The sequence below is a fragment of the Lissotriton helveticus genome, chromosome 3_1 (genome assembly GCF_964261635.1).
Source record: "Lissotriton helveticus chromosome 3_1, aLisHel1.1, whole genome shotgun sequence".
NCBI classification, from domain to species: Eukaryota; Metazoa; Chordata; class Amphibia; order Caudata; family Salamandridae; genus Lissotriton; species Lissotriton helveticus.
Window position 1 is genome coordinate 1,765,932,801 of NC_136061.1, and position 288,358 is coordinate 1,766,221,158.

Genomic DNA, 288,358 nt, shown 5'->3' on the forward strand with positions numbered 1-288,358 from the left:
TAAAGGGCCATAAGAGCAATTGGTGTATCATCCAGCTGTCCCTCTACCACCAAGTGGTCCTGGCCCTGGATCCGAAAGGGTACTGTAGGTACCAACCAGATCAGCATGTCATGGACAAATGGTGAGTAAACAGTGCCCACCACCTGACCCCTTGAACGGTGCTGCAAGCGCAGCAACTTAACCTTAGTCATGCATCTCTTGGAGATATGCGATGTGAATTTGCCTGCGCCATTAATAGGAATACACCTAGAATGTTTAGTTCCTTAGGTGAAGAGACATTTAGGACATTCCTGCCATGGTATTTGACTGTATTTGATGCTTCTTGGGGCAAGTAGGTGGTCGTGGCCGGGCTGCTTTCTGTACCTGGTTTGCCACAGCACTGGTCCTGGGTGAATGATCTGTGTGACTGACGTTTTTCAGATTGTGAAGGGTTGTGTTCATTGGTGAATGGATCTTCAGTTCCAGTTGGAAGAGCTCAAACCACAACCATAGTAGGCTGCCTTGTAATATACAATTTTGGGCTTCATTATTCTTACTGCCTACCACTTGCTCACTGTAATTAAAAACGTTGTCGTAAGAAAAGAGCCGACACGTGTTTCGCTCAGGCCCTTGTGCCCTCGAGATTTTTCTGAGCCAATCAACTTGTTTAGGTATGAGCAAGTTCTAAGACAGGGGTCTTTAAAAAATCCTTTGTTGTTCGGTCATTTTTGACAGTGAGGTCTCCAGGAATGTCCGTTAATCATCACAGCAAGTCTTAGAGGTGGTTTCACCAGGCTTTCTATATGGAGAATCATACACAGAGATGAATTTTAAAGGACATCTGCCTTAGAATTTGCTGATTCCTAGACAAGTCGATTGGCTTTAAGAAGAGCCTGAGCGAAACGTGTGTTGGCTGTTCCCTTAATGGAAGTTTAAAAGGCTATAATCATGTATGCAAAAATGGACAGTATGGTCTAAAGATTGCAATCTTTGAATCATATTTTGCAATAAAGAATTGGAAGGGTGACATAATAGAAGAGTGCTTCGTTTCAATTTTTTCAATTCATTTATAAGCACATTTCCTTGTCATAATTAAAAGAGAAATTTTTGACATGCATTAATAAAATCTAAGACAAAATGACTAAAATGGCTTCTACAGCCTTTCTTTCTCTTTAAATCCTGGGGGTTAATGAGCTGACAGAAGGAGTAGTTTCTGTCCTGTAACTCCAGTTCTGTAGTAGGGGTATCTCTGTTATAGTCATAATCTAGTGAATAGTCCCGCCCATGTGCGTGGACCCCGGAGCAATCAAAAATAATCTCTTACAGTGTCAAAAAATGCAGAAAATGCATAGACACTTAAGAGAGAATTTAAAGACAGATAATGCAGCCAAAAAGGCTACACTGTCCAGTACTTCAACTAGAAATTCCACCATAAAATCCACAAAACAGCAAAGCCTGTACAGATTTCCCTTGCTTAACAGCAAAATCCCTCAGGAATGATAGAGAGAAGAACCTGGACAGACAAGCCCCATAGGCTGCCATTATGTGGCTTAATTAGGATACTGTGCCTTTAAGGAACCTTCCAGAACCTTCTCTCAGTATCCCAGAATGCATTGCAGGTCCAACTTAGCCTCAGTTCTTTTTGAAGGCGCAGAAAACGCCAGACCTGTAGCATTATGATCATGAACAACACTCCACCGGGGAGGCGGGAGGGCGCTTATGACTATAACAGAGATACCCCTACTACAGAACTGGAGTTACAGGACAGAAACTACTCCTTCTGTAGTAGGGGATCTCTGTGTATAGTCATAATCTAGTGAATAGAATGGCAAGCCCATCCCCACACCAAGCGGCGGTGGAGAATAAAATAACGCCACTACTGTGCGAACAGATTCCGCAGCGAAGCCTGCCCAACCTGAGCGTCTGCCCTGGCATCAGTGTCCAGGCAGTAATGCTTAGCAAAGGTATGGACCGACTTCCAAGTGGCCGCCTTGCAGATCTCTGCAATGGGAACATTACGGAGCATAGCTGTCGTAGCAGCTTTGCCCCTGGTGGAATGAGCCTTAGGCTTACCTCCTAAGGTCTTATTAGCTTTGTAGTAACACAACTGTATGCAGGACACAATCCACCTCGAGATGGACTGTTTAGAGGTAGCAAGACCTGTCCTGACTGAGCCATAATTGACGAACAATTGGTCTGACCTACGAATATCTTTAGTCTTATCAAGATAAAACTTCAGCACCCTCCGCACATCCAGGGAATGTAAAGACCTTTCCGCCGGAGATGAAGGATTCTGAAAGAACGTAGGCAAAGTGATAGTCTGATTGATATGAAAATCAGAAACAACCTTGGGAAGAAACTTAGGGTGAGTACGCATAACAACTTTAGCATTATGAAATACAGTATAAGGTTCTTGGCAACACAATGCCTGAATCTCACTCACCCTGCGGGCCGATGTAATGGCCACGAGGAACGCCGCCTTCCAGGACAGGTGCTGCAACGAAGCCTTATGAATGGGTTCAAAAGGCTCCTTCATCAATCTGGACAGCACCACATTCAAGTCCCATGAAGGCGAAGGAAGCCTGACAGGAGGGAACACTTTCTTCAAGCCTTCCAAAAAATCTTTGATCACAGGGATCTGGAAAAAGGAAGTCTGTGAAGGGCCTTTCCTGTAGGCAGTCAAAGCAGCCAGATGAACCTTAATGGAATGGACATTAAGGCCCGACTGCGCTAGATGAAGCAGATATGGAAGGATGACATCTTCCTTGCATGACGTAGGGTCATAGTTCTTAGACTTGCACCAGATGCAAAACCTCTTCCACTTGTAAGCATAGGAAGTCCTAGTGGAAGGTCGCTTAGCCTCCTTCAGTATGCCCATACAATCCTCTGGGAGATTCAGATGGCCATATTGCACTATTTCAGGAGCCATGCCGCCAAACTCAAAGACGAGAGGTTGGGGTGCACCATCCGCCCCCCGAACTTCGTGAGAAGGTCCGGCCTGCACGGCAGCTTCATGTGAGGAAGGAGAGATCGGTGAAGTAGGTCCGTGAACCACCACTGTCTGGGCCATTCCGGGGCAATCAGAATCATCCTCGCCCTGGATTGAGACAGCTTGATGAGAACCGCCGGAATCAGGGGAATTGGTGGAAAAGCGTACAGAAAGCTGTTCGACCAGTTGATCCATAACGCGTTCCCCAGCGTCCCCGGCTGGTAGTACCTGGAGGCGAAGCCTCGGCATTTGCTGTTTTCGGCGGTGGCAAACAGATCTACGTCTGGAGTTCCCCACCTTGCGAAGACTTCTCCTAGTACTTCGTCGTTTATGACCCATTCGTGGTTTTCCTGCACGATTCTGCTCAGTTCGTCTGCCTGAACATTCTGCACACCTGGCAGATGGGTGGCCGTTATCGACAGTCCTCGAGCCAGAAGCCAGTGCCAGATCGCCTGCGCCTCCTGCGACAGAGTGCGCGATCTCGAGCCCCCCTGCTTGTTGAGGTAATACATCGTTGTCGTGTTGTCCGTCTGAACAAGCAGAGAGTTGGTCTGAAAGGACGGATGAAAGGCCTTCAGTGCCAAGTGAACAGCTCTCAGTTCCAGGAAATTGATGTGGTACGTGGACTCCGTCGGGGACCACGTCCCTTGAATCTGCAGGTCTCCGGAATGCGCCCCCCAACCTTGGAGAGACGCATCCGTCACGATGGTCTGTGTGGGAATGTCCTTGTGGAAGGGAACGCCTCTGAGGAGATTCTCCTTCGAGCACCACCACTTCAGAGACTGAAGAGCATGTAGAGACAGTCGTATCCTGTCGTCCCAAGAACCTCTCCTCTGGTCCCACTGATCCTCCAAGCACTCCTGCAGAGGTCTCATCTGCAGCCGTGCGTGTGGAGTGAGAAAGATGCAAGAGGCCATCGATCCCAGTAGAGAAGACACCGTCCTCACAGTCGTAGACGGAGTTTCCATGAGAGCCTGAGCCTTCCGAACGAGTGATAAACGTCGCTCTTCCGAAGGAGACACGCTTGCTGACAGCGTATCGATGGAGGCCCCCAAGTACTGGATGCACTGTACCGGAATCGGGACCGACTTGGACATGTTGATGTGCAACCCCAGCTTGTTCAAGAGAACGCACGTCTTCTGGAAGTGTGCTTGAGCTTCCGAGAAGGAGGAGGCTTTGATCAACCAATCGTCCAGGTACGGGTAGACAAACACCTTGTTCTTCCTCAGGTGCGCCGCTACCACTGCCATACATTTTGAGAATGTCCTGGGTGCAGACTTCAGTCCGAAGGGTAGCACCGTGTATTGATAATGATTGGTGCCGACTTGAAAGCGCAGAAATTTCCTGTGTTTGCATGCAATGGGCACGTGGAAGTATGCGTCCTGTAGATCTATAGCACACATCCAATCTCCTCGTTGCAGCTGAGGGTAGATCTGATGCAACGATAGCATGCGAAACTTTTCTCTGCGAATCCACTTGTTTGCCTGTCGCAAATCCAGAATGGGCCTGAACTCGTTTTTGTCCTTCTTGCGGACAAGAAAGAACCGAGAGTAAAGACCTCTTCCTCTTTGAGACAGAGGTACTTCTTCGATCGCCCTTTTCCTTAGCAGAATGTCCGCCTCCGCCTGAAGCTCGCGCAGTTGATACTGCGAGCTGACGGGAGGAATCGATGGAGGAGGGCTGGTGAAACGTAGACTGTATCCATTGCAAACAATATTCAGCACCCACTTGTCCTGAGTAATTTTTCTCCACTCTGCCAGAAAAAATTGAACGCTTCCCCCCACCGGAGCGGGTAACGGACGAGGGGGAAGTAACAGCTCAGGGACGGGACCCGGCCGGGCCCTTGGTCGCGGTAGAGGACTGTTGACGACCTCTACCACCCTGTCGCTTCTGGAAGGGCCGCCTGTACTGCTGCTGCTGCTGCTGCTGTTGTTGTCCAGCAGACTGCCCCCTTCCACGACCCTGCGACCCAAACCGACGTTGGTACTGTCGGAAGGGTTTCTTTTCCTTGGGCTTCTCCAAGCCCACTGCCGTCAGGGTCTCCGCTTCGGCCTTCATCCTGGCCATCTCATCATCCGCGTGTTTCCCGAAGAGGGTATCTCCTGAAAACGGGAGATTCGCCACGCGTTGCTGTGCTTCCGGTTTCAAGGACGTCAACCTGAGCCAAGCGTGGCGTCTCTGGTGAATCCCGTGGCAATATCCGTGCGCGGACAGCAATGAGATGTCCGCTGCGGCGCCGATGGCCTGATTAGAGACCAGCATCCCCTCCTTGACGATCTCCACAAAGTCCTCCTTGCGGTCTCGAGGGACAAGGTCTGCGAACTGCTCCATCGAGTCCCACAGGGACCGGTCGTAACGTCCCAGCAAAGCCGAGTCACTGGCAGCCTTCATGGACGAGGCGGATGTCCCACACGCCTTGCGACCAGCAGAATCGATCCAACGGCTCTCCTTGTCCGGAGGCACCGTGGACGCAGGGGAGGTGGCATGAAGCTTCCGTGCAGCAGTCACGATGACCGAATCCGGTACCGGGTCCTTCCTCAAGAAGGCTGGGTCTGAGTCCGGAGCCCTGTACTTTTTTAGGATCCTGGAAGGTACAGACTTCACCGTTGCCGGCGTCAGGAATAGCTGTTCGGCGGGCTCAAGGAGCCCCGGCACCAGAGGTAACAGGGGGCGAGACAAGTGCCTTTTGTGTAATGTCTCAAATATCACCGAGGTAGAAGCCGTAGGTGCTTCAACCTCAATGCCCAACTTCGCCGCTCCACGCAGGAGAACCTCCTGAAATGTGCATATATCGTCTATCGGAGACACCCTAGTCTCCGGCGAATCGGACAGCGTGGGCGAGTAGGAACGGGTCCCAGATGGAGAACGTGACCTGGACCGACGTCTCTTGTGATGACGCCTGGATCGTGAGGAAGATCCACGGCCACTCCTTGATCTGTCCCGTCTCCCCGAGCGAGACCTAGACCTCTTGGGCCTCGGGCGCTCCTTCGGCCTCCCAGGGTCAGGAGTCCTAGGCTTCTTAGGAGTCTTCTTCGGAGGCGTCGGAAACTTAGGCATCGACACCGCCCTCGGTTGGACCGGGGGTGGAGGAGCAACCGGACGCGGTTTCTGCGGAGCCGGCTTCGGAGGTGGGGTAGGGGCCTTCGGAGGCGGGCCCTTCGGCACAGCCGGCCGCGGAGGAGGCGTAGAAGGCTTCATCTGAGTATCCACCCCGGAATGCGCCGTTCCCGGCGAGCCACCATCTCTTCCGGAGCGTGGGGAGCCCCCCACAGTCCTGGGCCTGTCCTTAGGACCTCCAGACGTTGAAGACCGGTGTCCAGACGACGACCGATGTCCCCTCGACGTCGAACGGTCCTTCGGCGTCGACCGAATCACACTTCTCGACGTCGAACCGTGTCTCCGTCTCGACGTCGACCCCGGCCAGATCGACGAGCCACGGAACCTCGACGACGGGCGATGGTGCCTCGACGGCGACCTCGACCTCTTCGCCGGCCTCGACGTCGACTTCTTGGATCGCTTCGACGTCGACACTTTGGACCTTCTCGACGTCGACCTCTCTGACCTTCTCGACGTCGATCTCCTAGACCGTCTCGACGTCGGTCTTTTGGAATGCTTCGACGTCGACCTCTTCGGCGCCGGAGACGCCTTCCGTCTCGACGGCGACCTCGACGACGAGGATCCCCTCGACGACGATGTCCTCGACGGCGAACGGCGGTGTCGCCTCGACGGCGAGCGCCGACGCCGGGCCCTCCGATGTCGACCACTCGACGCCGACAGCGACGACGAGGATATCGACACCGGCTTCGACGGCGGCCGGAACACGTTCCTCGACGTCGACGGGCGACGTTTTCTCGACCCAGAGCCCTGGGGAGACCTGGAACTGGCCGTTGACCGTCCCCTCGACGTCGTGGTCAGCGCAACTGACCCAGACGGAGACCTTGGGCGAGGGCTGGTCTTCCTGCCCCTGGGGAGCCCCCCAGAGGCCTCAGCATGGGTAGAAGGAGCCCCTCCTGACCCACCTCGTGCCTTCAACTTTCTCTCCTCAAGTCCCTGAAGCCTGATCTTCTTCCTCTCCTTCAGGGTCCTTCCAGAGAAGCTTCTGCAGATCACACACTCCTCAGGAATGTGGGAAGAGGGAAGGCAGAGAATACAGACCTCATGGGAGTCTGACCTGGCCTTCTTTCTTGAGCACTCAGGGCATTTGTCGAATAATGCAGGCATTATGGACAAAAAAGAGTGCAGAAACACAGAAAGAAAGTCACCAAAGTACTTTAAAAGTACCAAAAATCGAAATCAGTGTAAAACACTAACAAAAACCCTTGAAAAGGGAGAGCTCAATGCTCCAGGGTCCTGCTTGCAGGAGCCGGAAAAAAGAACTGAGGCTAAGTTGGACCTGCAATGCATTCTGGGATACTGAGAGAAGGTTCTGGAAGGTTCCTTAAAGGCACAGTATCCTAATTAAGCCACATAATGGCAGCCTATGGGGCTTGTCTGTCCAGGTTCTTCTCTCTATCATTCCTGAGGGATTTTGCTGTTAAGCAAGGGAAATCTGTACAGGCTTTGCTGTTTTGTGGATTTTATGGTGGAATTTCTAGTTGAAGTACTGGACAGTGTAGCCTTTTTGGCTGCATTATCTGTCTTTAAATTCTCTCTTAAGTGTCTATGCATTTTCTGCATTTTTTGACACTGTAAGAGATTATTTTTGATTGCTCCGGGGTCCACGCACATGGGCGGGACTATTCACTAGATTATGACTATACACAGAGATCCCCTACTACAGAACCACTTTATAGAATACTTGTGTATTACATTGTCATAGGTTACGGTAAATGTATCTTTTTTCTATAAACTAGATTAATATTATAGTGCAGTTCTACTCAAAGTACCGCCCAGGGGTCGCTTGCGGCCCGCCTGACATTTACAATTTTACATGCGGCCATCTAGTAAACAGCAGCACTGGGCTGCTCTTTACTCGAGAGAGCACTAACATTCAGAAAGATGTTAAATGAACGGGCAAGCATGTATTTATATGCTAACTAAAGTAAAAGAAAAGAAGCAAATAAAGTGTCTTGCACCACTTACATTTAGGAACACTTTCATTTTTAGAGAAAAACTTCCACAAATGTGTATAAATGTGATAAAAGTCCCTGCAATACTCCAAAAACATGTACTTCATAAACATGCAGACGCTATTCACCTTAGCACACCTGATTGTATCAGTGCAATGAGAAGCATGTTTTAAAAGTGATCGTTTAAAAAAAATGGACGTAGTGACATTCATGCCTCCTCTCACCCTGACAACAATGCCAAAAGTGAACTATGAGGCAAGTCATTGGTTATGTGGACTCTTCTTGGTCACCTGGGTTGTTATTATATATGAACAACATTATAATTTATTAAATCAAGCACATCAGAAATTTTGTACAGTGCACATCCTGAACTAATGTATTTCAATGGGATTTTTAAGTGATAATGAAGAAAGGAGGGGGGCAATGTGCAATAAAACAATTGCTTAGAATCATACAATTTAGTCAAGTGCTAAAGCCGGGATTGAGCCTACATTTTCTAGTTTCACATTTCGCAATTCAATTTCATTGCAATTCAATAATAAAGTTGCTTCTTTTTTTACACTTGGCTCACCTAAGGTACCAACAACAAGCAGAGAAGGCGTGATTGAAGGATAACAATTCAGATACAGTATAATGCAATATTGTCGAATCTATTACTCTTCTAGAGACCAGGGGATTCATTTAGAGGGCTGTATGGAATGAAAGGCTCAAATAACTTTGACACGTTATAAGGATTGGGAGACAGACATGGATTGGTGCATGCAGGCTGAGAGGGTGGTTTATGACGGTTGGGGGTGCCCGCAAAAGTGGACCAAAATATGGGGCCCTTGGAATGAAAGCAGAGGTCTGTTATGAACTCCTGTTACCCTCCCTCCGTCCCTTGTGGTAGACAATGAAGATATCTAAATGCCAAATATGGAACGACGATGTGTGCCTTTTGTGAGATTACCCAACGCCTATACATGGTGCTGCACCATATACTGTGATTATTTTAAGTCTAAATCAATGTAATGTACTGCGCTTTGTTTTGTTTTTATGATATGTTTTATCTTTGAATAAAAGATTTTCAACGATAAAATAATAACTGTGACTTACTGTCCACAACATGTACATGCTTCCTTTTATCCATGCCTATCTTAGACCCTTTTCTCCCCAACAGCCCCATTCCCACACAGTTGGCATCTAAGTGGCCTTCGGACTCACCATAGACCATACATTTTGGCCCCTAGGATAATGTTTGTGAGTACCCGTGTTATAGTCGGTATAATATTGTCGTATATGTCCAGTACTTTTCCTTTAGGTTTAAAATTTGTCATAAGGAGTCATATTTTATTAGGATTTTCTTTGGCTTTAATGTTGTAGATGTTAAAGAAATCAAAAAAGATAATAAATATGTAAAGAAAACATTAATGATTATTGTGCTGTTAGAAAAAATCGATTTGTGGACGTGTCCACATGCACAGCCCTTCTTGCTTGATTCAAGGTAAGCCAGTGTGTGTCTCTGCCAACGGTTTGTTGGTGCAAAGAACAAGATTCTAGGTGTGTTTGCCATCCTGTATGGGCCTCAAATGTATGATTATATGTATCTGTCTAGCTCACTGCTTCCATTCTTTCTTTTCTTGTCTCTTCAACTACATAGTTTCACTCCGTCTCTCTTCCACCAGAGCAGGATCTATGGCACATTTTAAAGGTAAGTGTGAGCATTGATTTTCTGTCAATAAAACAGCATTATGATTTGAGCTTACACTGACATTAAATTGTGTTTAAACTGTCCCCCATATTGCCTCCACACCACAACATATCACACGATACGGCTGCTGATTCCTGTTCTGAATAAAACGTGTCTAGTTTTACTTGAATAAGCAGAAAGTGTGCTAGAGAAATTTTCTCACACTGAATCAAGGACAGTTCCTAATGTCCCAGGATTATGTTAAACAATTTATCATCTTAACTGTACAGCTAAAACTGTGAGGATTGTTGAATCTCAATGCACTACTATACTGATAGAATCCTCAAAGGTATTCTGTAGTAAAATGTTTCTTCTAGCTTGTTTCCTATTGGTCTAAGCCCTGAGAATCATGTATTCCTTATCTTAGAAGGGGAATTGATGCCAGATTTTATTTAGAACTGTACTGAGTTCATGGGGGCATTCCTACAGGCCTCACAGCTCCTCCCCTTCCTTTCAGGCCTTAGGACTTATGCCTGGTTGATATCATCTGGAATCATGGACTCGTGTCTCCCAATGGTTTGTGTCCGTATTTTAAGTATGCAAGGTCCTGTGTATCAGTATTTTTTTCAGGGACACTTGTGTACTTCTCAGTCAGTGCAATACAACAATGTGACCCCCCCTTAAGCGCAATTCCACACTGTGACCCTCCCTTCTCCGCCAAACAATCACACACCCTTCCCTCAGATACTGACCCGCTACTCAGGATGGTTGTGGCAGCTCTCCAGCACTACTCCTCACTCCAGAAGTCAGGGGTCTCGTCCAGGCCGGCAGTGGCTCCCAGCACATCAGCTTCAATGAACAACTTCTTACTGGGTTGCTCCTCGGTTTCTCCATCTTCCTCCATTCCGGTTTCCTCCTTGTAGCCTCTCCCTCCTGCTGTTGCATCCTTTTCTTCTCCTCCTCTCCTAGAACATTGGCCCTTGTTGATGGAAGCTCCGGTCCTCTGTCCGAAAACATGGTAGTCCTTTGTTAGCGTTGTTGGATGTTGTGTTTTCCTGGCTTTAATCTTTTGCCCCTCTCCATTACAGGTGTTTTGGTGTTGTCGGGAGTCCGTGGTGCCGACTCTGGGACAAGTGTGTGGTAAGTAGGGGGGTTCATGCCTATTTCTTCACAATCTGCATTGAGAGTCCCCGAGGCTCCTGGGCCCAGAGAAGTGCATTCCCTGATGAGCCTTCTGAACCCAAAGCGCCTGCTAATATGGTGGCACCGGCTCCCTCGAACCGAAGGCCGAGAGAAGCAAGCGTGAGGCATCGCCACACCCAGCCTTATAAGTCATACAGAACTTTCAGTAACATTGCTGGTCCTTGCTGGACTCACCAATTGTCCCCACCCGGTAAGTCCTCCTTTCTGCCTCTGGACTTTCATGTGCACATGCTTTTCTGCTTCCGTGACCTCTGCCACACTGCCTTGCAGTTTGTGCTGATCGACCTTGACTCACTTGTCACCCCGATCTAGAACAAGGCTGCTGCCTCCATTGCCATGCCAGCTCTGTTGCTCACCAGTACGACCAGCACAAAAAACGATGCATGCGTTACAAAGCATATCAACTGGATAAAGCAGTGCATGTACATGAGGCAAAGTTGTCCCCTGCCTAGTGATTAAGAAGTAGTACTGTTTTTTCTACTTTGCTTCTGGAAGGAGCTGTGTCACCTTTCCTTCACAATGACGTCTACAAATCCTTGCTCTCTTAGTGCTGTTGGCTGTAATGTAGGGTTAACAAAGCAAACAAAAGGAGATGATGGAAGGAGCGCTGAAACTTTTCAGACACTCACCCCCAGTCACAGATCTGGGTTGAATTAATCTTCATTCTTTAGCTCACTTCGCCACCTCAGTTCTAACCCAGCTATATGCAAAGCAGTCTTGACCCTGTGCATCATGGGAACAGTCCAGCCTGACCTGCCATGCCAGGTCTTCCCCGAAACCAGTCCTAGGATGCTTGTTTCCAGTTCAGGGAGGACCTGGCCTGGCAGTTCAGGCTGGACTGTTCCCATGAGGCACAGGGTCAAGACTGATGTGCATATAGCTGAGTTCAAACTGGAATGGCATGGTGAGCAAAGAAAATATGGATTTAGGCCCAGATCTCTGTACTGAGGTGAATGTATGACATTGTTATGCATTCTGTCCATCAATTGGTCTTTTTGCATTTGTCACCCCGAGAGGGATGGATGTGCCCAGACATGGGTCCCGTGCTCTCCATGCCACTGGAGTCAAGGTATTTTGGCTGATGAGGGGTGAAACCCCAAAACCGGTCCTAGGATGCTTGTTCCCAGTCCAGGGGATTCCAACTGGAATGGCGAGCAAACAAATGGTAAAGAAACCTTTCTGCAGGGACAAATGAAAACTGTGGCACAATATTGCACTTTCCGAACATGCAATGGGGCACCTCCATGCTGACAGACACTTACTGCCAATGCAGCAAGTTCGCCTACACTCAGCTTGGATGGTGGAGCCTCTTCTCCCTCGTCACTGCATTACCGACCCTGGTCATTCCTGGAGAAGATCTGTCAGAGTTTTACCAACATTCGCTAAAGAAAAAGACAACTCTGTTGCATCAGGCTCCAGAGAAAAGAACTGCAGATTATTTTGGCTGGGCTTAGTACAAGGACATCCCAGAAGTATTCAGACCCTTCTTAACCGTTCAGGCAAAAGAGAACGCCCACTGGTTGCAGGTGACGAGGTGGGAAATGCTCAAAATGATGAACAGCACTGAGCTTGGCCTTAATGAGATCTAGGAAAAACTGACAGCCACCATGGTGATGTAGCATAGATATGTGTTGGACTTACTGACTGCAATGGAGGGAGGGGTGTGTGCCAAGATTGGTGTGTCCTGCTGCACTTTTATCCTAGGCAATGTTATGGACAACAGGACTCTGACTCTTGAAGCCAAGCGTTACATTATGCTTGAGGAAGGAAGTGCCACTGAGCAGGAGTAGTATATGAACTGGTTCTCCTGGCTTGCTCTGTGTCTGACCGATACGCCTTCATCATTGTTGCTGGTTTTCATACTGCTATTGTTGTTGTGTGGTTTCCTGCTGTAAAAACGCAGTCCTCAAATTGGGTAGAATACAAGTAACTAGAGAAGTAGTATCAGTCAAAACTGTAGAACAGCAAATCCTCAGCAATGTGACTGTCATTAAGTATTGGTTAGATGGTGTAGTTGAAAATTCAACTAGATGGGGGAATGTAAATATTGAAAAAGTTGATATTGATGATACATGTATGTATAAGAACAAAATGGCATCATTATTATTGAATTTGCCCGTCATAAACTCTCCATCATCCCTCGCTCTGAGACCTTGGCCTGAGGTTACTGATTAATAGGTCACAGGTGGGATGACACGCAGCTGGAAGACAAATGCGTGAACAGGAAACTCAGATCAATACCACAGATAGGCATAGCGACACAACAATACTCCAGGAAGATGGGCCCCAATAATGCACGCTTGGCCAGAGGGGTGCAAGCATTCACAAAAACATAACAAAGTCGGATGGCACAGGAAGTTAGAACCACGCAGCCAATCAGAACACAACACACAGTACACGCAGCGATCATACACCCCTCATGCCGGACATCTAGACACGTTACTCACTGGCAAACATTGTGTCCGCCCTTGGTCAAGGCCCACCTGGATTTGGAATTAGGGGCCTTATTTGTTTCTCCAAAGATAAGACCCACATTCTTTACCTAAAAGGGATCAACAGAAACTCTTTATATTACCTGAAGAAATGTATAAAAGCTTGTTCAGATCGATTGTTTTTTGAGTCAGTCCTCAGACCTGCTTCTGTAACTGTACTCCCAGCAACAGCTTTTTATTAAACCAACTGTTCCTGTTTTGCAAAACGCCTTTTGTCTTTTGTGTTTTCAAGGTAAATTCATATTTGAGCAACAAATTAACACAATTTATTCAGATAAACTAAAACTCTGTATAATCCCCAGTTAATATTTGGGACTCCTTAAAGTGCTATTGTAAGGGCCAAATCACCAGCCAGATGTCTCAGAAAAACATGCTTATTAAAACATCTCTAGATCACTTGACATTGGAAATAAAAGCTAAAGAATTGAGTAACAGACAAAACAATGATCCGGCCACCTTGACAACCTTTAAGCATCTCAAATATGTATTCATTTCCATAGTCAGCAAACGTGCACATCTTTGGATCCACGTTCAAAAAGGTAAAAAGCTAGTCCCTAGCAGCCTACCTGAAGTTTAAACGCAACTCCACCCTTATCTAAATGATCAACAATCAACAAAATAAACTACAAACCTCAACTGAAGTGATACTTAAAGTCTTCCAATGCTTTTACACTAAATTATACACACCGTCTCAAAATATTTAGAGTTCCTGCTACTCAAACAAATCTCTATCTCTGATGATGGAATATCTGTATCTAACCCAGTCCCAAGAGAGGAGATGAATTGCGCTATCAAAAGTATCCCCTCTGGTAAGGCCCCAGGACTGGATGGCTTCCCAAATTAGTTTTATAAAACATTTGCCCAATCAATTATTGATACACTAGAACAGACTCTCTCTTACTTCGCTACCTCTGGTTGGGTATCAGGGTCTGCCCCCGAAGGCACCATTGTGGTTATCACCAAGGAGGATACGGATCCCAAACATTTTAGACCTATATCCCTCATCAACATGGAAGCCAAACTGGCTCCCCCTGCAGATTCCCAAATTAGGCGAGTCCACTCAATCAGGCTTCATCAAAGATCAACTGGCAAGCGACAACATATGCCTCTTCTCCCATATCATTGAGAGAGCCTCAAATCCGCTTTCTCTCCTGGCTGAGGCTATGGCCCTGGATGTGGGGAAGGCTTTCAATAAAGTCTCATTGGCCATAACTCGAAGTCGTTCTCTCGAGACATGCCTTAGGGGAAGAGATAATCCAGATGACCATAGCCTTATATTCCAATCCCTCAGCCAAATTAATGGAGTTGTATCCCAATCCTTTACACTAATACAGGGAACCCGACAAGGGGAAACAGCGTTTATAACGCAGACAGAAGTACGCAGTGCCATTACAATGCAGGTACTACAACAAATGCATTGTTATCACGCGTTCCATTACCATGCAAGTCGTTATAATGACTTGCTTTAGGGAACGCGTTGTTGGAATTTTAAATCCAACACCTTCCCTACTCCTGCACAGACTGGAGTTGGAATAATAAAATATACTATTCCATAAGTCCAGCGCTGCCATAAGGCAAATTATTGTAACAACTTGCGTTCTAATGGAACAAGTGGTAATGACATGTTTGTTGGGCTCCCCATGTTGTAAAGGCATGCATTGTAAAAGCATGCGTGATTACATCATACATCCCCCGGCAAGGTTGTCCCCTTTCACCGCTCCTGTTTCTCCTCGCAATCGACCCTTTGCTCCTAATGTTAAATCAATCAACAATCATCCCAGGCATCTCCTTCAACACCATATAAAACAGCTGCGTACGCTGACAACATCCTGATATTTCACAGAATCTCCTGACCTTGCAATTATGGCGATCCTATTCAGTATTGATCGGTTTTCCCAATTCTTGAGATACTCCCTGACAAAGTACAAAATGGAGATCCTCCCTTTAAACGTCAACTGCCACCCCTCATTAATTAGCTCCTCCAAATTCCAATGGAAGTCTATCATCAAATACCTTGGGATATGGTTTTGTAAGGAGCTCACTGAATCTGTCTCCATCAACAAAAGCAAAACCCTAGATAGAACCAAGGACTTACTCTCAGTGTGGTTACTGAAACATATATCCTGATGGGGTAGATTGAAAACTATCAAGATGATGGTCTCACCTCTGATCAACGTTTTGTCCAGCATGTTCCTGGTTTGAATCTCCCCTGACTTCTGTCTCAAGATTGATAATTGTTTCAAACTTCCTATGGGAGAATAATAAACCAAGCATTAGCTTTTAAAAAGCTGAGAACACCCATGAAAGTAGGAGTTTTCAACTTAACTGATTAACTACCAAACTGCCTTTAAGGTTGCCCAAGGTTCACAGTGTTTTGAAGCTAACCCCTTAAAAAGACTAGCATTGGCATAGCCAATAGGTCTCGCCTTTGGGACCTTACGTGTTTAGCCAGAACATTTGGCTATGTTGTAGAGCATTGTAGCTGCTGTGCATCATCTTGAAAAGTTATAACAAAAAGTGTTAAGCATTTTTGTTACCTTCCTACAAACCAAGACAACATTACATACACAACTGAACAACCCGATTAAAAAAAGATTTTAACATAAAAAATGTCTTCTGGGTTTTATTTTGTACTTGCACTGCTGGCAACTTCTTCCTGCCTGTTGTCATACTTGTTTGTTATAAATATTTTTGTTATGGGGTAGAGGGACATAAATAATGGGGGAGTGGAGGTTGTAAAACAGTAATTTAATTAGAAAATGAGCAGCGACGGACACTAGGGGAGAATCAACAGGTGATGCTTAGGTGGTGCGCTGATGCAAAATGGTGGTGGTGAGTGATGTTTGGTGCTCAGGTGATGCCACTATATGGTGTGGATTGGAGGTACATTGTGGATTGTGGAGTAGTGGAGTTGAAATATGTTGTTTGGTTTGTAATTATGTGGTGTGTATTGGAAATTTGTGGAGTTGAATGGTGTGGCCTGGAACTGTGGTGTTGAGTGAAAATATGCTTAGTGAAATTGTGTCATGGTGTGGAGTGCATTTATGTTGATTGGTGGTATGTGGCATAGAGTGCATTTATGAGGAGTGTATTTATGTTGCATTGAGTAGAGTGCAATTCTGTGGCATGTAATTATGTGGCATTGAGTGGTATTATGTGGAGTGTATTTATGTTGCCTTGAGTAGAGTGTAATTATGTTACATGTAATTATGTGGTACTGAGTGGTATGTGGAGTGTATGTATGTTGCATTGAGTAGAGTGTAATTATGTGGCATGTAACTATGTTGTACTGAGTGGTATTTTGTGGAGTGTGTTTATCTTGCATTGAGTAGAGTCAAATGATGTGGCATGTAATTATGTGGCACAGTGGTATTACGTGGATTGTATTTATGTTGTATTGAATAGAGTGTAATTATGTGACGTGTAATTATGTGGTATTGAGTGGTATTATGTTGAGTGTGTTTATGTGGCATTGAGTAGTGTGTAAATATGTAGCATGTAATTATGTGGCACTGAGTGGTATCATATGGAGTGTATTTATGTTGCATTGAGCAGAGTGTAATTCTGTGGCGTGTACGTATGTGGCACCAGTGGTGTAACAAAAGTTTAAGGGCCCCCCCTACACAGAGGGGCCCCTACTCTAGATTTTATCCAGAGTGCTTAGACCCCCGCAACACGGGGTATGCGGGGGCCTCTGTTACGCCCCTGTGTGGCTCAGTTTTATTATGTGGAGTGTATTAACGTTGCATTGAATAGAGTGTAATTATGTGGTACTAAGTGGCATTATGTTGAGTGTATTTACGTTGCATTGAGTATAGTGTAATTATGTGGTGTGTAATTATGTGGCACTGAGTGGTATTATGTGGAGTGTATTTATGTTGCATTGAATTGAGTGTAATTGTGACGTGTGATTATGTGGTACTGAGTGGTATTATGTGGAGTGTATTTATATTGCATTGAGTACAGTGTAATTATGTGGCGTGTTATTATGCGGCTCTGAGTGGTATTTTTTATAGTGTATGTTGCATTGATTGCAGTATAATTATGTAGCATATTATGTAGCATATAATTATGTGGCACTGAGTGGTATTATGTGGGGTGTATTTATGTTGCATTGAGTAGAGTGCAGTGCTTCAGGGTGAGAACTCCTCATTACAGGCACGAAGAGGCAAAGAAATGAAAAAGAGTGAGGGGGTGAGTGGGGAGAAAAGAGACAGTAGTAAAACACAGAGGAGGAAAGAAAATTATTACCATCATCATCATGTTACTACAGCCAGGGGCGTAGCTAGAGCTTGTGGCGCCTGGGGCTATCCCTCAGTTTGCCGCCCCTTGGGGGGGGGAGCTGGGGAAAAAGGACAGTGAGCACTTGAAAGATGTCTGAGACACATAGTATTGCTGCTAATAGTTACCTCGATCATGCAAGTTACATGCACATACATGACACGGTCAAAGGCTACACAGTTGAATACACCGGTGACTGGCAGTACAAAAAGAACACACAGACTGCATGATCTATTTGGGGACTCAGAAAAACCGCATGTGACATCCATTAGAGAGCTGTGTGAACAATTACCCCTCAGCACAATGCAAACATGCACATACATGACACTGTTCAGGGATCCATCATCTACAGCTGACATTAAATGACCATCATTTAAATTGTGAAAAGTCAGCACATCTTTAATGCTAAGTCACGTTTCAAAAAAAGGCCTGGTACGTTTTATTTTCCGGCCCATATTGTAACAAAAGCAAATATATTTTTATGGCTCCTCCTTGTGCATCTCTCCACCTTCTACCTCCTAGGCAGTGCACCAGGCGCTGTGACCACAGGGGGCGCTGTGTTTGGAAATAATAGCATTAACTTATGGTTTAAAAGCACCTGCTGGAGAGTTCCTTGTGTGTTCAGTAGTTTTCAGGCTACAATAAAAATGTCAAGATAAGTCTGGTGATTAATGTTTCTGCTGAGAGAGATCAGGGTTTTGTCTAGAGGCAGTTTTGACTTATCATAAAGTAACTCAGAGGGTTAGCGTGTGTGCTGCAAAGAACGTTTATCATACAGATCACAGAACTGTATTTTATGTGAATAGATCAATGGGCTACTGCTTTGGTCACATAAATCCTTTTGTCATTTGCAGTTCATAAGTTACAATCCTAATATAGCACAGTCTCCTTTGGACTGTTATCAAAAAGCTGCCTGCAAACTGCATGGTATAGGTAAGATTTTTTTTGCCTAGTCTTTCGTTATCCTAATGTTGCTACAAAGTTATTTTGGGTAGAAATAAATTCTTATTAGCAAAGTTAACCCAATCACTGTGGTACTTTTTAAATCCTGAGTTTGTGCTTCTACAGTCCGAATACTCTTAAAATGTCTACAAGTATGAGTGACATGTGGTTCCTACACCTTGTAATCCTCAGTCATTGTCTTATTTGTACTATAATGTGGCACTGGTCGAGCATAAGGCTGGCTTGAAAACCACACATATGTAACACACCTGATAACAACAAAGGAAAGTCAAGGACGCAATGCATGCAGTCTGCCTGACGCACTGCAGGCCTTGCAGCTCTTTGTAAATAAGTACTACATTTCCAGTCCCAATCATAGTTCCATTCTGACAGCTAAATAGGTTGTCCTCAAATCTCACTGAACTCGCTGGTGTCTTTGAGTCCATTCTCAACTGAAAAATGTGAGTTGTCCGAGCAGAGGCTGGCTTTGCTTGCACTGCTTGTCTTTTTGCCCTCTGAGCAGAAACTTTTCTGTGGCCTACCAGTGTCAGGGAATCTTCAGCTCAAGGGATCCCCCTTAACACTCCGTACATATCACAGTCCATCTCAGCTACTTTTTTAGCTCACATCACAGTTGGGGGAGATACGTGCTCAGATGTTTCATGGCTCCAGCACACTGTCAAAGTAAGCAAGCAAACCAAGAGTAGCTGCCTCTTGCCAAACAAAACAAAAATCACCAAAACCAAGGCCAGAACCAGGGCGAAGTGCTAACCTGCCCCCGACTCCTCGTGGCCAGTAATACTCACCTCTGTTGGTGTGGACATTGGGGCTCCCAAAGCGAGATCACCTGACTCTGCAGCAGCGTCTTGCACCCACGCCGCTCCCGCCTGCGTGCGTGAAAAGTGTGACCAAGATGTCTATGTCGCATGAATTGCTCATGGGGGAGGCCATAATCTTCAGCCAGGTGCTCAAAGGGGTGGGAGATGACCGTCAGAAAAAATGTTGCAGAATAAACTCCTCGACACGACGAGAGCGTAGCGGTGAGCGCGTAACGCGTCACTGCTACGTCACGTCAGAATGCCGGGCCCCGTGGGAAGCACAGTCGCAGACTAGTCTTCCCCCGGGGTCATTCGCGCTGATAGGCCAGGTAGGGGAAAGGGAGGAGTTAGGGGGTGGGGGTATATAGGCGCAGGGGAGGAAGGGAACTTCCTCTTCCTGCGCCTGGCACCATCGGGAGGGTTCAAGAAAGGGAGGTTAGTGTTAGCTAGGGGCCTTGTCTTGTAGTGTAGTCGGGTGATCTTTGGGTCGGTTCTATAGGCGCCGGGGGCTGTTTCCACACGGCAGCCGGTTGGTTCCCACGCCGGAAGCGTGCACTTCAGCACGATGTCGGGCGTATCGTCGCGGGAGGTCAGGGAGGCCTTGCTGCTGCTTGCGAGGGCCGGGCGGGAGGACCTGCTTCGCCCGGGGGTTTTGGGCTAGGCGTGGGTGGGGGCCACCAGGGGCACACGCGCTGCCTCGGCCGGGGTTTCGGCCGCAGTGGTAGCTTGTCAGGAGGACGAGCCTGACGCGGCGGAGCACGGTAGCGAGCGGAGAGGGGGCGGAACGCACAGAGACACGGCGAGGGGCGGGAAACGCAAGAGCCTGCCCCCGCGTGCCTTCCCACCGATAGAGTTTGTGCCTGGGGCCACAGGGGCCGCTGTGGAGCCTGCGCCCCCCGCGCTTGCACTCATGGACCCCCTGCAGGTGCCGGCCGGCACTGCGCAGGGGGTGGGGCAGGAAGACACCTTTTCTGGGCCTGCCCTGGAGCTGGAGGGAGCACTGGGTGGGGTTGGGACATCTGAGACCGTTGGGCGGGCTGCTGTCATCACCCCTGGGGCTGGCTTGTCGGGGAACATCACCAGGGAGGGCGGAGGCCTGGAGGAGGAGGCCCCCATCGACCTGTCCACTAGCTCCAGGGCTGGCACCCCAGCCCCAGCAGGTCAGGCGGCGGTGGGGGCCCTGGGGGGCGGGGGTGGGTGGCCCATCCTGTTTCCCATGCCTGGGGGGCCCGGCTGGGCCCCGGGGTTCCCACAGGGGGGTTTCTTCCCCACGGGGGCTGAATTTTATGGCTACTGCCCGCCCCCGCCCCCTCAGATCTGGGGTGCTGCTTCCTGGGAGGAGAGAGCCAGGGGGGAGAGGATTCTGGAGCAGATACGGGATGCCCGGCGGGCTAAACAGTCCGGGGCCAGGGAGAGCGCAGTTTGGCACCGTGAGTTTGATGAGTGCCCCTCCCCGACCTCTGAGGAGGAACGGGAGGCGTAGAGGGAGGAGGAGCTCAGGAGAGTCAGGGCCAAGAAGTCTGTGGAGGACCCCCCCCCCAGAGAGTCATGGCAGGCGTAGGGACGGCCAGGACGGCTTTGAGGCCCGATGGTGCCGGGGCCCACTCAGGTTGGAGCGACCTGAGGGGTGGGAGGGGATCCAAGCCGGCGGCTGTCGGCAGAGCCCGGGGGAGCCTTGCGGAGTGCAAGACGGCTCCGAAACGCAGGACTGAAGCAGCAGGGCAGTCTGCGGCGGCTGTCCCTCCACCGCGGGCTCGGGCCCCTGCGATGCGTGTCGAGATGGGCGTGCGTGTGCAGAAGGGTGTGCAGAAAGGTGTGAAGAGAGCGGTGAAGGAGGAGGAGAATGTGCGTGTGGATCTGGAACCGGTGCTTGAGTTGGATTATGGTGCGGAGAGTGATGAACTGGAAGACGGGGAGGTGCGGGATGACTTGGAAGGCTTAGGGGGCGTGGCGGACAACGGCGACCTTGGTGTTTTGCAGGCCCCAGCGTCGACGAAGACCAAGGCCAGGACGGCGGTGGTCCAGGTGGCGGTGCCCAGGGGACGGCCCAAGGAACGGACTGAGACACTCACAGGTGAGGGTGCCTGGTGGGCTGCCTGGGATGACGGTCCCCGGAGTGGGGAGGGCGCAAGAGGGCTTGCAGGTCTGTGGGAGTTGGCGATGGGTCGGTACGGGAGTGGGAGAAGCCATCGGGCGGTCCACCTGAGGATGGTAAACAGGTGGACGGTAAGTCGGTGACTTTGGGGATACAGACGGACAAAGTGGTGGGAAAAGAGGAGAAGGGAGTTAAGGTGCCGAAGAAACTGCCATATATGGGGCTGGCTATGCCATTGGGGTCACATCTTTCGGAGAAGTTGAAGGATCGGATTTGGAGGCATGAGTTTGTGGACGTTTTTAAATTACTACATAGGGAGGTGCAGGCAAAGGAAGGGTCCAAGGAGGAGGAGTGGGAGCTGACGAGGCGCCCTAGGGTGCCGGTGACGATGGAAAATTGGACGTCAGCGTTATTAATCTTTGCCAGTGTCTACTGCCAGAAGTACTTGGATAGGGCGATTGCGCTTTTCAAATACATGGACATTATTCGTAAGGCCCAGATGCAGTTCGGGGGTTTTGCCTGGCTGAGTTACGATGAGGAGTTTCGAGCTAGGGTTAGTGCGAATCCCGAAAAAAGCTGGGGGGAGGTGGATCAAGAGCTCTGGGTTCAGTGGATGGCGTCGACGCACTCCACTGCGTCCACACATACTGCCAGCGGCCTGCCGGTTGTGTATCGGTCCTTTCCGCCGCGTTCCGCCCAAGGCGGGGCGGGTGGAAGCTCGGTGCCCAGCACCATCGTCTCTGGGCAACAGTCCAAGCCGGGAGGTTATTCCACGGGGGCTTGTTGGAGCTACAACAGAGGGTATTGTTCCCGGTACCCCTGTAAATTCAAGCATGAATGCTCCAAATGTGGTGGGAAACATGCCCTTACTCAGTGCCTTACCCTCACCACCCCCTCGGAGCAGTGGAGGAACGCCAGGGGACGGGGCCACCCTGGACAGAAGGGCGCCTACACCGGTTAGGGTGGAGGTGATGGCCCCGTGGCTCTCGTGCTACCCGGATCGGGAGGCTGCGGCGCGGCTCTTCTGGGGTTTCACGGAGGGTTTTAGAGTGGGCTATCAGGGTCCCAGGGAGCGGTGCTGGGCCGACAATTTGAGATCTGCTAAGCTACAGAAGGAGGTGAGGGAAGCAAGGGTGGCGGGCCCGTTTACTGACTGACCTTTGTGTGATTTGATCGTCTCTCCGTTGGGGGTGGTGCCGAAGAAGGAGGAAGGGGAGTTCAGGTTGATACACCATCTGTCATGGCCGGAGGGCCAGTCTGTGAACGACTTTATTGCAGAGGAGGATTCTAGGGTGCTCTATGCGTCAGTGGACAATGCAATCCGTCTGGTGAGGGTTTGTGGACCGGGGGCGGAGTTGGCGAAATGCGACGTCAAGTCGGCCTTCCGTTTATTGCCTATTCACCCGGCGGATTTCTCGCTCCTGGGCATGCAGTTTGGGGGGCCCATCTACGTGGACAAGGTTTTGCCCATGGGGTGCGCCATTTCCTGTGCTCTCTTTGAGCTGTTTAGCACTTTTCTGCAGTGGGTCATGATGCGAGTCAGTGGGTGCCGTGAGGTTACTCACTACTTGGATGATTTCCTCTTCCTGGGGAGGGCGGATTCCGGGGATTGCGGCAGGGCCCTGTCGCATTTCCAAGACGTGGCCTTTCAGTTTGGGGTGCCTTTGGCGCCTGAGAAGACGGCTGGTCCCAGCTGTTGCTTCACATTCCTGGGGATCGAACTGGACTCGGTGCAGTGGATGGCGCGCCTCCCTGCGGCCAAAGTGGCGGAGATACTGGCATGCCTGGACTGGGCGGTTGGAGAGAAGCGGATTCCTTTGCGGGCAGTTCAGAAACTTCTAGGCTTCCTCAACTTTGCGTGTAGGGTGGTGGGGGCAGGGCGGACGTTCTGCAGGCGGCTCGGCATGGCCATGTCGGGGGCAGTGCTTCCACATCACAGAGTCAGGATTTCCATGGGAGTGAGGGCAGACTTGAGGACCTGGATTGTTTTCTTGCGGGATTTTAATGGTGTGTCCCTGGACTTTGATGAGGAGAGGGCGGTCTGGCAATGCCAAATTTACTCTGATGCAGCGGGGTCGGCGGGGTTTGGTTTTTTTTTGGGACGGGAGGTGGTGTGCGGAGGACTGGTCGGCCCCTTGGTTGAAGCAGGGGAGAAGCATTGCTTTCTTGGAATTCTTCCCTTTGCTGGTTGCACTGGAGGTCTGGGGGGAGGAATTTCGGAACAGGTCTGTGCTCTTCCATGTGGATAACATGACGGTTGTGGAGTTGGTGAATCATCAGAGGGCGCGGGACCTGAGAGTGCTGCGGCCGTTGCGGAGTTTCATGTTGGCGTGTCTGCGGTTGAATGTGGTGTTTCGGGCTAAGCATGTCCCTGGAGCGAATAATGACATTGCGGATGCTTTGTCTCGTTCGCAGTGGCAGCGGTTTCGACGCCTGGCACCGGGAGCGGATACTTGCAAGACCGAGCTGCCGGCCGGCATCTGGGCCTTGGGGGAGTGAGGATGATTGGACTGGTGGAGGGTTCGTTGGCTGATACCACGAGGAGAACATATCGTTTGGCATGGTCGGAATTTAGTGCTTTCATGGGCTGGAACATGGATAGTGTGGTGTGTGCTGAGTCTGATGTGAGGCAGGGGCTGAGACGTTTTGTGTTGGTTTGTGTTGACAGGGGTTTGTCTGCGGCTACGATCTCTGGTAAATTGGCGGGGATATCCTTTTACTGTGTCCTGTTTATGGGGTTTGATCCGACCAAAGATGCGATCGTGCACAGGATGTTACGGGGATGGGGCAGGGAGCGCGGGAGTGGGGGGCGGGGCAGGCTGCGAGAAGCAATTACTTTTGAGTTGTTGGTCCGGCTGGTTGGGGTGTTGCCGGATTGTTGTTACGACCTGTTTGAGGCTGGCCTTTTCCGTTTGTGTATGTTGTGGATGTTTTTCGGGGCTTTCCGGGTGTCGGAGTTGTTGGGTACTAGGAGAATGGCTGGCAGGTTGTTTGAGGAGATTCGGGTGGATGGAGGTCGCCTGGGAATTTGGTTGCGGTGCTCGAAGACTGACCAGTTGGGCAGGGGTAAGTGGGTGTGGCTGAGTGAGACGGAGGGCGGGGTGGTATGCCCTGTGGCTGAGTGGTGGGCTTTCTTGGGGACGGTGAGTGTGGCGCGTGGGGAGATTTTTGTTCATGCATCTGGCGCGGGAGTGACAGCAGGACAGTTATTGGCAGTGTTGCGCAAGGCTTTGCGACGGCTGGGCATGGATGCGTCTGGGTTCGGGACTCACTCTTTCAGGATTGGGGCTGCGACAGCTGCGGCCAGGTTGGGGTGGTCCTGGGACAGGATAAGGAGGATTGGACGTTGGAAGTCCCGCTGTTGCGAGAAGTATGTGAGGAAGTGAGGTGTTCCCGGGGGGTTGTTGTTGAGTCATGTCGTTGTGTTCCTGTTTCTAACATCTTTTTCTTCGTAGGTTGCGTGGGTGGACCGGGCAGTAAGACGGTGACATGGATTGTTGGGCACTCCTTCGTGCATTGGGCATCCAAATATGCGGAGCGACAGGTTTACGGCCGTAACCTGGGACTGAAAGGACACTTGCACGAGGTACAATGGTGGGGCAAAGGTGGCATGCGATGGGGGCACTACTGCCCTGGCTCGCGAAGATGGTCCCGCAGAGGGGATGCCCTGATTTGTTGATAATACATTTGGGGGAGAACGACCTGGTGCAGCTGTCCGGTTTGGCACTTTTGCAACTCATGCAACGGGACCTGGATGTGTTGAAAAACAGGCTTGCAGGGACCTGCATTGCCTGGACGGAATTGGTCCCCAGGAAAGTGTGGAGAGGGGCAATGAAGCATGGGGCGATCGAAAAGGCACGAAGGAAGCTCAACAGGGCTATGAGACTTTACTGTGGTGACAAGGACATTAAAGTAATTGCACATGAGGGGATTCGACTTGCGGAGCCGTTAGTTTTTAGGGACGACGGGGTGCACTTGTCACAGCTGGGCAATGCCTATTATATGATGGAGATGAGAGATGTGGTGAGCAAGTTGTGGAATGAGGCTATCTGGTGTCCCAGGGTGTGAATGCTGGCGAGTGTGGCGGACCGGGGCCCCTTGGAGCGGGGGTGGGGCAGTGAACCGCCCTACAGGGGTTTCACTGGTTGGCGGTACTTGAAGGGACAAGGGGGTCAAGAGCGGGCACACCCATCCCTTGGGGGGGAGTTCGTAGGGGGGATAGAAGCGTGAATGGCAGGACGCAATGAGTGGGCTGGATGACAAATGATTGAGGGGCAGGAAGAAAGCATGGTATGGAGCCTCCAGGGCTTTGTGATGAGGTGGAACGAGTGAAACAAGTGAGAGGGGAGTGTGAGTGGGGGTTTGATGTTATTACCTGTTTATGTTTACTGTTATGTACAGATTACGCAGTTTCTGGTCTAATAAAATGGCCTTTTACGCTGACACTGCGTGGTCTGTTTATTGCGCGATGCCGGGCCCCGGGGGAAGCACAGTCGCAGACTAGTCTTCCCCCGGGGTCATTCGCGCTGATAGGCCAGGTAGGAAGCAGGAAAGGGAGGAGTTAGGGGGTGGGGGTATACAGGCTAAGGGGAGGAAGGGAACTTCCTCTTCCTGCGCCTGGCACCATCGGGAGGGTTCAAGAAAGGCCGCCCACCCACCCGGCAGTTGGAGGTGTGGTTTTTTGGGCTGGTTTGGGGCGTTGCCAGTTTAGGCCAGAGCTGCGTTAGGCGGTACTTGAAGGGACAAGGGGGTCAAGAGCGGGCACACCCATCCCTTGGGGGGGGAGTTCGTAGGGGGGATAGAAGCGTGAATGGCAGGACGCAATGAGTGGGCTGGATGACAAATGATTGAGGGGCAGGAAGAAAGCATGGTATGGAGCCTCTAGGGCTTTGTGATGAGGTGGAACGAGTGAAACGAGTGAGAGGGGAGTGTGAGTGGGGGTTTGATGTTATTACCTGTTTATGTTTACTGTTATGTACAGATTACGCAGTTTCTGGTCTAATAAAATGGCCTTTTACGCTGACACTGCGTGGTCCGTTTATTGCGCGAGGAGTGCAGGCTGGAGCGCGGCTTTGCACTGTTACTGTCTGGGCGGTGGCCGCTGCACTGGAGGCCCGTTGCAGCCGCCTTAATAATTTATTTGGGACACTGTGTTCGTTCCCAAATAAATTATAAAGGCCGCCGCAACGTGCCTCCAGTGCCGCGCGACCGCCTCAAAAATGGTGCCACCTGGGGCGGAACACCCCCCCCCCTCCGCACCCCACTAGCTACGCCAGTGCACATCAGCGCTGTAGCTTCACATTACAATTTTTGACAACATTTCTACCGGCTGACAATGTAAATGTAGTTGAGCTTATATAGCGCACAGCTACCTGCAGTGGGTTTCCCGGCGCTTGCTTAGGGAACCCTTCCTGGTATTCCCCTGTGAGATAGCAGGGTATCCACAAGGTGAAAGTCAGGCATCCCACCACAAGGGGCCGTTGTGGAGATTAAGCAAGCTATTGCCCAGAGTCGCAGAGTGTGAACCCGTGAGTCGAGGAAGCACCGGGGCGAGAATTATCGAGTCCGTGGAATTTTTAGCCCAAGACCCCGCCGAGGCAGGGAATTGAACCCTGGTCCAGGACCAATCTCAGCTTTCGGGTCTGCTGCCTCTAACCCCTGAGCCACACTTCTCCACAATAGACTGAACATACCGATCACAATCATAAATACCATATCGATGAACATGTCTTGACATTGATAGTCATTTATGTTATTTTTCCTCTTTTCCCTCCTTGTTTTTCACTCTGTAATGTTTTTTGTATTGCTAAAATGGCAATAAAATATTTAGAACACACAAAAAAACTGTACTGAGTTGTTTGTACTTATGACATGTTTAGCTGCTAAACTTGCTCATGACACCCTTTTTTGTAATTTGCCTATTAATTCATAATATAAAACATTAAAAGCGGAATTTTGGTCAGTCATCCCTATCAAAATGGTCCAGCATTGTTGTATGGGTTCCCTTAATTAGAAAAGTGACGAATCCAGTCAGGGAGCACCAACGTTTGTATCAGGACTACACCGCTCCCGTTCCTCGACACTGGCATACCCCATGAGCTAGTTTTTTAAATAGATTTGTGCGCCTACAGATCCAACGATTCCTATGTAAAATCATATGTTCTAAAGTTATCCTAACAGCATATTTTGAAAATCCATCCCACTGTCTCACATTATCTATTACCCCTCTTTCTCTTCTGGTTGCGTGCACTCCCCCCTCCACTTCTCTCCCCTCCTGCTGAGGCAGTGCGGTTCTTTTCCTCTTAGAGCAATTCTCTTGATAGGAATGAAAGTGCAATCATTCTGATTGGCTGCCTGGGCTCAACGGGGGTTCCCAAACCTATTAGTCAGAGCTAGGGTTGTTCGTATATCGCAGATGAGCTGAGCACCGGGGCTACGACACTCCAGCAGCAGTACAGTAATGGCTGCAGCTGCAACTTCCGCTCTGTGAATCACTAGCGGAACCGTGGTGAGGACATTCCCCCAGGCGCGCACGCGGGATTTACAGAGCTCGTGTTGGCATCCTGTCCCTTTTGCTGTTTTCATCCTAGGAAAACGATTGGCTTCTTTGGCTCCAAAGGCATTCTGGTAGCTGCCCTTAGCCACACTCGAGCCAGGTGTGTCCAATCCTGGTCAATAAAGGCTAGACAGTCAGGGTGTTCATATAGGATGCATTTGCATGCAATAGTTGTAAATGGAAATAATTTACATCCTGAGTATTCTGAATATTGTGTGAGTCTACACTCATGCACCATTGTGCCCTCACTGTTAAGAATGTATGACGTTACAACGCATACATTTACAGCGCATGCCTTTACAACGCAGTTTTTACATCACAACATCCTTTACAACGCACCCCATTACATCGCATGACACTACATCGCATTTTTAGAAACTACCTTTACAACGCATTCCATTACATCTCATTATACCTTTACAACGCATACCATTACATTGCATTTAAGGTAAGTTTTGGATAGTATAGGGGTTAAAATTACTATTCTAACTCCAGGGGCTGCAAGAGTAGGGTGAGTGTTGGATAGTGTAGATGTAAAAATTACTATTGTAATTCCAGGGGGGGCAACAATAGGGTAAGTTTTGGATAGTGTAGGGGTACGATGTGTTGTAATGGTATGCCTTGTAATGCTATGCGTTGTAATGCCTGCGTTGTAGTGACATGTGATGTAGTGTCATGCGATGTAGTGTCATGCGTTGTAGTGACATGCATTGTAAAGGATGTTGCGATGTATTGACTGCGTTGTAACTAGTGCGAAGTAATGGTTGCTTTGTAAAGGATGTTTCCCCACTATTAAATGCATGCAGATTTTTTTAAAAAAAAGCACAATTTTGATTGCATTTTAAACAGTAATACAACTGCAACATCATGCAGAATCACATCACCAATGCACTTGACTCATGTGAACCCCAGTGCACTCCCATTCCTCCCTCGCCCTTAGCAGTCTAGCGCTTGTTCCACCCCGCCCAGCTGCTTGCAACAATATGTCAAAAGCATTCAGAATTCATTCTGCTGTTTACGTTGGTCTTAGCCACCAATTACTCAACATAGAAATTCCACATTAGTCCCACCAGGGCATGCCCACCGCAATCTGAGTGACGTCAATGTATCTGTATCTGCCCTACCTATTTCAGTAGGTTCCTGGTCCAGAGGGCAATGCTCTGAGGTATCGACAGTTGCCAGGCCATGGTGATCCGCCTGTTAAACAGAACCAGCGTCAGATCCACAAATCTACTTTCCAGTCTGTGGGCATTAGTGCAAGCCATGAGTCCCAGCAGGCACAGCTCAAGTGTACAGGGGACCGGGCAGCCCACTATCTCAGAGACGACAGACATAACCTGCACCCACATCGGCTTCTGCTCAAAGCAGTACCACACCATGTGATAGAACCCCACATCTGCCCTACCACACCTTGAGCAATCCCTAAGCGTACCCCTAAAAATGTGGTGTACGCGATGTGGAGAGAAGTATGCTTGATGCACATAATCAAATGGTGTGAAGTGGAAGGGCATGCCCTGGGATACTCCCCGCACCTGGGCCCATTTACTGCTCCATTGCTTGGACCTAAACACTATGGAGAGATCTGTCTCCCACTTCACCATGTGCCTAGGGATCAGAGTATGCGACCACAGCAGCAGACGACCATACACGATTGTTGCTGCTATCCTGCCCGTGCCATGAGTTAGTATCCCCATCATCAGGGAAGAGGTGGACGACTCCAACGGAGTGGTCCCCCAGACCCCGAAGATAATATGCACTAGGGCATTATACGTAAAGGAACTGGCCACCTGGGATCCCATACAAGTCAACCAAGTCCTGGAACGCTCTGAGTCTACTGTCCCGGAACAAGTCCCCCACATATAATGCACCAGACTCCCTCCAGGCCTGGGTCTCGACCCAACTCACCAAATTCCGAGTCTCTGGCAACGCCCACAAGTCCAGCTGGGAGGCATACAGGCAAGGTCTGCCACCAGTGTGAACATAACACCGCCAGAAAGAATGAACCATTTTTAACACAACAGTGGTGTGCGCCCTCCTGTCTGCCGGCTGGAGTAGTCAAGTCATTATAGGTGTATCACCTAGCACCTGCCTCACCTCTCAAAGGTTCGTCATTGGGACCTATGCCTAACCATTTCATCAGCCACTGCATCTGTACCACCATGCAGTATAACTCGTCGTTGGGAGCCTCAAGGCCCCCCTTAGGCACCTCACTGAATGACACCCGTCTTCTGCCACTCCCCCAGATGAGATATGAGAAGAGGCCATTAAACATGCAAAAAAAGAACCTGGGAGGAACCACTACCACCCGAGGCAGGATCAGCATTTTTGGAAACGCAACCCTACCTATTGAGGAAAGAGGAAGAGAGGTACAGACCGGTGGAGAGGAGTGACTCAAGTGCAACACCTTGCCCAAGTTTCCCTCCAGTAAGGTACACCTTACTGATACACCTGCAACCTCAAACACTTAAATGAATCGTATTGCCAAACTAGCCGTGACAGGGGGACTCCAAACGCCGGGAGGGCGGCACCCACCTTAGTGGGAACAAAGCAGGACTTGGGCCAATTAACATGAAAGCCCAAAAAACTCTTTAGATGGGGCAGAGTCGTCCCCACATCCCGTAGATACACCAGGGCATCATCAGCATAAGAGATCACATGCTATCGACCTATCACTCATATTTCCCGCGTGGAAGCCCTGTATTGAAGCAGACATGCAAAGGGCTCCACGGCCAGTGCGAAGAGCAATGGGGATAATGGGCAACCGCGACGGGTGCCCTTGCAATAGGGAAATCAAAATGATTTGGTACCACCAGTCTTAACCATGGCCAATGGGCAGCTATAGAGGTTCCAGATCCACCCAAGAAACCCAGGGCTCAGCCCCTTTTTTTTACCAGAGCAGCCAGGAGGAAAGTCCACCCCAACATATCAAAAGCCTTTTTAATATCTAGCAACACTGCCAAGAAATCTGACTGGAGGCTAGAAACAAGCACCTGACACTCAAGAATGTGCTCCTATCAGGAATATACCTATTCTGGTCCGAGTGGACTAACACCTCCATCAGTGGCAGCAACTGATTAGTGAGAACCATGTCCAGAATCCTGCAGTCCAGGTTTAGGAGGGCGAGAGGCCTATATGGCGTCACATCCGTGGGATTATGGCCAGGTTTTGGAAGCTCCACAATTAGAGCTTCTCGTAAGGACACCGGGAGCGTCTTCAATGCACGTTATATACTTTCTGCAATTTGCACACATGTGTGTTCTGTATATAGAATAAAATTCAGCCAGGCACCCATCCGAACCCGTTGTCTTATTAGGAGCCAACTACGCCACGGCCCCTCCGAATCTCCTCAATGTGCAGAGGGTCATCCAGCTCGCTGTACTGAAGCAGATTAACATCGCGGAGACAGGCCAGCAGGTGGTCGACAGACTGCTCAGGAGCCAGCAAATACAGTTTAGTGTAGCAATCAGTGAAGGTCGCATTAATGTCAGCCTGGAACGTGACCACAACCCCGTTGGGCGAGTTATCGCTGCTATAGTACTACGTGGTTCTGACTCAATCAACAACCACGCCAGCACCGTTCCTGCACGTTCGCCCTTGCCATGCTGCCTGGTTAAGTATGTCCTGTAGTCCAAGAACCCTTAGTGGGACGGGGTCTCTACGTGCCTTAGGCGCAATGTGCCAAGCTTAGTAGCCATGCTTGAATGATTGACAGGGTATTCCAATCTCCAACCACCACATATCCGCTTCAATGCACACAATGTCCGACTGTAGGGTGTGTGTTACACCCTATGAAGTAACTATGCATTTTCCTCTAGTTACAACCTTGAAGGCCTCCCATTCAACTTGCCGGGCCTGGGTCAACCCCCGCAATCTGCAAAATAATCTGTAATTTGAGCACCCACTGTATCCCGGAATGGTACATCTTGGAGTACTTCTGGGCAAAGCCTCCACATGGGGATCCTATCCCTACACTGCCCCAGTGCAAAGTCAGCTAGAAAGGATTGAGGTTGGAAACAATGAGGGCCAAATATTCCATGTCAACGACCTTTGCCACCAGCACAAGTTTAAGCGTGTGTGCAGCTGTTTTATCAAGGAGTATAAAGAGTATTGACGGTCCATCTAATTCCTCGCGCACCACACATCCTGAACCTGCATATCATGCACACAGCATTGTAAGTTGCTCAAAGCAGCAACACAGGCTGCTCTGCAGGACGGGATGCCGAGCAGGCCTTATCAATGTCCAATACACAATTGAAATCACCCCATACGATTGTGAGACTTGATCGTGAAAAGAAGTTAGGCGGAGGAATTGCAATTATCTCCAAAAAGATTTATAGCTGTGAATGTAATAGACTCCCGTGTGAGGGTTGCGAAGGCGCAACTTTCAAACTCTCGCTATCATCAAACTTTACCTTTTCTGGAGCACTTATCTATCGGCCGCCGGGAACTGCATCAAAATGGTTGACAAACATGTCAGAACTCATGGGCCCTTTAGTAATGAGAACTGCTAGTTTTACAATCATTGGTGACACGAACCTGCATTTGGAAAATGAGGAATGCTCAATGGCCAAGGAATTTATAACTGATCTAGCATCCCTTAATTTGACCCTGAAGAACTCGGGACCTACACATAGCGCCGGTCATTTGTTGGATCCCATCTTTTCCAACTTAAATGACATTTTTATGTGTCCCGCCCTGCCCTTGCCCTGGTCAGACCACTTTTTGATAAAATTTTCCCTCCAGGTGGAATTGTCAAATAAAGATAAAGCACCGGTACCTATCCAACTTGTTAGGAAATGGAAAAAATTTGATATTGAGAGTCTTAACTCTTTTCTGGAAGGCCATCTTCCCTGCACAAAGTCAACGGTACAAAATTTCTCGACAGCTGTCCAAAATTGGCTCACGGAAGCTATTGATTCTTCCCTGCCTAAAACAAAATTAAAACAAATTACTCACCGTCCCCCCGCCCCTTGGTTTAATGAGACACTAAAGCAGGAAAAAAGCAGCTGTAAAAACGCTGAGCGGCAATGGAGGAAGACCTATTCTCCTGAAGCCAAGAAAGATTATAAAATAAAATTAACAAACTATCAGAAGCTATGTGGCAAAGCTAAAGCTGAATACGCTTGCACTAAAATTACAGAAGCCCTAGACCAATCTAAAACACTCTTCAAGATAGTGAAAGAGCTGGCTGGTTCATATACGATACAACCTCCGCCAGACCTTAACAAGACACAATGCGACTTACTGGCTGCCTTCTTTGTCGATAAAGTTGACAAAATACATCAGGGCATCGAACAAGCTCTAAATGAACATAATCAAACTTACCCGATCCTGCCAAATACTCCACCTGTCAAGCCGAGTTATAATGCTAACATTCCAGGCCCCATCCCCTCTGCTGAGGCATCTCCTGTTACACTAGATAACTGGCCAAAGCTTAGCCCAGATATGGTTCATAAACTACTTAATACTATTAAATCATGCTCGCCCAAAGACCCATTGCCATGCTCAGTTCTAAAACAACTTAACAGTAGTGCCCTGGCCATAATCACCGATCTTCTTAACGCATCCCTGCAGGAAGAATTTGTGCCTGATGAATGGAAGCACGCGATGATTCATCCGCTGCTAAAGAAAACGGGAGCGGACCCTAATCTGCCAGCTAACTTCCGGCCCATCTCCTTGTTGCCCACTTTTGCAAAAATACTGGTGAAACATGTTCATAGGTCTCTTACTGACTTCATAACTACTCATGATCTGTTACCCTCCCATCAATCAGGATTTCGTGCAGGCTTCTCTACAGAGACGACCTTGCTAGGCGTAACTGAGAACATCCGTTTTATGCTGGACAGAGGAGAAACTGTGGCCCTTGTGCTGCTCGACCTCAGTGCAGCATTCGACACGGTGTCGCATGCGGTCCTTGCCCGGACACTTCATTCCATAGGCATTCGTGGTGCGGCCATTAATTGGATTAAATCACTGCTGGAAAAGCGTACATTTCAAGTCTTCTCACAATCCGCTTGCTCTGACATCATGACCTTCAAACACGGAGTACCGCAGGGCTCTATTTTGAGCCCGCTACTATTTAACATTTATATGAGCCCGCTTGCCAAAATAGTAGAAGAGACTGGACTACTTATGTTTTCCTACGCTGATGATTCTCAGCTTCTTTTCTCTCTGTCCTCTGCGGAACCTGACAATCCCTCCTCCTTAAACTTTGGACTAAGTAAGATTGCGGAGTGGATGCGTAAAAACTTTCTTAAACTTAACGGTGAGAAGACCGAGTTAATTGTCCTGGGGAAGAACAAAGAGCTTTGGGGACCCCAACATTGGCCATCGGAAATGGGCACTCCCCCGGTTCCAGTCAAGCAAGCTCGCAATCTGGGTGTCATCATTGATGACTCTCTCAATTTGAACCAGCAAGTTGTGAAGACTTCGGCCACCTGCTTCGCAATATTAAAATGGCTAAAAAAAAATCTGCTGGATGATGCCCGAACATACTAAGAAAACAGTTATCAATGCCTTAATAACCTCTAGGCTTGATTATGGTAACGTGTTATACTTAGGGGCAAAAAAGGCCACAATCCGCAGACTGCAGACAGTGCAAAATGCAGCAGCGAGACTACTGTGGAAAATTCTCATCTCCACATCAACCTCCAAGTACATCCGGGAGTTGCATTGGCTGAAAATTGAGAATCGGATCAAATTTAAATCCCTATGCTTTATGCATAAGATCTCCACTAATAATGCCCCAAAGTATCTACAAAATCTTGTACGTCCCTATCGCCCATCTCGGACCCTTCGATCAGCAACGGCTAATCATTTTGTAATCCCTAAAATTAAGCTGTCGCGCATGGGTGGCAAATCCTTTTCGTTTCTTGGACCCTCACTCTGGAACACTCTACCACACACATTACGGAATGAGACGAGTTACATGAAATTCAGGAAAGCCTTAAAAACCTGGCTGTTCAACATCTAAAAGACCTGCTTCAAATCAAACTACTGGATCCTTAGCGCCGGGAAACCCTTTGTTGGGTAGCTGTTGCGCTATATAAATGAACTAAATAAAAATAAAATAAAATAAAATAAATAAATACGCACAGTGTGAGTGGATCATGCATAAGCAATGGGTCATGCAATCTTGGAAGCCAGATAAATCTGTGTTTGGTGCGTAGAGCGGTCACCCTCAAGGGACTATCATCCAGCCGCTCCTACTGGGATGACATAATGACCCTTTGGGTCCACTTTGCTAGTGATTATCTGTAGGGGGGCTTTCGGTGCCACCCATATAATCGCACCCCTGACATATGCGGAATAGCAGGTACTATATATCTGACCTACCCCAGCGCTTGCGCAGCTTCACTAGTTCAGTTGCAGTCAAGCCATTTCCTGGAGGCATGCCATCTGAAAGTGGCGGTGCTTGAGGTATGTGTACACCACATGTCAAATACAGGGAGTGGCCATGCCCCGGATGTTCAATGTGAAGAAGTTATAGTGGGGTATGTGTATGGGTGAGTTGCCAGGCATGAATGTGCTGCAAATTAACCTGGTAGCAAACCACAGAGGAGCCAACCGGGATCACACCTCCATCCAGCATATTAGGAACACAGTTACCCCCAGTTGCATGGCTTTCTGGGGCTGAGCACCCATATGCGACTCGCCAGCCCCTGGTCAATGGGGAGTACAGTGTCTGGAAGTGAAGCTCTGCATGATGCACTATAAGTGATACAAACTGTAATAAACACAACCCCAACGGAATCCCCCCTCTGCATGTCTCTGTATGCATCCCATGCCAAATAACAAACAATAACACATGAAAAGGTAAATATCATGGAAAAAGGTAGTCCTGTCTCTTATGGGGTGGGATGGATGTAACTGCCACAGTTCACTAGCAGGGCCTGGGGGAAACCAAGTAGGCTGCCGGCCCACTCAAGGCATCTACTGCAACAGCAAGCACAGCAGGTTACAGAGCCCCAAGTACACCGATATCCAGAGCGCACCATGAGGCAACCGCCAAAGGATGTCATCAGCAAGTCTGGGAGTGAGGCTCAGCACAGTTCTCAAGGAGGTGTTGTTCATATATTTTCCAGTGTCTGATTCTGACCCCCGATTCGAGTCCAGCACTGCAAAAGGGTTGTGACTGTGTTAGAGCACCTCTGCCACCACCTGTGCCTGTTCCTCTGCCACGTGTTGCATCGTGGGACGACCACCTGGTCGTCCAAAGAGTCTCTGCGCCAAGCACACCCCGCACCCTTTCTGGATGCAGTACCATCATCCTCTGGGTGGGGGACCCCCTTCTGTTGCAGCCAAGCTCATGCCTCCTCTGGGTATTGGAAGAAGTGTGTTGCATCACCGTCTACCAAACGCAAATGCCGGGAAGAGCAGTGCATACTTCATGCCCAATTTGCATAGCAGGTGCTTCACAGCAAAGTAGAAGTTTCAACGCTGTTGAACCTCCGCCGTGTAGTAAGGAAAAGCCATAATGACAGCGCCCTCACAAAGCCAAGGGATATTGGCTTGGAAGAGCTGCAAAATTAGATCTCTGTCCCTGTAATTCAAGGAGTCTGGCAATTACTGAGCGAGGGCCCGAGCCGGGTGGTGAAGGAAGCCTTGAAACGCAATGCATCCTTTCAATAGAGTAGAACTTGGGGAGGTGGCCACCCAGTACCGTAACCGACAGCTAGCTCTCCAGGAACAACTCCATGTTGGGGCCCTCAGAGCATTCAGGCATGCCCAGAAGATGGATGTTGTTGTACCAGGAGCAGCCTTCCGCATCCTCGGCTCGGGATTGCAACTGTCAAACTTCTGTTCGCCAGAGTCGGGCAGTAATTGCACCTCTTGCAGTGTTGGCCACATCAATGTCAGGGACGATTTTGTCTTATCCACTCACCCTATTAATTTTCTGTGATTCTCGCAGGGTAGGTTCACCTCTATATTAATGGCATCAATGTTGTACTCTAGAGAGGCCCACATGTCTAGAACTGCTGCTGGATCTTCTCAAATTGAGAGAAACCAGAGCGGTTTCCAGTAAACATAGCCGCCGGTAAGGCGTGGCCCGCTGCTCTCCAAGCTGCCATGCTGCAACCTGCATCAGATACGGCCCCGGCAGGGCCTCATGTGCCACTCCTGTGGCCAGATTCTGGGGTACCACTCGCCCACATCATCCAATGCTGTGGACCGCGCCTGCGGCTCACCTCAGGCCCGATCTTCTCCGCCGGAGTCGGCCGCGCGGGCTAGGTTATGCCCCAAGCCCAACCGGGTGACATTGCTGGCTGCTTCCCACTGTTGTTCCACCCTCCCTGCACACCTCATGCAACAGGAATTCAGCGTGTACGGGTGGGGCGGGCAAGGGGCAGATTTACCAGGATTCTACCCCAGGCCCGCACAGAGCTCAACAAGTTGTGACTGATCCGTCCTCTATTTTGGACACATCCAGTGCATGTGATTATAGAAGACACCTTTGAAAAGAGCAGAGAAGAGCTGATATTAGAGATAGGTTTAACCACAACCGAGCACGTCCCAATAAATAAATGGGCTTTTCATACAAGTCCTGTCTAATATTCCAATGGAAAATATTCAACATATGCCTAGAATTGACATGAAGTTATTGATTGAGTTAATTCATTGTTTTAATTTGAAAGAACAGTTGATTTAGAAGAAAGTTCGACACTGAGTGACTATGTAAAACAAAATTAAGATCTGTCATTGACATTGTAATGTTCTTGAAGTTGAAAAGTTTGTCTGGTCTGCACAGTCCCACCTGTGAGTTAAATTCCCCTTCTTTTTTGTAGTAGACATCTCCTGCAAAAACAGAGGGCCATATGATCAAGAAAGGGCGATACATTATTGCCGCTTTTATTGGCAGGAAACGGCCACTAAAGCTGCGATAATGGGCTTGATAATATGCCCTAGTGAATTCCCATAGAAGCCCAGGTTCTGGTATTAACCTGGGCTTCTATGGGAATTCACAAGGGCATATTATCAAGCCCATTACCGCTGCTTTAACAGCAATTTCCTGCCGATAAAAGCGGCGATAATGTATCGCCCTTTCTTGATAATATGGCCCTTAGCTCCCACAACACCTGCCATGTGACCTGCCCATTCTCTTTGTAACCTACATGAATCAGCTCAGCTAAATGCATCACTTTAGACAACTCTCAGGATAATTATTCCTAGAGTAGTTGCAGCACATAATTTTAAAACAATACCCTGGGCTGCCAACAATAAAACATTAGGCAAGGATTCCCAGAGGTATTTTTTAGTATTCACCTTCACTCACATCACACTGTTGCACCACACCCGCTCCGCTGTAGTCAGGCGTCGAACCACAACCAGGTGGCACTCGGCCGCCTGGTTGGGACCCCGATGATGAAGCATGACACCAACCAGGTTGGTGTGTGAGGGGTCTTTTAATAACACCTAATGGGTCCAGTATCTAGGCCACAATCAATAGTGACTAATGATAAACGCATACACATAGTGGGCTAGTCCACATTGTTTCTACATATTATTCTTGGGGACAGGACGCGCCCTTCATACCCTTGCTCTCCGATTGATTTTTCGTGATGGTTTCAAAGATCCACAGACATCCAACCTGATTAATATTCATAAGCCCGGATTCCTATTCCTCGTGCCTCACTTACAAATCCAGGGAAAGAAGAATGTAATGGAAAGTAGACCTTCATCTATGCATTTACTACTAGGTGTCATTATAACAACCCCTCGCCATATGGGTTGCAATGCCCATTCCAGGGGTAGCCACCTGCTTCCTTCCACGCCCACAGCTGTGATTCACAAAGTACAAGCTATCAAACACCAGGCAGCTTCCAATTTGCAAATGCTTACCAACTGACATGCCTTCTCAGAAACCTTCCAAGACCTTAAAAATGCCACTACAATCCCAAACCTAGACATATTGTTCCTTGCACATAGTTTGCTCAGGGCGAGTCTTAGCTACCCCTTTTTGCTCATGAATCTCAAGTTGACAGCCTGAGTCGCAAATACATTCATTTGCATCCCGAAATGTTATTTTAATGTATTGCGTTTTGTTTTTTCGCCTTAATGAAACCTAGTGTAGGATTTCCGATCTTGAAAATAAATGTCAGATTGGTCCCTGGTTTCTAAACTTCACTCACAAATTTAGCCTACAGTAGAGCCATGTGCAAAGCTGTACAGTGGGCGCCCAGAGGCATGTTTTTTTGGCAGAAATTCTATTTAGTTGTGGGCATTTTGTTTCAGTGATAAGAGCCGGCCATGGCTCACAAGTTCTCAGAGTTGGCTATGGCACGGTAGATAGGATTCAGGAGGGAAAACCCGTACGTTGGCGCTGAACATTCAGTGCCAAGTGCCTTTGAGGAGGGTTAGAACATAAAATGGTTAATTGGCGGGAGGGTTATCTTCTTACACAGTACAGCGAGGGCAGAAGGCCGAGAACTCTGAAAGGGAAAGACGATAATGAGGCCTTGTGATGAAGCACAATGGCGCGCGCGGGCCGCTGGCGGAGGGTCACTGGGAGTGGGAGGTGAGAGGGCTTCGAGAAGAGGCTATTATCAAATAATAGCTCCTTTCACACATTCAAAAACTCTCCAGAGTCTGCAAAATTGGTTTGGAAGCTCCATTTATGTCAAAGGCATGACAGCGATCCGCTGTTATCACACTGGAGTGCAGGGGAAATGTGGCGGAGTGACACCAGACAAATACTCCCACCCCCGGGGCGTCCCTGCAGAAGTGTTCGTGCCTGAGGTAGAGTCTGGGGTCAAATCAGGATACGCCGCGCTCCACCTGTGAAGTCCGTGTAGCCAAATGAAGCCCCGAAAAAGCGAGAGAGATACCTCGCCTTACCCCCAGCACAAGTGCACCCCCTAAATTCAGGGGACAATGAGTCCTAGAAAACTGCTGACCCAACCTTCCGGATGTTAAGAAGGTAATTGGTTTGGCAGGTCACAGCGAAGTGCTTCCTGTTAGGCTCTCGGTCAGTGCTTAATTTGTAAACACAATAAGTGCCAGGGCCCTTGTCAGCAGGTCATTGCAGCTTGCACCACCCATTGCCCCTACCAGTGCTGCCTACGGCAGTACCAACACAACCACTAACTATCACACGCTTACAGTTCGTGACAATTTAGACTTGTAACATACATTAAACACGTCTAATACCTGCCGCCCAAGCTATCCTTGTAGCTTTGGGGGACAGATCATCTTCAGTATACATTCAATTATTTTAAAAACGTTGTGCTAATCACATAATTAGACAAAAATCGTCACCTTGTGGCGGGCTGCCATAAGTGCCATTGTTGACAATTAAGTTCTGGTGCAGAGCACCGGAAGCCACCTGCTCAAATTAAGCACCGGCCCTGTTAAGAGTTGCTTCCCTCCAAGAGGGTGAGTGGCTGAACCAGGAAGGAGGAAGTCAGTCTTTCAACTGGGAGATGATAATAAGAGGTTCCAAAACCCCAACATGGTCCAGGCAGTGATGGTAAATATCAGCTGTGATAGGATGATTAGTGCGAAGGACTTGACCTTTGACCTTTCCATCTACGTTGGTGGGAGTCTTTTCTCTTTTTTACAGTAGCTAGTTTCTGTATATGTCTATTACAATATGAGTAGTGTAAAAACATTTTTGTTTCTTTTTTATTGCGTACCCAAGACATGTGTAGTCATAATATCATGTGGCTTAGTCTGAAAAAATGTAGTTTAAGTGAACACAAGTATTATTTCGAAATATTTTTCTGGTAACCGCTGTCTGACGCTAGAACGTCGATCAGGCACACGCTAAATTTATTTCCTTAATATAAAAGTAAAAACACTAAATTATTAGTACATTTCCAGTCGCGGCCGGTATGGCTCGTGGGTGGAGGGGGTCACGAAGAGCGCGGGGTAAATGTAATAATAATAATAAAAAAATATTAAACTTACGTTTCCTCTGGCCGGGTCCCGCGTCTTCTCTGCTCCTGCTCTCAGGAACAGGAAGCAGACAGCCAGGTTCTTTCTCTAAGCAATCAGAACACTGCAAGAAGAGCTGTGATTGGTCGGGACACTCCCCAGAAAGGGGCTTATGGGGAGGACAGTCTTTGCACACTCAGGAGTGGGCACACCACTCCTCCCATGCCCTCCTCGCAGAGCAGCCCATGGCACAACCACATATAAAGTTATTACTATTTTATGTTTCCGCTTCTCGCACTGTGAGAAAGCAGTGGGGAGACACTCCTCCGCCCTAGTGGAGGAGCCACCCCTGTACATTTCATGACCTATAGGTATATATTTCTTTATGTATAGTTCTTTCACATTCAATAGAAGCCATTCCATCATCAATTAATTACCATTCTTTCTGAATAAAATCTTTCTGTTTGCTATACCTCAATTTTATCCTGATGACTGCTCCAAAGATGTCCACCAAGGCATTGGTTCCGCTAGCGGGAAGATCCATGAGGACTAAGATTAAGTCTACCCCTACTCAGTTTGCGGAGCACGTCTTGGCAGACTGATTTGTCCTTAGCAAGCCTTACGTAAGCTTCATTAGGTTGTTTCCTGGGGTAGAACTATTTTGGCATTTCGCCCAGAAGCCTAGGCTCTTTGGGTTGATTCATTGCTCATGCCAAGATTTCCCTCCTACATTTCACAGGTTAGAGGGATATGAACTCCTTCGAGAAGTATTCATGTTATCACACCTTTTGGATAAATAGGAACAATAAAGTCTTGTTGGGACGAAAATTCCCTTGCATGGTAATAGGCAAGTAGCCCCGCCCTGAGTGCCTCAACTGTGGTGATACCTGGATCTTTGGTAACAATTTGTGGTCATAGGTGAACACAGATCATGCATGTGTGCCATGACCTAGGCCAATCTCATGGATTGCTGTCTGGTTAGACCAGAAGGGTCGCACAATGCCCTCCACTCATAATGATGAAGGGCAACTGCCCAGACTAAGATTTAAGTATCACAATGGTGGCAGCACAGCGTTTTGTGATGAGTGATAAGTAATATGCGCCTAAAACTTAGTTTCTCCTATGTCAGAACGATACAGTCACATGCATACTTCACAACCAACCCTCAGTTACCTCAAAAAATCAGAATTCAGTTCCACAACACTATAGCAAAAATATAGATTTGAATGTTATCTTACTTAAAAATATAGTACAATATGTATATACTCATTTTCTGAGCGATCATCACAGCACATATATCAATGGTTAAAGATACAACATAAAAGCAAGTTATCACAATGATAATAAAGCCCTCCAGTAATCTTCACAGTACAGAGCAACACAAATCAATGTGGTTTATACTCATCTAACTGCTCTACCTAGGGACCCAACTACTAAGACTCTGAGCAACGAAGGATCCCCCATTAACTGCTTGCTCCTAAACTGCAGATTGGCCTCTAAACATGTAAAAGAGGTAGCAGAAGCCATTCTTTCCCATGATATAGATATAGCATTCATCAAGGAGACCTGGCTCAATAATCTCTCTTATCCCATCATAGACATGCTGGTACCGCCTGGATTCACATTGAACAACAAAGACAGGATAGCTCAAAGAGGAGGGGACCTAGCAGTCATTCACAAGAATAGCATCTCCATCACGGAAACTGCCTCCTGCCTTTATAACTCATTTGAATGTCTCTCAGTCAAGATCAAGACAAGCGAGAACAGGCCATCTCTATGCCACCTCCTGTTCCACCCCCCAGGTAACTCCTCTGAATTCGGAGAACACCTTTCTGACTTGATTGCCCACTGCTCTCTTGGAAACTCAAATAATATTATTCTTGTCGACCTTAATCTAAGATGGAATGAAACAAAAAACCCGCTTATTCAAACCCTAAACAACCTCCTACTAGAAAACAACCTGACATAAACATTGCTCAGAAGATCACACATCACAGAGGAGCAACCCTTGATGCTATTATTGCTGAAAGCAATGCAAACACCATCGACCACATCCTTCCCGTAGACTGGTCCGATCACCACATCATCCTTTTTCAAATCAACCAAGCGGTCCGAACTAAACTCCCTTTGCAGCCCCCCCAAATGGATTAGGAACACAGCTCAGATGCCGCAAACTGATCTAGAAGAAAGAATAAGCTTGCTTCTCCCGAGCACCACCGATCACCTCCCAATTAGCGAACTCACCTCTCTCTACAACTCTAATATGACGCGCATCCTGGACCAACTTCCCCCTTTAAAACTAAAAAAACCCAGAAGCATCCCATCCAGATCATGGTTCACCACTGACATCAATGAAGAAAGAAGACATCTAAGAGCCTCAGAAAGAATCTGGTGGAACAATTCCACCACCCTACATCGCGAGCAACACCAAGCAGCCCGCAGGAATTACAAAAAAAACATATTAAGAACAAAAAGACCATCCCACGCCCTTGATCACCTACCCCCTCAACTGACCAAAGACTTGAAGCTCGCCTTAGCCCCACTTCGGTGCAAGATCATTAACAGCTCACTGAGATCAGGAGTCGTACCAGATTGCCTCAAAGTCGGTCAAGTCACACCTCTGCTGAAAAAGCCAGGACTAGATACGGAGGTTTTGAATAACTTTGGACCCGCCTCAAACTTACCTCTTCCGTCCAAAATCATGGAAAGATGTGTACTTCCTCAACTGACACAACCCTTGGACAATATCACCCTTTGAGATCCCCATCAATCGGGCTTCATAAAAGGCTGCAGCACCAAAACTGCAATCCTCAATGTCATAGATGATCTACACAAGTCACTTGACTCAGACCAATGCTGCCTTCTCATTCTCCTGGACCTATTGGCTGTATTCAATACTTTCAATCACAAACTTCTCCTCAAGGTTCTACACGAAAGGGCTGGTCTTCAAGAGACAGTCCTCCTCTGGTTCTCCTACTTCCTCCACAACCGATCACAAAGAATAAAAATTAAACATTTTGAATCCAACCTCCACCCCGTTACTAGGGGTGTTCCATAAGGGTCAGTGCTCTCCCCTCAGCTTTTCAACATATACATCGAACCCCTCACCTCTCTACTCAGGAAATCCAACATCCCTTTCCACCTATATGCTGATGATATGCAGTTATATCTAGAAACCACCTCCATTGAGGACCTCCAGAGACTCAACGCCACGTTTAGAGAGGTGCAACAGTGGCTCTCAAGTAACCACCTAAAACTCAATCAAGAGAAAATGGAAATACTCCTGAGCTCCAACAAAGACGAAACCCCCCAAATTGCAGAATGGCTCAAAGCTATCGACGCCCTCAATGGCAACATCACACTGGCGGACTGGGTAAAATCTCTAGGTATCACCCTAGACCCGAAACTGGGCATGAAAAATCACATTACAAGATCCGCTAAAAGCGCCTTTCTCAATTTGAGACTACTGTACAAAATAAAACCCTACCTCCCGCCCAAGGACCTTCAACAAGCCACCCAAGCACTGGTGCTCTCCAGAATCGACTACGGGATCGCAGCCCTGACTAGCACTGCAAAATCCCATCTCGCCCCCCTGAAAACACCCTTCAATGCTGCAGCCAGAATGGTCACCAAAACTAAAAAATTCGAACACATCTTCCCTGCACTCAGAGAACTTAAATGGCTCCCAATTGAGTTATGAGCCAGCTTCAGAACTGCCTGCCTCACGCACAAAGCCCCCAACACAGGCAAACCAGAATTCCTAGCCGCCAAACTCAAAAGAGCCGACCAGTCCAGGAACCTCAGGAGCTCCAATACTCTACTACTCATCCCGCTAAAAACTCACAAACAAAAAACGGCAACTAGATTGTTTTCTGGAAACGCTCCCAAAATCTGGAACTCCATCCCCCCCACACATCAGAACGATCCCCTCGTTTCCAAAATTTTAAAACGTGCTCAAAATCCTCTTCCTTGATCGTTCTCAAGCGAGCAGATAGGAGCTAAGGAAGTACATTAACCGGCACCCCCTCTAACTTTAACTAGGTGACCAATGTCACTGATTCGGATCTAGAAAACTTCCTAGAGACACGTATTGTTGGAACAAGAAACTCTTTGGACTCTCGACCCAAGGACTGTGGATTATCATGTTACATTACTAAGTCACCTCCGATGAAACTCTGCTTTTATCTTCCTGTGCAATATGACAGATCCATAATATGCTCAGTCGTTTCTGGGAGTTCTTTGTTTTTTTTGGTACGGTGACAATTGCTCCATGTCTCTGTAAAGGAACGTATATTGTGTGCATTGTCTGCATGTTCAGGTAACATTTACTACTTATATGTCCGATTTGCTATGTTCCTCTATATTCTCAGTACTGCCCATTTACACATAAGTTACTTGTTGTGAAGCGCTCTGATACCCTCGGGTCCAGATAGCGCTATACAAAACTCCTAAAATAAATAAATAAATACAATCATGACAATAACAAACAGGGAGAAAAATAAAACAGATAAAATGTATCTAAATAGCAAAAAACGGATCGGATCAATGTGGGGTATCAAAATACTTCATGTGGTGTTCATATCACCATCTGCCAAGTTCCCAGTCGTCACAGATTCAGTTCTGTGAATTACGTTGACGCATTTCAGTGGACAGGACTTGTAGGTCCCCACTTTCCTCAGGTCAAACAAAACGAAACTCCCACATATATGTGACTTAAAACAACCTCTGTACAATCTGCAGCCCAAAGGTTTCAATCTGGACCCCTCTTCAGTAGTACCGAACCACCTCAAAGCTTTCAATGTCCAAGGGGAACCTTCCTCATTGAGACCCAGCACTCTTCTCGGATAGCAAAACTTGAAAAATAACCCCCTGCTGTTCACCACGAGTTTGTACACTTCACACTTTCTTGTCGGGCATTCACATCTGTAGCGAAAAATTAATCTTTTCTGGAGTTGTCATCTTACTCCAATCCCGGTTCTCCAATTTAAAAACTCTCACAGAGCACAGGCCTCTTATCTATGTGGCAGGGTGGTTTGGGTGATTATAATTTCACCTCTGTCAAAAAATCGCCTTTAGCCTCCTTGCGCCTGTGACCGTGTCTATTTCACACAGCGCTTCCCCTTGCTTAAACCACCCTGCAACACAGATAAGAGAGTTTTTAAATCGTTCTGACATAGGGGAAACTAAGTTTTAGGCTTTGTCTTTGAGCCCAGCCGCAGGCTATTTCTCTCTTTACACTGCTAATCAGTAGCATGGCCAGGCTGATTTACCTGCATCATGGGAGTCGTGTCTCCTAGCCCACTGATTGAAGTTCCTTTGCTGTGTGTGCTTAGCTCGCCCTTGGCCTACATTAGGCTAGCTGAAGTGCAGGAAAAGAGTGTGGGTTACATCATGGTGCGCGGTTATGTATGTGTGTCCTTGGTAGCAGTACATGGAAACCTGTGTGCGTGTCTTTGCACGGTGTGCTGTTATATATGTGTGGAAAAATCAAAGAGTTACCACCATTTTATAGCCAAAAGGGACTGGGTTGAAAGACCAACAAAAAACACATTTCTCCTTTGTGCTCTCACTCCACAACCACTAAGCATCAAGTCACTCAGAAAGCACTGAACCAATTTCCTTCCTTATGTTCATTGATCATTGATTGAACCATTCATTATAGCCGCATCCTTTATAATAAATGCGTATTTATTGCAATCATTAAAATAAATATCATTGTATCCACGGTGTACAAATTAATAAATAAACAGCACAGAACAGCAAAATAAAATCTAAAATCTAATCATGTTCAGAATCTAGACAGTACAAAAAATAATTTTCTCTGTGCAGAAATTTACAATATACATTTATAATTCTCACCCAGGAGAATCAGGAACACTGGTCTGAAGCCTGGAGCTTATGCCTGACCCAAGATCAGAGAGCCCTCTGAAGAGGAGATTGCATGGAGGGAACAAGGTCCAGGAGGATCCTGCTGAGTGGAACCCGGGAGCAGAGTGTGAGATTTGGGTCCATAGTACTGCTACACTGATCAGGCTGTCCAGCCGTATGTGTGGCCTCGAACCCTGTGTACCGCAGGGGGAGGGGATGGGCTGAAGGATAAGGGTCATTAGTCTCTGGTGCTACACTGTGAAAAGAGTGAAAGGAGAAGGGCCATCTTGTTGTGCAGCACCTTGACTGGTAGAGGGTTGTCAACTATTTGTACTGCTTGTGACACCCCCATATGCCAAGTGGGGGCAACAAAGAAGACTATGTGGCGTCACCCTGGTGCATCGCTGTGACAAGAGAAGGGCCATCGCCAAATGTAGCGATGTGACCTGAAGGGGCCGTTGCCCTGTGTGCTGCTGTTCACAACCCCCATAATGCCAGCAGGGGAAGGTACCGCAGTGGAATGAAAGGGCCGTCATCTTGAAGGAGGAGTGGGTTGTGACCCACGGAAGAAGAGAAACGATTCAACCACCGGAATCCAGAAACACCCAAGACCTGCCCACTAATTCAGGAAGACTCAGCATGTAACCAGAAAAGTGTCATATATTTCTACCACCATGACTGCATCATCCAGACTTCCGCTCAGTGCTGGGTTGCAGATATGCACTGGTACATACCTCGCTGGCACTCCAGAAAGAACAGGTAAGTTGGAATACTGCCCACCTGGCCTTGGGAACAACTTGCTCTGGCTTACACACCATGGCATGGGACACTTTGACTTTCACCAAGCCTTGTAGAACCTCAAAGACTTGAACTCACTAGTGGGAACTGGCTTGGATGTCACCTAATGTATTTGGGGATTAACAACAGAGGTTAGACGAAGAAGTAGGTCTCGCGAAGCTGACCTAGGGAATCCTAGTGGGCCTGCCTTGAGAAGACTATGTGTAATATTTGTGGTGTGATGTATTATAGTTTGTGTTCTTGTATACATTCTAGCTTTTATATAAAAGCAAGCATTTGAGTGGAAAATCATTTATTGGTTTTAATGGATGTATTTTGAGCCTACATTTTCATTCTCCCCAAGAAGCTTTGGACTTCACGATCCGCATTGCAGGCTCTACAACCAAAACCCCGAACCAGTGCCTAAGTTGTACGGGCGGCATTCATTTTTGAGGACCGGGAACTTATTTTTCATCTTTAGACTTTGACCCAGAACAGAAAAGACAAAGGCAAAAAAGAATGAAGAAAAATTGAAATGATGAAAGAGGGAGAAAGCGAGGATGATTAAGAACCTGTGTCTGGTGATGGAAAAAGCGGCATTAGGTGGAATGAAGGCTGGGTATCCTTGGTATGGCATCACCCTGACACTTCGCAACATCGGCAGTTGGGTTCTAAGAAAAAAGCTGGGCCTATGTGCCTATTTATTTTTAAAGATTAAACTTTGCTCTGACCTACTTTTACCTACCAAAACGTGGCTCGATCACTTCTATAAAAAAAAGTATATATTCTACGACTTCAATGATCATAATTCAGATCAACCGCCGCACATATTGGAGGGTACAACCATCTCATACCTGCAAAATTATAGTTAGATGCACACAATTTAACTTAAAATCACAATGGAACTGTTACCAGTTGTTTCAAAGCGTCTTACTCGCAGTCCATTGGCGGGCACCTTATGGTACTCATTCCAGGCTATCACTTCCTACAATAAGGCAAGTTCAATAACCTGGTAACTAATCAACTCCTCCATTCTTTGAGGCTGTAGCCTAGACTCGAAGAACCCTTTGTGGCATGGTTTCTCTCTATCCTAAACCAAGAGGGCTTCGTTAAAGGGACAAAAGACCTTGCCGGGATGGAAAAGCTGTGTCACTGTCCCCTCCTTGTTTGCTGTCCTTAGTGTTCCCACTAGCAGAGTCGACAGTCTAAGCCCACTGTGGCTGTACTTTGATTTTGCTGACGTTTGGCAGCAGAGCCCCAGAAAATGCGCCCAATTTGTGGTGGCGACATTCCCCTGGTTAGCAATCAATGAGAACTAGCTCTGGTTTAAATTGTTTGTATGTCTGCGGGTGGAGGAAAACCATTAGGTTTTATGAAGGCCCTCACCCACCAATCTAGTTGGTGGCATGCTTCATCATCGGGCCCCACCCGAGGTACAGAGTGTACCTCAGGTGTGCTTCGACGCCAGATTACTGCGGAGCGGGTTTTTTTGGTTCGTGAGGGTGCTGTGAGTGTGCTCTGAGTGAGGTTTAAAATACTGTCCGGGGTGTCCCAAAGACTGTTTTAATGGTGGGCCCCAGGCAGTCAATAAAAACAAAGGCTTTCGGACGTGCACGGTAGGCTTATGGCCTCCGACGTCCTGTGCGGTCAACTAGTTTCAGCCAGGCCTTTTCTTCTACTGGCTTTCGTCAGGACCTTATATGTGTAGGGTGTTACAGGGGTTTGTATGAGTTTGTCAGTTCCCTGTGTGTAAAGCACAAGCTACGGTGCTTATATGTGCAAGAGGTGTTTCCTCTCGAGTTGTACACCTGATTTTAGCGAACAACTCAGCATGGAGCTTAGCCGGGGCCAGGACCATGTGCACTTGCGCGATGTCGCTGGACCCGCAATTAACCTGTTGTCCGGGCAGAGGCTCAAACAAACAATATAAACCAGAGCTAGTTTTTATTGATTGCTAACATATAAACTGGTGAAAAGGACTTGCCTCTCTAGTTCTCTTCTCCCTTTTTGATTACAACATGACATTCCCCTGGTACCCAAACGTGACTAGAATGGCACGTGGTCTGTTGAAAACAAAGCGCAGTGCTTATGGCTGAGTAATCCAGTAGCCAGTACTGTGCGTTATAAGAGGATTATTAAGACGAAGTTACAGTCAGTTCCAGGTAACTGGTAAGATGGTAAGTAAGCTGTAAAGTAAGCCCCACCAGGAGCAGCATCCTGTAGCTCAGCCTGCTCAATCCAACTGCTCTCTCATCCAAGCACAATCACTCTCAACATTCAAAATGACCTCACTCACTGGCTGCGCAGCAAGGAGCAGAGCACCTGGGAAGAATGCATTGCAGAATACACAGGATACAACATCGTTGCAGCCGGCCTGAGCTCAGGGGCGCATGTCTTATTACCTGGACTTGCTGAAGGGAGAAAGTCTTCCGACGCTGCCAATAACAATGTATGTAGTTAATTAGGGGACTGAAGGTGAGTGATGTGCAGTGTGTGGCACATTAATTGTGATGCATGGTAAGGAAACCATATTCGGGATAAATGGTGCTTCTTGGATGTATAGGGTTAGCCGCTGACCATGGTGGCAGTGGTCGTGGAGGGTGCCTTTGTATAGGCAGTAATCAGCAGGACGCGGCACTACATATAGCTCCCTAGAACTGCAGAGGGCAGGCTGCTGTGGCTGTTGTTCCATGCTTTGTGTGGAGGCATTTCATTGCCTACATTGATAGAGCTTTCCTCTATATTTTCACCAGTGCTGCATGAGGCCCTGAGCATGTAATATTTTTGTAAACTTTTTTATTCTGTAGTCTCTGTTGCAGTACGGCTTCAGGGGCATATATAGATTGTTTAGTTCTGTTGTATTGCGCTTTCATTGTAAAAATTGTATTATTTTCCAGAGTCTGACCGAGAATCTATTTCGTTAAATCAAAATGGGGAGAAGGAAGAGTCTGTGATCCATTCAGCTTCCTTAATCTCAATATCAAAAAATCAAAGGGGGAAGGGATCAGTTGTCCTGAGTAACTAGGGTTTATTTACTATTCGTTTCGGATACCGATAAAAACACCCTCATTCACGTACCAAGGCTCGAATGGCGGTGTATTTTGGTTCTCCGCCTCTTTTTTTAGCAACGTGACAGCATCATCATCGGGTTTGATCGTATGCTTCCTCCACCCGGAGGGGAACCACTGGTTAGTACAGTAGTGATTAGTGATGAAAAATGTGAGTGAAAAGTATTTAATAAAAAGCTTGGATGACCAGACAGAGTGAACTTTTATTGGGTCTGGAAAGCAGGCTTGATTAAAAATATTTGGGCGTGCGTAGAAGTGGAGTTATGGGGCTTCCGCACTGTGTAATGTCCATAAAAAGGTCGACATGTTTCAGCCACAAACTGCCCAGAGGGGGTCAAGTTGGCTTTCTTCAGGACCTAGAATCTATAGTGAAAAAAAGTTATGGTAGTAACCCTTTATTTTGGGCTTAGTCTAGGGTTATTCTCCTGAGTATGAAAAGGTCTTTAAGTACCTTATCCGTATTCGTTTAAAACCTCATTGGGCGTCCTGAGACGGCAATACCTGCTCTTGCGCAGGTTGTACACAACTTGTGCTTGCTCTGCCTCTCAGAACCCGAATTCGAGCCTTGGTACGTGAATGAGGTTTTTTTTATCGGTATCCGAAACAAATAGTGAATAAACCCTGGTTTCAACAGGTAGGCTGGCAAAATGAGATGAAGGAAATAGCAATAAGCACCAAACCGATGTGGCCATGTGACATTGCCTAACCATTTTATTTAACTCTCAGCCCTACATATTGCTGTTTTTAGGAAAATTGGATTGAAAGATCCACTGTTTCATTACCATTTATCAAAGTATTGCTGTAGACGGTGAGCCAAAACACCCTCAGGGGAGAACACACCATAAAAGTAGTGGAATATTCTATGGGTGCTCCTTCAGAATACTTCAGAATACTTGACTTTTAGCAAATATATGTGGCGAGTGTGCTATAAAGTGCATCAATTTTCCGTGTGTTTTTCAAACTTTTCTCAGAATGCAGAACCTCAAAACATCCTTGAAGGAAGTAGGACTAATTTTTTTCTTGCTTGCTGTGCACTTATCGAAATAGGTATTTCTGCCTCACCGCTGTCAAAGGTTGGCCGCAACCACACAAGCGCTATGTTCTGGTTACCTTTTTGAGACTGTTCACCATTATCTTAACCAAGATTCTATGGTCTGAATTCAGGAAGGAGAGGAGCCTCCAGGGCAGGAAATCCTCCCTCCCTCCTTCCATTTGTATTTGTACCAATGGGTAACATTGGGGCATATTTACAATGAAGTGAAGGAGTGCCGCATTAGACTTCATGGTACTGAAAGTGACACCGTGGTGGTGATAGGGTCTTGTAAATATGCCCCTTTGTGCTCTCACGGAGATTGTGGTGTGCTACGCCTCTTCAATGTCTCCTCATTCTCTCCAAGTAAGCCTGGTCAGACCTGGTCCTAGTATGTCACATGTAGTTCAACCTGTGAAGGGTTTAGCTGCCATGTGCCCCTCTTATATGTGAAGAGGTGCTTAGTCGCTCTCTCGCATCTGGATTAAGCACCTTTCAGATCTCCTTTAATAACATATCTCTTTCCCGACACCTGCGGTGAGTGGATATATTCAGGAAAAACTATGACATCTTTCATGTCTTCCCTTATTTTTTTAACCTTGGAGTTTTCCCTCTGGTTCCTGAAGCTCTGGGGTGTGTAAGAGGGATGGACTTCTTAAAGAACCTTCACTGTGATCTCTCAGTCTTCTCTCTCAGATTCTGTTAGCACAGAATCTCCCACTGAGTGTAGTGTAAGATCTGTGACTGACTATTTATCAAAGCCTTGTCTACTTCTTGCTTGCTATTCCCACCCTGCCATTGAGCACCCCTCAATACGTATACACACTCTTCGTTTTCACTTGATTAATCCTTCATGTCATTCAGTCACAAGATCAACAATGGCTTATTCCAGAGCAATCAATGGACTCATCAACAAAAACTAAGCAAAAAAGAACAAGTCTAAATTTCAAGAAAGACATCGAAGCACTAGGGCTACATATATTAAATGGGAGATTTCAAATGGACTCGCCTCCAGCATGGTCATTTCACGCACATAACATGAAATCACGAATTGATTACACAATGGTATCACTGAGCATCTTTAATAACATTACCTCGTTCTATTTCAGGAAGCTGGCTGAGAGTGATCACAGCCAGCAAATAATTACTACATTATTCAAAAACACGAAGCATCAATTATATTTGTCAATGCAGGGACAGGTCGGAACCATAAATTACAGGAAATTAACTTGGAAGCCAAATACAAAAGAACGTACAATTGAACTAGCCCAAAAGCTGGTAACCGAATGCTTTCAAGAAAAAAACACCATGTCCGCAATTGATCATTGGGTAAGCTTTACACGCAAAATAGTTGATCTACCCGACCCTTCCATAGAATTAAGGAATACAAATTCAATGCGGAAAGAAAAAACGGAAACAAAAATTAATTTGACATATACGGTTTGGAAAATGAAACAGTCACAAAATAAACTCATAAAGGAGTTAACCAAGCTCCCAAACAACAAAGAAATACTAGCCACCATAAAATCATTAAAAAAAAATCTGAGGAAACTAATCTAGAATGAAAAAACAAAAGCCAAGCAAGTGGACAAAATTGTTTTATGCGAGCAATCAAGCAAACTCAAGGGAGTTTTGGAAAATGATAAATAGTTTAGTAAGACCAGACAAAACTGTTGTGTCATCTGTATTAACTGAGACCAAATGGGTAAACTTTTTGGGGAACCATTTAAATCCGGGTTGCAAAATAATGGAAAGATATGATCATAAAAGGAAGGAGACATCAAACCCAAAAAAGGAAAATGAAATTGATATAACACAAGTTTAAGTGGCTAACTTAATAAAAAAACAAAAAGACGGTGCACCAGGTCCAAATGGTATCCCTTTTTAACCCTATAAGGAGGATCAAGGCATATGTGCCGAACACCTAACTAAAGTCTTTAATGAAGTAGTACGGAGAGGGTCGATTCCCGAATCATGGAGAGGGTCACTAATATCCCCTATCTTTAAAAAGGGAAATTGGGCCCGGCCTGAGAACTACCGTTTAATTACACTACATGACACGGATGCAAAACTGTTTGCAGGGATCTTGTTGTCAAGCCTATCGGACTGGGTAAAGGAAAATGAAATTCTCCCACCAAACCAAACAGGCTTTACTATAGGCCTAGGAACAACAACAAACATCCTAACCCTATCGATATTAATGGACAAAGCAATTGCAATAAAACAACCATTGTACCTTTGCGTTGTCGATTTTAAATCAGCTTTCGACTGTGTGTACAGAGTACGACTCTGGGAAAGCTACGACTGTAAGGGATCCCACCACAACTACTACAGTTGATTTGTCTCCTCCATACACACTCCTGGGTAAGAGTGCGGATGGGTGATGGCCGATCACTAACTAAGGAAATACCGACGTCAGGAGGCCTAAAGCAAGGCTGCGTACTTGCCCCATTACTATTTAACCTGTTCTTAGCAGACTTAGCGGAGGTACTGAACGATATAAATACTCATTCACCTAAGCTTGCCAATAAACACATATCAAACCTCCTATATGCGGACGATGTCCTTTTAAGTAATACAAAAGTGGGATTACAACGCCTAATAGCGCGATTATCTGAGTATGCAAAAGAAAATAGGATGGTAATAAATGAATCAAAATCCAAAGTCATGGTTATTACAAAAAATTCAAGAAGGAAATACAAGTCAAAATGGTTTCTGGGAAAGTCACAATTAGACCAAGTAGAAACCTACAGATATTTGGGTGTTATATTCAACGATAACAGAAACTTTCTTCCACAGAAACTTGAAATCCATAGGAAATCAAATGCCTTGACAGCAGCATTTAGGACTATCCAAAAATCTATTAGCGACCTTACCTATCGCCCATTTCTAAAAGTGATTTCTGCTAAACTGCTACCCTCGTTAACCTACGGCAGTGAGGCCTTAAATGGAAAATATGCTGTTATTATCAACAATGCTACCTCAAAAATGTTTAAAATCTTTTTCCATTTGCTCACCAACGCATCACAAGCACAAGTCAGACTGGAATTCGGTCTAAATAACCAGCTGTATGCTCGAAAGGGACATATAATTAAAGTCTAGTATAGAATAAAAAATGACCAAGACAACTTAATGTCCCAGTTAATTTGGAGAGAAATTAATGGCAATAGCAAATCACCTGCTTGGAAATACTTGCATGCGGCCTTGGAAGAATTTAAGGTTAGGCCGGTTTGGGACTCTTCTATTATTCAGGAATCATTTAAAAAAATTGTCAATAAAATAACAGATCATTTATCATTGTTAAACGATAAAGCCACTTTTGCAAAAAGGAAGCACGCATGGCTCATAATAAATGGTTTTTCAAAAAAGATGGCACAGCAATACTTGAACACGCCATGGTCGCTGAAAAACAAGCAAATCTTTATTAAAGCACGTTTTGATGTACTGCCCGGACTATGCCATCTACCACCATGGTAAAAGTACGAAAAGGATACTGTATGTAGGCTGTGCAAATCTGGGGAGGAGAACATTATCCACCTATTGTGTCTCTGTTCTGAACTGAGAAACGAAAGAGTAACTGTATTAAAGAGTCTATTTAATGAAAGACGGGTGAGAACTTGTAGACAGGCACTGATCCTATGTCTTTCCCCAGACGATTTACCTTTGAATTCTGAGTGTGGAAGAAATTAGAACTCCAGGAAACATAAAATTAATAATTACCTTATATTCTTCCTTTTTAAAATGTTATTGATTGCTTTATTCTCATCTCATTGTAAAGAATTTTATCAAAAATATTCACTTAAATAAGATGTATCACATTTTAAAAGAATTGATGCTATTTAAGTTTATAATGGATTATTGAATGAATTTGTTTTATTGTAAGATTTTAATTAATCAAACAATGAAGGATATGCTATTCTGGCTTTACTAATACTCTCAGCTATACCCATAAAATACACATCTGTTCGTAGCAGCAGGTATATTTATTTTTATTTTATTTTCAAAGTTTTATATAGCGCGAACAAGATCTTCACAGATATCAGAGCGCTTTACATAGAGGGGTACATGAGGGAACATAGTCAAACAATAAATCAATAGATCACACAGTACAAATAGGTGGCTGCAAAGCCCATCACGTGAGTAATAAGACAACTCATACAAATAAGTAAATGGGTCAAGCATGTAGTACAGATCGGTGCAGGGTGTTAACAGAGTTCGAGGTAATAGATCAAGTGTATTTAGCCATGAGGATAGCTTTTACTTCTTTTTTAAAGAGTGTAGTGGAAGAGATAAGCCTGGTTTCGGGAGGGAGTGAGTTCCAAATCCTAGGCGCCAATCCTGAGAAGGAGCGCTTGTATGTTTTTTCCTTCCGGAATCTTCGAGGTTTCAGCAGAAGATTGTTTGTGCCTCTCGTGTTTCTAATTCCCCCAGAGATTGTCAGTTTCTGAGCGAGGTAGCCGGGTGAGTTTAGGTGTACCGCCTTGTGTGTCATGCAGGCGATTTTCAGATGTATTCTGGCTTCAAAAGGCAGCCAATTCAGGGATTTCAAGTCAGGGGTAATATGGGAGTGCTTTTTTGACCCAGTGATGAGTCTCGCTGCAGCATTCAGAGAAGCTTTTAGTGGTGCGGTAGTAGTTAGGGGGAGTCCGCAGAGGGCGGTGCTGCAGTATTCAATACGTGGGATGACTAGCGATTGTACTGCTGTTTGGAAGTCTTTGGCTGGGAGGTAGGGTTTAAGTTTCCTCAGAGTATTGATCTGGAAGTTCGCTCCCTTTGTTGCCTTGCTGATATGTTGAGGTTGGTGTCAAGTGTTATGCCTAAAGATTTTGCTGAATCCACTATGGTCGGTTGGACATTGAGTGCTGTTAGGTGCTTAAGCCATGTTTGTGTGGTAGATATTTTCGTGGGAGGTGAGATCAGAAGGAACTCAGTCTTCATAGCGTTGAGTTTGAGGTGGTTATCAGCCAGCCAAGATTGGGTGCTTCTGATCGTTGAGTTCAGACGCAAGATGTCTTTGGGGGATTGTAGCTTGAGATATAGCTGAGTGTCATCGACGTACATGTGAAAGTTTACGTTGGATGCTTGTAGCAAGGAGGTGAGAGGTTCCATGACTAGGTTGAACAAAGTTGGGGATAGAGAGGATCCTTGGGGGACGCCTAGCGTTACAGGTATTGGCGAGGACATCAGGTTGTTGCTCTTGAATTTCTGCGACCTGTTGTGAAGAAAGGAAGTGAACCACTTGAGAACAGTTCCAGATAAACCCATTCTTGTGTTTAGTAGTTCTAGTAGATTCTCATGTTTAACGGTGTCGAATGCTGAAGAGAGATCTAGAAGGATGAGGAGGCAGGTGTAGTTTTGGTCTAGCATTTGAAGTGCGTCGTCAATTATGTGAGTCATAGCAGTTTCTGTGCTGTGTCCTGCTCGGAAGCCTGACTGGTGGGTGTTGAGGAGATCAAATTGCTCAATGTGTTTAGTCAATTGTAGTTGTGCGCATTTTTCCAACAGTTTGGCGAGAGTAGGAATATTGGTGATGGGACGGTAATTGTTGAGATCAGAGGGGTCGGCTGTAGGTTTCTTTAGTAGAGGTGTGACCTGACCAACTTTGAGGGAGTCAGGTATGCTTCCTTGTTGGAGTGAGCTGTTGATAATTTTAGTCCAGAGAGGGAGAAGCAAAGGGGTAAAGTCTTTTACCGCGGAGGCAGGGAGGGGGTCCGTGAGGTGATTGGATGGTTTCAGGGTGCTGAGCAGTTTGCCAATTTCTTCTTCCGAGTATGTGCCGAAGGTTGACCATGTAGCATTGTTTTTTGGTTCAGTGGGTGCTAGGCATTGGGGTTTAGAGTAGAGGCTTGCGTCAATGAGGAGATCGTGTTTTATTTTGTCAGTTTTTTGGATAAAGAAAGCAGCGAAGTCTTCACAGGAGGGTGCCTCACGCCTAGTGTTGAGCGGTTGGGGTTGTTCCTTGGATTGTGTTCTGATTAGCTCAAACAGTTTTCTCGGGCGGTTTTTTGCTTGGTCGAGTTGGAGGCTGAAGAAGTCTGATATTGAGCGTTTTATTTTCCTGAAGTAGGCGTTTCTCTTTTTCTTCAGCTCTTTTAGGTGCATTGCAGAGGGAGCTGATCTCCAGGTACGCTCTGCCATTCGCATGTCTCGTCTATCCTCATTGAGACTCCCGTCGTACCATGGTTTGGAGATTTTAGTAGAGACTCTTTTCAGCTCCATAGGTGCAGCCTCATTAATTATAGAGGTCATAGCGTTGAGACTATTTACCACTGCGTCGTTGCGATCGTTCCAGTGGAGGTTGAAGTCACCAAGGTATATTTGGGTGAGTTGCCGTCCGGAATTGGTTGAGATCAACTCCATTATTTCTTGGGAAAAGGTGAGGTTGTCCCTGGGTGGGTGGTAAATGCTGTGAAGCGAGCATATCGGTTTGCCCTCACTAATAATGTCAAGGCAGATGTATTCCCAGGATGTTGGGGATTGTAGGGAGGTGGAATTGACTTTCTGAAAAGAGAGGTTGTTCCTGTAGATGCATGCGATTCCACCACCTATTTTGCCTGTTCTGTCGAGCCTGATAATGTGGTAGTCGGGAGGAACCAAGATGTCCATTATAGGTGTCGAAGATTCAGTTAGCCAGGTTTCAGTCAAGATGATTAGGTCAAGGTCCCGCGATAAGAGGAGGTCAGCAATGGCGGCGGAATGTTTCTTGGCTGATCTGCAGTTGAGAAGAGTGCATTTGAGACGGGGTGTGTTGAGGGTGGTAGATGGTTCTAGAGAGAGAGGGACTTTTCTAAGGTTATTGGGGATGGAGAATCTGCTGTTTAGTGTGGGCGGTCTAAGGGGATTTGAGTGTATCGTGGGAATGTTGAGGTGTGCGGTGGTTGTGTTATTTTGGGGGGCTGGGTCATAGGAGCGGAGAAGGGTGAGTGTGTCGAGGTCAGAAGAAGAGTTGTGGGTGCGACGAGGGCGGTTGTTGCGATTACGACCTGGGATTGAGGTCAGATTGGGGGATAGCTGAGTGAGAGAGTTAGTCGGAAGGGTGGGGAACAAGTTGGGCGGGGAGGTGTAGTTGCGTGAGACGTTGCAGGGGTGATGCGGGGGCCGAGGGCAGTTGCTGCGCCTATGAGCAGGGATTGACGCCCGGTGTGGGGCGTGTTGAGTGAGGGAGTCAGCCGGCGGAGTAGGGGACAAGTTGGGCGGGAAGGTTGAGGTGGGTGAGGGGTGTATAGGGTGTGTAGAGAGTAGTTCTTTGATGGTGTGTATGTCTTCTTTGATCTGAGTGAGGGTGGCCATGATGTAGTCCATCGTGGGGGAGGTGGTGGGGGTGGAGGTGGCAGTCAGGGGTGATTGGCGGACAAGGGAATTTGTGTGCAGGTGGGGGAGAGGGCTGGTGTTCGAGCAGGTCTGCGTTGTGTTGGTGTGCGGGATGGAGTTAGGGAGGCGATAGCTTTTGGGTGGGAGGGGTGTGGATGAGGTAGGGAGGACGTTGGTGGTATGAGTGAGGGCATTGGTGGTAAGCGGGGGGGTCAAGGTGTAGTCTGGGAGACTGATAGCCGTGGTGGGGGTGCAGGGAGGATAGTGGGGGCTGAGAGTAGGATGCGAAGCGGCATTGGAGATGATCCTGTTGAGGGGAGGGGGAGTTAAATTAAGAGAGGAGGTATGTTCTGCGTAGTTGGTTAGAGGGTAATGGGGACTGAGAATGGGGGGGGACAAGGGGGGGGATTTGTCGGGGTGTGTGTTATTCTGGTGCTGGACTAAGTTAGGTGTGTTAAGGGTGGGAGCTGTGCTGTCAGCGGTGAGCGGGGTGTTAATGCTCGCTGTGGGTGTGATAGGAGTGTTGAAGGTATGTGTGGAGGTCCGCGAGTTGGTAGAAGGGGCGGGGGGGTGAGTGGTGTATGAGGGGGAGCGATCTGTGTCTGTGCTTGAGAGCTGAATTGGGATAGTGGGGTTGTGGGTGGGGGATGGGAGGTCAGGGGTGGTAGGTGTGCCCCTGATTGAGGAGTATGTAGCTGTGAGTTCATGGTTGGTGGGACTGGAGGAGATATGAGTGTTGGTCCGTGAATTGGAGAGGTGTTCTTTGAAAGTGGGGAACAAGTTGTCTAGCAGTTCCAGGTTCCTGTCTGTAGCTTGTGCTAGGACAATCCCGTTATTGTAAATAGTGATGGTGGCTCTGCCTGGAAAGACTAGGGATGGTGTGATTGAGAGAGTTATGCTATGAGCGGATTTTCTGGTGGAGGAGACGGTGAGTAGGATGAGGAACGCTTTTCTCCATTGAGCTCTGCGTGTGGTGTGGAAGATGAAATCAGTGTTCAGGGATCCTTTGACCGGTGAGAAGTAGGTGTCAACAAAGGGAGTTTCAGGGTGTGACCTAAGGAAGTTGTGCTTAAAGCGTTTGGCGGCTTTTTTGGTGAGTGATGGTGGGTAGTTGATTTTGTATGTGTGTTTGCCGATAGGATCCATGTAGCGGTGATGGATTAGGTGGGTATGGGGGGAATGCGCTAATGCACTATAGTGGTACACATGTGCAGAAAAACAAATGCATACAGTAGGTTACACAGTAGTAAGTTATAAATTACAAAAGTGGCACTAGTGATCAACCAGCATCACCAGGATATAAGAGTGTACAATAGAGCAAATACATACGGTAAATTACAAAGTACACAGTGTAAGTGTAGGTATAATACTGATAGTATGTAAGGGCAGGATATAAATGCAAACAGCAATTTACATGAATCAAAAATCACAAATCAATGTGTCATTAATTAGCAACCAAAGTACAAGGTGTAAGTGTAGGTATAATACTGATAGTATATAAGGGCAGGATACAAATGCAAACAGCAATTTACATGAGTCAAAAATCACAAATCAAAGTGACATTAATTAGCAACCAAGAAATATGAGGTAGCAATCTGTGCAATACCAATGTTCAAAATACAGGTAGGAGTGACACTAGAGAGCAATCAAAATATATGAGGTAGCAATCTGTGTGTTACAAATGTTCAAAATACAGGTAGACGTGACCCTAGAGAGCAGCCAGACATATATGAGGTAGCAATCGGTGCATTACAGGAGAGAAGAGAAGAGTGAGAATGGATGCAGGATGCAGAACTGTGTAGAATAGTGCGGAATACAGAAGAAGTATGCGATATATGAGATAGCAATCGGTGCATAACAGGAGAGGAAAGCGGGGATGGGTGCAGGTTGCGGAAATGTACAGAATAGGAACGACTAAAAGAGCAGAACACAGATGAAGACAGTACATGAATCAAGAATCAAAAATCAGAAATGGCATTAGTTAGAAACCAAGGTATCTGAGGTAGTAGTCTGTGCATTACCAGTGTTCAAAATACAGGTAGAAGTATAATACTGCACTAAAAGGTATATGAGGTAGCAATCTGTGCATTACCATTGTTCAAAATACAGGTAGAGGTGTAATAATCCAATAATAGGCAGACAGTCATTCATAAATGAGGTAGCAATCTGTGCACTACAGATGTTCAAAGTATATGTAGAAATAGGTTATTGCAATAATAGGCAGGCATTCTTTCCCAAGAGGGTGTAGATACATCACTGAGCAAAGTACTCTGTAGTTGGGATTAGTCTAAAATGACAAAGTTCTTAGTGTGTGTTCAGATGGTGATGAAAATGACTAGTCCAGGATGGCCGCCCACAAGGGAGACTGGTCAAAATGGCCGCCAAATAGGTGAGATAGAGACAGTAGTCCTCTGTTTGTTGCTGTTACATAGATAGCAGGGAGGAGCAGTTTCCATTCACAGTCATGCAGGCAGGGGCATAGAGATATTAGTCCTCTGTCTGCTGCTATTACTTTGAGCTTAGGGAAGGAATTTCTCTTTCCATTTGAGCAAGCCATGCTCAGTCTAGCTGGGAGGAATTACAGCACCTCCTCCTACCCCAGTGCTGAAACCCTCTGCTCGACTGTGTTACTTGTATTTTTGTAAAATGCTCCTTCTTAATGTGATATAAGGTGTAAGACTACCACTAGACAAAACTCTGATCTCTCTCTCTAGCAGGTTCATTAATCACGTGTTATCTTGACATTTTTTATTGCTGCCTGAAAGCTCCAGCACAATGAACTCTACAGTAGGTGCTTTAAATTGTAAGTTACTGCTAAACACAGTCACCCCCCCTACTCAAGGTCGGTGTCCCCTTCCACGTCAGCGCCCAGTGGGGCCGCACTGCTGCACTGCCTTAAAGCTGGCCCTGGTTTCAGCACTGGGGTAGGAGGAGGTGCTGTAGTTTCAGACAGGCAGATCTGTTTGGCGATTGGCAGAGCTGTGTGTGGTGGGTCTCATTATCCGAACAGAAGGTGCTGGCACACTTCCACATTAAAGCACTTTGGTACAGCTGTGTTCCTTTATAAGGTTATGGAACTCCGAGGTGCCTTAAATATCCTTAACATGTACGCCAAGGGGTACATTATCCCATGTTATACAACCATCACCTTTCCCACAAAACACTTAAGACCTTGGTGCATAGCTCTTTCACCTGACAGAGCGAACATGTTTGCAGACTTGAAGAATTAAAATAAAACCTCTAGTGCAAAATTAAACACATCAAAAAACTGTTCTTTGTTGCAAACAAATATTAGAAACAGTTCAAGAGAAGCCATTTAAAAAAAATGAAAAGCTGCAGTAGCTTGGAAGGTGTAAAAACAGGCAGAACGATTCTAGCTTTTCTCTCAGTATGTAAGGAGCTCAAAATAAGAATCATTTTCTTTCGGCTTGTCATTGTAAGCTGGAAAATAGAGCAGATGAAAGAAAAGCGATTTCCCATTTTCGTTGCTATTAAACATCTCCTTCATGCTGTGTGACCTGACGTCAGAAAGCGACTGTAATGACTTATAATAGTCGAGTGCTGACGTCTTTTCATTATAATCAGCGACTGGGTGCTTCACAAGTCTCTGATTATAAAGAAATGAGAGACTGCATTTATACAGGTATTACAGTATCCCATGTACTATAGGTGCATAAGGCAGTGCAGCAGCATGATGGCGAAAGTGGCGGGTGTTTAGCTCCTCGCAGTGGAGGGTGGGGGGATGTTGGTCGTGTTATGCGTCTGTCTGTTGGGGAGGGGATTGCTCTTGATAATTAGCTCTTCCCAGTGTCCCTCTCAAGCTCTCGGCCCAGGCCCTGAGCTGGAGTTGATGAAGTGCACTCCAGCTCTCGGCTTCAATGGGTTGTTCTGGGTCCTTCAGTGACTGTGGAGCTGCTCCTGTCACGACTGAACGCACGACAAGAGCGAGGGGTCACCAGAAGGGGGCATTCTGCCGTTGAGAGCCTGGATACATATGGTAATAAAGATTGCAGTGTACAGAATGAAACTGTGACGCTTATAATCAAGCAATGGGCACCACAGAGAACCTTTTCTAAGGAGCTGTATATCTACTATGCACAGGCAAGTAGTATTAGAGGCTCAGGCTTTTCTTAGGGTCGGCCCTGCAGGGACTGGTCTGTACAGGTCTGTTATGGGAGGGGTTCAGAGTTAGACTCTCCTATGGCTCTGGTACATAAATAAAGCGCTGTGAGTGTAAAGGGTGATGACGTTCCAGGCCATTTACGCACAAATAATGTCTTCAGAGGGTACGAGTGAGGCTGTTCTAACGATAAGGCACCCACGATAAGGCCGCCGGAAGTGTTGAGAGGAACGTTGTTCTGCCCAGGCCAATCACAGAGGGAGTGATAGAGCGCGCAGGTCACCCGACTATAATTTTACCATATACGTATTGGGCCCATACAATTTCAATTTACCATATTCATTTAATCGGGTAACCTTACACTCTGCTATCAGTAACCCTGTTCCTTCCTATTTATTTCCAATGTACCCGACTTACCAATCCACTGTTACGGGTACCTATGATCACAATGGATCAGGGAGCTAGCTTTAAAAGAAAGGCAGATACCAAAATACAAAATACCATTTACTAGGTTTGCACTCATATAATAACCAGAGACGTGGGAAGTTTTCAGAAAACTTTATCTAAAATTCGTCAGTTTCATTAAGCATAAGGTTTACAGCCAATAAACTGTCAATCACTAAAATTATAAAGAGCACGTATCCATATAGAAAATAAATCAGGCCAACCATTTAGGACTCTAAAGGAAGGTAAGAACAGGGAACATGCTAGTAAGAATTTTCAAGAATTTAGACTAGACGTAGAGTGAGTAAAGGACGGGGAAAGGTAAGGAACATGCTAGAATGTATACTCATCTAAAATGGGCACAGTATGAGAACTTAGTCAGTCTATGGAGACTTGAAAAGTAACATATGACTATAGGGAGGGCAGAAGTGGAACACGCTAATATTTCAGAGTAGTCACTTCATTTAGCTAAAGGAAGGTAAAGAAGGGAACACCTATATATCATGAACTGTATGCAGGAACAAACCTAAAGGATGGGAACATTGGAACATGCTAGTATAACAACTATGATGTATGACCTTTTCATTTGTCAGTGCAAAAAGAAAGCATAGAAAATCAATATGCAAGAGTACGTCTTTATTAAAGCAAGGAAAAGAATGAAAGATGCAGAAATAGATTCCCAGCACTATATTTACCTGTGTGAAGACCAACCCTGGCCACGGGTCAGTTAAGGACAGGAGAAACCCCAAGGAAGGACAGTCGCCAGTACGCCAGCAGGTGCAGAATGGACACCCCAGGACAGGACAGGAAGACCAGATTAGGATCAGGACAGGACCATCAAGGAAAGACCAGCACCCGCAGTTTGGTAGCAACGCCTGCGCTACACCCTCTCTGCAGCTATCAGTCAGAACCCCGATTGGGTTTATCGAATTCCCCAGCAAAGTGCTCCGCCAGCACTTGAGGTTTCCCAAAACCCCGCTTAGGTCTATGGAAATTACGGACAGAGTGCTCCGCAGCTCTCTGTATCAGTCACCTATTGAGTGCGTTGGGTCAGTGACAGGTCAGCTATTCGGATAAATTCTCAAGCTAATCCTAGGCTAGTTATACTGTTTTGGATCAGTGTACCACTCCCCAAATGTTGCAAGTGTAAGAATCCCCAATTTCGATTGGTCCTCAAGTAGGACAGGTCAACACACCAACCAGGATTAACTTCTACAAGTCCCAATTTGCATCTTTTGGGACCGCCTATTGAATTTGGGGTTCCCAGGACATGTGCTCTTCTCCTAACAATGGATAGTACAATTTAATATACAATTGTTACAAGTGCAGTACAGTTCAGCTTCGTCCTGCTGGGTCGCAGGTCCGTTCTCATGAGCATCTTGACTGTGGCTGCCAGCTGGCTGAGTTCCACTGGTACAAGGTTTTCTTCCCTCTGACAGGGTGACATGCGCAGTAGGGACTTCTAAGATGGAGTTTCATGTACTTCCCCGGCCCAAAAGACTCACCATATGAAAAGTAAAGGAAAAGAATTTAAAACGTAGAAATAAATGAATACACTGTATACCAGGAATCCCTATATGACTCCCTTTACTTTACTCTAACTTACAGCATTAAGATTAGTGCAAATGAACAGCAATGCAGAAAGCGGCAGGGCAAGCTTCGGCATGTGAGAACACAAAGCGGCCATCTTAAAGCTAGTGCGCAAGCGCAAAGATTCCCACCAGAACTGCAAGTACGTCACGTCACGTGAGTGTGACTGACGCATGCGCAGACGAACTCCCGCCAAGCAGCGGCCATTTTAGTGGCAAGCGTATTATGGTTAATACATACATAAGCAAGCTTCTTTGGGACACCCCAAATGTCAGAATAAATGGGAAATTAGTAAGACAAACATATTGATTTAGTTTATTATAGTTATTCGAGGTTCTTGAATACAAGCAAGCCGCTTTACGTGCGAATTCTTGCTCCATCAATCCCCTCTTTGATGATATTTTATATCATCACAAATCAAGAATAGATCCAGATGCCAACTTTTTACAATGTTCCCAATTCAATTTCTTCAAACATTCGATTCAGTTTCTCCTTAGTCTCTTTATTAGGGTGAGAATTTTTCACCCTTTTATAAATTTGATTATTCATTTTCTCTAATTCAAGTTCATCCACATTTCTTTTCACTCCTCTCTGGTTCACAGTGTACTTCTTCTGGTGTTTTCGACATTTACAACAAATGAATATGACAAATACTACTAAACCTATTCCTACCATTGGCATCAGTACTTTAATCAGAAAACTTCTACCTAAATTAGCAAACCAATGACCTACAGAGGAGAGACCATCAGTAAGTCTCTTCCAGGCACTGTCAACCTCCAGTGATTTAAGCTCTTTTCCGAAATTTGTAATATTCCTCACATACCTTTTAATTTCTACACTTTTATCTGGTATGTACGTGCAACAATGTTGCGCTGTCAGCATTCTGCAGACTCCGCCCTCTTTTGCCAATAGGGTATCAAGAGCCCACTCCCACTGTAGGTATCAGTGCACTAAAAATATCTCCTACAATTTCACTAGCACTTTCTCTCTTAGTGCGTACTAATTGGTTAGTTTCTTCAGTGCTTCCAGCGATTTTCCCCACATGGTATATCTTTGGAAAGACAATACCAAAATAGCAACTCCCATACCAATGGTCGGGCAATTTGAAGTAAGCCTTGTTCCCACAAATAAAATAAATTCCAGGAAACACAGGCTCTGTCCCATCTTTGAAACCCCAACCTCCAATTACCTTGTAATTATGTTCGCATTCACTAGAACCAATGAAAATATTGGTATAATAACTAGTCATTTCTCTTTTAAGACAGAGTTTCCCCTTCTTTTCGAAATCCAGAAGCATCGCAGCATTAGCTCCACCATTTGGGGTGCTCCCTATCCTCTCTGCCCACTTAGGAACTTTGTGGTTCTTGTCCTTGGCCTTCTTTTGGAAACCCTCTCTTCTCTACCATGTCCAGAAATTCCTTTTCTTTTTCATGTAAAGAACAGGTCAGGTTATTTTTGTGTGCATCATCTATATTAATTTTTCCTACAGTTAGAAAATAATCACTAATGTATTTAGCTACATCTCTAATTGTATGTGCAGGGTTCAGGTTTCTTCGGACAGGAAGTTCAGAAAATGTCACGTCAAAGTTTGAGTAATAATACTGTAACGGTCCTCTTTTATAAAATAAACTAGTTAGTATACTACAGTAAATTCCATAGGTTAAGGGCAAGTGGTGGTAAGTCACACCTTTAGCTACGGAAGTGGGTAGCTTCATGCAGACATAACAGTCGTCTATTTCCACAGTTTCTACATAATGTACTAACAGGTTTGCGAAAACATTTAAATGTGTCTTGTTCTTAATTTTGTTAAAGTGTAATCCTTCCTCATCTGGTGCTTCTACGTCTATTTGTCTCCGTTTCAGGCTAAGTGGTTTGTCCAATGTCTCTACTCTTCGTGGTGTAATTCTAGTGTGTGATTCTACAGTGTCGTCAGGCAAATTATTATTTGGGTATAAACTCGGGTTTTTACTCATCATAGAAGGAATAGTTATTGTTAGTCCTTTCCAAAGGATCAGTACTATTGCTACACTACATAAACATACTTGGCAGCATGTTTTACATCAACTTCGTCTCGGTCTCCCATTCTCAGAAGAATCAGCCATTTCTGCTCAAAAGAAGCTTCAACCCCTCTTCGTAACTCTGCACAATTTTCTTACTCGAGTAACCTTTTTAGGGTGGTTCTGCTTATTCTTCGGACTGTTCAGCAATCAATTCTCTGTCACTTTCAGTACTTTCGTCACTTATTTCCAGATTCTCAAATTCTTCCAGTACATAGTAAGTCCATTCAGGGCTCAAATACTTGTTATTCAGTTTCTTGATGCGAGCACTTCTTCTCTTTTGCTTTGTCACCACTGGGTCAGTTTGACTCGAGACCTCATTTATCTGTTCAGGCTCCTCGTCTATTGTCTTCAGACGCAATCTCAGCCTTTTCACAAATCTGGGTACAGAGTCACCTTTCTTTAGTCTTTTAACTGGCACTGTGTCTTGGCATTCTTCAAACACCCTTTTGTTTTCGTTCAGTTGTGGCACATTTGGATCAAGTTCGTCTTCAGTACTGTTACCTAACTGACTAGGTCCAGGTCTTTCATCTAGTTCTTCTGCCTGGTTTCTAAACTGGCCTTGTTCAGGTATCTGCTGAGTTTGACTTTGATCTGTTTCGATCTCTTCTTCCTGAACACAATTGTCTAATCCTACCTGTTCCTGTTCAAGCTCTTCGAACTCTTGATTTTCTTCAGCAGGAACTTCCGCCCTAATTTCTATCTGTCCCTTTTCTGGTGCAGGTGTTCTTGGAGGAGTGTCTATTACCTGCTCTCTCCCTACCTGGTCCTCCTCAGAATCAGATTTTACATGGATTTTGATGATCTGAGTAGCTTCTTTTTCACCTGTCTCGTCCTCACTATCCCACTGTCTATCTAGTTGAGCTTGACTCCTAGTTCGTATAGGGTCGATTGTCAGATCGATAAATGGAATCCAATCTTCTTGACTGGAGCTCGGTTGTTCTTCAGCTACTTCAGGACCGATGTCTTGGGATCCTTCATCTGCGCAACCTTCAGCCTCAGTTTCGTCAGGTTCAGTCACTTTCTTCGTGTGGCTGGCATGGATCCAGCGAGGTACTCCTGCACACTTTACAGCTGTGGTGGTTACCAGGATCACCTGTCGTGGCTTTCCCCACCTGGGTTCAAGGCAACTTTTTCGAATGTGCTTCTTTATTACGACCCAGTCACCTGGATTCAGGGCATGTGCTGGAGTCATTGGCCTGGCGACGTCTTCTCCCCCAACCTGGCGAGAGATAGAACGTACTTGCTCAGCCAGTTCTTTACAGTATTCCAGTACCAAATCATCAGATATGCTTATTATTTTGTATCCTGGCACCCATGCTTGCCGCATTGCTCTTCCCATCAGGATTTCGTGGGGTCTCAAGCCCGTGTTCCGATCTGGAATACTTCTGAGTCCCATCAACACAAGAGGGAGAGCATCTGGCCATTCCAGTTGAGTGTATTCACACATCTTTCCCAATATTGATTTGATTGTGCCATTTATCTGTTCTACCACTCCAGAAGCCTCTGGACGATATGCACAGTGCAGTTTTTGAGTGATTTTGAATGCTTCACAGATTTGACTTATTATTTCATTCTGGAAATGACTTCCTCTGTCAGATTCATTTAGGACTGGGAAACCGTAACGAGGTATGAGTTCCCTAAGTAACAATTTTGCTACTGTGATGCTGTCATTTCTTCGTGCAGGGAAAGCTTCCACCCATTTTGAAAACAGGCAGACAATGACAAGTATGTACTTCATTCCTCGACAAGGGGGCAACTGAATGAAATCAAGTTGTAATCTAATAAAAGGGCCTTCTGCCTTTCCAATTTTTCCTGGTAACACTATGGTTTTCTTTCCAGGTTAAATTGTTGGCAGGTCAAACACCTCTGGCAGAGTGCTTCTGCTACGCTTCTGAATTTCGAGTTGAACCATGTTTGGCGGAACATGCGAATCATCGCATCTCTGCCTATATGTGTGTTTCCATGGATCAGCCTAGCCATAGGAGCAAGCATACAGTCTGGCAACACAGGCATATCATCAAGGTAAATAATGACACCATCTTCATGCCTCCTACGACAACCCAAGTATCTCCATCTTTGCCTGTAGGTCCTGGAATACCCTGTACTTACCACTAGGTTTCTTGATTCCAATTATGGGCGAATTACATGGGCTGCTCATTACTTCTTGTATGATGTTTGCTTCTAACAATCTTTTTATTTCAATGGCAACTCCTGCTTTTACTTCTGCACTCATTTTGTACTGTTTAATATTTGGGTATACTGCATTTTCCTTTATGGCTATTTTAATTGGGTCAACATTTTCCATTAATCCTACATCTTTTCCAGTAAAATCCCATACTTCTGGTTTCACTGTTTCTTGGAGCTCTTCATGTAAATCCTGCATTGTCAGTCTTTTAATTTCAGAGTCTGGTCTTGCTAACATTAATTTGTAAATTCCATCTTCGTCTGGGGTCTGAATTTCGACACCATTTGGTGTGCAAAAAGATAGTGCAGTTCATTTTACACAACAAATCTCGCCCTAGCAAGTTTACAGGACTGGAATCACAGACAACAAACCTATGCATTTCTTTAAAATTCCCAATTTTAATCTCCATAGGTTTTGTAACTGGGGTACTAATTAGCTGATTAGAAACACCCACTACTTGGATTGCTTCTCGCGAGAGGGGTAGGTTAGGAACATCTGCTGTTCTTACAGTAGAACGGGTAGCACCAGTGTCCAACAGAAAGGTGACGTCATTTCCTTCAACCTTTCCTTCAATGTATGGCCCTGACTGGTCCACCGGCAAGGAGGCGCCAAGCACACACTCCTCGTCTTCCCCCTCAGGCACCGCCAGTAGGCGTCATCACAGAGAAACGTGTCATTTAACAGAAATTGTGAGGTGGTTGCATTCTTATTTTCCCTTACTTCCCACACTTCGGTGTCTTCACCCTGCTGTGCTTTTCTCCTATAATTTTGTCTAGGTGAATGAGGCAACTGATTCTGTTTTACCTGTTGCTGGGTCTTTCGTGGTTTCTCATTCTGCGTCTGTGGATTTAAATCATTAATTTGCACGTTACCATTCTGTACAGCTGGACACTCGTCTCTCCAGTGACCTACCTGTCCGCTCCCGTGACAGGGGAACTTCTTTTTGGCCTGTTCCCTGCTCATTTTTACTCTGGGATTTCCCCCACCTCCGGGGCCTTGATTCTGATTACTGGTCAATTTATTTAGCTGTTGTTCTTGTTGTTCTGCCAATTTTACCTGTGCCCACATAACCTTTTCCTTCAATGCCTTTCGTTTGTCAGCCATCTCATCCTCACAATATTTGGCGTACCTCAGGACCTCATCAATTGGTTTAGACTGCCAACAGATTTTATTGTCTTTGATCCATTGTGAAATCTCAGGTCTTAACCCTAGCACAAATCTATAGATGAAGTGGGTCATGTCCTTCATTTCTATGTTATCCAGACCACTGTACGTTTTGAACACCTGTAACAGTCGTTCATAATAGGAATGCACAGTTTCATCTCTATTCTGAGTAGTTCTGTCTATTCGGGTCCAATCAGTTTCTTTTGCAGGTACCTTTCCCTTGAGATGCAACATTACCTGGATGTACTTTTTCATTACGTCAGCAGAAGGAGCCCCAGTGTTAGGGTCCCTCGGGAATTCCTCACTAGGGCAATCAATAGCAATTTTACATTCTGTCCACAAATCTACGGGAACTACAATATCAAAGAAACTATCCAAATCTTTCCAGAGGCATTTCTGGACCTTCACAAATCTCTCTACCTGTCTGTACCAATCTACAGGTTTTTCTCGTAATTTGGGGAAATCATTGGTAAAGGACACAATATCCTGTCGGGACCATGGAACATGTACATATTTTCCACCTGGCACTTCTCGCATAGGATATAACTTCTCTGCCTTGTCTGCTTCTTTTAAGACATACTCTGAAGCCCTTTGTTTTGATCTACTGTCTTCTTTCTTCTTGGCCCACCTGGTTTTCCACTTGTCTAAGTCTCCACATTTTTGCAATAGGTTCAACAATTCTCTGATCTGTACCTTTTTCCCAGACACATTCATGTTTTCCAAATCCTTATCTGAGAACTCTGCTCTGTAAGGCTTTTCCAACACTTTGGATTTACTAACGTCTATTCCCATGCTAGCTGCGCTGTCCATTAATTTCTCATGATATATTTTAGTATTTCGGGTTAGACTTTTACAAATGAACAACAACTCTTCCTCTGTTAGGGTGTTCAGTCTGTCCAATCCCACATTCCCAGCTGATAGTTCTTCTATTTCTATTCTTAGTTTGTAAATATCTAACGGTTTCGGCTGAGGATTTTGTTTCTCAAGTTCTCAACTCCATCTCTCAATTTCTTCAGGAGTCACTACGGTGGCACTTCTAGAACCAGAAGCTGACTCAATCTGCACTTCTCCTGAACTGAAAGGAGTGTTCTTCCTCCGTGAACCCCTTTCTGGTTCCCTTATTGGTAAATCCATCAAGGAAATCACAGATTCACATTCACTTGCCTGGTCATCTACTATCATGGGCTCTTTTCTCAGCTGCACTACGGGTGGGGTAATAATCGGAGTCTTTGGACACCCCTGTTTATCCCCGTACAAAGGAACAACTGGTCCAATAGTTACTGGAATCGTCAAGGCTTCAGGACTTGTATTTAGTTGGGAAATTTTCTGAATTAATTCTGTTCTCTGTTTAGCTATAGCCCCTCGTTCTCTCTCCTGCAGTACCCTTTACAGGCTTGTTTCATGTACTATTTGCGGAGTCAGAGTTGGAGTATAATTCGGGGCAGTCGGATGTGTCATACTTGGTCCCTCACCATAGTTAGGTTTCAGGAATGGATTCCCTGTGCTTATAGGTCTCGGCTCCTCCTGATAAGGAGGTATTTGACAGCCATCTCTTGCACTTACTAGTCTAGTTCCCTCCTGGTAAAGGGGTCTTAGGCAAACATCCCCTACACTTGAGGATCTGGGTCCTTCATTATAAGGAGGTGGATTCTTCATTAACAATTCCTCCAAATAATCATCATCTGAATCCCCACCGGTCATCAAATGTTTTGTTTTCTCTGTCCTTTTCTCTCCCATTGGCTCTTCTAGGGCAATTACAAGGTACAGTCCTTCTGTTATCATGTTCTGTCTCCACTGCTTCATTTTTTTCTCTTTGGCTTCTCCATGCATTTTCGGGTACCATTTACTTATTCCCTTGTCAATTCTAGGTCTATCTCGGTCAAAAGCCTCTATCTCCCATTCTTCTAAGGCCTCATATTGCGTTAGTCTGGGTCTGGGATATAAATCATTCATTCGGGTTCTCAAATTGAACAGAATCCGGCTATTAAAAGTACCATCTAATGGAAATGCCAAAATTCCGTCATTTTTAGTATATTCCACCCAATTTTCCAACCATACTCATGTGTGATACCCTTTGTCAAATAACATGAATGATGCGGGAGTATTAGGTGGTGGAATAACTATTCCTTCTCTAGTTTTGATGGGTTTATCCTTCTTGAAATAATTTTTAACTTTGTCTACTAAAGTCATTTTTCTCTTGCTTCCATACATATTATAAGGTCTGCCTTTTAGCATCTGTTCTTTAGCGAACTCTAAGTATTTCGGATCAGGTAAAAATTCTGGATACCACATATACTTCGCAATCCTAGATCGTGCGTGAATGCGTTCTTCTGTTTACTATATTCTTCCAATGCTAACACGTCTTTCAATTTTCTTAAACCAATCAACTCTGTGGCTGCAAATAATTTCGACCAATGATTACGCTGCCTTTTCGTGAGACAAGTTCCCACTCTTCGGCACTCACCCCTCCTTTACAATTCCGCCTCAGCTACACGCCCGCTGTCTTAGCCAATACCAGCGCAGCACTGAGTGACGTCAGCGCAGATCCGCAACTGACTCCCTCCTTCACAAGGTAAGAAAACACCTCGAATTCTACCCTTGAAAGTGCAAGTGCTTAGTTAAATTTACAACGGAAACACATTCGCCACTGTACTCGAGTGTCTAGAAAGAAAAGATTTGTTTCACTGCAAGTAAACTTCTTCTATTTACTTTACAAATACTACGAGTAGATCCCTTTTGCCTACCCTTCATACAAGCATCAGTGAACCTGCTACTCCTTCGACTCATCCACTTTGGGATATATACTAAGCCAAAAGTTTCACTAGTGAACTCCTTTGCTATCAATCAAGCTTAGACAAACCTGCTACTCCTTCCGTGTGACTCTTACTAGGTTATATCACAATAGAAGTTTTGCCAGCGAACTCTTTGCTACCATTTATTCATTCATTTATACAGAAAACCCTAATTAGTGCTTCCGGTTCTGCCTAACCTGCACCAATTTTCCTCGAGCCACTGACCTCACTGCGCGATGGATTCTACTCACCACCCGCTATTATTTTCCCCGGGGATTCCAGACAAACATATAACAATCACTAACGAGTGTATTAGTACATTTATCAATATAACAGCAAAAAAAACCAATTTAAAACATTTAATAATTTTCACAGTAATAAAACATCAATTGTACATTCGATCAATTAGCAGCAACATTTTCACAATTAGCAGCAAATAACCTACCTACCTAACTAGTCCTACCTATCTTTAAGTAGTCCCTAACCATCACCTCTGCTACTAGAAAATTACTGATAGAGCGCGCAGGTCACCCGACTATAATTTTACCATATACGTGTTGGGCCCATACAATTTCAATTTACCATATTCATTTAATCGGGTAACCTTACACTCTGCTATCAGTAACCCTGTTCCTTCCTATTTATTTCCAATATACCCGACTTACCAATCCACAGTTACGGGTACCTATGATCACAATGGATCAGGGAGCTAGCTTTAAAAGAAAGGCAGATACCAAAATACAAAATACCATTTACTAGGTTTGCACTCATATAATAACCAGAGACGCGGGAAGTTTTCAGAAAACTTTATCTAAAATTCGTCAGTTTCATTAAGCATAAGGTTTACAGCCAATAAACTGTCAATCACTAAAATTATAAAGAGCACGTATCCATATAGAAAATAAATCAGGCCAACCATTTAGGACTCTAAAGGAAGGTAAGAACAGGGAACATGCTAGTAAGAATTTTCAGGAATTTAGACTAGACGTAGAGTGAGTAAAGGACGGGGAAAGATAAGGAACATGCTAGAATGTATACTCATCTAAAATGGGCACAGTATGAGAACTTAGTCAGTCTATGGAGACTTGAAAAGTAACATATGACTATAGGGAGGGCAGAAGTGGAACACGCTAATATTTCAGAGTAGTCACTTCATTTAGCTAAAGGAAGGTAAAGAAAGGAACACCTATATATCATGAACTGTATGCAGGAACAAACTTAAAGGATGGGAAAATTGGAACATGCTAGTATAACAACTATGATGTATGACCTTTTCATTTGTCAGTGCAAAAAGAAAGCATAGAAAATCAATATGCAAGAGTACGTCTTTATTAAAGCAAGGAAAAGAATGAAAGATGCAGAAATAGATTCCCAGCACTATATTTACTAGAACGGTGTGAAGACCAACCCTGGCCACGGGTCAGTTAAGGACAGGAGAAACCCCAAGGAAGGACAGTCGCCAGTACGCCAGCAGGTGCAGAATGGACACCACAGGACTGGACAGGAAGACCAGATTAGGATCAGGACAGGACCATCAAGGAAAGACCAGCACCCGCAGTTTGATAGCAATGCCTGCGCTACACCCTCTCTGCAGCTGTCAGTCAGAACCCCGATTGGGTTTATCGAATTCCCCAGCAAAGTGCTCCGCCAGCACTTGAGGTTTCCCAAAACCCCGCTTGGGTCTATGGAAATTACGGACAGAGTGCTCCGCAGCTCTCTGTATCAGTCACCTATTGAGTGCGTTGGGTCAGTGACAGGTCAGCTATTCGGACAAGTCGGACAAATTCTCTAGCTAAACCTAGGCTAGTTATACTGTTTTGGATCAGTGTACCACCCCCCAAATGTTGCAAGTGTAAGAATCCCCAATTTCGATTGGTCCTCAAGTAGGACAGGTCAACACACTAACCAGGATTAACTTCTACAAGTCCCAATTTGCATCTTTTGGGACCGCCTATTGAATTTGGGGTTCCCAGGACATGTGCTCTTCTCCTAACAATGGATAGTACAATTTAATATACAATTGTTACAAGTGCAGTACAGTTCAGCTTCGTCCTGCTGGGTCGCAGGTCAGTTCTCATGAGCATCTTGACTGTGGCTGTCAGCTGGCTGAGTTCCACTGGTACAAGGTTTTCTTCCCTCTGACAGGGTGACATGCGCAGTAGGGACTTCTAAGATGGAGTTTCATGTACTTCCCCGGCCCAAAAGACTCGCCATATGAAAAGTAAAGGAAAACAATTTAGAACGTAGAAATAAATGAATACACTGTATACCAGGAATCCCTATATGACTCCCTTTACTTTATACTAACTTACAGCATTAAGATTAGTGCAACCGAACAGCAATGCAGAAAGCGGCAGGGCAAGCTTCGGCATGTGAGAACACAAAGCGGCCATCTTAAAGCTAGTGCGCAAGTGCAAAGATTCCCACCAGAACTGCGAGTACGTCACGTCACGTGAGTGTGACTGACGCATGCGCAGATGAACTCCCGCCAAGCAGCGGCCATTTTAGTGGCAAGCGTATTATGGTTAATACATACATAATCAAGCTTCTTTGGGACACCCCAAATGTCAGAATAAATGGGAAATTAGTAAAACAAACATATTGATTTAGTTTATTATAGTTATTCGAGGTTCTTGAATACAAGCAAGCCACTTTACGTGCGAATTCTTGCTCCATCAGGAGTGCAGCCAGGGCTAATTAGCAGTGGGCCCAGCTCGAGACAGGGCCTCCCATCAGCCGACAGGATTAGATTAATGGCTCACAATAAAATGAAAATGAATAGGCCTAACCATAGCCTTGAGATTTCAGCCTCAGAAGTAGAGGGTTTTTTCAGGAGCTACTTGGGTTCTTTTTTTGGGGTGGACAGTGGGAGGATGGGTGGCCTCTCTGCTAGGGGTAATAAAGCAGGACGCACACTGTCCTAAAGGTGGCATGGTTCACAAACATATAGGCACATTGGTAAAGGGGTTATTGGAGGAAAGTGAATAAAGAGGGGCAGAGATTGGCTTCGGAAGAGGGAGGCAATATCACTGCAGCACACAGAGTTTTTTCTGTAATCCACGAAAGACAATTGACACCTGGTATCTTTCAATTTACAAAATAAGAGCATTATATGTACTTATATAAAGAGAATACATAACGGGTAACTGTAATATATGCAATGAAGGGGGTTGTGCTGACATTTCTAAACCATGACTGCAAAGGCAGAGTGGTTCATAAATGTCACCAAAACCCCAAGGCAACATCGAACCATATTACACATTGCACACATGATTTATTAATTGATTTTAGTAGTCTGTAGAAATATTTGTAGCATTTGATCAGCATCCATTTTCTATTCTTTTTTGCCTGAGACTGTAGTTATGTCTAGTAATGTTTCTAGAAATGTGTGTTCCTATTGGGGATAATGTGCTAAGACGTAAAATATGTTTTATGCAACAATGTGTATTAGTAAGAAGTCACATTTAAAATGCAAATCACATTTTTTTCGTCCTCATCTTATCAAAGACATTAGCAGATTTAACAAGCCGACTTTTCATTTAATACTGGGCGCCCTTCGGCTAATTGCGTCAGGTTTTTGAGGTCTGGTGTAATCATAGGACTCGGCAGCAGGACCTGTATTTAGCCATTTATCAGTCGCAAGCGCTGACCCCAACTTAACAATGGGAGCCAAGTATTTGATAAGTTTTCCTCTCTGCCGTCTTGTTCTAAGCGTGCCATGTTAAAGGCGGCTTTGAACCAATCTTCCCTCCCCGGAGGAGTTGTAGCCTTCCATCTTATGCCCTCCTCGCCAATAGCACCAGATATAACAGCAAGCCCATTTGGATCTGTGAGAGCACCCCACTGGTTGAGTCGTTCTTACCAAATATCACCAAGTGGAGATCTATCTCTATATTGGTTTCAAAAATAGATGTTAAGGTATCTCCCACATTTTTCCAAAAAGAGGTTAACTCCGGGCATTCAAAAAAAATGTGAAGATCATCGGCGTTGGCGATTGTGCATCTAGGACAGCTTGGCGTCGGGGCCGGGGCGAATTTGGCGATCTTGGCCGTGGTATAATAAAGCCTGTTGATCACTAAAAATAGATTTTTCTTCAGACTGGAAGGCTTTATATATTTATAAAGTAGCTTAAGTGATGGTTCGAAAAATTCTTCTATACCATTGGCAAGTGATGTTTGATTCCAAATTGATATTTGGGAGGGGGCCTCTATTTCCTCTGCTTCTAAGAATCTTGTGTACCAAAGAGATATTTCTTTTTTTTTAGGCAGAGTGTCTTGTAGTAACAGTTCAAGATCTCAATTCCCAGTGATTCCGGCCACTTCTGTCTCGTACCATGATCTTAGTTGGAGAAACTTGAACCTGGAAAACCTGGGGCTTGTAAAACCTCCCATGGGAGAATCCCATCTGAATCCACCAAATCCGACCACCTCGCAATACCGGTACTTTTGATCAGGGTAGCCAGACTGTCACACAAACAAGGAGGGGTCCCTGGGGAGTCCTAGATGGGGGCAAAGTCAGAAAAGTAACCTATACCCCAAATGCACCTGACTTTATACCAAGTAGTCAAGGCTGTCTTGAGAACCTTAAGGCGAATCTGTTTAAAAAACCTTGGGGCCCCAAATTTATATTGAAACCCTCCTAGTCTGCTACCTCCCTCAGCCAGTGCCATTTCACCCAGCACTCTACCCCACTTAGTTTCCTCTAGAGTAGTCAACAGCATCCTAATGCCCTTGAATTGGAAAGCCATCAAATAGCAATTAACGTCCGGGAGGGCCAATCAACCCAACTTTTTGGAGCTTCCTTCTTAATTTTTTCCATGACATCCTAGCACTTTTTTTGCCCCATATAAAACTGCCAATTTTCCCCTGCATCTTACTTATGTTCTTTTGGGGGGAAAGTTAAAGGAATTGCATTGAAAATGTACGTCAATTTTGGTAAAACAGATATTTTCACAAGATTTACCCTCTCATAGATGGTCAAAGGGAGGTTTTTCCATTTAGCAAAAAAATAATCAATCTCCTTTTCAATTTTCCCCAAGTTTATCAGAGGCATTTTGGACAGGTCCTTAACGATTTTAATGCATAGATAGCTGAATTCTTTACTGGTGGGGCCACCGCTGTAGAGGGTATTCCAGCACATTACTTTTTTTGCCGAATTGGCGAGGTACCCTGAAATCAAACCAAATTCCTTCAGCCTGTTTTCGAGTTGTGGAATAACAAGCTCTGGATCGCTAGTATATACTATCACATCACCCGCATACAATGCTAATTTGCACTCACAGTTTGAAGATTAAAACGGAGTGATAGTGTTATCCAGTCTGATAGTTTGGGCTAAGGGCTCGATATAAATGTTAAACAAGAGGGGGGACAGGGGACACCTCTGCCTTGTCCCTCTCTGAATGCCAAAGCCAGGGAAGCGTTCAAGAGAATTTTCGCTGATGCGCCCAAGTAACAGTGTTTTAAAGTCTGCACAAAAAGAGGACCCATGCCCATGACCTCCAATACCCCCCAAAGGTACCTCCAACACACCCCGTCGAAGGCCTTAGCAGCATCTAAGGCCACTTCTGCCAAAGGGTCCCCCCTTATCTCCGCCAGGTCGATATTCCCGATCAATAATTGGGGTTGTTCCTGGATTTCTCTCCCCACCATGAAACCTTTCTGGTCGGGATTAATCAGATTGGGTGCCAGTTTCTCCAGTCTCCCTGCTAGAACGCCTATAAAAATCTTATAATCGGTGTTCAGCAGGGAGATCGGACGATAAGAATCAGCCAACAGGGGGTCCTTTCCTGGCTTTAATATTAGAACTATCGTGGCCTCCTTCTAGGACCTAGGCATCACAGCATTAGAACAATAAACTGAATTAAATGGTGTATGAAGCACTGGTAAAAGTTACTGTATATATTTCATTAGGGAGAGCATCAAGATCAGCAGCTTTTTTATTTTTCGATCTCTTTATTTGAATCCTAATCTCCTCCATGGTTATGGGTATATTGAGTGCCTCTCTGGAGGTTTCAGTGAGAGCGGGTAGGGACTTATCCCTTAGCCAGGAGAATATCTGGTCCTGGGAAGGATCAAGATCTTCCCTATATGGATCTGAAAAAAGAGATAAAAGGCATTTTTGCATCTCTTTCGGCTTACTAGATTTATTACCGTTGCCATCAATGATAAGTTCATTGATACTATTTTTTGCCCGATCCAACCTTGCCTTCCAAGCCAGTAGGGCCCCTGCCTTTTCCCCATACTCAAAAATGTCCATATTTCTGGCTTGCCATTGGGCCTTACATTTCAGATCTAAAAAGGACCTAACATCCTGCCTAGCCTCCTCCAAATTCCTTCCAATCTGCTTTAATTTTTCTAGATCATCAGGATTTGAACTGCTCTTTTCCAGTTCTAAAACGGATATCTTGCTCTCAAGGGCCTGTAATTCCAGAGTCTTTATTCGGTAAAAAGATCAAGAGAGGACTTACTGATGGACTGAACAATTTCTGAGTCTGATAACATTACTCTGTTCAACATCCATCTTGGTTGAGGGCAATTGCCGCCCATAGAATATATGAATAAGAGGGGAGCGTGGTCAGATAAGTGACTCGGCAAGATCGAAATGTTGATAAAATTATCAAGAACTTCTCTATTAACCAACACATAATCTATCCTTGAGTAATGGTGTTACTTTTTTTAGTGAAAGGTAAAACCTTGGGCATCGCCCATCTTCGACCTCCAGAGATCTATTAGGTTTATATCAGATATTAAGGGCCCCATTAGGATGTCGGGCAGATCGCCACCGCCATGCAGGTGGGGGCGATCCGCCCGACATCCTTCCCCGCCCGCCACCCATTTCCCCCTGCCATATTACTATGGCAGGGGGGACCGTGGCGGATGGAAAGACCGTCCGCCGCTTTTCCGCCCGGTCAACGAGTTGACCGGGTGGAAAAGGGTGTCATATGGTGGCGGTGTCTGTTAGACACCGCCATCCATATTAGGATGTGGGCGGGAACATGCTTTTCCGTGGCGGCACTGCCGCCACGGAAAGGCATGCGGGATTGTCTTGTGGGGGCCCGTTGCGGGACCCCAGGGACTCTGGGTGGTGGGGGGTGCACATGGGGGGTACCTATGGTACCCCCCTGCACTTCACTGTACAACGTGGCAGGCACCGCACGGTGCCTGTCACGTTGTGCAATGAAGTGCGCAATGTTAAAAATGCAGGATGTGCCCGCCAGTGTGGTGGGAGCATCCTAATGGCCCCCACGGGACCGCCGTCCTTATGGCGGGCGGTCCTGTTTTACGTCGGGTTGGCAGGCGGACAAAGTCCACCCGCCATCCTAATGGGGCCCTACGTTTTTCATAACCCTACGCGATTTCGGGGTCCCTATTTCATGGCTCAGGTTAGACCTATCTTTAGCTGGGTCAAGCCTGACATTAAAATCACCTCCTATTTCCAAGGGAGGGTTTACAATAATCAGACTTTCTTGTAGTTTAACTCAGAAGGCCGGGTCATCCGTAATTGGACCATAGAAAGATGAAAAAGTCATTCCGTCCCCTCAAAGTCCAGAAGAGCTATAATCCATCTGCCTGATTGGTATGTTTGAACTGACTTGATCCTACAAGGGACCCCTTTCTTTACTACAGTTGCTACCCCACAACTGCTTATTGATTGCTGTGGGGAATACAAACACAGTATCCAAGGAATTTTAGAAAAAACAATATCTGTGACAGTTGGATTCAAATGGGTTTCCTGCAACAGACAGACCTGTGCTGGTGAAAGCTTTAAGTACTTTAGGATCAATCTTTGCCTACGTGGACACCTCAATCTGTTCAAATTCCAAGAGATAAAATGGATCTTACGACCCCCTTTCATGTTACCTATCATAGGCTAGGACGTCTTTTACTAAATTTTGGTAACGCTCGTTGTTAAACAGGTGTGATGAGGAATATTTTTCATTTATTTTTCCCCTCTGTGCTCCCCCCTGCCCCTTCCCCTCCGTGCCCCCTGAAGTCCCCATATCCCCTTCACCCTGAGTAACCCTCCCTTCCAATAGGCTTAGCCTATTCGGACACTACTCCTTTGGGCTATATTCCATTGCTTAAGGCCCAATATGTATCAAGGGCTGAAGAAAAAACCATGCCCTCAGAAAAGGACCTCCGTATTCTTCCCTTACTTCCCTCCCTGTTTTTCATGATGGATTTTTGCAATAAGAGTGTCACCTTCTTCTGTTGAACGAATCATATGCATGTGATTGTTCCACATCACACGCAGTGTGGCTGGAAACCTCAATTGTGCTTTGGCCCCGAGACTATTTAACTCCTGTAATCTTTTCCCCAACTCCCACTGTCTTCCGGCCGGTATATGCGAGATGTCGGACCTGATGGAAAAAGAGAAGGGAGGTCAATCTGAAAATGAAGAAGAAATAACCCCTTCCTTTAGAGCAGCTGTCACAATAAGCTCCTTTACAGAATTTGAAAGGAACTTCACCAGTATTTCACGGGGTTTCTGCCTTCCCAAATTTCTTTTAAAGGGGTCCCTGTGAACTCTTTGGATTTCATAGTTAAGATCGATATTTGGATGACTCTTAAGGACTGTGCCCTTCAATAAGGTGATCAGGAATACCCGTATATCCTCCCCCTCCGCAACTTCTGGAACATTCAGGAACTTCAGGTTATTTTTCCTTGAATACTTCTCTAATGGTTCAAGGTTGTCTTACAGTTCTTTGCTCTGGGAGGAGAGTTTTTCCAAATGGGAAGTGGTGGTCTCTATCGATTCTTTCAATTTCGGGATCTCTTCTTCAATTGTCTCAGTCCTTGCCGTGACTTCCTCTAAATTTTGGCAAGGACCTTGCAGGATGTCCGAATTACAGCCTGGTTTGCATCTGAGACAGAAAACCTATTAGCCAATTCTGCTTGGTTCGTCTCAGAAACTGTGAATCTACATGCCATCTCATCCTTCATGGCCAAGAGTAGATCTGCTAAGGAATGTGTATTTGACATTGATACACTTGGATCGACAAGAGGGGGGAGAACCAGATTTCCATGCTTTCCATTCTGACTGGCCAAACCACCCCTGTCTTCCGTCTGCGCCACTCGCACCAGAGCCTGCTACACCTCATGCTTCGACCCATCCTTCTGCAGAGGCTCTTGCTCCGCACAGCTCTCTTCCTGCGCTTGGCCCTGATCTTGATCAAGGTCTTGTGTTAGATCTTCCTGCTGCCTCAGCACTGAATATTTGTAAGTAAGACTGATCTCTGAGTGGATCTCCAATTCTATGTTAGTGGCCATGTTAGTGGCCTCAACGGGTTCTAAATGCTGGGAGATTTTGTCTTGGTTTAACCTTGCAAGCTCACAACCCTTCTCTGCCGTCATCTTCTCATTTAACCCCAAAGGCGAAGGAGTGTTAGAGGAAGCCATGGGTAGCATAGGGACTGGTGAGTGAAGTGAAATAGGTGAGATAGTCCAAGGCGTAGAGTTAAGCGCGCCTTTATTCGCTTATATAGATGATGACTGGGACGATTTGGTTGCTGAAGAGAGTGACATAACCTGGTAAAAGGTTTTCAAAGATGGAGAGATTTTCGATTTTATTGCGGATTTTTTCTTGTCTCGTGGTTTCGTCTTGCCCTTTTGTAGTTTAACTTTGTCTGGGGTTACACAGCCAGCAGGCCCAGGAGTCCCCACCCCCTGCTTGCGCTGTCCTGGTACCAAAGCTCTAACTTCAGCTACTGCTACAGGAGGGGAGAACCGCTGGGGCAAAACAGAGTGGGTTATCGCCTTATTGGCTGTCAAATGAGCTGCCTTCACCCGCAGTGTATATCTATTCAGTTTAGGGGAGGATAGACCCTCTTGTGTCATGGCACTCTTCTCCATGCAGTCAATGAAACACCCGGGCCCCACCTCTGCGCTGCTGCCCCTGCTAACACTCAAATATTGAGTCCTCTCTTTGTCTGCCTGAGTCCCACAAACCAATCTACCATCCAGTTTGTCTCTAAATAAATAACTCAGACCATTAGAAACTGCAGTCAGAGCCTTATGCCAAGACCGCCCCCCCACCTGCCCTGAGCCCAGGGAGTCGCCCTCCGAATGGAACACTCCTCTTCCAGTGGGCCGGAGCAGCAGGGAAGGAATGAAGACCGCTGCGTCTTCGTTCGAGCACTGCAACCTCCCACCTCCAGCGCGGTTTACCTGAGGCTGCTCCGCCCACGCCCGGGAAGTCTAGAGCTTCGAACATACCCACAGGGGAGTCGGCTCGCAACCCCAGCAAGTCCCCACATCACTGGGGGAAAGCAAACAGCGTTAAGGAGGGGACGCAAATAAAATGAAGAAATCTACAAAATCACAGGTCAAAAACAGGGAGCTAGGCACTCATCTAAGCCTTGGTTCCAACAGCCGTCATCAGAAGCCCGAGGGAGCGAGCCCACGGCCGACTAGGCTGCGGCCGCCATGTTGCTCCTGTCTTCACCGCAAATCAAATTGTAAGGAAATTAACAGAAAATATTGTAAAATGTGCTTTTCTTTTGTAGTTCATTGACCCTATAGAGTAGGTTCAACAAGACCTATACAAATATAGAAAATAAAGTGCAGTGTAGGACAGTGTAGCTGTCAAGAAGGGGCAGAGAAAGGGGGTCCCAAAACGTGTTTTCCTCATTACTTTTTCCATGTGAACTTTAGACACAGCTACAGCCCAAACCACTGAACGCATTTACGCCAACTTTGGCAGAAAGCTAGATATTGGTCCAGAAAGAGTGCTTTTTGCTGTAAATCCGTTCAATATTTTTCGGGAAATTGAGGTTAAAAAAGTGTAAATATAAATATCATGACGTGGAGGATCTGCCAAGCCGACAGATCTCATCCTGAGGTATAATTGGCTGCCAGCACCATAAACTAGGAAGTGGTGGCAGTCATTTTAGGACTTAGGACAAATATATATATGAAACCTATTGATGGTCGCCAGTAGGTAGTTATAGTTAGGACCATGTTTCCATAGAAAAAGTGTTTCTTGACTTGCATATCTCTTTGATACTGCTTGACAATCCTTCAGGAAATGTTCCCAGAAAAGTGTCATAGTAACATGTGTTGTGCATGGAAAGTGATCAAGCTAGGGCTGAGAAAAATGGGGGGTCAAGAAAAGTGTTTTTTCCAACGCTAATTTCCATGGGGAATTTAAACACGACTACAGCCCAAACTGTTGGACAGAATTACACCAAACTTGGTAGAAAGCTAGATTTTGGTCCAGAAAGAAATCCATTATGTAGTTTTGGAGAAATGTAACAAAAAACAAATTTGTTTATCTAAGGACGCAGATCATCCAGGGATCCAACAGTCCCTGTGCTGAAATGTGATCGGCTGCCAACACTTCAACCAGGAAGTGTTGGCAGCCATCTTGGAACTCGGCTTCATCTCAGTCCCACCAAAAAAGCAAGGGACAGGGTAGGAATAACTTGCCCCCCCTAGGCCTGGGGACGGGGAGTACTGCAAGGCAATAAATGCATATTTTTATTGAATTTTCAACGGGAGACACATTTAATCCATGGCTCCTGTGAAAAAAAGAAGAGCACGTAGCCCCTGGGTGGGCCAGGTCCTGGGTGCAAGGGGCCTAAAACACAAAGGAGAGGGACACACCTCCCCCCTGAGCATTTGTATGGCCTGGGGACCACCCCTCCCTGGGGTCAAATTCTACTTTTAAAATGGAAGTGGGGCCGTCTCCCCTCCTGGTCCATTCTCAGCCCCGGGGACCACCACATTACCAGGTCAGGCCCTACTAACTCAAAGGAGGGGGGCCCCCCTCCCCCCACCTGGAGCAAACAATGGCCCACCCCAAAGGGCCAGCTTCCCCTATGTCCTGGGATGCCCACCCTCATGACAAAGCTGTTTGCTGTTGATTGGTGGGAGCTTTGACTGCTCCCGCTAACTCACAGCAAACACTCCACTGCCAGCAAGTGAGAGCAGAAAAATGCTCTCGCTTGCTGGAAGCAGAGAGTTCACCTGTTTCCTAAGTGTAGGCGGAGCAGGCGTAGTGCCTCTACGCAATGTTCCACGGAAATGGAAAATAACTTAGTGGACCTTCGCTCCACTATGCGCCCTCCCAAATTAAATATAAAGTATAAAGAAAGGCACTTACCTGCCGTGACTGCCTCCTCCTTGCCATGGCCGCTCTCCATCCTCGTCCTCACCGTCCTTCTTCTTAGCTAACCCCTATGTTGTACATCTTGCACGTGAGCATGCTGGGTATGTGAGTGGCTGTATGGGTCTGTGAGTGGAGGTGTAAGTGTCTGTATGGGTTGTGAGTGGGTGTGTGAATAGCTGTATGGGTCGATGACAGGGTGTGTGAGTTGCTATATGGGTCTGTGAGTGAGTGCCTGAGTGTCTTAGTGGTTGTGTGAATGGTCTGTGAGTGCCTGTCTGCGTTTGTGAGTGGGTGTGTGAGTACCTGTGTGGGTATGTGAGTGCCTCTGTGGCTCTGTGAGTGCCTTGGTGAGTGGGTGTGCGAGTGCCTGTGTGGGTCTGTGAGTGCCTGTGTGGGTCTGTGAGTGGTGCTATGGATTTTGGGCATTTGCATACATAGGGTATTTAAAGTGGAGACCCATTGGCTCAGCTTTTACCAGGAAATAACAAGAAAGAAACCACTGATAAAGTCACTACACATGCGATTGTGCTCCAATAGATCCACGATGAATTCACCTCCATTAAGGATTTCATATTGTTTTTCTACATGGAATGCGAGAGGAAGCACACTAACTTTGCCCTTGTTAAGCTTAAGAAGTTAGGATCATTTGTGCTTTACAGAAGTAGAACTTCACATGGGGCACCTGCTGTGTTTATATTTGTAAGTCCTTCCCGTTGAGATTTAATTACTGTGAAATGCGGATCCAGGCCATAATGGAACCTCATTTTTTCTAAGAAGAGTCCACAGTTTTGCCGAAAATGTCTGCCCAACTGAAGTACTTATACTTGTTAATTAGTAAGTGCTACCTCCTTGTGTAAATGGCTAGTGCATATTCTACACTAAAGCTGCGTAAAGGACCATGATGTAATGTCTCCAGTGACCTTGTGTGGATGTAAATTCCGTAATGTGATTGTTCGTGCAGCATCTTCAGCCACAAATCTGTGATAACTTAAATCCCCGTAGAGAAAAATACAATGAGACTACAAAGAGGAGAATCTCCACCAAACAGAGGTACCTCCTCATAACTATATGAAATAAGTGCTTCTTTGTTTGGTGGAGATGTCCTCGTATTACTCTGCATCAAGAACGCATCACCAAAATTGATGGGAAATGCGATTGGAGGCCTTTTGGTAAACTGACCATCAACGTGGGAAGAGGCAGGAAGATCTTTGCATATTACCAAAGACAATGGGGGGTGGCCACACAGGCGGACCTTGCAGATGATTTTGAGCATGTGCATACTCAGGGTAGGTAAAAGGGAGACCCATAGTCTCTGTTTATATATTTTTCCAAGGGGAGGTGGGCCATGCACCCTGGGCCGATTTCAGGCCCAGGGACCCAATACCCAGAACCCGACCTCTTCATGCTGGCTGCCCTGGAGCTCACCCAGGGAACCCAGTCTTCAGCACTGGGGACAGTAAGAGGAGCCTTAATGCATTGGCTGCCCCAGCATTGCTCCCACTTGCAGGGAGCAGCAAAAATGCTGCTCCCTGCATGTGGGAGCAATCCTTTCATCTGTTTTTCTCTAACTTGTGGCCTTGCAATGGACTGCTATTTACCTCACATATTAGATCACTCATGACATCTTCTATGACATCATTGATAACATCACTGCAACATTTGCAGTGATATTGCTGATCAAAACTGTGCATGGTGGGGGCGCAAGTTATAGTTACCTTTGGGCATGACTTAGTTACTTGAGTTAACCATAACTATGACCATAACTGATGAAATTCTATGGTTTTATGTGTGTAATATCTGGACCTATCTATACAGCCCTTCAACCTTTGCTTTTTTCTGTAAATTTCTAAGGTATTTTAAATTCTATTTCCTAACTATAATGTCCCTGAAACCTTTCTTTTTTCAGTGAATTTCTATGAGTTTTTAATGCTATTTACAAACTATAACGTCCCTATAACCTTGGGGTTTTTAGCGACTATATATGTGTTATCCCAGAGGCAGTCATCACTGGGTAGTTATAGTTAGGATTATGTTTCTATGAGAAATGCATTTTTTGTGTTGCTAATAACTCTAGAGCCGTTTGACGAATCTCCATGAAACTTTCCAAAAAAGTGCTCTATTTTTGCCTGATTTGTGGATGGAAAGTTTTGTGTGATCAATGAAGTGGGGGCCAAGAAAAGAAAGGAGTTCCCAAAATGCGTGTTCCCCATTCATTTTCCCATAAGAACTTTAGACTGATTTACACCAAAATGGCAGAAAGCTAGATCTTGGTCCAGAAAGAGTGCTTTTTAGGTCAAGCTGGAGAAAGCATGCGAAGCATGCTGGAGTCCAGCTCGACAACTATAGCCGCCCGTCTCCTGGAAATCTGAGACAGGGGATGGGCACGAGCGCCGATTTCTCCTCGTGGGCGCGCACGGCGCCATGCCCATCTCCTGTCTCATATTCACAGCCTCTCTCAATCACACACAGCCACACTCACGCATGCGCACAAACACACATGCGCACAAACACACATGCAGGCACAATGCATCATGACGCACTTACCAGACCCCCCAGGATATAGCGGCATGGATTAGCAAATTTAGCGGCACAAAAATGGAAGTTTAGCGGCACAAATATGGAAATTTAGCGGCAATTTTGCGGCATTTTATTTGTCCATTTTTCCTACAACAAACACAGATATCTTATTTTTTTTAGTTATTTAACAACATGAAGCTGTGTATGTATACTAATTTAAGCATTCCTCCATAGAAACACTCTTGATTGTAGGTTTAACTAATTCACATGCTTAAAGGTAGCCCACTTGTGAACCTGTGGCTATGTTTAATTTGCTTGCCGCCTCTTTTGATTTAAACTTAGGCCACATGATGACATCACTCTGCACGAAGGCTTGCTGCGCTCCTGTGCGTCAACATATTGTAAATGAGGCCCTAAGTGTCTTCTCAAGTAGATCTCATATTTTTGGGAAAATAAAGGAAAAATACAGCATACTTCAACTGGTAAGTTGTCCTGATGTGACCTTGCATGTACTTCATGCCCCAAGTTCTCACATTCATGTGTCACACATGTGAGGTACAAATGATACAAAAGAAAAGTAATATTTAATGGAATTGAGAGGACTAATAATTATGTGCTAGCCTATGCAACAGTTTTCTGAGCATGTTGCTTCTTTAGGGGCTACCCAATAGATTGAAAGGTCCTTTTGAGACTATTGACGTTAGCAGGAGTCAATAAATTAAAAGTTGTACTCTCACATTCAGCGATTTGCCCGGGCTTCTACTTACTGATGTTAGCAGTTCTCGGCAAGGCATTCAGTAAATTATATTCCTGGTTTTCGATCCTATGTGAGGCTGGGGTGGGGTGTCAGAGGGCGATGGGGAGTCATGCGGGGAGGAATAGGCGTCAGGGTTGTCATTTCCCAGCAGTTTCTACCCTCCCCCTCCCTCCGACATGCCCCTCCACATGGAAAAGATGCCCTTTACCTTGTAAACAAACGCGTTGCTTGGTGCCCGGGTTCTACACTCACCCCCTCTCTTCCTCTCCATCCATAAGTCACCGCCCTCTATCAAGCGAGTGACACAAAGCTCTCCAGGGGAGAGGGTGGCGCCTCGCCCCAGTCACTGGGAGGGTCTCCAGCGGGGAGCCAGAGGCCGGAGGGGCACTTCAAAGCCCCTCGCAGTGAGCTGCTAATGCCCCATTAAGCCCGGACATTTATTCTTTAGTGCTTCTGTGTCCTTCCCGCCCGCCCCAAAAAACAACATAAGTGGCCCCAGACCCCCCAGGATATAGCGGCTTTTATCAAAATGCAGCGATTTCTACAAAAATGCCGATTTCGCGGGCATTTGTGTAAAAATCGCGGCATTTTTTTAAAAGTGCCGATTTCGCGGCAAATCGCGAAATCGCGAAATCGCGATATCCTGGAGGGTCTGACTTACAGACACACAGCCCCACATATAAACACGCACAGCTAACAGACATACAGTCACACATATACATACACACGCACAGCTACACACACGCACACACACAGCTACACCCACACACGCGCACACACCCCCAATCCCCCTCCGCTGCCGCCACCCCCTGCTGCCCTCCCCACTACAACTAAGCCCCACTTACTGCATGGGCGCAACTCCGGACTTCAGCCGCCACCGCAGGGCTCTCCCTTGGGCATGGGAGCCTCGCCCGCGTCACCACTGCTCCTCTCCTGGCCAGCCACTCCGTGGGCGCGAGCTTCCAGCAAGAAACAGAAGTCCCGCCCCACGGCAGTGTTCGTCACGCGCACGTCTTGTTGTTTACCATGAAAGCCGTCCCGCAGTTGCTCCGGCCTACTGGCTGCAGCCCGTGTTTGTCTTTTTAGGTGTCGGATAGGCGCGCTTGCCAAATCCCTGCTTTCAATTGGGAGGGAAGCCTGTTTGGTTCCCTCCCTGTCTTTCTCCGGCATGCCTGCCAGGACAGGGCATGTGCACGCGCCTGTCGCCTGGACTCCTCTTTCCCGTGCCTCCACGTGGCCACAACGGTTCGGCGCACTTTCACTTACTCTCGGCACTGAAGGCTGCTGGCGATGGATGCGCCCAATGATGGCAGTGTTTTGCCAAAGCACGAAGGTGAAATCCCAGCAGTGTCCAACGCACAGAAATCACGGGGACCATTACGGAGCACAGGCAAGAAGACCGCGCACCTGCTTTATGCCCTCTTCATGTATCAATTCTGTTCCTATTGTGAAGCGCTCTGACGCCTTCGGGTAAAGCCCGCGTCTCTCTGTATCCTCTGCTGCCCGACCATACTCCTACCCAGCAGCCACGCTTGCTTCATATCCTGCTCCCCTCCCCTGCGATCAGACCGTATTCACGGGCCATGCAGCCCTCCCTGCAACATGCTCTATACCCGGATTAATTTGTCTGCTCCATAGTCCATGCTGTTACACCCTACTCCTGTACCCTGCAGCCCCTGCACCCTCTTTTATACCCAGCTAATGTCACTGCTCCCTTTTCCGTTCCCTGCTATCAGACCTACTCCCGTACCCTGCACCTCCCCCGTTTCCATGCACAGTACTTCTTGGCACTTTGTGGCGCCCTGCGCCCTGAACCCATCCCTGGCTGCTCTTTGGGAAAGCCTTGGTTAAAGGCAATGCGGGCAGTACTGCCTAGTCAACAACATTTACTGCTGTGTGCTCCGGCTTGCCTTACACCGCAGCAGACGGCGCAAATATTCCAGCGCTTCCAGCCCCGCGTGACTGCCGCCTCAAGAACCCATCTGTCCCGACAGAGATCAGAGATTTACGTCACGCGAGGCTCAGACATCCCGCACGACATTGGGGAAGAAGTGGTTAAAATAAACACTTGAAGTGTAACAGAATGCAGTAAAATATCATTTTGATGAAAATTGTTTGCTTTGTGAAATATACACAGGTATTTTATGCGGGTGTCAGAGTATAGTGACATTGCAAGTTTAGTCGCGCTCCATTCGCCCCTGAAAAACAACACACATTTGCCTAACCTCTGGGCCCCCTTCTCTCAGCTGCACAGACTTGTCATAGAAGCACTCTAAACAGAAACCCTGCATCCTGATCACTCTCTCGGCTGCAATAATTAGCGTGTTCAGTGTAAAAATAAATGGAAGCTAAATGCAAATTATTATGCATTACATTGATTTACAAAGTTTTAGAAGAGGCAGATTTCTCAGAGTGCTTTGTGTGTATAATATCTGTGTGGCTAGTAATGGTTCGCTGCCCCAAGTGTTTACACTAGCAGGAAAAATGCTGGCACTGTGGGTGTACCTGCCATTGCCAGTGCACAGTGGGTGTTTGATTTGCACACAGTCACGATAACTGCATACACTGGGTGTGCGAATATGATGATGCATAGAGTCACGACACTGGCACAAATCAATTTGTGCTTGTGAGTTAACACCTCTCCAGTCCTCTGGGAATAATGTGTGTATAACTGTGTATAACACAAGGTGTGTGTACCTGCCATTGCGGGGCATACTGGGTGCTTGATTTGCACCCATTCAGAATACCTACATGCACTGGGTTTAAGAACGTGAGAGTGCTCACAGCCCGACACTGGCACAAGTTAACACCTCTTTAGCTCTGTGTACGCTGAGTGTCTATGAAACATGCACACACTACGGGGCAGATTTACAAGCCCCTTGCGCCTCTTTTACGCCACCGTTGCGTCACTTTTGTGACGCAGCGGCGGCGCAAACGATGCGCCATGCTGCGGGGTATTTACAACGTGACGCATACGGGAGATGCGTCATGTTGTAAAGCCCTGCACCAGAATGAGGCGTTCCTGCACAGGGGGGGTGTACCGGCGCAGGAATGCCTCCTAAGAGTGGCTGAGTGAAATCTACAAGATTTCACTCAGTCACTTTGGGGCCCATGCTGCGTCAAAACCCTGCTCCTGCTTGAAGCAGGCGTAAGGATTGACGCAGCATTGTAAGAATAGGGCCCCCCAGAGCATTGCTGGAGCTGCTTCGCGCTTGCGACGCAACTCCACCAATGTGCCACCTTTACAGCACAGATGCGTGACACATCTGTGCTGTTTTTGCCCCATGGTGCGCCACATTGTAAATGCGGCGCATCCATGGTGGCGAAGGCATGGCGCACAATAAGTGGCGCATCCCTGCTGATATGCAGGGATGCGCCACTTATTGTGTGTGTCTGTAAGCGTGTGAACAGAGCCACAAGATTTGCTCGCAGTAGGGGTGTGTAGACAGTCAAATAAATTACAATCAGCAGGCGTATGTCATTCAGTGTGTACTGACTAAGTTCTGTTCATACTAAGTAGGTGCCTAAGTGTACACCATCCCAACACTGCACTAGTTGGGAGAATACACACAGCCACAACAGATGCATAAATGTAGGTGAGTGCACACTGCTGATATACTTACAAGCACTGGGTGTGTCAGCAAGCGTCCCTAGGCCTTTACTTGCATTACACCGGATGTGTGTCTAATTTTGCACTATCCTGCCTCTACACACATTGTGCGCCAACAGGACAGAGGGTAAGCACTGCTTACACCTACATTTGCAAAACGGATAAGGTGAACATCTATGCCACTCTTTGGAAATGCATTTCATGATTTTAGTATACATTTTATATTGAAAGTTGAGTAATCCCATTTAACGGCTTCTTTATCCTCTCAATAATTATTAATGTTCTCCATGGTATTTAGCAGCGCACAATGGCACAACAGTAAGCAAGTAGTGCCTAGTGTAGCATTTGTACTTGCTATACATCCTCCAGCACAAATTCCTATGTATAGACAACAGCACAGACTTCAGCGTATACCTCCAATCCACAACAGTTTTCCACATCTTGCCACACAATTTCACAGCACACCACATAATTCAACTCCACAACATGTCAAAACTCAACACACAATACCATCCCACATAATTAACTCCATAACTCACAATCTAACTGTACATCATTCCATTACACTTAATGCTATTCAATTACTATCCACATAATGCTACAGCGCACCATGCCACATATTTCCACAACTCCACACCACACAATTCCATACCACACAAAATCCACTACAAATAATTCCAATACAACACATCTCTCCCTCGCACTTCCACCAAACCTATCATCTCTCCACAACACACCCACTGCCCTTCTCATCTCTTCCTCCCACTCCAAATACCCCCGCTCATCCCGCAATCCCACTGCCCCCTCTTATCCCTCCCTCACTCTCTAACTCCTTTGTATACAGCCTGCTGATACATGCTGCCTTCCTATACCTCCTCGGGCTGTGCACTAGCTCAACTTTCACCCCCCCCGAGTGCCCCTTCCACCTGTCCCTCTCTAACTCTTTCTCTCGTGCCATCTCTCACCACTCACTTTCACTCGCTCCCACACTCCTTTCGCCCCCTCGTGTGGTTCACTTAAGGTCTTCAAGCACAATATCTTTCTTGTGCCTTTTCAACGTTTTTGTCCCACAAATACCACGCTCTCCTCTTCCTCTTAAAATGTCTTCTCCGTATATACACGCTCCCTCTTTATATGCCTGCGGCCTGTTCTCCCCTTATTTCTCTCTTTCTGACACACTCTTTCTGTTCCTCTATCTGGTGTTTGTTCACCACTTTGAGCACAAACTACCTATCACTCTATGTCTTCCTGTCTATCTATTCTCTGCATCACTCACCACTATCTGTTCACCATGCCACATAATTCCACAACATAAATACACTAGACACCGCACAATACCACCCCACACAATTCCACAACTAACAATTTCAAGCCAACACACATATTTCCACTCTACACCACACACATTCACAACACCACATAGTTAAAATACATTACCATTTACAACACCAATAGCTCTAACTCTCGCAAATGCGAGACCTATTGCATTGCAAATGCTTGTTTGTTTTGGTGTGAATCCATTCAGTAGTATTTGAGCAATTACTGCTCAATATCTTTGTATATCTAGGCAGGCGGCGTGTCCACGAATCCCAAGAAATCTCAGGCTGAGATCTGACTGTCTGCAATCACCTCAACCAGGAAGTGGTGGCTGCCAACTTAGGACTGGGGACTCAGGGGCCGATTACGAGTTAGGCAGTTATGTCACCAAACCGCCACAGCAGCGGTCAAGAAAACACCGCCAGGCCGTTGGCACTCCTGATTGCTGTAGCAGGAGTTTTCCGTGGGGCTGGTAGTGTGTGGGCAGCTGAGTCATGGAGGCAGCATGCTTTGTCTCTGGTAATGACGGAGGCTGTTGCTGACCATGCTACAGGGCCTCCAGGCAGTCAGTTCAATGCTTCCTTGCATTACGTTGTGCAAGAGAAACAGTGCACACACCCGACCCGAAGGCATTGGAGCACAAAACATGAGCACCAGTTACATTTCACAAATGCACATTCGCCCTGGAGTCAGTTTTTTCCCTTATTACCAACCTTTCCGCCAACTCTCTCATGGTGGTGTCCCCGCCAGGAAAAGGTCAGCGGAAAGGCAAGTCATAATTTAGCTGGCAGAAAGCTTGGCAGGACCTCCTGCATGGGCCACCTCTGCCACTGTGGTAGCAGAAATGTTGGCGGTGGCGGCATTCTGGCGGCGATGTTTCTGCTCACATCGTAATCTATTTGGGCGGTCTGCAGGTGGTCGGACCGCCAAAAAGTGATGATGGTTCCTTTACCACCGAAGTTGTAATCAGGCCCTCATTCCTGAGGCCTAAAAAAGTGAAAATAAATAGTGGGGCAGGGTAGTGATACCCTGACCCCCTGACCCCCTAGGCCTGGTGGTGGGGACAAAAACATAAATATTTTTTTGCTGCAGTTTTGCAGAGCATCCTCAAATCTGTGGCAAATTGAAAGAAAAAATGCAAGCAATGGGCTACTCCACTTGTTTTTGAAAAGAAAACCCTGAGGTGGGCCAGAGCCTGAGGGGGAGTAGAAGGGTTTCTTTTTGAGAATGGGGGCACATGTGGCCCCCCCTTCTTAGGCCATTGTCGAACCTGGGGACCCATTCCCCACAGCCTGACATGTTCGCAAGGGGAGAGGGGCACGAGCCCCCTTCCCCGGGCCTTTGTAGGTGCCAGTGACCCCATCCCTCTCTGTCTGGTGATTTCTTAAGGTGAGGGGGGGGTCGCACGGCCCCCCTACCTGAGCCATTAATGGCCTGGGGACCCCATCCCCAGAGGCCGGCTCACAAGCTATGTCCCAGGGAGCCCACACTCAAGACAGAGCAGTTTCTCTGCCCACACTGGCATGGGCAGCAAAACCTGTGTTAGCTTTCACTTGGCAGGAAAATTTTTAAAAACTCCTACTAAGCAGGAGCAAACAACAACTACGCTCCAAATGGGTGGGAGCTTTGAAAATGCTCCCACCTATTGGGAGCAGCCTTTGATCTGTTTCCCTGCCTACATTGAAGTGGGCAGGGAAACAGATCCAAATATTGCTCCCACCTGGAGGGAGCAGCAATAGTAGCTGCTCCCTCCTGGTAGGGGGAATGCTGGCTTACGCTGCATGCAGGGAGTCGGCTGGGGCCTTGGAGGCCACCGGTCTCCCCTCAGAGCCTCCAATAACTCTATTGTGGGTGCCCTGGGTAGGCATCCTGGTACCCATCTTTAGATATGAGGGATCCCCGGGGTCAATAACGGCTTGAGGAGAGGGCCAAGTTACCCTTCTCCCCTTTATTTAAAGGAGTAGCTGTGGGAGATGTGGTCCTCAGGGTCTAACTAGGCTCGGGGAGGGGGGCACACAGCTATGTCCCCTGTATTAAAAAAAGAACTGCCCTGTATATGGAGGGTGTCCTGGGTGGACACCAGGGCACCCACCTTTAAATGTGAGAGCCCTAGGGGATGGGATCCCCAGGGCCGATGACGGCTTTGTGAGGGGGCCACGTAACCCTCTCCCCTTTATTTTAAGGAGTGGCCCTGGCGAGTGTAGTTCCCAGGCCATGATAAGGCTCAGGGAGGTGGCCACATGGCACCCCTTCAATTTAATAAAAAACAACAGCCCTAGGGGATTGGGTCCCCAGGGCCCAATAAGGCTTGCAGAGGGGGGCCACGTTGCCCATTGGTCCTGTCCCCTTAATTTTAAGCAATGGCCCTGGGAGATAAGGACCATAACGCCTAATAAGACTAGGGGAGAGGAGGTCACGTGGCCTCCCTCCCCATTAAAAAATTGGGCCTGGGGGATTCGGGTCCCCAGGGACTGATAAGGCTCGTGAAGGGGCCTAAGCTTGCATGGGGGAATAATCCTTTAAACTGTTTTAATATAGTTCTTCCCCTTGTCATGCACTGCTAATTACCTATTACATCACTCATGGCATCCTCAATAATATCACTGCAATATTTGTGGTGAATTATTGAGGAGAAAACTGTGCATGTCAGGGGAGGGACTTACATTAGAACTTGAGTTATAGTTACTTGAGATAACTATAACTGGTGAATTTCTGTGGTTTTTAGAGTTTAAAATAGTGGCATACAATGCAGTGTTGTAGACAGCAGTGGCATAGATTATAGTGGTGCATAGAGCAGTACAGTGGTGCAAAGTGGGGTGGTGCAGAGTAGAGTGGTATAGAGTGCAGTGGATAGAGTAAAGTTGTGTGACGTAGAGTGCAGTGATATATAGTAGAGTGATATAGAGTCGAGTGGCAGAGATTGCAGTGGAGTAGGGGTGCAGTGTGGAGTGGCGTAGAGTTTAGTGGCATAGAGCGGAGTGATGCCGAGTGCAGTGGCATAGAGTGCAGTGATGCAGAGTAGAGTTGAATAGAGTTCATTGGCATAAAGTGCATTAGTGCAAAGTATAGTGGCATAGAGTTCAATGGCGGAGAGTGCAGTGTTACAGAGTAGTGTCATAGAGTGCAGTAGTGTTAGTGTAGAGTGGCATAGAGAGCAGTGGCGTAGAGTACAGTGGCTTAGAGTAGAGTGCAGTGCAGTGGCTTAGAGTGCAGTGACCTACAGTGCATTGGTGTAGAGTGCAGTGGTTTAGAGTAGAGTGCAGTGGCATAAAGTGGAGTTGTGCAGAGTGGAGTTGTGCGGAATGGAGTAGAGTTCAGTGGCATAGATTACATTGTTTCAGAGAAGAGTGAAGTGGTGTTGAGTGGAGTGGTGCAGGGTAGATTGCAATGGTGTGGAGTAGAGTGGTGTAGAGTGTAATGGCATATAGTAAAATGGTATAGAGTGCTGTGGCATTGAGTGAATTGGTGCAAAGAAAATTAGAGTGATGCACAGTGTATTGGCACAGAGTGCGGGGGAATAGAATTGAGTTTTACAGAGTAAAGTGCATTGCTGTACAGTGTATTTGCATAAAGTGGCACAGCATAGAGTGCAGTGTTGCAGAGTGGCGTAGAATTTACGGATTAGATAGGAATGGCCTAGACTGGAGTGATGTAGAATGCAGTGGCGAAGAGTGCAGTGGTGTAGAGTGGCAAACGGGGCATGGGCATAGAGTAGAGTGGTACATAGTAGAGTAGAAAGCGTAGAGTGAAGTGGCGTAGAGTGCAGTGACGTAGAGTGGAATGGTTCAGAGTGGAGTAGAGTACAGTGGCAGTACATTTAATAAAGTACGTTATCACCGCATGGTAAAAATCCATACTGCCCTCCAGAACCCAGCTACCGCTCCAATCACCCATTGACTGTATCCTTGCTCTTGACCATAAGCAACGATCTGCTGCCTTTCACTTAGGTTCACACTACACAAATATCACATACATTCATACCAAACTGTTATAGTATAGGAATGTTTTCTGAGTGATGCTGTTCTACAATGCTGTTCCAACAGTGTATGCTGGAAAGAGGGTGGGTGAAGAGGCCTGCTCTGAGTATAGAGGTGTGAACCTGCAATCCCCAGAACTCCTTTCACCCTGTAGAGCTGTCAGCTAATCATCATAAATCTTTTTATGACTTTCTGGGCATCTTAACTGGCCCTCGCATTACATTGCTCATCTCTCATAGTTCCTCCTCTGGCCCTCAGACCCTCGGCCAGCCCATAAAGACACTCAACCAACTCTAAGAAACCTCAAGCTGGACATCTGCCACCCCTGCCAGTCCTGAGACACCCTCGTGCAGGTCTTGAATGGTATTCAGAGACATCAAGTCATTACTAGTATCTCTCAGCTGGCACTCAGTATTTACTGACCCTCAGTCACCCCAGGTTGACCTTCAGATTCACTTTGTCAGTGTTCAGACCCACTCCTTATTTTGCCTTACTACATACCATTGGCAAAATTGCAGTCGCAAACCCCAAAACTCTGCGAATTTCGACGTTTGCGAATGCAATTTTGCTTGATACATATGGCCCAATATGCATTAAGACTATCTCATCTCTACGGCTCTAATGGGTATTGAATGCATATTGAATGTTCATATTGTCCTTTCAACATCAAGTATTCTAACATACACAGAATGACACAGCGGATACTGTTGCTATAATGTCTTGTAACACTCGGCCTGCCTCTTCAAGTCGGTTGCGGAGCGTGGGCTGTTGAGGAGAGCCAAGTGAGCCAATGTGCCCTGTATTAGTCAACCGCAAGATTCAAGAAGTGGGATTTAATAATCCAGGGCTCTGACACAAAAAGAAGACTGTTTAGGAAAGTGTGCTGTGAGGATATTCCAAAACCGAGGGCTTTAAGATGCTCGGAAAGGACATAGACCTTGATTATGAGTTAGGCCTTGTGGTACAAAGGTTAAATAGTACATGAATTTACCGGATCATCTGATCACAAGTTAAAGAACGCATGTGTTATTTAGCACATGTGCCAAATACCGCATGTCTGTAGCCCATGTATGCTATTTAATGCACAGGCTATTTACAACATATGAAGAATAACGCAGGGGAGAAATATCACCCAATTACAAGCATGAGAGGTCATTAAAACCAGTGCAAAATACCACCTTAAAACACCACCAGTCAAATGCATGTGGTACAAATTCATGAATGTGTAGGGAACTAAACAAAAACTGTAAAATAATAGAAACATTGAAAGTCTAGCACAATAATAATACAAAAAAACACAGCACTTGCACTGTTTGGGCTGAAAATAGCAACATTTCATACACATCTACACACAAGGCTAGACCTACATTAAAAGACTGGGGCAGGGAAAGCTATCACAGGTTGATTGCAGCAGCTCACATTTATATTCTGCAGTACACCATCATGGCTGCAGCATTGCTATGCCACTATATTATGCTATGCTAGATCCATGGTTTCCTACAACAAACCATGAACCGTAAGGATGGAAACCAGCCCTCTAATAAATGACCCCAAATAGTGCAGCATTGCAGGACAAGAGCCTTGAGTGACAGAATAAGGCTGGAACTCATTAACATCTTGAGATCCAGAGGATAAACAGGCTCAATATGGTAAGATACAAAGCATATTTCCTTATTACTGATGCTCGGGGCCCAACATAGGGATCCACTGCCATTCCTCCATGCTGAAAATGATAGAAGCGCTAGAATTCTTTGCAACGGGCACCACACTGCAGACAGTAGAATTGGAGTGTGGCATTTCCCGATCAACGTTTAACAAAATACTCTGCTAAGTGACTCATGCCTTCCAGAGAGTGAGTGAGTAGAATATACATGTCCACTTGGACACCCACACAGCTATTGCTAACAAAGAAAACATCTGTGCTACATCAGGATTTCCTGATATCCTATGGTCAATTGGCTGCCCTCATGTACACATGGTAACCTCAGGAACAAGGAAGCTGAAACCATAATTGGAAATAAAACTATGGGCAAATACTGTGTGATGTTGATCTGTGTATTTTGAACTGGTGTGTTAGGTGCTCTGGACGAATTCATAATGTTATCATCCGGACAAGAAGCAACATTAGTCATACTGTGGTAACACATCACCCTTACAGTACTGAACTGACAAATCAAGCCTTCATCATCAAGATTAGAGTACATTATGATAGTCGTAGCCCAATCTCTATACATGTCGGCACTGCAATAAATGGCATATACATGGAAAAACATGAATATGTGTAACAAGTTACATCGGCCACTCTTCACAACGATGAATTTCAACCAAGTCAACTTTTTAATAACCACATGTACTTCCATTACGAATGTAATGACTCTTAACTTGGATTCCTCTGACCTCCAGATCTTCTTTATGTTCAGACATGGTTGAGGATGGTCATAATTGGTTCTTCCTACAGCTTGAGGTAGAGCTGAGGTGAAGAACTACCACAAGTTGCCATGCTTTAGTGATTGTGACTGCCAACTCGCTTAAGTACCTAGGGCCTCATTTATGAGAAATGACGCATCGCTGCGTGAAAGCAGCGATGCGTCACTTCTCAGTGCGCACTCCTTGCGTCATGATTGATGCGTCAAATTTATAATATGACACATCATGTCGCAAGGAGTTACAGATACGTCAGTATTTCTGATGTATCTGTAGGTGCAAAAGTGACGCATTGCTTGAGTGTGTCACAAAAGTGACGCGACTCCAGCAATGTGTACTTTCACATGGGCAACTCCCATGTTGTTAGTGCCTGCGTCAGTCTTATGCCTGCCATGAAGCAGGCGTATGATTTTGACGCATTAGCGGCCAAGAAATGGCGCAGTGAAATCTTATAGATTTCACTGCGTCACTTCCATGACCCTTTCTTGCGTCAAAACGGCCCCCTTGCATACATTATACATGGCGCAGGTATAATGTGGCGCAGGGGTTTACAAAGTGACGCATCTACCTAGTAAATATCTAGTAAATATTTGTAAATATGGCGCAACAAGGCACATTTTTTACGCCACTGGTGCATCACAAAAAGTGACGCACCGGCGGCGTAAAAGTGACGCACAGCCTCATAAATGAGGCCCCTAGAATTTAAAGGTTTAGAACCTGTTTTTAATGTGCTCAACATAATGTGGGTATGTTGATTCAGTAGTGATTTTGGCTATTATCTCCTTCAAAAAGCATGTTTTTTCTTTACTTTCGGTTGCATCTTCAGCATGAGATGGCACATTAGACGTTCATGGTGTCTTACCGCCTCTTTGGCCAGGACCTCCGGCTCAGGATCCGTAAACTTGTACTTCTTTTTCCTGCCTGGGCCCATGAGGGAAAGGTTTGGCAGGATTCTACTTGTGATGGCTGAATGATATCAGAGAATGGCAGTAGATTCTGTTTGTCTTGTATCAAGCTGCTTTGTCCACACAAAATTGTCTGCACACTCCTACACAGGAAGGAGTTGTTGGTGTACTTTTCGGGTGTCCTAAGGCCTGTTTGAGTGTTGTTCTGGCTGTTTCTGTTCTCTAGGGATTACTTTCCATACTACAGGAACTTCCAATGCCTGAAAATGGTCACTACCTGATGTTTTATGGGCTTGATATTCATTGGGTCAGTATTTAGCACATGGGCTGAAAAACACATTCTGCATTTTACCTAAATATCATACATTCAGTATTTAACTAGTGCGCTAAATAACGTTTCCACAATGGATGGTAAAACTGATAATCATGGCCTGGTTACAAGTAAAGGTGAGGTTTATCGCACCCGGTAAATAACGATAACCCGGGGTGCGTTATTTATCAGGAGCAATAAATAGCACCTATTACGAGTTATTAGGAAATAACATGCGAATTTTGGTGTATGAAACATCAAAATCCTCATGGTACAGTAAATACCAAACACATTTAAGCTATTACATTTCGGTAGGGTTCACAAACTTATCTGAAAATTATCTAATGCGTTTAAAACCTTTTAAATCGTAATTCCGACCGTGTGTAGACAGGGGTTTACACACAGGTCGGAATCTCCGCCCCCTCCTCACGCAGTGAGATTTATATAAAGGTTTGACAACTTCTGACTTAAGGTAGAAACTGCACCTAACTTTGCCAGCTCTGTCAGCCATAATGTAACTTTCCAATCATAGGGAAACTGTAACATTTTGCCAGTCATCCTATTACTCTGTGAAGTGACACCACAGTCACTCTAAGAATGAAGGGGCATATTATCAAGACAGGCGATAAAATTATCGCTGTTTTACGGCAGAAAACTGCCGCTAAAACGGCGATAATGGGCTTGATAATATGCTCTATGGAATTCCAATTGAAGCCCATGTTAGATGTCCTTCACATTTAACAAGGGATTCAATTGGAATTCCATAGAGCATATTATCAAGCCCATTATCACCGTTTTGGCTGCAGTTTTCTGCAGCTAAAACGGCGATAATTTTATCGCCTGTCTTGAAAATATGCCTCTTAGTCTACAGGCCATGACGGTAAACTTTAGTTTACTCTCACAATTCATTTTCTTCAAGATGCTCTTCATTTAGATTGGGTTTTGAAAACCTCTTTCCATAAGCGAGTTTTAAAAATCTTTGTACAAGAGGATTTTATTTTGTTTTCAAATCTTGCGTGGCCTGGTTTGAGATTTGTTTTAGACGGAAATAAAGAGCTCGTGGGATTTTCTAAAGCAACACAGCCGCAACCGGGGGATTGTTGCGGCTTGTTTGAGGGTTTACCATTCCTGCCAATCAGCAGACAGTATTGCTCTATCTGATGCTAAACAGAGACATTCAATTGGGAAACACTGTTTGAACAACTTTGATAAGCTTACTTTATGACAGGGCTGTGCCTTATCTTGCTGGCCAGTGCCCTGCTTGAGTGAAAACTACCCCTGGGACTCTGCTTCTTGTCTCCTTAGAGATTCCTGGCAGAATGGGTCTTTTTGTCCATTGGGAGACCAGTGGCAGCCTTGCTATGACATGAGACCAAGTGCTTGGAAGTCCAGCAGAAGCTGCTCAATTAGGTATTTAACCTCCGTAAGTCATTAGGTTGGTCTATGCTCAGTTGCAGATCTTTCTGGTAATTGCCAGTGTGCCTTGAAGCCTCTAGGCACCTGTGTAAATATCTTACTGCACTTGTAAAGTGCCAACATTGCTGGGCAGCAGCTTAGCACTATCCTATTGTTTGTCCGGAACTCAGGGGCATATTTACAATAACTTGTCAAAGCGTGTCGTTAAGCCAAGAAGGATAACGACGCGCTTAGTCACTTTAGAAACGCAGGGCTGCACCATATTTACTAGAATATGGGGCAGCCCTGCCTTTCACCCTGTGCTGGCTGGCGCTAACTTTAGCTGCCAAGCGCCAATGCAGGCACCCTTGCACCATAGTGCAAGAATGTCTGTGTTGAGGGGAAAGATGTTAATGCCGTTTTGTAACTTCTATGTGGCTGCTTCATGTTAATGTTATTGTTAATAAAAATTTAGAGAGCGCACGTACGCCGTGTGGCTTCAAGGCGCTAAAAGGCTCCAAATGCAATCAAATAAGATCTAGCTTTGTGTAAATAGCCAGGTTTTCAGGGATTTCCTAAATTGCTGGAGCTCTGTGCAGGACCGAATTTCCCACGGGAAGGAGTTCCACAGTTTGGGGGCAAGAGTGGCAGCACACATAGAAGTTGCAAAACGGCATTTAAAAAAAAATATGTGTTTATGTACGGTCCTTGCCTGCCCAGATTCCAAGGGAGGGCAATGCCCACCCTTCCAAAGCAGGATGCACAACTGAATATTAGCGCCCCACCCCTTTTATGGAGAATGATCTGTTTTGATGCTTTATACGACCTCCGAGGATTTACACAGGGAGTGATCTCATTTCACACTCTTATTTTATGTGCAGTTTTTAACTACAAACTCTGATCCGAGAAGACGCATCCGGAATTTGAATCTTGCCGTCATCGTTTCCACAAACGTGGAGAATAGATTGGTTGCCTGCTGTAGGAAAGAAGGATTTGACGAGAGAGTAGAAACATGCCGTTCTAGCGATTGCTATGAAATCCAAACCAGTAATGCATGTTAGCAACCGTGGTCGCATTAAATTATCCCTGCATAAACAAAAGTCCATCAAAATGTCAGTACAGCAATAAACATAGAGGCAAGGAAAGCACAGTGCTTACCAGATAAATGTTATTTCGAGCAAGACGGTGAAAAGTTTAAACTCCAATAGTAAATCACGCACTGATTTCTTTCAGCTCGAAAAGTTTATATGAAGAGCAAAAAGTTCATTGCTATGAAACCAAACACTGAAGAGCTTGCACATGCTGAGATTACATACCGGTAATAGCATTACTGTAAGTCCTTCTCTCACTGTGATGACTCACACAGTGAGGCCCCTGTGCCTCCAGTCACACACATTTCCTACTCATAAAATCCGCGCCATACCTCCTGTTCCATACCAAGCCCAAACACCACACAGTTGGACTGGTCTGAAGGGGTAGGAGGGAGGGCCTAAATCATCACAGCAAGAGGCAGCATTAGCCCTTTGTCGTCCCTCTCTCCATGCTGACTCACAGAGTGAGATGTACCCAAGCCAAACAAGCATTGGCATAGCCAATAGGTCTCGCCTTTGGGACCTTATAAGTGTTTAGTTATCCAGCACAATATCCTTGGTTCAACAACATCAAGTGTTGCATGGCTAAACACTTAAAAGGTCCCAAAGCCGAGATGTATTAGCTATGCCAATGCTTGTTTTGAGCGAGTGGCTCATGCAGGTATGCCACTGTGAGGGTAGAGATGCTGCGAGTGCTTTTAGAGGAGCCCCTGTGACATTTCGCCTCTTCAAAATGTATCTTGGGTCTGGTGTAATACTTCTAGCTCCTATTCCCGTCTTCTTGCATGCAATGCATCCTTAAATGTCCCATGTACAGCAGGGGTTGACAATCCTATTACCCCTGTTACTTTTTAGCAATACCATTAGTGCACTAAACCCAATCTTTAATACAGCTGCATGCTCCTTTTGCTGGAGCTTTATTTACTTAGATTTTCTTTTCCCTATTTGTTGCCTACTACAACCCATTCATGTCCAGATACATAATTAGCTGTTGTATAACTTTATACGGTATACAGATATCATAAAAGTGTACACAGTCAAATCAACATATTAAACCATCCAATATTAAAAGAAGAAGTCACGTCGCTTTGTCATACAAACAGTACAAAAAGGATGGGACGTACTTATAACAAGTTATAGAAAATATAAAAAATTCCTTAAAAAAGACTGTACAAGATTAAAAACAATCCATATAAAAATAGAGGCCACAACAATGGGGGGGCGGGGGGGGACATTACTAAAATTCCTGGATTTGTGCTTTGGTCGCCCTGAGAAGCTTAGTTCTTGTCAGCCAGGCACATCCCAAGTATTTGGCTGTCCCACAGATTACACTAGGGATGGAGGTCTCTGTTGTTAAAATGTGCAGTACCTCCCTATAGTTCTTGGATCGCAGGTTGGAGCACACAGGTTTCAGCCATTTTCTTCTCGCCTGTTTGTACGCTGGGCAGGCAAAAAGAAAATGGGGAATGGATTCCGTAGGGGAAGCACAACCCGGGTACCTGCTGTCATTCACCTTCGTGTGTTTCCACCCTACTATGAAATCATTCAGTGGGAGAGTACCGAACCTCAGCTTCAAATAGAGTACCCTATTTCTCGGGGATTCGATCAAGTCAAGAAAGGGTTCCAGTTTGGGGGCGAGCTTGTGGTCCAGGAACTTCTCCGTCAGGGTACCGTGATTCTGATTTCGGGTGGCTTCTATGGAAACCACTCCCAATAGGCCTTCTTAACTGCTTGTTTTGGCGGCGGAGTCTGGCTCTCCCAAGCCTCTGCCAGTCCGATGTCTCCCACCAACTGTTTCAATTTAGATACCCAAGTTATCTTGTGGCCTGTGTCTAGTCGGACTAGTTCAGTCAAGGCAGAGGCGTAGTTACACAGTTCCGGGGTCCTTCTGAGGTGTACCCAGAATAGTAGGGGGCGTAACCTTGCTAATTCGTTTATTGGATGTTTCCCGTAGTCATAACGGAGCGGGACTAGTGGGGTCGATAGAGAGAGCGAGACCAGATCTCTAAAGAACTTCTTCTCCGATCTCACTAAGTCCATGGTGTTCTCGAATCCCCACAGTTCCGCCCCGTATAGAGACGAGGGCAAGGCTTTTCCACAGAAGCCACAGGTCGGCTGTGGGAAAGACGCTGGTGTCTTGCGATGGCCCCCGACACGCGTTTGTGATTAAGGAGCATTTTTGACAGATGGGAGTTCTACTTCATCGAGTTGTTGACCCGTACACCCAGATAGTCGAAAGCTTCGACTAATTCTAATGGAGCGTCATTCAACTTGATGGTGTTTCTAAATCTTTTCGATGGTGCCAGTGCCATTAGCTTGGTTTTGGTTGTATTTATACACAAGCCTCTGGAGTCACAGAACTGGCTAAAACGATCTAAAAGTTTGTAAACCCATTTGGCTTTTAGAGATCAAGAGGGTATCATCTGCAAAGAGCAGCGTGGGCGATTTTTCCCCTGCCAGGGTTGGTGCGTCGGGTGGGTCCTCCCTCAGATGGTCTATCACCCCATTAACAAAGAGGGAGAACAGAGTCGGGCCATAACACAACCCTGGCGTACCCCTCTCTCTACTGCTACCCTCTCGGTCAGTTGGCCCTGGCTGCCCCACCTAACTCTGGGATAATTCCCCTCATGGAGGCGTTCAATGAGATCCAAAATCAGAGGGGGAGTGCCTTGGTCAGACAGTACCTGCTAGAGCTTGGCACGCTGGACCAGGTCGAAGGCTGTTCTTAAATCAATAAATGCCAGATAAAGGCTGCCTTTCATGATTGTAACAGATTTCCTGTAGATCGCAAAGAATCTAAAGACCTGGTCCATCGTGCTAACCCCCTGTCTAAACCCTGCCTGGAAGTGTGACAGGACATCATCCTCATCTATCCATGACCTCAATCTCGTGAGGAGGACCCTGCCAACCACTTTCTGCACTACATCGATTAAACTAATCGGTCTGTAGTTGGCAGGATCCTCCCTATCCGCCTTTTTGTAGATGGTCACTACCTCAGCGCCCTTCCAGGAGTCTGGAACTGGGTGTCCACTCGCAATGAGATTCAGTACCCGGAGGATAAAGAGGGCCCAAAGATTTTTATCGTAGAGTAGTAAATTGCCTGGAAGGCAGTCAGGACCCGCCGCCTTGCCTGGGGCGATGCTAACAATAGCCGATAGTACCTCCTTGAGCCCAAATGTCTCCTCAGATTAGGGGTCTCAAAGGTAGCTAACCGAGTCCCCTGCTCTGGGGATGTATTCCCTACCCCACCAGAATACAAGCGATAGAAATGATCGAACCATTGGTGACCTGTTATGTGGTTGGGTATCGGCTCTGCTCCCTTCCTCGTGCTGATGTTAATAAGCTCCCAGAATGTAGTAGAATCTTTCAGCTGGGCAGCAGATTTAAGCTCCTGCCAGTGCGTTTCTTCCCACAGGCGCTCTGCTTGATCTATGGTCCTATAGTAGATCTTCCTCGCTGATGTTATTTTAGTCTGATCTTTTGCTCTAATTAAAAGAATTTATTCACCTTTCTGGGGAGGGGTGAAGTAAAAGGGTAAGAAGGGAAAGGGTGGGTCTAAAAGCATTTCCTTTATGCAAATACGAAAGTTGCTTCACAATAGTCCATCGACTCTTGTGTTTGGAATTCTCCGGTTGCAGCCTATTGAAGCTTGCAGGGGTTTCGGGGTAGCTAGATCTATGCACCCCCTTCAATCACACAATCATCCACAAGGGTCTGTACTAGGGGCTCTAGGAGCTCCTTGGCATCTTTGCACACTGCTAGATCTTCTCATTCCATACCCTGGATTACACTCGCCCTTCTAACGCTTATCATCCTGGGTCACGTTGTACTACCAGAAACAGGTTTATCCTGTCGTCACCTACCCAGATGACAATTCCAACTTTCTGACCATTATATATTCAGTAGACACAATCAGATTTGATATCTCATAAATTTTGAAGGGTGCTAAACCTGTCTGGTCTCCTTCAGTGAAGTCCAACTGTAGAATCTTTCTACTGAACCTGTCTGCCTGGGATTTTCGTGTGGAGTCTGGTCAAACGCAGGCACTTCCCAGCAACAACGCACCAGGAGACTCTAAAAAAACTCTGCACTCAGGCCAACTAAAGTCTTAAAATGTTTGGAAACAAAGGAATAATAGATATCCTTGAATCACAGAACCGACCAACAAGGAAGTCTCCCAAAACGTATCACTGCTAAGCAAAACACAAACATATTATAGTTTACAAACAGTATTCCAATGGGAATCACATGTTTTCAAGAAAATAAAGGGATACACAGGTGACCAAGACTAAGATCATAAGAAAAGATTTACTAGATATGAGAATGCAAACTTTTTAGAGTGCACAAGACAGTCATTAGTTTGGCAACTTGAGGGTCCTGATGTGAAAGAGAGGCTCTAAAAGTCATAGACAGACACAGCCTTTAGGAACAGTTAGCAGAAGTAAGAATAGAAAACATAGCTGCAGCAGGTATATTTACGCAAAACCAGTGGTTTACATCGTCTGAACTTTTCTGCACCCTGAATGACCCTTGGAATGAATGCTGCTTGGTGTACGGGAATATACATGATTAAAGAAACATGTTCTTGAAAAAGAATACATCATTATTTCCACTCGGTTTGAATAACATTTCAACAGTATGTAAAAAAGTTGTCATGATGCAGGCAAATGCCATTCCCCGTTGCATTAACTTTATACATTAACACAGTATGAACACCATTTTCACCTCATTTAGTGCAAATTTAATATCTGAATACACCAAACAGCTTAAGAAACCAGTTAGCACTGTCAAAGTGGCTTCAACTGAGTTTCACCACTAGTGCAACATTCTTGTAGTGGCTTTAGATTTATTAGAGTAAAAACATTGTTTGACTTTGTTGAAATATGCAAAATATGCAACAGATGGTGGAGCAGATGTAAGTACAGGTGTAAGAAATTGTGTTACTGGTTGAAAGCAACCACATTTCTGGTTAGTGTGAAACACAAGCAACCCTGAATTAACATGCGTTCAACCCTCTGGTAGCTTGGCATAAAAACAGTCAGGCTTAACTTAACAGCACTGTGTACAATATTTATGCAGCACACTAACAAGAATAAAGTGAAAAAATAGCACAAGAAACATGCTACACGAATTTATAGAAATAGGGTAAAATTTAATAATCCATTTGCCTCCAAAAAGACAAAAATCTAATTAGTAGAACTGGAGATATGCATTTGTAAAGGTTTTGTGAAAATCAAGCGCTGAGAAGCAAAAGCACGGTTATCTTGTAATGGCAAACTGGGTCCAAGTAACAAGTTCAGGCTGCCTTTGATGGAACGCGGTCTGGATACAAGACTGAGTTCAGTCTGCTGAAAAGTACCTTGTGGTCCTGGGTGTCGAAATCCGAAGTTCTTGCATTGAGCTGCTCAGGCCGACTTCGAGGAACCACCGGTGTTTAGATCGGTGTTTAGATTTGCACGGTCGATGACAATCAATGAAGAGCTGTGATGCGAGGTCCTGCATCATCATTGAGGAATCTGGTGGGACTTACAGAGATGTATGCTGCAATGTGTCACCGCAGGGGACGAGATGCGTCACGTGGGCCTGATGTCAGTGACAGACTGTGTTGGTGTTGTAGAAACCACCGGGGCTTGCGAGGAATTGCTCAGAGATGTGTCAGGGTCAAGAATAAAGTGCGTTGTGCTGGGTCGGAGTAGATGGCCAGCTGTGTCACGCTGCATCCAGATGCGTGGAGTTTCATCAACGTCGAAGAAGCCTGATGTGTCTCTGTGGCTTGAAAAGGGGGTCAGCTGACTGGCGCTTGGAGATTCCATGGAGGCCTGGGTTCACACAGGCTAGCTGGAGTCATCAGGGCAGGTTACAGCAGCAGAAGAGTCCAGGTGCAGCAGCAGAAAAGCTTGTATAGCAAAACAGTCCTTGGACAAGCAGGTCAGTAGGGCAGACTTCACAGCTGGGCAGTCCTTCTTCCTGGCAGAGTAATAAGATCCAGAAGAGATCTGAAGAGTTGGTACTGAGGATCCACTACTTATACCTGGTGTCCACTTTCAAGTTGGAGAAGCTTCTGGAGGCCCCCTACAGAGGTGTCTGGAATTTCCTTCCCCGCGGCCCTGGCCCATGTTTGTCTGGGGGCACAAAAGACTAGGGGGACACCCTTTGTGAGGGTGCTAAGGCAGAGTCTTTGTGATGTACCCCCAAAGGACACAACGCCCCTTCCCGCAGCTGGCCCAAGGTCACCCAGCAACAATGAACTGACTACCTCAGCACCACACAGCTAAAAGACAACACCAACCTGGACCAGGCTGTTCGCAGCTTCAACAACTGGATCACCAACACCTCAGACCAAGTTGCCCCCACCAAAGCAGGCGAAACACACAGACTCTCTAAACAAACCAGCTGGTACACCCTGGAACTACAGACATCGAAACTCAGATGCAAGCAGCTGGAAAGAATATGGTGCACAAGCAAGAACCATGCCGATAGAGCCTCCTGCAAAGCAGCACTCAACTATTACCACCGGCATATCAAAGCCTCAAAAACAGAGGCCCTCACCCACAGAATTGACACCAACTTCATCCGAGCTAAGGAACTCTTCACCATCGTCAGAGAATTCTCCTGCCCATCAGCCACCGAAAATGCCATTCCAGCATCACAGGAACTCAGCGACGCCTTGGCAGACCATTTCCACAACAATATAGCAGCCATCTACAAAAATTCCGACACCCCCAACCCACCAGCCTCCTCTGCCAGCAATCAATCACCACCGCCAAACACCAGATCACTGACTGGAAACAACTAAGCACATCAGCCACAACCACGATGATAAACACAATCCACCTAGGAGCATCCACCGACCCCTGCCCCTACCAAACTTTCAACCTTGGTAAAGAGGAGGTCAGAAAACAACTCACCACCATCCCCAATGCCTCGCGCTAACAGTATTTACCTATCCTGACACTCAGAAAAACACAGAGGCTAGACCACTCCTCAGGAAACCTTCAGCATACCCCAGTGATCACCAGAACTACTGACCCATCTCACTGCTTCCCTTCCCCCACCAAAATTTTGGAGAAGGCCATCAACCTACAACTCGCCAAGCATCTGGAAAGAAGCAACTTTCTCAACCCCTCACAATCAGGCTTCAAAACTAACCGCAGCACCGAGATAGCCCGGATCGTCGCAACAGACGACATTCGCATCCGAATGGACTGAGGGGGATCAGCCGCCCTTGTCCTGCTCAAGATCTCTGCAGCCTTTAACAGTCTCCCAATACACTCTCATCAATAGCCTTCAACACATCGGCATCACGAACAGAGCACCTCAAATGGATGTCATCCTTTCTCACGGGACGCACCCAGAAAGTCAGGATCCCTCCTTTCACATCACAGGCCAAATACAACATTTGTGGCACACCTCAATAATCATCCCTCAGCCCAACCCAAGGGTTGGGCTACATGACACCACTCACTGACTTTGACAGATCACACAACATAAACATAATTTCCTATGCCGACGACACCCAGCTCTCAGCGGACTCCACCTCGACTCTAACAAACTTTCACAACTGTATGAAGAACGTGACAGCCTGGATGAGGGACAACTGCCTTAAGCTCAAAACAGACAAGATGGAAGTCCTCATCTTCTGCAAGCACACCACCCAATGGAACACCACTGGGGCCATCGGAACTAGGTCCAAACCCCACTCCAAAAGACCACGCCTGCAACCTCAGTATCATCTCGACCACGAACTGTTCAAGAATTGTTGTCAATTTTGTTTTTGCTCAGCCTGCTTGCACGCACCCAGCATGATCTGAAAGATTTTCAAGTGACACCCCACTAACACAAGGAAAACTGTAACACAGGCCCTCATCAGATTTGGAAAAAGGGGACCCCTACACTGCTAGTGTACTCGCTTTACATAGGGCTTAAATATTAATAGGTAAAGAATTTATAGCAAGCGTCTGGTATATATGCCAACTAATTCTAGGTGGGAAACAATCAAACGACAGTAGTAACCATATGTGAATTGTGAAGTGAACAGAAATAAACCAAGGCTATTATTTGATTATAAAAATAAATTAATATTTTTTAATGTTATTTATGACTTATTGTTCTTGCAGATAAATATTTATACATTGGTTTCCATTTTTTTATAGTTCTTTCAACATTTGTTTTCATTAGAATAAAAATATACTGTAAACTGTGCAGTATCAATAAAGAGCATCAGTGAATCGAAATATTAAATCATATATTTCATTGGGCATCACAACACAAGCATACACAAATCAATTAACATAAAAAGGAAAGGGGGAAAAAACACGGACAACATTATTGAAAATATGGTTGTTGTATCGTTGATGTAGGCAATGCGGTAGATGGAAGCTACGCGTGTTTCGGCAAAACTACCTTCATCAGGGGACCGTCATTTGCAATAAAACTAAATAGATAAGACTAAAGAAAAAACAAAAAACATAAAAACACATAGGTTACTACTCTATATTATGTACGGGAAACACACCTAGAATCATGGTCTACAATTACAAGTATAATTTAATAAATGTAGTGATACATAGAAATTTGCGACTGTTTATAAGGCATGTTTGTAACAAAAACATATTATGTATGGTATACTTTAGTGGGGATTCAACTATGAAAGCATTTCATAACATAACAAATACTGTTCCCCTAGTTTATAAGGTTGTATTCTAGATAGCTGAACATTTCATAAAAACTAATGAAATACATAAACATATAAAAAGAAAGGAGAACTTTTTTCCATCATGTAAAAAGTGCATCAATCAAGGTGCATCAATCATATATATACTATAAATCCACCAGGTGCCTGAATATTGTTTTAAAAGGAAGTCATATCCTAATAAAAAATATACAGCGCAATATCACTCGTGTTATAGAAAGAAAGACAGAAAGTTTCAAAAGGGGGAAGATAAAGAAAGTCAAGATTAGAAAGGGATATAGCCATTGTTAACCGGCAATATTAGTTCAAATGTATTCAACTTTCAGCAATGTCTTTTAAATGTTTTATCGGCATCTAATGAGAGGACCTCTTCAATACCTATAGCTGAACCAGTATTATGAACTCAGGCCTAAATGGACAATATTTATTGATCAATTCAGCCTAATTGATCTAAAGACAAAGGTCTTACAATAGTGGCCTCCTATTTGGCGTTTTAACTTACTTTTTGATAATCCAACTGTACTGCAGATGATTTAGGAATATCAATGATTTCTAGCAGATCATAAATCAGCTGAAATGAAGTAGACCACAAATTATAAACATACTGGTGTATATATCAAAAGATATTGGTTTAGCTGTATCTCGGACAAGTTCAACACTTTACATACTCAAAAAGGTTCTTGACAACCGTTCCTTTGGCAAGCTATGTAGTTAGGGTAGTACGATAATCAGATTCAGCTGTTAGCTCAGAGAGGTTCATGTAGTAGTAAATAGGAAAGTCCTTTATGAAGAGAAAAGAATATATTCGGTATAGAGAGACGTGTTTTATGACTCCTATTCTAAATTAGAGTTAATTAGTCATACCGCGACTTGCAATAATCATTATTAAGTAGATGAAACATGGCATATTCTTCTATAACGCTAATTATTACAGATGTCTAACTTTATTGGATATAGATGTTTATGTTACATGTTCTCCTAGAGTAACACCTCTATTACTCAGGGAACAGAAATAAGCCAGTAAACTCGAAGGAAAGATGACGTTCATAAACCTATTGGTACAAAAACGCGTACTTAAAATCGTAGGCTTTCGGTCTTGGTCATGGAAATATGATCATATATAGCATAATCCAAACGATGCCTTCGATATTATTAGATTTCTATTAGAGAGGGGACATAAGCGAGGTACAATGACCCATATATCCAAAAAAACTTGTGAGTGCTTTTTCAATAGTAAAAGACAATCATAGCAGTTACGGCTTACATGGATCAGATAGTTTTCTCTGAAATATGGCGGAGAGAATACTGCGTGCTTACAACCTTCTAATGTCTCTATTTCAGCGAGCTGGGAGCTTCAATATAATCTTTGGTTTCAGCAAAGAATATAAGCAGAAAACACAAAGTATGTAAAACAATCCATACTGCGTTTTAACGATGCCCACAAATTTAACGCGCAATATATATCAACATTTGGCTTTTACCTTAGAAATGGATGCACGGAGCCGTCACGCAGCCTCTACCCTCAGTCCACGCCGTGCAATATTGATTCCAGCACTGACCTTTCATGAGGCTCTATATATACATTACTCAATCCCGTGCTTTTGCTTCAATCACGTAAAGCATTAACAGATGGAAATTCACGATCGCAATCCTGAATGCGCCATCTTAGAACCGGGAATAAAGTCATAGAAATAAACAACGGACTAACTTTGGATTTGACAAGAGTGTTTTTCAAGAGATGCCTGATCGGGCATAATGGGCACCATATTGGTAGTACACAACTGATATTCCGTGAAAACGAAATAGAATCCACATTGTTTCAATAATGGTTTAGCTTGCGGCGCGTCGCAAATTAAAAACTGGCAAAGGCAATAAAATGAATTAAAGGATTTGAAAAAATAGATGTTAAAAATTATACATATCCTTGAATTGTATTGCATAAAGCAATCATTGTAACTCCATCCTCTATAGTGTTAAGCGGTCAAGTGCCTCCTTATTTTGAAGAAGATTTATTTCGATGATATCTCTGGTGAACAGGACATAGGTAAAAAATATATATCTTACATTGAATCTGTAGCAAGTCGTTTGAATGCAAATAATTTGAATGCTACTTATCACAATATCAAATCTAATTGCCAAAACTTAGGGAAAAAAGATCTTGAATTATTTTATATGTAACTACCTTTACTATTATCACCAATGGAAAGAAATAGTTATACCAAATCCTATCCTATGGTTTCTGACTTGTATTATCCATAGCGTTCTTATACACAAATATAGATTATAAGATAGCTTTCTCCCATGGAATTTCTAGATTCAATCCCTTGTCTGGGCACTGACCTTCTTTAACTTCAACTTTTTCTAAAATTATCCAACGGATGTCTTCAGGTAAGTGATTGTTCTCAACAAAATGCGGAAATATGGGTGCATTCATTTTTCTGGTCCTGATGGCTGATTTATGTTCAGTCACTCTAACATACAGTGACCGAGATGTCTCACCCACATATCCTTTATCACACGGGCATAAAAGCAAATAAGCAGTATTCTTCGTTTCGCAGTTTGTCATGCCTTTTATCTTGATTGTAGTACCATTGAACTGTATTTCTTTAGTTTCTATAGCCTGTGGGCACACTTTACAAATACCGCATTTAAAAATGCCATCTATAGGATTCATGCCTACAATCCTTCTCTGTATTGGTCCTTTAGATACAGGCATGCGTGATCTAACAACTAGATCTTTGATGTTCTTGTTTTTTTCGATATGCAAATAGTGGTTTCGGTATTTTCTCATGTTCCGACTTATTTACATTGAGTAGATGCCAATTAGAATACATTATTTGTCGGACTTGTTCATTGAGTAATGAGTGCCTGGTTATAAAAACTAGTTTAGTGTCCTGTTTTGATCGAGAACCCTGCAAGAGGTGTTGACGGTCAAAAAATCTTGCGCGTTTATACGACTCTCTAAAGAGTCTATGAGGATATTCTCAGTCTTCGAATTTTTTCTTCATTTCAACAGCTCTTTTATCATAGTCTTCCAACTTCATACAGTTTCGCTTCAACCTTAGAAACTGACTGAAGGGAATACTGTTTTTTTGTGTGGTGGGGTGAAAACTGTTGTAATGGAGAAGAGTATTACGGCAGTGGGTTTAATGAAAAGATCCACAATTAATTGACCATGGTCATGTTTAATTAGGATATCCAAGTATTCCATCTCTGAGTTACTAACATGAGATGTAAAATTCAGATTGGGGTCACATGCATTGAGCCATAAGATAAACTCGCTCAGATTGTCCTCATTGTCGTCCCATATAAACACAATATCGTCTGAATATCGCGACCAGTAAAATATAGACTCAAAGAATGGAGCCACTTCATTTAATATGTGACATTTCTCAAATTGGGCTACATAGATATTGGCTATTGTAGGGGCGCAAGAAGCGCACATACTTACACCCTTTACTTGTCTGTATAAGGTACCTTGGAATTCGAATATATTGTCTTCCAAAATGATACTTAAGCAGTCAATGATAAAGTCCTTATTGCATGCGATCTCATATAGGTCAATAAACCATTTAACTGCTTCAATAGCATTGCTACATGGTTATTAGTATATAAACTTTCGACATCTAATGTCACCAGCCATTGTCTATTAGCATTGAAAGGTGTACCCTCTAGTTGGTTGATGATATGGCATGTGTCCTGAACATATCCTGGTATGTCAGATATATATGGACGTAGAATTGCGTCGAGATATTTAGATATTGGTTCAGTGACAGAACCAATGGTTGTGACAATAGGTCGGAAGGGTGGATCAATTTCACTTTTGTGAACTTTAGGTATACCATATAGGCTAGCCATCCTAGGATTGTCTATATTCGTATATTCAAATTCCTTGGTACACATGTCTCCGTTTTGTAATGCCTTACAAGTAAGTTTATGTATTTTATTTTTAATTTTTGCTGTAGGATCTCTTGAGATTTTAGTATAGAAAGTATCATCACTAAGCATTGCCTCAATTTTGTCAATATATGTGGTAGTATCCAAGATGGCAATGCCGCCCCCTTTATCACAACTTTTTATAATAATATCTCTAGAGTTTTTAAGATCTTTTAGAACTTCATGCCCCTCCATAGAGATATTAAAAAGTGTTTTGGGTACGTTTTTTGTAGCAATTGTCAACTTATTGAATACAACCTGTTCAAATATTCTGATCTCAGGGGCCACCTGTTTTAGAGTTAGTGTAAAGATAGATTTTGGTGCTAAACCGGATTTATTGGTTTCCATTACTTCATTCTCTACATTGGTGAAGAAACTTTTCAAGCGGATTTTATGAATAAACAACATAATGTCATTGAATAGCTCGAATTTGTTTAACCCAGAATGTGGTACATAGGAAAGCCCTTTGGACAGCACAGAATAAATGGCTGTGTTAGGTTTCAGTTTGCTCAGATTAAAAATAGGGATCGTTTTCATTGTCTCCAGTACCGAGCATTCCGTGTTTCCATATACTGGTTCTGGTTCATAGGATGATGGTCCTGGAATTGAGCATGTTATTGGCCCCGCGGTTGGTAGGGTTGGCGAGGTTGGTATTGCGGTTGGTATTGCGGCCGATATTGTGGCCGATATTGTGGTCGCCAATTCCCTCTGTTCTGGAAGCGCCTCCCTAAAAAAGGGCAATATCCTTGATTAGATTGCTGTATATATCTATTGCCTCTATTTTGAAATGGGGACATAGTGCCACCGCTATCCGAGTCTGATGTATCGGAGAAGGTAGTTACCTTCTTGTTAAATTGTATAGACACTGTTTGATAAGGAAAGGACTCTTGTCTGGTGGCCTCAGATTGTTTATAGTAGCTGTCAGCAAGGTAAGGATAAACATTCTCTTTACTAAAAAATCATAAATCTTTTTGAAATGTATCTGTTTTACGTTTAGTCAAATAATCATTATAGGAGTTGAGTTCACTCTCCAGCTCTTCTAGTTTCTTTTTAGCATCCTCTACAGCCGTTGATGATTTTATTTTATTCTCTAGATCAATAATTTCTTGTAATAGCTGCATCAAAACTTCTTTTGCTGTTTCAACTATCAGCATCATTGGGTCCCTTGAGCATCTGTTTGCAATAAGGGACCATTTTTCTAGAAACTCCTTTATTTAAACAAAGAAACCCGGGATATTTTTTATTTGTAATCCTTGAGGGATTACCCCGGCCCTTAGATAGTCAAGTATAAATTTGCCATGTAACTCAATCCTTTTGGTCTTTTTCTTTAGCGCCAATAATTTAACTAAATCTTCATTCTGGTCTATATTAGTAGTGTTTCTATTGTCAAAGTCCATTGATGATCCCACCATGGAAACAAAATCATCATCAGTAAAGCCAAACGATTTAAGGTTGGCCATATCCTCTAGTCGCCTTAATCTTAACTGAATATAGAAAACAGTTGTGTTATTGTTCGTAAAGATGTATAGGTTAATAGCTGCAAAATTAATGGGAAATTCCTTAGGCAGAAAAGAGTATAGATACAATAGCAGAAAATCCAAGTTAAAGAAAAAATAGAAAAGAGACAAGAATAAGTCAAAATGTGTTCATAACATAAATCATGTGACCTAATACCAACAGATACATAAAAAACATGGAGCTATCTAGTTCAACATATTCTTTTCCTCAAAAATAAAATTATTCAAATACATAGCCGCACATAAATCAATATATAACACATCTATATATAAAAACTCCCCTCATGGTCAGGCCATGAGTAATCAGATTTGGAAAAAGGGGACCCCAACACAGCTAGTGTACTCGCTATACGTAGGGCTTAAATATTAATAGGTAAAGAATCTATAGCAAGCGTCTGGTATATATGCCAACTAATTCTAGGTGGAAAACAATCAACCGACAGTAGTAACCATATGTGAATGGTGAAGTGAACAGAAATAAACCAAGGCTATTATTTGATTATAAAAATAAATTCATATTTTTTTATGTTATCTATGACTTATTTTTCTTGCAGATAAATATTTATACATTGGTTTAAATTTTTTATACTTCTTTCAACATTTGTTTTCATTAGAATAAAAATACACTGTAAACTGTGCAGTATCGATCAAGAGCATCAGTGAATCGAAATATTAAATCATATATTTCATTGGGCATCACAACACAAGTATATACAAATCAATTAACATAAAAAAGAAAGGGGGAAAAACACGGCTAAAATTATTGAAAATATGGTCGATGTATCGTTGATGTAGGCAATGGGTTAGATGGAAGCTACGCGCGTTTCGTCAAAACTGCATTCATCAGGGGACCGTCATTTGCAAAAAAACTAAATAGATAAGACTAAAGAAAAAACATAAAAACACATAGGTTACTACACTATATAATGTACATGAAACACACCTAGAATCATGGTCTACAATTACAAGTATAATCTAATAAATGTAGTGATACATAGAAATTTGCGGCTGTTTATAAGGCATGTTTGTAACAAAATCATATTATGTATGGTATACTTTAGTGGGTATTCAACTATGAAAACATTTCATAACATACCAAATATTGTTCCTCTAGTTTATAAAGTCGTATTCTAGATAGCTGAACATTTCATTGAAACCAATGAAATACATAAACATATAAAAAAAAGAAGATTTTTTCCATCATGTAAAACGTGCATCAATCTTATACATACAAGATAAGGTGCATCAATCATATATATATACTATAAATCCCCCAGGTGTCTGAATATTGTTTTAAAAGGAAGTCATATCCTAATAAAAATATACAGCGCAATATCACTCGTGTTATAGAAAGAAAGACAGAAAGATTCAAAAGGAGAAGATAAAGAAAGTCAAGATTAGAAAGGGATATACCCATTGTTAACCTGCAATATTAGTTCAAATGTACTCTACTTTCAGCAATGTCTTTTAAATGTTATATCGGCATCTAATGAGAGGACCTCTTCAATACCTATAGCTGAACCAGTATTATGAACTCAGGCCTAAATGGACAATATTTATTGATCAATTCAGCCTAATTGATCTAAAGACAAAGGTCTTACAATAGTGGCCTCCTATTTGGCGTTTTAACTTACTTTTCGATAATCCAACTGTACTGAAGATGATTTAGGAATATCAATGATTTCTAGCGGATCGTAAATCAGCTGAAATGAAGTAGACCATAAATTATAAACATACTGGTGTATATATCAAAACATATTTGTTTAGCTGTATCTCGGACAAGTTCAGCACTTTACTTACTCAAAAAGGTTCTTGACAACCGTTCCTTTGGCAAGCTATGTAGTTAGGGCAGTACGATAATCAGATTCTGCTGTTAGCTCAGAGAGGTTCATGTAGTAGTAAATAGGAAAGTCCTTTATGAAGAGAAAAGAATATATTCGGTATAGAGAGGCGTGTTTTATGACTCCTATTCTAAATTAGAGTTAATTAGTCATACCGCGACTTGCAATAATCATTATTAAGTAGATGAAACATGGCATATTTTTCAATAACGCTAATTATTACAGATGTCTAACTTTATTGGATATAGATGTTTATGTTACATGTTCTCCTAGTGTAACACCTCTATTACTCAGGGAACTGAAATAATCCAGTAACCTCGAAGGAAAGATGACGTTCATAAACCTATTGGTACAAAAACGCTTACTTAAAATCGTAGGCTTTCTGTCTTGGCAATGGAAATATGATCATATATAGCGTAATCCAGATGATGCCTTCGATATTATTAGATTTCTATTAGAGAGGGGACATAAGCAAGGTACAATGACCCATATATATAAACTTGCGAGTGCTTTTTCAATAGTAAAAGACCATCATAGCAGTTACCGCTTACATGGATCAGGTAGTTTTCTCTGAAATATGGCGGAGCGAATACTGCGTGCTTACAACCTTCTAATGTCTCTATTTCAGCGAGCTGGGAGCTTCAATATAATCTTTGGTTTCTGCAAAGAATATAAGCAGAAAATACGAAGTATGTAAAACAATCCATACTGCGTTTTAATGATACCTACAAATTTAAAGCGCAATATCAACATTGGGCTTTTACCTTAGAAATGGATGCACGGAGCCATCACGCAGCCTCTATCCTCAGTCCACGCCATGCAATATTGATTCCAGCACTGACCTTTCATGAGGCTCTATATATACATTACTCAATCCCGCGCTTTTGCTTCAATCACGTAAAGAATTAACAGATGAAAATTCATGATCGCAATCCTGAATGCGCCATCTTAGAACCGCGAATGAAGTCATAGAAATAAAAAACGGAGTAACTTTGGATTTGACAAGAGTGTACTTCAAGAGATGCCTGATCGGGCATAATGGGTGCCATATTGGTAGTGCACAACTGATATTCCGTGAAAACTAAATATTATTATTATTATTAAGGGAAGTTTATATAGCGCCTGGTTACGCCCAAAAGGCGTGTCCCCGCGCTGTGGTGAGTGGAGTGAGCAGAATCCCAACCGCAAGGACATCCCGATCTACTGCGTGTAAAGGTGGGCTTTTAGTTTCTTCCTGAAACCAAGTTCAGATGGCTCCAGGCGAATGTCCACAGGCAACGCATTCCAGCTTTTCGCGGCCAGATACCTAAAGGACCTGCCCCCCATGCGTGCCTTCTTTTTCCTTGGGACCTGGAGTAGCCCTGCGCAGGAAGAGCGCAAAGCGCGCGTTGGTACATACCGGGTGATCAAGCCCTGCAGAGGAGCGGGTGCTTTACCTCCCAAAATGCGATGGCATGTGCAGAGGGCCTTAAATTCGACCCTTCTCCTTACAGGGAGCCAATGAAGGGCCTGGAGGACTGCTTTAGACGCCGATCTCTTAGGGAATTTCAGGATCAGGCGAGCCGCTGCATTCTGCAGCACCTGAAGGCGGTTGATGGCCTTCCCGGTGGCTCCCAAATAAAGCAGATTGCCATAATCCAGGCGCGATGTGACGAGGGCATGCACCAGCGTCCTGCGAGCTGCCGTAGGGAGGCGATCTAAAACCTTCCGCAAGCTTTTCAGGACGCTGAAGCAGACCCCCACCACCCGGCCTATCTGAGGTCCAAAGGAGAGTTCTGCGTCGAACCACACTCCTAGGTTTTTAGCTTCTTGGCAGGGTGTGGGGACATCCCCCAGACAAGGTGGCCACCAGCCGAATCCTCATTGTTTCAAAAATTGTTAGGCTAGCGGCACGGCGCAAATTAAAAACTGGCAAAGGCAATAAAATTAATTAAAGGATTTGAAAAATAGATGTTAACAATTATACATATCCTCGAATTGTATTGCATAAAGCAATCATTGTAACTCCATCCTCTATAGTGTTAAGCGGTCAAGTGCCTCCCTATTTTGAAAAAAGATTTATTTCGATGATATCTCTGGTGAACAGGACATAGGTAAAAAATATATATCTTACATTAAATCTGTAGCAAGTAGTTTGAATGCAAATAATTTGAATGCTACTTATCAGGTAGCCACAACCAGGAACCCACAATATCAAATCTTATTACCAAAACTTAGGGAAAAAAGATCTTGAATTATTTTATATGTAACTACCTTTACTATTATCACCAATGGAAAGAAATAGTTATACCAAATCCTATCCTATGGTTTCTGACTTGTATTATCCATAGCGTTCCTATACACAAATATAGATTATAAGATAGCTTGCTCCCATGGAATTTCTAGATTCAATCCCTTACAAACAGTATCCAGAGAAAAAATCCAAAAACCTCCCGTTTTTTTCGAATCTTGTCTGGGCACTGCCCTTCTTCAACTTCAACTTTTTCTAAAATTATCCAACGGATATCTTCAGGTAAGTGATTGTCCTCAACAAAATGCAGAACTAAGGGTGCATTCATTTTTCTGATCCTGATGGCTGATTTATGTTCAGTCACTCTAACATAGAGTGACCGAGATGTCTCGCCCACATATCCTTTATCACACGGGCATAAAAGCAAATAAACAATATTCTTGGTTTTGCAGTTTGTCATGCCTTTTATCTTGATTGTAGTACCATTGAACTGTATTTCTTTAGTTTCTATAGCCTGTGGGCACGCTTTACAAATACCGCATTTAAAATTGCCATCTATAGGATCCATGCCTACAATACTTCTCTGTATTGGTCCTTTAGATACAGGCATGCGTGATCTAACAACTAGATCTTTGATGTTCTTGTTTTTTCGATATGCAAATAGTGGTTTCGGTATTTTCTCATGTTCCGACTTATTTACATTGAGTAGATGCCAGTTAGAATACATTATTTGTCGGATTTGTTCATTGAGTAATGAGTGCCTGGTTATAAAAATTAGTTTAGTGTCCTGTTTTGATCGAGAACCCTGCAAGAGGTGTTGACGGTCAAAAAATCTTGTGCGTTTATACGACTATCTAACGAGTCTATGATGATATCCTCGGTCTTTGAATTTTTTCTTCATTTCAGCAGCTCTTTTATCATAATCTTCCAACTTCATGCAGTTTCGCCTCAACCTTAGAAACTGACTGAAGGGAATACTGTTTTTTTGTGTTGGGGGGTGAAAACTGTTGTATTGGAGAAGAGTATTACGGGCAGTGGGTTTAATGAAAAGATCCACAATTAATTGGCCATGGTCATGTTTAACATGAGATGTAAAATTCAGATTGGGGTCACATGAATTGAGCCTTAAGATAAACTCGCTCAGATTGTCCTCATTGTCGTCCCATATAACCACAATATCGTCTATATATCGCTACCAGTAAAATATAGACTCAAAGAATGGAGCCACTTCATTAAATATGTGACATTTCTCAAATTGGGCTACATAGATATTGGCTATTGTAGGGGCGCAAGAAGCGCCCATACTTACACCCTTTACTTGTCTGTATAACGAACCTTGGAATTCGAATATATTGTCTTCCAAAATAATACTTAAGCAGTCAATGATAAAGTTCTTATTGCATGCGATCTCATATAGGTCAATAAACCATATGACTGCTTCAATAGCACCGCTACATGGTATATTAGTATATAAACTTTCGACATCTAATGTCACCAGCCATTGTCTATTAGCATTGAAAGGTGTACCCTCCAGTTGGTTGATGATATGTTAATTAATTATTAATTGTAATTATTTTTTAAAAAAATTATTGGTATTGTTAATTAATTTGCTGTAATTTATTAATTAAATTATTATTTTTTACAAAAAAATTATTTTGATTATTAGTAAGTTATTGTAACCCCTACACTATCCAACACTTTCCCTACTGCTGCACCCTCTGGAGTTGGAATAGTAATTTTCACCCCTACGCTATCCAACACTTTACCTACTGTTGCACCCTCTTGAGTTTGAATAGTAATTTTAACCCCTCCGCTATCCAACACTTTCCCTACTGTTGCACCCTCTGGAGTTGGAATAGTAATTAGTTGTAAATATTATTAAGTAAGTATATATATATATTATATTTTATATGTATATGTGTGATTTTTTTACATACTTATAATTTTAAACATATTTTAACTGTTTATTTTAATTCTATGTATTATTTATTTAATTGTATATTATTTTTAAACATAAAAAAACAATATTTTTACAACAATATTTGTAACGATATTTTTTCTATATATTTTTGTACTTACCTTAATGTAGATAGGACTTCGATATTCTTGATGTCGATATTCCGCCTCCGATAAGTTTGACATCGATATTTTCGAGGTCGATATTATGTCAGACATTCCTCTTATTTATGTCACCTTTGTAAATAGGGGACAGGCCCTCATCACCAGTCGACTGGACTGTTGCAACGCACTCTATGATGGCACCACCACCAAACTCATGCAAAGACTACAGCTGATACAAAACACAGCGGCAAGACTGATCCTCAACCTGCCCAAGAGAATCGACATTACCCAGCACCTGAAGGATCTCCACTGGGTCCTAGTCCAGAAGAGATGCCTTTTCAAGACCCTGACCCATGCCTACAAAGCCCTCCATAACCAAAGACCTGCCTGCATGTACCACCGCCTGCACTTCCACCAGCATAACAGGAACATCCACTCAGCCCACCTCATCATCTCAGATACCACCCATACGAAGCAGCTGCACCGGAGGACGCACCTTCTCCCAAGCGGCCGCCAAAGCTTGGAACAACCTACATCTCCACCTCCGCACTGCATCATCGCTGACTGCCTTCAGAAAGGGCCTCAAGATTTGGTTGTTCAAATGAGACAGCAGCAAGTGCCTGGAGTGACCAGCCGCACTCTCAAATATGAATTGATTTATTAATTGATTGATGGTAGGCGATAGCTCCTCCTTCTCAATGTGAGATGGCCCACCCTGACACCTATTGTCCCTTTGTATTACTGTTTGGCAGTAATACAGAAAGACCAATTGCCAGATACACACTGTCATGTGACCCAGGATACAGGCTGTAGACATCAAATGGTTGGGACAAGAAAATGCCATCTTTCTAAAAGTGACATTTTGAGAATTGTGACTTGAAATTCAACTTTACCATTAACAAAGATTTAAATTACAATTCTTTATAGACAAAGCTTGACTTCCCCACTTTCTTCCAATTGGAAGTTATTAGTATTAAATGCAATAAGGTAACCCAATGTTATCCTACGAGAGAGGTAGGCCATGCAGTAGTGAAAAGGGTATTGACAGGTTTTTCACTGCTAGGACATGTAAAGGTTAAAAGTACATGGGCCACCTTTTAAATACATTGTACCCTACGCCGTGGGCTGTTTAGGGCATACCTTAGGGTTAAATTATATGTATTAAAAAGGAAGGTGTAGGCCTGGCAAAAGGTTTTTTTGCTGGGTCAAATTGGCAGTTTAAAACTGCACACACAAACTGCAATGGCATGCTTCATACATGTTTATAAGGGCTACTTAAGTTGACGGCATAATCTATTCTGCAGGCCCACTAGTAGCACTACATTAATGGGCCCTTTGTAACCAATCCTCCAAATTCTAAATCAGGCCCAAAGTTTCTAGAAGACGTGTTTGTAAGGGAAAGTGCACCTGTTATTCTGGTGAATGATAGTGGTGTGCAGTTTAAGTCAGAAAAAATGGGAGGTTTTTGAAGGAAATTAGTGTAGAACTGAAATGTATTTATCTTTACCACTGAAGTGGAAATGGCTAAGTCAAGAGGTTTAATAGGGTTCACAATGGTAGGTGAGGCTAAGTGTTCTGTGTTAATGAAGGGACTGGAAGTGATGTGAAAAAATATAAGATTAGAAAAATGGGAAAGTGTAGCACATGAGCAGAGTCACTCTATGTGGTCGAAGGTTGTACTGTAAAGAATGTGACTGTGTTTCTGTCAGTCCTTGGCTAGATGATCAATTACAAGATGCTTCAGGACTGCTGTATGATGACCAGGTATACCAGTAGTGTAGATGACGATTCTGCTGATTAAAGAGGGTGTGTTGTGGTGTATGGAGGTGTTGTTAATTGTGGGGAAGAGATAATAATGAAGATCTGATGGGTGGCTCTCTAGACATTGTTACTAAGGGTGATGATTTGGTGACGAGCAGTGAATTGCAAAGGCTTAGAAGGACGACTGTTAATCATCCTGTGAGGTTTAATGATTATGCGTGTAAGTGATTTCATGATTATTTCACTTGTCACTCCTTTGTTGCGCTAGGAACTCTTTGTATTCTAATGATTACTTGTTACTTGGCACCCCTTTATCGCTTGTGGATTGAATTCTATATGTTTCCAAAGCTGTTGCCTCTAGGGCGCCCTACAAAAACTGATATTTTTTACTGTGGTTAGACAACGGTCAGCCTAAAACTGGGTCAGAGATGTATTCAAGTGGTACTTACAGCAGCAGTCACTTAATGTGGTACAGTTCCTAAAGTAAAATCATGTCAACGGTTCTTGAAAAGAGTTCACATTATGTAGACTATGTCTGCTCGATTCAAATGTGCTTTTTTATTTATTTATATATTTTTCATTTATATTTTATGGGATTTTGTTTTTTACATATATGCCCTGGCTACACCAGAAATCCGCTCACAAATCTAAATTCTCAATCAGTGATCGGTGCATGATCTGCACATACCATGCTCCAATGGCTGTACTATATCTCACTTTGATTACGTACATAGTGCAGAGAGCTTCGCGTGACACGACCATTACAGTTTGCGATCCTGGCGAGTCAGCATACATGGTTAATGTACCTGCCACAGAAATAACTATTCATTACCTCCTCATAAGTCTTCCTCACCACCAGAGTTATGGAGTGAGCTTCAGCACCACACCAGAACCCTCCAAAGCAATTTACATCCCATCCCTCCCCAACATGACCGGCCACCGTCACCCATGACACAGTACATGGGGAAGGACGACCCATCCCACTTCCTCTATTTTTCATTCTGCTCTGCAGACTCTCCTGAGTGCGTTTACAGGTAAGTGGAATGAGGTTGTGCATTAGCTGGGCTATATGCCCGGGGCGAAGACCCTGCTGAAGTGGACTCACTGTATTTGCCCCACTCTCTCGTTCTCTTATATTGAGGCTTTAGTGCAGCAGGCTCATTCGGAATCGGAGGCCCTGCACAGCGGGCTCATTTCTGTCAGGTTTGGCTCCGCCTATCCTATCACGGCATCCCGGAGCTCTTACCAGTTTTAGAGTTGCTCCTGGGGCCTTCTGGTGCATCTGCATGGCTTGCGACCCGGTGATTCTACTGACAGTGATAACGAGGCGCCCGGCCGAATTTCCATTTGTGCTGGCACTGTCGTAGGGTGATAGGAGGTTTTTTAGGTCTCGACCTCTGCCAATGTACTTGCGCATTGCAGATGTCGAGACATATAGAGGTGCAACAGGAAAGCTTACCAAGAGGGTTTTGGACAGGCGGATTACACATAGTGCATGTGCCCGTGCACGCGCTTGCCATTTGCTCCCCGAGCCGCCTCGAACCATCGCATCAGACCCGCCACAGCAATGCCAAGAGCTTCACACTTCAAAGGAATGCTCTCCCCCGCCCCCCTCTGCGCAATGCCAGAGCTTGTACTTCGAGAGGTATGACATTTCCCACCAGCCACTCGAGAATTTCAGTATCCCTAATTTTATTTGTTTTTTGATATTTGAATTTAAATGGTAGACCTAGATTTCCCACTTGTATCGCACTTTTGCTCCATGTTTAGTTTTGTGGAAAGTCTCAAATCCGTTTGTTCACAAGAGCAAACTAATTGTAACAACTATGACAAGCATTCTAAACATTCTCATTAAGGAATAAAGCAAACACGCTGTTAAAGCACATTAAATGTGTTGCACGGCTTCCCCTTATCAATGTGAACCTTGGACGGTACCTGCATGTTACTTACGCAAGTGGCTTACAGCGCATATAGAATTAGTCTGTAGGAAGTAGGCCAATGCCGGCCTTAAAATAGCAACGGAGGCCGAGTCCTGTCGATGAACAAAGCTATTTAGGTAAATCCTTGCGTCCCGGTGGGGGTAGGTAGCCCCATCACTAATCTACAAATCTGTGGAGCGCTTGGAAGGTGCTTGTTTACATTCATCCTTGGATATCCAAGCCCACGGTGTTAGGCTGCTACTCCAGCAGTCCTGCAAAAATGGCTTTCCCCGGTGCTGACACGCAAAGGGATACACTATGAATTGTAAAATTAAAACCTGTCACCTGACTCAGCTGTTTTTCACTGCAAAAGGTAAAATAAAATCCTTTTTCTGTAACATGATTTGATGTTGCTTTCAGCGATCTACATGTAAGTAGCACTTGTGATGGTCTGAGCCCTTTTGCAGATTGTACTGAACGTTGCCACACATTAACACTAGCATTTCCTGTATGTTTCAGATATAGCGAAAAGTTCAGAATCAAACTGTTTACGTTTGAGATGCCGTCCGTTTCAACAAGAATTTAAGAATTGTCCATGTGTGAGAATTTGTAATAAATGCATCTGGCAGAGGAGAAATATAGCATGTTTTTAATGTCCATGCCAGGCATCTGAAGCTTCCCCAGTTCCCTCCCACCCTTCCGACTTCAGGCATTCAAGCGTGAAGCTTCCCCAGTGCACGCTCGGCCAGCTTTAATTACCCCAACATTCCTCCCTAGTGTTTCTTGTCTTTCCTTGCCTCATTTCTCCTTCTTTTCTCCATTTGATCCAGACTCTTCTCTACCTCTTCTCTACCTTTCCCTCCCCTCACTATTAATCTTTATTTCTCATCCATATTTACGTTTCCTCTTCCTTTTGCTCCTCCTTATGTCACTCTTATTTTCCACCTATCTCTCTTTGTGCCTCAGTTCCACCTTCTTCTTTCGTTTCCCTTTCTTCTTCTCTCTTTCCCATCTCTCTGTCAGAGTCCCTTTCCTCTGTGACCACGCCTCTCTTCCTCCTATACTTTTCTTCCTCTGACCCCCATTCATTTTACTCCTCTCCTTGTCGCCCTTGTCCTCCTCTGATATCCCTCGTCACTTCTAAAAAATGTAATCTAATCATTTAAAGCGCTCCAATGCCTTTGGGTCAAATTCACGCGATATAACACTGCAAAATAGAACCCTCCAGTGGATGGCCAGTTCACATCCAACCCAGCGCCCTTTCCCTCTAACGCTTTCTTCAATACGCCCTAAAGCTCTTCCCCACGCTCTATTATAAAGGCCTCCAGATCTGCAGAACCCTCTCCTCGGTTCGTCCCACCCACCGTTCCTCCCCACCCCCGGTCACCTACGGTGACCATTTGCTACCAGACACTTCGTGCGCATAATCTATTCTGCAGGCCCACTAGTTGCACTACATTAATGGGCCACGCTCTGCCTCTGCTGCCACTTCAACTCACCAGGCTGCATACCCCCTCGCCCCTCGCCCCTCGCTCACCAATGTCCCTGCCACCCTTCCTCTGATGTCCGCCGCGAGTTCTTACAGGCTAATGGCCCTACCCCAGCTCAGAGCGTGCATCGCTTGTTTTCATCTATTCTCTCACTTTACTTTCCAACCCATTTCCCTCTCGCCCATACGTTTTCTTGCTCTCACACCTCCTCCTCCTGTTTGTTGTCTCATAGATTCCCTTCCCTTTCTCATTGTTTGCTCTTTTCCCCTCCTCGCTTTAGTGATCTTTCCCCTCAGCATTCTGCATCTCCACGCCAACCCTTATTTCACCCCTCTTCTCTCCTTTCTCTTTCCTACCCTCTATCTATCCTCCTTATTAGCTTCCCACAGCATCACTCAATGCCACAGCATCACTCAATGCCACAGCATCACTCAGCACCACTCAATGCCACACCACCACTCAACGCCACAGCACTACTCAGTGCCACAGAACCACTCAACGCCACAGCATCACTCAACGCCACAGCATCACTCAGTGCCACAGAATCACTCGGCACCACTGAATGCCACAGCACCCCTCAATGCCACAGCACCACTCAATGCCACAACACCACTCAACGCCACAGCACCACTCAGCGCACAGCATCCCTCAATGCCACAGCATCACTCAATGCCACAGCGTTACTCAATGCCACAGCATCACTCAATGCCATAGCATTACTCAACGCCACAGCATCACTCAATGCCACAGCATCACTCAATGCCACAGCATCACTCAGCACCACTCAACGCCACAGCACCACTCAACGCCACAGCACCACTCAACACCACAGCAACACTCAACACCACAGCATCACTCAATGCCACAGCATCACTCAACGCCACAGCACCACTCAACGCCACAGCACCACTCAACACCACAGCACCACTCAACGCCACAGCATCACTCAATGCCACAGCATCACTCAACGACACAGCATCACTCAACGACACAGCATCACTCAGTACCACTTAATGCCACAGGGCCACTCAATGCCACATCACCACTCAACACAACAGCACCACTTAACACCACAGCACCACTCAACGCCACAGCACCAGTCAACACCACAGCACCACTCAACGCAACAGCATCACTCAACGCCACAGCATCACTCAGCGCTACAGAATCACTCAGCACCACTGAATGCCACAGCACCCCTCAATGCCACAGCACCACTCTATGCCACAGCACCACTCTATGCCCCAGCACCACTCAACGCCAAAGCACCACTCAGCGCACAGCATCCCTCAACGCCACAGCATCACTCAACGCCACAGCATTCCTCAATGCCACAGCATCACTCAACGCCACAGCATCACTCAACGCCACAGCATCACTCAGCACCACTCAACGCCACAGCACCACTCAACACCACAGAACCACTCAACACCACAGCACCACTCAACATCACAGAACCACTCCTCAACGCCACAGCATCACTCAACGCCACAGCATCACTCAGCACCACTCAACGCCGCAACACCACTCAACGCCACAGAACCACTCAACACCACAGCACCACTCTGTGAGAAGTTGGCCTGGTATATGATGCTCACTAGTTCTAGTGATCACCTTGTACCATGCCAAGCAACCCTTATGATGATTGGTTGTAAGTCAACCTTATAGACTAGCTATCCTAGTAGCGTGGACAAAGCATTCTTAGGCTAAACTCTGTAAAGGCATGTGAAGCAAGCTGTTTTACCATACACAATCCCCTTGAATACCAAATGAAAGGACACCACACAGATATATATTGAATATATATATATATATTTATTTACTACAAATATCCCCTATACTCTTTATGAGCACAGAAGCAAATGCGTTAAAACAAAACACAGTTTAAATATACAAAAGTTGCACAATCTGGATGAGCCCTAGGGGCCACCTAAACCATATACTAAAATAGTGGTATAAGAACCACCAATCTGAAAGGAAATAGGCCTAGGGCCTGGGGAATCGCTGGAGCTGATCAGGACTAACAGTGAAGAAGTCAGGAAAGGCCCGGGGGACTCGGGTGCAATGCTTAAAGCGCACACATGCACCAATGCAATGTCAATGGTGCGTAAAAGTTACAAAGTTAGTGTTTTAGGAACCTTCCGACTGACCTAGAAGGACAAAACTTTAGATCTAGGCACTAGAGGTGTGTACCAGTGTAGGAACACCGGCGTTGCTGAGTTACCTCACCCACAGGAAGCGGGTGCACAGGTGCCAAGTAGTGTCGGGTTTCGTCACGCAGGTCGATGGTGCCTGGAGATGAAGATGCTGCAGGTGGGTCGTCGAGGAGAGTTCCGGTAGATCCAAGGATGGATCTGAAGATGTGAAGACATGAAAGCAGAGGGGACAATGTTCAAAGTCACTAGCCAGTGACTACCGTGGAACCAGGATGGAACCAGGCGATGTCGGGTGCAAACAGGTGAAGAGGTGCAGCTTGTCTCCGCAGCCACGTGGACACGAAGAGGTCACGGACATCCAGGAGTCGATCACGAGCTGTCCCACAAAGGCTCTAGCTGATGGCGGTATCGGCAACTTGATTGGAGCAAACAGGCCTTGGCTAATGCAAGCCATGCAGGAAATGGAAAAAGCTTAGTACTCGGACCAGCAAGGTCAAAGCGGGTGCTCCTTTTCAGGGGAGCAAGGGCCGGTCTGGAGCAACCAGACCAGTGGTGTAGATTGTAGATTTTGTCGCCAAGATGGCCGCTAGCCACGTGGCAAGTGGCCGGGATGGCGCGTCAAGTGGCAAAATGCAAAAGGGCCCCACGCCGATCGTGGAGATGCTGGGGGGTTGATCTTTGGTGCAAATACTGCTCGGTGGTGGGGCTTCTCAAACCCCAAAGCACAGCATTGAGGGAGCCTCGGGTGCTGTGCAGTCAGCTTCTCAGGGGTCTTTCAAGATGGCCGGTCCCACGTCTCTCGATGCCTCCACGGGTCTCTTCTTTTCAGGGGCTGTGGATCGGGCTGTGAGATGTCTGGGAATCCAGGTCTTGTTGGGCTCTGGGCTCGGGCTCCAGCGGGAGGCGGTGGCAAAGCAGACATCGAGTTGCTGATTGGTGCCTGTATTCACAGGGTGGTCACTCCTTGGCCACAAGGGAGACTCTCTTGAGTCTTCTGTGCAGCAGAATGTCGAAGTCCAGTATTCTTCTTAGTTTCAAGTCGAGTTCAGGATGATCTGAAGGCTTGGGACACAGCTCCTACTCTTATTCCAAATCTAGGGGCCGGATTACCTGCTAGGTCCCTCCTCTGGGTGGGACCAGGAAGGGGGGTGGTTACACCCCCTTTCCTTTGTCCAGCTTCGCGCCAAGACTGGGGCTGGAGTGTCCCAGCACCGGTTTGAACTGGCATATGCACAGGGACACCTTGCGTGCCCCAGGCATGTCTCATTCTATTCAGCCCTGTCCTACCCAATACACAAAATCCTGTCTGGGTGGTGCTAGCACTTCCCAAGGCAGGAAACCCTTTGTCCAAGCCTCCCTCGCTGGAAGGACTCCCAGCAGCAGGAGGTCAGACTTGTGTCTGTGGTGGCAGCATTCATTTTGTGATGCTGAGGCTCTAGTTTAACTTTAACCAGGGTTCAGGTTATGTACATGTCGTGTTCCTCTAGAAAGGTGGAATGCTACCCCCGTCGCCAGAACTGGCGAGGGGGGTAGTATTCCAATTCGTATGACACCTTACTCGACATGTTTTGATAAAGCCAAACCAAAGTTAGCAAATAACCGCGAGGATTATAATGCTTTTAAGAGTATATGGTATGGCAGTATCATGGAACAGCTACAGGAAGTGGTTCCGAAAGCTGCAGACAGGCTCAGCTCATGCTAGAGCACCATCTCACATATTTCCAAGCACTCTGCCTCCAGGATTGATGAGGCCTTCCATAGGAGTGGCTGATAGGAACATATGTGTCCATTTTAGGTTAGATATAGACATACTATACCTAAGTAAGGGGTGATTACACCGACTTACCCCAGCTGAGTGATCAGCCAGTTGTGTCAAATGTGGAGGCCAGGCCAGGGGTGGCACAATACATGCTGCAGCCCCATGTAGGCCTTGGAACCACCTATGCCCTGGGTACCTAGGGTACACTGTTACAGGGGCCAATAAGGAGAACCAGTTCCAATTGGTAATGTACCTAAGGTACATGGAGTCCATTTTAAGGAGAGAGCAATTAGCCTGGGGCCCTGAATAGCAGGATCCCAGGCCAACTAAGTCAAAAACCAGCTAAACACTAGGTAAAAAGTTTGGGGGTAACCATAGTCAGATATCCACCTTCCTACACCCCCCCCCCCCCCCCCCCAAACGAAAGGAGATAAGGCTATCCTTGACCAGGTAAGCCTATATTGCCTAAGTGGCCATATAAGGAAGTACCAGCTCTGGCATGGTTACCCCCTGTCTCATGGTCCACTAAGCAACCCCTCACCCTAAGGGTATCTGAGGGTCTCCACCATAGGGAATCTCTACCTGTGGAGTGTCTTGGCAAAGTTAAAGGCTGATGTTGAGATGGAGTACTGAAGTGAGATTCCTCTGTAGGACTCAGCTTCCTCCAATCACTCTCCACCATGTAGGCCTTTCTTTCTTTGACTGAGTTGCACTGTGCTCTCAGGGTCAACCTCTGGCTACCTAAAGCTGGAGGCTGGGTCCCTTTGGTTGGCTTACTGGAGGGACAGTTCAGGTTTGGGCCCTTGGGGACCCAGGTTTGGCTGTGCCCAACAGAATCCATCTGTGGGAGGTCCCTAACTAATTTTAAGGGGGATCCCTCAGGAGTTTTTAAAGTTTTCACCTGGCTAGGCCTGCTAGCTTCGGTGCCCCTAATCTGCTGATGGGGGTGCTTTATTTGACAGGGGGCCCTTTGGGGCTCACTGTCCTTCTTGTCCTCTGCAGCACTGGGCTGACTAAGGCAAGGTAGAGAGGGGCAGGTTACCTGCTCCAGACTGGGTACCACCTGAGAAGGGTCCACTGACATCAGGGGCCTTGTCAGGCTAGGCCTAACCCCCTCTCGGGCAGTTCCTTCATCAGGGGTAAGATCAGTTCCCTGAGGAGGCTGATCCTTTCCTAAAGTCTGGTGGGAGGGAGATTTCTCTTCCTCCTCAATGCTCTCTGTTTGTGTGGAGTGATCCATTTTTTCAGGCTTCACAACACAGGTATCAGTTTGAGTTTGGGCTGTGGCCATCACAGCCCCACCAACCTTTTCAGGAGGAGACTCAGTTTGGGTATGGGCTATTACCATCACAGCCCTGCTAATCTTTTCAGGAGGGAAGTTAGCTAAAGATGGGGCTGAGGTTTGCTCAGCCCTACCAACCTGTTCAGGAAGGACATCTTGGATTGGGGCTGTAGCCATCACAGCCCCACTAACCTTTCCATGGAGATTTACCATTCTAGAATGGGTTTGCTGTTCAACCTCAGCCCAGGCTGAGATTTTCAATTCATTACCAAGTAGGCAATCTACAGGCAAGTTTGCTGACACTGCCACTCTCTTTGGGCCAGTGACACCTCCCCAGCTAAGATTGACTACTGCCATGGGATGTTTGGTTTCTACTCCATCAATGTTTGTCACCTGATATGTGGCATCAGGTAAAAGTTGCCTAGAGGGGACTAGATGCTCAGTCACCATGGTGATACTAGCCCCTGTGTCTCTAAAGGCCTCAACTTTCAAGCCATTGATGAGGGGCTTCTGTCTGTACTTGCTTAAAGTGTTTGGGCAAGCAGTGAAGTTGGCAAACCTCATGCCAGTTTCATAGACAAAGAGTATCTGAGGTAGGGGACCTGGTGAGTCCACCTGTGTTCCAAAAGTAAATCCACCCAAATTCTTGGGGGTGCTCCCACCACCTGGTGGACCACTGCTAACAGTGACACAATATGTTGGAGCTTTACCTGGAGGTATATTTTCCTTATTACCATTCTTTGGACAACAGCTGTCTGTTTTCCAATGGCCAACCTGTTTACAGGCATGGCAGTAAGGCTGTTTCTGTGTAGAGGAAGTGTCTTGGGACCCACCCCCATCCTTGGAGTTTTGGGGCCCTGGGGAAGTTTTCTCTTTGGTTTTATCCCCACCGTTCTCTTGAGGCTTGGTAGTCTCTTTCATTTGGTCACCACCCTGGTTCTTAGGCCTGATCCTGGTACTGACCCATTTGTCTGCCCTCTTACCCAATTCTTGTGAAGAGGTCAGATCAGAGTCCACCAGGTGCTGATGTAGAAGCTGATTTTGACAATTACTTAAGATTTGCTCTCTCATAATTAAATTATACAATCCTGTATAGTCTGTAACCTTACTTCCCAGCAACCAGCCCTCCAGAGCCTTAGTGGCACATTCAACAAATTCAGACCAGTCCTGAGTCTGTGTCTTCTGGGTTTCTCTGAACATTAACCTGTACTGTTCAGTGGTTAAGCCTAACCCATCTATCAGAGCACTCTTCAGGACCAGGTAGTTTCTAGAATCCCCATCACTAACTCTGAGGAGTCTGTCTCTGCCTCTACCTTCAAAGGAGAACCACAAGATTGCTGCCCACTGCTCCTGAGGGATCTGCTGTACTCTGCAGGCTCTCGCAAGTGCAGTCATCCATTTGTGGATATCATCCCCATCTTTGTAGGGGGGCACAATCTTACTCAGGTTTCTATTGTCATAGGACCTGTCTTTATCCTTTGGGATAATGCTGCCACCAGTGGATCCTAATCCACTCTCTCTAGGCTGTCTTGCTTTAGCAAGCTTCTCTTGGGCCAGGGCAACTTCTAATTCTTGCTTCTGGATCCTAAGCTCAGCCTCTCTCATTCTGGCCTCATGTTCCCTTCTCTGAGGGCTAGTCATCCCCCTTCTGGAGTGACCATGAGAACCTCTAGAAGCTTGGGAAGTATTGGATTCACCTGAGTGATTCCTCCTCCTCCTTTGCTCCTGGTTAAGTCCACTTGGGGGTCTGAGTGGGTTTGACCCTGACTCAGTCCCAAATTGGCTTAAGTTAGACTGGCTAAGCCCTCTGGCTGGCACCTGACTAAGTCTCTCATCATCAGAATCACTTTCTTCTTCCTCCTCTTCATCCTCCTCATCCTCAGGCTGAGTATCCCCAGTGTTCTGGTTTTCCTCATCTATCTGGACAACAGGGACAGGGGCATCAGTGTTATCATCTTCAGTGGGAGAGCCTCCTTCAACATTCCCTGTGGGGTCTGTTTTAGAGGTCTTTAGAGCTTCAGACTGGTCTAAAAGCTCTCTGAGGTATGCTGTGGTAGGGGCTGGACCCGTCTTGAGACCTCTTGGGGTACACAGCAGCCTCAGTTCTTTAAAATTAAGCATAGCAAATTTGGATGGTGCCTTTGGAGGGTCACTCTCAACGGGGGTAGGTCCAGTGGACCCCTCTGCTCCAGACATTGCTCTAATGTGGGTGGATATGTTGCAATCTACCTACACTGGTGTTTACCTACTAAACCTATCTAGTAGTTGTAGTCAGGGTGTGCTACTCCCTATCCTCTACAACAACTAAGTTCAGTAGAACTTAAGTATACTAGTCTTGTTTTATATGTACCTAACAGGTACCTGTATGATCTTTCAAATGATACTCTCAAAGATTGTAATGGTAAAACAACAGCAAGCTCAAATCCCAACCACTGCTCACCAATGTGAGAAGTTGGCCTGGTATATGATGCTCACTAGTTCTAGTGATCACCTTGTACCATGCCAAGCAACCCTTATGATGATTGGTTGTAAGTCAACCTTATAGACCAGCTATCCTAGTAGCGTGGACAAAGCAGTCTTAGGCTAAACTCTGTAAAGGCATGTGAAGCAAGCTGTTTTACCATACACAATCCCCTTGAATACCAAATGAAAGGACACCACACAGATATATATTGAAAAAATATATATATTTATTTACTACAAATATCCCCTATACTCTTTATGAGCACAGAAGCAAATGCGTTAAAACAAAACACAGTTTAAATATACAAAATTTGCACAATATGGATGAGCCCTAGGGGCCACCTAAACCATATACTAAAATAGTGGTATAAGAACCACCAATCTGAAAGGAAATAGGCCTAGGGCCTGGGGAATCGCTGGAGCTGTTCAGGACTAACAGTGAAGAAGTCGGGAAAGGCCCGCGGGACTCGGGTGCAGCGCTTAAAGCGCACGCATGCACCAATGCAATGTCAATGGTGCGTAAAAGTTACAAAGTTAGTGTTTTAGGAACCTTCCGACTGACCTAGAAGGACAAAACTTTAGATCTAGGCACTAGAGGTGTGTACCAGTGTAGGAACACCGGCGTTGCTGAGTTACCTCACCCACAGGAAGCGGGTGCACAGGTGCCAAGTAGTGTCGGGTTTCGTCACGCAGGTCGATGGTGCCTGGAGATGAAGATGCTGCAGGCGGGTCGTCGAGGAGAGTTCCTGTGGATCCAAGGATGGATCTGAAGATGTGAAGACCTGAAAGCAGAGGGGACAATGTTCAAAGTCACTAGCCAGTGACCACTGTGGAACCAGGATGGAACCAGGCGATGTCGGGTGCAAACAGTTGAAGAGGTGCAGCTTGTCTCCGCAGCCACGTGGACACGAAGAGGTCAAGGACGTCCAGGAGTCGATCACGAGCTGTCCCACGAAGGCTCTAGCTGATGGCGGTGTCGGCAACTTGATTGGAGCAAACAGGCCTTGGCTAATGCAAGCCACGTAGGAAGTGGAAAAAGCTTAGTACTCGAACCAGCAAGGTCAGAGCGGGTGCTCCTTTTCAGGGGAGCAAGGGCCAGTCTGCAGCAACCAGACCAGTGGTGTAGATTGTATATTCTGTTGCCAAGATGGCCGCTAGCCACGTGGCAAGTGGCCGGGATGGCCCGTCGAGTGGCAAAATGCAAAAGGGCCCCACGCCGATCGTGGAGATGCTGGGGGGTTGATCTTCGGTGGAGATGCTGCTCGGTGGTGGGGCTTCTCAAACCCCAAAGCACAGCATTGAGGGAGCCTCGGGTGCTGCGCAGTCAGCTTCTCAGGGTCTTTCAAGATGGCCGGTCCCACGTCTCTTGATGCCTCCACGGGTCTCTTCTTTTCAGGGACTGTGGATCAGGCTGTGAGATGTCTGGGAATCCAGGTCTTGTCGGGCTCTGGGCTCGGGCTCCGGCGGGAGGCAGCGGCAAAGCAGACGTCGAGTTGCTGGTTGGTGCCTGTATTCACAGGGTGGTCACTCCTTGGCCACAAGGGACATTCTCTTCAGTCTTCTGTGCAGCAGAATGTCGAAGTCCAGTATTCTTCTTAGTTTCAAGTCGACTTCAGGATGATCTGAAGTCTTGGGACACAGCTCCTACTCTTATTCCAAATCTAGGGGCCGGATTACCTGCTAGGTCCCTCCTCTGGGTGTGACCAGGAAGGGGTGTGGTTACACCCCCTTTCCTTCGCGCCAAGACTGGGGCTGGAGAGCCCCAGCACCGGTTTGAACTGGCATATGCACAGGGACACCTTGTGTGCCCCAGGCATGTCTCATTCTATTCAGCCCTGTCCTACCCAATACACAAAATCCTGTCTGGGGTGGTGCTAGCACCTCCCAAGGCAGGAAACCCTTTGTCCAAGCCTCCCTCACTGGAAGGACTCCCAGCAGCAGGAGGTCAGACTTGTGTCTGTGGTGGCAGCATCCATTTTGTGATGCTGAGGCTCTAGTTTAACTTTAACCGGGGTTCAGGGTATGTACATGTCGTGTCCCTCTAGAAGGGTGGAATGCTACCACCGTCGCCAGAATTGGCGAGGGGGTAGTATTCCAATTCGTATGACACCTTACTCGACATGTTTTGATAAAGCCAAACCAAAGTTAGCAAATAACCGCGAGGATTATAATGCACTTAAGAGTATATGGTATGGCAGTATCATGGAACAGCAACAGGAAGTGGTTTCGAAAGCTGCAGACAGGCTCAGCTCATGCTAGAGCACCATCTCACATATTTCCAAGCACTCTGCCTCCAGGATTGATGAGGCCTTCCATAGGAGTGGCTGATAGGAACATATGTGTCCATTTTAGATTAGATATAGACATACTATACCTAAGTAAGGGGTGATTACACCGACTTACCCCAGCTGAGTGATCAGCCAGTTGTGTCAAATGTGGAGGCCAGGCCAGGGGTGGCACAATACATGCTGCAGCCCCTGGTAGGCCTTGGAACCACCTATGCCCTGGGTACCTAGGGTACACTGTTACAGGGGCCAATAAGGTGAACCAGTTCCAATTGGTAATGTACCTAAGGTACATGGAGTCCATTTTAAGGAGAGAGCAATTAGCCTGGGGCCCTGAATAGCAGGATCCCAGGCCAACTAAGTAAAAAACCAGCTAAACACTAGGCAAAAGGTTTGGGGGTAACCATAGTCAGATATCCACCTTCCTACACACTCAACACCACAGCACCACTCAACACCACAGCATCACTGAACGCCACAGCATCACTCAGCATCACAGAATCACTCAGCACCAGTGAATGCCACAGCACCCCTCAACGCGACAGCACCACTCAATGCCACAACACCACTCAACGCCACAGCACCACTCAGCGCACAGCATCCCTCAACGCCACATCATCACTCAATGCCACAGCATTACTCAACGCCACAGCATCACTCAATGCCACAGCATCACTCAATGCCACAGCATCAATCAGCACCACTCAACGCCACAGCACCACTCAACGCCACAGCACCACTCAACGCCACAGCACCACTCACCGCCACAGCACCACTCAACACCACAGCACCACTCAACACCACAGCACCACTCAACGCCACAGCATCACTCAACGCAACAGCATCACTCAGCGCCACAGAATCACTCACCACCACTGAATGCCACAGCACCCTTCAATGCCACAGCACCACTCAATGCCACAGCACCACTCAATGCCACAACACCACTCAACACCACAGCACCACTCAGCGCACAGAATCCCTCAACGCCACAGCATCACTCAACGCCACAGCATTACTCAACGCAACTGCATCACTCAACGCAACAGCATCACTCAACGCCACAGCATCACTCAACACCACAGCACCACTCAATGACACAGCATCACTCAATGCCACAGCATCACTCAGCGCCACAGAATCACTCACCACCACTGAATGCCACAGCACCCTTCAATGCCACAGCACCACTCAATGCCACAGCACCACTCAATGCCACAACACCACTCAACACCACAGCACCACTCAGCGCACAGAATCCCTCAACGCCGCAGCATCACTCAACGCCACAGCATTACTCAACGCAACTGCATCACTCAACGCAGCAGCATCACTCAACGCCACAGCACCACTCAACACCACAGCACCACTCAATGACACAGCATCACTCAATGCCACAGCATCACTCAGCGCCACAGAATCACTCAGCACCACTGAATGCCACAGCAACCCTCAACACCACAGCACCACTCAATGCCACAGCACCACTCTACGCCACAGCACCACTCAGCGCACAGCATCCCTCAACGCCACAGCATCACTCAACATCACAGCATCACTCAACATCACACCATTACTCAACGCCACAGCATCACTCAATGCCACAGCATCATTCAACGCCACAGCATCACTCAGCACCACTCAACACCACAGCACCACTGAATGCCACAGCATCACTCAGCACCACTGAATGCCACAGCATCACTCAGCACCACTGAACACCACAGCATCACTCAGCACCAATGAAGGCCACAGTATTACTCAGCACCACTGAACACCACAGCATCACTCTGTGCAACCATTCAACAACATCTGGTTCTAATATGTTCTCTCAATGTTTCAAGCTTCATTACAAGTGTCACAAAAAGATGTTAATATTTCACTGCTGTTCTTGGATTTTCATCACAATAAAATACACTGAACATAATCTTCCCAAAAGTTATTTACAAACGTTTAAGCTATTGCCATTATAAATACAATAACTTTTATTTAAGTATTAATTATTTAAAAAAATAAAAGCCAATGTTATTTGTAATATTAATACATCTAAGTCATGTAAATACAACACATATTGCATTACAAATGCTATAGGTGTCACATTTGCGAAAGTTAAAACTATTGGCATTGTAAATGACAAAGCTATTAATTTCGCAATTTTCAAAACCAACACATAAATAAAATATTTGTCATTTACAATACCAATAGCTCAAACTTTCCTAATGCGAGACCTATTGCATTGCAAATGCTTGTTATGACCTCCTACTTTGTGCCTGCCCTGCCTTCCCGAGGGAGGCACTTCACCCAGCCTGCTTCCCGCGTTTGGAATGGGGTCGCTTGGCAACCAGCTGCTTCTCACTGTTGTGTTTTTTTTTCACTACGTTTTTTTTACTTATTTTTTTTTCTATCTGTCGGATTTAGCCATGGATCTTGGTGAGGATCCCTAGGTGGAGGCTGGGCCAAGCACTCAGGCCCCTGCTGGAACTCATTTGTTCAAGGCCATTCAATCCATGATTCAGGCTGCCGTGGCTGCAGCTTTTAAAGAGCGGGTCCAGCCCTTCTGTCCCTAAGAAACAGCACATGGAGCCTTCCAGCAGTGATGAGGTTGAAGGGGAGTGGGGGAGCGTTTTCCTAGGGAGCAGGGGGGCACTTCACTGTGATCAAAGGAGTGATTTAGGGACAAAAGGGGCACCTTAATTTGAAGCAGGATGTCTGGGAACGCTCGCACTAAAAATGAAGGAAACAGATGTGTGAGTCATGGAAACCAAGCCAAAAGGTTAACAGATTTATTTAAGAGGCACAGTGTTGAGAAAAAGGCATTATTAATGCAAATACAGAACATTTGTGACTTTGCATTCTCTGATAGTTACTTGAACCAGTATGTATTTCTGCATGAACACAGTGAACTGTTTGAGAGAGAGACACTAAACCTCAAAGACAGGAAGTTGCTGGCTCACCATTCGTCCAGCTAGAGGGAAATTCTTTGGTCCCAAGAGGGCCTCTGGTCCATCTGCTGCTACTAGGGAGAGCTTGCCCTTTCAGGAGAGGGGTCATGGCCGGGGCATCCCGTTCTCCCACAAATCCCTTTCTCAGCAGTCGGATAGCTCTACCCCCTACTCAAAATCCTGATGATTCCGGGGTTCATATCGTCCAGCCTCCCACGGGAGGGGGGGTTGATTATTGACTTTCATAACGACTTGGGAAAAATCGGTCTCAGATCAGTGGGCCCTGCGAATTGTCCGGCAGGGTTACTCAATGACTCCCCATCCTCCAGACTCTTTCATTCATACTCACTTGCCTTCAGCCGCACCAAAGAGGGAGGCGCTTTTTGCAGGCATTCAGGATGTTCTACAAAAAAAGTGGCCACTTGGCTGGATCTGGCCTTTCAAAGGGGTCTTGAGGTCTACTCCATCCTTTTTCTGGTGAGAAAAGTTTTCTGGGGACTTCTGTCCAGTATTGGATGTGATGAGGGTGAACTCCTTGATCCCTCATGTTACATTTAAGATGCTCTCTTTTCAGGATATCCTTCCAATGCTAGTTCAGAGGGACATAGTGGCATCCTTGAATCGGCTCGATGCCTACCTCCAAGTGCCCATTCACCAGTCCTCTCAACAGTCCCTCCAGTTTTGTGTGGGGACCGAACACTTCCAATTTCAGGTAATACTGCCCTTTGGTTTGTCTTCTGCCCCGTGGGTCTTCATGCACATTTTGGCCCCCTTGGTTGGGATTACCCACAGGGAGGGGATTTGGGTGTTCCCGTACCCTGATGACTGGCTGAACTCTGCCTCTCCTTTTTTTAAGGGCACTCTTAACGTCCAGAGGGTGTGAAAGGTCCCAGAGAGGCATGGGTTTCTGAGTAAACCCAAAAAGTTACATCCGGATCCCACTCAGGACTTGGTGTTCATCAGAGGTCACTTGGACATGGTCAAGGGGCTAGCGTTTTTACAGGCCAGGAGGCGGGCAACCTTGAGGAGAGACCTGGCTTTGGATTACTCCCTGGTGCATTAATGGTTGAGGGTGCAAGGTTTCATGTCAGTGGCAATAAATGTTCTACCTTGGGCTCGTCTATAGCTGTATCCGTTGGTGAACCATCTCTTGCCCCATTGGTGCCCTTGCTCCGTGGCTTACGATCTGCTGGTGGAGGTGTCTCCTCGGATTCGGTACGATTTGAGTTGGTGGATGGTGGAGTCCAATCTGTCTAAGGGTCTGCCTTTTCTGGTTTCCCCCTCCTGGGTGGTGACGACGGATGCCAGCCAGGTGGGCTGGGAGGCAGCGTTGGATCCCCGGTCCGTGTAGGGTCTGTGGGATCGCCTGCAGTCTGGTTGCTCGTCCACTTTCCGGGAACTGAAGGCTATTCAGATGGCTTGTCTGGAGTTTGCTTCAGCCCTGCGGGACATCATGTTCTGGTCTGGATAGACAATCAGGTTGTGATGAAGTACCTCAATCACCAGGGGGGCTGCAAGGTTTGCTCTTTGTGACTCCTACTTCAGGAAATTCTGACCTGCCCGTAGGAGACAGTGTTGTCTCGCCGGGTGGTCTATCTCCCGGGGAGGGAGAACAGTGAAGCAGTCCACCTGAGAAGGGTATTTCCTCCCATGGCTTCCATCTCCCTGACAGGGGAAGTGTTCTAGGTGTTGCAGTCGAGGTTTGGGTACCCGATGATGGATTTGTTTGCAGACAGGGCAATGCTCACCTGTCCTGCTTCTGCCCCATTCTTTCCTGTCCGGAGGTGGATGTGTTGACCTTCCAGTGGCCGGACTCCATGCTCTACGCATTTCCTCCGATCCCTTTGATTCCTCAATTTCTGTGCAAGATTTGTCTGGACAGAGCATTTGTTCTGTTGGTTGTGCCCAGTAGGGTTCGCTGCCCTTTGTTTCCACTGCTAAGGGTGATGGTTGTCTAAGAGTGTTGGGCGATCCCGGATCTTCCGTACCCATTGCGGGGCGCTCCTCTTCCTGTGGGGGTTCTACGTCGCCTCCATCTTCAGGCCTGACTCTCATGGGATCAATGATGCCCGAACTGCCAGGCCAAGTCCTCCCTGGACCGTGAAGAAGCATTATGGGACCAGTTTCAGGGTATCACCCCTCATCAGCCAGGCTATCTGAATCCAGTGGCACAGCGAGCAAGAGACCCACTTCTGGGCATACCCGTGGCCCTTAGGGCAAACATGACAAACATAACAAAATGATTGATGGAGGGCTGAGATTTTCAACCACTCACCTCCAGTCAAGAGATCTGCGTTTAATCCATTGTTTTTTTGCTCACTATGCCACACCAGGTTGAACCCAGCCATATTCAAAACAGTCTTGACCCTGATCCTCATTGGAACAGTCCAGTGCGAACTGCGATGCCAGGCCCTCCCTGGACCGGAAACAAGCATCCTGGGACCGGTTTTGGAGTTTCACCCCTCATCAGCCAAGCTGGCATAAATCCAGTGGCACAGTGAGCAAATAACCCATGCCTGAGCATACCCATGACCACCTAGGGTGCACATAGCTAACACAACAAGATGATGGATGGAGGACTTTAACTTTTTAACCACTCACCTCCTGTCAAGAGATCTGGGTTTAATACATCATTCTGTTGCTCACTATGACAACACGGTTTGAACCCAGCCATATGCAAATCAGTCTTTACACTGATCCTCATGGGAACAATCAGGCCCGAACAGCCAGGTCAGGTCCTCCCTGAACCAAAAAGAAGAAACCTGGGACAGGTTTCGGGGTATCACCCCTCATCAGCCAGGCTAGCATGAATCCAGTGGCACAGCGAGCAAGAGACCCACATTTTGGCATACTCTTGGCCACTTAGGTTGAACAAAGCAAACACAAAGAAGATGATGGACGGAGTGATGAAACTTTTCAACCACTCTCCTCCAGTCAAGAGATCTTGGTTTTAAACCAATCGTTCCTTTGCTAACTATGCCAACCCAGTTTGGACCCAGCCATATGCAAATCAGTCTTGACCCTGTTCCTTATGGGAACAGTCCAGCCCGAACTGCCAGGCCAGGTGCTCCCTGGACCAGTAACAAACATCCTGGTACCAGTTTCGGGGTATCGCCCCTCATCAGCCAGGTTGACATGAATCCAGTGGCAGAGCGAGCAAGGCACCCACGTCTGGGCATAACCTTTGCGAGTTAGGGCGAACATAGCAAGCACAACAGCCTGGGAGGAGGCCTTGGTGGGACCTTGCCTAGAAAGTCTTCTTTTAGTCTAGATCATCGAGTTGGGCCGCATTTCAAACAGGGACAGCAAGATAAATCACAATAACAATATCATAATGTGGCGCTACTTCTGCCTTCTGCAAGATGCTTGCATTCTTACTGCGCCTCGATCGAGCAATCACAGTATTCCCTGAAAAGCTCTGTTTCTTGCAGCGTCAGTGCATGGCATGCCGGCAGTGCTTACCACTCACACCATTGTTGGCCCTGCCATCTTAAGTGTGATTGTTCCCCCTGGCAGAGTCGCGTCACTGTAAAATGCAGCAGTCCTCTGCTGGGGATTAGCCTCCCAGCCGTGGCGGTGAGGTGTGCATAAACGGGCCCTGCTTTCCAGACAGAGTTGCATCGCCACCGACTGTAGCAGTCCTCTGCTGGTGCTTGCCAACCGGCCACGGCGGTAATTCCCTTAGTCCTGGCAACAAACACAAAAGAAAAGTAGCCAGGAGACAATCAGCAAGAATCAAGCTGAGTTCTCCCCCTGTCGTGAGATCAAACCGGATCTGTCCTTCTCAAACTTGAATTTCTTGCATGCTGCCCCTGCTCCACAAATGTACATGCTGCAGGGGCAGTGTAGTCGCTTTAACCCCCGTACACCAGCTGAGGGTGCCGTAGTGTCTTTGCAATAGGGAGGTTCAAAACATCACTTGGCATTACAGGGCGCTCATTGGCCCGGTGTCATCGCGCCAACCTTGGTGCACTTTTCATTTTGGGGAGGGTGGGGGGGGGAATGTCCTCCCTTCGTAGTTTGCCTCAAAAGCGGCTTAGACTAGTAGTTACCAGTCCCCAGTGCCCCAGTGGCTGTTCTTGCACCGGCCACCGGTGCCCACTTCGGGGTCAGCCTCTGGCAGAACGGGCCCAAGCCATCCTCTTCAAAAATTGTGCTGTCCACATGGCATACCTAACCACGCAAAATCCATGAGTTAACACAGGAAGCACTGGCAGCGCACCTTGGATCATGGAGAGAAGGCATTTGCGACTCTGCGATTCCCAACTTTATTTGCAGCTCACGTACCAACTCGAAAAGGACAACGGCACAGACTCATTATGAGCATAAGCAGAGCTTAAAACGGGATCAGGACTACCCAAATGCACACCAGGGCTTTTGCTGATCATCACGGAGCAAGTAACAACAAACCCGTCGTTCCTACAGCTCCGCCGGAGCTGAGAGAAGAAGAAATGTTTTGATTCATTTTAAACGCATTCGCACATTTGGCCTGCTGGGGAATAAGGTGAGCCAGGAAGCTGGGCTCGGTGTCCTACTATGTGGGCAGAGAGGCCAGTTGGCACACAGGTGAAATACCCAGGACATCTGCCCTCGGATCCCTCCAGCCATGGAGACGGGGCCGCAGAGCCGCGGATGTATTTGTGGGCATGGGAGAGGGAAGGCGCAGCTGCAGCTTCCGGTAGGGAGAGCGCGTGCCGATAAGAGCCCTGTTACAACCATCTGACGCATGGCAAACGGCGGGGGGCGGGCTTGGCAGTGACCTTATTTGTTTCGTGTCTGATTCGTTGTTGAGGGCAATATCTGCGCATTTGGAGAGGGAATTGCGGGGCACCTTCTCACAGTGTGTCCGCCAAGAGTATCCTCTCTGCGGAGGAGGCCGTCCTCGGAGCCAGAGGAGGTTGGCATAGAGGCAAGACTCTGAGCTTCTCTCCGTGCCGCCTGTCACTGTCAGGGCCTCCTCTGCGCCCCTCTATACATACACAAGGGAGACAGACCTTCATATCACGCGGCGCCTGTCAAGTGAAAGAGAGGCCTCCCATTAAACCAACCAGTATGAAGTACTAGGCATTACTTCCGGAGCACCCGGAGAACAGCATCACCTCCTCGGCCGAACTCAAAGGAAAGGTTCGGGGAGGGTCGGACTGGGACCAAAATTATGCCCGGGTAACCCAAAAAAGTGGTCCACATTCAACGGAGAGCAATCTTTCACAAAACATTTCTTGGTTAGTATGAGTGAGCTCATTTTGATAGAAATGTGTGGTTCATTAAGCATTTTAAATCTCGAAGGTGAGTGGCACTTTTGAAGACTGTAAACACTGTACTTGTAAAAACTGAAAACGTACTTTCAGTGTCAACTCCTTATGCAAGGTTGTGAGCATTTCCTCTGCCTATTAAGTGTATCCTCGACCCTGATTATTACATAAATCAGAAATCTTTAATATTCAGTGGTGGCTCGTCCTTCTTTCTTCCCCCTTTTTATAATTATAATTGCAATATTGTTATAACTTACTTGTCTCTTCCCTACTGCTCAGCCAGAGTGAGTGCTTGTGTACTTGATGATGTTTGGAATGTTGGATGTGTGTGATGTCACGGGATGCTCGGGGTTTGGAGATGTGTGGAGTAGCAGTTGGTGGATGCAGGCTGAGCAGCAGGGAGGCTGCTCCTGTGTAGGGCTTTTGTCATCTTTACTTATTCAGACCCTCCAGGATATCGCGATTTCGCGATTTCGCGATTTGCCGCGAAATCGTCACTTTAGTAAAAATGCCGCGATTTTTACAAAAGTCCCCGCGAAATTGGCACTTTTGTTGAAATCGCGGCATTTTTACAAAAGCCGCTATATCCTGGGGGCCCACTTACATTGTTTATTGGGGCGGGCGGGAAGGACACAAAAGAATAACTTTCTGGGCTTAATGGGGCAGCTTAATGGGGCATTAGCAGCTCACTGTGAAGGGCTTTGAAGTGCCCCTCCCGCGCCTGGCTCCCCGCTGGAGACCCTCCCGGTGACTGGGGCGAGGCCCCGCCCTCTCCCCTGGAGCCGAGGGTCAATATGGGAAAGAAAGGCCCTGATGGGCGATCAGGGCGAATACTAACTGTGCCCCCCCAGGCGCAGTACAGCCATGTCACCGGCGCGCACACAGTCACGCTAGACCCAGCGAACCTAAAGGCTGCTTGGGTGCCAGTACAGGCTTTAACTGATAAAAACCTTTAAAAAAGGTTTACACTAGGTACAGTAGCGTCTTGCTAAAAACATAGATTTTGAAAGCACTGTAAAGATTTAAACAGTCTATTTGTACATTTTACGACAGCCTATTTACTCCGGGTGCACTTTACACTTCTCACGCCAGCAAATGTAAAGAAGACAAACTCCCAAAAGGCCCCATCTCCTTTTACTCCTGCAGTGCCTATAAGGATATACTCACTCCCTCTAGCGTTTAGACGGATATTTATTTATTTATTTATGCAATTTTATATAGCGCGGACTTTACCCAAAGGTGTCAGAGTGCTTTACAAAAGGAAATAGGGGACATGGCTGCGACAAGTTACATCATTGGAGTCAGTATAACCAAGATTATCGAGACCTTCATTACGAGTGCCCTGGGTGAGCAGGCACCATATTGCGCATGTTTTTACATCCAATTTCACGGGTTTTGGTGTTTGACAAGAGAGATAAACAAAACCTAATACAGGTTTAGTAGTAGTCAAAATCGGTGCATGCTTTCTACACCAAACTCTGCATGTCCCGATATTTTTCAGCACTCCTCCCTTTTTACATTTTGACAGGTTTGATTTACCACAATGTATTATGAGAAGGTATATATCGCCGTCAGAAAGCACTGGCTGCGATAAACAGCACACCACTTGTAATTGCAGTGCCTATGCAAACTAATGATTGTGCAGAGACTGTCATTTCATGAAGCACTGAGAAAAAAGGCCAGTGTACTGAGGCCGAACCACTCCCCCTCTTTCATGTTGTTAAATAACAAAAAAAAGTAAGATATTTGTGTTTGTTGTAGGAAAAATGGCCACATAAAATGCCGCTAAATTGCCGCAAAATTTCCATATTTGTGCCGCTAAATTTCCATTTTTGTGCCGCTAAATTTGCTAATTCATGCCGCTATATCCTGGGGGGTCTGCTTATTTACTTGAAACCTAACTTGAAACTAAGCTTAATTAAACCAACGTGTTATATATATCTGGCTCCAGGACTTCCTTTAATTACAACAAATCTATTATTCACTAGTGGTACAATAAAAAAATATGCAATATGTAAGTCTGTCTAATCGCAGGCATAGGCGCTCAGAGGCACCTTTACCAGCCAAAAGAGAGACTCATCAGGACTGGCGAAGTACTAGCCTAGGCCTCAGGGTCCTGCCAGGCTTTAGGTCCTCCCCATTAGTGACCCACCGTGGCATCACTGTGAGCATTCTTTATCTTTGACATTCTTTTACATCTCACATTATGATGTCATTTATACATCATTACACACTGGTCCAGGTAGCCCTGGGTGCTTTGGCTTTAACCCCTACAGTGCCAGGACTGCCTGTCAATCATGCTGTCACTTCATTCTCTCCCATCTTATCACAGACGAGTCGGGTGGGCAAAAGTCTCACTCACTGCACCCCACCTTATGATAAGATGGAAGAAGGTGAGGTGAAAAGACAAACCGACAGCTACAGCCTATGCATAACTGTACAAACTCAGGCTTTTTACTTTAATCCTCGAGGCTGGTAGAAGCTGTGTTTCTGCCTTGAAAGTATAGTCAGCTGAAGCACAAATGCTCAGCTAACTAAAGTAAAGCAAAGTTAATTAAACCTTGTGAAATTGGGTCTGTTTGTGATAGTGTAACCTAGTGAGAATGAGTGAGTCAGATTGAGCGAGAATAAGTTATATAAAGTTAGAATTAGAGAGTGAGTATAACAGAGTAGAAGTGAGTGTGAGCTGGAGTGACTGAGTGAGTGAGAATGAATACGAGTGAGGGAGGTGATTATTGACATATGAGGTACCCGGGCAAAATGTAGACATATAGGATGTAATTCTTGACATTTGGCACACCTGTGCCAAAATGCTGCTATTGACATTCAGGTCATAATTCTTGGTATAAGGGAAAATGATGGCAAAATGCTGGCAATGGGATATTCAAAGTCATTCTTGGCAACTGCTGCCACTGGCACACTAGAGGTATTTTGTGGTAAATAGGATGCCCGTGGAAAAATGCTGGCACTGGCATATTGGAGATCCTTCTAGGTAGATTGGACATCTGTAGTAAAATGCTGGTGCTACCATGCTCAAAAATGTTTTTGTCATTAGGGTGGACACTCATGACATATTGAGCGGGAGGATGCAGGCAACCATGACACAATTCTGGCCTTGACATGCTAGTGGTCATTTCAACCTATAGATCCCACATTTTAAAATATATTTATATAAAAACGAAAAAAGAACGAGGATCCGTGGTGGAACCTTGGCGGCAGCCCCCTACTTCAGCCAAAGAAATTGTCCTCGACCAGAGGATGACAGCGGCAGGGTCGGAGGACCCGTCGACGATCGAAATCAAGGTGGTGAATCATGAGGCATAGGTGGGGAGGTACGATAGACGGCAGTAATAACATAAGCCAGCAAACACAAGGCTTAACTCACATGCAACCTATACCTCACGATGTCTGTGGAAGCAGTACGCGAGAGAGAGGTAGCGGCAGATGGACTATTTGGTAACCTGCCTAAGGCATCCACAAGCTGGCAGAACTTGCATGAAAGAGTGGCTAACAAAGAAAGTGATGCAAAAACACTACTAAAAAATCTAAAAAAAGAAGATTAGAATCGAGATCATAAAATGGTGGGAGCACAAGTCATTGACAAAGTATGTGGAAGTGGGAAGAGTCCCACGAGGACTAAGAATTCTCCTTGCTCCTAGCTTTGACAATCTGAATCCGGATATGCTCAGAGAGTGGGGTAGAGCAATTTGGCAGCTTCGATGAACCTAGTAACCATCCTAATTAAATATGCCGAAATCCCTACTAGAAGAGATTGATAAAATCAACGAAGAACTGAATAAATCAGAAATGACAGATTTCATAAAGACAACAAGGTGTGAAATCAAAGAGAGACTCAAGAAACATGAACATAAAATCAAAACCCGCAAGGCTCACAAATTTGTGCGCGACCAGCCCGATTATCCGCAGGGCCAAATTTTTACCTTCGCGCGAACATTCGATAATGCGAAAAGACTACGATACAATGACAGAAGAAGAGACAAAACAAAGGAGACACAGAAACCTAGCAATATTGATGAACTGTCCAGCATGGATGCAGAGTCATTAACCAGTGAATCCGGCTCAGAATGTGAAAGTTCAAACATAGCAACAACAAAAACCAAACTGAGCCTTGGGGAAGAGCTGACCGACGTCAGACTCTGAGGCCGCGAAATCAAAAGAGGCCAACTGAAAAAGAAGAAATACAAGAAGGCGGGCCAGGCGCAAAAGGCGTGAATACAAAGCCAAAGAAAAAATCTAAATGGTGCAGAAAGTAACAGTGGATGATAATACCATCATTAATTTATCGTCGATTACGCTAACTCAGGCTGAAAAACAACTATTATCACTAGGACTAAATTACTGTCCAGAGAGTAGCTTCAACTACACGAGTACAAGAATTGATGTATTCTGTATTATTCGTAAGCTCAAGCTTAGAAAGAATTTTACCATCAAAACGGGCTTTGGACAGTCAAAAACTGCACAACATACAGGGGGAAATGATGCACAGTCACACCAAACATCAGATATTCCAATGCTGCTAACTCTACATGATCTAGACAATGACATTGGAACCTCAAACCAGGAACTTGAGGATGAGGACTCAACACAGATAAGACTGCAAAAGATAAACATATCACAACGAGGTGCAGAAAGTAGCCCATTTAGACCAAAATCAACTTTCCTTCCAATCATGCCTAAAGATGCTGTCAACATCTTCCATGAGAGAGTGACAGAGGATATCAAGAAACTATGGGCCAGATGTAGGAGCCCTAATACCGGTCGGTAACGGCCGAATTTGGCCGTTACCGACCGGTATTAGGGTTTTCTGATGTAGGTGGCCTATATTTTACCAATTCTGTAAATTTACCGAATCGGTAAATTTACAGAATCAGTAAAATACCGATTCGGTATATTTACCGATTCGGTAAATCCATATGTAGCTGACACTCCTAAGAGTGCCACAGGCCCTTAAGAGTCGGTATTTTACCACCCAATTCTATTGGGTGGTAAAATACCGAATTCAGGTGTGCATGCACATCTGTGCATGCACACCTGTGCAATGTGACACACAGACATGTCCTTAGGGCATGTATGTGTGCCACATGTCACACAAGCCTGTACTTGGGGTGATAGAGGGTGTCAAAGTGACACCCCCTGCACCCTTGCAGGATTCGGTATTTACCGATTCGGTAAATACCGAATCGGTATTGCCCATTGATTCCTATGGGCTTCAAGGCCCATAGGAATCAATGGGCAATACCGATTCGGCATTTACCGAATCGGTAAATACCGAATGTTACAGATTCAGTAATTCAAAATAAAAATTTACCTACATCTCCCTCCTTCTAATTTACCGATTCATAAATACCGAATCGGTAAAATTCGGTAATTATGAGTCGGTAAATTAGAGTTACCTACATCTAGCCCTAGATCATTAAGGGAAACATAAGAAAAAGAGCAAACAATACAAAAAATTAGAATTTGCCAAACTAATGAAAAAACTGGGAGAAAATCAAGAGATTATAATAAAGAAATCTGATAAAGGCGGGAATATTGTGGTGTGGCATAAAAAGATTGTATCCACGAAGCCAAAAGACGACTGGATAACGAGCAATTTTATGAAAGAACTACAATGAGGGAATACAACAAAGCAAAGGAAATGCTATAGAAAGACCTACAGCAATGGAAACGGGAGGGATTAATTTCAGCGGAGGAATACAAATATATGTACAAAGAATTCCCGGTCCTACCAGTCATGTATTTCATCCAAAAGGTCCATAAGAACACAGTACCTATACCTGGCCGACCAATCATTTCTGCAATTAACAGCATGGGATAACAGGTTGCGCAATATGTTGATTTATTCCTACAGGACCCAGGAGACTTTTTAATCAAGATAGAGGACACTGTAACGGCAGATGATTTGATGCTCACCACATTAGACATAGAGTCGCTCTACACTAGTATTGAACACCAGACAGGCTTAAAAGCAGTCAAGCACTTTTTAGATGCAAGACTCTGTGAATATTACCAACATAATAAGATATTACTTGACCTCATCTCTTGGTGCCTATATAATAATTATTTTATGTTTGGAAAATAGGTTTTTAACCAACTAAGTGGAGTAGCGATGGGGGCCTGTTTCTCCTCCAGCTACGCATGCTTGCATGTCGGCTGGTTGGAGGTACAGGTTCTGAAAAAAGATCATCATGAGATATTTGATCAACATATATTGTATTGGCTTCGATATATAGAATATGTTGTTATAGTATGGAAGGGAGATGAGGCAATTGCCAGACAATTTATTAAGGCATTAAACACCAACTCTGTAAACCTTAATTTCACATCACATATAAGTAAATATAACATCGAATTTTTAGATGTGAAAATCCATACTAATATTATAAAGAGAGAGCCCAAACCTTTGAGGCGGGTAATCTCAGTAACCACAGCACCAATCACAACACCCAATACAGCGTTGGAAAGGGCAGTTGCAGCAGAAGGACATAGGCTATGCAGACGACCAACATATATATATATTTTTTTTTGCAGAGTTTTATATAGCACGAACTTGACCCAAACTGAATCAGGTATCAGAGCGCTTTACATAGCACCAGTTACGTTACATGAGGACACACATTCATTTTTGTTAGGCACAGGGAGATTAAGTGATTTGCCCAGCATCACAGGATGTTTGGCGTCGTTACCAAGACTCAAACCCAGATCCCCAGGTCCGAGGTCAAGCGCCTTAGCCGTTAGGCCAACTCCTCTATACATTTAAAAGGTAAAAGAACGGTGCCAGCAAAGTAGTCCCTTGTGGGCGTGTCTGCGTTGTGCTGTGGACGTGGGCTGGGGGCGTGACTAACGATGGGGGCGTGTGGTACGGCCATCACATCGTGGGCTGTGGGCGTGTGCTGGGGCATGACAAACGCTGGGGGCGTGACAAACACTGGGGGCGTGTGGCCGGCCTTCATGCCATGTGAACGCAATTGCGCCGCATCAAGGGGCACGCTGGGGGCGTGTGCTACGTTCCGCCCTTCATGCCATGTGGGTCGTACATTAATCAGAAGATCGTCTGCTGTGGTCGTGTGCTGGGGGCGTGACAAACGCGTTCACCTAGAGGCCTGGTAAGTAACGTTACTGCAGCCTCTCCTGCACACTGTTACTGAACTCTCTCATTCAACGAAATTACACGCGCCTGCTACCATCAACTAGGGCTCTAGCCGGGCTCAGGCGGCGGATCAGTACACTAATTACACGTGCCTGATAACATCAACCAGGGCTGCAGCTGGGCCTCAAGCGGGGGAACAAGCGCCTGCTAACATCAAACAGGCCTGCATCTGGGCCTCAAGCGGGGGAACACGCAAATGAGTGTGTCTGCGGGGACAATTACTGCAGCCTCTCCTAATCGCTGTCACTCAACTCTCTCATTAAACGGATTTACCCGCGGCTGATAACTCTCTCAATTAACGACATTACACGCGTCTGCTTACATCAACCAGGGCTGTAGCCAGGCTCAGGTGGCGGATCACTACACCAATTACACGCGCCTGCTAACATCAACCAGGGCTGCAGCTGGGCCTTCTCCGTCCCTATTCTAATGAAACAAAAAAAATTGTCTTACGCGAGATTTTAAAATAAATTGCCCTTGCCAAATACACACATTACACACATTCTATTTCATTCTAGAAGGAAAACTAGAGATTACCTTATTTAGAAAACCAACGGCAGGCAATGCTACGCTACATGCTAGCAGTGCTCTTCCGAAGCATCTCATTAGGGGGATACCCTATGGAGAAATCCTAAGATTAAAACGTATTTGTAGTTCAAAAACAGACATTGATAATTGTGTAAAGGAGACACTGATCAGACTGAGAAAGAGAGGATACAGTGAGAGAATCCTGAAAGAGGCAATCAGTAAAGCAGAAGTGAGGCCTAGGGCAACTCTGCTACCAAGATCGGAAGAACAAATAGTCTTACAATCTTCCCGAAAAGACAAAGGTCCCTGACTAATAACCACATACAGCAACGAAGAAAGAAAGATAAGGTCCTTAATATGTTATGTTATGTTATGTTACGTTGTTTTTGTATAGCGTACGGCTACTCGGACTGGAGTGTCCCGACGCTTTTTTTCCACCCACGGCTGATAAAAAGTAACACAACACAGTAAAAACAGAAACCACAGAAAAATAAAAGAACCATTTAATAAAGAAACAGACTAAGAGTTAAAAAGCCACGTCTTCAGGCTCCTCCTGAACTGAAGCAGATTGGGAACGCTACGTAAGGAAAGCGGAAGCGAATTCCACACCTGGGGAGCTCGACAGCTAAAGGATCTACCTCCAGCACGAGCCTTCCTTACTCGTGGCACCACAGCTTTAAAAAGGGATTCCGAGCGGAGAGAACGAACTGGATGATAAAAGTTCAACCTCCGCTGCAGGTATCCCGCCCCTGATCCATGCAGAGCTTTATGCATCAGGGTCAGGGACTTAAACAGAATCCGCTTCCTAATAGGGAGCCAATGAAGCTTCTGAAGCAACCCCGAAGCACGGGCTCGCCTACCAAGACCGAAGATTGCCCGGGCAGCAGAGTTCTGCACCACCTGGAGCCGCTGGACCAGGTAATCGGGGAGGCCAAGAAAGAGAGCGTTGACATAGTCCAGCCTCGAACCGATAAGAGCCTGAACGGTAATCCTCCTGTGCTCCTCCGATAATAGAGGCAAAAATTTGCGGAGCATCTTCAGGATTCCGTAACAGGTACCGGCCAGGCCAATAATGTGGGTTCGCAATGCCAACTGGTTGTCTAACTTGACGCCCAAATTTTTAGCAACCTGGGAGGACTGAGCGGGAGGATTCATGTCGGACGGCCACCAAAGCTGCCAATCCGGCTCGACGACGCAACCAAAAAATAAAATCTCAGACTTGCCCGAGTTGGCCCTCAAACTGTTCCGTTGGAACCAGTCGAAGACCAGCGCCAGGCAGTCCCGGATTCTCTCTCCATCAAACTCATGATCTTTTCTGCAGGTGAAGAGGAGTTGCGTATCGTCGGCATAGGAAACGATCTGGGCCCCATGCGCCTCCACCAAGTCCGCCAAAGGGGACATAAAGATGTTGAATAGCGTGGGGCTCAACACAGAGCCCTGTGGAACCCCAACTCCCAATGGCGGCATCTCGGCGGAGCTCTGAGAAACCCAGACCGTCTGGCGGCGGTCTTCAAGGAAGGAAGTAAACCACCTGAGCACCGTCCCCCTGAGGCCGATGTCATAAAGCCTCACTAGAAGCGCCTTATGGGGGACGGTGTCGAAAGCCGCCGACAGATCCAGCATGACCAGCATGGCCCTTCCGCCGACATCCAAAGTCTCCCTAATAATCTCAGTTACCTCCAACAGGGCTGTTTCCGTGCTAAAGTTGGGACGGAAGCCCGATTGCGATGAATGGAGCAGATTGTTAGCTTCCAAAAAGCTCGACAGGACACCGTGGGCATGTTTTTCCGTGATCTTCGCCAGTGCAGGTAAAAGCGAGATGGGCCTGTAATTCGCCAAAACCTCGGTGTCAAGACCCGTTTTTTTTAGGAGGGGGATCACCATCGCTCTTTTCCAGGAGCTGGGGACCCTTCCCTCCCTCAAGGAGGTATTGAGGACAGAGTTGACCAGGGGATTCACCACCGCCGCCATCCCAGCCAAAAATTTGGCAGGGCATGGGTCAAGTGGCTAGCCAGATTTAAGATTGGCCAATAACATCTGAGAGACATCACAGGCAATAGTAGGGAAGTCGGACAGCGTCCCCGCAGACATCTGCGGAGGGCTACAGTCCACCCTCTCACCAACGCCTGCCTCCGGTCCCTCCCCGAAGGTGGCCTGAATGGCCTTGATCTTACTTGTGAAGAAGCCAGCAAGATCGCGCGCCCAAACATCCGCTGAAGCTGGCAGGGGCGGATGGGAGCTGGGGGTGGTAAACTCCTTCACAATTTTAAAGATCTCCTTACAGGAGTTCTCCGCTGCCTCAATCCTCCTTGCCAGATAGTCCCTCTTGGCACCAAGGATGTCCCGATGGTAGGCCTTCACAGCCGCCTTATAGGCAAGCTTTGCCTCCCCATCGTACATGCGGCGCCACGCCCTCTCAGCCATCTTGCACTGACTTCGGGCCACACGGAGCGCCTCCGTAAACCACGGGGCCGATTGCCGAGCCACCGTGGACCGGGGGGCAGCCTTAGGAGCTAAATCATCCAGCCTGTCGATAAGCCAGCACTGCAGAGACTCCACATCGCTGTCTAAATCACCCGAAAGATGGCAAGGGTGATCCAGCAGCGCCTGCTCGAGTACATCAGGTGTCACTCTATACAATGCACGCGAAGCTGGTCTGAGCAACGTGGGCGCTCTATACTCCAGGCGCGCCAATTCCATCACTGCAAAGCTAATCAACCGATGGTCAGTCCAGAGCATTTCCCGCGTAGCAACCTCTGTGGGTGGGACAGATGAAAACACTTGATCCAGGGTATGCCCCTTCTCGTGTGTAGGCCCCGACACGCAAGGCACAAGACCCAGCGGAGATGTAACATCCAACAGTTTGGCCGCATCCGAATAAAAAAAGAACTGGCCCATTGTGCTCACAGACAGTGTTCTAGGAACTAGACTTCCAGAAGTTCCTATGAACACTTTTATGAAATCAAAATCCATGGGATCTCAATTAGTAAAAAACAGCCCAGAACTGGGCCCTGAGGGTACTCAGCTACAACTGCAAAACTGAGTATGTGATGTATGTTCTGGCATGCACCTTTAGCCTGAGATACATTGGAAGTACCAAGCAGCAGGTGCATGTCAGAATATTACAGCACCTTAGGGCTATCATTAACAACAATCCTTCATACCCAGTAGCATGGCATTTCAAGACCATGCATAACAATGATGTGAACTGTCTAAAGTATTACGTGATCGATGCCATTCCCAACCTCCATAGAGGTGGGAATAGGGAACGACAGTTGAGGCAGTTGGAAACATGTATGCTTCTAGAATTAGATAGCAAAGTGCTGTATGAGCTCAACAATACTGAGGACATGCACAATTTTCCGTAAAAGTATAACTAAAAATGTAATTGAAAAAAAGCTGTGGATGAATTGGCAGGATCGTTTTATCATGATGTAATGATTTTAAGTCTTTTATCCGCTGCCATCTGATTGTGATTTGTGTACATAGATTTTTTTTTTAACATCCCAAATATTATTAACTGAATTATACGTTTTTAATGATGGAATTAGCTTAGTGTGCTTAGATTTTGCACTAGTATAGGACTTGGCACTTTAGAATTAGCATCTTTTGCACATATGGATTGGCTGCTAGGCACAGATGCACTTTTATAAAATGAATCAAAAAAGATGAACAAAAACAAATTGGCTCAATTACAAGAAGGATGATCCATTAAATATCGAAACAAACAAAATACATCATTTAGAGGTGGTTCCGTTATGTTCTAAAGATAGACCAATAGACCAGCATTTAGGCTAACAATAACTACAAGTAAGTTACCAACATGGTGGAAAAAAGATGTCAGCATTTATGCGGAGAGAATATAAAACCAGTTGGTAGGTAAAACGAGCGCAAACATGAAAGCATTTTTGCACAAAAATGGATTAATTTCAAAATGAAATATGTTTAGAAGTTATTTCATGCATGTTAATGTCTGTTATATATATATTTATAAATGTATTCATATTTTTAAATATTTATTAATTTATTGACATGTGATATTTGCAAATTTAAGAAATGTATTTATGATGTCCTAGAATGTTCAATAACATCTATGATACACTATGAAAGTAATAGAAAGGGTGTTCTTGCGGAGAATCCATGGAGAAAGTATTTTCTCTTTGTTCTTTAACACGTGTCACGGAGGAATGCATTTAAAAAGAGTATGGCGGACTGCGGTTCCGTATGTAAACAAGGGCACTTGTTGCTCGAAACGCGTCATTGGAGTGAAGAGTGAGAAGGAATAAAAATATCTCCATGGGTGTCCGTTGCTCTCTTTTCCCCGAGAGGAGGTCTTGAGAGTGTGGAGGATTGCGACACATATATATAGACATATATATATATATACATATACATATATATATATATATACATATATATATATATATATATATATATATATATATATATATATATATATATATATATATATATATATATATATATATATATATATATATATGACAAGTGACACATCTACAGATCTGGACTCAGATGATTTGGATTTACTTGAATTAATGGCGAGCCAAAGGAGAGATTTGGATCCACCATCAATAGATAGAGTAGCCATTGCAGAAGAATATGGCATATCACAAATCAAGACAGTGACAAAATTCAAGCCGCCATCAAAATTTATACCAACCATGCCGCATGATGTAATTGACGTCTTTGAAGAAGCAGTAAAAACTGATTTGGACAAATTGAGAGTTCAAGAAGCCAAAAATGTTAATAACAGGCAATGGAATCTTTCGCTAGCTCAACGAACAGCACTACACAATTTGAAATCCAATCTGAACATTATCTGTAAACCATCTGATAAAGGAGGAAATATTGTTTTAATGACGAGAGAATACTACTGCTCAGAAGCAGTAAGACAATTGAAAGATACCACTTGCTATACTAAAATCAGCAAAGAAGAGTACAATTCCAGCATCATCAAGTACCAAGTACCATGAATTACTTGATAAATGGGTCTGAGAGGGCATGCTGGACAATAATGAACTTAAGTTCCTGTCATGTAAAGACCTAATCACACCAACATTTCATCATCTGCCAAAAATCCACAAACATGCAACACTGCCCCCGGGGAGACCGATTATTTCCTCAAAAGGCAGTTTAACAGAAAATATGTCCCAGTATCTGGATTCCTTTTTGGTGGATCATGTGAAAACACTACCTTCTTACATAAGGGACACATCAGATTTTATTCGAACTATTTCGGACATTGTGTGGGAACCCGATATGTTGATGATAGTGCTGGATGTGACAGGGTTGTACACTTGCATAGCACATGAGCATGGGATGCATGCAGTACAATATTTCCTCAACACTCGCACTTTGAGATTGGTAAAACATAACATCATGTTGATTGAATTTTTGAAATTTTGTCTATATAACAACATTTTTCTGTTCCAGAAGCAATATTATAGGCAAAAGAGGGGGACGGCGATGGGAACCTGCTTCGCCCCCAGCTACGCGAATTTATTCGTCGGCAGGTGGCCTGGGCCGATGAAAATCAAATGTGGGTCACGTCAATAATAGGGTGGCACCGATACATTGACGACCTGTTTATCTTTTGGAAAGGTCCTAAATCTGAAGCAGAGGCATACATCCAACAGTTGAACAATAATAATGTGAATCTACACTTCAGTGGCACTATCAGTGATACACAGGTTGAATTTTTGGATCTCAAAGTATTTATTGAAGATGGCAAAATCTGTACATCTTTATTTCGAAAAGTTACTGCTGGGAACTCCACCTTAGAAGCCAGTAGCTGTCATCCAAAACCCCTCATTAGCAGTATCCCCTATGGGGAGTTGTTGCGGGTGAAGTGGAACTGCACATTGGAAACAGACTTCGAAATTGTAGCCCAGGAGTCTATGGAAAGATTCAGGTTAAGAGGCTACTCAGATGACACATTAAAATAAGCATATGACCGAGTCATGAAAATCCCCCGACGAAGTCTATTCAGTAAACACAGTAGAACCAGCAACACAGAGGATAGTACCCCTCGTTTCATCACAACCTTTTCGAAAGACTCATCACTCATCCATCGAACTATGGTTCGTAAACGGAATATCTTGAAAAGTGATGGAGTAATAGGTAAGGATTTATCCAGTTATCCTAAAATCGCCTACAGAAAAAATAGATCGCTGAAGGATCTACTTGTACACTTTGATCCTATTGTCAGGTCACCACGACTCGGGAACCTTACTGGGTTTTTCCCATGTCAACAATGTAAAGCCTGCAAATCTAGTTCCAAAGTTGTCTCGTATCCTATACCAGGAACATCTAGAACTAGACGTATTAATACATTTTTGACCTGTACAAATCCTTTTTGTGTCTACTGTTTAGAATGTCCGTGTAAGCTTCAGTACATCGGTAGTTCAATTCACCCAGTGAAGAAAAGAGTTCTTGAACATGCCAGAGCCATTCAGCACAATGACCCAAATTACCACGTTGCTAGACACTGCATTGAAACATCAGAGTGACCGCAACTTTCTAAAGTTCTTTTGCCTAGATCAAGTCCCCATAAAAGATAGGGGAGGAAACAGAGTTTTACAATTGCGTAGATTGGAATCAGGATTTATCATTGATCTTCAAACCAAAACTCTCCGAGGGCTAAATTCCGAAGAGGAATTAGCCATACATCTAGGTTAGTCCGTGAAAACAATGTTTATAGACAACAGGCTCTGCATCACAATTTATTTCGTCTTGTTAAATCAATTGATCTGATAAAAATCATCAATATATCAATGAAATTGATAATTGGCAACAGTAGAAGATCAACGTCATAATGATGAGTTGACTCAATTTCATGTGTACATATGCCCAATCAGGACTTGCAATTTTATTTATTCATCTTTTCAAAAAATTGTTCTTTGTTTAGAGACAAATTATCATCAGTATAATGAAATTTGAGAATTGTCTACTACACTGCATGTATTTACTTTATAATCTCATGTAGACTCACTGATATTTTTTAAATGCCCATTCAGGGCTTAATAACTGTTTGTGTAAACTGCTTTGGTCATGACAAAAATGAGTTGAAAATGTATTTAATTTAAACTCAATATAAGATGGCCGCCGTAATGGAACTATGAATTTTAGTCCTTCGTTTTTGTTAATTACTCAGAGGAAGTGACATTGCTTTTGAAATGATTGTGTAACTTTATTTAAGAATGTTCTAAACATTAGAGACACAACAGTTGACAAAGGCGCGATGCCGAAACGCGTCCTGTTTTTTGATTTCTGAATCACGAGAATAAAATACTAAACAAACTTTTCAGCCTGGGAGTGCGATCCATCTCACATCGTGAGAGAAAACCGAGCATTTATATATATAAGTGTGAACAAGGGCTCTTGAAGCCCGAAACCCGTAGCTGTTCCTGTTGTGGTAATACATTTTGTACCTGAGCCTGTGGTCCGTCTCCTTCTTCGCCGGTGTCGCCTGGATTGCTTGCTGGAGGTAGCGTGGAGTTCATTTGTAAATATATATATATATATATATATATATATATATATATATATATATATATATATCTACTAGCAGCCCGTCCCGACGTTGTCCGGGTATGAATTGCTGTCGGCCAGTAGTATATTGTTTTGTAGGATTTCGTTTTGATAGCATTTCTTATCTGTGACAGGCCTGTGAAACGCTCCGATTCACAGTGCACTGCTGATGCACTTAAGAGTGCGCGTTCAGTAGTGTGTGAACTCGAGTTTCCCTACTTTATTTTTCATTGCAATATTATATAGCGCAAACTCGACAACATGGCATGAGCACAATTTACATTACAGAAGAACACATTCATTTGTGGTAGGCACGGGGAGACAAAGCGATTTGCCTGGAATCACAGGATGTTGAGCTGATGCCGAGATTCAAACGTAGCTCCCCAGCTCTAAAGTTCGCAATTCTAGAACTTGTGGCGGGAGGTGTGTCTAAAAGTGTATGTCGGTGCTGGCCATCAATGAGAGAGACCTGTGCATTTTTTAAATCGGTGGTGAAAAAATATGAGTATGTTGCTGGAGATGTGGGCCGCCGTGCCACCAACGTACTTACCCGGGCAGGGTAAACACCCATTATTCCACAACTTTCTTTCCGCATACCATCACTCCGCATACTTTCATTACGAAAGTACCATGACTCCGCAATGCCATTATAACGCATGGCAATACATTTTATATGCCTTTACCACGCATCAATTTACAACGAAATTTGTTGTAAATGCATGAATGTTAAAAGCATGTTTTTTTTAATGTTTGGATAAGGTAAGTATGGGTATATGTTTTGGGGTACTGAGGTATATGTTTTGGGTGTTTGGGTATTTTAAGGGTTCAGATATAGTTTTGGGTTATGGGGTACAGGGGTAGTTTTAGGGTTTAGGGATAGGTATGGGTTTTGGGGGTACAGGGGTATTTTTAGGGTTCAGGGCTAGGTTTGGGTTTTGGGGTATAGCGGTATTTTAAGGGTTCAGGGCTAGGTTTGGGTTTTGGGGTACAGGGGTATTTTAGGGTTCAGGGGTAGGTTTCGGTTTTGGGGTACAGGGTTATTTTTATGGTTAAGGGCTAGGTTTGGGTTTTGGGGTACAGGGGTATTTTTAGGGTTCAGGGGTAGGTTTGGGTTTTGGGGTACAGGGGTATTTTAAAGTTTCAGGGCTAGGTTTGGGTTTTGGGGTACAGGGGTATTTTAGGGTTCAGGGGTAGGTTTGGATTTTGGGGTACAGAGGTATTTTTAGGGTTCAGGGGTAGGTTTGGGTTTTGAGGTACAGGGGTATTTATAGGGTTCAGGGCTAGGTTTAGGTTTTCGGGTACAGGGGTATTTAAAGGGAGCAGGGTGGACACCCGGAGCTGGAATGTACAGAACCTGGGAAGAAAAAACAATGAAATATTGGGCACAACGCTCGCTTTTTTTCCCCCGTAATCCCGCCCCCGCAGACGCCCACGCTCCCAGCACACGCCCACAGCACACGATATGAGACATGGCATGAAGGGCGGTACATACCACACGCCCCCAGCGTTTGTCACGCCCCCAGCACATGCCCACGGCACAACGCAGACACGCCCACAAGGGACTACTTTACTGGCACGGTTCTTATACCTTTTAAATGTATATGGTGGGCGTCTGCATAGCCTATGTCCTTCTGCTGCAACTGCCCTTTCCAACGCTGTATTGGGTGTGTAGTGATTGGTACTGTGGTTCCTGAGATTACCCGCCTCAAAGGTTTGGGCTCTCTCTTTATTATATTAGTATGGATAGGATCATGTATCAATAAGAAAAGCATTTTTTACTTACCTGTGTCTTTGGTGCCGTTTGACAAAACTTCATGAAGTTTCTAAAAAAAAAAGTGCCCTGGTGAATTTTGTGCATTGAAAGTTTTTGGGTGATACGTCAAGCAGGGCCCGAGAAGAAGGTGGGGGGGGGTCAAAAAAAGTGTGTTTCCCATGTTAATTCCTATAGGAGCTTTGAGCAAGGATACAGCCCAAACCATTGGACAGAATTGCACGGAATTTGGCCGAAAGGTAGATTTTGGTTTGCAAATCACGCTTTCAGTTATCCGGTGGAAATCCGTTCAGTAGCTGTTGAGAACTTTAGGAAAATCAAATTAAGATATTTGTGATAGCGGCTAATTTGCAAATGACTACACGCATGTGCAGGAAAAGGCAGAGGTCTGATTGGCTGCCAACACTTCAACTAGGAAGTGTTGGCAGCAATTTTGGGACTCAGCTTCTGCTGAGTCCCACAAAAAAGAGAAAAAAAGAAAACGGGGCAGGGTAGAAATTCCCTGTTCCCCATACCTTTGTTTGGGGTTCTGGGGAAATCCCTGCACCTTCAGACAATAACCTAGCTACTTATTATGTGTACAGTTTTTAAAAGAAGGCTCCATTAGGAGCCTGCCAAATCTCGCAAGTCTATTTGAAATCGCTTCCGTAACGGAGCCCAAGAGGGTGGGGCCTTCACCCCAGCATTGAAAGCTGCACCGCAAAGAGTGTGGTGAAGTGTTTCGGAAAGGAGTGTATGTGGTGTATGAGAGGGGATGAATAAGATTTAAAAGTTTGTGTTAGATTTGATTGTTAAAAGAGGTAATATGTGTGGTGGACTGGAGTGTAAGGATTTTGTGATTGTGTTGTTTTGGTAAAAAGGAGAGGAGGGTGTTGGTGTTTGTGGATGAAAACATAGATGGCTAAGTATAGGTTTGTTGGTGAGAAGGGGTCTGTTAGGAGAAATTAGAGCAGGGAGTGTGCATCTGGATGGAATATGGTTAAGTAAGGCATTTTGCCCTGATAAAATGGTGTTAAATGCAGAATTACTCTTCTTGTGCAATTTAGCATACATTTGCCGAATTTTTAGGTAATTACGCATGAGGACACTACATGGAATTTCGCAAGTTACGCCCACTACGACAAACGTCACAGTCCAGAAACACCATGAACCTATTCACGTCCCACATAAATAGTCTATCAGGTGCAGAGTACAGCTGAAAAATCACTTTATAATTCAAAAGTCAATTGATTTTTTTAATAATGGTAATCAGGCCAATTGTTTTTTTCTAAAAATGCTGAACAGTACCCAGTCCTTGTGCGTCCTCTCAGTCACCACTTATATGGTTCTAAAAGAAAAAAAACATAACTGGGTTTTGTGTTTCGCATGGCCCGTTTTTAATGGCACAGATGTACAAAAAAGATGAATGTGAACATGGTCAGCGACGGCTACCGCCCCCCTCCCTGTGGACCCCCATCAACCCAGGACACACTGACACGAAACATGATTGTCTTCGCAAGACCCCCCGGCCGTATTTATTAAGATACAAAATAATACAATTATTAAACAAAAGATACCGTTTTATGCAAAATTATTCAGGGACATTAGATACAACCATATCAACAAGCATGATATGCTAACCTTAACAAGATTCTAATACAGCTTGTTTCCTAACCGAATCTAACATCCTCCTCTGAAATGTTTGCATCTAACATTACTGGCCATATGGCGAGGTCCTAACCGGTGTCAGGTCCTACTAGCTGCGCCCTTACCGCAGGTGCGCATGCGCAGCCGAGCCCGTTAATTACTCGGTCCACGCCGTGAACTCCATTTACCCACTGAAGGAGGGCCCTTACTCGCGCCATTCGCTGATGTCATGAGTACGCGCGGGTTGGCTACCAGCCATAAGGACAGCGTGACTCTCCTACCCGCGCCCCTTTGCAGCACCAGTTATACCTGCCCCTGAAGTTCTGGGAGGGGCCAGTGACCCCTCCCCCTGGGCGGACACCTCCAAAGGATGATGCCGCCCCCTCAGACCTTAAAATAGCTGCTCACCGGTCATGACCTTACCGCATGTCCATGCCCTAATAAATACGACGACCTGTGGAAAAAGATCTAAAGGATAACTACACTAACTAAATCAACACGACATGACATACCATCGTCAGGCTACTAGGGAAAAAGGCCTAAACAAAAATTGCAACCGACATTTTTATGTGTCAACACTACTTCCTAAATGGGAAATAAATAGTTAATACACGTCAATACACGCCATAAAAACAGGTATTCAATATACATGAGACACCATTGCAACCGACATTTATGTTTCAATACCACTTCCTAAATGGGAAATAAGTAATTAATATACGTCGATACACACAATAAGACAGGTATACCATATGCTCAAAAACACTGCCATGTTCCAGGGATGGTGGGTGGGGAAAATTAGGAGGCCCCGAGCGCGGGGCATGACCAGTGTGGGGGAGCGTCCAGGCGAGAAGGGGCCACCTGAGCGCTCCCCCCTCCTTTATCCTAGGATTGCGGGGAGGGGGCGACACGCCCCCTCCCCCAGCCCCCTAGCTGCCCGCCCCCCCGACCCGGAAGTCTGCACAGCGCCTTCCGGGTCAGGGGTCGGGCGCCAGCCAGCCGGTGGTGCGGCGCGCACCCCCCGCGTCATCACTGGACGCCGGGAGGTCACACCCCCACCACCGGGAGACAAGGGGAGAGGGGGGTCGCCGCGCCGCCATGCGGGCGGGGGGGCCGAGGGCCCCCCCTTTTCACATGGTCAGCGACGGCTACCGCCCCCCTCCCTGTGGACCCCCATCAACCCAGGACACACTGACACAAAACATGATGTCTTGGAAGGCGGGGGATCGCAAGACCCCCGGCCGTATTTATTAAGATACAAAATAATAAAATTATTAAACAAAAGATACCGTTTTATGCAAAATTATTCATGGACATTAGATACAACCATATCAACAAGCATGATATGCTAACCTTAACAAGATTCTAATACAGCTTGTTTCCTAACCGAATCTAACATCCTCCTCTGAAATTTTTGCATCTAACATTACTGGCCATATGGCGAGGTCCTAACCGGTGTCAGGTCCTACTACTAGATGCGCCCTTACCGCAGGTGCGCATGCGCAGCCGAGCCCGTTAATTACTCGGTCCGCGCCGTGAACTCCATTTACCCACTGAAGGAGGGCCCTTACTCGCGCCATTCGCTGACGTCATGAGTACGCGCGGGGTGGCTACCAGCCATAAGGACAGCGTGACTCTCCTACCCGCGCCCCTTTGCAACACCAGTTATACCTGCCCCTGAAGTTCTGGGAGGGGCCAGTGACCCCTCCCCCTGGGCGGACACCTCCAAAGGATGATGCCGCCCCCTCAGACCTTAAAATAGCTGCTCACCGGTCATGACCTTGCCGCCACAGGCCAGCATTGTTACCCGACGATCTGACCTCCCCTCTTCCTACTCCTAAGAAAGGTCATACCCGCCTCGCCAATCCATCTAGCCACGCCAATGTGTTATTAGACCACAGGACGTTCCCTGCCTCAGTCAAGTGTACCCCGTCCCTCAGGTAGAAATGTTCCCCCCAAATACACCCATGAGGGATCGTCTGCAACCGGGGGGCTCGAAATAATTTGTCCCGTTGTGTGTTGAACCTCTTTACCGAGTGATTCAACGCCTTAACCGAGTCCCCCCCTCGCCACTGCCACCGAGGTATAAGTTGAGACCGAACTACCGTGCAACCCGGGCATGTCTTGGCCACCCACCCCGCAGTGGAGATGATTTCCTCGATAAGGATGCGCCTACCTAATTTGGCCCGATCATTTCTCCCCCAGGTGAAGTATCACCACTGACGGGGGGGGGGAGCGGGCTGCTGGGATAGGATTTTCTGAAAATAATCTCCGAACTGACTGAGACATAAACCCCCCCTCCCAAAGAAGAAGACTGCAAACCCCTTTAGCTCAGCCCTTTTCTTAGTGTCACCTGCAAGAAAGACATTTTTAGCGCGCCTCACATACGAGTGGCCCACAATACACGTCACCAATGTCCGTTGCTCCTTTTGTCGCTTGTGTTAGGCTGCTGAAATTCCTTGATGCCCCGCGGCAAGTACCTCCCCCACGTAACAGGCTTAAGAAACTTTACCCGCCGGCACAGCTTTAACCGTTGAAATGGCCGCTCATCACACTTGATGCCTTTCCTTGACGCTCCCGATCTAGGTGTAACGATCCCCTTGGCTGTCCACCTCTTGCAGTTGTGGTGTGGAGCCCTTCCCAGGTATCAACCATGAGTCCGGTCAGACATAAAACGAAATAACAAACACATACGATTAGTGCTTCTGGCTACCGGACCGAATTACAGTACACATGCCCGTACTATGTTGTCACCCGCTAAGCCTTAGCTAAGGTCTGCCGCAAATGCATTTCCATCCAACCTGCAACCGCCAGTGTGTCGCATAGCATCAGTCTTGTGCCACCTGTGGAACATTTACATTAGGGCTACCGTGAGGGTGCCTGGTAGTATGACCTACATGAAAGCCTAGATCTGCAGTCCACAGTGAGTGCAACAGCCCATCCATGATTACTTCAGGACAATACACAGTGTGAAATGCCGTGCAATAGCGCTGTATAGTTGGGTAGGGTTTCTGGCTTCCTAACGAAAGCTGCCCCACACGTGTCTGCATTTATCGTCCCCGGATGCATGCCTTAGCTGGGAATAACCCCAGATGTATTCCCCTCCTTACTCGCCGCCGCGAGTGGTCAGCATAGCATCAGATTGTGTTACATGTCGCGCATTTGAACTCAATGCTACCGTGGGGTGCTTATTGGTATAGCCTTGCCCAAGAATTAACCTGTAGGCTACAGTGAATGCCATAGCCCCCCCCATGATTACTTACTGTCGATACCAAAGCGCACTACCCTCATATGGAGCCCAGGGCTTTAGACACCGGCCCCCACCTGCCTATGTGATGCCGCAACTAGGCGCCGGGACCCCTTTTGAAGGTATGACAATAGGGGCAGGGTGTGTAGGATATCAGGACCCCAAGAAAGAAGTCATTCGCGTGGAGAGGTTCCCACGAGGGTTGTAACTATCAGTTCGGTTGATGCCATTGATAGTACTTCTAAAATGAGATGACCTTGTGAGGTAAAAGCTGTCCCCCCCCAACAACAACTCAATGAGAGATACATATTATCAGTATCAAACCCCTCCCGCCCGACTGTTGGCTTTGACAATGGCTGACCCCTGCGTAATATAACTAAGGGGCACCCACATCCTATATATATTATTGAAAGAAGTCATTAGCGTGGAGAGGTTCCCACGAGGGTTGTAACTATCAGTTCGGTTGATGCCATTGATAGCAATTCTAAAATGAGATGAACTTGAGAGGTAAAAGCTGTCCCCCCCAACAACAACTCAATGAGAGATACATATTATCAGTATCAAGCCCCTCACGCTTGACTGTTGCCTTTGACAACGGCTGACCCTTGCGCAATATAACTAAGGGGCAACCACATCCTATATATACTAGTGGGAGGATACCCAACTTACGCCCAGTGAACACCACGCCCATAGAGATGCTCTGAAGTCTTCAACAGAGAGCAGTACCCCAAGTCCAATTAGACCGTTTCAACACCTTGAGCAGAATGGGCATGATTCCCTTAACAGGCTGCATGTAACAGGTGACCCTCCCGCTGCCAGCTGCACCACCTATGACTTTGCCAATCAATTCATAATTTACCGTCATATATCATAAATCGTGATGCAACATTAATTTCAACAGATCTGGGTTTAATCCGTTACCATCAAATCGGTCTGCGAATCAGTCCGACCTTCCTGCCTGTATAAAGGCATCAGCAGCATAAGAGATGGGCTTTAGGCATGGTCTGGACCTTCCTTTTTAGGTCTACTCTATTCTAGTGAGTCCTTTGCGTGCTGCATGTCCTCTGAGAAAATTACCTGAAACTAATAAGCATGCTATGGCATGTCAATTTCTTGGCTGACATTTGGTATGGCTGACTCATTAGACAATAAGACAGGGGGGGGGAGCCAAATGTTGTGAAGCTAACACGCAAGTGTGACATGAATCAGCCAGCACACAGGTGATCCAGAAATTGCATTGCCACTATCTGTGCTTAGCATACATGCTTAGCCCATTTCGAAGCTTTGTCCTGTCCTCACATCAAGGCATACAACCTAGGCATCCTACCCCTTCTTCCTGACTACTGGCTTTGCCAGCAGCCGGTACGATAATTAAGCAGTAACCATGATTTGTATAACATTATGAACAGGTTACCTCACAACAGGACTGCTGCCCTTGAGTCCTCCAAAAGAAAGCTGTAACCCAGGGCCAGGTGCACCATCTTACAATGCCGCGGTATGCCCGAGTAAACACCTGAACTCAATGTCTTTAAAACATTACGCTCCACCTTCCGTGCTAAGCAGGCTGTGACAAAAAGGTCCATGCGGAAATGAGCCTAGGAGTTAAGCACTAGACTTTTAAGCACCACCACAACCTAAATAGGCAATAACTGGATAAAATTGAGAGCGCTGTCCTGCCTGCAAACATCAAACCCTGCTTACCGCTGCGGGGGAGGCGCCCACTGCAAACACTACCTCCAGGTACCCATGCTTACTCGGGAACAACGGAGACTCAGTTGAAGAGTGGCAATGCTACTTCCTGTCCTTACCAAAATGCTCGATCTCTCCTAATCTCGCCGCCAGTCCAGCAGGATCCGTCGACAAAGGAGAACCTCGGATCTTCAATGGCGCTGTACTCCTCTTCAGATACTTGCGCCCATTGCAGTGCCCGCCGCGTCTCGTTCCCGCAACCGCTGGCTCAGAGGCTGCCTTCATTCGCCAATTCCGCCGCCGGTTGTCTTCCCAGACCTGCAGGAAAATAAAAGAAAATTAGGAGGCCCCGAGCGCGGGGCACGACCAGTGTGGGGGAGCGTCCAGGCGACAAGGGGCCACCTGAGCGCTCCCCCCTCCTTTATCCTATGATCGCGGGGAGGGGGCGACACGCCCCCTCCCCCCGCCCCCTAGCCACCCGCCCCCCCGACCCGGAAGTCTGCACAATGCCTTCCGGGTCAGGGGTCGGGCGCTAGCCAGCCGGTGGTGCGGCGCGCACCCCCGCGTCATCACTGGACGCCGGGAGGTCACGCCCCCACCACCGGGAGACAAGGGGAGAGAGGGGTCGCCGCGCCGCCATGCGGGCGGGGGGGCCGAGGGCCCCCCTTTTCATGTGCTCAGAATGTGCTCAGAGTAACTAACACTGGTTCAGATTAATTCAGGTATTTATTATCTACCACTTATACAACAGCTATATGGAACGAAAAAGTTACTCCTTAGGGTAATTCGAAATATCTCTGTCTTTTCTTGTCAAACAAATCCATCAACATGTCGCAGCAATCTAACTCACTAGCCTCCCTCAGACAACATGGACGAGGCTTAGAAAGCAGGTTTGTTGACAAGCTTTCTGCCCTGAGAGTGTCTCTTTGTCCTATTGACAGATGTTTTTTGTTAACCAACAAAACTGTACTCATTTTATTGACCTCAGAAGGATAAAAGGATGAGTGCAGGCACTGGGATGGAAACTTGCAAACAAGGGGTGCAACACAGATACCTGTAGTTAATGTGTAGTACATTGAATGCAATCAGTTTCACTGAGCCACCAGGCACCTAAGTCATTGCAAAATTCATTTTCCACCGGAGCAGAACTGTGTCCTTTTCAGAGACTGAGCATGATTGTTAATTGAAAGATATACTGATAGCATGTGTAGCTACCACATGCATGCCCAAAACAGCAGTAAACGCAGCTTTCTCTCTAGCCATTTCTGTCAAGGACTCTCACCATCATCACTGACTTTGATGAATGGACCTTAAAGATGCAAATATTAGGTCTTGACATCATGTAAATGTGCATTTGCAAAAGACGCATCGTCTGTGTTTCTGTAGCTTGCATTCAAACATGAGGACTGCCTGGCCTAGCACTGGAGAGCTCACTGTATGCCCTATTAGCTCCATGAGCGGCCCATGTGCTTTTTTTGAATTTTTGGAAAAGATGAATTTACAGCACAGCTTAGTTACGAGCGGCGTAGCTGCACTCTTGCCCGTGAGTTTGTGACAGTGCCCAGACAGAAATTTTGCCCAGATTTGCCAGGACTAAAAGCAAGGTTAATGGGAGCTCTAACTAACTTTACAGCACTAAAGTTACGGACATCATCTAAAGATGTCCCATACCCAAAGCCAAACTGCAAGACCTAATCCATTGTGCTTTGCATGCGTGGGTTTGAACCCCTTCCTCCTCGCCAAATTTAAGTTGTGACGTAATAAGAGGCATGCAGCCAAGGATTTAACTTAGGCTGAGTTTATTATCACAATTAGATAAGAGGGTAAAAAGCCACTGCTGTCTCTCTGCCAGACACGCTCCAACTGTCACTAAGTGGAACCTTTCCAGAGCGAGTCACAGCAGTGGAACGTTACTACAACATTCTAGGCCTTAACATTCTACATGGAAACATCCTGGATGTAGATCATAAATAAGGCTCCCTGTTTCCGTTTTTACTGATTTTTACAGTTACATACAGACAGAAAAACATTTACTCTCCTGCCTGTATTTATTTTTAACTGTGGAGAAAAACTGAAATTTGGTTGTTTTTGAGTGATTCTAAATACTGTCAACCGTGACTCCCAGGCCAATAGCTGTGTGGATTGACAGGCCCAGGTTTAAAAAAAAAAAAAAAAGGAATTTTAGTAAAAAGTCTCAAACAGTGATTTCAGTCTAAAAATTGGATGTTTTCTTTTAAGTGCATATTTTATCACCTAAGTGTTTATATCATTGAAATCTGTCAGGCGGTCAGGCACCAGTGTACATTAACTGGTTAAATAAATGTAGAAATATACATATTTCAGCTTCATTTTTTCACAAAACCTAAAATAAATATGGATCAATTGAAATAAATTGAGCAAAAAATAAACATGGATAAATACAGACGGAAATGTTAAAAAAAAAACATAAAAACAGGAGCCCTAATGATTACACATTGTAAAGTTCCGACCCTCTGCTAATTTTTACAAAAGGGGCATATCTGTTACAGACTTGCTCAAATTCCCCTAGGTTTTGACGCAAAGCCAGATCAACTATAATGGCCTGAGCTAGCTTTGAGTCGAAACGTAGGCCTAGTGAAACCAGGTTCCAGCGACGGGATAGCTGGTGCACAGTAACTGGTGGTTCAGGAGAGCACTCGGCACTGGACACATAACTTCTTAACCAACCCTATGTCTTTTAATTTATGTCTAGTATCACCTATTGCACAACTAAGCACAAATGCCCAATTTTACTTCACACAACGGAGCATAGTGGGGAAAATAGCACCACTGCATTGCATAAATGATTTCAAAAACTGCACAGCGCTGATTTACAGAGAATCACCCACCGATCATGTCATCGGCTGCGCTCACACAAACGTGGTTGAGGGTGGCTTTGTGGCTAGAGCAAAGGCGAGCCAGCAGTTTTGCAAGTAGCATTGTACCCCAGGTGCACCCTCCAGTACAATATCTTATCCCCCAAAAATGTGTAGGACAAGCCATATTAGATGTGGACTTTGACATAAAGCACATAAGTAACATACTGTTACCCCTGGTGTAAAGTAACATACAAATTCAGAAACCAAGTTAGCACTCTTTACAAAAAATATCTGCTGAAGTCCATGTCATAGAATGTCCTTAAATTGTATTCTTATAAGGTATTAAAAAGAAATACAAAATAAAGTTGTATACATCTGTGGTGGCTCTTCGCCTACCCGCAGCCAAACCATCAGCTGCCTTTTTGACTGATTCATGGTGTACAAATACCACATCTATCCATACATATAGCGAATGATGCCTCAAAGTAAGGATTATAAAATCAACACTGCTGAATAGCCTTGTATAGCAAATATGTATAAAAACCTATAGCCATAAGACATCACAGCCAACTCGAGTTTCGCAGCAGAAAGTTGCTTTCTCCTTGCTGTCCAGAGAAGGTTGTCTTCCTATAGATTTTGATGTGGATACTAGCCCCACAACAATAAGGTAAATTCTTATTTTTGCTATATGACATTTAACATCTAATTCTTCCCTGTATAAAATGGAGGTGCAGAAGCCTGGAGATTTAATATTTTAATAACACTAAGGGCCTCAGACTTTCTACATTTATATATTCTGATATATTAGGGCCATTATTACAAGTGGCCTGATACATTCCTATGTGAGTGCAACCTCCAGGTACAGTGCATATTACAATTATGAGCTTGACCGATTTCCTCTCTCCTGGTAAATATGGAATGCAATAAAAATACATTCCCAGAATAATTCTGGTAGGTCAAGCCGGTCCGTGAAACACTGGGACATGTTGATTTTGGTGTGGTAAGTACCAAAACCCACTTGTTATTTATCATTATCAGGGAAACTCATAATAGGTGCTATTTATCGTAACCGACAAATAATAAACCCCAAAATGTTATTTATCAAGTGTGATCAATATTGCATCTACAAATGGTCACACATAACAAGGGTCGTAGTGGGCGTCCTCAACTTCTCTCTGTACTATAAATGTCCATAACTTCCTCATCTGAACCCCTTGCCCCGTTTGATTAAATCGAGGAGGCCTTTGTCTCAACTTACAAGCACTAGCTGGAAAGGTTCGAACACTGTGCTTTCCATGGGTATCTCCTTACACTCCCGGTAAACAAGCTCGAGCTTTAGTAGTTGCGCCTCCCAGCCTGGTCCTTTCACGTCACTTCTCGTGTGTTCACCATCCTTCTGAAAGTAGCTCTAGGAAGACAAATGATAGAGGTGTGATGCATTGCTTCGAATGTTTTCAACAATTGCTTCCTGATGTCAGCCATACATTCTGGCTGTTTGTGACATACCAGGAGTGGGTGAAATGACAGATGAACAGGGTGAGAGAGCAACACGGAAATGGAGACGGTGTCATAGCAACAAAATAAATGCACACCCATGAAGTGCTAAGAGAACAAGTAAAAAAATAATTCCTTCAATATAAGCAGTGGAACTATACAAGGAATCCAATCAGAGGACATGAAAGGACAAACGCAAGAAGCAGAACAGAAAATAGGAAAAAAAACACTGAATAAGTAAGGAACTGAGAAGAAAGCTATGTAATTAAGAATATCTATAATTTGTGCAATGTGCCATGAGGTAACTATAACTATAACTCGTGCTGCAATCATGCAGTGTTGTCATAAATGATGTAATTTCAGGTGTTACCAATGATGTTATCAATTCATGTAATTGAATATGTCATGAGTGATGTAATACTGTGTAATATGTGAGGGTATAACAGTGCATGGCGAGGGCGCAACTTATAGTTACTTCATGGTGGTTACGGCTGATGGAGCGAGATAGAAAACAAAATTTTGTTTAAACTCGCAAAGTCACATTTCCATAACATGAATAAAATTATTAATGATTTGTGATATGTCGTGCTAATACAACCTAGATTAAACTTTACACGTGGGGGGACTAACATGTGTGCTCATAAACGTGCATAAATGTTGCATCTTTTTGTTCGTGCAAAATAATAAAATAATTTATTGTTTTCGTTTTTGTCATTACTAACTGCTGCATACTTAAAATAAGCATGTGCTTGTTTTGCTTTTCCTTGTCTGTGTGATGTCATTTCTACTATTCTAGGTGCATATGGGTCTCATAGAAAAACGGAGGCTGGTAAATATAAACGCTGCTTTATTTGTTTGCAATGGCTAGGTAACAATTTGATTAATCGGGTGGGTTAATTATTTAGTAAACCATGGGGTGGATACAGAATATACTTTATTTCTTACATTAATACTTTTCTTGTGTTTGTTTTATACTAGAAATCATAAGTTGCCTGCTTTTGAGGCCTAGCTATTTGAGCCGCACAAAAAGAGCTAATCCATATTTCTGCAGAAAGTCACGAGACGCCCATTCTGAATTAAAACGTTTATTGAAGCTGCATTCACAAAGCAAAAACTGATGAGCTGACATCATTCTGTCGGACATGGCCAAGGTCGAAAATGAACTTTTTGTCAGTCCTTAACTTGGCATCCGCGGAAGTTGCACTGTAAGACTATGGAAGCTGCGAGGATGACTTAAAACAAAGTTGCAATCGCAGGAAGCCTCTGGCTTCACGAGGAAGAGACAATGGTCTTTGTAAGACATGATTTTGTGGAACTTTTTAAGAATCGGGTGACATGTCACTTGTCACTCTCAGCCAATGGGACGTCGAGTATTTCTGAAAACTTTCCTTTGCTAGTTTAGTTAGCGTAGAAAGGTATAAAAAGTCATGCCCTTAGGGTTGGGCTGGCTGCTGCTTTCTGACTTTCCGATGAGGGTGATGTGCTGTTGGACTTTGCGTGGAGCACGTAAGAATCCTCAAAGAACTTTACTTTAATTTCTGTCTATTTAGCTCAGTTAGGGAAATAGGTTTTAGAAATGCTAAACTTTATATAATTTCTTTAAATTGATTCAATTGCTTAAATTGTACTTTTCTTATTTCTTACCATCATGCTTGCTTTATTGCAAATAAATTTCATTTATAAAACTTACAACTTATATACCATAATTTAGAAAATAAAATCTTACTTTTGACAAACAAGCTGGTCTTGGTTATTTAGAAGTATAGGTTACCTTTAGCTAGATCACATCGCCTATAGTGGTCATTTAAATGATTGGGTTTTATTCTAATGACAATATTCTTTCTGCAAATGTATAAAATGTTTATAGTTTGTAAATAATGTGTATATAGATTTATTTTGACCACCTGATTCAGTAGGCCCAAAATATATCAGGTTCATAAATGGGTCCATGTATAGTATAGAATTTTGTTTATAGGTTATGAAATTGGGTAGCGTAGTTTATGATATATTTTCTATAGCCCGCTGGATCAATTATCTGGTAGCAGAAATTGATGGTTGCTAAGAGGTAACCAAGGTAACATGTTGGTTGCTAAGGATTGCGTCATGGTATGCAAATAGGATTAATGTTTTAACACTTGTTAAGTTCGTTTTTCGTGCCTATCTGTAAGCTATACCGGTATAGATTGTGTGGCGAGAAATTAGTCACGCAAGCCATCTGTTCGTTTGTAGTGATATCGCCGAGTATCACAAGAGGTATCGCCGTGTACCATAGTGTTGTCGCTGAGCAGCACAGTTTTAGGGCTAGGTCTGAATCTTGAATAGTGAGGATTTTCTAAGAAATCAAAGCAGCATGAGAATAGGGACAAAGCGCCTTCCATAAAACTCACTGTGATGAGAGTATTAGTTATATCCGAGCTTGAGTGAAGGGTAAATTTTGCGTCGGTGCATGATTATCTATAAACAGGTTAGAGTCCTGTACGGGTACATGTTTCATATCTATAAACAGGTGAGAGCCCTGTACGGATAACGTCGTTATTTTGCTAACGGTGCATGTTTTCTATAAACAGGTGAGAGTCCTGTACGGATTTCATGTGTGTTTGAATTTAGGGAATTTTCCGTGTAAAAGTGCGAGTTTGAATTGTATTTTATGTTCAAGTGGAACTCTTAGAACTTTCACTTCGCGGTGGGTTCAGAGCAAAGCGAGTTCATAATTATACGTGTTAGAAGGGTGGGGTAAGGTTACTCTACTGACAATTGAATATTATCCTTAGTGTGAATAGCGCCGTCTATTCCGAAGTGTGGATACTTGAATGTATGTAAACTATCCTAATTAGTGAAACGAACAGATGTTGTCTTTATAAGTCATTGTTAAGAATTAATTTACACTGAAAAGTGTTCTTAAAATGGCGCTGTGAAAAGATTTTGTGAAGGAGGGGTAAGCGCCAGGAGTGAGAAGCGAGAAACCGCAGCTGCTGTGTACGTCACAGAGCCGCGCTGGGATTGGGTGACCTACGTCACAAGCTGTATTATGATTGGCTCCTGAGTCTCTGACGGCTTGTGAGCTGATTGGTCCTTCAGAAATTCTCCAAATTTATTGGTTGAGCAAGAAACTGACGTAGCTCAACCGCCATTGGCTTGTTGGTGTGTTTCGCGTACGGATTGGTTGTTTTGCAGAACATCCCGGAAATATTTTACGAACAATTTTGTGAATTAAATTTAACTTTTAAAAATGAGTTATCATTTTAAACATGTTGAGAAAAAGACAACATTATTTCAGAAATTTAAGAATTTATTTTCACCTGACAAGAAAATCGAAACGCGAGGTGGTAAACTACTTCATAAGTATAAAACACCTGCAGCGTACATGGAAGGTGAATACGGATATCATACTGTGTTATGGTTCGACAGTTGGAAACGCTATACTAAAAACGATGGTGTTTTAGCTTGGCCTGATGATGGTTCATTTAATGTAAGAGTTTTAAGAAACTTACGAGAGAAAATGAATGCTCTTGTTCCAAAACCGAGACCAACTCAATTTGAAGCTTTAGTTGAGTGGGAAGATGAAATGTATCAGTTACAAAGAGAAGCTAGTGGAATTAAAAGACCTTCTAAAAATCCATCATGGAAAAGAGAAACTCATGAAGATAGATTGCGAATGTGGAGACAGGGAAACATGAGTGAAGGATTGTATTTAATTCATGAAATGGTAATGGGTTCTCCTACAGGAAAATCTATGGAAAGTGAATCTGAGGATGCAATTATGGAAGAAATATATACAACTGCTAGAAATAAACAGCCTAATCAGCCTTTGAGACCTCCTAGATCATGGTCTACTCCGGTGGTTTCTACTGAAACTTCACCGAGTGCACCTCCAATTAATGAAGCTCCTAAACTTTACCCAAATAATTGTGAAATCACTGAAACTCCTAGAAGATCAGAATTTGAGAATGCTCGAAATGAGGGTAGACATTTTTCAATGACTCCAAGAGCAAGGGAACCTCCAAAAGATTATACAAGAGAGACAAGAAATGTTGAGGATGATGATTATAATGAATACTTAAGGTCTAAAGAAGAATTAATCAAAAGAATGACAAAAGGCATGGAAGCTGTTACAGTTCCAGTAACAATAGGTCCTGTTCAGCCTGTATTTGATCAAAGAAATACAAACAAAACTGGATTAACTATTCCTTTAAATACAGAAATTCAAAAGCCTGCTGAAAAATCTTATTCAGACTTGACAGAATTAAACACTTCTAGATCGAGAATGCCTGATTTAACCTTTAATGAGGATTTATCTCCAAAAACACCAATGGGTGCTATGTCAGATGTAGGAAGTCCTGAAGTCAGGGTAACTACACCAAAGCTTGATGTGGCCAAATTAAAAGCGAATATAGAAGAATTAATAATTGGAACAATTGGCCCAGATAGTTTAAATTACTATCGGGATGATGAACTATTATTCATTTGCAAAAGTATTCAATGGAAAACGAAAAATAAATATGATCAATTAGAGGATCTAGCTACAGAACTTGAAATCGATGTGAGTAAACAAAAGAATTTTGCAAAACATTACAGATTAGATTTCTCAGAAAGCGACATTGAGAGTTTGAACTCAATGGGAAGAATAGTTCACATTAAAGATTTAATTGTCTATATCAAAAAGCTAGGAGAACTGAACAAATGGAGAGTGAAATGGACTAAAAGGAAGGAAGATGAAAGATTAGAAAGAATGTCAAAACAATTTCCAATGAGAGAAGTTGCAGGTGGAGGATATGTTCATGTCCCATGGTCGAGACAAGACATTCTGTTATTCACAAATGATTTTCCTAAATTAAGAGAGAAACCTGTTGAGTGGTACAGGCAAGTCGATAGATTTATCAAAGTGTCAAAAGTTCTGTGGATTGATTTGGATGGATTTTTTGACATTGTTGTTCCATCTGATCTTTGGACAGAATGTAAAATATCTATTAGTTGGCCAAAAACAGAACCTGAGCGAATCAAAGAAACAGGTGCCCCAAATCCACTTGTAATGGATTTTTATGAGAAAGTAATTGTTTGGATGAAAAACAAAATTCCACCCAAAGAAGTTGATTGGGTTAAAATAGAAAGAACAGAGCAGGAAACAAAAGAATCAGTTCATTCTTTTTATGAAAGACTACTATTAATCTTTAAACAATACAGTGGTTATGAAAAATTAGATGAGAAAGACATGAGTCATTTTATCTATAGATTTGTTTATGGACTAAAACCTGAAATTGGAGAAATGATCCGAACTAGTATTGTCGGATGGCAAGCACTATCTATAGATGATATTTTAAGGAAAGCAAAATATTGTAGCGATGAATTAGAAGTAAAACAGAAGAAGCTAAAGGAGAAAGCCATGTGGGCACAGGTAAAGGTGGCTGAGCAACAGATTGCCAGCATGGGAAATAAGAACACTAATTTTGTTCAAACTGGAAATACGAACCAGATACAAGGAAAGTTTAAAGGTAATAATTTTCAAAAGAAATTTAGCCCAAAGATAGAAGAGCTGAAACAAAGATTACCTTGTTTTAATTGTGGCGAAATTGGACATTGGAGGGACGAGTGTCCTCATCCTCCTAGAAACTTAAAGAATCCCTTATTGAATCCACAGATGCAGAATGGTGTTAACGTGCAGCAACAGCTACAGATGCAACAGGGGTTAAATGAATTTAATATTCAGCGACAATTACAACAACAGCAACAACAACAGGTGAATAATCGTCAGGACCAGTTGCCACAACCACCTTTTCCGAATTGTGGGGGAGTTCAAAAATATAATCCAAACGTGGGATTTCAGGGATGTGAACAGGTAATAAAACCACAAAAACAACAAAAGCAGCAAAGGGTTCAAATGCAAAATGCTTCACAACAATTTTTATTAACAGAAAGCCAAGACAGTGATTCTGATGATTATTGCTGACGGTGCCCGAGAGAGGAGGAAGAGTGTGTTGTTGGAGCCACTCTTGAGGTTGACCAGTCTGGTCCTTATGTAAACGGGAAAGTTAATGATGTAGACATCACTTTTCTAGTGGACACTGGTGCTACCCGTTCTACTGTTAGATCAGTGGAAATTGATAACCTACCTCTCTCTGGGGATACCATCCAAGTTGTCGGAGTAAGTAATCAGCAAATTAAAACAGACTTAACTGATCCAGTACCAGTTGAAATTGGAAATTACAGAGACAAACACAGATTTGTGGTTTGTAATAGTAGTCCAGTAAATCTATTAGGTAGAGACATTCTATGTAAAATGAATTGCAGAATATATTGTTCTCCTGAAGGAGTTGAGTTACAAACAATGGAGGAAGATGGTTTGTACAGAATGACAATGATGATGATGGAAGCAGAAGAAACAAAATTGTTTCCTGCATTTGAAGAAAAAGATTTACCTGAAGAGCTAAAAGAAACAGTGAAATCTGAAATATGGGATTTTACTGGGAATGAGATGGGTCTGATGAAAAACGTAGATCCTGTTAAAATTGCATTGAAGCAGGGAATAGAATTTCCAAACACTCCACAATATAAAATGAAAACAGAGACAATTGAAGGTATTACACCTGTAATTGAAAAATTAATCAAGCAAGGTGTATTGAAAGAAATGAAGAGTAGCTCTTGTAATTCACCAATTATGGGAGTTAAAAAGGCTAACGGAACATTTAGGATCGTACAAGATTTGAGAAAAGTTAATCAAATTGTCATTCCATGTTGTCCTGTGGTTCCAAATCCAGCAGTAATTCTATTTCAGATTCCATATGATGCTGAATGGTACACAGTCATTGACCTTTGCAATGCATTCTTTACTGTTCCTCTACACCCAGACAGTTATGAAATCTTTGCTTTCAGATTCCAAGGTAAGACCCTTGGATGGACAAGAATCCCTCAGGGCTATACAGAAAGTCCTTCAATCTTTAACGAACTGTTAAAAAGATCATTAGAAGATTTAGACTTACCAGGTAGGTCTACGCTGGTGCAGTATATTGATGATTTGTTAATAGCTGCAAAGACAAGAGAAAATTGTGTAACAGACACAATAATTCTGTTAAATCGCCTTGCAGAAGAAGGACATAAAGTGTCCCCAGCAAAACTACAGTTTTGCAAACAGGAAGTGAAATATCTTGGTCACAGAATTGCAAAGGGAAAAAGACAAGTAACAATAGAGAGAATAAAAATGATTCAAGCAATGTTACCGCCAAGAACACAAAGACAGGTCAGAATGTTCCTGGGAATGGTAGGTTACTGTCGACAATGGATAAGTGGATTTTCAGTAATTGCGAAACCACTACAAAGACTGACCAAATCAGATGTAAAAGATCCAATTATTCTCAATGATGTTGAGATGGAATCTTTTGAAAACTTGAAAAAGAGCTTATGCCAAGCTCCTGCTTTGGGTATGCCGAATTATGAGAAAGATTTTGAACTGTATTGCAGTGAGAGAGAAGGATGTGCATTATCTGTGTTAATTCAGAGACATGGAAACCTAAAGAAACCTATTGCATATTTTTCTGCAGTTCTTGATCCAATTGCAAAAGCATTACCAGGTTGTTTAAAAGCAGTTGCAGCTACAAGTATCAGTCTTGAACAAAGTGAAGGAATCATTATGGGATTTCCTGTGAAAGTTTTTGTGCCTCATTCAGTTGAAATATTACTGACAAGAGGTAAGACTCAACATTTAACAAGTAGCAGATTGACAAAGTATGAGAAAATCATACTAGGAGCAGATAATGTTTCGATTTCAAGATGTTTGAATCTGAATCCTTCTACATTACTGCCTGATTCTGAAATTGTTGATGACATCGAGACAGAACATGAATGTTTAGATGTCATGGAATTCTGCACAAAACCAAGAAAAGACATCAAAGACAGACCTTTGCCTGAATCGGATTTTGTCTACTTTGTAGATGGATCATGCTTAAGATCCGAAGGTGGTGTCTTGAAAGCTTCATACTCAGTTTGTACAGTCGAAGATGTTGAAGAAGCATCATGTCTTGAAGGAGTTCGTTCAGCACAAGTGGCTGAATTGATTGCTTTAATTCGTGCATGTGAAATATCAAAAGATATAAGAGTTACCATCATTACTGATAGTCAGTATGGGTACGGAGTTGTGCATGATTATGGACAACTCTGGTCACAGAGAGGATACATGACATCAACAGGATCACCAATTAAAAATGCAGTTTTCATTAGAAGATTAATTGAAGCAATACAATTGCCAAAAGAAATTGCCATAGTCAAGTGTGCAGCACACACTAGAGGAACTGATTATATTTCCAAAGGAAATGCCTTCGCAGATGAAACAGCAAAGTACTGCGCAAGGAAAAATTATTCTTACAATCGGAATAGAAGTACAGAAACTGATTCAAATTCATTAATGCTAACAACTGTTGTAGAAACATGGAATGAGATTAGAGATTTACAAAACGAAGCAGATGATGAAGAAAAAGACCAGTGGTTAAGATCAGATTGTAGACAACGTGGTGAAGATGGAGTGTGGGTTTACAAAGATGGCAGAGTAGTTTTACCAAATTGCATGATTTCTGACATGGCCAGATTATATCATGGTCCTGCACATTTAGGAAGAGATTCTATGGTCAGACTGTTTAAAGAAACATGGTTCAATACCAAGTTTAGAACCATTGCAGAATCTTTTTGTCAAAGGTGTTTATCATGCCAACAAATGAATCCAAACAGAAAATCAGTGGTGGGGACAGGAATAATTGGTCGAGAGGGTGGTCCCTTCACCAGGTTACAAATAGATTTCATTGAAATGCCCTTACACAATTGTTTGAAATATGTACTTGTAATTGTATGCTTGTTCTCAAGGTGGGTGGAGGCTTTTCCTACACGACATTGTGATTCAATTACAGTAGCAAAACTAATGCTCAGAGAAATCATCCCAAGGTACGGTTTTCCAGTTACTATTGAGAGTGATGGAGGAAGTCATTTTGATAACAAACTATTGAAGTTAATTTGCGAAGCTATGAGCATTGAGCAGAAAATACACTGTGCATACAGACCAGAGGCATCAGGTGTAGTTGAACAAATAAATGGAACTATCAAAAACAGAATTGGAAAAATGTGTCTAGAGACAGGAGTTAAGTGGACTGATGCTCTTCCACTTGTTTTGATGTCAATAAGAAGTACACCAGATAAAAAGACAGGTTTGAGTCCTCATGAAATTTTGATGGGAAGAGTTATGAGGCAAGCTTTTGTACCTGTAGGTAAACTGTTGAGCATAAATGACAGTGCAATTTTGGATTACTGTAAAAGGTTATCTGATATGGTAACTTCTGTATCTAATCAGGTGGGAACTGAAGCACAATCAAATGACAAAGTTTTGACACATGATCTGAGACCTGGAGACTGGGTCAGAACGAAAGTACATCGGAGGAGGAATTGTCTATCTCCTAGATGGCAGAAACCTAGGCAGGTAATCTTGATCACTACTAATGCTGTAAAGTGCAGAGGATTGAAGCGCTGGATTCATCCAAGTCATACTATTCCAATACCAACTCCTGAGAATTCTGATGTTGAAAGTGATACCACAGATGACTCTGATTCTGAAGCAGAAGACAGAACAGAAGGTGAAGTAATTCCAGATTCTGAAGATCGACAAGAAAGTCGACATCTGGAAACTGTGCCAGTGAATGGAAATCTGACAAGAAAAGACTTAGAAATAATTGAAATAGATTCTGAAGGTGAAGAGAATCTGTTAAAAGGAAAGATAACTGAGGATTCGGTTGTCTATATTGAAGACAAAGAAGCTGAACCAAAAGAAGTTTCAGACCAGGAGAGTATCGAAAGGCAGAGAACAAACTCTGAAGTAAGGAACAAAAATCCGAAATCTGGGAAGCTAGAGGTAATTGAGGAAGAGGAGGAGAACGAATTACCGAGTACCAGTGATGGAAGACAAAGTGAAGTTCCTGAAGGAGTGAAATTGCCGTATAGAGAAGTTCCTGAGTCAATTGAAATTTCAGACTACGAAACTGAGGAAAGTGACGTGGAAGGTGGAAGTGAAAACGGAAAGAAAAGGACTTGGAAGTCAGAATCAAATAATTCTGAACCAAAGAAAAAGTACGTGAGAAAAGCAAACTTCTGGCCTGGTGGAAGGTTGAGAGTGAGATTAATTAAAAAGCCAATAGAACAAGTTGAAGAAATAAGTAGTCAAAAGAGTCCTGGAAAAGAAGTTGGAGTTGGGAGGAAAATAGAAGTGATATCAAGAAAAGGGAAGAGAATAATTAGACCAAACCAGAAATACAAGTCTCCTGAGTGGACTTACTTAGTAATTCCACCTGTTATTGACATATATGATAGTAGTGAAGAAGAGAACGAAATCCAAGAAATTAGTGACAATGATTAAAGTACAGAATTATTAAATTGGCAAAAGGCTGAAGAAATCCTGTTAGTTGACACAAGGTCGAAGAAAAACTGTTTAGTAGACGAAAACTTATGTATGACATAAGGTCGAAGAAATCTTGTTTAGGGTTATAAAAGAAAAATATATTTTAAAAGGGGGGTGTATATAAATTTTAAAATTTATTTTTATTTTTGAGGCTAAAACTAACCTGAAAATGCCTTACATTAAGGAGAGCACTTCAAGATGTTCTGTTTTTAAAAGATGCTGTAAGATGACTCTGGTGTGTCTGCTCATTTTAGTTCTGCTCTGGTTGGTACTAGCTGTGATCATACCTTTAGAAATGAATAGAGAATTACACAAAGTTAACATAACAAGCAAAGCTCTGGTTAGCCAAACTAAACATAGTGCATCTGCAAAGGTTATTGATCATCAGCCTAACATTCATCAAGATAAATCAATAGGTGATTTTTCAAGTAATACTTTCACAAAGCTTTTGAGTGAATATGTAAAGGTAATGGATGCAAAGGATTGTTATGTATGCGTTAAGTTACCCGCTTCTGTTTCTGAGGGAGTAACATATAATATGCTTCCTCTTACTTATGCTGTTACATGTAGTGTATTAACTAGTTTATTTTATCAAACTGGTCGTTTAGAATATTACTATTCAAATTATGATGAGATTTTTGCTAATGTCAAGATTGATAATGCTTTAAATAAGCATAAGAAAGCTAAACAATTGAGAGAATATTTCCTTGTTACTAATGAACTCACTTATGAGTATGCTTACAAGAATAATCTAACATGTAAATTAAGTGCTGAAGGGAAGAAATTTCTGAATATGGTTGAGGAGAGAAGAGCAATTTATAAGAGAAATGAATTAGTCAAGCAGACTAAGTCATCATTCTGGCAAAAAGAGGATGAGAAACTAAATGGCAAAATGCTTGAAAATATTGCAATTCACATAGACAAACCTGTTAGTGGAAAACTTTGCATTAGAAGAGATAACACTCTTTTTGATAATTATTTTGTAGGTGCAAGTAACTGTGAAGATACTTATCAGATTATGGGAGGTTGGGGATTTAAAGGTGGAAAAGATCCTATCTTTCCTGGAATTTATTTTGTTTGTGGTGACAAAGCCTACTACAACCTTCCAGATCATTGGTATGGAACTTGTTATGTGGGAATTGTTTTTCCTAAAGTGTTTCATGTTGACAGAGATTCAGAAGGATTATTTAAAATCCATAATTATGTAAATAGAGCTAAAAGAGAAACTTTTACTGAAGTTCTGGGAGATATTTTTCAAGCTGTAATACCTTTTGTTGGTATAACCCTAAATGCAGGGAGAATCAGAAAATTGTCCACTATAGTTGATAGATTATCAACTGACACTGCTGATGGGTTTCAATTAGTGAATGTTGAAGTTATTGCAATTAGATCCATGGTAATTCAAGACCGTCTTGCTTTAGACATACTCTTAGCAAAAGAGGGAGGAGTCTGTGGCATTTTACATGTCCAACATTGCTGTACATATATACCGGATGAAAGTAAAAATATTGAAATGTATATTAAGAATATTACACAAATGCATTCTGAAATAATTCCTTTAGAAGAAGAAGATTTTACTGGGAAACTTTCAAATAGGTTTCAAGCAATTAAAAACTGGTTTCATAATATCGGAAGTTCAATTCTTGGCAAGATTCTGGCACCTTTGATTATAATAGTATTCATTTTTATTTTGACTAAAGTAGGTTGTTTGTTGCATAAAAGAAAGAAGCATTTGAGAGAAAAGAAGAGAATCTATAAACTCAGAAAAGAAGAGGAAAGGGAGATTGAGTTGCAGGAGTTACATAGAGAGCGTCATGTTAATTGCAAGGATTATGCTGAAACAGACTTTTAGGTTTACTAATACAATGAATTTGAATCGATTTCTTATAAATTAAATTTACCAAAATTTTGAGTGCTGGTGTGGTGATTTGTTAATCACCAGATGAGGGAGTTGATGGAGCGAGATAGAAAACAAAATTTTGTTTAAACTCGCAAAGTCACATTTCCATAACATGAATAAAATTATTAATGATTTGTGATATGTCGTGCTAATACAACCTAGATTAAACTTTACACGTGGGGGGACTAACATGTGTGCTCATAAACGTGCATAAATGTTGCATCTTTTTGTTCGTGCAAAATAATAAAATAATTTATTGTTTTCGTTTTTGTCATTACTAACTGCTGCATACTTAAAATAAGCATGTGCTTGTTTTGCTTTTCCTTGTCTGTGTGATGTCATTTCTACTATTCTAGGTGCATATGGGTCTCATAGAAAAACGGAGGCTGGTAAATATAAACGCTGCTTTATTTGTTTGCAATGGCTAGGTAACAATTTGATTAATCGGGTGGGTTAATTATTTAGTAAACCATGGGGTGGATACAGAATATACTTTATTTCTTACATTAATACTTTTCTTGTGTTTGTTTTATACTAGAAATCATAAGTTGCCTGCTTTTGAGGCCTAGCTATTTGAGCCGCACAAAAAGAGCTAATCCATATTTCTGCAGAAAGTCACGAGACGCCCATTCTGAATTAAAACGTTTATTGAAGCTGCATTCACAAAGCAAAAACTGATGAGCTGACATCATTCTGTCGGACATGGCCAAGGTCGAAAATGAACTTTTTGTCAGTCCTTAACTTGGCATCCGCGGAAGTTGCACTGTAAGACTATGGAAGCTGCGAGGATGACTTAAAACAAAGTTGCAATCGCAGGAAGCCTCTGGCTTCACGAGGAAGAGACAATGGTCTTTGTAAGACATGATTTTGTGGAACTTTTTAAGAATCGGGTGACATGTCACTTGTCACTCTCAGCCAATGGGACGTCGAGTATTTCTGAAAACTTTCCTTTGCTAGTTTAGTTAGCGTAGAAAGGTATAAAAAGTCATGCCCTTAGGGTTGGGCTGGCTGCTGCTTTCTGACTTTCCGATGAGGGTGATGTGCTGTTGGACTTTGCGTGGAGCACGTAAGAATCCTCAAAGAACTTTACTTTAATTTCTGTCTATTTAGCTCAGTTAGGGAAATAGGTTTTAGAAATGCTAAACTTTATATAATTTCTTTAAATTGATTCAATTGCTTAAATTGTACTTTTCTTATTTCTTACCATCATGCTTGCTTTATTGCAAATAAATTTCATTTATAAAACTTACAACTTATATACCATAATTTAGAAAATAAAATCTTACTTTTGACAAACAAGCTGGTCTTGGTTATTTAGAAGTATAGGTTACCTTTAGCTAGATCACATCGCCTATAGTGGTCATTTAAATGATTGGGTTTTATTCTAATGACAATATTCTTTCTGCAAATGTATAAAATGTTTATAGTTTGTAAATAATGTGTATATAGATTTATTTTGACCACCTGATTCAGTAGGCCCAAAATATATCAGGTTCATAAATGGGTCCATGTATAGTATAGAATTTTGTTTATAGGTTATGAAATTGGGTAGCGTAGTTTATGATATATTTTCTATAGCCCGCTGGATCACGGCTACAACAGTTAACTATATCTGATGACTTTCAGTGTTTTCATTAGTTTGAAATGTTTTGTTGGAACTGAAATTTTCACCTCACTATATTGCCACTTTAACCATTGGTTTTGTCAGAGAATTTCACTTTTTTTTGTTTTAAGAAAAAGTAAGATATTCTTACCATACCTAACTACAGGTATTTGAGCAAAACATCAAAAGAAATATAGTAATACAAAAATAATGTGTCAAGAATACCAGGGATATCAAAAATATCGTCAACGGTAATATCAAAGGTGAAAATATAATTTTTAGTGTTTTAAATATTCGTTATAATCAATATCCTTGTAGAAAATATCGCTGAATGTAATAATGTTTGTATGTCTTAATTACCATAGAATTTACGGTAGTGAGTTTGATTGTGTAAGTATATTTTTTATTATTTTGTTTTTAGTAATATAATATAGTTATGGAATTGCTGAAATGTAAATATGTTTAGTTGTATTAATGTATATAAATAATTGTATCTTTCTTTTAGTGGCGGGATATTGTTTGTTTGGGATTCGGCTGGAGTGATATTACAAACGATACATATATTTTAAATTTAATTTTAAGGTAATTGTAAAGATATGCAAATTAACAATTTAGAAAATGTATTTTGCTGTATTGATATTTTAAATACATTTTAATTTTATTATAATGAAGACGTATATTCATGATATTAAATAAAAATAGTAATTGTAAAAATCTAGAAATATACTTTTGTAAGTTATTTACATTTTAAATATTTTATAACCAATTTCTTTTCATTGTAAAAATATTTTACTTTTTTGGAATTTCAAATTGCAATTGTATTGTAAAAATATTTTTTATTTTGTTGAATTATTAAATGTATACTTTTTTATGATGTTAATTTTGCATTATGATTTTTATTTTTATTTATGGTTTAAACTTTAGGAATGGTTGTATATATTTGTTTAAATAATTTTTAATAGTAATTTTTTTATAGGTAAACATGTATATATAGGTTTGTAGTTTTGGTTAGTGTGTTTTTAGACAAAATTTTAATTTTATAGTAAAACAATGTGTGTTAGTATGGAGTATTGATTGTGTTTTCAAAGTGTTTAATTTGTATTACCTTGGGTAAAATGTTATATTTTGAAGTGGATATTGTAAATTTCACCTCTTTAGCGTCCAACAACGTCTTGGAGTGGGAATAGTAATGTCACCCCTTTAGTGTCCAACACCTTCGCCCAATACAGTTTAGATTGGAGTGGGAATATTAAGGGCCTGATTCCAAGTTTGGCAGTCCATAAACCACCTTACCACGGTTGGGGTCTGACCGCTGTGAGCTCGGCACTCTGACTGCCATATTACGAGATGGTTGGATTGCATTTGCAAAGATCGCTGGCGAACCGCAGACACAGCCAGCCAACTCTGACAGCAGCAACCACGGAATGGGCCAATGAGGCTGTGGGAGGCTAGTACTGCCAGAAACCACTGGCCCAATTGCAAGTTGCATTACAACCGGCGTGACCAGGGCATTCCAACTACCACATCTGAGACAGCAGAAAGGGAGGGATATACAGCCAAAACTCATCTCTACTCACCTCTACATGTCTTCTTCCATCATGGAGCCGATCGGACACATCCTGCTACTGCTGTACCTGCTCGATCACATCTAAAACCTACTCCGTCACAGACAAAATCGGCGGTAAGTCATACAACTACCTGTTTCCACAGACTCCTCAGAAAAACGATGGCCCCTCATGGACCAGACAAGGGAGTTGGGTCCCTAAGTAATATAAATGTTTACAAGGACCCTGTCTGGGATTGTTTCATAAGAATAATCAAAGATATAACTGTAGTATGCCATCCTAGGCCAAAACGCATGTACTTCACAGGCACACTGTACACAAATTGAGATGTGTTTGCAAATTATATTCAGTGATAGTGATGTGTGCATTAGTTTGTGTTCCACAACAGCACCTCCTCATCAATATCACACCTTTTAGTCCCTTTCACACATATATTTTGCCCTTTATCTCTTGTCTGGCATGTTACTACTGATCTTCAAACATCATGCAGCTTACAATTTCTCAAGTGTTGTTAAAGTGAGATTTAAGTGACTTCAATTGCCATGAACCCCTGTCACTCCAACTCCAAACAAGATGCTTGACTGTTTTACCCCTTCTCACTTGTCTGCCCTGTTACAACCGATCTTCACTTATCAAGCAGCTTACAATTTCTCATGTGTTGGTAAAGTGAGATTGAAGTGACTCCAACTACCATGAGGCCCTCTCACTCCAACTCTAACCCTAACCAAGATGCTATAGTGACACAGTCACAGTGCACACATCCCAGGTCCTCTTATGATGTAAAAGAAACATCTTCAGGGGTGTGTGAAAGTGAAACACACCTTCTCTGCTACAACTCTGTGTTGGACTTTCGCACATCACCCACATGAAAAGGTAATGTCAGTCAATGGGATTATATAGAATCAGTGTGAGATGCATTTTGAGGGCCGAATGGAAACACTCTCTGCAGGATGGCTATGTCTCCATCAGGGCGAACCCTGAAAGGCTGGAGACCTGGGGCACAGTAATTTTTTGCACATGCATAACAAACTCAATGTGTATTGGACCTGGGAACTGAAGTATATCAGGGACAACCAATATAACCAAGTGCCTTGCATGTGTAGGGAATGTGTAAGTGCAAATTATGAAAGAAAGCACAGCACCAACAGCATATGGCACAAACCCAGATGAAGGAGCTGTGAGGTACACACAGGAAAATGGACACATGTCCAGGAAGAACTGTACAAAAGTATGACAAGTTAGCACCCTCTATGTGTGGATAAACAAATATCTAACTTCAACACATCAAACAAATATCCAACCTACATCATAGGGACAACTGCAACCTAAATGGCATTCACAGTGGCCAGGACAAGCTGAAATACTTATCATATAACATGTCACCTGATACAATGTCTGCCCCATTTGGATTACATCCCACATAGACATCCATCCAACATTTCCCCATGTCCTGTGTAACTCCAGCACTGGCTCTAATGTCACATTATACTAACCTCAACATCTGGACCAGCAATCTGGGATGAAACAAACACAACTGTAGTCATACATCACTAACTATACAATAACATCAAATAGTCAGAAAAATAATGGCATGACCTGTGTCTTCAAAACTATGAAAAGATATTAATGACAGTATGTCACAACAAGAGAATAAACAAAGGCCAATTAGCTAGTGCATTCACTGTCCATGTGACACAGCACAATGCTGTGCCACCAAACGTATCCTTGCTGATACTTCCAGGGAACCTCCTCACAAAGGGGCATTCATTGGGCATAGTAGACACTTTGAAGATGGTACTTGGGGGGTGGGAGAGGTTTTGGGAGAGGTGGGTTTAGTTTTGAGAGAGGTCTCCTCGGGTTTGGGGGTTTTTGAGCTGGGTTGAAGGGGGTGGAAATGCTGTTTTCCAGGGGTGGAATAGGAAGGTGAAGGGATGTGTTTATCTTTAGGAGGGGTTTTATTGTGTTTATCTTTTTAGGGCTGGGTTCAGGGGGGTGGGGATGCTTTTTTTAAGGGGTGGAGTGGGAAGTGGAAGGGATGGGTTTTGGTGTGGGAGAGGTTTTTGGAACTGTGGGAGAGGGGGTCAGGATTCAGAGGGATAAGGGCAATGGTAAACATGAGATCCTCACGGGGAAAAGGGGTAGGGTGTTCAGAGGTTTTTATTGGGAGGAAGAGGGAGTGGAACTGTGAGCTGGGTCTGCTGTTTGCACTGTATGCTGTGTTGTATCCATTGTGTGAGTGACTGTGAGCGTTTGCATTTTTTTTGGGTGGGAGTGAGATGGATATGCTGGATGTTGTGGAAGGGTCTGTGGCTGCTGCTGTGGTAAATGTATGTATGCTGAATGTTGTGCAGGGCTCTGTGGCTGACGCTATGGTGTCTTCTGAAATTCTGGGTGGTGTGAAGGAGTCTGTGGCTGTTAGTGTGGTGTCTGCCGGAATGCTGGGTGTTGTGGAGGGGTCTGTGAGTGCATTGTCTATGGATATGTGGGTCTGTGGAGGGCTCTGTATGTGTTGCTGTGATGCCTTGGGATATGCTGGGGGTGGTGGGGTGGTGAGGGAGGTGAGTGTCTTCTGTGTGCATGTATGTTTGAGTTGTTTTATGTCTTGCACTTGTGTGTGGTGCTTGTGTCTGATGAAGTGTGGACATGCTAAGTGTGCTTGGGATAGGAATGGGAATAGGGAATTTTGATGTGGAAGGGGCAGGAGGGGGGTTAAAGGTTGGTATGGGTGAAGGGCTGCTGTGAGAGAGGGGGCCAACGCCTGAGAAGGTCTCTGTAGGCCAGACATGGCAGTGTGAATGCCTTCCAGGTAGGCAACCATCTGGGCCAGCTGGTTGCTTGGCCCACAAATTGCATTCTGGACATCAGTCTGACCCACAGAGATGCTCTTTAGGTGGTCAATAGCCTCCTTGCTTAGGGCAGTGGGGCAGGGGCTGAGGTGCCTAGAGGGAAGTCAATCGCTCCCCTAAGAGGGGAGACGGATTGGCCAACTTGAGCAATAACAGGGAGGGTGGTGATGGGACTTGGGGTGGCGGACAAAGATGAAGGTGGAACTAATCCTGTTGGGTCTGCCAACACTTAGGAGTGTCCACCGGAGGATGACTAAGATGATATGGAGTTTGAGATGCTCTCCTCCGGGGTACTCCTCACTCCCTCCTGGTCACTGGGTCCCTCTGTGTCTGACGTCTCACATCCATAAACGCTGTGACCAGCTGTGTCCCCATCAGCGTTGGCCCAGTCTCCTCGGCTTGTCCTGGATGTATCTGAAGTGACATGTAACATGGGTTTATTTTAACTGCCTTTCCACACATGTCGTTCACAAATCAACAGAAAACACCGAAGAAGTGCACATATCACACCACCTTCATGGTTAATCCAAAGGTTTCAAATTTAGCATGAGCCCATGCTACATAACCTGCAAACAGTTGGGACCTCTCATGGCATAACCCCAGACAGGCCCAAATGCATTGATGGAATTATCTACAATCCATCCTTATGTCCATGTTAGCATAGATGATCACCTTGCAGACTTTGACACTTGTTGCATACCATTGTAAAAAGATGTGACCAAATAGGATGGATCCAAGTGTGAGATTTACACAATCTTCACATAAGGCCCAGGATCAAACAATTCTAACTATTACTCATAACACATCATGATGTCATGAAGGTCAAGTCGAACACCAATTTATTATTAATCACTGTTGTGGCAGACATCATTTCACATGCAGATGCTCATTGCACACTGATGACACGTTGGACTCCAAATTACATCATATGCCTACTACCTGAAAAGTCAAATTAAAGCTGGACATGTTCACTTTAGCTGTGTATCACATTTAGCAGATAAATGTCCCTGAAAAGATTGAGTTCCAAACATTTGGGAGATAGATGCTCTGAATTCACACAACACTACCCTCCATAGAGCCATATGAACATTCCCAGTCCTGTTTGGTGTAGCTGATGATTCCAGTCATATAATGTATATCCACAAGCCAATACATCTTTGAAGGTTTTGAGTGCCACTGATCATCTGTGACATCAAGATGTGGGATTTCTAGAGCCCCAATGGGCAGGCACATCACACACTCTTTGGTATTGCATACTCAGATTGCCTTGTAAGGATCAATGTAGACACTCACATATGATCCCCACACTTCTACAATTCACTCCCTCATGCATGTCACTAGTCAGGAAATGAGTATATTGAAGCACTATTTCAGATGAAACATCAGCTGGCAAATGCACACTGGTCAACATGTAGGCACTAATTCTGATGGCATCAGTGATGTTTGCACTCCCATTTTACTGTATGACCAGTACTTACTAATGGGAACTGTTGAACAGTCACTGCATGTACTGTGAACTCAATTTCATGTCAGATGCAATAGTGTCACCGTCAAATGAGAGACATTACTAAGGTGCTCACACAAGCAAGACAAGTTGCCTATGTGGTACAATTGTCATCCATATTTACTGAGAATATGAGATGATTACTCACTTCACTCAGTCAGGTGTCTGCTCAAAATGAGAGAATTGGATGTGAACAGGACCAATATGGTTGGTGAAATGCTTGTCTGTAACATTCAAAAGTCGGCAATATGACATGTATGACTCTGGTCAGGACTTACCACCATGTAACTGCTTTTGCAAATCATCTGCTTGGCTACAATATTCCCTATCACACAACACATTCAATGGTATGTTAAATGTCATCCTTATTACAGTGCCACATATGGCAAAATGGGTGTCCCGTGATGGCACTACAATCAACACAAACCTATTATGAGTTATTAGGATATTAAAATAAGTAGTCCACATGTCCACACAGCCCCCAGAGAGGTACCTCTCAGTGTCACACATACTAGCCCTTACTTTGTAAGCTTAGTCTTAGGAGGTTGTGTACTGTATAGTGTGGTACTCACCTCTATGGACCATATGCATCAATGCCATCGACCTGGCAGTAAAGGTGTCTGGACAGTCATGCACAGGTAGTTTACCCTTCAGAAGGTAAAAATGATGTGCTGCGTGTCATGGTACCTCACATTCCATTCCATGTAGGATGGCCCTGGCCTACATGATATTGTGGACTGCCTCAGTCATTGTAGGTCATGACCAGGATTGTGGTTAGTCATCAGATGAACACAAAACTCTGTCTCTATGCTTTAGCTGTGCTTAGCATGTGAAATGGACAAATGTAATATGTTGACCTTTGATGAAGGCTTGTGCTAGATGTCAATGTAATGTGTATGAAGCCAACAGTTATCCTCACACTTCCAGTTACAATCTGCTTTTACATCTACTGCATCCATACAGGTCAAGGCCTATCAGAAGAACGCCATTTGTACAGCCATCGCCCGGAAGGTGCAGACGCTGGAGGTCTTTAACTGGCGTAGTGCCCACTGCAGAAAGAGGTGGGAGCACATGCGGCTCAGGACCTGGAAGAATGTGAAGGTCTAGCTGAAGAAGTCCTCCCAACATTGAAGGGGCGCATGCCAGACCCCGACCCCCTTGATGGCCCGCATACTGGCAGTCGCCTACCTGGAACTTGGCTCATGGTGTGAAGCCTATACATAACAATGCGATACCAAAGGGGATGATGGACGGAGCGCTTGAGCAAATCAAACACTCATCCCCAGTCAACTGATCTGGGTTTAATCCATCATCATGCCCAACTCAGTGCGTTCTTAACGGCCACTCAGGCGTTAGACCCATCGCAACACGGCTTCAGACCCAGCCACAGTACTGAATCAGCACTAATTAAAGCTACTGAGGCAATCAGAGCAGTAACAGATGCTGGTGGTAGAGCAGCGTTGGTCCTTTTGGACCTCTCTGCGTCCTTCGATACGGTCCACCATGTGATATTGCTGGACCGTTTGCAGGCATGTGGGGTCCAAGGGAAAGCACTTAACATCTTAGAAGCTTTCCTTACCAACAGAGTTCAGAGCGTGACACCTGGTGACTACAATTCTAAACCTTTCGTTTTACCTTGTGGGGTGCCTCAGGGCTCATCCCTGAGCCCCACCCTGTTCAATGTTTACGTTACCTCACTTGCCCCAGTAATTCGAGCTTTCGGCTTTGAACTTACCTCCTATGCTGATGACACACAGATAGTGGTGTCACTGGGCAAAGAGCAAGGCGTAGCAAATAAATTTCAGGACTGTATGATGGCAGTTGGAAACTGGATGGCTGGAAATTGCCTTAAATTGAATTCGGCAAAAACGGAATTTATAGTGTTTGGTTCTAACGCCAACTTCTGGAGTCCAAATTGGTGGCCTGATGGTATGGGCAGTGTTCCTACCCCTGTGTCCAAGGTTAATAACTTAGGAGTATTGATTGATGACCAGCTCTCCTTTGGACCGCAGGTCAGGGCACTGTCCTCCTCCATCTTTTTCCTGCTCAAGACTATTCGTAAAATCCTCCCCTTCCTTCCAGATAGCTGCAAGAAAACAGTAGTTACTATGCTGGTTCTATCACGCCTGGACTATTGTAACAGCTTGTTTCTTAATGCACAACAGGGCATTCTGAACAAAATGCAGGTTCTGCAAAATGCCGCAGCACGCCTGATTACGGGCATTCCTAAGTACGCCTCTGTTACCCAGGAGCTTGTTAAACTCTACTGGCTCCCGGTGCGAAAGCGGATCTCCTTCAAGGCTCTTTGTATGGTATTCAAGGCCTTGCGAGGATTAGGTCCATCATCTCTTCAGCAGTATTTTCGTTGTCATCATCCTGCAAGACGCCTTAGAGCATCTGAGGCAGGGCTGATTGCGGTACCTCGAATTAGGAAAGCTCGATGGGGGGGCAGACGCTTTGTGCTGGGTGCGGCAAAAGCCTGGAATGCCTTGCCCCTGGCTCTTAGGAAGGTGACTGACCTGATGGCCTTTAGGAGAGGTCTCAAGACCTGGCTGTTTGCTCCTTAATTTCTTCATGGCCTTCGTGCTGAAGTATTACTTAGCGCCAGGACACCCACGGGTAACAGTGCGCTGTATAAATAAATAAATAAATAAATAGTCACTCCACCACCCAAGTTCAGACATGGCCATATGCAAATCAGTCTGACCCTGTGCCTCATGGGAACAGTACAGCCCGAACAGGCAAGCCATGATTTCCCTAAACAGGAAACAAGCATCCTGGGACCGTTTTCGGGTTCATTTGTTTTTTTTTGTTTTTTTTTACCGGTTTCGGGTTCATAACCCTCATCAGCCAGGCTATCTTGAATCCAGTGGCAGAGTGAGCAAGGGATCCACGTCTGGCCATACCCTGCCAACTTAGGGGGGTAAACAAAGCAAAACCAAAGGGGATGATGGACGGAGCACTTGAGCAAATCAAACACTCACCCCCAGTCAACTGATCTGGGTTTAATCCATCATCATTCTTTAGCTCACTCCACCACCCCAGTTCAGACATAGCCATATGTAAATCAGTCTGACCCTATGCCTCATGGGAACTGTACAGCCCGAACTGTCAAGCCATGTCTTCCCTGTACCGGAAACAAGCATCCTGGGACCGGTTTCGGGTTCATAACCCTCATCAGCCAGGCTTTCTTGAATCCAGTGGCAGAGTGAGCAAGGGACCCACGTCCGGGCATACCATGCCAACTTAGGGCGAGCAAAGCGATACCACAGGGGATGATGGACAGAGCGCTTGAGCAAATCAAACACTCACCCCCAGTCAACTGATCTGGGTTTAATCCATCATCATTCTTTAGCTCACTGCACCACCCCAGTTCAGACATGGCCATATGCAAATCAGTCTGACCCTGTGCCTCATGGGAACAGTACAGCCTGAACTGCCAAGCCATGTCTTCCCTGGACTGTAAACAAGCATCCTGGGACCGGTTTCGGGTTCATAACCCTCATCAGCCAGGCTATCATGAATCCAGTGGCAGAGTGAGAAAGGGACCCACGTCTGGGCATACCCTGCCAACTTAGGGTGAACAAGGCAATACCAAAGGGGATGATGGACGGAGATATTATTGCTGACTATTATTGCAACTCTTGCAGTGATGTTGCGAGGAAGATGTGAATGCTACTTATCCCCCTTTCATGCTGTGATTATGTAATCACTGACAAAGGATAACTGAATCATGTCTTATTTGCTATGTTTCTGACATCATGGCATCCTATGATTAGAACAATGGAATTAATGTGTTATCAGACCAGACCCTTGTATGTATGTGTTGTTGTGACATGGTAGTGATCCTGAGTTGGACATTGTTTACATACAATATACCCATGTTTCCAGGAAACCCTAGTTTTGACGTAGCAAAGTTCACCTGGTAGTACATTCACATTATTATATGTGAGAATTACAACAGGGACAATGAATTGGTGACCTGTGTATTTATTGATGTGAACAAGGATAATATCAAAATGTGTTAAAACTATTTACACATGGAGAAACAAACGATGTGAGTAGTCAGTCATGGTGGATGAAACCATTGTAGTAGAGTTCAAATTGTCATGAGTCCAAAGTCTAGCATACACCTCCTATCAGATATGGAAAATTGGGCAGAAATAGTTGTGTTGCACACACAGGAGGACATTAAGTGCAAGGTTTCTTCCTGACGGTGGTGGCTGGCTTGCCATCCTGAGCTCTTGGATTTTTGGGTGGATGTTCCCTCTTTCTCAGAGAGGAGGGATCCGCAACTGCTGTGGCAGGAGCGTGTGCAGGTGTGTCCTCCTCTGACACGGTCCCCCTTCTGGTGACTGCAGCAGATTTTGACAGTCTGGATGCACTTTGACCACAAGAAGGGGTAGATGCAGGTGGAAAAGCCCCACAGAGGCTGATGTTGATGTCCTGAAGCACCCAAACTAAGGAGGCCATGTTGGTGTTCATGCAGGCCACCTCGGTATGGATTCCGGGAACCTCCAGGTATGTAACCCTATGCAGCTGATTCATTTCTCGGATTTCAGTTAAAACGTGACCCACAACACTTTGGGAGTCCCGGTAAACTCCCAGGACTTGGGTCATGGCAGCCTGAGTGTCGATGTTCTCAGTGGGCTCAGTCTGCAGGCCTACAGTTACCCTCCCAGTGTGCCTACCCCATGGGTCTGTGGCCTTGGCTCAGACTGCACCCTCCCACTGGGTCCGGGTTCCTCCGTGACTGGAGTGGTGATAGCCGGGTCAGAATCCAGGCCTGGGGAGACCAGGATGGGACTCACTGTGCTAGGTGCACAGGTTGGAGGGGCAGTGGTTGGCTGTGATGTCTCTGCGGTGGTGGAAGGTGTTGTTCTGGGCTCAGTGAGCCCCACTGTTGGCATCTGCCCAGGCTGACCAGATGGGCCAGGACCGTCATCCACCTCTTCAGAAGTGTTGTCTTCACTGAGGGCTTCGTCTTGGCATGGAAAGGAATTCGGTCGGTTTCCAACCTTTGTGCAGGTGCAGTGGCGGAACGACCTGTTGAGAAATGGAGAACATTGTTAATGGTAGAAGTGAGGTATCTTACTTTGGAAAAGACAATGGGGCCCCTGACTAATGGATACAACCCTGTCAAGGAAAACAGTATTATTGGAAAACAAGCTGCACCGGGTTCAGTGCTGTATATTTTTTGTAGCAGAAACTCACAACCTGGCTACCTATATTACAATCGAAATACACAGACCCAATTATGAAAAATATATTTTTGATTTATTATTTTTATATCTTATTAAATTCATTTTCAAAGCATTTGACATACAAAACAGTTATTTACATAAGATAAAACAGTACATAAACAATGTTGGATCAAAGCATGATTATACCTTAAAAAAAAAATTCTAACCACCGAATAATACTCAACAGGAGACCCTACTTTAAACTGCAACCGTACTTAGAATATAGTTGTCAATTATTAAGCACTCAATACAATTTGATATGTAGATACAAGAGTTGGAAGCAAGATGATATCATAAAGTCCAATCTCTGAATATTGGTCAAGATGGTCATCTACAACGCGTTTCGGCAGAGCCTTCGTCAGGGTTTTTCTTTAACAGTGGTTACTAAAAAAAGAGGGGGAAACTGTGTTTATTAAACATTTTGAGAGTAATGGTTGAAAGATACAACCAAATAGGGTCCAAATGAGTTTACAACTTATACGGCTAGACATGTATATTAACAAACTAGCACCAGAAATTATTTTTTCAAAAAACACACATTTGATACTTGAAGATACTTTTGATCATTTGAGCTTTATCTGCAACCCTGAGAGTGTCCACAATTATAAAGTGCTATACAAGAGCCAATTAGAATTAAAAAAGGAAGAGACAGAACCATCACCCACCATAATTACAAGAACGAATTTAAACTTAACCTTTTCAAGGGATAAAAGGAGATAATGAACCTATGGAAAGAATTCTAAAGTTAACTACTAAGTTAGCCCTATTTTAATAGAGAATACTCACCCAATGTCAACTACTTCCATTTTCTATGTAAAATCGTCAAATTTGTCTCCTAATTCAAAAAATGTATCTGAATTCGGACTATAGGCTTCACTCCATAGTCATTATCATCTTAGCCTAAGTTACGCCTGATTGCCTATGAATAAGGAACGATAAGAAATATGGCTATATTTCATGATGTAGCCCACTCGAGGCTGTCCCCCACCCAAACAGGAGTGTCAAATTACCTTTAGCCGAAGTGTAGAACTTCATAATGTTAAAGGGACATCGAGACCGTTCGTCATATATTGAAGATAGTGTGCTAGATGTTATACCAAAAGAAACCACAAAATATTTTTAAATATTCGAAATGATTGTAATGGCTATTTAAAATTTAAACTAGGTCAGAGTAATTTCATAGTATGAGACTACAAACAAAATAGTACTAACCTTTCTTATTTAGTCAAGCGATCTGCTATAGTTACCATCGCGGAGATAAGCCCGCTGATGTGGTATGATTGAAAGAAATCGACAAAGACCTATTCAATAAGAAAAGAAAAAAACAAGAGAGGAACAGGTCAAGATTATGTGGACCTTTGGTATTAGCTATACACACTATCACACAATGTTTAGTCCTGAAATGAAACAGATGTCCTAACAATATCGATTAAAAAACGATATTACTAGACCGGATTAAAGCTCATCTCTGTATCGATTCCAAGTACCAAGCAGAGAGAAGCAGTATTACTAACCTTAAGTCTAAGTCTCTATTTTCTAAATGTGGTGTATGTATAGGCTTAGGCCAAGTGCCTGGTACGTTCTTCTTTCCTAAGACAGTTGAACGCCTATGCAAAATAAGGCAAAAAGCTGAGTACAAATAATATTTGTTCTCGAACTCTCAGCTCTAAAGATGTTATAGTAACGGCCTTAAACTGATCCACACAAACTCACATGAAGCTATCAAAGGGCCACTGCTATGCCCGAAAATAGAAAACTAACTTATAAAGTTATGCAATGTTAAATATGCCTCTGAATTCTGAGCTACACCATACTGATAGGCCAAAGGGCACAAAAAGATGTAACCTAAAACAATCCCAATCTCGTAATTAATCCAATTGGCGCCAAAAATCTAGAACGGGCCAATTCAAAATTCTGCATGTGTAACGAGAGTTCAAGGCAGTGTAAACTCTAGAACAAATTTACCCTAATAGCAATATATGATAGCTTGTAGCTCAAGGAAAATAACAAGCATTATATCATCTAGTATGCAACCGATGTTCTCTTATGGAAAGCCTAAAGATCTAACCAGCTGTGATGTCTCTGCGGTGGTGGAAGGTGTTGTTGTGGGCTCAGTGAGCCCCACTGTTGGCATCTGCCCAGGCTGACCAGATGGGCCAGGACCGTCATCCACCTCTTCAGAAGTGTTGTCTTCACTGAGGGCTTCGTCCTGGCATGGAGAGGAATTCGGTCGGTTTCCAACCTTTGTGCAGGTGCAGTGGCGGATCGACCTGTTGAGAAATGGAGAACATTGTTAATGGTGGAACTTAGTATCTACATCCACGTTGTTTGTGTCAAAGTAAATAGGGAACAAAATAGATAGAGATTCGTATTGCCATCTATTTGTGTGGAGTTGAAGTTAGTTACTAGATATTTGTAGACACTCAATCAGGCCTGAGCGTAGTTCGCTGAGTTTTGCAACACGGAACTCTGCAAAGTTACAAAAAACGCCGCAAACTTCTGTGAGTGGTGGAGTGCAGTGCAAACTGCAGTTTGAGCTGGTATTCCTGCTGCTCGGGTAGAAATTCTACCCTAGCAGTAGCTCCCACTCGCGAACTGGGACTGGGAACGAAAACCAGCCCTGGCAAAGTGCTCGGCCACACCCCCACCCGTGGGGTTGGGGGCCATTTGGGGTGCGACCAAGCTCTTTGCCGGGGCCTGTTTTCGGACGATTTTGCTACAGGGCCGATTTTGCTGCTATGCTGCTAAAACGGTCCTGTAACAAAAATGGCCCCCAGGAGCCCAAAACCGGCCCCCACCCTTGCGGCGCACCTGGGGATTGCCTGGTGACCGCAACAGCCAGTTCGGCCCTACTTACCGTTCGCGATCGTGAGTGGGGAAAAAACTCTGCTGCACATCGCGAAGCAGGCATTTTCTGCACTCCGTGAGCTCCGCGGAATGCAGAAAACTCTGTGAACGGAGTGAAGTTCACCGCCCAGGCCTATACTCAATAGATGTAGTAGATTTCATCAACTCAGTAGATGTGCAGATAGGTGGCTTTTTGGCTTTAGGGATAGATATGACATCTCCAAAACATCTGCTACAAACACAGTGTAGGCATAACGTGTATTTGTCCATTCCAAGGTCTAGTTGTGTCTAATACAGGCAAACACCCAGCTTGGTTGTATATTTAGCATTGTTCATCATGTGAAAAGTGCAAAGTGAAGGCGCCACCTCCCACTATTAATCTGTTGAGTTTTATTCATGGCTCACATATATTAGGGGTACACCGTTGTTATGGTGTCACTTGTGCCATCAATAGTTTCAGTGTATGAGACCAGGACACCTGTAAGCAGAGTTTTCAGATGTATATCTGAGTGGAGCATTGTCTGTCCATTGCACAGTCTGTAATGAGTGAAGATCAGTTGTAACAATGCAGAAAAGTGAAAATGGGCAAATGGAGTCTAGCATCTTGGTTAGAGTTGCAGTGACAGGGCCTCATAGTAGTTATAGTAACTTTTTTCTCCCCATACCAACACTTGACAAAGGCAACCTGCATGATAAGGGAACTTCAACAGTTATAGTTAGCTGACTGCTTATGCCCTCACATATTACATCACTTATGACATAGTCAGTGACATCACTCATGACATTTCAAATGACATCACTGATGACATCATCTAGTGACTGTTAGTGTTTTTTAAACATGTATCTGTCAAATGTATAGCAAGGTGTATTGGTGAATCAGTGGGTGTATGGGTGTCTGTATGGGTGATTCTGTGGGTGTGTGACTGATTGTATAAGTGAGTAATTCAGTGTCTAAGTGGCAGTATAGGTGTGTGAGTGGGTAGGTGAGTGGTTGTACTGCTGGGTGATTGGTTGTCTGAATACCTGTATGGTTGTCTGAGTGTCTGTGTGGGTGGGTGACTGCCTGTATGGATGAGTGGGTGGGCGAGTCAGTGCCTGTATGGGTTAGTGAGCGCATGTGTGAGTGATTGTATGGGTGAGTGTGTGTATGGCTGTGTGGGTGAGCAAGTGGATGTGTCAGTGGTATATGGGTGAATAACTGGGGATGTGAAAGGCAATATAGGTGAGTGATGGGGCATATGAGTGACTGTATGAGTGAGTGAGTGAATGTGAGAGTGGCTGTATGGGTGAGTGTGTGTTTGTGTCAGTAACTGTATAGGTGAGTGAGTATGTGTTAGTATCTGTATGAGTAAGCGAGTGGGTGTGTGTATCTACATGGGTGAGTAAGTGGCTGTGTGATTGACTGTATGGGTGAGTGACTAGGTGTGTGAGTAGGTCTATGGTTGACTGACTCAGTGTGTGAGTGGCTGTATGAGTGGATAGGTCCGTAGCTGTATTAGTTACTGAGTGGGTGTATGAGTGGCTGTATGGATGAGTGAGTGGATGTGTGTGTAGATCTATGAATCAGTGGGTGGGTGCATAAGTACTGGTATGGGTTTTGAATGGGTTTGTGAATGGTTGTGTGGAAGTGGGAGTGGCCATATGAAAGGTTCTATGGGGTTGGGAGTGGGTGCGCCAATGATTCTGTGGATGATGTCATCAGTGATGTAATTTGAGATAGCATCAGTGATGTCACTGACCATGTCACGAGCGATGTAGTATGTGAGGTCATAAGTAGTGCATTGTGGGGGGTCCGAGTGATACTTAGCTCAGCTAACTATTACTGCTGAATATCACTGGTTTTGTACGAGTGAAATCTGAGCCTAACTATAACGTCCCTGTAACCTTTGGTTTTTTCAGTGAATATATATATATTAACTAAATTCTTTTACATTAATTAAACACAACTTTAATGGTTTTATTTTAAAAATAATATTTACAAAATGAATGTAGGTAAATTATCTAATTAGCCAATAAACATTTATTGTGAAGAGTTAATGTGCTCTAACACTGTATTCTGTTTTAAAAGTGTTATTAGTTCAATGCTAAAAATAATTATTTCAATTTATTTGACAAATATTTATTCTTTTTTTGTAATTAATAAACATTATTCATTTTCCATATACTTTTCCATAGGGAAATCTCTACCATGGTGGTGGACACCTACATGTGAAAGTTAAAAGTAGTAACTTTACACTCTTAAGTTTAGTCTTTAGTGTCTCTACTCCCCTGAACTGAGGGTGAGGATACATGTAAATCTACACTTAGGGCCAGATTATGACTAAAGCAGTCCTGTGGACAGTCATAGCCACAGTGACGGTGTGGGCACGGGCGGTCCTAAAGCCCTATTAGAACATGGGCGGTTGGACCTCGATTGCAGCGCTGCAACCAACAGGAATCAGAGATCCCTAGCGGAGGCGTGGCGGTCTTGAGGTCACAATATGCTTGGCAGGACTGCCCCAGTCCCACCAAGCATATTAAGCATATTAAGTGTTTCTCTCTGCCACGGTGTCCATGGCGGTTCCTACTCCATGAAAACTGTGGTGGAGTGGAAACAAACACAAATAATCAAAAAGGTCCACCTTACGTAGAGTTAGTGTGTAACCAGATGTTAATGGAATACACAAAGTGTGTTAAAATACCCCTCACACACCAAAAGGGCCCTTGGTGTCATGCTTCATCATTGGGGTCTTCCCGCCCCGCTGCGGGACGGGGCAGTGCTGCGACAAGCGACTACGCTGGAGCACCTTTTATTTTGAGGGTGCTATGTGGGTGAATAGGAGTGAGTGTCAGTAGGGTCAGGGGTGATACTAAATAAGTGATGTTAAAAAATACCTGGCCTAGTGGCAGAAAACACTTTTTAATAAACACTGGCTGGTATTGTTAAAAAATCATGTGAAGCGGAGAGGTAAAGTATATTAATGTACTTACTCTCCTGTGCGGGTCAACATGTTTCGGGGCATAAAAACCCCTTCGTCAGAACCGGGGGCTGATCCCCGTGTCACTCACTAATGTATTGCCACAAAAATTATGGTGTATGTATTAAGTAATGATCAATGTGTATAAATTATAAATTATAAATATACATGTTCCTGGCTATATCAGTAATGCTGATGTAATAAGCCTGAAAAAACAATAAGAGCACAAAATTATAAATGCGCGGATCCCAGAGCGCAGGGCTAGTAGTTACCTGTAAGGGAAAAACACGACCCGAAAGAACACATAAATATATGAAATGTGGTACATAGTATCCAAGACTATGCTGGGAAGTGCCCTGTGGGTGGAGTGCTGAAGGAACAAAACAGTAAAACCACATTACGATACATAGGAACTCAACACAAAATCAAGCAATCATGCCAGCTGGGCTACATACTCAGGGTATTTGGAGTCAGTGCCCCATGAGCCGACTTTTGAACGAAGGGTACATTGAGGGTCCAGACTGTAAGAAGGGAGAGAAAAGGAACAACAGAAAAGAATGTTTTCTTGATCTGTCTATACTAGATAGGTGGTGGAGCTAAAGTCAGCTATTCCATTCGGCTGTGCCTTACTCACTTGACCCCCAGCACAGCGGTGATTCCTCCTTCGGCAGTGGCTTCCGTGATACTGTGAAGCTTGGGAGGAGTGCCTTTTATGTGGAGGGGTTAATAAGGTAATTGGATAATCATTGGTTTTTAGGTTCTGACTCGGGACAGGTGGGCTTTCAAGATAGAATTTTTTTCTCTTTCATTCTGCGGCGGCCATTTCTAACAGTCTAAATCGTTATCGAGGTACCGCTGAATTTAAACATGAATCGCCTCTATTCGAACAAAATACATAAAAAGGCTGGATGTTCCCCTAAAAAATAGCCTTTGTACACTCATTGCCCAGTCCGGTATGGAGCCGAGATAACGTCCGCTGTGGGCTGGGTTCTGCTATTCTCTGCGCATGCGTGGTGAAAATATACTAGTCAAAGTGCATCCATGCGCGCGTAGGAATTAAAACGCGCCTGTGCGTAAGAAATGTCTATGTTGATCAATCGGTTTTCATTTCTCTGAATACACACACGGGGGCGCATGGGGGATTTTGTGCGCCTGCGTGCTATATGAGTCACTGTATTAGAGTTCGTTTTTGGAATAAAGGTTTAACCATAGTTATTGAAGGGATAGAAACAGTGCTCTATAAAGCATGTAGGGAAAACCTGGCGAAAGATTCATTACTGGGACATAATGGCATTGTTCCCTTAACTCTCGACCCAGAAGGTACTCATATACAGATAGTTGGAGCTGTGCTCTGTAAAGGGTTGCGCCGGACATCTAGCAATGGATTTATAACTGGGACATTATGGTGTTACTCTATTGTGTCTAGAATCCAAAGTACTCCTGCAAAATAGTGTGTTCAGGTCTTAGTCAGCGAGATATTTGAAAAAAAGTACTAGACAGTTTCTAAAACCAGACAGTAGGGGTTCTCTTAATTGCTCAATTGGGACCATGGTATTTCGTCATTGAGGCCTGTTAGGTGGGTGCCAAGGCGAAACACCCAGCGTTGTTCTTTAGATAGGAGGTCCTTGTCATTGCTGAACGCCTCTATTATCGTCCATTTCAAATCATGGATGTTGTGACCCTTGGTTATATAATGTGTTGCCATTCTAGTTGTGGTTTTTTTACAGCGCACATTACTGCGATGTTCACACATTCGGACTTTGATTGGCCGGGTAGTCATGCCCACGTATTCTTTTAGGCAGGGGCAGGTGATCAGATAAACCACGTTGCGGATGTTACAGTTCGTGAAGGAGCGCTGCTCCCAAGAGGACTGGTTAGAAAAAGTGATGTTATGGCTTTTCTGCGTGTACTGACAGGACGCACATGAGCCGCAAGGGTGGTGTCCACTGACGGTTGTTAATCTCTGCGGGTCATTCTTAGTGCGATCTTTAGGTCTTGTGTGGACCAACATATCTTTAAGATTTTTACCCCGTCTGTGTGAGAACATGGGTCTCGGGAAATTGAGTTTCCCGCAGTGAAGCATTTTCCAGTGCTTGTTCACAATCTTTGTGATGCGGTTTTAATTGGTGTTGTATGAGGTCACACATATAGGACCTTGATCTGGTTCTTTTTGTACTGTAGGTTCTAGCAGAGCCTCTCTGTTATTGTTGCGAGCTCTTTTTAGGCCTTTTTTGACAACTGTTTTTGGATATTTTCTGTCAAGTAATTTACGTTCCAAATCACCTGCCTGGGTCTTGAAGTCTCTGATGTCACTGCAGTTTCGCCGGAGGCGAAGGAATTGCCCATAGGGTAAATTTTCACGTAGATGTCTCGGGTGGAAACTGCTGTAGAGTAGCAAACTGTTTTTTGCTGTAGGTTTAAAGTGGGTACATGTTTCTAATCTACCATTGGTGGGATAGATATTTAGATCTAGGAAAACCAGGTTCTCCTTGGTGGCTGTGTGGGTAAATTTAAGGAACCTGTCTTGTTGGTTCAACCAGATCATGAATTGGTTGACTGAATCTTGGTCCCCTCTCCAGATCACAAGCACGTCGTCAATGTACCTTTTCCATGTCACCACATGGTTCCTATAAGGATTCTGGTCGTTGAGGATTTTCGTTGTTTCAAGGTGATGGACGTAGAGTCCAGCTAGACTTGGGGCACAGGTACTCCCCATACTCGTGCCATGTTTCTGTAAGTAATACGTGCTTTCGTATTGAAATAAATTTTTCTTCAGGGACAGGGAGATACACTCAAGTACAACCTGTCTTGGCGTATGGTATTTCCAATTTGTGGAGAAAAGGACTTCTTCTATTATCTCCAAAGTTTCTTGGTGTGGGAGGCTCGTGTAGAGGCTCTCCACATCTAAGCCTAGGAGGAGGTCCTGTTCTGGATCAAAAGAGACTTCCCTGATCAATTGTAGCACAGCTTTTGTATCTTTCAGATACGTGTTGGTTGATTGTACTATGGGCCTGAGGAAAGCGTCGGCAAACTTTGATAGAGGTTCCAGGATAGAGTCAATCCCAGATACTATAGGGCGTCCTGGTGGGTAAGGAGCGTCCTTATGCATTTTGGGAATTGTGTAGAAATAGGGTGTTTTTGGCTTGTCTTGAATGAGGAAGTCACTTTCTTTTTTAGTGAGCCAGTCATGCGCCATGGCCTCTTCGATCATTATTAGGATACAGATCCTGACCTCCTCTGTAGGGTCTTCTCTGAGTACTTGGTAGTTACGTCTGTCGTCCAATAATTTCTTGCATTCCCTGTCATAGTTGGTATAGGTCTGTATGACCGTTGCCCCACCCTTATCGGCTGGCTTGATTACTATGTCCTGATTGTTTGCTAGTTCCTGCAGTGCCGCTTGTTCCAATCTGGTGGTATTGTGGTAGGTTTCACCCGTGTCCGTTGGTAAGTTTTCCAGATCACCCATGACTGCTTTCTCAAATGCCAGAAGTTCAACTGGTAGAGTAGAGTCTGGTGGGGTGAACGTGGATTTCTTTTTAAGACCTGTGTCAGATTGATCAGCAGTGTCTCTATCAGAGCTCTGGAAAAAGGCTTTCAGCTTTAGTTTTCGTATGAACTCTTTCATCTCTTGACATACTTTAAATCTATCCATCTTGTTGGTTGGTACAAAGCCTAACCCTTTACTCAGGATGTTTTCTTGTTCTTGTGTTAATTGGTGATCGGAAAGGTTGACCACTAGGTTCCCCGGCTGGTGGATGCTGTTTGGCTCCGGGTTGACACACCTGGGGGTGGTGCTGGTTGTTGGTTCCAGTGAACCTGGGTCCCTTTTCGATTTCTGCCTCTCCGGGGTCCTTGGCGCTGGCCTAAAAAAGGCGGCTGACCATAGTAATTGAATAGGGGTGCCTGTTGGTCCCAAGGGGGGAACTGGTTACCAAGGTAGGCAAGTCCCGGTGGATATTGCATGTAACCTGGGGGTGCTGGCATGTATGGTTGCTGCCCTTGATAGGGTATCCTACCTCTGCCTCCCCGTGGGTACGGTCCCCTGAGGGATGATATATTTATGTGTTCTTTCGGTGCGTGTTTTTCCCTTACAGGTAACTACTAGCCCTGCGCTCTGGGATCCGCGCATTTATAATTTTGTGCTCTTATTGTTTTTTCAGGCTTATTACATCAGCATTACTGATATAGCCAGGAACATGTATATTTATAATTTATAATTTATACACATTGATCATTACTTAATACATACACCATAATTTTTGTGGCAATACATTAGTGAGTGACAGGGGGATCAGCCCCCGGTCCTGACGAAGGGGTTTTTATGCCCCGAAACATGTTGACCCGCACAGGAGAGTAAGTACATTAATATACTTTACCTCTCCGCTTCACTTTTTTTTTAACAATACCAGCCAGTGTTTATTAAAAAGTTTTTTCTGCTACTAGGCCAGGTATTTTTTAACATCACTTATTTAGTATCACCCCTGACCCTACTGACACTCACTCCTATTCACCCACATAGCACCCTCAAAATAAAAGTTGCTCCAGCGTAGTCGCTTGTCGCAGCACTGCCCCGTCCCGCAGCGGGGCGGGAAGACCCCAATGATGAAGCATGACATCAAGGGCCCTTTTGGTGTGTGAGGGGTATTTTAACACACTTTGTGTATTCCATTAACATCTGGTTACACACTAACTCTACGTAAGGTGGACCTTTTTGATTATTTGTACTTTCAGGAGAGGAGGACGCGCCCACCCTGGTGCAGTTCAGCACCACCTCTTCACTCCCCCTTCTTGATAATTTTTGGAGTGGAAACAAAGCCATGGGGTGCCATGGGGTGCATGTAAGAGAGCACATGTTGTACCCCCCTGTGTGCATACACCACAATACATGCACTACAAGGACTGCACCAGTCCATGCCATGCCAGTACTGTCTTTGACGTTCCTATTGCGGTGCCTATTTCATAGGCACAGCCGTGGGACTGCCAAAGAACTACCTACCAGTGACTGTGAAAGTCATGATCTGTCAGGCAGTGCACACACAAGTTTGGTGGAGTGGGAGCGTGGCGGTCTGGCTCCCGCATTGCCAAACTCGTTATTGGGCCCTTGGGTGTTACTCTACACCCAGAAATGGTGAATAGCGAAAAAAGTGTAGACTTACACCCAGGAGCATTAGTAAATTTATATGTGAGTAATCTACATGTGTAAATTTGCCTTTGTGAATAGGGCTCTTGATTGAGTAGATTTCAACAGATTTTCCCCCTTCCCCCACAGTTTCGAATTTTGCCATTTGTAAACTTTGCAAACTTTCCAATTGTTATTTTATTTATAACCAAGCTAAACTTTTTCACTGCACAAATTTTTTATAGAGTAAAGTATCTCGTAAAACAGATCAAGGACAACTTTTCAGACACAACTATTTTTATAGCAAATGTTATCACAACTATTATTTTGGTAAATAATCGCTGCTTTATGTAACTCCCCATGGATTGTGCAGTTAGAAAGTATTGTTTTTCAGAGGATAAGGCCCACAAAAAATGTGGAGGTTTCCAACAAACATATATGACGTACAAGCTAGCCGAAAACACATTACTCACTCATGCATGATGGTGGTTGTAGAAGAGTGTTTGGCTAAAACTGGGACTCTCTTGCATTCGCTAGGTTTCATTGGCTATTGCATATTTTATATATTTGGACCTTGGCTGGTATTTTCCGTTTTTTGGGCCTCTGGACCCTCATTCAGCCGAGAGAGAAGACAATACCCTTGAAGGAGCAGCCAGAAGAGTGAAAGGCTCTCAAAGCAGGGGGCGGGCTGCCACTTGTGCAATGTGACAGCCATGAAATAGTGGAGGAGAAGGTAGGAGTTAGCTTATGATCTGAAGTCTTTGGTACTGGGGTCATTGGTCAACGTCCATGACATGAAAATAGTTTGAAAGGGGTCAGAGGACAAGTTTGTGCCATAGTCAGCATTAAATGCACCTGGAATACTCACACTGGTGTTGGACTACCAAGTTCATTCCCAGGACTTCAAGAAGTCGTACCTCAAAAGTAGCCAGTGAAGATGTTTATTTGGCAGTCCCCTGTCCAACTTCATGTTACAATGTCACTGGAACCTTTAATACTGGTGGCACAATTCACAAGCTTCTAGAATTGTGGAGCTCAATCAATCACAGCCAACAAGACACTAACCCGACATGAAGCGTGGTGAGGAGAAACATCTTGTCCCTCTGGGCTTAAGAAATGTAATACACGGGCTATCAGAAAGCCATGCATTGTACGGGACAGGGTGGGATAATGCAAGCTCAATACAGATCTAGATTCAGTTCCTTCATCTTCTCGTCACGCAGATGCTCTCCTGTTGGCTCTGGCCAGCTGGAACGCAAAGTTATAATGTCCTATGGGTAACTGCTTCCCTTGAATTAACCCCTGCCTTGCTCTTTGTCCACCTAGTTAGGGGGCACATTCTCTCCCCTCACCATGCCGGGTAAACTCTTCTTCCAAACAAGGTGTAGCTGTAGGGCTTCTTCGATAAGAAGGCCATTAAGGTACAGCAAGAAGCATAGTTCTTCCTGGGCTGGTGCACAGTGCCTCCTTCTAAAATCTACACAAAGTACTACTACTACTGGATAGATGGCAGCAATGTTATCCTTCTGTTGGGGGGGGGCAGGAAGGCAAACCCAAACAAAATACAAGAGATGTTTTTAAACCCTTGTCCAATTGGGGCTTCAAGCAGTCGTTCTTTGCTGTTGCAAAATAGGGGAACAAGCTCACACACGCTGGTGAATGGACCGTGGAGTGCACCTAGACTTCATCAGCAAATTATTTCTGGTTGTTGGTAGGACTACAGCAGATATGGTGTAATAGAGGAGCGCAGCTACTGATGCTAAGGGGAGAACAGATTAGTAAGAAGGTATATCTTTCCCCCAGTTGTTCAGACGTCTACGGTAGCTCAGGGAAAGAGTCTCGGAATACAAAATTCAGGTTCCGAGAGCCACACCGAAGGAAAACGATAAACTGCTAATTTTCCTTTCCCATCATCTTCAAGGAGCAAAGCAGGTCACTGCCATCATCAAATGAAGGGGCTCTTTGAAATTATGAAGATCAATGCGCCCTCTTTCCCTCATCAAATCTTCTCACCTTCCGCTACTGCTGTATCTTCTATTATTGTTAGATACAGTGAAAAACATATTTTGTGAAAGAAATGGTAAAACCAAAACCTCAAAAGATATCATTGGTAACTATTAATTTTGATAAGGAGTCAAAACATCGAGATAAACCAGTAGGGACCTAGTATTAAATGTCAGGTCCAAATTATGTAAAATTAAAAATCAAAAACACACAAAGCTAACTTCCAGTTTCAAAATAGTATGGAATTAAACACTGTGCAAATTTTAACTAAAATAAAAAGGAGAAGTAGCAAAAATTGAGGCCAGCCAAAAGTTTAGAATCATTGATGATAACTCGTGAAACCTGTGTTGCTTCAACCCACCAACTTAAAAAAAACTTTTATTTTTAGTTACCTATCTAACTTGGATAGGTATAATGGTCCAACTAGGATCTATAGCTAAAAAGACAAAAACAAAGCGGGCAAGTCATTTTGTATGCAAGTTAATATGTGTGCACCTACAAAATTACGTGACTGGCTGTGTCAAATGTTTTTTTTTAAATTAATTCTTATACCATCAGAGAAGCTATGCTGCATGGCTTAAACAATCGGTCCAGAAGGTCAGACCTATTGCCTTTGCCAATCGTTGTTTTCTAGTTCCATCCCAACCCCCAACCGAAAGCATGAAGCAGGGAAGAGCTTAGAGGGTGGATACATCAACAAAGGTTAAAAGAAGTTAAGAGGTCATTTAGATAGAAGTAAAGTCTGGAGAAAGTCAGAAAAAGATGTTTGTGGAAAAAGTGGCTCAAAAAAGGAGTGTTGCAAAGGTCTGGGGAGAATAGGAACACGGATGAAATCAAAAGGTATTAAGGTTGGTGGGAGAAAAAACCTTGCTCTCGATAACCATTAATATCATGACAGAAAAAGAAGGGTACTTAATGTCTATAAGTTAAAAGTGTATAGGAGGTGGACGGTGCAAAGCGTTTGCAGAAAAAAGAGTTATGAGTCATGAGTAATGGAGTAGCAAGCAGAGCTCAAGGAGTAAATGGAAGGTAAATGAGGAAAGAATTATCCTTTGCACTAACAGTGGAAAAAAAGATATCCCATCAGAAAAAAGCAATTGGAGAGAGTCTAGGAGGAAGAGGCCCAGTTACAAATAGAAGAGGTGACACATTACATGAGTAGTTAAAAAAAGTAGGAAAATGACCTACGTGAACCTTGTGCTACAACCAGCTTAGTTAAATGACTTCCAGAAGGTGAATTCAAAAACATAGTAAATGACATTCATCCTGTGCTTTGCAAGGGAATGAGGTGAGACAACAAACACACAGGCCACCATGTAGTAAGCTAAGACAGTTAGTGGGACCCACCAAGACACCCTTCTGCCAAGCCTGCCAAAGTATAACTGCTTGAACTAGAACCTTAACTATGAGGTGTTTAATGAGGTCATAACATCATGGAGAACAACACAGACACTTCACCTCACCCTTACCAAGACTCAAAAACATGTCACAGATAAAAAATGAATGAAACACGAGAGGATTAAAGAGAACAACAGTCGTAGCACAAGCAACATCAATCCATCAGTAAGCAAGGTATCCATCATTTACAACTTCTGTGACAAGGTACAGAGGATGATGAATCTTGGGGACCAGAAGAAAAACAATCTTGTTGAGTGATTTGCTGGCACAAATCCATTACTTTGACTAATCTTTCCCCAAGGGAGTACGTTTATATACTATACTATAAATATACCTGGCTCCATACACAAGAGTTACCTGTAACTTTCTTACCGGGCAACCATCAGGTATTTCTTAAAGACCCTCACCCTCCATCAGAGACATGCTTCATCATAGAGTCCAAGTGATCAGACCTGGAAAGCATGCGTGGCATTGTCTTTTTTAATGGCAACATGGCATGGGCACTGCTTCTGCATTGTATTAGAAGGGAAGGTGTACAAGGTCCGAACTCCAGAGGCACAGCTGAATTCTTGATGGCCCGGAGCACAATACATTGAAAAGCATTCCACCTTAACTGCACAATAGCTGATAGGTTTGACCTACCACTATCAAGTGTTACCTAAAGGCAAGCAGCAGAAAGATCAGGCAGGGAATGAAAGGCAAGCAGCAGGTAAGAGTGACATTCTTTGCTATTTATTAGTTACTAAGTTGAGCAGCGAAAGAGTTTCACAATTGACATGCAGAGCTACATTAAAGCATTACGTCAGTGCATTTAAGTACGCCCAAAGAGCTTCCAAGTAGCCCCATGTCATGAGTGAGATCCATATGTGTCATTTTAGTCAATTGCGTTTTGCATGGGGCATTTTTACAACTATGGTTACGATGTTAAGAGTGAAACTAAAGGCCTTATAATGAGTTTGGCGGTGCTGGGGTGGTACTGCCCCGCTCCCACACTGCCAAACCATGGTTGATCCTCCTGCCAGATTTGGAGTTTTCTCCTGTCTGGCGGGTGGTTCGTTGGTGGTCACACGGCAGTGCCTATGAAATAGGTACCGCAATGGGAACATTAAAATCAGTACCGGCACAGCATGGACTTCTGCGGTCCATGCCGTGTAGGTACTGGGGTGCATGTACAACATGTGCCCCCCTGCATGCACCCCATGGCCCTAAGGCAACAGGGAGCCATTTCCTATCTGCCACAATTTTCATAGCGGGCTCACCGCCATGAAAACTGTGGCAGAGAGGAAACTTGTAATATGCTTGGTGGGACTGTTGCAGTCCAACCAAGCATGTTATGGCCTCAAGACTGCTGCAACGCCACCATATCCCTGCCAGTTGTGGCGATCCTAGGGCAGCCCGACCGCCCTGGTCGTGAAAGGGCGGTCAGAAAACCTCCACCAACGTGCCCCCTCAAGTCTGGCGGTCCCTGGACCACCAGATTCATAATGAGGCCATCTAAGTTCTTGACTACAATGTACTAGAATGCAAGCCTTGCCTAAAGGTGTTACACATTATACGAGGCTACTAGGCAGCTGTGTACTCTTCTCACTACTTTTGTATGCTTTAGTAATGCAACTTGTATGGTACTCAAAAACAGAACAGAATTTTCTTTCCAAACCAAATGTTTGGGCACACTTTTAAACTCAGACTCCCAATTAAAATAAGAGTTTTTGCTGGAAAGTGGATAGTGGTTATTTATTCATGAAGTTGTCCAGGTTATCAAAGGCCCCCTGATGAAACTACCTATAATGTCATTCATTGGGTCAAGAGTTATGTAATGTAATTTTCTGCAAAATTCCAGGTCAAAGGTCAAATGATGGCAATTCTTTTGACGTCACCAGATTTGAGGTCATTTGTTTTCACTTTCTGTGATGTTACATAAGGGTGCTTAATTTGAGCCTGTGGTTTCCGGTGCTCGGCACCAGCACTTAATTGTCAACACCGGCACTTGTGACAGTGAGCCAGAATGTGGCACTGTCAGTTAATTATTAATTCAATATACATTCAAAATTACTATTACCTGCCGTCCAAGCCATTCCCACAGCTTTGGGGGCCCTGAAATAGTCAGAATTGTCACACTTGTAGGAGTGTGATAGTAAGTAGTTGTGTTCTTTTTATCATTGGCAGCATAACAGGGGCAATGTGTGTTGAAAGCTTAAGTGGCCACCTGACCAGAGAGCTAACACTAACCTTTTTACCAATTAAGCACTGGGTCACAGGCTATGTTAAGTCAGATATGCTACCTCTGGCACTTTGTTGGATCGACGATCATGATCACACCATGCCACATTCATTCTTAAAAGGAAATGAAGCTCATCTCACTAATATGTTATCATCCTTCAGCATCATGTGGTGGGGGGACAGGCGGACCCTGTAGTCACACACTAGGGAGTTGCACATAACGAGGTACAGAGAAATGAAACCCACTAGTAATTACTGGGAAAGCAAACGGCGCTTGGCATGAAATGTTGCTCATCCCAACTTACTTTGGCAAGGAAAGCTGCCTGGCACCTGGACCATAATGCTCCATCCTCCACCTCGCATCTTACACAGCTGATAGCGTCTGTTCCTATTTACCGGGTCGGTCTCTCCTTCAGCATCACATGACAGTAATGACGTGTCTCGCCCTGCACGTGCAATTGCTCTCTTACTCCGATCTCTTTTGGTTGGGGTACTTATTATTCATATCAGGTTGTTGTGTTAACATGGGTTAATTTTTTTCTTGTCATCGTCAGCCCTGGTTCTGACCTACATGAGGGCCTTATTATGAGCATAGTGGTCCTAGGACCGCTGTACTCGCGGATGCAGTCTGACCACCACCACCACTGTAGGTCCGCACACAGTATTTCGAGTGTGGCGGTTTGACCACCACAAGGCTGCCGCGTTCGCTGGGATCCAGGATCCGGCAGTGGTGACGCAGCGGTAATGGGCTGAAATATGCAGGCAGTGCCAAGCATATTCAGAGTTGCTTTTTTCACCGCATATTTCATGACGGTGAGACTGCCATGAAAAGGGTGGCAGAGATGAAACTATGGGTGTCCTAATAGGGCCTATTAATGCTTCTGCGCCTGGGGATGCATGCGGGGGGGGGGGGGGGGCAGATGTTGTGCCCCCCCTGGAATTACACCCCTGTTCCTGCACGGTGTTGCATGGACGACATGGTGCATGCCAGACCATGCAGAAATATTCTGCAGGCTCTGTCATAACGACGGTCTGCTGTTAAGGCTCTCCTATGAGCCTAACACAGCCGCCGCCGCCATGAGTCCACTGCAGCAGCGCCTGCCCACCCTGGATTAAACCATTAATCCAGTGGGCAGGCGCACAACTAGCTTAGCGATTCTCCTGCAAGCTGCATGTAATAAGGCCCTTAGTGTGGAGATAACTTAGTATTGGTGCCCACGTTATGTTATTCAGAACACTACAACCTATCAAGATTAACATGGGCCATGTGAAATTATTTTACACCTTGACATGTCAGCCTTGGTTCTCGCCTGAATAAGTGTGGCGATAACTTTGTACACACATCATCTGGAAATGAAATCGTCCAGCCTTTAGGGGTTTGCATGGCTAATGTCACTTCTATTCTCAAGGAAGGTACGGTGCGGATTTATTTGGAGAGATTTTCGCCTGTGAGTAGGTATTTTGATGCTTTTATCCTATATATTTATTGTGCCCAAATATTTTCATTACTCAATTAATTTTGCGGGTACCTAATCAATAGATCCAAATCCTGTTCTTTTTCATAAAGGATCTTTGCAGTATTTTTAGTTCTAAGGTCTAGCAGTTCAATCACCACTCATCTTTGGTCCCTTACGGTACATATTTGGAAATACAGTCTGTGTGCTTCTTTAGTTTCCATTGCTTCTTAATCCCTATTTGCAAAGTTTTAGTCTGTGTTGTGAGGCTACCAACACTACTCTGGCCCCATGGATGATGTCCCACTATTCTGAACAAATGCCATAGTGTAGGGGTAGCTGGGTTCTTTGCTGATCTCTGGCAATCTCTAGTGTGGACCAAACTGTCCCAGAGGCTCCTGTGCGAGAGGGTTTCACCCATGTGTGCACCCTTGTGTTGAGTATGTGTCAGTTCCTATTAATAACTTTATTTACATAGTTGAAGGCTACGTTGTGAGTGGCCACAAACACTCTGATGGGGTTCATCAGTTGTTTTCTGTGTTGTCTCCAGTAGATATTATCTATTTTGGTTCCTGGCCCTCTTTCTGGCTCTTTCAATTATTGTTTCTGGAGGTTCCAATACTCTTATTTTTTCATCGAGGGAGTCATACTGCCTCTAGAAGTCCTCTACTGTGCTGCAGTTCCTCCTTAAAGTCTATTTAGGGGTTTCAGGTGGAAGCTGTGCTATATTATGAGTTTGTTTTTGTCGGTAGGTTCATTGTAGGTTTCTGTCACAATGGAGCCCTTGTATGATGTAATCTATACATCCAGGAAAACGAGTTTGCTGTTGCTGGAGGTCTGCATGAATCTAAGAATCACATCACGATTGCATACCTATTCTAGAAAGCAGGCAACTGGTTCCCCGTCACCTATCCAGATTATAAGGATGTCTTCTATATAATTCTTCCAAGGAACTAGTTGGGTTTGGTATGGATTTATATAATTCTGAATAAACTTTGTCTCAAAGTTATGTACTTCCAGACCCACCAGAATCGGGGCAAAGTTCCTACCAGTACATTCTCTGTGGGTCTCTAGGTACATTGTTCTTTCATATTCAAAAACAAAATTGTTAATGCAACCTTGCGCAATAAATTGATGTGGGGTTTGGTACTCCCAATTCTCTCTAAACAGTCTGCCTTTTAGGATGCCAAAAAAGTAACAGGTGTTATTGTTATTGTTATTGTTATTGTTAATATGTGCTTGTATAGCGCCAACTCACCGACAGGTCTCAAGGCGCTTTGACCATAAAAAACATAACAACTTAATCAACAATCTAAGGGAGGGAGCAGACTAAACTGATTTCCACGCTGCCTTAAACAGGATGGTTTTTAAAGTTTTCCTGAAATGGAGCCTATTACCATCCCTGCGCAGGGCTTCAGGTAATTCATTCCAGATTTTTGGTAACATGTCTCATGCATAGCAACCTGTCTCTCTTAATCAAGAGATACCTCAATGATTGTTGGTTTCCAGGCAGAAAGGGTGCTTGAACAATATAGTTGCAAAAACGAACTAGAAGGAGTCAATTAAGAAGGTCCTGGTAAAGCCTTGAGACGTAGAAGGGCAAGTGGGTGGCTGAAACATGTTGACCAGTTGACGCTAGAGACATAAGGCCTAATTACGACTTTGGTGGGAGGGCTGCCAGGCCGCAGTGGCGGCGGTCAGGAGAAAGCCACCAAGCCATCGGCATCCTGATCACTACATTACAATCTTACTACGGGCTGGTAATGTTGCTGCGGCGATGCCACGGCGGCTGCATGCTTCGGCTCATGGAGAGAGCCTGATGCAAATGCAGCACCTCTTACATGTCGGACGCACTGTTGCTACACACAATGTCACGCATCGTACACAGTGAGCACACGATAGGGAAAACATAGAGGGGGCACAACATGTTCACCCTGCCACAGTCCCCATGGGCAAAATAGCCCTAGGGCCCTGTTTGTTAACAACTTGCTAACTACTGACCCATCTCTCTCCTGCCCCTATTTGGCAAAGTCATGGAATCGTTGGTCAACAATCAACTATATAAACATCTAGAAAACAACAACTTGTTGGACCCATCCCAATCAGGGTTTCGGGCCTTTCATAGCACTGAAAAGGCTTTACTCGAGATAGTTGACAACATCCGACTATATCTTGAAGCAAAACAATCCGCCATACTGATTTTACTTGACCTGTTGGCTGCCTTCGACACCATCTCACATGGCATCCTCTTGGAACGCCTACTAGAGTTTGGTGTCGAGGGCCAAGCGTTAAACTGGATCAAGAGCTACCTGACAGATCGGTCCTCCAAAGTCCAAATTGGAAACTTTTCATCTAAGAGCCATAAAATAGACAAGGGAGTCCCCAGGGATCCATATTAAGCCCCACACTATTCAATCTATTTGTGTCCCCATTGGCAAAAATGATCAAAGCACATGGGTTCGAAACAGTGTCATACGCTGATGACACGCAGTTGCTAATCACCCTTAGACCAGATCCCACTGACACTAAACTTAGGTTCAAACAATGCATGATGGCCATAAATAATTGGATAACAAACAACCACCTATTACTTAATGCAAGCAAAACTGAAATCATGCTCTTCGGTAATGCACAGAAACTGTGGACAGATGACTGGTGGCCCCCTGCCTTGGGACCCTGACCCTGCCCCCCACCTAAGTCAGTAGCGCGAATTCTGGGTATAATAATAGACTATAAACTCTCCATGGCGGACCACATTCATAATGTAGTACGTACCAGCTACACTATAATGTGTAATCTCAGGAAAATCTTGAAGTGGATTCCTCTATCCTCATGCATGCCCCTAGTACAGGGACTAATCATTAGCCGCCTTGACTACGGAAATACACTACTTGCCTCCATAAACGAAGAGTACCTGACAAAACTTCAGGTCTTGCAGAACACTGCGGCAAGGCTAGTCCTAAACCTCCTTTCCCGCACTACCTCCTCGCCCAGTTTAAAGACACTACACTGGCTTCCCATCAAAAAGAGGATCAAATTTAAACTATGCTGTTTAGTCCATAAGACCCTTAACGGTGAAGGGCCAAAATATCTAGATAATAAACTGATAAAATATCAACCAGCCAGAACCCTCCGCTCTACCAGTAAGAAACTCCTAACAGTACCTAAAGTTCGTACAGTAAGAAATGGAGGTAGATCTTTGCCCCTGAAACATGGAATACCGTGCCTCTATATCTCCGATTGGCACATGATTATAGGAGGTTCCGTAAAACCCTTAAAACCTGGCTTTTCTAGCTCTGCCGATTCACCTCTCCTGGTTTCTCAGAGTATCTGCTGGCGCTATGAGACCTACGGGTGATATACGCACCTAACAAATACCAAATACATACAAAAATAAGTTTGTGGCCCCTTACTTGCCTTTCCACCTACCTTTTAATGGTGGTGTCCCCGCCATGGAAAGCTCAGTGGAAAGGCAGGTCATAATTGCAACGTTGGTGCCAGCACCGCCGCCATTGACTGCCACTTTCCCCAGCACTGCCACTGCGGGACCCAAAATCCTGTTGTGGCGGCGGTCTTGCAGCGGTCTGACGGTGATCTCACCGCAGCATCATTATTCGACGGTCAGAACGCCAGGTATGCAGATGGTCGGGCTGCCAGATTGCAGCAGTAGTCCCAGTTGCACCAAAGTCTTAATGAGGCCCATAATCTCTCACTGACTGTCTTCATCTCTTTTTAGTATTATCAAGGGGCCACTTTCTATTAAAATACAACAATAGTAACTTCTTAGGTATTTTTAATCTTAAGATTTCTCGAACAAGGTCAAAGAGCAGCTTATGGAACAAGGTAGAGCTCATGTGGGGACAACAGATCCCGGGATTAGGACTCTATGATGAAGCATGCCTCTAACAGAGGGTGAAAGTCTGATGTGTGTCTGGTTGGAAACTTACAGGTAACCATTGGGGATGGACCCAGATATATTTCACAGTATGGTATATACATGTCCTCCCATGGGGTCTCCTCTCCCTTTATTGATGAAATGATTGCAGCCGGGAGTGATCCTTTTCGCTCCCACCCATCTGATTTAGGTAATCTAGCCATATTCCACCACTGTCCATTGTCAAAACTTACAGCATTACCTTTCACCTCTGGCACAGGTCTGGCATTAATGTACTTAGATAAACCCTTCCTGAAAAAAAGGTGCTCCTTAACCATCAACACACAGTCTTTATTCCCAAACATACGCCACACACTCAATTTGTTAGATTTGTAATCTGCACTGCTCTTAGCCTCATCCATAACTGCCTGCTCTCCTTTATGCATGGAAACCACCAACAGCAGATTCCACTCAGAAGTAGCTTTCCTTCTCCTCATCAATTGTGCATTGCTACGCGTGTGGCTGTGCAGTATGCCAGTAATAGTTGCCTCACCAGCTCACATACATCGCCCCCGCTCCTGCATGGACTCTGCACACAATCTACCTGAACTCTGTTAAGTTTTTCGACAATACTGTTGCTTGGTGGTCGACACAACGGCGTTTTCAAATGTGTGACACCACACTCTCTCTAAATCAGTCATCACATGCAAAGTGTGCATGTAGTGGTTGAGACTTCAACTGGGGCGGCTCCTCCGTTGGAGCGTAGGAGCGTAGCCCCACTTAAATTAATCCAAAAGATAAAAAATAATGATGATGATTCATTACCATTTTATTTTTCATCCTTCTGTCCTAAACCGAGTGTCAGGACAGGGGTGGGCCACTGCTGAGTGACAGCAGCAAGGAGCAGGGTGGTCTGTTTGTGCACTTTTCAAAGTGCCCGTGTGTCTTTGGCCTTCCGTTTTGCAACGGCCAGCCAGATATGTGCAATTTGAAACCTCGGGTTAGAGTAAGTGCAGGCCTCCAGGGCGCTGGGGATCACTGAGTGAGGCCGGTCCCACCAATCAGGGCCCTGCTCTTACAGCATCAGAGCAGCGCCAAGATTGGTGCTCGCACTGCATCCAGTTCCTGAGAAGAGGTTCGGAGTAGAGGACAGAGGACCTTGGTTGAGGTAAGTTTATTAATATTAATATTTGCTGCGCGCACCCCCCCCCCCCTGTAGATGCCAGCCACTACTGGACTTCAACAGATATGCTATAGATGAGATTTCATCAGAGGCTGCAAACCATCCATAGTGGATTCAGCTCTGAAGACACTCTCTTTCCTCTCAGCACTTCAAATGTCTTCTAGCCATATCTAGTGCTTTGTCGACAATTGTTGGCTTTTTACGAGCTAACGAACTCCTGAAATTGCATCTTACAACTAACTAGTTCCTTTTAAGTTGAGAAGTAAAACTTTCAAATTCACAGCTTGTTTGCTCAAACCCATAGCGCTGCCACAAATGCATTGATTCATTCATTTGGATCTTGAGCTATTCTGGGAAACTGTCGTTGATAAAATACATGACTTGTACATCCCTTTCTGTGCTCTATGTAATTCTCACTTTGTAGGATTGCGATTTGGACTCCATCCACACCTCCCTCACCATCACCTGTGGCAGAAGGTGGCAGGTGCTGAAATATACTTTGCTCATCATCTCCCAAATATGAAAACAGCAGGGTCTTTTTCCTGTCAGGTCGGTATTTTAGACGGAAATATCACCTGCATATGCGTTGTAAGATGTTATCCAATTACCCCATTTCCTTAAAGGCTTTCCAGGATCTTGTAAAAAGGATGGAGAAGGCATTACTTTCTGCACCTTGGATGAAAGGTTCAGATACCTGTCGAAATAAAGCTGAAATAGTCTAACATGCTGCATTTTATTCTCTGTAGCGTGAATATTTATGATGATAAGAAAGAACATAGCAGAATGTTGAAAATGTGCAAATCATTGATTAAACTGCACTTATGGAGCCTGAATATGATGGCGGTGGGACCGCCACTGACAGGCCGTCAGTAGCAGTCCCACCGATATCCAGCCCTTCATTCTGACAGCTGCATTAGGATGTAGGCGGTCAGGGCTTGGCTGTTGGGGGGAAACACCGCCACATCCGACAGGATTAAGGATTCCGTCAGGGCGGCGGTCGGACTCCTATACCTACAATGTGGGCTGTGCCTGCGCAGGCACTGCCATAAGGATGAGGATGTTCCTTTCCAACAGCCTGTTCATGGCAGTCCAACCGCCATGTACAGGCTGGTGGGCCACTGGGGTATCTGAGGTATCCCCACACACATCCATTCACTGTGTGCCAGGCACATGGTGAATGGTTGAGCACAAAGCGCCTTTTTAACATTGGCTTGTGCTTTGGCCCTTTTTGTGGGCTGCTGCACAAGTTGCTGTTGAAAAGGCATTTTTGGACGGTCTACACAGTGGTCCTATAGTAATCGGACAGGTGGGACCGCAACACATTATCGGACGGTTACCTGCCCAAAACAAGGCATTCGGACGCTTGTTCGATCACCATCGTAATCAGGCCCATAATGCCCACTTGTTAGATTGGTGCTTGATGGAAGCGTTGAAAATGTGCAAGTCACTGGTGAAATTCACACACATTTTTGATGTATACATTTTCTTTAAACATATTTAAAAATGTCAACAACAATTTTTTCACCAAAACATTATTTTACTGATAACAAATATTAATTAACTATATTTTAAAATCTTCCCAACCTTATCCCTCATAAATTCAACATCAATCATTAAATATATATTTTTAAGTAACATTTAAAAAAATGTACACTATAAATTAAACATTAATACATTTTTATAATCTCCCCTATAAACCCAACATCTCGCTACCAAAATGTACAAGGTAAAAGATTAATACACATTTTTCAAAATCTCCCCACCCGTATCCCCTATACACCCAACATCCTGCTATTAATACATATATTTCTACATATCAAAAACAAACATTAAAACAATTTAAATGAAAACATTTACATAACAATGATATAAAAAACTTTAACGTTAAAATAAATAATAACAACATATAAGATACAAAATACAATATATAACACACTATTTATCACTTAAAAACAATATTATTACCAATGATATACACTACATTGATTACTAAATAAATCAATATTTTGAACACTTAAAACAAAATGTTTAACAAAGCTATTAATGACCACGATATTAAAGTCTGACTAATCTCTTGGCACGATATTTATGTAACACAATATTTTTTCCAAATACCTGGAGGCCTCCAAACCAAAACCCCATGGGGTGCAAAATAGTTAATTGCAGGCCCCAACACCCAAACCTCATGATACACTTAACACTTCATTAGAGACCACAAGATCCAAACCTCATGATTCATGTAGAACTACATTGAAGGCCACAAACCCCACACCCCCCTAGTGTAGGTAATAAATTATTGAAGGAGACAGCAGCACCAAAACCTCCCAAACCTCACAATGCACATAATACATAAAAGGGAACAAAAAAATTGAGGGGCCATTTACAATTGTGGTGGTCCGGGGACCGCTGTGGCATCGGGAACACCGTCGCGGAGTAGGTGGTCCGACCGCCCAATTACGAGCATGGCGGTCGGACCGGCACAAGACCACCGCCAGGATCCTGGATCCCGCAGCGGTAGGGATTGAAGGCAGTGCAGATGCAGGCACTGCCGTGCCAATTACAAGTTGCATTTTTGCCAACCTTTTCATGACAGGGACCCTTTGTGTGTACAACAATGCAATATATCAAACAAAAGGGAAGTGTATTTACGAAAACAGGAGCTTCAAAATGATTCCAACATTTAAAAGTTCTAATCTCTTTAATGAATAATAATGTTAAAAACAAGCATTATATACATCAAATTATATACAATTGACATATACAAACGAATTATACAAAATTAATACAGTATTCTCCTATAATATAAAATTATTTGTGGCTCCTGAAGAAGGCGTTTCTTCAAAACGCCGAAACGCGCGTCGAGAGTATTGACTGCCACTTTTGTGTTTTTTATATTAGAGGAAAATACTGTATTCATTTTGTATAATTCGTTTATATATGTCAATTGTATATAATTTGATGTATATAACGCTTGTTTTTAACATTATTATTAATTAAAGAGATTAGAACTTTTAAATGTTGGAATCATTTTGAAGCTCCTGTTTTCGTAAATACACTTCCCTTTTGTTTGATATATTGCATTGTTGTACACACAAACTTTTTTTCCCTGTCCCATGAATCGTTGATTCTAATCAGGGGGTCCTTGTTGTCCACATCACATGACAGGGACCCTGCCATGAAAAGGTCGTCAGAAAAGCTTGGAAGGACCCCTAAACGGGGCACCCAGGTGCTTTTGCCCATTGCCATTGTAGCTGGGGGTACATGTAGTTTTAGAAGAACCCTTACTTTGTCCTGAACTACTCGAAAATATGAGCCAATATCGTAACGTCCCACCTATCAAAGTTGTTTGAGAGTGCTGTTTAAAACCAGTTGTACACCTACATGGAATTGAACAGTCTTTTAAACCCTCCGTAAGCAGTTTTCCTTATGGGTCCAGTACAGATGAGGTTGTTACGCCTGCTTTGTACAAACTATGTAGTTCAGTAAATTGAAACATCCACACAGGGCTTATTCTTTTAGGCCTCTCCCCAGCTCTCAACATCCTAGATCATCAGCTCCTTCTAAATCGTTTGCAATCCTTTGTAATCAAAGATACAATGTTGAAATGGTTCAGCAATTTTCTATTAAAGAAGAAAGTACAGATCTCCTTGACTCTGTCGTGTATTTCTATAGGTTCTGAATCAGTCCCCCTATTCCTGACCCTATTCTGATTAAACTAACTATCAAGTTAACTAACAGTCAGCCCATGAGGCAAGAAAACCCCCATGATGCAGATACCGTTATCTGACGCAGTCACACTACGGCACAGGAACGTGTTATCTGATTAGGTCATAACGCTTGAGATCTAATTAGACAAGCGACATTCCTCCAGCCCCTGATAAGGCATACGACGTTCTCATAACAAATCAAACCTATGACAACCTGGAAAATCCGTGCGGCCATTGTTTTGATTTCACAGAGAACTTTAGTAAAGAATGTGCTAACGAGCAAGTCGTATGACATCTTTATTGACGTATCTATGTCCATCCTTACGTCAATCTCGGCACCTTTAAGGTATAAATATTGCCGACCTTGCCCTATGCAAACACACGCGTGGTGACAAGACGGAGCAGCCATACTTGCCGAAGCCGAGAGCAGAAGCAGACCCCGCTGGCAGCAGCCCCGCCTTCCTGACGCGCTGAGAGACGCGCTGCTATCTCAAGCCGAGAGACCCAGCACCGGCGTTTCTGGGCAGCCCTCGCAGGCAGCCTGGAATATCGAGAGCAGAGAAAGAGATACCATTCCTCATTCATCCTAAATTCCAGGTACAGAACTGAATAACCCCTCACAGAGAATTCTTTAGTTATTCACTTGGCAAAAACAAACTTAACTTAAACTGTAACTTTCTATTCCCGCCCACGCATTAGACTTAGGTCAGGTACACGGGGTAGGCGTATTTAGAAACACCAGTTGAGTACGTTTAGTCAAATGTATATGTGTATGTAAATATATTTTAATCATTTTAAACATCATATGGCTCAGAAACCATATCAATGTTTTTACAGTATTATTTTATACTATTGCTTCTAATGTATGCACTTTACTTAACTATAAGTATTGCAATAATATCGATCCATTTCTCATGTACGTGAAAAGAGACTGATCAATAAATAACACCTTTTTATTGAACACGCCCGTCTCTTCCTTTTCTCTACATTCTGATGAGACTAAGAATGCACGTACTGACTGAGTAAAATAATTGCCTTGTGCTCACACGACTCTCGAGATTGACTCTTGATTAGGGGAGAGCAAAGTTGTCATGTTCTATGGTTGTCAGAAACTAAATCCCTTCTTGTCTAATCAGGGGAGTTAATTCCTCCCTTGAACATTCGAGAAAGTTTCTAGCGAACTCTGAGCTTAGCTGGCAAACCCAAAAATTAAGTCTAGTATCGACAGTAGTAGACCTAGTTAACGTCTGGCCTAGGCCTTTACTGCTGTAGGTACTATTCCAATGCGCAGAGCCTATTGGGAAAATAGGAGCTACACTACAACTCCTTTTGTTTCAGAAATAAACCCTTCTAATGTTGAGTTCAATAGTGATCCATACTTCCGGTATTACTGTTCAATCTTTATATAGCATGTCTTATTCAAGCACTAAGGGCCTGATTTCAAGTACAGCGGTACCAAGATTGGTGTACCTGTGGTGGTGGTCCAACTGCTGCAACTTTGGTGATCCGACCGCCCCATAACAAGTTTCGCAGTCAGACTGCCACCAGCCCGTCACAAGGCCACCACCACTGCCAGGGCCCTGGATCACGATGGGGCGGCGGTGGAGAAAGCGATGGTCTGCTTCAGCAGTGCCAATGCCAGCACCGCCATGCAGATTAGACCTGCCTTTCTGCTGAGCTGTTCATGGTGGGGACCCTGCCCACCATGAAAGGCAGGGACAGGGGCCCCAAACGTTATAGACATTAGGGTGTGTGCATTGTGGCATCAAGGTGAACTGGCGTGTTGGGGTGAATGTTACTTGTTATGGTTTCCACACCCTATCTGTCGTGGAATATTTATACTTGTTGCGAGATGCTTTAGTGATATTATGGTGGTCCCAAGAGCCTTCATAGAGCAAAATATTTTTGCTTATGTATGACTACCGGTACGGTGGTAGCCTTTACTTATCGGTACTTGAGCAACACCTATGGTAGTTATTACATTTCGGCGTAAGACCTACAAGACAGAGATTTTGAGAATTAAATAGTTATAGTTGGGACTTTTTGATAAGATCCTTGAGCATTTTCGCTATGGATATCAGCCCAGAACCATTGACCTGGGAAATAGTGGTGTTTTAAGATAAGACGTGGCATTTTTAGGTACCTTGGTACCAGTGTATTGTGGGTTTACCAAAATGACCCCCTTAATAAGAGATGAATACTCCTAAAGTATCACTCGCCTTATTTCAACATGCCCATATTGGCACTCTCTTCAGGATATTTGAGAATTATTTAAAGGTTTTTTATGTACCAATATTATATCTTTTTGACTTTTAGGCTCACAATAGTCAATGGATATGCTCCTGAGATGGTAGTCACTTCCTGGACTTATATTAATTTGGAGGGCTAATTAGTCCCCATCATTATGTCCTGGATTGTTGATCCGAATATTGAGATTTTAAATAAGGTATGTGCTAGAGAGAATATGGGTTGAGATAGGGTTTAGTATGCCCTTTACGGTGGATTAACAACCCCTGTCCCCTCTTTTAGGTTTTTATAAAGCAATTCAACCAATATCCATGAGGAGACGATAGATCCCAGTTACCATATCCAGGAGGTAGTTTGCCTTACTCTTGTACTTATTTAATAGAGGCCATCATGTTATTTTTTAGCATTTCCTTATGAAGGATTGTAACATCCTGTTGGACTTGGCCCTTTTGGCAGGTACATCCTGAAACTTTTTGTGTTCTCCTAGCCTTTTTCTGTAACCTTGTGCTGGTGATTTTAGGCCTCTGCACACTTTAGCACTGTGGTCCAGTGTATAGTGCGTGCGCTCTCTGTGTATGTGTGGTGAGACTGGCCTGCCCTCCCATAGGAATGCATGGGGGATATGTGTGCCCCTGGTAGTTCCTGATATGAGAGGTGAGCAGGGGCGAGTTTAGTATGTACAAACTCATGAGAATAAATGCTGCGCAATGGTGTGTGCAGATTTATTGTGACTAGTGGAGAAGTGCCACTTTTAGAAGTTGGCATTTTTGTGTGCAGTGTCTGCCTGTCTGGTGTGAATTGCATGTCTGGCTTGTGATTGACAGGAGCTGGGTGGTGTGCTTGGCACCAGGAGCCAGCATGAGTCTGCCCGGTGGTGAATAGGAAGACCTGCATGTAGATGGGAGGGAGGAGTTGCACCTGGGACCTGAATATGGCTGTGCCTTCCCTCCACAATGCTGACTCCACCTCCTGTTGTGCGTCTGATGTCCCTGGCCTGTCTTGTGAACGGGAGAGAGGAGCTGGTCAAAACAAAGTGCTCCTGTACCAGTTGTATCTGGTTCTCTCCTTGCCTGCACCTTTGAGACAAATGATTTAGTAGTATAAATATAGGGGCTGTGACCCCATGTAAATGTTCTTGTTCTTGGACTTGAAACTACCAGGGGCATGCTGCTGGGGTCCAGGGAAAGGCTTGCCTCCCTGGGCTCTGCCCTGCCCCTGGATGCCTGAAATCCTTCTTTCTGGGACCCTTCTGCCCTGGCCCTGGATGCGTGGAGGACTTTCTTTGCAGGGAGCTGTCTGCTCCATTTTCTTGCCCTAGAACCTTGGACTTAACCCCTTCGACGCTCATGACGAGCTGGGCTCGTCATGCAGTAGCCTCCCAGCACGCTCATGACGAGCCCAGCTCGTCATGAATAATGGGTTTTTAAAAAACTCAGCGCAGGAGCGGACCTCATCGAGCACCGATGTGGTTAATTTATTTTAGCCCTGGGAGGGCTTGCTTTGCTTTAAGAGCACCTGGCTCTTTTTGCACATGAGGAGTGCGCTGCCTGAATTCCCCTGGGGGTGCTGTGCTTATTTTCTTTGTTGGCACCTTTAAGAGGGAATCCCCAGCGTAGGGATTCCCCCGTGGTACCCACCTTGCGGGTGCCCACCCCGCTTATTTAATTATTTCCATTGCAGGTGCCCACCCGGCATGGCCGCCGTGATTGTCTGTATTTAAATTGTGCGGGTGCCCACCCCACGACTTTGTTTGCATTTCAATGCGTGGGTGCCTTCCCCGCTTATTTGATAATTTCTATGCCTGGGTGTCCACCCTGCTTTCATATATTCAATCAGAAGGAGCCTACCCCTCGCTTGCTGATTCTTTTCTTTCTCTGGGCTGCTCCAGCATGACCCGGTAGACAAGTGCCGTCCCTGGGACATGGGCGGGGCCTGGCGGACTCCCCTTCCGCTTTCCCCGGCCCGGGGGAAGCCGTGCAGCGCCTTGTTGGTCTCCCGGAGAGAGAGACCGGAGCAGGGTTCTATGCGGGGCTCCTGTGACGAGGACAGAGCCCCGCATGCTGCCCTGGTGACGCCCCCACGCCGAAGGGTGAGACCGAGCCAAGGGCCGAGGACCGCCACAGAGAGGAGTTCCCCACCAAGAAGAGACGGTGAGTAAAGCCCGCTGGGGAAGTGAAGTCCAGGCATCCCGCCGGTGCCTCTCTCCAGAGCAGCCCCGCTTTGCAGAGGGCTGCTCTGACGTTTTTCCCTAATTGTTTACTCGGCCCAGTGGGGCCCATGCTATATTGTTTAGGGCAGAGGTCTTCAATCTGTGGGGCGCGACCCCCAGGGGGGTCGAGGAGTCCTGGGAAGGGGGTCGCCGATTCTGTCAGAGTGCAGTTCCTGGCGTCGGGCTGATTGAGGGTGCTCACGGCGGAGGCCTTATTCACATGTGAAAAACATTAAAGCCTCATTAACAAGTAAAGGTCTTTTGAAGACCTGTGAAGTACTCTGGTGTGCCTTTGTATATGTCCCTGAGGCTGTTTCAGCAGGGCTCACATACACGAGCTGGGGGGGCTGGGGGAGGAGGCTATAGCCCTTTGAGTTCAATGGACTTCGCTGTGGAGTTTATTTTAATTTGTAACGTTTTATATAGCGCTAGTTTAACCTGTAGATATCTTAGTGTGCCAGTGGAATGGTGGCTGCTGGTCTCGCCTGCTTTCTGCCACCTCTCCTGGGTCCCCCCCCCCCCTCGCACTCCGTTGTCTGTGCATTTTCGCACACCCCTGCCCGCATTCTGCTGTCCTTGGATGGATTTCGCACCACCCTCCCCCTGCCAGCACTCCGCTGTCCGTGATTTTTTGCCCCCCCCGCCCGCATGATAATTGGGATTTCTGTGTGAGAATGACAACACTCGTTTGAAACAAACAGACATGGAGAAAACCTTTCAATCATCCTTTGGATTGTCTGTTGCATGACATTACCTGCAAAAGGGGTGAGTGAAACATGTGTGGTCCTTTTGCAAGCCTCTCCGCATTATAACTGGGGGTGTTCAAAGTCTGCTTAACTTCCTTTGCACAATTATGCGAAATTTCAGCAATTGTGTTCGGAATTCAAAACTGGCATTTGATGATGTTTGTAGCTTTAGACAGGAAGATGCATTTTGTGCATAAAAAAGTGTTAAATAAACACGCACATTAGCTGCCCGCACTCTGTCATTCGGGTTGTTCACATGCATACATGTGTGTGTGTGTGTACATGTGTATGTATGTATGTATGTATGTATGTATGTATGTATATATATATATATACATATGGATAGATGTGTGAAAAGGTGGGTGGGTGGAGGATGAATGGATGGATGAAAGGGTGGATGGATGAAGGATGGATGGATAAAAGGTTGCATGGATGGATGTGTGAAAAGGTGGGGGATGAATGGTGGGTGGATGGATGGATGAAAGGGTGGATGGATGAAGGATGAATGTATGTAAGGATTGAAGGATGAAAGGGTGGGTGGATGGATGTATGGATGGAATGAAGGATATATGGAAGGATGAAAGGATGGATGGATGTGTGAAAAGGTGGATTGAGGATGGATGGATGAAAGGATGGATGGATGTGTGAAAAGGTGGATTGAGGATGGATGGATGGATGAAAGGGTGGATGGATGAAAGGGTGGATGGATGAAGGATGGAAGCAAGGAAGGATGAAGGAAGGATGGATGGATGTAAGGATGAAAGGATGGATGTGTGAAAAGGTGGGTGGATGAATGATGAGTGGATGGATGAATGATGAGTGGATGGATGAATGATGAGTGGATGGATGTAAAGCTGAGTTGATGGATGTAAAGATGAAAGGGTGGATGGATGGATGAAGGATGGATGGATGTGTGAAAAGGTGGATGGAGGGTGGATGGATGAAAGGGTGGATGGATGAAGGATGGATGTATGGATGAAAGGGTGGATGGATATATGGATGGAATAATGAAAGGATGGATGAATGATGTATGGATGGAAGGATGAAAGGGTGGATGGATGAAGGATGGATAAAAGGGTGGATGGAAAAAGGATGGATAAAAGGTTGCATGGATGAATGATGGATGGATGTGTGAAAAGGTGGGTGGATGGATGGACGGGTGGATAGGTAAAGGATGGATGTATGGATGGAAGGATGAAAGGGTGGATGGATGTATGGATGGATAAAAGGTTGCATGGATGAATGATGGATGGATGTGTGAAAAGGCGGGTGGATGAATAATGGGTGGATGGATGGACGGGTGGATAGGTAAAGGATGGATGCATGGATGGAAGGATGAAAGGATGGATGGATGATGGATGTATGGATGGAAGGAAGGATGAAAGGGTGGATGGGTGAAGGATGGATGAATGATGGATGGATGGATGGATGGATGTGATGAGGTCTAACAGGCGCATTTATGGTTGTAGATAGTTGTTGATGATGAGGAGTACCAGTTTCTAAAATCTTTTGTCGGAAGGGGGTCCTTACGCCTAAAAAGGTTTTACAAGGGGGTCCTGGCATCAAAAAGTTTGAAGACCTCTGGTTTAGGGGGTGGTGTCGGGCACATTGTCGGTGTCCACCCCCCGTGCCCACACCGGTGTTGTTGGTCCCCTGAGCGGCCCCGCTAGTTAGAGGGACGCTCCAATACTAGTCACCATTATTTCTAGAGCCTGAGTGGCTCCAACGCTTTGCCCATTATTTTAAAGGCCCCGTGTGGCTCCACGTTATGGGGGCAAGTTCTCCTTCATGATTTTGGGCGCATAAATATTTCAGGAGCCAGTGTGCTCCAGGGGACACGATTTTCAGAGCCAGATGGCTCCAACGTTTGGCGCATTTTTCCTGAGGGCCATTGAGAGCCCATGCCTCAATTTTAACTTTCACAGCTGCCCAGCAAGTAGTGGGCAGCTGCACCGTTTAGGTCTTGTTTTCTTTAAGGGGACATGGTTAAGCCAGGAGTGAGACGCACTCCTTCGCCCCATCTTTGCCTGCACAGCTGTGCAGCACTTAGTGCCAGCTGCTACGTTTAGACCCTACATTTAAGATTCACAGCTGCCCAGCAATTAGTGGGCAGCTGCAACATTTAGGTTGGCACCAAGTGAGCACCCTTGACTGTCCTTGCATTGGCAGTGCACCCTGACTTTAGACACTGGGCATTTGAGCCCCTTTTTGGATGGCCAGTTGGTCAGGGGGACTGGTATATTTATAGAGCGCCAGGCCCTAATGTGATTTATGTGCTAATGTGATGTGGTGCTAGGAAATGTTATGCATTTAGTATGTTTTACGCACCCTGTTGGATACCTCTAAATATGGTTTATGATTATGAGGTTGTTTTGCATATCATAGTTTATGCTAGTGAGATTATGTTTCACTGTGTGATTTATGCCCCTAGTATGAGTTATACTTAGCAGGTTAGGGTCTAATGTGTTTAGACTTGTGAGAGATTGCATAATGTGTTTATGCTGGTGCGGTTGGCGCAGAATGTAATTTGCGCCTGATGTGATACTGTACATAATGTAGTTCATGTCACAGGCTGTTGCTAAGTACACTGATTACCAGTGGTTACTGGTTATACCTTTATGATCTGTTTTACTTTTACCAAGTTCGCTTTGTGATGGTTATGACAGTGGTCCATGTAGCCCTGTCATGTGTACATAATCCCTTGTGAATATTGCCCGTGCCAGTTGGCACAGTGTATGTTATGTGTTTACTATTCTAATGTGTTATGAGAATACAAAGGCTATTTTTTTATATAACCTTGTGTGGAGTCCCTTTTGTAGCGTGCCTTGGATGTTGTTGCTGTTGTGTGCATGCGCTAATGCTTTACACATGGCCTCCGGGATGAGCCTGACTGCTCGTGCCAAGCTACCAAGGGGGTGAGCAGGGGTTATCTTTGGCGTGTAACTCCCTTGCCCTGACTAGAGTGGCAGTTTCTGCCTGACTTTGGTGCAAGCCTTAGCCAACCAAGGATCCCATTTCTAACACATCCACAATATTATTCTTCACAGTACAGGAATCTAGAGACTCCTGCTTATAAAATCCTCATTGAGCGTACTATGGACTTCTGAAAGGTCAAGATCCAGTATACAGGGGAACAACCAGTTGAATAGGAGGTATATACTCTTTACCATCCTTTCTGATATATGGATAGAGATTTTCCAAAATTAGGGGCCTTAATTTAATAATCCTATTGTCTTTTCTTGACCCCAAGTTTTATGTGCATATGACCAGATCTGTGACGGTCAATAGGGTCAGCTACCCCTATAGCAACAACGATTGAACTTTGGTGAGTGCATTAATGAATTAATTTGCTCTCATTCATGTTGAGAATGTGACTTTCTGTCTGTGTAACGAACAGGTGAAATATTGATTGGTCTCGGTTTTGACATGGACCCTTCTGGCAATTATGAATCCGACGTAAAACTGTCTTGTTTTATAGATTTTTATGGTATAATAATGGAAAACGGCATGTAAAAATATGTGTTACATATAACATTAGCAAGTTGTTAAACACATAATTTATTGCTTTTTGAAAAAACAATAACTGTGTGTCTGACCTTTTATTTGTTTTACTTGTCATGCAAGTGAACACTGCATAATCAATTAGAGAGATATTTACACTATTGTCCTGAAGAAGGTAGTCTTATATTGTTTTCCCACCGAAACGTGTCGATGCCCCCTTGATTTTGTTAAATATCATGAACAATGAATAATATGTGACATTTTGCTCTTTTTTACTGAATTCTTCAAATTAACAGCTTCTTAATGATAAAGATTTATGTCTGGAATTTTCTCTCTTATTTGTGATGTTTTGTAACGAGTTTGTAATATGTCCTCTATTAGAATGTTTTTAACTGTATGAATTTTTGCCATTGTTCTATGTTTTTTAAATCTATATTTCAATAAACAGATTTTATTTAATTGCCTTTTGGGTCCCTTTAAGACTGAAGTGAGTAGCTTCTGATAGATGATACAGTGGAGTGTGATTGATTTTACTGGTAATTTCTCCAAGAGAATTCTCTTTTATTATATTACATGTTGTGCCAACCTCTGCCTGCACTTTTGTGCGTGGACTGTGTGCCATGCACAGCATGGTGCATGGCACACAGTGCACCAACGTGCATTCAGTGCTGCCACAGCGGCATCATATGATTCTGGCTCTCTATGAGCTGAAGCATGCCACTGCCATTGCACCGCTGCTACAAAACCGCCAGCCTGGCGGAGTTATCGTAATGTGTTGGTCAGAAAGCCGTCGGTTTGGCGGCATTCTCCCGTTACGGCATTCCAGCAGTCGGACCGCTGAACTCAAAATCAGCCCCTCCGTTTTTTTCTTTTTTTATCTGTGCTGATGTTTCACAAATTGTTTTTATGATTGTTAGAGACATCAGCACATGCTTCCACACTATGTAATTGCTTACAACAAGCCAGTGCTTGGTGTGCTACCATCAGTTCAAACTAAATTGTGGGGGAAACGGACTCTCTACTTAATTTCAGATCTATAAAATGTGGAAACTTCCTTTCGGGACTCCTTGCCTGGGTGATAAACCCGTACCGGTCACATGTGAGAAATCTGGGTTTTAAGATTGATGCTGGCCTCACTCACTCTGACGAGATCAATGTAGTGACCAAATAATGCTTTTTTCAGCTTTGCCTTTTCCCAGGCCATAACATTTTAATTCTGAATGCTTTTATATCTTCCAGATTGGACTAGGGCAATGCATTATATCCAGATCTCTCATATACTGCAATAGAAAATTTGCAATTAATCCAAAACTCAGCGGCAAGACTTGTTCTTAATCTTAAAAAGACCAATTCTGTTTTCTCAGCACCTTCCTAGCTCCACTGGTACAAGTAAAGTAACTTATTAGTTTCTAAATAACTTTATGTACATCAAAAGCCTCTGTTCAGCAATCAGCCATCTGTTCTGACTCGAAAATGGCAGTCATATCATCTCAGCTTTGACAGATAGTATGGTCCATGCAGAAAATTCACATTGTGGTCCCCAATTTTTAAACGTGGAACTATTAGTGGAAGAGCCTTCTCCATAGCCACGGCAAAATGATGGAATGCCTAAAATACAATTAAAGACAGTTTTCTGCAGCACTGGTTTTTATTTTGCTCTTTTTCATCTTCTTTCAACTAAACATTTTGCACCAAGATACCTATTGATGATAGTTGCACTTTAAAAATCCATATAAATATGATAAATAATACTTTTTGGAGGCCACAAATTCTGAACCTCATCATGCAAATTACGCCTGGGCGGTGAACTTCGCCCCGTTCACCTAGTTTTCTGCACTACGCACGCCACGGAGTGCAAAAAGCTCCACTTTGTGATGTGCAGAGGGGTTTTTTCCCCGCTCGTAATTGCGAATGGTAAGTTTGTGAGTGCTAATGGTAAGTTCGCAAGAACAAGCTACCGCTCGAGTAGAATTTCTACCCGAGCGGCAGGAATACCAACACAAACTGCAGTTCGCACTGCACTCCGCCACTCGCAGAACTTCGCAGAGTTTTTTTGTACCTTAGCGACGTTCCGTGTAGCAAAACTCCACAAACTACACCCAGGCCTGAGAAATGAGACTCAAAAGGTGGTTACACCATCTATCCTCAGAGGTTGTAGTATGCTCACGAAACATAGGGGCTTATTATAAGTCTGGCGGTTCATGGGGGTCAGAGACCGCCAAAGTCATAATAAGGCCCATAGCTTCTCCCTTAATGGGGAATTTTGAAACTACTTCTATGACCAGAGGAGAGCAAGACAAGCAAGCTGCGAACTAAGAGGATGATTACGAGTTTGGCGGTCTCACTGCCATGACGCTGTGGCAGCAGTCCCAAGAAGCCCGCAATATTACGAGTTTTCGAAGGGGCTGGTAGTGTGTGGTGGTGAAGTCATGGCGGTGACACGCTTCAGCCCTGGAAATAAGCTGGAAGCCAATGCTGGCCATTCTGCGTGCCTCGAGCTAGTCGGGCGCACTGTTTCCTTGCATTCTGTTGTGCAAGCGAAAACAATGCGCGTGCCCGACCTGGAGGCATTGTAGGGCACTATATGAGTACCAGCTACATTACACATAGGCACATTTGCCCTCCAGCCATTACTTCGACTCCTTACCTGCCTTTTCACTGACTCTCTCATGGCGGTGTCCCCGGAAGGAACAGGTCAGTGGAAAGGCAGGCCGTAATTGGGCTGGTGGTGAGCTGCATCAGACTGTCTGAATAGGCTGCCTCAGCCGCTGTGGTAGATGAAATGCCAGCGGTGGCAGCCTTCTCACCACACAGATCATATACAGGTGGTCGGACCTCCAAGGAGGTGGCACTCGGACAGCTGAACACGTTACAGCAGTCCCAAGACCGTCATCATTGTAATCGGGCCCTAAATGTCTGGCTCAGACTTTGAAGCCATTGCCACATGGGGACTGGCTTCAAAATACAGTCAGGATAAGCACCCAAAGCCCTGACCCGTTCTCTACTTAATTAAGTTTTTTTAATACAAAAACTATTAAATGCAGGACAACTGAGGGGTATATAACATCTACATTCCTGCTTGAAATAAGTCCAGAACATGTACATGATCTTGGTAGCAAGCTGCACTTCAAATGTGTCCAATGATGTCTTGTAAACCATTGAACCCTATGTTAGATCTCCCTAGCTTGTTTGTTTTGTTAATCTGAATAATTTCTATAATTGAAGTGTTGTGTGCATTGAAGTGTTGCAGTGCAGCGTTGTGATTGGTTATGAACGCCGTGGATCGGCGCTCAGCCAGGGAATGGGGGCCTGGGCATGTTCTCCACCAAGGCTGTAATGCAGCCTGCATGGAGAATATGGGAAGTGCACATGAATGTTTTGAGCAGCCCGAGAAAGCTGACCAGTCATGTGCACTTTGGAGTGGGCAAATCCCCTGTCCTCGAAGCAGCCCTGCCCAGAAAGCTGCCGAGCAGAAGGAAACTTAAAATGATAATACTGCAAGTTATCATTTTATGTTTCCTGCTCCGGAGCAGTGGGGCAAGGCTCCTCCGCCTTAGCAGAGGAACCGCCACTAGACTTGTTAGAAGTGTTATTGAAGAAACTATAAGGCGCCATTGATATTGTATTGCAACATTTATGTAGTGCACTAAAGCACGTGCCTCCATACGCAACATGCTACACTGCAGTGCTTAATTTGTAAATAAATAAGCGCAGGGGCTCTCTTCAGGAGGCCACTGCATCTTGCACCACACATTGGCCCTGCCAGTTAGGGCCGGCACTAGGCATGGGCAGTGTGGGCAGCTCCCCAGGTCCTCGCACTGAGCCTACCAGCATGGGGCCGCACCGGTGGTGTGTCCCACTGTTTCCCTAGCAATCAATTTGGAAGAAAGGTGTCTCCTTGCAATTAGGGTCCAGGAGAGGGCCCCCATCCCTGGGCCTCTCAGGGATGGTGTCTGGAGGCCTTGGGGAGGGAGATGCTTCCTCTTGTCCCAATTACAAGGAGACCCATTCAGAGACACTGCGAGGCCAATTGTCCTGCATATTACCGCCCCCAAAGTTTTGACTTTTAGTAGCTCACTAGCAATTCTCACACCTATCGGGCTGAAAGTTAAAACTGTTGGGCGCTAAAATGCTGGACAATGGGCCTCCCGCAGTGTCTCTGAATGGCCTCCTTGCAAGGAGTCACTTATGTAAATTAGAGGGGCCTCCCACATTCCCTTTTGGCCCAGGGCCTCGCAAATCCTAGAACCGGCCCTGCTGCCGGTGATACTAACAACACATCTACCAACCATCACACTCCTACAGGTATGACAATTCAGACTATTACAGGCCCCCAAAGCTATAAGAATGGCTTTGTGCAGCAGGTAATAGTCATTTTTAATGTGCATTAAATTAAAAATGGACTTTTGTTGTAGTTATCTGAGACAGTGCCACCTTGTAGACTGTCACAAGCACCAGTGTTGACAATTAAGTGCCAGTGCGGAGCACCGGAAACCACCGGCTCAAATTAAGCACTTGTGTAGGGTCTGCGATTGGGAGTATGCTGGCTTTGATTGGATCCTACATCGGTTGTTTCCACGTCGCGCTCGGTGACCATGGGGGGGGGGGGGGGCGATTATCATGTGAGAGAAGGTAACCAAAAATACGTCGAGCTGTGGAAATAGCAGGCTTCCAGAAGTTTCCCGAGCGTGTGGCATCTTCCTTCTGTCGCACGACAAGGAGCCCCTTCTGACGGACGGTCGAATCAGAGCAAAAGATGTACAGCTTCCTTGCTGGAACATGACTCGCTGGAGATGCTGCGCGAGGCTCGGACGGGTCCCGGGAGGGGCGGCGAATCGGCGATGAAGGCGCGAGGACCTCCTTGATCGAGAAGTGTTGTTTGTCAGAGGCGCCGTGTTAGAAATATAATGTGACTGTCGTGTTGAGGCTCAGAAGTAACTGCATCCAATTACCTGTTAGCAGTGCCTCGCTTCTTGCTTCAGCCACCGGCAATTACGGTAGCAATGGGATTGTGTGTGTCCAACCTAGGCTGTCAGACATGATGGGCTGGCTGCGCTGTGGGTCGGGAGGGGTAGTGAGCCGGGTTGCATTTTAACTGCCTAAGGCGGATGAGCCCTGAATAGGGCAAACATTGTCTATGATTGTTGAACATCTTTGTGAAATGTCGGTCTTTGCTAGACGAGGAGAGATTTAAAAAGTAGAATGCTAAAAATAGAGATGCTCTTCAGCGACCTCACGGTATGACTGCACGAGCTTCTTCAAAGAAGCATTGGTGAGCATTACTTGTTGAAAATATGCATGGCAAAGCCTTCTGCAGGAACATTCTTCTTCCTGCAGTTGTGTTAGTTTATAAATCTCTTGCCCATGGCAAAAGTCACTTCCTGATGTTTTGACTGCAGATCAGCATCCGGAAGTTCTTTACCATCTGTACCAAGTGTGCGCTAGAACCGATGGCATCGGGCCAGTAATCACTACTCAATACATTCTGGCTTCTGCCAAAAACCAAAGTCGCTACCTTAGAGCAGTTAAGATGGAGTCAGTTGTGTCCATCCAGCCCTTGGTTTTAGAGAGGTTATTTTGGAAACTATCTGCCAATGACAGTTTGCCCCTTATATGGGTGGAAGACCACATGCTTGTTATTGGTCTAAGTATAGAATCGAAGACCCGTGGATCAGATGAGCTAGGCCCGAGGAGTAAAATACACAATGAGCTAAGATGAGAGCACCGACCCATGGGTGACTTCACGTAGTGAAACAGAGACCCACATTAGTAGCATAATGGCATTCTGAGTCTAACCTAATATAAAGCAATCAAACCACAAGGTGGCTGGACTGGCTATTCCGGCTTGTTGCGACCCGAAGATAAGATTGCCATGTTTATGTTTATTAAGCTTATAGAGCGCACAGATACTCAAAGTGTCCCGGCGCTAGCTCCTGAAGAGAGAATGAACGTGCGTCAGATTAAAACAGCAAGGTCTTGAGTTTCTTTCTAAAAAGCACTGGATCCTGGGTAGTCCTTAAGGCTAAAGGCAGTAGATTCCAGGCCAGGCCAGCCCTACGCAAAAAGGAGTTTCCACCGAGACGCTGACGCTTGAACTTCGGGATCTGCATCAGCCATAGGGCCGAGGACCGCAACACTCTGCCAGGCTCATAGAAGGCAAATCTTCTCTGTAGGTAAAGGGGGCCCATATCGTACAAGGCCCGGTGAGCAATGGTAAGCATTTTGAATTTCAAGCGGTACTCAACTGGCAGCCAATGCAAGGCGCGCAAATGAGTTAATATGGTTAACAGTCTCACATGCCGCAATCAGGGCTAATAAAATCAAGTTCGGACACTATTGACAGTTGCAGCTCTCCTGAAATGGTGCACGACATTACCACTGGAGACCAAAGTAATCCAGACCATCATTACAGCAAGCTGAGGTTCATCTGAAATGGCCATGCCATCAAGATAGAGCAATGTTGCATGGGAATATTCTCTTACAATATTTTGACCAATGCACGACGGAGAGGGATAGGACGATAGTTGACAGGGCCTGTGGGATCCAGCTCCTCACAAATGGGAGTACCACAGCTGCTTGAAGCAAAGAGGGCACAATATTCCATCCAAACAAAGAGTTGCTGATGGTGTTACATATGGATTGGGCACGGTTCTGTAGGGTGCCTCATTTAAGCAAAGTAAGTATTGTACCCATTTCTTCAAGAATAATTGTGGCGCACACGATCAGGATATCAGGGGAACTTCAAAAATCCAAACACACCTCCAGAGCAGAGGTCAGATTTTCTTCTACACTCCTTTTAAGAACGTTCTCAGTGTTAAAGACAAAGAATGACGTCATCTTACAAGCCAGGTGACATTGCTATGGTTGTTGATTGTCAAAACTGCCCAGGGTGGTGGAAGCAAAGTAGCATGGTCACTCAACAGCCTCCTATTTACTGCTGATGAATTAGAGTCTGGTAGTACTCCAAGAGAGGGCATGTGCTTTCATGCTCTCTCCTTCGTATGCTTCTTCCCCCTGCAAAAACCATCTAAGCTACCTCTTGTGGGATCCATGTTGCTCTCTCCTCCCACCCCACACAACTCATCCGTTGCTTCCCCAAACTAACAGCCTGATTCATCATCGGCGTGTTTTGCGAGTCTTTAATAGCGATTCATAAGGAATCACTATTACAGACTCGCAAAACGGTATTCATGTAGGAATCGCTAAATAAATTGCGATTCCTACACATTCCTTATTTGCGATTAGCAAATTACTAATCGCAAATAAGGAATAACTCCCCATTCATTCCTATGGGCCTAAAGGCCCATAGGAATGAATGGGGAGTATTCCTTATTTGCGATTAGCAATTTGCTATTCGCAAATAAAATAGCGATTTCAAGGGTGCTAGGGGTGTCCAAAGGACACCCTGTAGCACCCCTGAAATGTAATTTACAGTGGTGTTGCGCACACACATGTCCGAAGGACATGTGTGTGTGCAACATGCAACTTAGAAAAATGCTTTTAAAAGCATTTTTCTAAGTTTTCGCTATTTACCACGAGGTTTGACCTTGCGGTAAATAGCGGCCCGAAATTGCGAATTAGCAATTTAAAAATGGTTGATGAATTGCATTTAAGGAATCTCAAATAGAGATTCCTTAAATGTAATTCCTCGCAATTTAGCGAATTAGCAATTACCGATTTTTGCATTTGGGATGATGAATCCCAAATGCAAAAATTGCGCTCGCAAAGGGCCAGATTCTCAGAATCTGGCCCTTTGCGAGCGCAATTCGGCTTGATGAATCAGGCTGATAGCTTTTAGATTTTTTTTAATTCCCTTTCATCAGTTGCTCTCCCAACCAGTCCACATTGCTTCTCCTCCTCTTTAACTTTCCCCCATCTGATCCACATTCGCTCCTCTATTGACTTCTCACCCCAATGGTTATGTGCTTTAAAAATGTTTTTTTCCACTTTATTTGGTTTACCCAACACCTGCCTATTGCTGCCAGGACAATACAATTTTACAAAGTACTTTCACACATTTAAATTCATTCTTTTTTATTTACCATTCTTAGTGGTACCTGCCATTTTAGAACAGGTACATAAAAAAAAGCATTGGAAAAGCCAATTGCTCTCTGTTGGCTTTGCCAATGTATTTTAGCCATTTTGTACAGCATGGCATAGAGTACAGTAGTATAGAGGATAGTGTAGTGGAGTGTAGCAGAGTAGCGTTGAGTTGCGTTTAGTAGAGTGGCTTAGGGAGAAGTGGCATAGAGTGGTGTAGAGTAAAGTGGAGTGGCATAGAGTGGAGTAACTTACATTAGAGTGGTGTAGAGTAGCATAGAGTAGAGTGGCATAGAGGGATGGAATGGCAGAGAGTGGAGTGGCCTAGATTAGGTGGTGTTGAGTAAAGTGGAGTGGAGAATAGTGCCGTAGAGCAGAGTGTCATAGAGTAAAGCAAAGTAGATTTGAGTGACATAGAGTGGAGTGATGTAAAGTAGCATGGAGTAGAGTGGAATAGAGTGAAGTGGCTAGATTAGAGTGGCATAGAATAGAGTAAAGTGGCATAGAGTGGAATGGAGTGGCATAGAGTATAGTGGTGTTTAGGGGAGATGGTTAAAGTGGAGTGTTGTAGAATTGTGCGGTGATGGGTAAAGTGGCGTAGAGTAAAGTGGCTTTGAGAAGAGTGGAGTAGAGCACAGTGGCATTGTGTGGAGTGCACTGGCATGACGTTGAGTAGAGTGCAGTGGCATAAAATGGCATAGAGTAGACTGGAATGGAGTAGATTGGCATAGAGTGGCATAGAGTGGAGTGGCGTAGAGTGGAGCGGTGTAGAATAGAGGTGTGTAGAGTAGAGTGGTGTGGAGTGGCATAGAGTAGAGTGTCATATAAAAGAGTGGTGTCTAGTAAAGTGGCATAGATTGGGGTGCAGTAAAGTACAGTGGCATGGAGTAGCATAGGGTGGCGTTGAGTGGAATGGAGTGGAGATGGGTACAGTGGCGTAAAGTGGAATGACGTACAGTGGTGTGCCATGGAGTAGCATAGAGTAGAGTTTCTTCGAATGGAGTGGTGTAGAGTAGAATGTCGGAGTAGAGTGGCGAAGAGTAGAGTGGCGTGGAGTGGAGTGTTATAGAGTGCCATAGAGTGGCAATGAGTGGAGTGGAGTAAAGTGGAGGGGGTAGAGTGGAACGTGGTAGAGTGGAATGGAGTAGAGTGGAGCGTGTGTGGAGTAGAGTGCCATAGCGTAAAGTGTAGTAGTATAGAGTAGGATGGTATACAATAGCACAGAGTGGAGTACAGTGGTATTGAGTAGAGTGGAGTGGTGTAGAGTGGCATAGAATAGAGTGAAGTGGGGTGGCGTAGAGTGCCAAAGAGTGAAGTGACATAGAGTGGAGTGGCGTAGAGTGCGATAGAGTAGAGTGGCATAGAGTAGGGTGGGACAGAATGGCGCAGAGTAGAGTTGCATAGAATGGCTTAGAGTGACATTGAGTGAGGTGGAGTATAATAGAGTAGCGTGAAGTGTAGAGTACAGTGGTTTAGAGTGGAGTCGCGTAGAGAAACGCCAGGGAGGATGAAAGTAACATAAATAAGAAGCTATATGCCTGAGTTAAAAGTAGGCAAGCACATTGTATGTCCAGAAATAATACTGAAGCACTTATAAAATTAAAATAAATAAAAAGTGTGTTGCAAAAAGATGAGGAAGAACACATGTATGTAGTCCATGCTCCTGGGTGGAGCTAATGCAAGAAAAGAAGGGAAGTCTATCGGGGCCAAGCAATGGAAAATTTCAAATGAGTGACAACAAAAACAACTAATGATATGTTGTGTGTGGGTTGTAAGCCCATTGGATTGTAAACAATGCGTCTTGAAGCACAGTGAATGTGCTGTGTAGGTGAGAACTAAAAATGTCAGCATCTGTCATATACATGTTAATTTGTGGTGACACATGCATACATGATCACAGTGGGCCACCACCACATCATAACGCATATATGCACATTCACTTGGAGCATCATCATGCTTTTTTCTTTTGCTGATGCTGCACAGCAAAGTAAAGAGCCTGAAAAGGCAAGACCTACTAGTTTTGCTGATGCTTTGGCCCTGCTGCTACCTACATGGCCCCTGTGACAAGAAATACCAAATGACAATGTGAGCGTAACCAAAGGGAACCCACTAGCAGCTTTACCACTTCCAACTATTTTTTCAGCCGCGGTCCGTGCAGTAAGAGCGGTGGGGCTGGGTTTTTAGGGGGGGGGGGGGGGGGGGGTAATTCGACAGGCGACCTCGATGGAAATTTAAATAAATAATTAATTTCTCCTCGTCGCATGTCAAAAACACAGGCCCCATCAGTTCGGAGCGGCCTACAAGCTCTAGGGGGGTGGGGCACTTAGCACAGTACTCTGGCCGGCAAGCAGCCGATTGAGTCCGGAGAGGACCCCTCCTAGAACCTTGCAGGGGGGTGGGGGGGCTTCAAGTTTCGTTACGCCAGTGCACTGCTCTCACCTGCACGGTTGCGGCTGTATTTTTGGGTGCCTCTAGCATCCCCTGAAAAGGAGGGCAGGGAGGCTGCCCATTGTTCAGAGTTGCATGCAGGATCCGCATGATATGTGCTTTGCCCCCTGTCATTACAGAGCTGGCCTTGCATTTTTGAAGCACCCGGCAGCGGACTCTGTACATTACGATGTCTAGAGTCTATTATAGGCCCCACCACCCTGCCCACAGGCCCTCCCGCTGGCTGTGAAGACTGTCACGTGCCTCGCCTCCCGCGAGCTCGCGGGAGGGGGCGGCGCTCACCTGGGCGGCATTATTCTTTGTTTCCAGCCCGCGAGGCGCTGTCTACTGCAGATAACAAGGTTACCGAGGAGAAAGCACCGCCAGTAATGGATGGCTGGGGAGAGGCCCGGCCTTCATGTAATTTCTATAATACATTAAACCAGGCCAGTGTATATCTTACAGTTCTTCCCCATACGCCGTTACCTACAAAATAGCAGAATATCCACACTGTGCAGACAAGAGGCGTCGGAAGCAACAGGAGACTCTGCAGGAGTCCACGGGTCTTCCTGTTTCTTGGATATAATCTTGCGTGCTGAGCTAGCTCGCTGGGTTTGTGCACCTGTTGCAGAGGTCTGTCTGAAAACAGAGTTAACAGATTCGAATCCCGATGCAACTAACTGAGCCTTTCTTCATACTGTAGTCGATAGAATAAGTGCTGTTAACTTGTTACAAATGGCAGCTGTTCTTTACAGCGCATATAAACTACAACACACTTGCAGCAGCCAGCATTAAAGATTAATTGATCAACAAATAGAATGTTCAGAAATGAATACAAACGATTAAAAATAAGTCCAGATGAAAACGGGAGCTCTTGGTGGTATTCAAGGGAATAGCTTCTATTGGTGCTGCAGGTGCAGTGGCACCAGGGTCCAGAAGGCTGAGGGCCAACTGAACCCTGATTATTGCTGACTTTCACAGTTCAAACAGCAGCCAGGGCACCATTTCGTCCATTGCACTAGGGCCCATGGCACACTGGCTAGGCCACTGGTGTTATCAGTGTTTGGTGCTGCTGTTTCCCCTTCACTGCACATAAATGGTTGTGTTTGCAAACGTTAGTCAAGAATGCCAGTGTCCTTGACTTTCCAGTGCTAGGTGTGGACAAACAGTCAAGAATCACACTGCAATGGCTGAGAGAGAACATTCAAGGCTCACATTAGACTGGTTGTGGGGGAGCAGGCAAGGGGAAAGGTGTGGCACAGCGGCCAGAGCAGCTCGATCCCCAGCGCAGGCAGCAGCTCTGCATCATGTGCCTCTGGGCACTAGCTCACTTAACCTCCCCGATGGGCCCCAGCGCCTTAAAACCTTAAAGGGTGATATGTTCACAATTTACAGATAGAAATTAATATGATAATTTTTTTGAAGGCTTTCACTGCACTGGTGGTAAGGGAGCAATCAAGGCTCACACTGCACTGGCTGAGCACTCACGGCTCACACTGCACTGGCCGAGCACTCAAGGCTCACACTGCTCTGGCTGAGCACTCACAGCTCACACTGCACTGGCCCAGCACTCAATGCTCACACTGCACTGGCCGACCACTCAAAGCTCACACTGCACTGGCTGAGCACTCACGGCTCACACTGCACTGGCCGACCACTCAAAGCTCACACTGCACTGGCCGAGCACTCAAGGCTCACACCGCCCTGGCCGAGCACTCAAAGCTCACACTGCACTGGCAGAGCACTCAAGGCTCACACTGCACTGGCCGAGCACTCAAGTCTCACACCGCCCTGGCCGAGCACTCAAGGCTCACACTGCACTGGCCGAGCACTCAAGGCTCACACTGCCCTGGCCGAGCACTCAAAGCTCACACTGCCCTGGCCGAGCACTCAAGGCTCACACTGCTCTGGCTGAGCACTCACGGCTCACACTGCACTGGCCGAGCACTCAAGGCTCACACTGCTCTGGCTGAGCACTCAAAGCTCACACTGCACTGGCCGAGCACTCAATGCTCACACTGCACTGGCCGACCACTCAAAGCTCACACTGCACTGGCCGAGCACTCAAGGCTCACACCGCCCTGGCCGAGCACTCAAAGCTCACACTGCACTGGCAGAGCACTCAAGGCTCACACTGCACTGGCCGAGCACTCAAGGCTCACACCGCCCTGGCCGAGCACTCAAGGCTCACACTGCACTGGCCGAGCACTCAAGGCTCACACTGCCCTGGCCGAGCACTCAAAGCTCACACTGCCCTGGCCGAGCACTCAAGGCTCACACTGCACTGGCCGAGCACTCAAGGCTCACACTGCACTGGCTGAGCACTCAAGGCTCACACTGCACTGGCCGAGCACTCAAGGCTCACACTGCTCTGGCTGAGCACTCACGGCTCACACTGCACTGGCCGAGCACTCAATGCTCACACTGCACTGGCCGAGTACTCAATGCTCACACTGCACTGGCCAAGCACTCACGGCTCACACTGCACTGGTCGAGCACTCAAAGCTCACACTGCACTGGCCGAGCACTCAAGGCTCACACTGCACTGGCCGAGCACTCAAAGCTCACACTGCACTGGCCGAGCACTCAAGGCTCACACTGCACTGGCCGAGCACTCATGGCTCACACTGTACTGGCCGAGCACTCAAAGCTCACTCTGCACTGGCCGAGCACTCAAGGCTCACACTGCACTGGCCGAGCACTCAAGGCTCACACTGCCCTGGCTGAGCACTCACAGCTCACACTGCACTGGCCGAGCACTCAATGCTCACACTGCACTGGCCGAGTACTCAATGCTCACACTGCACTGGCCGAGCACTCACGGCTCACACTGCACTGGTCGAGCACTCAAAGCTCACACTGCACTGGCCGAGCACTCAAGGCTCACACTGCACTGGCCGAGCACTCAAAGCTCACACTGCACTGGCCGAGCACTCAAGGCTCGCTCTGCACTGGCCGAGCACTAAAAGCTCACACTGCACTGGCCGAGCACTCAAGGCTCACACTGCACTGGCCGAGCACTCAAAGCTCACTCTGCACTGGCCGAGCACTCAAGGCTCACACTGCACTGGCCGAGCACTCAAGGCTCACACTGCCCTGGCCGAGCACTCAAAGCTCACACTGCACTGGCCGAGCACTCAAGGCTCACACTGCACTGGCCGAGCACTCAAAGCTCACACTGCACTGGCCGAGCACTCAAGGCTCACACTGCACTGGCCGAGCACTCAAGGCTCACACTGCACTGGCCGAGCACTCAAGGCACACACTGCACTGGCCGAGCACTCAAGGCTCACACTGCTCTGGCCGAGCACTCAAAGCTCACACTGCTCTGGCCGAGCACTCAAAGCTCACACTGCACTGGCCGAGCACTCAAGGCTCACACTGCCCTGGCCGAGCACTCAAGGCTCACACCGCACTGCCGAGCACTCAAGGCTCACACCGCCCTGGCCGAGCACTCAAGGCTCACACTGCACTGGCCGAGCACTCAAGGCTCACACTGCACTGGCCGAGCACTCAAGGCTCACACTGCACTGGCTGAGCACTCAAGGCTCACACTGCACTGGCCGAGCACTCAAGGCTCACACTGCACTGGCCGAACACTCAAGGCTTACACTGCACTGGCCGAGCACTAAAGGCTCACACTGCACTGGCCGAGCACTCAAGGCTCACACTGCACTGGACGAGCACTCAAAGCTCCCACTGTACTGGCCGAGGACTCAAAGCTCACACTACATTGGCCGAGCACTCAAGGCTCACACTGCACTGGTCGAGCACTCAAGGCTCACACCGCCCTGGCCGAGCACTCAAGGCTCACACTGCACTGGCCGAGCACTCAAGGCTCACACTGCACTGGCCGAGCACTCAAGGCTTACACTGCACTGGCCGAGCACTAAAGGTTCACACTGCACTGGCCGAGCACTCAAGGCTCACACTGCACTGGCCGAGCACTCAAGGCTCACACTGCACTGGCCGAGCACTCAAGGCTCACACTGCCCTGGCCGAGCACTCAAATCTCACACTGCACTGGCCGAGCACTCAAGGCTCACACTGCACTGGCCGAGCACTCAAGGCTCACACTGCACTGGCCGAGCACTCAAGGCTCACACTGCACTGGCCGAGCACTCAAACCTCACTCTGCACTGGCCGAGCACTCAAGGCTCACACTGCACTGGCCGAGCACTCAAGGCTCACACTGCACTGGCCGAGCACTCAAAGCTCACTCTGCACTGGCCGAGCACTCAAGGCTCACACTGCACTGGCCGAGCACTCAAGGCTCACACTGCACTGGCCGAGCACTCAAGGCTCACACCGCCCTGGCCGAGCACTCAAATCTCACACTGCACTGGCCGAGCACTCAAGGCTCACACTGCACTGGCCGAGCACTCAAGGCTCACACTGCACTGGCCGAGCACTCAAGGCTCACACAGCACTGGCCGAGCACTCAAAGCTCACTCTGCACTGGCCGAGCACTCAAGGCTCAAACTGCATTGGCTGCGGGTGAGCTGTCAAGCTTTCCTCTGGTATGTGTGTGCCCTCAGAGACACCCACTTGTTTGTCACATAATGCATCAGTTATTTCACTGGAGAGAAGTGAAGCAGTTCATAAATACCTCAAGGTTGAAATTCTGAAGGGTGCAGCCCTTCTAGTTAAACAATTATAAACCTATGCGAGTGTAATGATTGTCCATGGAGCTAAAACACAACTCAGTGGATGCTTTGGGGCAGTTTTCTGAGCCATTGTCAGAGGACATGGGATATTGTACCATGTTCTTGTGTGTGTAACAGAGCTCATTGTATATAGGAATGGGACTGTGATTTGCGGTGTAGTAGATAAGTGGGGAGATGTGTTTGTTTTTATGTGAAAATGGAATGACGGCAAAAAAATAAGAGTAGTGGAGCTCCTATTTATATATGTTTGACCAATCTAGAAATAATTCTTACAGTACATTTATTGTGACAAGTCAATGAGGATTAATATAAGGTGGGACAGAATGATGAATTCTGTACAACAATATAATAAGAAGTAATTACTAATAGATTTTGATATATATTTGAAGACATATCTGTGACAAGTGTGATATGCCATTAGCCATTACACCAGTCATAGGGCCTTATTACGAGTATGGCGCACCGTCCATTGTGGGATCGCCAAACCCGTGGTTGGACCACCCGCCAGAGCAGGAGTTTTCTCCTGGCCTCGCTAGTGGTCCAGCGGCAGTCTGTCAGGGTCATTAATGAGCCTAAAAGACAGACTGCTGCTCTCAGAGCGTCGCCTGCACATTCCTGCACAGTGTGCACCCCTGCATGCACCCCTGCATGCCCCCTCAGGTGACCGCCATGAAAAGGGTTGCAGTGAGGCAACTCAAAATATGTTCAGCTATTCCGCTGCAGCACCGCCAGCTCATTTTGTCCTCAAACCGATGCGAGACCACTGCAGATCTAGCAGCGAATCAGTAGGGGTCCGACTGCCATACTTGTGGGCGGTCCAGCAGTATGGCGGTGGTCACAACGCCACCACGACTACGGCGGTCCCATAGATCGCTGTAGTCATAATAAGGCCCATAGTTTCTACCATCCTGATGAAGGCATAAACAATTAGAGTGCCAAAACTTTGACATCATAGGCGATATTAAGAAAATGACTTGGAGAAGAGGAGTCTTGATGATTCAGACACATAGTTGCCCAGGTGGTCAAAATAGTCTACAGGTTCCGAAGACTGACTCCCTACCAAGAGTTATTAAGAATGTGTGAATGTGTGTGTGCTTAGTCAGGTTTAAATAGTGATTTCTGTGAACCAGTTGCATTCATGAATTTGTGTATAATATTGATTCACTATGATTAAGGATGTATTATATGTTTTTCAAAATTGATTGAATACATTATTTTTGTAATTTGATGTAGACTCAGTCCCTAACTACTTGCTTGAGTGTACTATCACACAAGGGCATAGAGAAGCACCCACTATACCAGCTTAAGTGGGGGTGCTTGGGACAGACTTAATTTTTGTAGGCCCCTTCTTAACTTTCATTTCTCACTTGAAAGTAATTGGAAATCAGAAAAAGAAACTTATAAATACTGGAAGAATAAAGTACACAGATATGAATGTGTGTCAAAGAAGCTTAAAACAGTGACAAAAGGAAAAGAATTTACTAAAATGGAAAAGAAAAAATAAGTTAGACGTAAAGGCAATGCGACAGCAGGACGGAGGGAAAGCAGAATGCATATAAGTGAAGAATGACAGTTACAAGGAAGCAAGATGGAACGCAAGTACAAAAAAATAGAGAGAAAATTGAAAACGAAAAAAGGAAGGCAGAGAGAAGAAAAGAATGAAGCTTGGAAGAAAGATAGCAGAAAGAAATAAATAAAAATAAAAATAAAAAATGTACGAAGAGAAAGAAAGAAGGAAAGCGGAAATATAGAATGAAGGAATGGAAGACAGAAATGAGTGACAGGTGGAAAGGCACTAGAAGGAATGATGAAAAAGAAAGAATTAACCGATGAAAGGAATACAAAAAGAAAGAAAGATGGAAAGAAGGGGCGAAGGAAGGACAGGAGGTTGATAAAAAGAGAGGAAGAAACACGAAGAATAGTAAGAAGGGAAGATGCAAAGCAGAAAAGAAAATTAAACAATAATATTTAGGATGTTATGGTGGGATAGCTCTTCCAGACTTTCAATTTTACTGTTGGGTCTTTCAATTAAACATTTTTAGATCACTCCTAACAAATAACTACAAATAGCCTTACCCCTGCTATATCACTTTAACAAAGGATCTGACAGATCAAGGGAATTATTTCCTTTTTTAATTTGGGCACCCCAAATACTTTAAAAAGGTCCGGCTAAGGGTGCTAACAACAGCATGTAAACTATGGATCCAGATTAGGAGAATCCCATGAATGCCATACTATATCGAAATGCCCCTATCAGGGACTCCCCAGGCAATCCACTCTGTCTTCAAGACTTGTTAGCTATTCCATTAATGAACGAGGGAATAGAGACATGGGGTGAGATCACGGATGTGGACTCTGCAATATCATGGGACTACCTAAGAAGGAAAACATATAACAGGCTGTCCACATTTAAATATCTCCAACTAGTCAGCTGGGCCAGTGAGCAAACAAAAGTGGGACATATAACTGACTGGGAGGGAGTAATTTGTAGCAGTAACCCACAAAAAAAGAGGTAGCTAAGTGGTATAGGATGCTGGTGCAAGAAGAAGACTGTCCCAACACTCTGCCAGAAGAAAAATGGAAAGAAGATCTACCAGCAGCAGATTTAACATCTCTCTGGCAAGTATCCATGGCTACTCTTTGGTCTTTTGTTAGATAGGCGCCCCTAAGAAGAAACCATTTGTTCACTCTACACAGGGCTTATTGGTCCCCCAAGAAACTATCCAAGCTCGGAGGAAAGAAAATCAAATGCTGCCAGAAATGTGATTTGGAGAGAGCAGATGATTTACATACGTTCTGGAAATGTCCCAGAGTCCAAATGTTTTGGCGAGAAGTGGGTAAGGTTTTGGCAGCAGTTATAAAGAAGAGAATAGAGGTAAGCCCCCCTTTTATTCTATTTGGGAATATGGGTGGAGCTGGATCTAATGTGAAGAGATCGAAACAGATAGATCAATTACTTCTCACCGTAATAATATTAGCCCGCAGGGAAATCTGTATGAACTGGGTTACCAAGACTGCACCTTAATTTCTAAGCTGGTTAACGTCAGCAAAGCTAATTGGTAGATTAGATTGCATAAGTGGCTCTAAAAAGAGGGTTAAAGTTTGGGAGCCCTTCTTCTCCGATCTGTCAAAGTATGCTTAATGTTAGGAAGCCTAATGGTCCATTGATTAAGACATATACATCCAAGTAGAGGAAGGGTGGGGTGATCCCACAGCCTCAATAAAATGGATTGAAAGAAGGTATATCAGGCAGAGTTAAGTCCCAGCAGGCTGTGGGTCTACAACTTCGGTATCTGATCATTCATCTTTCCTTTTTATCTTTGTCACATATGAGGACCAAAAAAAGAAAGAATATTTAGGAGCCAAAAAGCTAGAAAGAAGGATACACAAAATGAAAAATGAATTGACGGAGGGAAAGGAAGACAAGAAGAAGGAATGAGGAGGATGGAAACAGAGGAAATACAGAAATAGAAGTTAGGAAAGAAAGAGGAAAAATGAATAAATGCAAGAAAGGTTTTAAAATCATTCTGGAAACTTCATCATTTTAAAGTATTGTTTTAAGGGGAACAAATTGCACAGTTTCTTTAATAGAAAGTGTTGGGATTCCTCACTTCGGTAGAATATTTTTTATCATGTGGTTCAAACTGGGGGATATTTTATTTTCCTGGCTGCTCCCTTGCAACCACATTGACTTTTGTAATGTAATCCACCCCAGTACTGTCCAATTATGACTAAAGCCCCATGGAAAGGGAACCTACTGGTAGAAAATGAATCTCCCAGTCATAAAAGCACACAGAATCCCCATTACCACGGGGTTAACGCATACCCTTACCTTTGAAAAACGCAATCTCACCATGCACAGTGTTGTCATAAATGCTCTTTCAGATGTAATTAGTGATGTTATCAATGCTGCCATTATACATGTCATCAGTGATATAATATGTGAAGGTCTAACCAGCGCATGGCTAGGGAATGAGTTATAGTTACTTCACTATTCAAGTTATAGTTACTTGAGATTACTATAACTGATGAATTTCAGTGGTTTTATTAGTTTACAATGGTACGTTTTAACTGACTTTTCACCTAACAATAATGTCCCTTTACTCTTAGTTTTTATCAGTGAATTTCTAGGGTTTTAAAAAAAAAAGATATTATAGCGATCCCAAACTATAACATCACTTTAACCGTAGTTTTTTTTTCCATTGAATTTCCTTAAGAAGTAAGATGTCCCTCACCGTGCGTGGCGTGGGGTTGGGTGCCCAATACCTCGTGGGTGTCCAGGATGCCGCAATGCACAGCCTTTGGCCAGGTCCTGCTCCCAACCCACCTACAAGCGCCCAACCCCCAAAGGCTGTGCCAAAGTGGGCCTGTTTGATGAATCTTCACAAAACGTTCCCAAAAATATTCTTCTACCTTCAACTCCTAACTAGAAAGTTTCGGGGTGATCTATCAAGCAAGGTCCGAGAAAAAGGCGGGGAGGTCACAAAACACGTGTTCCCCATGATTTTTTTCACTGGAAAATTAGACACAGATGCAGCCAAAACCGCTGAACAGATCTACACCAAATGTGGTAGAAAGCTAGATCTTGGTCCAGAAACATTGCTTTTTTTGTGACATGTAATTCCATTCAGTAGTTTTCACGACATTAAGGTTAAAAAACATCTATACCGCTCTAAAGGAACAAAACCACTGAAATTCACCAGTTATAGTTATCTCAAGTAACTGTAACTTGTGTCCTAAAGCATCTGTACATAGCACCTTCGCCATGCATCTCCCATGTGACATGTTCTAGGACACTGATAAGATAACTGTACCATCTGATGACAACTCTATACATGGCGAGGAGCAAGTTATAGTTACTTTAGGTCACGAGTTACAGTTACTTGAGTTAACTGTAATTGGGGAATTTCATTGGTTTTATTTGTTTAAAACAGTATGTTTTAACTGACATTTTCACCGAACTATAACGTCCCTTTAACCTTAGTTTTTTTCAGTGCATTTCTAAGGTGTTTTTTATTTTAAAGCAAAGTAAGATATGATTATCATACCTAACTATAACATCACTATAACCTTTGTTTTTTCAGTATTATCAATTTGCAAAGTTGTTGGGTTAAGTATGGTAACCTATGCTTACTCATATACACCTACCTTCACAATATTTTAGTATTTCAGAAACAATAATTTTGTATGCTGATTTTTTTGTCCACTATATTCCAGTAGTGTCAACTTCAGGACCACCAACAACCATGTGGTTACTCATTATTTAGCAGGAAGAGTACTCATTGGGATAATTAAAGGGGGAGCACTGTGGGAGTCCTCAATAAGTCAACATCTTACTCTGCCATGTTACACCTAGTATTACCTTCCAAGTCGCGACCACCATGTCAAAAATATTACAAGCCCGGGGTATGGGAAAGAGAAGAGGCAAACATCAATAGTCTGGTACAGAGATGTGAAAGAATCCCTGTATTTTCATCTTGAAGGTGTGCACCACCTATTGTTAATTAAAAGTATAAATTGGTAAGACATACTATTAATCGAGTTTTTAATGTGTAGGGCATTTTAAATGATGTAAATTTGTAATTTAAATGAAGTCAGACTTTGTCTAGGGTGTTGATGCCTAAAATAGCCTAGTCTAATCTGTTTTCAATAAAGCTGAACATGAAAAAAGACATTGAAAGCTCTATGACTGTAAAGCAGACACATTAACCAAGAAATATGGCAGATCTCAATTCTGTGGTCACCCCATGATCTACCGCACTGAGCTGGAGCAGTGCCAGAGGACATAGCTCAAGGGCAAGTGGTAACCTGGGCGCACGGGTAAGAAGACTGAGAGCCGTCTCTGGGGAGGGGAATGCGAGGGAAGGCGGGGGATCAAAACTCAGGATGTTGAAGGAAATCAGAAATAAGACCGAACCCACTAATGCATGATTGCAATTAGCAATTTGGAAGATATTGATTTTAAGAAAACTTATCTCCTCAACAGGAAGGGAATGTTTTTTGGTGGCTATGTATTTGCATCAGCAGTTAGATCAACTTTCGCATATAACATAGAATGGTGCCTGTGTGACCTCGGCAATTAACTATAATTGACCCTTATTTACCTGGCTTAAAGAGAATCTCAAGGACCTCACTTACACATTGTGTTATTTATATAATGTTCATCAAGCTATGTAAGGACAGAAATTTCAATATGTGTAGGTTTACACAGAAATTGATTACGTTAAAAGCTGTGTGTGACGCCCTTAGGAATTGTGGTACTTGCAGGAAAGTGTCGACAATTCCTTCATTTTTAGTCGCCTAATCAACAGTGACACCCAGGAGACTACTATAATGACGCCGAATGTATTAATACCAACATAGAGTAGCATCCTACACTGCAGTAGATACATGCTTGCTGTCTTCCTAATCACTTCTCATGGAGTTTCTGTTCTGTTAATAACAGACGAAAGACAGTCAAACATACCAGACTCTCAAATTAAAAGACAGTAAAACATACCAGACTCTCAAATTAAGAATAATTAACAGTATCCTTTTTTAAAATCTTGAATATTTGTTAAATAACACCTTTTTTTAAGTATTACTTGTGTTGAAGGGCAGTATTTGATTCTGATATATTTTAAATTATTTCAAAACATCTATGCAATTAACAGTCCTAGTGACCTGAGGTACAAAAGTTTCACATATCATAGCATTTGCAAAAATGTTTTGTGACTATAATATAAAGCTTCTCTTCTGTTCAGCTTTAATTGGATGTGATTTTTTGGATGAATTGTTTACTACGAGTTGCTTTTGCTATACTTACTCTTTTTCTGCATCATGGATTTTTGATTTTGTTAAGAATGAAATGCTTCTTATTTAGTGTGTTTGCACTTATATATATTTTTGGCAATGCAATACCTATGCATCATCCCCTTTTGTATCGCTTTGTTCGCCCTAAGTGTGGCAGGGTATACTCAGACGTGAGTCCCTTGTTCACTTGGCCACTGGATTCAAGATAGCCTGGCTGATGAGGATTATGAATCCGAAACCGGTCCCAGGAGGCTTGTTTCCGGTCCATGGAAGACATGGCTTGGCAGTTCGGGCTGGACTGTTCCTATAAGGCACAGGGTTAGACTGATTTGCATATAGCCATGTCTGAAATGGGGTGGCTGAGTGGACTAAATAATGGTGATGGATTAAACCCAGATCAGTTGACTGGAGGTGAGTGTTTGATTTGTTCAAACGCTCCGTCCATCATCCCCTTTTGTATCGCTTTGTTCGTCCTAAGTGTGGCAGGGTATACTCAGACGTGAGTCCCTTGTTCACTTGGCCACTGGATTCAAGATAGCCTGGCTGATGAGGATTATGAATCCGAAACCGGTCCCAGGATGCTTGTTTCCGGTCCATGGAAGACATGGCTTGGCAGTTCGGGCTGGACTGTTCCTATAAGGCACAGGGTTAGACTGATTTGCATATAGCCATGTCTGAAATGGGGTGGCTGAGTGGACTAAAGAATGGTGGTGGATTAAACCCAGATCAGTTGACTGGGGGTGAGTGTTTGATTTGTTCAAACGCTCCGTCCATCATCCCCTTTTGTATCGCTTTGTTCGCCCTAAGTGTGGAAGGGTATACTCAGACGTGAGTCCCTTGTTCACTTGGCCACTGGATTCAAGATAGCCTGGCTGATGAGGATTATGAATCCGAAACCGGTCCCAGGATGCTTGTCTCCAGTCCATGGAAGACATGGCTTGGCAGTTCGGGCTGGACTGTTCCTATAAGGCACAGGGTTAGGCTGATTTGCATATAGCCATGTCTGAAATGGGGTGGCTGAGTGGACTAAAGAATGGTGATGGATTAAACCCAGATCAGTTGACTGGGGGTGAGTGTTTGATTTGTTCAAACGCTCCGTCCATCATCCCCTTTTGTATCGCTTTGTTCGCCCTAAGTGTGGCAGGGTATACTCAGACGTGAGTCCCTTGTTCACTTGGCCAATGGATTCAAGATAGCCTGGCTGATGAGGATTATGAATCCGAAACCGGTCCCAGGATGCTTGTTTCCGGTCCATGGAAGACATGGCTTGGCAGTTCGGGCTGGACTGTTCCTATAAGGCACAGGGTTAGACTGATTTGCATATAGCCATGTCTGAAATGGGGTGGCTGAGTGGACTAAAGAATGGTGATGGATTAAACCCAGATCAGTTGACTGGGGGTGAGTGTTTGATTTGTTCAAACGCTCCGTCCATCATCCCCTTTTGTATCGCTTTGTTCGCCCTAAGTGTGGCAGGGTATACTCAGACGTGAGTCCCTTGTTCACTTGGCCACTGGATTCAAGATAGCCTGGCTGATGAGGATTATGAATCCGAAACCGGTCCCCGGATGCTTGTCTCCGGTCCATGGAAGACATGGCTTGGCAGTTCGGGCTGGACTGTTCCTATAAGGCACAGGGTTAGACTGATTTGCATATAGCCATGTCTGAAATGGGGTGGCTGAGTGGACTAAAGAATGGTGATGGATTAAACCCAGATCAGTTGACTGGGGGTGAGTGTTTGATTTGTTCAAACGCTCCGTCCATCATCCCCTTTTGTATCGCTTTGTTCGCCCTAAGTGTGGCAGGGTATCCTCAGACGTGAGTCCCTTGTTCACTTGGCCACTGGATTCAAGATAGCCTGGCTGATGAGGATTATGAATCCGAAACCGGTCCCAGGATGCTTGTTTCCGGTCCATGGAAGACATGGCTTGGCAGTTCGGGCTGGACTGTTCCTATAAGGCACAGGGTTAGACTGATTTGCATATAGCCATGTCTGAAATGGGGTGGCTGAGTGGACTAAAGAATGGTGATGGATTAAACCCAGATCAGTTGACTGGGGGTGAGTGTTTGATTTGTTCAAACGCTCCTTCCATCATCCCCTTTTGCATCGCTTTGTTCGCCCTAAGTGTGGCAGGGTATACTCAGACGTGAGTCCCTTGTTCACTTGGCCACTGGATTCAAGATAGCCTGGCTGATGAGGATTATGAATCCGAAACCGGTCCCAGGATGCTTGTTTCCGGTCCATGGAAGAAATGGCTTGGCAGTTCGGGCTGGACTGTTCCTATAAGGCACAGGGTTAGACTGATTTGCATATAGCCATGTCTGAAATGGGGTGGCTGAGTGGACTAAAGAATGGTGATGGATTAAACCCAGATCAGTTGACTGGGGGTGAGTGTTTGATTTGTTCAAACGCTCCGTCCATCATCCCCTTTTGTATCGCTTTGTTCGCCCTAAGTGTGGCAGGGTATACTCAGACGTGAGTCCCTTGTTCACTTGGCCACTGGATTCAAGATAGCCTGGCTGATGAGGATTATGAATCCGAAACCGGTCCCCGGATGCTTGTCTCCGGTCCATGGAAGACATGGCTTGGCAGTTCGGGCTGGACTGTTCCTATAAGGCACAGGGTTAGACTGATTTGCATATAGCCATGTCTGAAATGGGGTGGCTGAGTGGACTAAAGAATGGTGATGGATTAAACCCAGATCAGTTGACTGGGGGTGAGTGTTTGATTTGTTCAAACGCTCCGTCCATCATGCCCTTTTGTATCGCTTTGTTCGCCCTAAGTGTGGCAGGGTATACTCAGACGTGAGTCCCTTGTTCACTTGGCCACTGGATTCAAGATAGCCTGGCTGATGAGGATTATGAATCCGAAACCGGTCCCAGGATGCTTGTTTCCGGTCCATGGAAGACATGGCTTGGCAGTTCGGGCTGGACTGTTCCTATAAGGCACAGGGTTAGACTGATTTGCATATAGCCATGTCTGAAATGGGGTGGCTGAGTGGACTAAAGAATGGTGATGGATTAAACCCAGATCAGTTGACTGGGGGTGAGTGTTTGATTTGTTCAAACGCTCCTTCCATCATCCCCTTTTGCATCGCTTTGTTCGCCCTAAGTGTGGCAGGGTATACTCAGACGTGAGTCCCTTGTTCACTTGGCCACTGGATTCAAGATAGCCTGGCTGATGAGGATTATGAATCCGAAACCGGTCCCAGGATGCTTGTTTCCGGTCCATGGAAGAAATGGCTTGGCAGTTCGGGCTGGACTGTTCCTATAAGGCACAGGGTTAGACTGATTTGCATATAGCCATGTCTGAAATGGGGTGGCTGAGTGGACTAAAGAATGGTGATGGATTAAACCCAGATCAGTTGACTGGGGGTGAGTGTTTGATTTGTTCAAACGCTCCGTCCATCATCCCCTTTTGTATCGCTTTGTTCGCCCTAAGTGTGGCAGGGTATACTCAGACGTGAGTCCCTTGTTCACTTGGCCACTGGAATCAAGATAGCCTGGCTGATGAGGATTATGAATCCGAAACCGGTCCCAGGATGCTTGTTTCCGGTCCATGGAAGACATGGCTTGGCAGTTCGGGCTGGACTGTTCCTATAAGGCACAGGGTTAGACTGATTTGCATATAGCCATGTCTGAAATGGGGTGGCTGAGTGGACTAAAGAATGGTGATGGATTAAACCCAGATCACTTCACTGGGGGTGAGTGTTTGATTTGTTCAAACGCTCCGTCCATCATCCCCTTTTGTAATGCAATACCTATGTTCATGATTATGCTCTGCCGTGCCTTAGGTATATGGTTTTGTTTTTCACAGTTGTTTGTGACATTTACGCTTATGACAGCTATTGTCTTAGCTTATTGTGTTTTGGGTTTACTAAATGTCCAGTACTCTTATGTAGTATTTCCTTTTAATACTTCTTTTATGCAGACATTTCTTGAATACAGGTAGATTGATTTCTTATTTTATGTTTAATATAATACTTGCAGTTTGCATGCAGCTCTTTGATGACAGTTAATAGCACAATGTTCTGTATTACGTTTTCTACTTATAAACGACAAGAAACAAAAGAGCTCTCTTACAGAAGCAGTAACCCACTGACCTATTTACATTATATGCACTTTGTTATCTGCATGGTACATGTTCTTAGCAGCAGGCATCCTAACCCTCTGCACTACCTTAGGATGAGTCAAAACTTCCACTAGACAAACCTCTGTTAATCACTGAAGGTATCTTGACATTGTAATTGATGCCTGAAAATTGCTGGAGGCCTGGAACGCAGCAGCTGGTGCTTTTAAAATGATAATACACTTGCAAAAATTACACCCCCACCCCGAGACAGCCTACGGTGGGGTGGCACTGATCGCTCTGCCTTAGAGCCCTGCTCTCAGCCTATGGCAGTATGCTGGGTGACGAGTTGTTCTTCAGGTACAGCTTTGTGCAGCTTATATGGAAACTACACAGAGCGATCAGTGGGACAACTTCACTACATGGATCAATCCTGGCTCCGCGCCTTATGGCAAGTCAGCTTTCTCTGGGTGCTCCTCATGCTTGAAAAATGATGAGCATATCCCCCTGGAAGTCTCTCCTCTTGCAGGGCCAGGCAAACTCCTTCCAACACTCAGCAGATGGATAGGCTTTTAGACAGGCCTCTAGCATTAAGTGCAGACTTCAGGTGATGTCCCTCACCGCTGGGAGACGAGCTGTCAAGCAGACATCATCCCTAGTTGCGCAGAAGCTCTTTGGGTACTCTGTGGAGCACTACCTTCCTGGGTCGAGAGTAACTTGGGACTAGAAAAAAGTGAGGTCCCTTGTTAGATCTGGGGGTCTCTAGTTGGCAATGGTTATCACCTTTGTCCAAATAGGGACCCTTACTTCTAAGTCAGGGTAAGGGGATTACTCTCCTTAATAACCCCTGCTCACCCCCTTGGTAGCTTGGCACGAGCAGACAGGCCTATTTCAGAGGTAGTGTGTTAAGCATTTGTGAATATACAGAGTAATACAGTGATAGCACTACAGATGGACACAACACAGGTTTTATAAAAATAGGTATTCTTTATATAGACTTAAACACAAGACCACAAACGACAAAAATCCACAATACTATACTAAAGGTTACTTAAAAGATGATAAAAGTCTCTTAATTTAAGTTGATGGTAAATGCGACAAAGTTCTCAACAAAGTTTTTGGATGCGGCACGCAAAGTGAACAAAAGGCTCGCAAAAGGGGAGATGCGTCGGTTCCGTGACCCGGGGGAACGGTTGCGTCCTTCCTCAATGCTTGCGCAGAGTAGGGTACTCGTCGTGAGCCTTACCGGTGCGGAGGTGATGCGTAGATTCTCGACCTGTTGCGGTGCGCAAGATGGCGCCTTGATGCGATGCGATGATCCAGTTGCGATGCGAGAAGATGGCGCTCTTGATGCGGCGATGCGATGACGATGTGATGATGCCCTGGCAGCCTTGCGACGACTCTGTACTTTGGAGCCGCGACAGGCCCTGCGATGGGCTTCTCCGGTGATGCAATGACAGCTCTCTCGATGCGTCGCGCTTCTCCGGCGATGCTACAGCAGACAGCTTCGATGAACACACACTTCCAGGGAGATGCGAGGAACTCTCGCTTCTTCGGCGTTGCGATGATTTCAGCTGCGGCGGCGACACGCTTCTTCTCGATGCGTCGCACTTCCAGCTCCCAGCGGCACGCAAGTGACTGGAGTCAGAATTCCCAGCAAGGAAATTCAGGAGGGAGCTGGAGGTGAAGTCTTTTGGCCCTGAGACTTCAGCAGGAGGCAAGCACAGTTCAAGCCCTTGGAGAATATTCTGTAGATGAAAGTCCTTACAAAGTTCCTTCTCCTTTGCCTTGGCAATGAAGCAACCACTGGGGGCCAACCCAGCAAACAGCACACTGGCAGAGGGGCAGTCCAAACTCCTGCAGCTTCCTTGGTTCTTCTCCTTGGCAGAAAGGTTTCTTGTTCCAGAAGTGATCTAAAGTCTGTGGGACTGGTTTCCAATATTTATACCAAAAATCCTTTGTTCTCTGAAGGCAGAGAGGCCTCTGCCTAGTTTAAACCAGTTCCTGAGCACTGTGTTTACATGACTCTTCTCTTCCTTTCACTGTGCAGGGCAGAAACATCAGACGCCCCACAGGAGGTGGAGCCAGCACAGGGGAGGGAAGATGCAGCTCTGGAGTACTCTGTTGACAGGATTCCCCTTCTCCTTTCACTGTGCAGGGCAGAGACATCAGACAAGCCACAGGGGGTGGAGCCAGCATTGTGGAGGGAAGGCCCAGCCCTATTCAGGTCCCAGGTGCACTCTCCCCCTCCCATCTTGAGGTAAACCTCCCTAATCACCACTGGCCTGTCCCAGACTGTCTCCTGGAATTTCCCCAGCCCTGGCACACACAAACCCAGACAAGGAATACACAAGTCAGCAGAGGCGGGCTCAAATGGTTAGGCAAGCAAATACCTACTTTCTAAAAGTGGTATTTGCAAACACAGAATATTAAAATAAACTTTACTAAAAGATGTATTTTATTATTCTGAGTTCAGGCATACTAAACTCGAATTTCTACCATGTTCCCTGAGTCAGTTAGGATTGTAGGGATGTAACAATCTTCACTGCCCATTCTAATCTATGAGACCAGGTAGCCTTCAATAGTGAAAAACGAAAATGGCTGTGATTCACTACTAGAACATGCTACACACATCAGAGCATGTCCTACCTTATACTTACAATGCACCCTGCCCTTAGGCTTACCATAGGGGTGTCTAATATGAAACAAAGGGAAGGTTTAGGGACTGGCAAGTGGGTGCACTTGGCCAAGTCAACATGGTAGTCACAGACTACACACAGGCCTTGCAATGGCAGGCCTGAGACACACTTTACAAGCTGCTTCTGTGGGTGGCACAACCAGTGCTGCAAGCCCACCAGCAACATTTGCTCTACAAGCCCTGGGCACACATGGTGCACTGTACTAGGGGCTGACAGTAGATCAAATAAGCCAATTATGGAATCCAATCAGGATATCAATTTAACATAGGGAGCACTTGCACTGTGGCACTGATTAGCAGTGGCACAGGGCCCAAAACATACAACCAGCACAAATATGTCAAAACAGAGGAGGCAATCCATCAAAAATGGAAGGGAGACTCACACCAATGATGTCAGGTCTAACATCCCTTTTATACACATTTTCCAAAACAGGGGCTGAGAATCCACTGTCTAAGGCTTTAGAACCAGCCTGGGGTGGTTCTCTTTCAAAGTCGATCCAGGCTGCTCTCCGCACACAGGCTTTGTGCAAAATTACCTACGCAACTCCGGAATGTAATTGCAAATGACTGTTTACTGGCTGCACTATTGCAGCATCCTTCTGATTTACACACCTCAGAATGGGAGATAGCTTTGTAATGCCATGTATTTCCCATCAGGGCTATGTGTACTCAGAGAATACACTATTTCACCAAGTCTCCAAGATTTCTCCCTCACAGCTCCACAATTGTTCCATTAGTTTTTAATGGACATCAGGTCTCATTGGCACAACTCATTAGAATGAGCTGGATTTACAGTTCTATGCGGATGAGCCTCAACTGATGGCCTCCAGGAGGGGAGTAGGGAGGATGAGGAACATCTTTATGTGTGTCTAAACAAGGTTCATTGTTTCACGAGAGTGAGTAAACTAAGCCTCATTAGAACATTGGCATGTTGAGCGCTCCATTAGACAATGGAGTGCTCCGGGCTTCCAATGGCTGGTTGAAGCCCAGAGCTCCAACATTCCAATGTCTGTTTACAGCTGTTGCTGTGAACAAAGGCCTCACGGAACCAGGCTCCGTGAGGCCTTTGTTTGACAAATTAGAACATTCTGCCCTCTAGGGGTGAAATGTTCTGATAATGTTAGAACCCTCCGTAGCAGGCTCTACTGGTCGTTAAAAGCCCTCTCACTTGTTAAAGGCACGAGCCGAAGGCTTGGGCCTTTACCGCTGGAGCAGGCCTGTCATGGCCGGTAAGGCTAAGGCTATAATAGCAGAAAAAATAACTTTTACAAACAAAAACAACTATTCCATCTCTTCCTCTCTTTTTAGGTCGAACCCAGCGCAGCTCGCATGCGCTGCTCTAGGAGAGGGCTTCTTGGAAGCACTACAGACTTCCAAAGGACTTCTCCGTGTGGGTCGGACTCCTCCCACACATTCCATTGGCCTTTGCAGGTGGCTTTACAAATGAAAGCACCCAAATGGCCAAAGGGGGGGGTATGTCCCACCTTTTCTGTAAACGTTCACTCCCATGGCCTATGGGTCTCGGGAGCGAGCAGAACGAGCAACGGCATACAGTGTGCCAGCTGCATATCTTAAATTCCTTGCAGCGTGCGCGGGCGCACCACTCGCGGGCTTGTTTTATTTTGGCAGTGTACCACGTGATAACAATAGCGGCCATCTGTCTTTATTTTCCATGAAGCTTGCTCCTTTTAATCTGTATTTGTGTTTTAGTTTTACAAGCACAGCAGCATCCCTTGCACATTTTCCGTCCTGTTTCATTAGAGTACATCAAATCTATTTTCAAATGGTAATGCAATGCGTCGCTGTGAATGCAAATAGTGTATGTGCACATCAGTTACTACATGCCATGCTTTAGGGAGGACATGAGCTAGCAAACTCTCCCCACCCCACCACCCCTTACTATAAATGTAGAGTCCGGATTTAATCTAGCATGCGCCCAGCAACAAAGTAAGGGTCATCCCTGTGGCATATAAGCCATGAGAAGTTCAGAGCACCGTTTTCGACATGTAAAAGCATGTTCTGCCTTTGAGTGCGGCAAGTCACGATGAAACTGACCGTCAGGCTCCGGTGAGTCACCGCCATGTGCGCACACTTTCTGCTGACTCACTCGTGAGGGTAAACATGAAGAATCACTGTTGCCGTCTTCTCCTCGAGCTAACCATGGTCCGCACCTTTCAGAGGGAAACTCCATGCTGTCTGGGCAGGGGAAAGGGTGATTCCAGGCCGGGGTGAGCAGAGACGTTTTAAGGCATGTGCAAAGTGGGCAATTGCCCGGGGCCCCCAGCTTCCTAGGGGCCCCTTGAGAAACTGAACTTCGTTCACAATGAACATATCATTTAGTATTGTTTGGCCTGTGGACTTGAATTAGCAGGAAATGGTTAATAAAAAACAAATTTGTTCTGTATAGGGGGCCCCAATATATGTTTTGCCCAGGGCCCCCAAAATTCTTAAGATGTCCCTGGGGGTGATTAACAGCACAGCTGCTGGGCACCCTCAGAAAAACTACTTGTTTACAGGTATGGCAGACTGTAGTGTGAGCTCTGCTTGCCCCTACTCACCACCTTGGTTTTATCTTTCCGTGGTATGGCCCCGAGGCTCGGAGCTGCCTCGCAGTGCGATGCCGCCGCCAATAAACACTTAGCGCGCTTTAACGACCTACATAAACTGTTACCAGTACTCCTAACTCCAACCATTGGTCCAAGCCAGACCCATTCACTAAATCATAACTACAGTCTCTCACCTTTCTCCTACCAATAACCCCAGCAAATGTTTTGTAGCACCATGGACCTATTTATTTGTTTCTTTTTTTAAACTAATTTCGAAATAAAAACTTTGTGTAATGCGTTTTGGTTTTCAATGCCGCAACCTAACATTATTTTTAGGTCAAGCCTAGCACAGTAGGACATCGTCACATCTTATGCCATAACCAGCAGCGTTAAAGAACAGTAAATGTTAAGCACGCAGGATAATGTGCTGCATGGCTAACTAATTATAAATTCCCAAAGGCGAGACCTATTGGCTATGCAAATGCTTGTTATGCAGTCGCCCTTTGACCACAAATCATCCTTGCAGTTAAGAAACTAGTTACATATTAACTATCACAATTCTGAATTATTTTTAAGTGGATATCAGCAGGACACATTTACAGATTTTCAATGACTGTATGGTAGATGTCCCGATTAAAGAAATTGCTCATATAATAACCCTTGGACAACCTTTTCCATGGCACGTCTGGAAACAATGAATAGAATTTAAGAACTGTGCTTGGGTTAAAGGTCCTTATAACCTAAAATAGTCTTTATAAGGATTAGCCCTATAAAATAATGGAGAGTATAGACTCAAGTGACACTTCTCTCCCACATACCGCAAAACTATTTCCCATCTTGGCCTCACTATGGAACCTTTTTCCTTTGTCTATCTAGGGGATTATAGATCATTACATATTTACTTGTCACTGGTCAGTAATTTAATGTGACTCACAAGCTCTACATGCATGTATACAAATTTGACATGACATATGCTGTGCCACATCATGAACATCTTTTAGGGAGTGAATATTTTTACTTTTCTCGATCCCTTTTCTCTCTCCTTTACTTTTCTCCTATCCCTCTTCTTTTCCATCTCTTTCCTCCTTTGTCAAAGTGTTGTTCTCTTCCTCACATCTTCCCAATCCTGTTGCTCTCCTCTCCCAAGCTCTGTCTCGTCCCTCACACCTCTCACCTGCCCTCTCTGTTTTCTGTATGTTTATCAGCTCCCATCTCACCTGTCTCTCCCTCTCACTTTGCACTGTCGCTTTCTCGTCTGTCTCTCATCACCTGTCTCCCCCCTCTCAACTATGTTTTACCTGTCTCTTTATTCCCTCTCTCTCGTTTATTTCTCCTCACTGCTGTTTTTTTCCCACCTGCCTGAATCTCTTTATCCCCTCACTATCGGCTGTCCTCTGTCTTTGATCTCTTTCTAAGTTGCCAATCACTCTTCTATTTCCCCTGTCTCTCATCCCATCGCTATATCTTGTCAGCTGTCTTTCTCCCGCCTCCCACTGTCTCTTTCTCAGATGTCTTTATCTAACTTGTCTTTATAGTTGCCATGTCTTGCACCTTTTTTCCTCTCCCTTACTAAGCTGTTCCTTTCTGAGCTCTTTTTATATTTTCTCTTCTGTTCAGCTGCATTTCTCACCTTTCTCTGTTTCACCTCATTATCTCACACCTCTTGGCCTCCGCCTCTCGCTCAGCTGTTTGTCGCCTTTGTCTCGTTATCCGCGCTCATTTGCCTCCCCATTTCTCTCTCATCTGTCTATCACGTCAATCTCTTGATCTCTTCAGTGGCGGCTGGGGTCATTTGAAAGTGGCCGGGGTGAGTGACATCGCCAACTAAGCGAGTGAGCCTGACTATCATAAGGGAGGTTCGGGGGAGTTATTTTTTGTTTTTTTAAAAGAGTGGGAATATCCTTGCTTTATAATATTATCAGTAGAATTGCATGACTGTGAAAATTTAATGCCCATTTCAGTGGAAATGTGCTGTCTGTGAATGAAAGGGAGCTATTGCACCATCCTTTAGTAATATATTTGCGACAGTATGCCTCAAACTGCACGACTACAGTTACATACTACAGCCTTACCATGTTCCTGACGAACAAATGTAGCTGAGTTGTGACACTTGTCCCTTGTGCAACCTTTAGATTTATCACAATCATTATGATTTCAGCTATGCAAAATTGATGGCAGCACCCCCATTCTGGTAATTATTCCAATACCACTGCAGCATTTAATTATGGAACACCAGATCCATAGACCTTGATCCAATGCACTTGCATTGGGAGCCTAAAAATTCTGAATGTAAGTGCTGCAGTTTCCAACATCATCCTCAGGCCCTGGGTGGGTGTTGGTAATGATGACATATAGCCTTGCCATCTGGGAAGTATGCTGCAAATGCGGGAAACCATTGGACGTGAACAAAAAATGGATAGTCTTTATTTCGGAATAATAACATTATAAAAAAACTTAGAAAAGTGCCAAGATAACAAAGTGCAGACAGTTGTAATGGACAGAATATGTGGCTTTTAAGATGTGGTGGCTTTAATGCATGGAATGACAGTTCTGTGTGTGGGCTGTGAATGATATGCATGCACCCGAGCAATATGGACTCTTTGAGCAGGTGATATCCGTGCACTTTGAGTGAAGTGAAGTGTAGCTGGTGAAGTGTCTGCACTGCATGTCCCACGAGGAGCTATGAGAGAACAGGAAGTAACGTCGAGTAAACACAGGAGGGTTGCAATAAAAATGCCCACGGGCACACACCCAACACACATTTTAGTGCAGAGAGCTGGATAACTCTGTGTATCCATCTCTAAAAGTAAGATTCAGGGTAACTGGAAGGAATTATGTTTTTGTAAATTAGTGATGTTCTCTCCAATCCTGCTATTTCTTTCCTATAACAACAAATATCAGATAGTGTCATTCATTGTATTTCTTTAATTCGTGTGTGCTTTTAATGACTGGATCAGATGTTTGACCCCTTTATCAAGCTTTACTGTCTACTGAGTCTTGATGTATTGGCCTACGAGCACATTGCCTCCAGTTGCTGGACACAGTCACATGCAAGCCTTTTTTAGGTCTCGCGACCTGTCAATGCGCATGCGCATTGAGCGGAGCGAGACTAAAGGGGCTTAAACAGACTTTAACTAACTGGCGATTTGATGCTGTGCCCGTGCGCTTTTAGGTCAACGCGCAAGCGCATTGACCTAAAATGCGCGTGCATAGCATCAAATCGTCAGCCATCTGTTGCCCAGCTTGGTGCCGCTCCACCCCCTGCGGCATCAAAGGCTTTCACGGCCGGCCGGCCGTGCTTTGTTTGCCGCTCCACCCCCTGCGGCATCAAAGGCTTTCACGGCCGGTGCTTTTAGTTTCACGAGCACTGCATTGTTTTCACGGCCGGCCTCCGGCCGTGACTCGCATTTCTCCCAGCGCTGCCTTGTTTAGTCCATGTGAACAATTTATTTATAGCACTTGAAGGTGATATAAACTGTCTACGCTGCGGGGTCCCCGCACTGCCTGTCTTTGTGCCAAAAGTCATCATCCACGTTTTAACAGTCCAGTGTCTCTAAAAGTGGGTCACGTACTTCACCCGGTGTATATGCTTATAACTCCTCACACATCTAAACATGCCTCGTGCTCGCTTCTCTTTTTCAGTATACCTGAGGCGCCTCACCCTATCCGTCTGTGCCTCAAGCGCCTCACCCTTTCTGTACACACCTCAAGCTTCTAACTCACCGGTCTATATGACTGAGGCTCCTAACCCTATGTATATATTCCGCATCTCTCCTCATCCTCTCTTTGTATGACCTGGCATAGCTCAAGCTCCTCACTTCTCGGCATATACCTCAAGCGCTTCATAACCCTGTGTACATGCCTCCAGTTCCAGCTCACCCTGTGTATATATATTCCTCAAACTGATCCTTATTGTATAAACCAGCTGTAGCTTCCTGAAGCTCCTCACCCTGTATATATGCCTCGAGCTCCTACCTTGTACCACCACCACCACTAACACCACCACCACCACCACCAGTACTACCACTACCAGTACTACCACTACCAGTACCACCATCACCAGTACCACCCCCACCAATACCACCAGTACCAGTACTACCACCACCAGTAACACACACACCAACACCACCAGTACTTCCACTAACACCACCACCACCAATACCACCACTACCAGTACTACCACCACCACCAGTACTACCACCACCAGTACCACCTCCACCAATACCACCACTACTACCACCATCAATACCACCACTACCAGTACTACTACCACCAGTACCACCACTATCAGTACTACCACCACCAGTACCACCACCACCACTACCAGTACTACCACCAATACCAGTACTACCACCACACCACCAGTACTACTACAACCAGTACCACCACCACCACCACCAGTACTACCACCACAGTACCACCACCACCACCAATACCACCGCCACCAGTACTACCATTACCAGTAACACCAGTACTACCACCACCAGTACTACCACTACCAGTACTACCACTACCAGTACCACCACCACCAGTAGCACCACCACCAGTACCACCACCAATACTACCACCACCACCAATACTACCACTACCAGTACCACCACCACCAGTACCACCACGACCAGTACCACCACTACCACTAATACTACCACTACCAGTACCACCACCAATACTACCACTATCAGTACCACCACCACCATTACTACCACTACCAATACCACCACCACCAATACTACCACCACCAGTACCACCACCACCAGTACCACCACTACCACTAATACTACCACTACCAGTACCACCACCACCACCAATACTACCACTATCAGTACCACCACCACCAGTACTACCACTACCACCACCACCACCAATACTACCACTACCAGTACCACCACCACCAATACTACCAGTACCACCACCACCAATACTACCAGTACCACCACCACCAGTACTACCAGTACCACCACCACCACCAACACTACCAATACCACCACCAATACTACCAATACCACCACCACCACCACCACCAGTACTACCACCACCAGTACCACCACCACTACCAATACTACCACCACCACCAATACTACCACCACCACCAATACTACCACTACCAGTACCACCACCACCAATACTACCACTACCAGCACCACCAGTACCACCACCACCAGTACTACCACTACCACCACCACCAATACTACCAGTACCACCACCACCAATACTACCACTACCAGTACCACCACCACCACCAGTACTACCAGTACCACCACCACCAGTACTACCACTACCGGTACCACCACCAGTACTACCACTACCAGTACTACCACTACCAGTACCACCACCACCAGTACTACCACTACCAGTACCACAACCACCAGTACCACCACTACCAGTACTACCACCACCAGTACTACCACCACCAGTACTACCACCACCAGTACCACCACCTCCAGTACTACCACTACCAGTACCACCAGTACTACCAGTACCACCACCACCAGTACTACCACTACCAGTACCACCACCACCAGTACTACCACTACCAGTACCACCACCACCAGTACTATCAGTACTACCACCACCAGTACTACCAGTACTACCACCACCAGTACTACCAGTACTACCACCACCATTACTACCACTACTACAGCCACCAGTACTACCACTACTACAGCCACCAGTACTACCACTACCACCACCACTACCACTACCAGTACCACCACCACCAGTACTACCACTACCAGTACCACCACCACCAGTACCACCACCACCAGTACTACCACCACCAGTACTACCACCACCAGTACTACCACCACCAGTACCGCTACCTGCAGTACTACCACTACTACCACTACCAGTACCACCACCACCAGTACTACCAGTACCACCACCACCAGTACTACCACTACCAGTACCACCACCACCAGTACTACCACTACCAGTAGCACCACCACCAGTACTACCAGTACTACCACCACCAGTACTACCAGTACTACCACCACCAGTACTACCACTACTACAGCCACCAGTACTACCACTACTACAGCCACCAGTACTACCACTACCACCACCAGCAGTACTACCACCACCACCAGTACTACCAGTACCACCACCACCAGTACTACCACCACCAGTACCACCACCACCAATACTACCACCACCACTAATACTACCACTACCAGTACCACCACCACCAGTACCACCACCACCAGTACCACCACCACCAGTACCACCACTACCACTAATACTACCACTACCAGTAACACCACCACCACCAATACTACCACCACCACTAATACTACCACTACCAGTACCACCACCACCAGTACCACCACCACCAGTACCACCACCACCAGTACCACCACTACCACTAATACTACCACTACCAGTAACACCACCACCACCAATGCTACCACTATCAGTACCACCACCACCAATACTACCACCACCAGTACCACCACCACCAGTACCACCACCACCAGTACCACCACTACCACTAATACTTCCACTACCAGTACCACCACCACCACCAATACTACCACTATCAGTACCACCACCACCAGTACTACCACTACCAGTACCACCACCACCACCAATACTACCACTACCAGTACCACCACCACCAATACTACCACTACCAGTACCACCACCACCAATACTACCAGTACCACCACCACCAGTACTACCAGTACCACCACCACCACCAACACTACCAATACCACCACCAATACTACCAATACCACCACCACCACCAGTACTACCACCACCAGTACCACCACCACCGCCAATACTACCACCACCACCAATACTACCACCACCACCAATACTACCACTACCAGTACCACCACCACCAGTACTACCACTACCAGTACCACCACCACCAATACTACCACTACCAGTACCACCAGTACCACCACCACCAGTACTACCACTACCAGTACCACCACCACCAATACTACCAGTACCACCACCACCAGTACCACCACCACCAGTACCACCACTACCACTAATACTTCCACTACCAGTACCACCACCACCACCAATACTACCACTATCAGTACCACCACCACCAGTACTACCACTACCAGTACCACCACCACCACCAATACTACCACTACCAGTACCACCACCACCAATACTACCACTACCAGTACCACCACCACCAATACTACCAGTACCACCACCACCAGTACTACCAGTACCACCACCACCACCAACACTACCAATACCACCACCAATACTACCAATACCACCACCAGTACTACCACCACCAGTACCACCACCACCGCCAATACTACCACCACCACCAATACTACCACCACCACCAATACTACCACTACCAGTACCACCACCACCAGTACTACCACTACCAGTACCACCACCACCAATACTACCAGTACCACCAGTACCACCACCACCAGTACTACCACTACCAGTACCACCACCACCAATACTACCAGTACCACCACCACCAATACTACCACTACCAGTACCACCACCACCACCACCACCACCAATACTACCAGTACCACCACCACCAGTACTACCACTACCGGTACCACCACCAGTACTACCACTACCAGTACCACAACCACCAGTACTACCACTACCAGTACTACCACCACCAGTACTACCAGTACTACCACCACCAGTACTACCACTACTACAGCCACCAGTACTACCACTACTACAGCCACCAGTACTACCACTACCACCACCACCAGTACTACCACCACCACCAGTACTACCAGTACCACCACCACCAGTACTACCACTACCAGTACTACCACTACCAGTACTACCAGTACCACTACCACCACCACCAGTACCACCACCACCAGTACTACCACCACCAGTACTACCAGTACCACCACCACCAGTACTACCACTACCAGTACTACAGCCACCAGTACTACCACTACCACCACCACCAGTACTACCAGTACCACGACCACCAGTACTACCACTACCAGTACTACCACTACTAGTACTACCACCACCAGTACCACCACCACCAGTACTACCACTACCAGTACTACGGCCAGCAGTACCACCACCACCATTGCTACTGCTACCAGTACCACCACTACCAGTACTACCACTACCAGTACCACCACCACCACCAATACTACCACTACCAGTACCACCACCACCACCAATACTACCACTACCAGTACCACCACCACCAATACTACCACTACCAGTACCACCACCACCACCAATACTACCAGTATCACCACCACCAATACTACCACTACCAGTACCACCACCACCAGTACTACCACTACCAGTACCACCACCACCACCACCACCAGTACTACCACCACCAGTACTACCACCACCAGTACTACCCCTACCAGTACTACCACTACCAGTACTACCACCACCAGTACTACCACTACAAGTACTACCACCACCAGTACTACCACCACCAGTACTACCATTGCCAGTACTACCATTGCCAGTACTACCAGTGCCACCACCACCAGTACCACCACCACCAGTGCGACCACTACCAGTACCACCACCACCAGTACTACCACCACCAGTACCACCACCACCAGTACTACCACTACCAGTACTACAGCCAGCAGTACCACCACCACCAATACTACTGCTACCGGTACCACCACCAATTTCTAACACTACCAGTACCTTCACCACATATACTACCACTGCCAGCACCACCACCACCTCCAGTACTACCAGTACCACCACCACCAGTACTACCACTACCAGTACCACCACAACCAGTACTACCACCACCACCAGTACTACCACTACCAGTACTACAGCCAGCAGTACCACCACCAATACTACTGCTACCAGTACCACCACCACCAGTACTACCACTACAAGTACCACCACCACCAATACTACCACCACCAGTACCACCACCACCAGTACTACCACTACCACCACCACCAATACTACCAGTACCACCACCACCACCACCACCAGTACTACCAGTACCACCACCACCAGTACTACCACTACCGGTACCACCACCAGTACTACCACTACCAGTACCACCACCACCAGTACTACCACTACCATTACCACAACCACCAGTACCACCACTACCAGTACTACCACCACCAGTACTACCACCACCAGTACTACCACCACCAGTACCACCACCTCCAGTACCACCACTACTACCACTACCAATACCACCACCACCAGTACTACCAGTACCACCACCACCAGTACTACCACTACCAGTACCACCACCACCAGTACTACCACCACCAGTACTACCAGTACTACCACCACCAGTACTACCACTACTACAGCCACCAGTACTACCACTACCACCACCACCAGTACTACCACCACCACCAGTACTACCAGTACCACCACCACCAGTACTACCACTACCAGTACTACCACCACCAGTACTACCACCACCAGTACCACCACCTCCAGGACTACCACTACTACCACTACCAGTACCACCACCACCAGTACTACCAGTACCACCACCACCAGTACTACCACTACCAGTACCTCCACCACCAGTACTACCACCACCAGTACTACCAGTACTACCACCACCAGTACTACCACTACTACAGCCACCAGTACTACCACTACTACAGCCACCAGTACTTCCACTACCACCACCACCAGTACTACCACCACCACCAGTACTACCAGTACCACCACTACCAGTACCACCACCACCAGTACTACCACTACCAGTACCACAACCACCAGTACCACCACTGCCAGTACTACCAGCACCAGTACTACCACCACCAGTACCACCACCTCCAGTACTACCCCTACTACCACTACCAGTACCACCACCACCAGTACTACCACTTCCAGTACCACGACCACCAGTACTACCACTACCAGTACCACCACCACCACCACCAGTACTACCAGTACTACCACCACCAGTACTACCAGTACTACCACCACCAGTACTACCACTACTACAGCCACCAGTACTACCACTACTACAGCCACCAGTACTACCACTACCACCACCACCAGTACTACCACCACCACCAGTACTACCACTACCAGTACTACCACTACCAGTACTACCAGTACCACTACCACCACCACTAGTACCACCACCACCAGCACTACCACCACCAGTACTACCACCACCAGTACTACCAGTACCACCACCACCAGTACTACCACTACCAGTACTACCAGTACTACAGCCACCAGTACTACCACTACCACCACCACCAGTACTACCAGTACCACGACCACCAGTACTACCACTACCAGTACTACCACTACTAGTACCACCACCACCAGTACCACCACCACCAGTACTACCACTACCAGTACTATGGCCAGCAGTACCACCACCACCAATGCTACTGCTACCAGTACCACCACCACCAGTACTACCGCTACCAGTACCACCACCACCAATACTACCACTACCAGTACCACCACCACCACCAATACTACCACTACCAGTACCACCACCACCAATACTACCACTACCAGTACCACCACCACCACCACCAATACTACCAGTATCACCACCACCAGTACTACCACTACCAGTACCACCACCACCATTACTACCACTACCAGTACCACCACCACCACCACCACCAGTACTACCACCACCAGTACTACCACCACCAGTACTACCACTACCAGTACTACCACTACCAGTACTACCACCACCAGTACTACCACTACAAGTACTACCACCACCAGTACTACCACCACCAGTACTACCATTGCCAGTACTACAGCCACCAGTACTACCAGTGCCACCACCACCAGTACCACCACCACCAGTACCACCACCACCAGTACTACCACTACCAGTACTACAGCCAGCAGTACCACCAATACTACTGCTACCAGTACCACCACCACCACCAATTCTAACACTACCAGTACCTCCACCACATATACTACCACTGCCAGTACCACCACCACCACCAGTACTACCAGTACCACCACCACCAGTACTACCACTACCAGTACCACCACAACCAGTACTACCACCACCACCAGTACTACCACTACCAGTACTACAGCCAGCAGTACCACCACCAATACTACTGCTACCAGTACCACCACCACCAGTACTACCACTACCAGTACCACCACCACCAATACTACCACCACCAGTACCACCACCACCAGTACTACCACTACCACCACCACCACCACCAATACTACCAGTACCACCACCACCAATACTACCACTACCAGTACCACCACCACCACCAGTACTACCAGTAGCACCACCACCAGTACTACCACTACCGGTACCACCACCAGTACTACCACTACCAGTACCACCACCACCAGTACTACCACTACCAGTACCACAACCACCAGTACCACCACTACCAGTACTACCACCACCAGTACTACCACCACCAGTACTACCACCACCTCTAGTACCACCACCTCCAGTACTACCACTACTACCACTACCAGTACCACCACCACCAGTACTACCAGTACCACCACCACCAGTACTACCACTACCAGTACCACCACCACCAGTACTACCAGTACTACCACCACCAGTACTACCAGTACTACCAGTACTACCACCACCAGTACTACCAGTACTACCACCACCAGTACTATCACTACTACAGCCACCAGTACTACCACTACTACAGCCACCAGTACTACCACTACCACCACCACCAGTACTACCACCACCACCAGTACTACCAGTACCACCACCACCAGTACTACCACTACCAGTACTACCACTACCAGTACTACCAGTACCACCACCACCACCAGTACTACCATTACCACCAGTACTACCACTACCGGTACCACCACCAGTACTACCACTACCAGTACCAGCCCCACCAGTACTACCACCACCGGTACCACCACCAGTACTACCACTACCAGTACCACCACCACCAGTACTACCACTACCAGTACCACAACCACCAGTACCACCACTACCAGTACTACCACCACCAGTACTACCACCACCAGTACCACCACCTCCAGTACTACCACTACTACCACTGCCAGTACCACCACCACCAGTACTACCAGTACCACCACCACCAGTACTACCACTACCAGTACCACCACCACCAATACTACCACTACCAGTACCACCACCACCACCACCACCAGTACTACCAGTACGACCACCACCAGTACTACCACTACCACCACCACCAGTACTACCACCACCACCAGTACTACCAGTACCACCACCACCAGTACTACCACTACCAGTACTACCACTACCAGTACTACCAGTACCACCACCACCACCACCAGTACTCCCAGTACCACCACCACCAGTACTACCACTACCGGTACCACCACCAGTACTACCACTACCAGTACCACAACCACCAGTACCACCACTACCAGTAATACCACCAGTACTACCACCACCAGTACCACCACCTCCAGTAGTACCACTACTACCACTACCAGTACCACCACCACCAGTACTACCAGTACCACCACCACCAGTACTACCACTACCAGTACCATCACCACCAGTACTACCACTACCAGTACTACCACCACCACCACCAGTACTACCAGTACTGCCACCACCAGTACTACCAGTACTACCACCACCAGTACTACCGCTACTACAGCCACCAGTACTACCACTACTACAGCCACCAGTACTACCACCACCACCAGTACTACCAGTACCACCACCACCAGTACTACCACTACCAGTACTACCACTACCAGTACTACCAGTACCACTACCACCACCACCAGTACCACCACCACCAGTACTACCACCACCAGTACTACCAGTACCACCACCAGTACTACCACTACCACCACCAGTACTACCAGTACTACAGCCACCAGTACTACCACTACCACCACCACCAGTACCACCAATACTAACACTACCAGTAGCACAAGTACCAACAGTACCACCAGTACCAGGTCCACCACCAGTGCCACCACCACCAGTACTAATACCACCACCAGTACCACCACTAAAACCACCAGTACAACTACAAGTACCAACACCAGTACTATCACCACCACCAATACTACCCCTTCCAGTACCACCACCACCAATACTACCACTACCAGTACCACCATCACAAGTACAACCACTACCAGTACCACCACCACATATACTACCACTGCCAGTACCACCACCACCAATTCTACCACTACCAGTACCACCAGTACCACCACCACATATACTACCACTACCAGTACTACCACCACCACCAATACTACCAATACCAGTAGCACAAGTACTGACAGTACCACCAGTACCAGGTCCACCACCAGTACCAATACCACCACCACCAGTACTACCACCACCAGTACCACCAGTACTACCACCACCAGTACCACCGCTAAAACCACCAGTACAACTACAAGTACCACCGCCAACACCAGTACTACCACCACCACCAATACTACTGCTACCAGTACCACCACCAATACTACCACTACCAGTAACACCACCACCAGTACCACCACTACCAGTACCACGACCCCAATACTACCTCTACCACCACTACCAGTACCACCACCACCAATCCTACCACTACCAGTACCACCACCACCAGTACAACCACTACCAGTACCACCACTATCAGTACTACCACCACATATACTACCACTACCAGTACTACCACCACCACCAGTACCACCACCAGTACAACCACCACCAGTACTATCACCAGTACCACCACCACCAGTACAACCACCACCAGTAAAACCACCACCAGTACCACCACCAGTACCACCACCACCAGTACTACCAGTATCACCACCACCAATAACACCACCACCACCAGTACTACCATTACCACAAGTACCACCACCTCTAGATTATATGTAACTCTCACTTCACACTTTGTGTCCGTGTAATTTACAACACTTACACATCTTATTCACTGCACAATTTATCACTACTTTGAAGATGTCGCAGGCCGGACTCTTCCTCTGATATTTACAATCTAACAAGCTGTCTAGAAGGCCCTTTATTGCAATGCAATAAGTCTTGCATTTGCAAAAGTTTAGGTATTGTAAATAACAATGCCTTTTGTTTGTTTTAGAACACAAAACATAAATAAAAGGCATTGTCATTTACAATGGTAATGTCTCAAACTCGTTTTCTCCCGGAACCAAAATAAACTATGTCCGAAAAATATCTAATAAGGCTGCCACACCTCAAAGTCTTGGAATTTGTTCTGGGTAGCAGCTGGCATCTACGGCGAGTAGTGGGGTAGGAAAATGGGTGGTGGTTGGGTGCATGCAACATCACACGCTACATGTAAGATGCAAATAAAATTAATTAAAATAAAAATTCACGTACCTTACGTGCTGCACGACACGTCCTCTTTGCTCCAGTCCGGTGTTCAGCACAGGCCCCAGCAAACTCCCTTAACCTATCCTGGCGCTGCTCTCATGCTGTTAACCAGCATGAGAGAAGCACCAAGATTAGAGGGAGCGGCCTCGCTCAGCTCTCCCAAGGGCACTGGATGCCTATGCTTGCTCTCAACCCAACTGTCTTAAGACAGCAGGGTTAGAGAGGTTAAAAGTGTACCTGTCTGGCCGTCACAAGACAGCCGGCCAAAGGGACATGCTTATTTTAAACTTAAGTGCAACGGCAGCCCACCACCACTCCATGACCCTGCCACACCGCAGACCCTGTTCTGGCACTTGTTCGGGACGGGTTGATGAAAAATAAAATGGTAATAAATTTACTTTATTTTCCATTTTCTTTTCTGGTGGCATTTTATTGGAGGGGTGAGGCACCTCTGCTCTAATGGATGAGGCATCCCTTTCCGTTCCAAGGTTATGATCATCTTAAAATATTAAATATTTATGAAGATCACATTTCTTATGGATAGTTTTTACTATGGTAGCTCCGATGTACATATTTCACTTTCCAACATATGACATATTTTTTTTAATCCATTTGCAATAGCATGACAGATTCATAACACCCTAGAGAGTCTGGTTTGTTGATAATTAACAAAATTATATAAATGCAATATTAAAATAACAAGCAATTGCAATGCAATAGGTCTCGCATTTGCGAGAGTTTAAGATATTGGCATTGTAAATGACAATGCCTTTTATTTGTGTTTTAAAAACCAATACATAAATAAAAGGCACTGGCATTTAAAATGCCAATAGCTCAAACTCTCACAACTGCGAGACCTATTGCATTGCAAATGCTTGTTTCGTTGCGGGAGCATTTCATTTCTGATCTATTGATTGGGAGGGGTTGGGTTGCATTAGACTCAATAGCTGAGGCCTTGCCGGCCCACCTGTTATCTTGTCATTCAGAGCCCGGGGCTCGTGTAAATCCTAGAATACCAGGGGCCACTGGCTTAAGAACTCAAGAAAGCAAGCAGCCAGTACAGGATTTCTACCACACGTTGCTCTGCAAATTGTGTAGAGCGCATTAACATTATTGAAGCTACATGTCCTGGAGGTCATCCGTCATAGAAGCCTAAAGCTTTTGCAATATTTAAACTCAATGCAAGAATTAGCATTTTCCCAATTTTTTATGCTGACCCTCTTTATTTAATTTTTGCAGAATTATATAGCGTGAACACGACCTGAAGGAATTGGAGCTATGTACAAGAGCACCCAGAGTCGTTACATGTCTGTATCAGCTGACTGGGCAATCATGCCTTTGACTCCGGAAGCTAAATCTTAGCTGCTCAATTCACAGATGAGATCCATTCCGGGCAGCTCCAGTTCTGCTCTTCATGCTTCGGGGTCAGCTAAGACGGTATCATTGAGTTAGGCCATTTACAACACTATCGGCTTGCAATGCTGTGTTGGTAACAGCTCTGGTTCTCAGTGCCTCCATTGAGGTGAAAACACTCCTGAGCAGAAAACACACCCGGAGTCTGACAGCAGATATGTGCTGTCAAGGTGCTCAGTATGCCGAGAAGCACACCACAGTGCCACCTCCACAAATCTGTAGTGTCTCACTAACTCAAGAGAGGCAGGAGTGGCGAGCGATACTCCTTAGCAGACCAGGGAAATGCTCAGTGGGTTGCTTGGGGTTCTCAACGTGAGTGATGATATCCTGGGCTATGCTAAATCACTCAAAGAACACCACCAGCACCTACGTGGAGTATTGCAACACATTAAAGTAGCAGGTCTGACATTGCATAAAGAGAAATGTGAGTTTCTGAAGCAGAAAATCAGCTTCTTCGGCTACAGTTTCTCAGAAAAGGGCGTCGCTCCTGAACTTGAGAAAGTGCATGACATCCAGGAGGCCCCAGCACCTAGCAACATCTCAGAAGTACTGAGCTTTCTGGGGATGGTGAATTTTTGTTGAAGGTTCATACCGGATCTGACAAATATTAATCGACCATACCGCGGCCTTACCAAGTCATCTACGCCTTGGAAGTGGGGTGACGAACAAGAAATGTTATTTCAGAAGACCAAGTAGGCGCTATCCTCAGACACCACCCTATCGTACTTTGACTCCACTAAACCCACCAATGTGGCTGTGGATGTGAGTCCTCATGGTTTAGGGGCAGTCCTGATGCAACAACAGCAGGATGAGAGCAGGACTGCGGTGGACTATGCCAGTCGGTCCTTAACTAAGACAGAGCAGCGCTACTTCAATCAATCAATCAATCAGTACATTTATAGAGCGCACTACTCACCCGTAGGGTCTCAAGGCGCTAGGAGGGGGGGGTGCCTCTACTGCTCGAACAGCCAGGTCTTAAGCTTCTTCCTGAAGGAGAGGTGGTCCTGGGTCAGGCGCAGGTCGGTCGGGAGGGAGTTCCAGGTCTTGGCGGCCAGGTAGGAGAAGGACCTTCCTCCTGTTGTCGCTCTTCGGATGCGGGGGACGGCGGCGAGGGCGTGGCTGGTTGATCTGAGGTGGCGCTTGGGAGCGTAGAAGTTGATTCGGTTGTTGAGGTAGCTCGGGCCTTGGTTGTGTAGGGCTTTGTGTGCGTGGGTGAGGAGTCGGAAGGTGATTCTCTTGTTGACGGGGAGCCAGTGCAGGTCTCTCAGGTGCCCGGAGATGTGGCTGTTTCGTGGGATGTCGAGGATGAGTCTGGCTGAGGCGTTCTGGATCCGCTGTAGTCTCTTCTGGAGCTTGGCAGTGGTTCCGGCATAGAGGGCGTTGCCGTAGTCCAGTCGGCTGGTGACGAGGGCCTGGGTGACAGTCTTCCTGGTCTCGGTGGGGATCCACCAGAAGATCTTCCGTAGCATGCGCAGGATGTTGAAGCATGACGAGGAGACGGCGTTGACTTGTCTGGTCATGGAGAGGGAGGAGTCCAGGATGAAGCCCAGGTTGCGTGCGTGGTCCGTCGGTTTGGGTGCGGTGCCCAGGGCGGGGGGCCACCAGGAGTCGTCCCAGGCGGAGGGCGAGGAGCCCAGGATGAGGACCTCCGTCTTGTCTGAGTTCAGTTTCAGGCGGCTGGTCGTCATCCACTCGGCTACATCTCTCATCCCTTCGTGCAGGTTGGCTCTGGCGGCGGCGGGGTCGTTGGTCAGGGAGAGGATCAGTTGGGTGTCGTCGGCGTAGGAGATTATGTTGAGGTTGTGTTGGCGTGCGATGGCCGCGAGGGGGCTCATGTAGACGTTGAAGAGGGTGGGACTCAACGAGGATCCTTGAGGGACGCCGCAGATGACTTCGGTGGCCTCTGATTTGTACGGTGGTAGGCGGACTCTCTGTGTTCTTCCGTTGAGGAAGGAGGTGATCCATTCCAGTGCCTTCTCCTGGATTCCGATGTTGCCAAGGCGCTGTACTAGGGTGCGGTGGCAGACAGTGTCGAATGCCGCGGAGAGGTCCAGGAGGATGAGGGCCGCTGTTTCTCCGTTGTCCATCAGGGTTCGGATGTCATCGGTGGCAGCGATGAGGGCGGTCTCGGTGCTGTGGTTGGCTCGGAAGCCAGACTGTGAAGGGTCGAGGGATCCATTTGTCTCGAGGAAGGCGGCCAGCTGTTTGTTGACGGTCTTTTCGATGACTTTGGCCGGGAACGGGAGGAGCGAGATGGGACGGTAATTCTTGAGTTCGGTGGGGTCCGCTGTAGGTTTCTTGAGTAGAGCGCTGAGTTCGGGGTGCTTCCAGCTCTCAGGGAAGGTGGCGTTGTCGAAGGAGGTGTTGATAATGTCCCGCAGGTGGGGTGCGATGACAACGTCGGCCTTGTTGAAGACGTGGTGAGGGCAGGGGTCGGTTGGAGATCCGGAGTGGATGGAGTTCATCGTGCGGATGGTGTCTTCGGTGCTGATCGGGGTCCAGGCGCGGAGGGTGGTGGTGGGTGGCGTTGCTGCGGTTGTGGCGTGCGTTGGTTGGATGCTGAAGCTGTTGTGTATGTCCGCGATCTTGTTGTGGAAGTAGGAGGTGAGGGAGTTGCAGAGGTCTTGCGATGGGGTGATGTCGTTGTTTCCGGCGTTGGGGTTGGAGAGCTCTTTCACGATGTTGAAGAGTTCCTTGCAGTTGTGTGCGTTGTTGTCCAGACGATCCTTCTATGCAGTTTTCTTGGTGGCGCGGATCAGTTGGTGGTGTTTCCGGGTGGCGAGCTTGAGGGTGGACATGTTGTTCATTGTTGGTTCCCTTCTCCATACTTTCTCGAGGGCTCGGCAGTTCTTCTTGGAGCTCTTGAGTTCGTCGGTGAACCATGGGGTTTTTCTGCTGCCGGGTCTGCTGGGCGGGGTCCTCAGAGGGGCGAGTTCGTCCGCGCAGTTGCTGATCCACTTCGTGAGGTTGTTGGCGGCCTGGCTGGGGTTCGTTGAGCCGGCAGGAGGGTGCTGGCTTAGGGAAGCGGTGAGCTGGTCGGCTGTGATCTTGTTCCAGCTTCTTCGGGCAACCTGTTGCTGGTGGTGGTGGATCGTCGTTCTTTTGAAGGTGAAGTGGACACAGCTGTGGTCCGTCCAGTGGAGTCCTGTTGCGTGGCTGAAGGCGATGTCTTTGCTGGATGAGAAGACGGCGTCGAGTGTGTGTCCGGCGAGGTGGGTGGGGGTGGACACCAGCTGTTTGAGTCCGAGGTTGGCGAGGTTGTCGAGCAGGGTGACGGTGTTGCGGTCGCTGTTGTTCTCCAGGTGGAAGTTGAGGTCCCCCAGGAGGATGAAGTCGGCGGAGGGGAGGGCATGCGGGCTGATGAAGTCGGCGATGTCCTCGCTGAATCGTGTGCGTGGTCCCGGGGGTCGGTAGATCAGGGTGCCTCTGAGGGTGGTCCTCGGGTCGGTGTGGATCTGGAAGTGCAGGTGTTCGGCGGTGGTTAGGGTGTCGTCGGTGTTGGTCGTGATGCGGATGGTGTCCCTGTGGATGATGGCGATGCCTCCTCCCGTCTGGTTGGCGGTGCGGTCCCTCCGGGTGATCTTGTATCCCTCTGGGAAGGCGATGGCGATGTCGGGTGCTGAGGAGGCGTTCATCCAGGTCTCCGTGAGGAAGGCGATGTCAGGGGCTGTGGTGTCGAGGAGGTTCCAGAGTTCGATGGCGTGTCTGTGGACGGAGCGGGTGTTGAGCAGGATGCACTTGAGGTGGGTGCTGCTGGTGTTCGGCTTGGCGGGTGCTGGTGCAGGGTAGGTCCGGACGCAGGAGAACTTGCAGGCGTGTCAGCTGAAGGGTCCGTGGGTGTGCTTCGGGGTGGCTCGGTGGCATCCCGGGATGCCGCCGGTGTTGAGTGCGATGAGTTCGGCGGCGTTGTAGGTTCGTCGGGTCGGCTTCCGTCGGTGGGGGCCAGGGGTTCTGGCACTGGGCGTGGTCCAGGCGCGGACGGGTGCAGACGGGCTTACCTTTGGCGCGCCCGCTGCGCGTCAACGCTGCGCGTGCGCACGGTCGCCATATATGGCGAAGTGCGAGGGAGGGCGGAGCAGCTGGGAGGCGGGAGCGGGGAGGGTACAGAATGCAAAAAGGGGCGGGGCTTAGCGGCGGTGGCGGGAAGCGGGGAGCGGGGTGGGGAGAGACGGGGGAAAAACAGTCAAAAAGAGGGGAACCAGGAACAAAATACTGAAAACCAAAGATGAATGCAACTACAAAATACAGAAACGAAAGATAAATGCAACTACAGTAGATAAACACCAAAACAGACGAACAGAGGCAAAGGCAGGGGGCGACCACGAGGTGAGCGCGGCGGCCGGCCGAGCAGAGAGGCAGGCGGGGAGGCACTCGCAGCAGCTGGTGGCCGTGCGGCGCGGGGGCGTCCTAAACTAGGACACACTCACCTGCGTCGCACGGTCGCCATATATGGCCAAGTGCGAGGGAGGGCGGAGCAGCTGGGAGGCGGGAGCGGGCAGGGTACAGAATGCAAAAAGGGGCGGGGTTTAGCGGCGGTGGCGGGAAGCGGGGAGCGGGGTGGGGAGAGACGGGGGAAAAACAGTCAAAAAGAGGGGAACCAGGAACAAAATACTGAAAACCAAAGATGAATGCAACTACAAAATACAGAAACGAAAGATAAATGCAACTACAGTAGATAAACACCAAAACAGACGAACAGAGGCAAAGGCAGGGGGCGACCACGAGGTGAGCGCGGCGGATAGAACGTGAGGCAATAGCTATCCATTGTGCATGCAGGCATTTTCACATGTATGTGTATGGTCACCCATGTGTCATCTTGACAGACCACAAGCCTGTCATACCTCTTTTCCAAGGATTGCCCTCCAAACCACCCACCCGCATTGAAAAATTGCTCTTGCAGCTGGAGGACTACGACTTCCAAGTCGATTATCGGCCAGGCTCGTATAATCTGGCTACCTATCTGTCCCAACACCCCAGGAGTGCAACATCTTCAGACATGGCGGAAGCAAAGCAATCAAAGCCTATGTGAGGCTGGTGAAAGACTGGTCTCGCCCTATTCCCATGGCTCTGGAGTTGCTAAAAGATCCCACTAACAAAGATGAGTGCCTGCAGCTGGTGGTGGCTGCTCTTTGATTGGCGATCCATCATGAGAGAACGGAGAACTCATGAGGCACGGAAGGTGCTTGAATCCCTCATTCATGCGAGGCAAGAGTTGTTAAAGTATGGTCATCCCTTCAAGCCTCACGTCTCAAGCCGTGCAGCTGGCACATAGAAGGCACCAAGGGATGATTAAGGTGAAAAGTAGACTTTGCGCCAAGGTGTGGTTTCCAGGAATTGACAAGATAATGGAGCAAGCTGTCCGGTCATGTGATTGGTGTCAAGTGTCAGGCGTTCCGAATCGACCTTCCCCCGTGATCACGGAGGACAGTCTGAGGCATCCCTAAGAACAAGTGAGCATGGATAATGGACACCTCTCTGATCGTGGAGAGAGTGGGAACCCAGACTGCCACTGAAGTCACACCCAAGGTGGAGAAGATCATTGCCAGCCATGGCATATTTAAAGTGGTGAAGATGGACAATGGTCCG